This window comes from Lagopus leucura, unplaced genomic scaffold, assembly GCF_019238085.1.
Source record: "Lagopus leucura isolate 7727_CA_CO unplaced genomic scaffold, USGS_WTPT01 Super-Scaffold_1, whole genome shotgun sequence".
Taxonomy (NCBI): domain Eukaryota; kingdom Metazoa; phylum Chordata; class Aves; order Galliformes; family Phasianidae; genus Lagopus; species Lagopus leucura.
In genome coordinates, this window is record NW_024962250.1 from 7757875 (window position 1) to 8046232 (window position 288358).

Sequence of the window (288358 nt, forward strand, 5' to 3'; positions counted from 1 at the left end):
TGCTGGGGAAACACTGCACTGCCAACCATTTTCTCCTGCAAATTTCTGGTAAGCATACCTAATTTGGGGGCAGCTGTTGCCCTGCCCAACCCACTGCACCTAATTCTAGAGAGGTGTCCAAAAATACTGAGCTTGTGGGGCTCCCCAGCTGGACATAGTGAGGTGGGCTGCTAGGCTCTGCTTTGCAGCGTGGCATGGCTGGGCAGCCCAACCGCGGCTGTTCTGCTCCACCCATTGAGCTCCTGCCTGAGAGCCAGGCAAGAGCCAGGGAGAGAAGATGGAAGGGTGTAGGGAAACAGTGAGATGAATGAGCAAAAACTGGGTTGAAGACTTTAGCAGTTGGTTCCCCAATTGTTAATTTTACTAATCATCTCGGCTGATGGAACCCTGAGGCAGTACGGCTCTCCTCAGTGCCTGCAGTCACAGCATGCTGCACTTCAGGCAGCGGGAGTTCAGCGGGGAAGCAGCGGCAAAGCGGGGCGGTATCCGGAGAAACTCATTTAGAGAAGGAGAGCGGGGCGCACCAGCAGCCCGGGGCTTGGGAGAGCCTCTTTAGCACGGCTCTGCAGCAAAGCGCTGACAGACAGACACGCAGTTCAGGTTTTTTTAGGAACGCGGCGCTGCCCGGCAGCCACCCCTCATGGGCAGCGCCGCCCGGAACGTGCCACGCGGTCGCAGAGTTCCCAGGTGCGCCGTGCCACGCGCCTCGGCCGGGCACAGGAAGGCTCAGGCTTTGGAAAGGCGATCGAAGCCGCCCGGCAGGGGGCTCGGGCCGGGGTTCGTCCACGCCGCGCAGCCGCCATGCCCGGGGAGCGGGCGACCGTTGGAGGGCGGTGGGCGCGAGGCGGCGGCCGTTGGAGCAAGCTCGTGCCGAGGTAAGGGCGGGAAGGCGGGCGCTGAGGCAGCCTCAGAGGAGCGGAGGCCGCTCGAGGGAAAGCGAAACCAAAAGGGCGGAGGCGGCAGCAAGGAAGGGGCGGGGGGGCCGGGGTTCCCCGCGGCGGGGCTCGGCTCGCTCCTCCCCTCGGCGCTGAGGCGGAGTGGGGCGGCGGCGGGCGGGAAGGCTCGGCGAGCCCCCGTGGCCCTGGCGCCGGGGCAGCGGGCGCGGTAACGGGCTGCGGGTGAGTCAGAGCCGCCCGGGAAGGGCGGGCTGGACATGAGCCACGCCGCCGGGCTGCGAGCGGCGGCCGGAGGCTGAGCAACAAAGAAGTTTCCCCGGCGGCACGGCGGGCGCGGCGCTCCCTCATGCACGCCCCCGGCCGCCATCCCTGGGGCTCTGCCCGGCGGGCGCCCGCCGCCGACCCCAGCGCGGAGCCCCGAGCGGCGCTGCACAGCAGCCCGGAGCTCAGTCGGGCCACGCGGCTCAGCGTGGGGGAGCTGCGCTCCCTCTTCGAGGCGCGCTGCGCCGCCGTCGCCGCCGCCGCCGCCCGGCAGCTGCCCGACCCGGCCAAGCGGGGCTGCCGGCCCCCCAACGGCGTGCTGCCGCCCGTCATCCCGCGCCTCACCGTCACCGCCGAGGAGAGCGAAGAGTCGCAGGGCAGCCCCGAGGCGCCGCCGGCGCACGCGGAGGGCGGCTGGCTGAGGACGGGCGGCTCGCTGCACCTGCAGTCCCGCAGGCTGTCCACCTCCTCGCTCTCCTCCACGGGCTCGTCATCCCTCCTGGAGGACTCGGAGGATGACGTGCTGAGCGACACGGAGGGCAGGAGCCAGGGCATCGTGCACCTGGAGCGCGGCGACGACTCCAACCAGGTAGGGGGCGGCTCGCAGCCGTGGGGCCGGGACGCGCTGCCCGGGGGGCCGGGAGCTCCGTAAACGGGACCGACGGAGGAACTACAGCGACAGCAAGAAAGAAAGAAAGAAAAAGGGGGGAGGGAGGGAAGTAGACTCGTGCCGAACGGCGCTCGGCTCCCCCACCGGTGCCGATCGCCTGGTTGGGGGCCATCGAGCATCCTCGTTTGGAAAGGCTGGTGGTCTGGCTGGGAGGCGGGGGAACTGCGCTTTTCTCCTTGCACACAAACTCTGGGAAACTCCTGCCAAGCGTTGCATGATGCGCATTGCAGCTTCTGTTTTCAAAGCACTTCTTGATGTTGGCCCTTTTAAAACCCCATCAGGTGTGCTTGGTTTCCTGTGAAACTGTGCTTGCTGTCCCAGTAATTTTGAGTGGTGTTTTTTTGCTCGTTACTCGGGTCTTTTTGGTTGCTTTGTTTCGTTGTTTGTTCTTTTTTCTTTCTTTTTTTTTTTTTTTTTTTTTTTTTTTTTTTTTTTTTCCACAGCCTCTTTTGTTAGGTTTTCAAAATAACATTTTTCCTGGCATTTGCCAGCGGGGTTATTATTATTTTTCTTTTTGTCTCTTCCAGTCCTGGAGTCTGTGGTTGTCAGTTTTTGAGCTGCTTCTTGCTGTGAGCATGACAGGAGATGGGGAGGAGCTTGGATTGGGTAGAATGCATGCTTTTGTCCATCCTGGCAGCAGCGCATTCTTCTCAGTAAATCCTCTCTGTAATTTGGCAGCTTTCATTCATGAAGTGCACTTTTAAAGCATTTAGTTAGGGTTTTTTTTTTTTCCCCCATGGCCATTAACATATATTTGCCTGATTGTCTGTAATGGGCTTCTTGGGGCTTTGTAAGTGAAATACATTGCTTTAGCAAATTCTTCCTCCTACCTTTACTGAGACCATAACTTAAATTGTTGTTCTACTGCCAGCCTACTGGCACTCTATTGTTCTCAAGCAGAACATATGTTTTGAAAAAAAATACATATGCAAGAAGTAATGCTAGTTGTTCGTGATACCTCCAGCTGGACCTTTCTCATGCTAATTGTGGGTTTACTACTTTAGAGGACACATAGTACAGGAACTAAAATGTTGTGCGCAATATTGGCTTTGTTTGCATCAACTTGGGGGGAAAAAAGTTTTGTACTTTGTCATGTTGTGTTCCAAGAAACCAGTAATGACGCTTCTTAATTTGTACTTTCTATCCTGATATAGAAACTGGTGTGTGGAGGGAAACAATTGCTACTCTGTCACCATATGCCTTTCTTTTCTGAACTATGTGCTGTGCTAGCAGGAATTTTGTGGAAGTAGCATAAGGACTGGAATTATAGATGGAAAAGAGCTGTTGGATCCTTTGACTCAACAACGCTGCTATTGCAGTGGGAGAGTGGGTGTGATAATGAGCTATGTGGAGGTAATCCTGGGCTGTACATGTGGTAAATATAGAGCCGGAGTTTACTGGGAATGCTTAAGCTACATGGAGAACTCTGGGATGGCATTGTAGCATCTGTTCACTTGTCTATACACATAAATTAAAGCAAGAACTGTTTTTCAGGTGAGAAACTGAGCTGCTTTGAGGTTGCTTTTGCATTTTGGAAGTAGTGATATTGTATATAATACTGAGTCCTAAATCATTCTTCTGTATCTTTCTCTGTAGTTCTACGTGAGTGCATCTAAAGCATACGATGTAAGTGGATGTGAATGGTATTAATTTAATCTGAATTATAGGAACTATCTAGGCACTGTGGAAAAATTGGAAAAGGCTCTTTTCATCTTTTAATGGCAAGAAAAGAAAACTTCTTAACTGAAAAAAAGCTTTATGGATCACTCATAGATGAATAAAAATTGCCATATAAGAAATATTTTAAACTGAAAGTATGTCCTCTTCATTTACGTGTATAAGAAATTGAGACCTTGAAAGGTATTGTGAGAATTCAGTCTCATAAAAAGCTTCTTGCAAGTTTCTGAAGTTCAGTGCAGCTTCAGTGTTCTTTAGTTTTTCAGTACTGAAGTATTCACACCTGGTAAAATGTCCTTAAGGCTCAAATTACTTTTCCACACCTGTAGGGATGATGGGATAAACTGCCCCACCAGCAGCCTGCATTCCATGGACACCTGCGCCTGTTACCATTTGTGCAGCAGGCTGGCAAGCTGGGACTTGTGCCTCGGGCTCTGAACTGAGGCACTAAGTATCAAAAACTTTGTGATGCTACCTAATAAATAAAGTGAGCTAAATCTTTAACCTGCTCGTTGTGTGCTGGTGTAGTTCATCCCTCCCTCCCTTGCCATAGTACCTCTGAGAGCTTGGATCCCAGGAATCTGCCCTTCTTCTTTTTGTGATACATGCTGTTGTTCATCTCAAGTGGCTGCCCTGTGGGCTGGACATTCCTGCAGGTGTCCAGAACACAGTGGTTCTTTGGCTGTTGTCTTTTGGTACTCCAAAACTTACAGCCCTGTGTTCAGTTGTCCAGTCTCTAGAGATACTGTTTCAGTAAAGAAACTGTGAGTAATTAACATGCCAAGTGGAGTAACCTGCTTAGAACCTCTGTGGGTTTGGCTTTACAGGATGCATCTTTTTCTACTGTAAGTCCTGAGGAAGGATGAGTAGATCTGGTTTGTTGTTTTTTAAATGAAAGGACTAGGACTCAAGGCAGGCATGTTCATATGAGAATAACTAGAAATTTGGGGATAACGAGGGATGCTTTTGTACCTTAAAGGTAAGCTTGCATGTTTTATTCATGTCTATTGCTTTAGCATTATGTATTTTAACAGGTGAAGGTTCATTTTCAGAGAGGAACACAGATTAGAGACTTTCTGCAGGAAATTGCAGTGGAAATGAGCCAGACTTGGTGTTCTCCCCAGTTCATGGAAAACTGTGACATCTTGAAATTTTCCTTGTATTAGAATTTTCTCCAGTGTTTCTTTGGAAATGATGTAGAGTCTGACACCTTTTGATGTAGCTCAGATCAGGGCTCACAGGACTGCTGCTGAGCTATCGAGCCTCCCAAGTCCTCAGTGCTTCACAGGAACCTTGGAAACTTGCCCAGGTCTTTCAGCTGCAGGAGCAGAAGTTCTGATAGTTTTCCTGTTATCAGGGCTTCAAGGCTTCCATCTGCAGATGCAGAAACTTGAGACCTGAGCTGAAGAAAGCCCTCCCAGGCTTCTTTGCTGAAGGCCTCTCTACTGTTGACCTGGAAGTTTATACTCAGGTGTATCTTCAAAATGTTGTGGGCCCTTGAGCTACCTGTACAGACCCATAGGGAACAGAAAACTGTGCAAGTTGGCAGGCCTTGAATCCTGGGACAGCAAGCTATGCAGTGCTTTTCCCGACTGCGCCTTGGAAGAATCTCTTCCTGGAAGCTTTCTGGGCAGACAAGGAGCTCCCCGGGAGTGTGAGTGACTCAGTTAAGCATTTCACAGAGTGTTCTGGCATGGATCAGTTGGCACATCATGACAGCAATATGCAATTTTTGCATATTACTGAGTTCCATGTATGGTATGTCCCTGGAATGCTATGGCCCTTAATGAATAGTGAGTTCCTTGGGAATGATGGCTGACAATTACAGTACGGTTCCAGCCTGGCTCTGTAGGGACTTAGCTTTGTTTGTATCTAGAAGGCTGACATTTGAAGGTAAGTCAGCAGGTAGATGTTTTGTCTCATCATCACAAATTCCACACTTCATTTTTCAGTAATAGTGGCTTTGGAAACTGAACTGCTCTGGCTCTCCTAAAGGAGGGCTTTTCTGGCAGCAAGGGGTTAGAATTGTGAGAGAAGCTGGTTCTGCTGCTATTGCAGGAGCTGACAAAGTTACTATTCCTGCCTTCCTTTGAATTTAAATGGAAAGCATGCCTTTCCTACCCTTGCTTCCCACAATCTGGAAGGTTTATGTATGTAGTTGAATCTTTCGGAGAAAGCTCCATTGGTCCATTTATAGTAATGAAGAGAATACGAGAGATGTATTTTTATCTTTATTGTGTGAACAAGCAATTTTAAGAACTATGTTAAGTCTGGTGAGCACCTTCTTTGTTGGGACAGAGAGGCTTAAAAGTGGCTTTCTCAGAGACGGAATCGCGTGATGATGTACAGCAGTCTTTTCTCCTTTTCATTAGGGTAGTGTTATTTCCTAGATAGAAGCACGCCAGGCAAATCTACTCATTCTCAGAACTGTGACCTGTCATTGCAAATTCCTGCATTGGTAACCATGAGAACAGCTGACAACAGCTCGCTAGAGAAAAAGCAGTGCAGTTCTTACCTGCAGTGATACCAGTTCAGAAACTTTGGGCAATAGCCATTACTTGGTTTTACCTATCTCCTCACTATTACTTTTGATAATAGTGAGCACCTTAAAAATGAACAAACATAGGCACATACACTTAATAAATACAGCCTGAAAGTTTCAAGTGGTTCATCTGAGGAGTGGGTGTTATGTAAGCTAATGCACTAGAACAGAATTGTTATTTTTAAATGAAGAATGGGAATGAAGGGATGACAGAAGTAAGACTGTTAATGGGTTTTTAGCCTACTTTCAAAGGAAAGAAAGATTGTGTAATCACTGTATCAATTTAATTTTAACAACTTCAGTAGAATTCAGCTGACTTTGACAATGAGGTAAGCATCCCAAAGTTTTCTTCATAAGTTCTGTAAAGTTCCGTGAACATCATCCTCTGGATGAAGAATACAAGCTCCAGATAAGAGATGTGGAATTGTGAGGTGCAGTGGAGGGTTTATGACACAAGCTCATGGAGCGCAGTGACAAGCTGTTGTTAATTTGAGAAGGGTGCAGGGCAGTAGGCTAGTAGTTCAGTAGACACCAGCCTCCATTAATTTGCTAGTTGTGGAACAGCTAATTTTAACAGCATTTCATGATATTTTTTAAAAATAACAATTTATAATAACAGACTTGCTACTGACATCTTCCTGTTACGTAGTAAACAAATATGAGTGAATGGTTCTGTGTTGCTCTGTTATTGGGCCTCAACTCTGAACTGGGAGACCTCTCAATTTTAGGACAGCTTGTTCTCCACTGTACTCTCAAACGGTGGAATATCCAAACATCAGCAGTATCAGTTTTAGCAGCAACTGTTCATTAGTAATGTAGTGATGTAGGAAGTGACTGGGCTCTTAGTCAAATCAGTTGGAAAGCAACTAAGTCTTATGAGTTAAGCCTTTCTCACCCTACATACATCTCATACACTGGCTTAGAGGTTACAGAAATCTTTTCTTTTGAATGAAACCCACTGTTAGTTTTCTTTTCTTTTCTTTTTTGTATTTTAAATAATGTGGCTTGAGTATGCAGTTTAAAATTGGAAGAGCTCTGTTATAATTTTTTTCTTAACGGACCTGTTGGATTAAGCATGCTATAGAAGGTTCTCTGTATGTGCTCTTCTCCAATTCTGAGCTCCTCATAATGCTTATTGCCCCTAGAAGTAGTGATGGCTCCTCATCGTCAGGTGATGTGCTCATATTTAAAGAAGTTGCTTTTAATCAGAATCTTCTCAGCTTATTGTCAGCTCGGCAGAGTTGAAGACTTAGTTGTGAAAGCCCATGCAGGCTGGACAGGGGATAAAAGCAGCAGCTGTGACAATAGTTCAGGAATTTAACATGCCTGTGTGTATTCTGGGGGTTTGTCACTGTTAACCCGTTAAAATGGTTGGAGGCTGAATTGCTTTTATTGAACAGGCAGTAGGCAAAGCAAGTATCGCGGACAAGGAATAACCTCTCCACTCACATCTAAGATTTATTCTAAATAGAGAGTGCTCAAGTGAAACAATTTGGCTAACAAATGTAAACAAAAATAACAAAATGAGGCAGTTTAATGCAGTGTTCTGGTAGCTGAGAATACCCCTTATATTTATGTAGTGCTGTGGTGTTTGTTTTTGGATTGACCGAGAGAAGAACTAAGGCTTATCAGCTGCGCTTCACTTTGTGATGGTTATCTATAAATATGATGGCAGAAAAAGCAACATTGTCCTTTCACATCTTGCAAGCAAAGAGCAAGCTTGTCCTGTGTATAGCCCAGTATAATCCTGCTCTCTCTTCTTTCTCTGTCAGTGTAGTTTCTGAAGAGGAAGGGGGTTGAGGCAGAAAGAGTTAACTTGTCAGTTCTCGTTAATTTGGATCTTGCACAGTGTGGGTTTAGATTTCATTTTTAAACTGCTTTTCTCAGCCTTCTCTACTAACAGAGCTTCCTCTAAAGATCTTTATTTTGACAAGATGGCATTGTCAGTCCACTCTGTAGCACGCTGGAGAAAAATACCATTAAGAAAAGCAGGAGTTAATCTCTATTGCTTTATTCTGTACAGCTCAAAAGCAGTAGGAAAAGTGAAGGATGGGGGAGAGGCGCTCTCTCTCTCTCTTTCCAGTGTCAGACTAGCATTCCACTGGAATGTTGTTATTTACAGTGCTTGACTGATTTATGCTCTATAGCAATGGAGAATACTTTAGGGAATAACATGTAACAAGCAGCATTTGCATGTGCTTTTATATCTGCAAACTTCCCATGAGGAATGGAATTTTCCTTTCCTTTATAAAAAGTCTCACTTCTCAGGCTGGTGAGACTGACAGAAAACTACATTAAACCCATCATGCCTGGCTACTATTGCCTGTTGCCAAACTTTCCAGTCCTTGGCAAGCTTGGGAAAACATTAACCAAAGACTATTTAGCAGCTCATTTGAAGCAATATCATAGACCTGGCACAATCCAAATTCAGAGCCTGGGACAGAATCTCTGAGCCAGTTGGTGATTGTAGGAAGCGTAACACAGACACTGCTTTGTGGGAGCTTGGCTTAATCCCAGAATCCAGGAATGCTCCTTAACTATGGGCTGAAATATCAAAGTGAGGTGGCACAATGAACACAAACGCCTTAAGTTGTTTACCCAAACCCACTGATACCACCTCTATTTCACTCGCATTCAGTTTTAGTCTACTTCATCAGCCTTCATCACCCATGTTTGAGCAACCTTGATAAGAAAGGCATGGTCACGGTGATAAGAGCAGGTATAGATGCATGGATGTCTGCGTGTAATTGGTATTGATATCTGCATGATTCATCATCAGTCCACTGAATGAGTTACCTGATTAACCGGAACCTGGGATGATGCTGAACTGTGTGAGTAAGAAAGTTGGTGATGATGGAATAACTTGCTTTTTGCTGTGAGGCATCAAAGGTGAATGCAAGCTACTATAGACTTGATACCTGTTTCGTATGCTAAGTGGTATCTCCTGCTAAATTATATTGAGCATTCATAGAGAATGCTTTTGTTTTCTAGTGATGGTAGGAAATCAGCATTCATCATCAGTAAAGCTGATTCTGTCCTTGGCTTTCTTCCACATCCTAACATGCAGTGACCCTGCCTTACCTATAGCTGCCCTCATTACTCTGAGCTTCAACAGAGAACGCAGATTTTTGTTGTGGTGTTTTTTCAAGAAGCTCTGAGTAGTTAAGAGCACTGCAGTGGCTCTTCAGTTATGTTCACAGTGGGCAGTATGTCATATCTGTGCTGTATTTTATGCTTGTTTCCTGCAATGGAATGCTGAACTGAATGTAGATGTCTAATTCTCCTCTTTGTACCGGTGCTTCTCAAAGTCTGGGGCTCGGCTGTTAGCTGTGGTCAGCCACCCCAGCCTTCAGTGGAGCCTGAAGGGACTCAGCTGTGCATGAGGCAGCTTTGCCCAGGCCGGGAGGTCCATCTCCCACAGGTCCTTTCTATGCACAGCACTCCTACAGGCATCCTCTTTAGCACAAGCATGTTAAACGCAGCACTCATGTCTAGTGCTCTGTGCAGCACATGTGGTGGAAAGGCAGTGAGGATGAAAAGTTGTCATATGTCAGCGCCTGCCATTGCTCAAACATGTTCAGATGCAGCATTACAATTGCACTAGAACATTGATGTCTTTCCAGCTCAAAACTGAGCACTCCAAATAAATCTGTGTGTATATATATGGAATTTATCATCTTGATGTTAGCTCTCATCCTCAATGCACAGCTTACAATACCATCTGTAATTATATAATAATGTACTGTAATTGCAATACCTTCAGTGTAAATGCACGATGCCTGATTGTATAACAAGCAGATTTTCCTAGCTCTGGCCTTCTTGGCATCACCATTTTTACTTAATATACTGGAAATCTACTGTAAAAGCAGTTAATGAGTTTTACGTGGTACTTCCACCGTGTTACTTCATCACTGCAGTAACAGCACTTTTGAAATTTTAATGCATTTATTTTCACAATCTGTTGCGCAAACTACTTTAGTCATCTCTTTTAGGGAAAATACTGAAGGAAGGCTACGTTAGTGCAGAAAAATATCAGCTAAATTTGAAGCCAAATTTGAGATGTCATTTTTTTGCTTTTCTAATACCTATTGTTATTGAATGCTGTTGAGCAGTGTTGGAGCTGTGGAAGGTGCTGACATGTGACTGATGTTTCACCCTCGCTTCCTTTGCACAGCGGGTGCTGCACAGTGCACTAGAGGTGACTGCTGCAGGATGCCCTCGGGAGCACTGAACTTGGAGAGGACCTTCAGGCTCTGGGGAGATGGCCCTCTTGTCCTGGGCAAAGCTAGGACCCAGCTGCCTGGTGCACAGTTGAGCTTCACTGTGTCTGAGGAGTCCTCACAGTTGAGCTCCATCAGTCCCTTCTGCGTGCTATGCCCACGGTTTTCACAGATGTAATTTCCCAAGTCTAACAAGTAATTAGTGCATAAGAAGCTGAGGTTTTTACAATTTGTTAGATTTGGTCAAGTTGGCTTTTGCTTTTCCAGTGGTTTGCTCCTGCTTGGAATGCTTTCCTCTTGCCAGAATTAAATTCTCTTCCTCGAGATTCAAGGCTAACAAAATTCTCACAGGATTCATCAGTAGTGTGATCAAAAAGTATCCTTTTTCTGGTGTTGGAGACAACTGAACTTTTTTTGTGGGAAATGTTCAGACTGAAGCAATCTTTTTTTGTTGTTGTTCTTTGATGCATACAAATTAGTGCAATTCTCAGGAGAATGAGGCATACTGAAGCAGTCTTGTGCTTTTAGCAGCACAGGAAATCTGGGTTCTGAGACCCTAGTCTTCTGAAAGAGGCAGAGCTAGAGCAAAAGTTAAAAGGTGGTCTCTGTGCGTTTCACTATCACTGTATGCTCACATGGTGCTGTGGTAGGATAAAATCTGTGTGAACGGTGTTTGTGCATGCAGATTGGCTGTTCGTTATCTTTTTGTGGGGTTTGAGTGGGTTGTTGGCTAAGTGCACTTGACCTGAATGTTCTAATCATGATAAGCTTTGCTTGCTGTGAGCTCCTTCCTCAGCCCTTCCCACCCATGCATGTTCTGTAGGAACAGCAATGCTGGCTCCACAAAGGGTCAGCATTGCACAGAGGAGAACGTAATCTGAAGAAACTAGGAAACCTTCCTACGCTCCAGCTTTCACTTCTTGTAGCACAAAATGCTGAGTGTCAGAATTTTGGACTGATAACTGAATACGGTCTGTATAATCTTGCTCTGTGGAATTCAGATAAGCAGTGTTTTTGCCTTCCTTGTGCTGATCTAGATAGACAAAACAATTAAATCACAAGGCCCTTGTGGCCAGATCCTGCCATTTTTGAAGTCCTATGAGGGATTTTTAAGGTGAGGCTTCCTGACTTCTAGGGGCTTATGTCTATCATTTGCATGTCACGCCACCATAGCTACCAAAAGCACTCAGCAGAAGCAGTTAGGAAGCTGTATTTTAAATATGTTATGAGAAGCTGGCACTCCAGAGACTGGCCCTGTTATTCTGTGTGAATTTCTGCAATAATCAGGGTCATGTAACAGCTTCACGTTTTTGGTTTTTTTTTTTTCCCCTGAAGTTTATAGTAAGACCAAAGAGAATATGCATCTGACTTCAGCAGCGGGATCAGGGAGAGAGGACATCCCGTGCCAGTAGCACTGTGCTGTTTGTGCTGATGTTGGTTATTGTCAGGTTCTGTGCCTGTGTCCAGTCCAGATTTCACAAGGCTGGTACAGGTGGCTGTCTGTGCAGGATAGAGGACCATAGCTTGCAATTCTGTTTCTAGGAACCAATAGTATGGAATTCTTAAGGTTTATGGGTTGGGTTTTTGTGCCTCTTAAAGTTTGGGTAGATAAATGGTCTATATATAAACTAGGCTGTTTATTTTGTTAGCTCCTTAAGAACTGGCAGTTGACGTCTGTGCTTCTAAAGAAGGTGGGCTCTCCAGGATCTTGATTGTGAATGCATTTGTTTACCTTCAGGGCAGAGGAAACATACTGTGTGCAACGCTGACTATTGTTCAGACACCCACAAATCTTCAGTACTCAGATGCCTTCTTTCAGTCTTGAGTCACTGCTGCTTATGTAAGGTCTGAATTCAACTCCTTTTCTTAATTCTATGCTATGGAAATTAAAATTTTAAATAATCCCTTGTCTACTGGGACTACCTGCTACTGATACGGAGGAGGACTTCAACTTGCCTTGTGCTCTTCTGTTAACAGAAATTGTTTTGATCCTGTAGTTTTGCTCAAGGTGAAGTCATCCTCTTCCCCAGATTCCTTACATATTTCCAGTGCTGATTGGAGGCAGTAAGAATTTTGCTGGTCTTAGGTTTGCTCCAAAAGCTAACAACTATCTTGTGACCCAGAAGGACCTCTTGCTCCCCACCTTCGCCAAATTCTGCATTGTTCTCACCTCCTATTTGTGGGCTCTATCTTTCCTAACGCGCTGGTCTTACTTGTGTTTTGACACAAACACAAATAGGAATGTGGTGTTGGTTTTTTGTTTTTTTTTGTTTATTCAAAAACTTATTTCAATGCAGTGGTTTGGAATAATCCCACAGTTACTGCAATAGAGCTCAGTTACTGGAGCGGTCGCTGAAGGATGTAGTTTTCCCCTAGGTAAATGCCACACCCCACTGAGTAACAGTGTCCTATCGCATGTTGACACTTGCATTCCATTCCAAGGGGTGGGCCTGTTTGAACAGTGGAGTGTATGATAGGAGAAGCAGCAACTGTTCATGATTCTTTAGAGGAAAATGGAAGTGTGAGTTCAGAGGCAGCAAAGGAGGAGAGGGAAGAGTACTGGACTTTGTCTTGTGATTAGAAGAGCAGATGGCAAACTGCTACCAGTACGTCTGATCTGTTTTAACATGACGTGTTTTTAGGCTCTGACAACGCTTTTCGCTTAACGCTGTTCAGCTTCTTACTTGACTCTCGCGTGCCTTAGTTGAGTGCCTATAATACAGTTTACAAGCATTAATTACTTACATCATTCAGCAGTGTTCTGAAATATAGCTATTATAGTTGTCGGAGCTGCAGCAGACAAAGGGCACTTCTCTGCACTAAGATGCCGTAGTGAGATGGCAGTTTTATCTCTTGCAAATGAGTGTCTGACACTTCAGGATACTGTAAGCTGAATTACTGTGGTGGGAAAGCAAGAAGTTGTATTTAAACACACTTGGAAAAATAAATGTCTCTCAAAAATGCCTTTCTGTGTATAAGCAATGAATCATTAAGGTTGGAAAAGACCTCGAAGATCGTCCAGTTCTATCATTCACCTGCCACCAGCACTGCCCACTAAGCCATGATGCTCCATAGCTAGCACAACTGTATGGAGCATGCATGCATATAGTTTTGCAAGCCTTGATTTGCAGATGAATCTTGGTAGTGAGGGACTTAATGTTTCTGTAACAAATGCATCAGAATTTTTTTAGGACATGGAAGTAAAGCGCAGAGAAGGGTCAGGTTATCTTTATTTGGTGTTCTGCATCATAAGTATCTCTTCACCATTGATAGTTAACTTTTTTGGTGCCTGTGACTAGAATTCCTTTAAAAGTATTGCAGCTCAATGACACTGGGATCAACCCAGTTCTATCTTGGTCCTCCATGACTAAACTAGACTGTGGTTTGCAGATATGTCAAGGCAATTTGAGTTTCCCTTGTTGAAGGTTGTTTTTGCTGATGCCCCTGGAAGGCTCTTTTCTGGTATCTCACTGGAATGTCTTATTTTTGTTGGAAATTAAAGCCATTTGTGTTCATTCCAGTAGACGTGGATAACAACTGGCTGTCCTTGTGCTGTTTCCTATAGGGAAAAATGAATTATGGTGCAATTGTCTTCCATAACTAGAGTGTTAGGACCCATATAGATCACTCATTCCCATAAGGCAGAATCTCAGAGTTGTATGGGGTACAGCTTTTGTGGCCCACATGTGAGGACATACAGTAGCATGATAACATCACAGGATGTATTTCACTAAACCGAGCTGTTAGGGTAAAGAAGGAAGAAGTCTTTGACCAGTTATTAGAAGGCAAATCATTACTATCAGGCCAACTGCAAAATTGTGGCCAATGTGTGTAGGGTGAATGAGAAATTTTAATAAAGGATTTCCATCTTTTCTCTTTGTTCAAACTTCCATGGATAGTGAATTCTTGAGGTGATAAACTGGTGGTGAACATAGGCTGGACTTGCAGGCTAGAGCTGTGTTTCTAAGTTAGCCTGCATCACCATAGCAAATGGGATGAAATGTGTGCTCAGCTTCCTTCCCAAGTGCCTGGAGCTCAATTGGGGCAGATTAGCTTCTTGAAGTTATTTCCTGGCTTCTTGCCTGAATGCAGTCTGTCTTGATATTATACAGAAACCATACCTGACTTGCACTTGTCGAACCTTGGATTTGAGGTTCAGTTGAGGCACAGCTCACAAATGAGAATTTTCTATGCCTTGACAAATTGTGCATATGTTTTAAGCTGGATGTCTTGGTCTGTGTATGAAGATGTGTGGATGCGTTAGGGTTTAAAATATTCCAAACAGGATGAATATTTGGGAACTGATAATTATGCTACCACTCTAATAGGATGTTAAGCTCTTTTTTTTTTTTTTTTTTTTAATCCAAGGAGTGTGGTTTTTCTAGATGTCCTTGTCTCATGACTGATGTCAATCAGTGACCCACCACTAGCAGAGGATTAATGGAGGATGGTCAAAGAATTCTCAAGTTGCCTAACTGGCATAGAAAGCTTCTGAGGAATTAAACTGCAGTTGTTGTGGAGGTTAAGAAAGATTTCTTTCCTTCTGCCACACCATCTGCCAAAGTGATATTTGATTTACCATGAAATTATTCTCGATGATGGACAGCTTAGATAAATTTCTAGTGTCTGCGCTCTGAAAGCAAATCAGCTTTCCAATAGTGAGGAAATTTCCGTGTACTTCTTGAACAATGATGTTTCAGTTTCCAGCAAGACTGGTGTTCTGACAGAACATCTCTCATTCAGTTTGGCCCAGCAGGGAGAGGTAGCAGAACTCTGTCCTGTTGGAGAACTTCCAGAGCAAAGCGCAAACTGTGGAGGTGGAGATAATGGCCATGGCATAATGGCCATGGCAATCTCATCCCTCAGAACAGCAAATGTTTACCTTTTATTATTTCAGTTAATGAGATTGCCCCTTTAAAAATAGGCTTCTACAAAGTGCCTGTGATAAAGTAAACAAAACCCATCTAATTCCTTTGGCTTTTGGCCTGGGAGTGACACACAGACAGTAGATATCTTAGTTAATGAACAGAAGCAAAATGCAATTGCTATGGAATAGTCAGCTGACTGTGGCTCTTGGTGCTGTTTACAGACTGGCAAGCAATGCTTTCACTGTGTTGCACTGCTTTCTGATTTGGAGAGGGCATCTCTTGGATTTAGAAGCAGAATCCAGCTGTGAAGTGGGTTGTGTGTAATTTTGCGCTCCGTGTAATTCAGTGCTCTGATTCTGTCCAACAATTCCTCTTGCTTTCGCTTTTTCTTTTAGTCCAGAGATTACAGATATCATACAAATTTACCGAGGGTAGCAAGCCAAAGAATATATGCATCTCACTGCATAAGGCATGGTGAGGCATGACAGAGAAGAAAATGCAGGAACCTGAGGCTTCAGTCTTGCAGCTTTGTTTCTGCTTATTGCATTAAGTGTTTCTCATGACTCTGAAGAATTAGCTCAGCCCATCTTGCCTGTGGTACAAACAGGAAATGAAAACCTTGCAGTTGGAGGATACACCTGCCAAGTGCTGCTTTAAGCAGCTGTGGCCATTACCCATGGTTGAGTGCAAAACCGGAAGAGTCGAGGGCTGCGTACAGGCTGAGCGTTGCTTTTCAGAGCTCTGGAGGCTGGATGGTGAAAGAAGCAGAGATGAAGGTGTAGTCACACTTTGCCTGGCAGCCTGTCTGGAAGTGCTAATCGGGAAGTCGCTCATGTAGCATGCAAACTGCCGTTTTTGAGGAGCGTGTGTTCTCCCTTGCTGTTGATCACTGGTCTCCCAGCTCCAGTTGGCACTTGGATGCTGCAGGAAGCTCTGCTGTGTGAGAAAGAGCACGTGTTAGTTCCTTGTGGGCTGTGCTGACTAAGTGGGGACGAGGGTGGTCAAGGTTCCCGAGGAGTTTGGTGTGTGGAGATTGCTCTCTAATTTCCTTAAGCAGTGTAACAGCATCCTAGATTACGTTCCTGAAATGGCAGTTGACAGCATTTGAAGTAGCACAGCTGCCCTGATGGAAGACCAACTGCAGTGATTTGGACAAATTGTCAGTTGATGTTGGTTTGCATGGTGCCTCTGACAGTCTGAAGAATGGATGACGCTGTCGCTTATCAGCACACGACATGGACATTTTCAAGCAGGCACTCAGCACTCTGGACTCTTGAGTTGAGCAAGCTGTGGTGCGCATTACCACTGAGCAACATTTTGTTTTCAGACCTAAATACCCATCTGTGTGGTGATGAATATTTGCATCTGGGAGTGCTGTGCAGAGTAGTGTTTATTGTGTGTGTCAGAAACCTGGTCATAGCGCAGTGACAAGAAAAGGTGAACCATGGTGTGTGGGGCTAAGTCATCTGCTGTAAAAGCATAACCCCGTTATGCTTTTGGGTGCTAAATCAAGTGGTGCACTCAAACTTAGTTTTAATGGATTGTGTGTGTGTGCTTATACCTTCCTGTCTGGACTTGCTTGAGAAGCATTCTTCTTGCTGGCTTGCTCTTTCACCTCCCACCCATTGAGATCTTTGTCTTGATTCGTGATTCATGTCTGATTCAGACACGTGGGTAGTAGACTTGGCAGCAAGAATCTCCTTAGTTTGAGGATTCCAGAAGCCTTTAATGAGGGGCAAAAGCACAGAAATTAGTTGCTGAACATATAAACCAAGTGTCACATATGGTAGAACCGGGTTTATTGTTTGGGGACTTTTTTTTTTTTTTTTTTTTCAGTTATGGGCGAATCTTGCACCTTAAATCCCTGCACAGAATTTGTGTGGGTACTGAACAACAAATAAGGAAAAATTACAGATATTCTTCGACTTGTCTGCTGCGGTGTGATGCCTTGTTAGGTCTTTTAATTTTTTTCTCCAAATACTGCCTAATCCCAAGCCTAAGAGGTTCTATGGTCTGGATGATAACAAGTGGTAATGAAATTCTGGTGAGAAAAGCTTTTGCTAAATGCCTCAGATATTTTCAAGTGTGCATGACTGTATATAGTATTTAATGAACAAAAAAAACAAGGATAGCTTACATTACATTACATTAGCTGCTTACATTAGGCATGAAAGCATTGATTGCTTCAGGATCTGAATCTGACTGAATCAGCTGCCTGCCTTTTCAGGTCTGCAAATACAACTATACCAAGCCTTGAACTGAAAGAAATCAAAACCAGGATCCCTCAGGAGACAAGCTCTGCAGCTGTAATGATCTCCTGTTGCTCAGTAGCTTTCATTACTTACATTTTTTTGGATAAGTTATCATTCAAATCCTCAGACCACTCCATGAAATGAAACTATATGGCTGGCTGTCCCGGAGCGTCACATTCTTGAAGCAGAGAAGTCCCTCAGTCTTTGGTGCTGACAGCTGTGATTGTGCACCTTGGGCAACCTCATTGGTTTGTGGGGGATTATGCTGATGATGACTTGTCTTGGTAGAATATTGTGATTCATTGTTGAAGTGTAATCCTTTTTAGATTGTTATTATAGAACTGTAGTTATTGATTGCATTCTCACAGGAAGCACGTCTAAGTAAAGGGTAATTAACTAGACTAGTAATTATCTTGATTGTTGTCCACTCAGAATGATTTCATAAAGAAGCAGGTAGTGCTGCAGTGAGACAGATGGAAACAAAGCATTTTTTAGGTTATAGCCTTAGTTTATTGCAATAATATGGCTAGTAGCATTGGATCTATGTCAAGCTCTTTGTATACAAGTTGCTCCAATGTATCAGGTGAAAGCCACTGCAAACAGTACTGAAAACAAAACAGAATATATTAATTTTATTTTCCAAATTGAATGAAATAGTTGGGTGCAACAGCATGAAGAATTAAGCAAACAAAACTAGCTTTTGAGCAAACTGCAGTTTTTATAAACTAAGGGGAGTGGAACAGTAAAGGATTATGTAGATTATTAACTTGGTTTTAGAAACCTCAGGACCCTAAGTTTGTGAGTAGATATATATGCTTATGTAAGCGAAACAATCACTGAAACACACTGAGCTCAGAGGGAACAGGTCTGTAACAGGAGCTTTTTGCAGGACTAGTCTACCACTTGTTCACACAGATGCTTCTGAGAGTTCTGTGTAGCCGTATTGACTTTGTGACGATCTATTATGTGACTCCGAGTAATGGGGTCCTACCATGTGACCCAGAAAGGAAGAAGTAATGGAAGGGAAAATCATGGAGGAAAGGTGAGCCGCTGGGAATGAATAGTGCAATAGGTACACGGGAAGTCAGAACTGACTCCCTGCTTAGCAGCACTTCTTTTGGCCCAAGGCCCACTATCTGAAAGGTGGTTTCAGCTGATGCATTCTCAGGTGTTGCTTTTCCAGTCACCGCTGTTATGGTTACTCTGTACTTTAAGAGACTGGCACCCATCCATTACCTCACGTGCTTGTCAAGCTTGCTGGTTTGCACTGAGTTGGCTGGGACTGCCAGGCAACGTATCGCTTAGTGCTTTTGTGATTTGGGTGCATGGATCTTAGAGAATTATTTTGAAATGTGTAGCAACCTTCTGATGATTATATTTTCTTATAGTCTTTCGAAGTCCCTGTGGATGATCCTTGTTCCATCTGGGTGTTGGTGAAACACTGAGTAGGCAGTGGCATCTGCAATACAGATCACATTTCAGCCCCCATGTCCCAGAGCTGCAGAATTTAGCTTAAATGGTGCAAAGACTTTAAGAGAATGGTAGATGATGATAACTGACGATTAAGTACTCTGTCTTTATAGCCTCTTAAGAAAAATTATAATGAAATTTCTCACTATCCTTTTGTTTCTTGCTGTCATAATAGCTCTTTGTAGGTTTGCGTAGGCTTTGTACTAGAGCAAAGAAAAAAGGCAGCAGGATCTGAGGTAAAGAAACTACTGAAATTGTCCTGGAAAAAGGTTGCAGAGGTTGTTGTTAACTACTGTATAGCAGAATTTCCATGAAAATCTACCAGATCAAGCAAGAAACTACTACTTTGCCTTGCTGATGATAGAAAAATGAACGTAGGGACTCTATTAAATTTACTATTTCAGTTTACTTCTGTTCTTTAACTCACTGTAGTTTCAAATAACAAGCTAGGATTATTAGAGATGATGGTTTTTGGTTTTTTTGTTTTTTTTTTTAAATCTTCCTTTCCCCCTGCCCTCCCATCCCTATTAGTTTAGATGTAGTTGGTATTTATAAATTTTATTTGTTTCAATTAGGACCCTGTTCTGCAAATTCCTGCTCACACTACCTGCTTGTCAGTGCTTGCCTCAGGGTAGTTACAAGTGTGGTAGCTGTTGGCAGAACTTAGCCATTTGTTTTTGTTTTCTCTTTTGAGAGAGAGATTTTATTTTTCCATCAAACAGATTCAAGTCTCTGTCACCTGTACCCTCAGGTCAGAATAGATCTGTCCCTGGGATATTTGGTATTTCAGTGAGAGGCTTGAGTTGTTCTATACAGCCCTTAAAACAGCTTCAAAAAAGAACAAAAAAACCCAACCCTAAACAGATAAAGGAATACTCTCAGTGGATTCCACTTAACCTATTCAGTGAGCTGAATATGTTATTATATTATTGTGTGTGTGTGTGTGTGTGTGTGTGTGTGTGTGTGTGTGTATAATGCAGTGTTATAGTTGTTCTCCTGAAATAGTGGGAGGATTTCAGGAGAGCAGATTAGGTCTTTGGGCACTCAGTCCTGATCCAAAACCCCTCAGTATATGAGCCTGCTCCCAGTAAGTGTAGTGGGTTTTGCTAAGCCGTATCCTACTGGTGTCTTGAGGCAGGATTGTGATGACTGTGCTTCTGCATAGTAGTCATGTATGAAACTGTGCTCTGATAATGACAACAGATCTCTGGGGGAAGCTGTACTCCCAGGAATCAATGGCTCCAAGTTGCTGTTAATCTTTAATTCTTAATGGGATAGGTGAGATGGCAACAGTGAACTCTGCCTAGGGTTGAATAGTCTGGAGAACTTCATTTTCCCTGTGTGTGTGTATGTGTGTGTGCATATATATATATATATATATTTATAAATATGCTTCAGTGCTGTGCTTCAAATTCAGTGATTCAAAAGCGCAGTCCAGTGCTGTTGCACAGATTAATGTCAGGCACCACGGCACAATATTTGAATGCCTTGTGGCTCTGTTACAGGGATTGGTTCTTCCATTATCTTCCACAGCATTTTTGCTCTATTACTACCTAGCTGCTGTTCTAGTGGCACAGCCTGTCACATGCTCTTTAGCAGAATACTAGCTGTTGTCCTCTTCAGCATCCCACATCTTTCATTACAGCATCTTTTTGTGTGTGTGTGTGTGTGTGTGTGTGTGTGTGTGTGTACTCATGTATGGATGTGTTAGTTACAGTTCACACTGAGTAACTTATATGCTGAATCTAAGAATGTTAACATTTTGCACCTTTGCCTTTTGGAATGCTTTTTTTTTTTTAATTGGAAAACCCTTAAGTACATTGATCTTGAGGCATTCAGACAATCCTCATACGTAGATCTAAATTTTCTCTGTACATACATAAGTAGCATAGAACACTGAATGGGAATCTACAAAAAATGAGGCCTAGAGAAATCCAGCCAAAGTAGAAGATCAAGGAAAACTGAGCAGAAATGTAGAAGAAAGGGGGCTGAAGGAGATAAGGGCTGTGAATACACATGGGCAATAGCATTAGTCCTAGTCCTATTGCAGCATGAGGCAGTGATTTGAAAAACAGATACCATCACTAACAAAGAGGAAGATCTTGCTTTAGAAATAGATGTGAGAAAGATTCCTCCTACAGCAGGCACACAAAGTTTTCATCTTCCCACTCACGCCACTGCTCCAACAGCCTGCAGCCCTGTTTGCATCCTCAGTTGAGTGGGGTTGGAGACTGAAAGTTGCAGTTCAGCAAATGTACTTTTGCCTACCGCTGCTCGGGACAGCATGCCCCACTGGTATGGGGCTGAAAGTGATCTTTTCCCACCTAGCTCCAGTCTCCTGCTTTCCTTGTTTTAGGGGAGAAAGGGTTGTGAGTAGATATATAATAAAGAATAAAATAAAAAATTGTCAGCACTTATTGCATGAGTACCTTAAGCATCTTCATCCCAGGCAGCTGTAACCTAAGCAGTCACATTTCCCTTGGAGCTGAAGTTGAATTTGGCCCATTGTCTCTCCTTCACACCCACAGCACAAATAAAAGCTGCAGCTTTTGAGGGCTGGGTGGGAGGGAGGAGGTGGGAAAGCCACTAGAGTGTGGTGTTGCATTGACAGCTGACATGTATTCCTTGGAAACCTGTGCTTCTCATCACTTCTGGATATAGCAGTATGACGCATCATTGGGAGACATGATACACTGTGTTAGGAGTGGGACATCATGATGAGCATAGGATCTTTATAGAAGGGATACAGAACCCTGCTGACTTCTGGTTGGGGGGGGGTTGCGAGGGGGGCCAGCAATACAAACCTGAAAACTGGCTTGGACTCTTCAAAAACTCCACTTTAGGCAGGAGTTACATCCACAGGGATTACTTCAACTCAGAATGATGTTTACTTCCAGTTGTTCTGTGAATAACTTTGGGTCCTGTTTGTCTGTAGCAGAACTGAGGAAAACAGGACTTCTGCTATCTGCTAAATAGGCTACACAGAAATCATTTTTAATCTCTTCTGCTTGAATAACATTCAAGGAGAATGTTATTGCTCCTTCCTCCAGAAGGAAGCTTGGACCACTTACAGGTGCTGTGCCTTTCATTCTCACTACACTGCAGTTAGCCCTGTGCTAGCAGTGTGCAGTAGCAATCTGGAATGATTTAAGGCAAATTAATATAGAGTATGATACCGCAGGGGTGTATAAACCTACAGTAGGGATTTATTAAACTGTAACTTAGCTGGAGCTAGCGACGTCTGTGGAGTTTCAGCAAGTGCATCTGAGCCTTCATGATTCTTTAACATCCACAACTTTCTATGAGCGCTTCCTCTTGCTAGCACAGTATGTTTACAAAAGTATTACTGCTGCATGGGAAACTTGGATCAAACCAAGAGTGACTTCAGCTCGAGCTGCTTTCAAAACCAAGATAAGTCAAATAGGAAAGTAATCTTATTTCAGAATAAGCGCTCCTTTATGCAGATTATGTTTTGTCAGTTCAAGTTGCAGCAAAGCTTAAAACTTCCCTGAGGAAAAAGAAATCCCAAAAAGAAATACCGCTTGCATCTGTGACTTCATACATCCTCCTGGCATGTGGTAAGGCAGCCACCCAATTTTGCCCCCACACAATGACCAATACTGCTATAACTGAACAAATCTGGGAAGGGCAGCCAAGTGAAAGTGTAATCTGGAGAGCTACACTTTGCCCATGTTTTGTTACTTGCAATTTTTCTTTGTGCTTTGCACTTCTATTCTGTTGTGCATAGCCACTACATGCTGTTACAAGCTCCGGTTTTTTTTTCTCCAGCGTGGTGCCATGTCCTAATGATGGAAGAAATGAGCCTTGCCTTCCTTGTTTGCAGTGCTCTTTAGGATTCCTCAGCATGTAATGTGCTTGCTAGTGGGCTGTGGTTCTAACTTGCTAGGGTTTTAAGTCCCAAATCATGAGACTCTATTTCGCTCTATTTTTTTTTTATTTTTATTCTTCCACCTTTCCACCTCTGTGATGGAGCACTCAGCTGCTGTTTGTGAGCAGCTGCTCTGTTTCCCTGCCTGCCTGGAGCCATATCCAGACAGCTGCCCTGGGGGACAGCCAAGGTGGCCAGAGCAGTGACCAGCTTTGTTAAAAAGTAACGAGATTGGGAAAGAGAGGAGCGAGTGGGAAAATCTGTGACCTGGAATAAGTTGTACAGCACGCTGCTAATGAGTGCTGCAGGGGCACTGAGTGAACTATGAGCCCGATTAATGGTGTGTGTTCTATGCACCTAATATGATGAGACTCCCTTGTTGACTTGGTGAAAGCTGTTAGTCGTGACGTGATACTGAAAGCCTCTGGGAAAGAAAATATTGCTGACAGTGGCAAAAAGCTCACATTCGTGTCTCATGGAAACTTAAATATGCGTAAGTGTAGTTTCAGCATCTGCTCTCTGCATGACTCATTCAGAGAGAGAGGGCCAGGTGTGGCTCTGAACAGGCCTGTGGTGTGCAGCATGACTCTTTATTTTTTACAGACATCTTTCTTGTGGATGGTAGAACATTGTATTTGACTATGTATGTCTGTTGTTTTACGAGTGTATTTTTCCAGAGATGACTGCAGTGTTTGCTTTATGCTTCTACCTCTGAGTGCTTGCAGATCAGGAAGGAGCAATTCAATGTGCTTGAAGCTATATGATAGGTTTATGATATGTCAGGATTTCAGATTTTGCCCAACTTAATATTTCTTTTCTTTGTGTTCCAGAAAAAAGCATGGCATACAATTAAAACCATGGTTAATTTACCAGTGATTAGCCCCTTCAAGAAACGCTACTCGTGGGTGCAGCTGGCTGGGCATACAGGTGAGATGAGTATCTTCGATGTTTCTGTCTCTGAAATGTGGTGTGGGATCATTTCCACTGACCGAGTCGCCAGTGTTACTTCCTTAGCTGGAAGCATTACTGTCCTTGCCTTTGTGCACCCAAGCCTTGACAAGGACAGGTTTTCTGGTACCAACCCCAAACTCTTGGCATGAACATAAGCCCTTGAGAGGAAAGCAAATATGGTGACAGTTGATTTGGTGGCCAGGTGTTTGCATAGTGAGGATTGTTGGTATTCATTATATGCATGCAATGCACATAGCAACTCAGTCAGCTATTTCTGTGTCAGTAGAAGTTAGTCAGTGTGCTCCTGATATAGGATTACTTTCATCAATAAGCTTAAAACAAACAAACAGCAACAAGAAAAAAAAAAACAACCAAACAGAAAAGAACACCAATAAGGAGAAGTCATCAGGTTTGCTTCTCTTACGCTTCATTTAATTCTTATGCAGCCCTTGTTCCCTATGTGCAAGCGTAGGGTTTATTAGTACACACGTGGGCAGGCTCCTACGCTGCATCGTGCTTTAATGCAGCACTCGAACCAGCTCTTTGTGTGTTAATGCGTTAATGTAGTGCACTTCAAAGCTGCGCAGAGAGATTTATTTAGTCCTAGAAATGGAGTAGCTGCATTTGTGTAGTGGTATACTGACCTGTATCACCCAGTGCCAAGATGACCCTGTCTTACTGTAGTTTCTATCACAGTGTGTCTGGCGTTGGCTTGATCTGTGCGGAGTGTTGCACTGAACGTGTGTGTAATTGTAACCCTTCTGAGTGCTTGTGTAGGATGAAGAAGAGGGCAGAGAGGTTACCAGAGATAATTAGGAGAGATACCATTTCTGTTTGCTTTTGATAGTTTTCTGTGGTTGCGTTTAGTCCATCATTTTTGCAGCTGTTCTTCTATGATATGACAAGTTTTTTCCAAACTATAACTTGTGCCACTGTCAGCCTAGCCCTTGTAATGAGCCAGTGCCAGCTCCAGAATTTGTCAGCAAGGAAACAGTTTGCAATGGCTGAAAGATCCCGCTGCAATAGAAGTACAGTGCTAGGCACGGGTTTAATGAAGCTCCTACTTTAGGGCCTATTTTCTGTTGTGAAGATTAAATAAAGAGTACCTGTGAATGAAACATGTACTTTTCTCAGATGTTATTGGCAGGCTGCAAATTCCACAGCTGGAGAGTAATGACTGCTTATCTTGGCCTATGCACACTCTTTCATTTGTACTGGATACCGTTCAGGCCTGTGGCTGTGAAAACAATTGTGCTGCAGGCTGTACCTGCAGATTAGCAGGGCTCCCCAGGGCAGGCACAGTACCTGGGTGTGCCTGCATGTGCAGTCACAGACTGTGCGTGTGGAAAGGGCAGTGCTTGGCTTTGTGATTGCTGATGGACTGCGTTGCCTTGGGATGTACACACTCAGCAGGTACACCGTACGTGAGGATTAAGGCCAAAGCCAACACTGAGAGTCTTACGCAGCTTTAAAAGAACCCTTCAGAGCAAAGGAAGCATGGCTTGTGGTTTCTTCTTGTACATTTTAGTAAGTATAGTAATGTTTAATATACTCACAAAGAGTTTGGTGTGGATAAAAAAAATGAGCTGGAGCAGCTGCATTCCTTAAAGCTATAAATTCCAGTGTGGGAATGTATCCAAATGGATTTTCACTGCCAACAGCTGTGTTTGCCCTGGGCGTTTTATTTTTATGAGAGGCATGTTATCTTTTCTCATTTGGGGAAAATCTTTGTGGTATCATGCTGCTGAGGTAGGTGAGGCTGGAGTAGTGGGGGGAAGGTGCTTTCCCCTTTGCAGGCCAGGCTTTTCAGCATATCTTTGATTTTCTTTTCAGGGAGTTTCAAGGCAGCTGATAGTGGTAAGATTCTCAAACGCTTCTCAGAGAATGAAAAGGAATGTTTTGAGCGACTGATGAAAGATCCACTACGATCCTGCGTCCCTTGCTTCCATGGTGTGGTGGAGAGAGATGGAGAGACCTACATTCAGCTGGATGACTTGCTTACAGATTTTGAAGGGCCATGTGTGATGGACTGTAAGATGGGGATCAGGTGAGACGTGAAAGAGAACGTGTTTTCTAACCTAAATGCGTTTGTAGGAGGCAAGGGGAGGGATAATATGGTCGTGCTGTGTGTGTTGGAGGAGCTTGGTAACAGTTCGGGAGCCTTGGGATTCAGTCCAGACGATTGGTTTGACATTTGCCTTGGGCAGCCTAAGGAGTCTGTGTCCCATTGGTGCCCAGTTGTACGTGGGTTCTGGAAACTGAGTGACCCGTAGACTAAACGTGACCCCCATCAAGATGCTTTCGGTGGTGACTTGGGACAAAGTTTCTCTGCAATGGCCTGAAAAAACATGGAGAGAAAGTTACACGATTCACTCTCTGCCAGTTCATTTAATCTTTGGCTATGCAGTGATTCATTAAAACCCTATGAAGTGTAAAATTCCTTTCTCCAAGTGTGAATGGCTGAATACCAATAGGAAAGCCAATTTCTAAAGCTTGAATGAGTCTTCGGTGATATTGATCTTCCCTGTGGAGAAGTGTTGACTGTCTGCCCAGGACTGACTTTTCCCCATTCTGACATCTGTGTGATGTTATTCACCTTGTTCTTCAGCTTCTCACTTTCTTTTCTTTTTCCATTTTCCATGTCTTCTGTATGATTTAGGAGAAAACCTCAAATAAGTTATCTAAGCATAACAAATACATACAGAATCTGTTGAAGGCCTCAAGTAACAATACAGAAGGGTAGAAACTGTTATAGTAATCCTTTGGGTGCCAACTCAGGTGCTTGGTTACTGCAGTAAATGGAATATGCAATTTATGGGAGTGAGACAAGCCTTTTAAAATAGGCGGAGAATCTTAAGTGAACTGTCTGCTAAATCAGAGTAGAAATCTGCTATGCCCAGAAGAAAGAGGAGAAGGATTGGCAGCAGTACATGTTGTGTTCACAGTAGTTGACGCTTAGGGAACGAGTGACAGCATCTCTTAAACAACAGTCCAGCTTGTTTTGCAGCGTGATTAAGAATTAAGGATGTACACTCCAGGCACCTGACAAAGTGAAATTTGTGGAGAGGGACAAGTTTTAGGATCCAGTGAAATGTAGAGACAATGGATGCTGCCTTTTTAGTGGCTACCAAGATGGAGCGATAAGAGCAAAGCGCAGAAGTGTTGTCTTCCCTTTCTTAGTTACTTCTTCTGGTTTGGAGCTACAGTTCCTCAGATAACATGCTCTAGTTCATTACTATTTGAAGATTTATGTCTTTTACTCTCTAAAACATTATATGAAACCGTATTTGCTTTTTGAGGCCTGAAAAAATGCATAAGTGAAGTTTTTCTCAAGGAGAGAGTAGCCATTAAGACTTCAGCAGGCCCCTTTGCTTTTGATTTCAATGCAGGTGATCTCTCTTAACTGTCCTCTGAAAATACATTTGTATGTCCTGGCAGAATAGGAACTCGGCTTTCTCTCATTCTTGTAAGCAGGACATAAGAATAACGTGTAATTGTAAGGCAAAGGTATGGTTAAAACAAGAAGTGAATGAGGCAAGTCTTGATTCCTGCTATAGTTTCACTAAGTAAGCATGTGTGGTCGTTAGTCTGTGCTTTGCATTTGCCATGTGCAAAACTGAGGTAATGATAATGCTTTCCTGGCCAACTGAAATTGTAAAAATAAAGTTGGGAAGTTCCTGCAGTTTGTTGGAATGTGATGTCTTTGCAGGACATACCTGGAAGAAGAGCTGACTAAAGCCCGTGAGAAGCCAAAGCTGCGTAAAGACATGTACAAGAAAATGATTGAAGTGGATCCTCTTGCTCCCACAGCTGAAGAGAATGCTCAACATGCTGTCACCAAGCCCCGATACATGCAGTGGAGGGAAACAATCAGCTCTAGTGCCAACCTGGGCTTTAGGATTGAAGGGATTAAGGTAATAGTTCTGCTTCTGCCTGTTCAATTTAAACTGAACTTAGATTTGTTAATTAATCAAAATGCTAGCATGCATCACAAACCAGGTTTTCTAATGGATTATGTGAAAATGCATTAATTATATCCACGAAGTTCAATGTGTTGTTGCTTTAAAGCATCAGTTGTTATAACAGTTGGGTCAAGTATGTTAAGTGCCAAATGCATATCAGCCATGCTCGGTTCAACCACAGAGATACTGCAGGAAGAAAACAAGAAGGTACAGAGCATAGATACAGTGAAAATGTAAGGAGGAATGAAGAACTGATGAAATAGCTGCCTCTCCCCTCCACTTTCATTTGTTTATTTATTTATTTATTTATTTATTTATACCCTGTTATATTCCATTTAAATCACAGAAGAGAGTTTTTGTTCCAGTTATGCTTATTTGCAAGGCAAGTTAAAAGCATTAGAATCACAGAGTCACCAAGGCTGGAAAAGACTTCCAAGGTCATCCAGTCCAACCGTCCACCTACTGCCAATATTTCCCACTAAATCATGTCCCTCAGTACAACATCCAAATGTTTCTTGAACACCTGCAGGGTCAGTGACTCCACCACCTCCCTGGGCAGCCCATTCCAGTGCCTGACCACTCTTTCAGAGTAGTATTAGTAAGTAGTATTTCCTAACATCCAACCTGAATCTCCCCTGGTGCAACTTGAGGCTGTTTCCTCTAGTCCTAATCACTAATTACATGGGAGAAGATGCTGGCCCCCATTTAGCTGTGTATTGTTAGGTTAGAGGAAACATCTTTTACTTCTAGGAATATGACAGTATCCAGTATAGATGAAGCTGGAATAAAGCCCAAAAATACAATGATAAAACCTGTCAATCAGCAAAATCCTTCTGCTGTTCTTGATGGATGAGTTGTGTCCCTGTATCGTTTCTAGGATAGTACTTCACAGCCTCTGAAGAATCTTTGCAATTTTCTTTCCTATCCATTAATTGCTTGTATTTCTTGTGCCTCATGGCAGAATCAGTTACCTATCCAGAAACCTTTAGGATCTACACTTAGAGTATCACCAACCTCACTAAGTAACTCTAATGCTAAGGCTCCACGGTGACCTGATAGCGACCTTCCAGTACCTAAAGGGGGCCTACAGGAAAGCTGGGGAGGGACTTTTTATAAGGGCATGTAGTGACAGAATGAGGGGAAATGGCTTTAAATTGGAAGAGGGTAGATTTAAGCTAGATATTGGGAAGAAATTATTTACCATGAGAATGGTGAGACACTGGCACAGGTTGCCCAGTGAGGTTGTAGACGTCCCTTCCCTGAAGGCCAGACCGGATGGGGCTTTGAGCAACCTGGCCTGCAGCGGGGGTTGGAACTATGTGACCTTAAGGGTTGCTTTTAACCCCAACCATTCTATGATTCTATCACTGGCTCTGTCACAGATCAAATTAGTTTAAATTAGTTTGCTTGGGTTTTAATAATTGTGTACCTGTAGCAGCATAGCGCTGGTGAGGGCAGCCCAAACACCCTGCACCCTGCATGAGTACTTGCTAGCTGAAGTTGGTAATGGGGGGTCTGAAGAGGTTAGAAGGCTTAGTTACCCTGTGTGATTTCAGGATGTTCATCAGAGCACAGTTGTGCCTTTTGTCAGCATATATACTTAAGTATATTTTGATGCTTTAAATTACTATTTGGATTTTGCATCTGCTTTGTAGTTCTAACACGTAGGAAAAAGAAAGGAATCAAAGAAGGTGATTCACACGAACAGAGGCTCTTTAACCGTTCCAATCTTCTCCATTTCCACGTGTTGTCTTTTCCCTTCCTTGTTCACAGATCCTCCTGCTGTGCTACAGGAACTAGTCCTTCCAGCTCATGCTGTGTTTGGCCCCCTGTATGCTGTGCCACCCACTCCTGGCTGGTAGACAGGCATTCTCATGCAGGAACTGTCTAGGTGGTAGATGGTCTAGCTCTAATCCTGCCAGCATACTTTCTGTCTTACCCTTCATCCATATAATGATGTTATCCAAGTTACCTGTTTCATTCCTATGCCACTTTAAGTCCTTGAATGCTCTCTCTAATTGAATCAGAAACCCAGATGATCTCAAGACTTTCTGTGTATGTTCTTGGGAATATCTGAAGTCAGTGTAGAAGACTTACGGATTTGTGTTGAGTCCTGAAGAGTGACTGAGCTAGAGGAGCTCCAGTAAAACCTCCTGGCTTGTTCTTTGTGATTTGGCTGGTTGTCAGAGGTGGGAAGGAGCAGTATGGCACACAGACTGCATATTTCCCTCTGCTGAGACAGTGCTGTAACTGTGCAAAAAAGTACGCAAATAATCCTTTTTTAAAACACAAGAAATGCTGTAGAGTACTCCAGTGTGCTTCCTATTCTTCTGTCTTTCTATGCTGTTATGGGGGATGTAGGCAGGCATTATTCTTCCATTTTTCTATATGGAAGAGGGGTGGCAGTTTTTCAAGTAATACAGCTAATCAGTATTGCTCCAGACTGCTTCACTGTAGCCGAACTCTAAGTCCCATTTTGTATATTTGCAGGGGAGCAATGCCACACTTCACAAGTCCCCGTTTTGAGAATAAAGCCTATGAGGATCAGTGATGTTAGCAAGTTGTTGGGGGGGAAAAAAGAGTTGTTTTTTTGCCCCAAGTACCCTGATAACTCCAGGAATTAGGTCAGCAGATATTGGGCTTGGTCATTCAAAAATATTCCTGCTTTGTGACTGCTGGAGTAAGGAACAGAAATAAAGTGAATTCATAGAATTTCTTTTGTGAAAGGGCTCAATATAAATGAGATTCAGCCCCCCTCCCGAAGGGACTGTCTGCAGTCTTGGCCTTGCAAACGTCGTCTCTTCAACACCAAGCTAATGGTTCTGCAGAGTTATGCATGAGAATCAGGGCTTCACATTTCCCATTGTGTCAGTGAATCTTTCTGCGATTTCAGAAGTTACTTTACTTTGGTACCGTTCTGTTAGCTGTCCTTTGGGATAGCCATTTTCCCAGCAGATTTGACTCAGAAGTCTCTGTTAAATCCATTTAGGTCACAACCTTAACCCAGAACCCTTTAAAGGGACACTACAGAGTAATCTGAACAAGACCATGCAGGTTAAGATAGGCAGCAATATTTTAGTGCTCTGCTGCCACCTGTGTCACTGTCCCATCTAGTGAGAAGTGCTGCAAGTGCTCCACAGGCTGCACTGTGCAACGGACTGCTGTGCTGTGCAGGAACTGACAAAAATGTGACCTCGGGGAGCAAGAAGGGCAAGCGCCTTCTGGGGATCAGGTACACTCAGAGCTGTTGCAAGGACCTGCTACAGAATACGAGGGATGGTGCAGTTCAAAGCCTGGACTGTTGTTTACAGCAAAAAAAGACAGGCAGCAGTTGTGTTTCGTGTCAACAGCTGCAAAGGAATAAAATCGTAAGTGTATTTCTAAATAAGAAGGATACAGGCCACTAGCGTGTCTGGATTTAAAGAAAAGGAAAAAAAACAGAGAAAACAGCAGCTTTTACAGACTTTGTTGTCGGCTTTAGGGCATGGGGAGAGATTGTTTTTAAAATAACCTTACTCCAGAGAAGTGGTAGAAGGCATCAGACTGAACTCCAGATTTCTATCTGCTGTTGAGTTTTATCGTATCTCGGATCAGATGGCTCCTTGCTGTCACTGCCTGCCTGCTGCTGCCTTTGCATAACTTACGTATCTCAGCAGGCTGATGTGCCACGCTGGTATCTGGCCTGCGGCCTTGGGATAAAATTGTGTTTATTCTCCTAAAACGTCTGGGTGGTGGGAGGTTCTTCAGCATGGCTTTGCCGTTCAGTTACTTCATTGCGTGACAGATCTGAAAATTCAATACTATTGCATTTTTTAATGTATGCTGTAAGGACTCTGGTTCTGCTGTGAAATAAAAAGCATTGCGCCTTCTGAGAGCAGAGCAGAATTTAACTAGTTCTGGTGCAGTGACAGTGTGTTGAAGGGAATGTATTTTGATGACCTGTTAATTTCATCCTGTAAAGGAATAATGGAGATGAGGGATTTCACTGGACTGTTACAATGGAGAGAAATGTAGTTTGATACCTTGCAGGCTTTTGGTAGAAACAGGTGACCTACTGCAGAAATGGCTGCATTTTGCATGCCTGTCCTAAAAGCTTTTGCTTGTGTCTTTTCACATGAGGGATGTTCTTGGAGAGGTGCAGTCTGTGTTCACAGATGTCTCAGATCCATGCACTGCTCTTAGTTACTTGTAGCCTCACAAGCACAAACTGGCTGTTAGCAGTGCACAAAAAGATTTTATCATTTTCAGGAGCGGGGTGCTTCTGTATTCAGTTGTATTGTTAGCATAAAAGTACTGTGAGTTTCTCCTGGCTGCTACAAGCATGCTCACACTGTCTTTTGCCAGAATTTACACACCTACTTTGTCACTGCTAGCATTTGGATCACTGCAAATCTTGAGTTGTTCTTGCCTGGAACTCGCTTTCTGTTTGGTGGCTTCTAGGTTATGTTAACATAAAGGTCTTTTGGGAATGGAGAGTCTTTACTACAATTCTTTTGTTTCCTTGTTTAAAAAGAAAGCCAACGAAAAACTAAACAGGAAGAAAAAGAAGAAAAACTGGTACAATTGGGTTTGAAACCTTCCCCTTCTGCCCCTTCCACTGTCAGGGTTTGGCTACGTAGGGCTTGTTAAGAAGACAGCTAAAGAGGTCACTGTGGTTTGCCTCATTGAACCTTTGCACTGCTACTACTGAGATGTGAGGAAAACCTTTCTGCAGGCTGGTAATATCATGAGGTTTGGGGTTGTTTGTTTGGTTTTGTTTTTTAACTACACTCAACAGGATATGAAGTGTCATTTCAAGTTATCCTATCAGCTTTTCTTTATTTTCCACCTCTTGCTTGAAACGAGGTTTATCTCCTCTCTTCCTGTTTGACTACTTACTTTCATCTGGTTAGCAAGAGCTGAGCTGCTGATGGTTCAAGGACATTGGCTGATGAGAGGAGTGATGCGTGGTATAAATTGTGTTTTTGTGCAGAAAGCAGATGGAACATGCAACACAAACTTCAAAACTACGAAGACACAAGAGCAAGTTCTCCAAGTTTTTGTGGAATTCATTGAGGGCAACACAACTATTCTGGTGAGTCTGAACTCTTTGTGTTCACTGATCTTTGACCCATTCAACTTACTTGAGGGCCATACTTCCTCTGGTACAAGAAAGATGGATTTAACTGCCAAGGAAGAACAGGTTTGGACCACTGAGCAGGTGGGCTGGACATGAAGACTTACTGGGCAGTGAGTAGTGGTTGGCTGAGACCTGTTCTGGCAGCTGTTGCCGTAAGTTCCTCAGGTTTCCCATAGCCTGAGAGCTAGCCAAAAATCAAACTTGTGACTTGCCCCCAGTCTCCACCATAAGTGTAAGATGTATCAGAAGGATGATGATTTATGAGCAAGGATTGTATTGGCAGAAAACTTGTGATTAGGGAATTTGTTCTAGAGAGAAGAAAAACAGAGCATGTGAACGGGAAGTGAGATTGGTGGCTGGCTCTGCTTGTGTGTGAGACTTGCCTCAGAGAGCAATTCCTGTACGCTACTGCATGGTTTTTCAGAGGAAGCACAGCAGGTGTGTGGTAGATGTCATAACATGTCTCTATTGTCTTCAGAACTTCAAAGGCTGCCAAAGTATTTTGTTGCAGTATGGAAGCCACTATGAGGAAAGATTAAGCACCCAGGAGCAGTGTGCTTGGTAATACAGGACAGCATTAAAAATGCATACTGGAGCTTTATGTGTTGATTTTCCTCCCCTTATATGTTTTCCTCCCCTTATATGTTTGGAGCTTCCTTGTCTCTCTAACACCAACTCATTCTCTTTCCACTGTGGTGAACTGAAAGATTCTTCATTGCTTGAAACTTCTATTTTCATTGGAAAAAAATATAAAAAAGAGGGAAAAATAAAAGAAGCATTTAGCATTTGGCTGCAGAGCAGACTACATTATTGCATCCAGACAGATAAGTATGCTTGGTGTAATGCATGTAGCAGAGGAACTCAATTCTTTTGCAGTGAAAGCCTGTTGAAGTGTATTTTCAGATTGACTTTCAAATGACGGCTCTGTTTGGAAAGACTTCTAATCTAAAACCAACTCTTTGTTATGTTGGTTCTTGTAAGCAGAATATCTTCCTTCATTCTCTGCCTGTTTCTGTTTTCTTTTTTCTATCGTCACCCTCCAGAAAAAATACCTCAAGCGTCTGCAGGAAATTCATATCGTTCTTGAATCCTCAGACTTCTTCAAGCGACATGAGGTGAGCAGTGAGTATAATGCTGTGTGAAGGTGTAGTTTAGTTCTGCTTCTTTTAGTCATTCACATATACTACAGAATTGCCTACTCTATTATTAGAAAGGAGTTTGTGGTAGAAGAAAACAGTACAGGTAACACAAAGCCTTCATCACAAGGATACAGGAATAACAGATCTTTAAGAATAATGGATCCTCTCATCTTTATAACATACCAACACATTGAGCCCTGGGCCACTGTCGAGAGTAGTTTAGTAGTACCAGTTTCCTGTCGTTTTCTCTAATCTCGGTGCGCTACAGTGGAATGTTTACAGGGAAGTGGTAATGTGGAAGCTTGCACCTGGTACAATAGAATTCAGTTGTGTTTTAGATGATCAAGTCTTTATCAAAATACTGGATTTGTGTTAAATCTGTATAATTCTGCTATATACGTTCTCCTTCTATGCTTTTCTGTAGAGAGGGCATTATTGGCATTTTAAGTTCTGGTTATTACAGCTCAAGATTTTGAGGTCAGACATTTTATTTTACCTTGTTAATTTCCACTTGTCACTGGAAGCAGTTTTGTTAATCGTAGGTTATAGTCTTTATTTGAAAATAGTTAGTGGCATTTTCTCCATTGCTGGAATTGAGACCAGCTGCCGAGTGGGCTGGTGAACTGCTTTTCTTCCCTCTGTCTGATGGGTCCCTTTTTTCAGCTAGCTGCCCATTTATACGTTACTGATTGATTTCAGTTATATAAACAATGCATGCAAGTTGTAAATATGCAAGCAGAGTGGCCTTTGGCCCTAAAGACTGTTGGGTCTCAGATGAGAAGGCTGTCATCTTAATGGGTGGCATGATAAGAGGAGACCTAAAGATATGCTTTTAACATCATCTCAATCCACGTTCCAGGTCGTTGGAAGTTCACTACTTTTTGTACATGATGGCAGTGGGAATGCCAATGTGTGGCTGATTGATTTTGGGAAGACCACCCTTCTTCCTGATGGGCAGACGCTGGATCATAGGATCCCCTGGCAAGAAGGCAACAGGGAGGATGGGTACTTGTTGGGACTGGACAATTTGATTCGCATCTTGGAAAGCATCACGGAAAGATGAGTTGAAAGTGACACAAAACTTACAGGGCTGCTTTGTAACTAACTTTCTTCTCTACTGAGATCACTCAGAAGGAAACTGCTTTAACTCACTCCCTTCAGACTCCTGAGGTCATCACAGTGCAGAGGGAACTACATCCAGAACCCAGCAGCTAGTTATCAAAATGACTTTGCATCAGCCCTCTGTGAACCTAAATAACTAACTCCAGATTGGTCTGCATTGCACCAGCCTAACGCAAGACTGGTCCTCAGAGAATCAAGATCTCCATACTCAGGAACCACACCAGCATGAGTCAAGAGGTCTGTATGGTAAACCAGAATGATTCTGATTTCTGGTAAACTGATGGGACTTCCAGATTACCTCTCAGTGATCCAGAGCAAATGCTTGGGAATTCAAGGGAGGAGTAACAATTTTTCAGGGAACTGGATAGTTTTGAAACCAGCAGGAGTGTTTCTTTTCTTTCACCCTAATTCCAAGTCTTCTTGCTCCTGTGTAAACTATAGGTTGGACTAACAACAGCTGCTGCCTTATGTTATGGGTGTACTCAAGGTGGAAATCGATGATAAGCAGAAGAATCCTGGAGCAAAGTGAGACAGCAGTTGTAGTGGCTGTATGTGGTAACTGTTGTTGATTAGTCCTCCTCATCCCCACCTTAGCCTCTTAGCCACTTCTGTCCAAGAGCAGCCTTTGCTTTTTTATGTAGCCTCTGAGGAGATTACAGATAGTCCAGGGAGAGAGTAGCAGCCTGTTGTCTCCAGAAGCATTTGACTTTTCAAGCTGGGTGGGCTGTTGGGAAAGTGCCTAGCTTGGCAGGTTTGGCCTCTTGCAGCTGAACTACAGCTGTGAAAATCAGTTATTGCACTCTAGCACTCAGACTGGGGAACTAAGGGGGTTTTTCAAGGCTTGCTCATTTTTAACATAAAACTACTGTACACATGCACATACATGCACACACTAGTAGCCAGTAAGCAATGTGATCTTTTAAGATTATAGTTTGACTGTCTTCTGATGCACATGAAAGAGGTGATTTCTTGACCGTGCTCCTATTCCCAAGTACAATGCTGCCACTGAAGTGTGTAGACTTATGTAAGTACTTTTATATAAAAGTGTATAGTGCAGCAATCAGGAAAGTAAAGTTCCTGCATTCACAGCATTACACTAAAGATAATTCCTACGCATTCCTCCTCCAATATATCAGCTGTTAACTCAGGGCAGTTTGGGGGAAGGAATGTCAGTATATCACATCCTTTAATCCCTGTCTGGAATCACAGGACCACTTTTGGTTTACTCTGTTCTGCTGTGGCCCAGGCACAGCCACAGAAAATTCACAGTGATTCAGTGTTTAGATTAAAATCAAGAAAGACTGAAGTGATACTTCTTACAGTGGCTTCACATACCATTTCTGTTGGTTGCCTCTTGTCACTTTAACAGTTCTATAAATATAACAGGATATAAAGACCATCAGTATTCGCCTGTTCACTTACATTCCAGGCTTTAATATAAATACATGTTGATGCAGTTGCCAAAATGAGGACATGACTGAAGATTAGTGTTTGATTAATTCACTTTTAACATCTTGAGCTGGTAACGCACATCGATCAGAAATTGCTTCTCTTGCGAGTGTCCTGTGCTCAGAAGAGATTCCAAGAACTGCATCTATCCAAGGATAGAGGAAGGTAACTTGATGCTTTGGGGAGCAGCTTTTTCAAGAATTACTAACTGTGACCATGAGCAAAAATCCTGTAGAGCTTAGCTCTGCAATGAAATGCATCTGTAACGTTTGTAATTTGAATCAAAGGGAAATCAAAGAGTTACTTTTGATAACAGACTCTTGTACTATGAGATCAGATTTGAGAACTTATTCATCACCTCTCAACAAAACAGCAGTATTAAAAATGCAATTGTGCCCTGAAGGTTAGAGGACATAGAATGGATATCCTGTGGGAAACAGTGAGGTGTGGAGACATTTCCTTGTCAAAGAGGTTGTTTGAAACTGATAATTATTTTTGCAGTTCACTGCAAATTCAGACTTCTTCTGTGGCCTTCTAGAGTCCTTCTCAATTTATTTTCGTGATAGTATGCTAATGAATTTTCCACTGTTTTTTTTTTTTTCAGAGGGTTTTTTAGCTATTTCAAAGAGTTTACACTTCTTTTTTTTTTTTTTTAAATTGTGGTGAGCTTCCAGTATTGAGCACGCATGTTATAATTTCTGATGCCTCCTAACTTTGGAATTCCTATGAGATGACAAATTAATCTGTGGTGGTTTTCATACTATTAATTAAGAAAAAGTCCTCCTCCTTTTCTGCAGCCAACAGGTAAACTGTCAGCTAGCACTGCTTAAGGAGGAAAAAAGGAGTAAATAAATCTCACAGGATTACCTTTAATAACAAGGCCTTTTCTCTAAGACTGCAGTTTCAGGGATTTAGGAAAAAAAAAACAACCAAAAACAGACAAAACTGGAAAAGGTTAAATAAAGCATAATGAGACAGGGTGATACAATTAATTAGTGGTCTGCCTAATTAACTTCCATAATGCTTTTTTTCTGTTAACACGTGTGAACCTTTTGCATCAGTGTGTTATTTTCTGGATGGGGGTGGGATTTAGGGGGTAAAAGTTAGCTGATACTCCAATGTCAATTGAGAATGTGTCATGAACTTTTAGAATTAATGTCTTGTTTTAAAGAAGTAGAAGCAATGTGGTAGCAGTACTTCAGAAACCTGACTGCTGCTAGCACCTCCAAGGGTGGTTTGTAGACCCTCATCTTGGAGATAACAAGGGAACCTCTTCAGAGCTGTGCAGTAGGTGAGAAGATGGGGGTGGGAGAGGGGAGAAGGAAAACCTCAGCTATGGCAGTCCTTATTTCCTTATTCTGGAAATTCATTCTAGATGCTAAATAGTTCTAGTAAGTTTGTTTAAAAATCACCCTTTGGCTTATCAAAGGGCTGGAAAGGAAGAAACCACAATCTAATATTATGCTGCTGTTACAGGAAAGGTGCAAAGGAAGGAGCTTTTCATTAGCAAATGGCAAGTATAGGACTGCAAATGTGAGGACTGGAGCTCTCAGGGACTGGAGGCTGTGAGATCATGAGCAAATGATCACAGGGTAAGTTAGATAACCTTGATTCACATCAAAAATCCCCGAGAGGCTCTTTGTGTACATTCACGTGCTACTGTGAGGAAGCAGCATAGCTTTCTTTTGCTGTGGAGTAAGTTGCCTTGAACAAGCTTACATTTGTATGGGATCAACATGCGCAGGCATTTGCCATATAAGAGCTGTTGCATGATAGCCAAGGCACTTGCTCACATGCAAGTCCACAGCACAGTTCTTTAAATGCTTCCGCTGGGATAGTGCCTCACTCTGGAGACACTGAAATCACATGTGTTTCCACAGCATGGGAAGATATGCTTGTCCAGGCATGGAGCAGCTAACCTCTGAGTTAGGCACCAAGGTCATTAAGCTCATTAGTTAGATGTAGCAGAGTTCAGTGTGCATCTAGCAGTAGGACATCTCTTCCCCAGCTTTGACAGTGACTCGCATTTTGGCCTTGGGCAGCTATCCTCGGCCTCAGTTTTGTTCCTGTTCTACAGTTGGTAATAGTACCTCCTTACCTCACAGAATGGTATGAGGCTGTACTTCATTTTTGCCTCCAAGATGCCTTGAGGTTCTTTGGTGGAAGGTGCAATATAAAAAGAAGTACACAAAGAAGTATATTGGATGAGTTTAAAAATGATAGGTGTTAAGGTTCCCCATGGACATACATTTGGATTAAGTTTAACCAAAGTGATGCTAATTAAATGCCTCTGTATTTTGCATGTAGAATATTAATTTACCATCTGATTCTGATTCAGTTCTGATGATAAGGAAAGATTTCAATGGGATTTGGACTAAACCTGTGAGTATCTCACAGGGCTCTTGCTTTTTTTTTTTTTTTTTTTTTGTATTGGTGTCATTATTTTTTGTTATTCTTACAGTACTGAGATCAAATGACCTGTATTGTCAACAGTGCTTCTGTTCTGAACACTACAATGCAATGCTGACTGTGGTCACTTTTGACTGTATTGGCTGAGTGTTTGTTACTCTTAAGTGTGTATACTAATAAATACCTGAGACTGAAGGAAAAAAGGGCATCCATGGTGATTTGGTCACACAAGAATATTATTTTCTTAAAGAACTTCCCTATGCAAGGGACAAAACCGTGTTATTTCAGTGTTTCTTGCGGTTTTAGGCTTTAGTATCTACTATTTCCTGAAATAAAACTGGTTCTGAGACACCTGGAAGCTGACTTTGCAACTCTGTTCCCAACACCATGCAAAGTTTGAAGGCTTTCTTAGAGGTAAGTTCTGTCTCAAAAATGCAATTCTTACAGCATATTAAAAAATAACACGTTAAAACATACTTTGCACACAGAGCAGCTGTTTCCACAGCGCTGTCTTTCGTGGCAGTAGGGGATAAACAGTGCTCTGTTCCTGGAGTCAGTCCTCTGCCACTGGCAACCTTTCTCAGCAAGACAGTATTCTCTTACCTGTGTGCAAACCGTATTTAACACAGAGGGAAGCAAATAGTCAGCATTGGTGTCTCTTTATTTTGTGTTGCAAATATAAAGTATACATTTGTCCAACTTGAAATTGCATAGAAGCAGGCTTGTCATCTATTTATGCACAGTAGTCACCCAAAAAGGTAAGTTGACAAGAAGTGCTGCTGTGTTCAGAGGTAACGACAAATCAAAACTGGTTCAATTAAGCAAAAGTGTCGTGTGATGAGACTAGCAGATGTTAGTGATGTCATGCCTAAGGTCTCTGCATCAGATTGGAAAGGGTAGGCAGCTAGGAGCAGGAAGAGCAATGCCACAGCTGCAGGAGAGAACTTGTCTGGCATAGCGCTGCTGCTCAGCGGTTTGAAGAAGAGTGGTTCCTGGCTCACACTGCTGCAGAGATGCACGTACTTTGGGGAAAACCATATTCCCAGCAGTAGAGTTCTGTTTCAGGTAAGGAGTAGGAGGGTATTGGAGGTGGAATAAGTTATACTTGCAAAAGCCGATATCTTTGTAATTATATCTGTGCAACTGTCTCAGTGTACACCAGCCCACTGGCAACTAAGTGGAGAACTTACCTGGGGAAAAGGGTTGATGTAAGTGGAAACCTTAAATCTGTGCACAGATAAAAATTCTGCCTGTTTAAAGGGAAAATGAAGATGCAAAACTCTCGAAGTAGAGGAGAGAAATGTGAAAAGAAAAAATAGACAAATTATTTCATCTTTTGTTATTACAGTTCTCTTATAACGTAGGTGTGAGGCTGCATGAAGGAACATAAAGTACTAATGCAAAATCCAGAAGAAAAAAACATCTCTATATACACACATCTAAAACTGAGGTGGTAGATAGTCTTTGTTAAAATGTAGACACCCAAAGGGAAGAACAACTTATAGTATCCCTATACAGGGCTGATTCTTCACTGGGGAGCTGTTGGAAGACTTTCCATATGGATTACATGACTAAATAACGCCAGTCTCCAGCTCGAGTCATTCCTCTCGGTAACAAAATTGGTTTTTTGGATTTTAGTTGCCCAGGTAATCTAATTTTGACAGTATGGGTTAAACTCATTCATTATGCACTATGTGCATCTCCTTAAAAGACTATTTCAAGTAAGTGGTATTTTGAAATGGAAAAATTTGGACACTGAAATCTGTGGTTGTATTAACAGTCTAAGAATTGTAGGAATTAGTGCTTGGTTGTAGTATACATCATTTAGAGTTATTTTTCTTTTTAATAAACCTGTTTTGGACAGCTTATTGTATCACAGTAGGAGCAGTATTAGCATTATTTCCTCCTGTATTGTCATTTAAAATTTTTACTATGAGGTTTTTGAAAAGCATCTAAGAGATCAGATAAACACAGAAAAGCTATTACAGGTCAGAGACTGACGGTGTCTGTGTTGACAGAAGTTTGCTTACCTTTATTTCTATTTGAGGGAGGTAAGAACACATAAAAAGCATGTTGCTAATGTAGATGCTTAAAGTTCTCAGCCAGTTCTTTCAGTGCCCATTTGGTCTGCGCAGATCCATGTTCTGTCTTGTTAGGAGACACTGCATCTGACTCAGTACACCCTGAGCTACATGCTGTTGTAAACTAGCAACGTACATGTAAGGGGTAATAACTGCATGCTTATTCTGCTCTTGCAAGTGCCCTTCAACACCTTGCTATTGGTCACTATTAGAGATAAGATACTGGGCTGGATGGAGGTTTACTGTAGTTCAGTGGAGCTTTTTCCCTGTTATTCCTGTATATATAAGTATATTGATTTAACTATTCATTGAAAACATCTGTGTTGTCTGAAGTGCTAGACTGATGGACTTGCTTACATTTTATGAATAAATTAAGCTGCATGCAAGACCCACCTGTAGCACTGGTGAGTAGTGGAAACTATAGTTCAACTTTGCTCTGCTCTCACTTTACTTTTGTCACTTTACTTTTCAATGCCTTATGTAGTTTTATCAATATTGGCTTCTTTAAATTTATGAATGAAGTTGAAGCAAATGCTGCATATGTGAAAAACAACAGTAGCTCAAAGTGAGCTCAGCAGGGATCCTGCCTGCTTCTCACTGGAATGCTAACATTATTGTATATAGATGAGCTGCTGTAATCCAGCCAGCCAAGATTAGGTCTGTTTATTTTTGACAAGCAGGTTGCAGAGGTGGGCTGCCTGCGACATAACCAGAAATGTTAGCCTCTACAAGGGGAAAGGATGAGTACCCTAATTTCCTGCTAAATCTACCTCATCTAACCTGGCTGTAGCAGTTCCTGGACGTAAGGTAGGACAGACAATGGGCTAAAAGCATGAGTAATACCACGATGATAACTTGTAACTTCACAATGTGGCTTTGGAATTTTTTCCATGCTATACAGCTCACCTCACTGCTAAAAGAATCATCATCGTCAGTAGGATCTGGAAATCAGAATACATAAAACTACTCATTCTCAAGCTTAAGGTCTAAGACTACAGGAAGCTGGGAACAAGTACAAAGCCAGATAAGGAAAGCATTAAACCTGAACTGAAAAAGCACTCCACTGACAAAGGATGGATTCACAACTCTCCACTCTGTGCTATTCAGTACGACATATCAGAGTATCCTGCCCTCAGAGACATAGAGGAAATGAAGTTTGTCTTCAAAGCAATCTCTATCCTGCTAAACCACATCTTTACGCTGTATGCATACAGCTATTTCCTATGCGTGTAGCTTGTACTGGGTCACCTCATCTCTTTTGGAAGAGAACAAGATGGAATCTATAGCCAACATCGTGGCACACAACTTGATTACATGTAAAGGCAGCATGTAGTTTGCCACTGCAGGTTGGTCATGCACAACACAGGAGTGGGACAGGTACAAAATGTGTGAGACTGCTCAGGCTTAAACCAAGTTATTTACTTTTCCAGGCTCCAGGCTTTAACCAGTAAGCATCTGTTTAGACCCTACGTAACGGAAAATAGCCTTAGAAATAGTTTTTCAAAAAATCAACTACATTAACCAGCAGCTCTGTATGCTAGAAAGGTTAAAGAGAAAGACAATCTGTGTGTGAAGCAACGTCATAGTTATAGCTTTCTGAAGTGGCTGAGCTATTTTGCCTTGCTGTAAAAGGGGCGTTGTATTGGGCAATGTCTGTATTAAGCAGGTTGTCTGCACTCTGCTCCCTTGCATTACTCTGTTTCTACTTCAAAGAAGTATATATGAAAATTGCAACCAGCTACAGCCTACCAAATTCTACCATTACCTTAGAACATCAGTAATGCTTATCATCATAGCACAGGAAATTACTGCCATGTATCAAAGTACTTACAAAAACGAAGTCCATCCCAAATAAAGTCCATTAAAAGATGAAGATAGTCCATTTCCCATCACCCCCGTCAGCTCACTCTTTCTTGGAAAGCCACCTGCCCCTTCCACACCAGGAGCAGTGAAGAACACAACACCATGAGGCAAGCAGCACATTTTCCTTGTTATTCAAAGAGATCCCATCAGCTTCACTATCTATTTTTTTCCAATCGTCAGTTTGTTTTCCTCTTCATTGCTTGTTTTCAAAATACATGCTCAGAGGATCCTGGATTTTTTTTCATCCTTCTTGCTGCTTCCAATTTAAGCAGTAACTTCATGTTTTTCAAAGGGTCTGCTATTAAACAGATGAAAATGTGGCTGCTATTCGTTTACTTTCCTGTCACTACGTGAGCATCATTAGGCAAGTCCTCAGGACAGTAAAAAGCTCAAGGAAACACAGCAAGTCTTCACAAGTTGCTCACTGCTGGCACAGCATGCATTTTTGGTTTCTAAGGTCAGAAAGAAGAGCAGCCTATGTTGGTCATTATTTCCATCCAAACACTATGGTTGGACAATAAGTCTATTTCTTTTCACCTGAGCTGATTGAAAAAGAGGTCTTTTGTTAGGTACTGTATGCTGATTCAGAGCAGCAATACTGTTTTCTCTACAACTAAGTTGGTCCAATGGAACACAGTTGGTGGACAGAAGTAGAAATGCAACTGTCTGTAATGATCTGGGGATCTGGCAGGTAGAAGGAGGAAGAAGATCATTGCTGAAGGAGGAAGAAGACCACCCCTCTAAAGGAACTTACATGGAGAAAGTAAGTGAAATAAGAAGCAGTTCAAGTTTGCCCTTCCAGAAACACTTACATTCTCTGATATTTGGATGAATCTTTTCTGTTATACGGGTGTAACACTCAGATCATCTGACAAAGACAGACCAGAGTCCCTCTCTCTTGCTGCTTTATCTGTTTTATAAAAAGGTTTCTCATCTGTATGCAGACTGGAGCTCCTTAGCACAGCTGCTCTGACCCCTGTCAAAACTGATGGTGGGTGATCAGTGCCATAGCACAGATCATCATATGCATAATTTACATTACCACAGGGGAAAGTCTGGAGTTTCACCAGTTCGATCCCACCAATGTCTAAGTGAGGGCAGTTGCTTCGACTTGGAGATGCTGGAGATGCCCGAGAACTAGGAGAAGAACTGCAATTTCCATCAAAGCCTGAATCTTCTCGCTCTGGAGTTGCTTTCAGTTTGGAGGTGGGGCTTAAGTGACAGACGTTCTCTAGTACCCATGATCCATAGGTTGGATTCCAAAGGTTTTTAGTTTTGTTCTTCAGTCTGTGGGTTGATGGATTGCTGAATTCTAACTTCTGGTTTGAAGTCTGGATCCAGGATGCGCTGAAATCACTGAGGCATGGCAGGCTGGGCCCTCGAGCAGCCCGGTTGCTGAGGTTTTCCACCAGCAGCTCTTGTGGACATTGTACAAGTTTTTGCCCAGGACGGTGGGAATCCAGGGTTTTAGGTGTCATCTGAGGTGTAAGAGAAGGGCTCACCAACAGGGGCACTATCCCACTGGAAACATTTGGGCGCACAACCGTGTTCCCTTCATCCTCTGGTGCTGGGCTACACTCCATGGGCAGCTCTGTGTTGATCACATCAGGGTCCTAGAAGGATTGCACAGAAATGTGTTACACTCTGAGTGCCTCCAGGGTGACTGTCACACCTGCATTTTCAGAGAAATAGCTTTGTGAGAAAAGCTTTTGGCAGAGGTTGGCATTAGGCTTGGGCACTATTCATGCACCTCATACAAGGTGCCATAAGCCATCTGGGTACTGCATGCTGTTAGAACTTGCAAAAGTGTTGTCTCGTTTATGTGCTTCCTTTGAACAGTCGCCATGCTTTACTGAAATCAGCATATGAGCTGAGGGTTGCCCGTATATAATTTGCCTCTCAGGCAGGTTAGATCCATGCCTCTAATTGTAAAATTCTACCAGATGATGAACACGCTGTGCCATCTTCCCTCACCCCCCATTAACAATTCAGCCATGGCTTTCAACCAGCACTAAGCAAGGTTGAAGTGTGGACCTTTGCAGACAATAAATACCTTTCTATCACAAAAAGAAGGGCATTCTGCTACTGAACAAGCAGTGAACTGGAAACAGCCATTTACACAGGAACAGTATCATGTGATTTTGGTTGGGCTGAAGATAGGTGAGCTAAGGTAGGTAGATGAAAACACAAATGAACAGTTGAGCCAGTACTACCACTGGAAAGTACATCAGCCTGTGAGGAGCCTTAATCTTATTTGCACTAATAGTGCATTTGGATGGCTGGCATTCTTGGGAATTATCATCCAGTTACTGTGGGCCAATACCTGCGTACAGTACTTGATTCTTTCCAGGATGGTAGAGAAGTTTGGCCGGTATTCTGGGCTGTGCTGCCAGCACTGCGTCATGATGCGGTACCTTAAAATGAAAGAGAATCCATTAACAAAGACAACTGTGAAAGATGTGTTTCAATGTGATGCGAGCTTGGGTCCAGAAGAACTGCATTCAGTAAATGGCTCAAAGGAGTGGAGCAAAAGTAGACGTCATTTCTGCATCCTTGGATCCCAACAGAAAGCAAATCCTGTAGTGGTCTAACTTATGTACAGGAGGCAGTGGCTCAAGAGATGCTCAATAATACTGGGATAGTATTTGGTACGATCACCAGTCCCCAATGGAAGGTGTCTAGTTGCCTTTGTCCAACCCTTTTGAACCACTGTTCCATAGAAGAGAGAGTGAGGAAATACTTACACAGGCCCTGGGCAGTTCTTTGGTGGGTCCATTCTTCCTCCACTGGTGACAAATTCCAGCACTTCCTGATTAGTTTTGCAGGGATAGGGCATGTAGCCTAGAGAGAAAATCTCCCAGAGAAGAACACCAAAGGACCTGCGTCAGAAACCACATAGTAATGCTGATTAGGTTTCCACATTTGTGCTCCACAAACCTGGAACAAAGTTGGGTAGGTAAAAACACAGCAGCAACCTTTTGAACCTGCAGGCCAACTACAGAAGTGTGCAATTAGCCTGGTTATAAGCCAACTTTGATTTAGAAAAAAACAACAAAACAATCAATCAAAACCCTTCTTCAAGCTCCCAAAGTAGCTTTGCAGGCACCTCAAAATATCTGAATTTGTTCTTTCTGCTGCATTTGTTATTTCTAGAACAGAAAATGCTAAAGCACCCTTTGCTATGCATGGTCTAACTGAAAACAAGAACTGTTATGTTTGGCTTGGAGATTCCTATTTTACTTTGACAGACTTGAGATGTTTGAGTCAGTGTTTGGCAAAAGGATGCTCAAGAATAAAACAAGCTAGAGACCTTCACTAGAAGTGCAAAAGTAAACATCGTCATTATATGGTTGCTCTTTTCTCTTTACATCTACAGGTCAGTTAGGCAGTGACACTCAAAACTTCTTACAGTGTAGACCCAGGGAAATTGAGGGATCTGCAAAGGCTTCAGTAGGGTCATTAATTTTAAGAGCCACTATTTGGTGCAGAGGTGGATGAGATTTCCAGTACGTACACGTTATGTACAATAGCCTGTTACGGTTACAGGAACTGTAGTGCTCTCCTTCAAAATATTTACTACTGGCTGCTTGCAGTTATGTTCTGATACACAATCCCTTCTCTTCTGGCATTAACAACTTCAGGAAACTGGGTCAGTGTGCCATTTAAGGTAATATTTCAGTTTGCTTATTGAAAAGTACTGTATAGGAAGAGAGGAGTTCTTAAGCAACTGGAAAGCTTCCATTCCCCAGCACCTTTGCATGAATGTGTCATTGCTGAGGGGGTGTTTATTTTAAGGAAAAATCAGGCTACATGAAGAATCGGTATATAAATACTGTTTCCTCAGCAACAAGCAGGGACTTCTTAAATCTGCTGTCATTTCATATACAAAAGAAAAAAAAAAGAAGGATAGAAGAGTAATCCTGTGTGGTATAGATAGAGTCATTTACAAAGTATATGAGCAGGCCTTGTCACCAGTAAGTACTGAGTGGCAGATACTAAGAGCTGAAGGAAGTGTCTGCTTTTTTGACTGAGACTTCTTAGGATTCTAAACGGTCTTCTCTTTACCCTTATATGATACTCTGCATTTATCTATGGCTATTTGTTGTGCCCTCCACTTGCACTAGAGTTTTTAATTTCACTTAATTTCTTAGTCAGTCTTCTAACAAAGGGAAATATCTACTTTTTTTTTTTCTTCCCATTTTAGGACATGGAAGATTGATATCTTTAGGGCGTCCTGCTGAGTAGACTTTTTTCCTTGAGCAGTAAATGTGGTTTATTAGTGAATAGCAGAAGTTATTAATAGATATTTATTACCAGGTATCAGTCTTGGAGGTAAAAATGCCTTCTAGAAAAGCTTCTGGCGGCATCCACTTGACAGGAAGCATGGCTCTTCCTCCCTTGCGATAGTAACTTGCTCTGGGAAAGATTAAATATATGCAGAATGTCACACAGCATCAAAGGGCTAAGATGTATAAAAGATCCTATCACCACAGCAACAGGAACTGGAGAGAGTGCATGCAGTACTGGGGGCCAAATAAGAAAAAATCATCACCATGAATTGTACCATCTGAGCAGTATTTCATACCATGTTTGCAACTGAGAGGAAAAATGATGATGTTTAGGTGCATAGCTGAAGAGATCAAATGTGCTGAAGTTGTGCATGAGGCACTGATAAAGAAAATATTCTTGACCTCATATATTTACAGTTATGAATATTTTTAAAATTCGAGATTATTTGTGATCAACCAGCTTATAAATTTACCTGCGTTTGGTTTAGCATCCATATGTGTTTGCAATGCTCTCTAGGACCCAGTCTGGAACGATACAATTTGAGTGTATTTGCTACTAGGCATAGATGTGTTAATTTACAGTCTGTTTACCCCAGTTAGTTAACTGGAGATCAAATTCAGAAATGTAATAGACAGTTCAGCTGCTTCAAATTAGATGAGGCAGTTCAAACCATTTAAATGGATACAGATTACTGTATAATTCATGGGACTGAAATGGCCTTTCACTTACCTGTAGATATCTCTGGCCATCCCAAAGTCACCAATTTTGGCTATTCGACCTGCTCCAGTGCAGGTCAGAAGGCAATTCCTTGCAGCTATATCTCTTTAAGAAAAAAGAGAAAAAGGAAGAAAGAAAAAAAAAGCACGTAAGAGAAAAGTTCTTCACTGTGAAGGGAACAGAACACTGGAACAGCTGCCCAGGGAGGCTGTGGAGTCTCCTCTGGAGAAGTTCAGAACCTGCCTGGATGATCCTGAGCGATGTGCTGTAGGTGACCCTATTTGAAGCAGGAGGGCTGGACTAGGTGGCCCCATATGGTCCCTTCCATCCTCAGCCATCTGTGAATGGATAATTCTGTCTAATTTTGAACTCCTAACTAGCTAAAGGAATAAAGAAAGAAAGTTACATCCAGCCCTACAAGTCTTAGCTGAGTCATCTTAACACAGATGAGGATAACTTTAGTGAAAACAAAAACTATTCTAACTACACAATCATTTTCATTAACTGTAATTATTAAACTGCATTTGCATTACATTTTCTACCATTTCTACTCAATACACTCTGAGCATTACCCGCTACCATCTTCTTTCACTAAAGCAGAAAACAGGGTCAGTCTCAGACAAGCTAAGGATCCAACCTCTTCTGCATCAACCACATTATGACAGTATGTGTCTTTCTAAAAAGAAAACAAGTGTTTTCTCAGTGGCATCAGCATCTCTATCAGCAATGCAGATGTGATGCTATTGAAAAGTCTTAGTAAACTGCTTGAAAAGTAGGTTTGGCTGAAAAACAGATTTGATAAACTGTTCCTTTGTTGCTTCTGGCAACCTCCCATGGAACCAAGCAAAGCTACATATGGGAGCAGCCATTTGCTGGATGCAAGTTTAGATTGTGACAAATGGTAGGCATGACTGCGTGGCCAATGCTGAAGGGTTTGTATTAATTTTAAATATGTGTTCTGAAAAGGGACTAATTAAAAATCATAGCTCTGTGTCGGTCCTGTTGGCTGCCAAGAAAAATGAACTCCTTGAACAATAAACGTGTTTCTTCCCACTGCCAGCACTGAAAATTCCCACAGGATCTGGAATTCAAGCTTAGCTTTTTCCTTTTCTCCCATTATCATCTGTGACTCTCACATGACAAGGCTTCACATACAAGACTAGGCCCTTAGTGACATCTCTGCAACATGATCCTTCCCACCAGGATACCATTCACCCATACTTAAGGCCTTCTCTGAATTCCACATCTGTGAACTCTAAATAATACTGATGTCACTAAAAAATACTAGCACAAGACCTAAACAAAATCCCTTTTATGCAGATTTGCTGAATCACTGGCTAAAACAAGTCTGTTCCGAGGTTGCTTATACAGAAGATCTAATGGTGTAAAAACTGAGCCAGAGAGTTTTTTGAAAAATGATGTGCTACTGCTGAAAGAGGCAAACACTGGTTTCTTCCATTTCTGTCCTGAAATTGAGCAGAAGCAGCTGGCCCATCCACTTGTTGACACAGATTTTAGACATCTTATGCGATGGCAGCTAGCCTTGGTGATCTATAGTAAGAAAATCAGAGAACTTCTACCTGAGTGGAGTAATGAAAATTGGTTTTACTAAAAATACTACGTGTGGAGGCATGTGGAGAGGAGGAGACTTTGCTTGAGTCCATATCAATAGCCTGTGGCTGACATGGCAAAAGATTTTACACGCTTTGGTTGCCGTCTCACAGATGCTCTAATCACAAAGCCATAACACATCCCCTATCTCAATCTCATACCTTTTTGCCTCTTGTTTCCCTCAGTCTCCCCAGTTTGTACACACCCTTGCCTAGCTCTGCTTCTTTGCTCTGTACAACATCACATTTAAGTGTGTTTGTTGGGGGCGGGGGTAAATTGCCTGACAATTTGCATAACTCCATGCTGCACATAGGCTTAGAGTCTGTGTCACCCCCTGGGCCAAAAGTCTCTCCTGTCCTTCACAGGCACCCACTGAGCTCAGCACAGAGTTCATACTTAGGGGAACAAATTCAGTTCATGCTACGCCTGGGAACTTTATGAGCTGAAACAATTCCTAACCAGAAATAAAGAAGTCCAACATTCAACTGGAAATCTCAAAAGGCTGCCTGTAAGAACCTATACCCCTTCTACAGTATTTTACTTGTATTTGAAGCCTACCGACATTTTCTTCCTGAAGAAGGAAGAAAAAGGATTGAACAGAAAAATGATGTTCTCCTCTGGATCGCACAGCAGGTCAGCCACTGGGAAGAAAGCCTTGAGTTCTGGTATTTCGCTTCCTATTATTCCTGCTCTACCCTACTGGAGACAATGGCTCAAATACGGGCAGTCCTGTGCCGATGGGGCAGGGGGAAGGAAAATAGAGCAGGCTGTTTACAAGCTAACACAGCGTGACACTACCATCTAGTGGACCATAGGGCTAATTTCAAATGTGTCTACATTGTAATCACCTGTAAATTGAAAACGCTTGAAACTATTCACTGCAAAGAGGAAGATTCCTTTCTTTCCAACAGAGGCCAACTCGTGCCAGTGACTAGAGGGATTGGCCTGGACACCTGACCACAAGTCTGTTGGTAGAAATCTCTGGCTTCCCTCTGGAGGTAGCTCTGTTTAATGTGCTGCAAACAGAATCTGGGTGAGCTTAGCACACTTTTGAGGAAACATACATCAGAAGAGACTTTTCCTCCTCACCTGTGTATGAAATGATTCTCTTCCAGATATTTACAGCCACAGGCGATATCCCTAGCTATGTTCAGCAGGTCCTGCATTGTTAGTGTGGATGGTTGATTCTGGAAAAGGATGCACAGAAAGTGGTAAGGGTAAAACAATGGAGTAGAAGAGGCAGAGGATAATTAGAGAGCAGCAGAAGGGAAAGGGAGAGGCATGTACCAGGTGAGGGAAAGGCTGTATCAGTCAGGAGCAAAGAGGGACACAAGCAGCTCAAAAAAAGTTAGAAAAGGAGATAACTTTTATTTAAGCTTTTTTTTTTTTTTTTTTCTGAAGATTTTAGTACTTCAGAACACACTGCATGAGTGTAGGCTGCTTAGGAATTTATGTCCTGACTTGAATAGCCTAGAAAAGGGGTGGGAGAAAACTGTTCCCTAGCAGTATTGGACATAGCGGTGAAATGGGAGGTAAAACCAAAGCAAAGAAAAGCAAAACAAAAACAAAAACAAACAAGAAAACCAAATCCAAACCTTGCTTTTATAGAGTTGATATATTAGCAAACGAGATTAGCTAATGAATTTAGAGAGAGGGAGAGACCAAAGACGCATGAGTGCACATCTCTGCACCAGTGCTCAGCATTCATCGACCCATCTGTTCTTGTGGGAGGGCAGAGGATACCCTGAGAGTGCAGGAGAGGGACGTGGTATCGCAGGGCTCTGGGAGCAGCACTCACCCATCACAATCTACATTTCCCTAAGAACAATAAGGAAACCTCTCTCCAGGAGCCCTGCTTATTTTCATGCAGTCATTTACTTCTCTGTAGGGAAATCTCCTTGGTGTTTCTCCAAGAACTTCAATATTGCTCTTGGGAAGGGTGGGGAGAAATTACTACATTGCTCATCAAAAGCTCAAGAGATATCAAATAAATTGTTCTTTTCAATCTGCTTTTGTTCCTGGATGCTGTTATCTCTGCAATTGCTCCTGTTCAAACTACATAATGTACACTGCAGCCATTGAGCACTGTTTTTATTGGCTAGGCAAGTTATTGTACAAAGCTTTGGATGCCTGCCAAGGAGAATTATTATAGTTATAAAACAGGCATTTCTGGTGAGGAAATGAAGAAGGAGATACAGAATTGCAGACTTTGAGACCTTATCTCTTCACTGGGATCCCTCTGTCTGCAATGGGCAGGCACTTCTCTGCAGCCACAGAAACTTGCAGTGAAATATGTTACTGATGGGGCCAGTTTGTTTTCAGAAAGGTGAGCAGGGATATTTCTTTTAGTACTAAGGGGAATTCAGCTCTTCTATTTGCTCTCTGACATTCCAGCAAACATAGTGGCAGGTTTGCTTTCACATGATATTTTAAAAATAACTGTTCCTCACATGACAACTATACTTGATTTACAAAGATATTTGTATTCTGTTTTCCACAGAATTTATCTACTTGCAGAATTTGTAGCACTGTCACTCAAAATGGCATAATCAAAATTACATAGACTCCTCTGCGTGGGTGCTATTATACCATTCTAAGTGTCCCTAATCAGTATGCTCTGTGAAGAAGGAATTAAGCTAGATCTTCTAACAACACATTAGTACTGGCATACAACTGTACACATGTAAAGCTACAGTATGTTGAGAGGAGAAGCTGTGCAACTGCACCAAGTCACGTAGGAGCGCATAATGCCCCAGTCAACCTCATTCATACTAAAACCAATCACAAGCCTAGCAAGGAAGGATTCTCACCGCTCTGGGTCGATTCTGTCGAAGAAAACTCTTCATATCTCCTCCAGCCATGAGCTCAAGCAGAATGAAGCGAGGCAGCGTCTGCAGGCTAACACCAATGCACTGCACAATGTTTTGATGATTGAACTTACTGAAAGACAAGGTCACAGCAACACAAAGGGAGACAACGTTAGTACTTGGCTGACTTCTGCCACACTCACTTTGCTTTGAGCTTTGATGACCTGCATCGAAGCAAGTTACTGAACAAATTCTAACTTCAGACTTATCCAAATGCCTTTCTACTTATGAAGACTCCCAGGATCAGGGTTCCTCAAACATCCGAACAGTATTGGCATGTATAAAACAAAATCTTGTTATGTGGTGATTTTACTTCAGCATTATTTCAAATACGCTGCTGCCTAGTCTAGTGGACTCGGTTCAGCATCTAGTATGCATCTAATACCCACTACAGCAGCTGATTTGGGGATGGCTTTCTACCCCACTGCAACAGAAGAAAAGACAGTCAGGAAGCAAGACTCAGTTTCAGAAAGTAGTGTCTGTCTTTGGACAGCAATGACCTGGAAAATACAGGAAAGAATAATGTGCAGGAGGTTAGGGAAGATCATGTGCTACCAAGAGAATCAAAGCATTCTATAATTAACTGAAATTGCTCTTTAGAAACTCTATCAGTGTTACCTTCAGTTCATCTGCCACTCAAACTTCTTACAGACTTTATGAAGCAGTATTACGTCACGAGATTTATTCTTGAATCATGCTTCAGCAGAAGAAAAAGAGCATCTAGGTAAAAACTGGGGCAGGTAGCGAGAGGTGGAGAAACTTAATATTGCCCAAATTTAAAATAGATAAATTCCATCTGTGCAAGCTACTGGCACAATGCAGAGCCACCTTATCTACCTTATCCACACAGGAGCTTTGAAGTATCTCATCAGCTATTTTTTATGGGGGGGAAAAAAAAGTTAAACACAAGGACTTTCCCCAGAAAAAGCATTTACGGCAAATAGTTCTACAGATAGGAAAAGCAAAAAGGCTGCACATAATAGCATGCCACCTGAAAAAGCCTCAATTTGAAATGCTTTTCATACCTTCTTCAGCTGCCCAAACCACTCTTCTAAAAAGCCTCACTTCTATTTGCAAGAGATAATACTGTTTAAGTCCAAGCATCCAGGACCAAAAACTCACCTCCCTGGCACACAGCCTGTGTTGTACCATCCCTGGCAGTCATCTTGCAAAGGCTGAACTTCTGAGTCTCTGCACAAGTGGCTCTACTATTTAGCCTTCCTGTTACATTTCCTGCTTTCCATTTCACCACTGATAATTTCTTTTTGCAAGAACTTCAATATATGATTACTTGATACATGAATACTTGGTAAAAAAGCAGTGAGATTCTTTGAAAAGGAAGCCATTTCAAATACAGAACAAGCTTGTACAAAAATGTTGTGCCTGAGCATGACCAGCAAAACCAATCAGGAGAAACTTTTGTTCAGATGTGCAACAAAAAAACCTACAGATACAAGTGTTCAGGATTAACACAAGTGGCTGAAACCAATAACTTGTACGCTACTAAAATACTATTTGGTGAAAAAAGAGACTGGATATTATTTTTTCCCCAAACTCAAGCAACAGAATTAATATTTCTCATACCTGCATTACTCCTTTCTCCCCCCCACTCACCACCAGTCTTAAACCCTTGAGCTATACCTGATAATCAGTGCTTCCATCAGGAAATCCATCTCATCTTGCTCGGAGCAGACTTCTGGCAGTGTCTGTTGAGAGTTTAAGAAAGCGAGGGCCATTCCACAACATAATTGAGAACGTTTAGGAGTGCACCAAAGAATAAAGAAAAAAAAAGAAGCACGTAACACGATTGTGAGTGACTTCAGGAAGCTATGAGGAAAGTCTCATCTCTTCAGTGCCAGTCAGTTGAACTGCCTGTGTCCCATTCAGCAGTTAGAGGAACAGGAAAGCGGAGGTCTGCTTGGAGGCTTCGTTTTGTGTGCATTTAACTATGTGCAGTGTTCTAGAGCAAAATTGTTTCAGATTTACATTAAGAAATGCATCGGCTGGGGAAACAGAAATCTAGTAAACATTTTAAAATCATCACAGGTGTGAATTTATTCTCCCTTTGCTATTAAGACCACATTGCAGCACCTGCTTCATGCCATGCAGCACATACAGCCACTTGATTCATATAATTATGTCACACAGCCTCACAGCTTTCTCTCCTGACAGCAGATCTGGACAGCAACTGCCACTGCTAAATGTGAACTGAGAGTGCAGGCAGCAGGAGCTGCAGTGCCTGCTCATGTGCCAGTTGGAGGACTATGGATGAGGTACCACAGCTGGGCGTAGCTCCTGCTGCAGGTTCCAAGTGCACACAGAAATGGGTGGTGGTTGTTGCTCAGTGAGGCGAGGGCTGGCATGGAAACCCACTTGTGGTCACCAGCAGTGTGGGCCTCAGGAGACATTTTGCTATCTGAAGTAAGCGACTGCTTCACACAGGATGATGCAAACGATCTTTGCACTGAAAAACCACAACAAGCTGATGTGCTCCTGTTTGGCACTGTGCTATTGTGCTTCCTACAAGGCGTGATTTTTTTAAAGAGAATTTTGAAAGAGCAAATAACAAAAAAAAAACATTGGGACTTATTTCTATTAAGGAAACTATGTTTTGAGCTGGAGTAGACTTAGTCCACAGGAGTAGACTTAGTCCTCTGAGCCACAAGCTTGCAAAAGAACAGGAGGCAATGAGCATCCTGTAATTCTGGGCTGAGTAACTGACAAATCCTGAGGCAACAGCAGTAATTTTACAGAGAACTAGCCTGTTGTCTCTTGTCATTAATGACATGGAAAATTATGATATTACAAGATAAGTTCACAGCAGCATATTTAATGCTGCACAGCACTGAGAAACGACCTGCAAGTTTCATCAATGTTAGGCAGACACTATTCTAATCTATAACAGAAATGTAACTGAAATAATACAAATTACGAAAAATAGTAATGTCACATGAAAAACTTATGAGAAAGTACTTAAAAACTGAAACGTAGAAGTAAAAATAGACAAGCATTACTATAAAGATTTGCTGTTTCCTGTCATATAAATACTTCATACTAGCATTAGCCAGGATTTTCTGTTTTGTGCACAGGATTAAGAAATCTCTTTCCAGTCCAAAATGCTCTGACTGTTGCTAGTTTTTCTTCCCCATAACGTTCTCTTTTCCCAGCTACTCAGATCAATACATCACAGTGGCAGAAAAGCACAGGACAGCAGCTCTGTTGGACCAGTGGACCTGTCAAGAGCTCTCAGTGATCACCTCAAAAGCAATCACATCTCTGGGGGCCGACCAGATTTTCTGCTGGGGGGAACTGATGATTGTGTGTGGATTTCAATGATGCCATAGTTATTTATGCTGATAGATGATTTGTTATTCCATTTTAACATGTAGTATTAAGCAGTCTCTATGTAACTAATTCATATAAACTCCCTTCTGAGGGCACTGGTTCTCTCCTTCCTGAGCACAGGGGTGGAGGCTAGAAAAGAGATTGCCCTCTTTAGATTCTTGTCCTAGGTTAGATCACAACTCATGGGCATGCAGCAAACAAGACAGATGATAATTTACATTCAACCCACTGCTGGTGCCACACAACTTAAAAATCAAAGTTTATAACTCCCAGTTGCAGCAACATGTGGAAACTTGCATCATATACACACTTCTGTCATTATACATGTGATTTACACCAATCTGTTGGAATGGCAGTGAGGTAATAGCACTCTCACTGATAATTATCGTTGTATATTAAAAAAACAACAACTGTGGGTACTGACCTTAACAGCCACCTGGAGAGGATTGGGATCCCCTGCAATGCCTACCACTGTTCCTTCATAAACCTCACCAAACGCACCATGTCCGAGTGCCCTGGGAGAAAGAGAAAGAGAGCAGCCGTTACTGTGTCTCTGCACCAAGCACTTGCTAAGTGCTTCTTATTGTCCAGTCCAAGAACAGGTAGAAAACCTGTTGTGAAAGATGAATCCATAGCAGAGTTTTGTTTTCATCTCAAAGCCTCTGAAAATAACTTCTCAATATCTTCTAATGCCATCACTGAACTAGGCAGGTTGGATCATTAATGGTTCTGAATATATCCCTTCCAAATCAAACCATTCTATGAAATCAAACAGCCTGCTCAATCCTATGGCACTGTCAGAACGTGTGGCTTTAGCAAGGCAAGAAAGAACTGGGGAGGGGAGGAGGAAAAAACAAACAGTGCATATGAAGGCAGCTGCAAGATGATCCCTTCAGGTGCTGGTGTAAGACAACACAAAGATGGTGAAGTTTTTATTTTCCTTATAGCTTTAATCAGGATAGTCTGGACTATATAGAGAGGAAGAGCAATCTAGTGTGTATTTCCTTGTGTCAGGAAATGCAGAAAAAGAAATACTGCTGGAGATTTGGAAGGGAGTTACCGTCAGGTAGCAAGTATAATCCAGGACATCGCACAAGACAGAGGTGAAATAACCTGTACTCTGCATGGGAACATGGGACAGAAGACTTATGAACTTATACCTGCTCTTAAGAGCTTGATGGCATCAAAGTATTTAAGAGAACAAAGAAAGTGTCACAGTTTTCCTTGCCCGTAGTTGGTGCTTTCCAGTCAGTCAGACAGGAAGCCCTCAGTTTCTTGTCCCAGATGCTTGTTGTTAAACTAGTGTGTGAGCCCCAACTCTGCCTTTGCTTCAGGCTGCCTTCCCCCTCCTATGCCGAGCCTTACCGAAGCAGAGAGATGTTCTTCCGTGGGATCTCCTTCAGCTCACTCAGAGTGGCAGCCTTCCCAGCAAAGCAGTAGTTGGGGTTGTAATCTGTCATGATGGCTGATGTGCGGATTTTACTCAGTTTATATTCCGGACTCTGCAGTCGTGCTCTGGCTCCTTCCAGTTGCTGCTTCTTCAGGTGATAAACTGGGGATGGAAAAAATACAAACAGTATAAGAACCTGGAAAGAAAATATAATACTGGGCACACAGAACAGAAAGAAGAAACTAAGTGGTAGTTACAAATGCTCAAGAAGCATCATTAGCTTTCCTGCATCTCTCTTCTGTAGTGATTTAATACTGAATATGCAAACATCTTTACCCCTGCAGAGTCCTAATCAGCTGGAAGAAACATAAGTTACCTCTGCTTCTTTATAAATCGGCTGAGGAAATGCTGCCTCACAAGACACCTTGCTGGCACTGAGGCAGCAAAAGCGCATGCTGTCTCTCTGAAGGAATTACATTCAATTACAGAGACTGCAACTTCACACTATACAGCAACGGCTGCAAAAAAAGTGTCTGCCTACAGGGTTGTCCAAGGCTTTTTTCTGCAGCAAATACAAGGACAGAGCAGTCATTGGCTTTGGGGTTATGCTTGTGCTTATCTGTGGGGTGGTGATGTTTTCTATTATTTCTACTTGTTCCCTCTGTGATCCACTTGGGAGACCAAAACACTCTGGTTCCAAGTAGTAAAAGTAGCTGTATGTGCTTGGGTAGTCCCTCTTTGTCTAATTTAACTGAGAAAAAGGCAAGTAAAAGGGAGTGTTTCTTACTGATAGATAGGCTGCCACCAGTGAGGATCATTCCGAGCACCACAATCACAGCCACCACAGCTAGGAGGAGTGGGAGAGGCAGATGTCCCTCTGGGATATGACCCTGTAGCACTGGAAAATGAAAAACAGAGGTGCCTTAATCAGGAAACAAGCCAAACTGCAGGAAAGAACCACAGTCATGGTTGCTGTTTCAGAAAACAGTACAGAGATCACGGCTAAATCATCCTATAGAAAATACAGAAGATCCCTTTACAACCTTGGAATTTGAAAAAAAATAAATCAAAATCATTTTGAAAACATTGTTAAGACAGAAATCTAACTAGTAAAACACAGATTGCTTACACATTCCTCAGTTTTTTCTTAAAGGGTAACATTATTGCTAACAAGTTGAAACTGTCTACAGTCTTGATGGTTTGAGATTCTAAGAGACCACGTCAGTAAATAGTGAACACTGGGCATCAGCTGAACAGACACAGTAGGGAACTTCTGTGAAGGAAGTAATTTGTGGCGTAAATTAGGTGGTACACAATACAGGAAAGGTATTTATGCTTAACTATTTGATACACTGTATCCATTCAAGAAATTTACAGCGTTCCTTTACATTTAATTTATTTTCCACCTAATCCAAACCTGGATTTTGGATATGGTGGCAGACATGCAGTTTAGCATACAAGGAAAGGACATAATGAATTTTCAGTACTGGCTAATTGTATATAAACACAAAAACCAGGAAGAGAGACACCAACAAAGGATACATTCATTATCCAGTTAGGATAAAACTATATCTTACCAGTGCAGGTAACATTGTCATTGGCTAGCACAGCCCCCATCTCACATTGGCAGACAGGTAGGTTGGTGTCAGGGTCTCTCTTACAGTTGTCTGAGTGGCAGTGGCTACAGTTAAGGTATATCTGAACCTCCACCTCACCATCATTCTCCACGGCTGAATGAGGAATTAGATACAACAAGCAGGTTTAGTTTAACATTCCCCATCTTTTCCCAGTAAGAAAGAAAAAAAAAAAAAAGGAGTAAAAGGAGTAGGCAGGTCAACTTCTTTCTCTGCAGGACAGTTGATACTGTGGGCAGGTCAGAAATCTGACATGGTCCAGAAGGGAAGAAGGAATTGAATTCTATGCAAACAGAGAAGTCCTGAAATGAATTGACTTGAACGTATCTAGGACTGAGGACGTGCAGTTAAACTGGATGACTGATGCCTCTCCTGGCTTAACTATTTGAGAGGAAGAAGGTCCCAGAGCATTATAAACAATTTTAAAGCAGTAATGACAGCTGAGGAACTGGCCTGCAGAGTGAAATAAAAAGACTGAAAAAGTGTATTGTACCTGCAAGGGGATGCAAGAAGATCTCTCCAATGGGATTCACAAACGAGATGCCATACTGCCCACTAGCTGTGATATCATCACTGTTAGAGGCATGCCCCCCTGGAGAAAGAAGAGTATGGCTAGTTGTCAGCACTGCATGCTGCAAAAGTGTGATGCCTCTGAAGTGCCACATTTTGTTCCTGGCTCTAAACACTTGCAGTCACTCCCAGTCTTTCAGTGATATTACTGTGTATAACATCCTTCACGAATAAGGCTCACTCATCCCAACCAGTACCAAGGCTGGTAAAGTGGCTTATTCAAGTGTAGGTTTCCCAGTTCATCTAGGTAAAAATACATTTGCTTTGAACAGAAAACAAAACAAAACAAAACAAAACAAACAAACAAACAAAAAAACCTAAACAGTTCCTTGGGCATTTTGAGAACAAATAAAGGGATTATTCAGCATATCTGGAAAATATTGAAATATTGGCTTAGAAATGCTTCTATAACCTTGATTTCTCCAATTAAATAAAGATGGAGGGGCGTGCTCATCCCATTCATGTTGAAGTGTCTGTAAATCACCTTCTGCAGTAGTGTACTTATGCACTGAGAACTCTAGTTCCTAGTTGCATGAGCTCCAAATTGCACAAAATGAGACAGTGCGACTATTTCTTCAGCAGACCTACCTCTGTAACCTCCACCTCCTCCACCAGAAGTACAAGCTCCTCCTCCACCACCAAAACCACCAGAGGTAGCCCACTGGAGCTTGGCTAATGCTTGGTGACAAGCTTGACCCCCTTCTCCACCTTCCAAGAGGGACTTCCCAGCTTGAGGAAGCAGAGTCACATCTTGCCAACCACCACCTCCACCTTCACAATCGAAGAGTCACAACAAAATGAGAGCAGGTGAATGAAGCACAATTAAAAGAAAATTTAATTAAAATTAAAATTAATTTCTTAAGAAGTGCCTGCATTCAAGTTAACTCTTTGTTAAAAGGTAAGAGAATATACAGACAAGCTTCTTGTTGCCATGGTTAACAACAAAGTGGAAATCGAGTGCATGACCTGTAGTACCTGCTGCATACCCAACAATTCAGCACCAATTTGTAGTGGCACTAGGGAAATAAGGAGCCTACCAGTCCCCCTTGGGGACTGCTTAGGGCTTTCAGCTCTGACAGATGCTTTATTCCTTGGGGAAATAAAAGCTAAACTGGATTTCCTCATCTCGCTCGAGTAGCCCCTCTATAAGGATATTACAGAGCAGGATCTGGAGAGCCACTGGTGCACTATAAGTAAGCTTCCATTTCTAGGATACTTCCACAAGAACTCTTTTTGTTAGAGTTTCAGGGAAGTAATAGGGAAAAAGTCTTCTCTTCTAAAGCCACTGTTACAGTTTGGAGGAGTGTGCTGCAACTCCCAAACATCAATTTTCACTTGTGAACTTTCCAGAGAAGAGCACTCCTATGGAAGTGCCACTCATCATCTGTCCCATGCATTCTCTTTTTATCTAAATGATTGACCATATAAAAAGAAATCCTTTATAGACTTGAAGCATGTTTCTAATTACTACTACCGTAGAATTCCAAAAGATCAAGAATCTCCTCACTGACAGGACAGCTTGTGCATTCGGCCATTTGATTTAGACTTTCTGTAGTTTTAGCACCTCACCTGCTGCCCCAGTTCTTCCACTGACTCCCGGTACTGCAGTGCTGTTCTCAAACTGCTCCAGAGGTACGTCATCCAGGGAGTTGTCCTGAGCCTTCAGATAGGCTTTTCCTCCTCCTCCTGCTGCGATGAGCAAAGGTTCGAAAATCCCATCCTTCTGCTGGAAAACCCCCCATCAAATATCAGAAAAACTTCACATTTGTGAATTTGTGAACTCACAACAAACTCATCAAAAAGCACAAAAGCAATCGAAAGAAGAGAGGCCCAATGCCAGGGCAACGATATTGATAGTTTCCTGACTACATTATAAAAACATTTTACACAGTGCTTCTGTGTACAAAAGTAACTATTCAAATGAATATAGGTTTGTTTTTTTGTTTTGTTAGGACTGCTGTTAGTATTAAAACAAGACCCAGGTGTGGTTCCCAGATCTGAGATGTCAAGAACTGAAGAAGCAGTTCGGCTATCTTAGGTACAGTGATGAACATGATTGACAGTATGAAAAGACATAAAGAACTCAATTAAAAATACAAAAAGACAGAGCAACACAAAGAGAGGCAGAGGGGAGAGGTGAAGGAGAGAGACAATCCTTTCTCCTCATCTTCATTTAGGAACTAAGCTTCATATGCCATGACAGACAGTAAAAGATAGTTGCTTTGCAGGACACTACTCTGGTTGGAGGGAAAGAGGCAACACTTACTCTAAAGATGTAGGTTGCTCCTCCTCCACCCCCACCTCCTCCAGCCCAGTCCTTCAGGTCCTTTTTTTTTTTGTAATCTTCTTCAATGACAGATGACTCCCCTAAGCAGATCTTCTGGGTCTGAGGGTTGGCCTGAAAGGAGAGAAGAGACACACAGATTATTGAGATGTATCTGTCTCAGTATGATCATTTTGTTTGTGATACATATCAGACATAGATAATATGCACGTGGATACATATATGTGAAAGGGGAGCTCCTCTACAATGAAGGATAGAACTGCCTGCTACCTCTGATTTGCATGCAAGTGAAAATAGAAAGGTCTGCATGGCCTGGCAGATCACATTTCTTAAAAAAATGTGAAGATATGGTGGTAACAAAGAATTTTTGTTGATGAGGTAACTTTTGAGCCTAAGTGACAAAGACTTTCACACCGCTGGGTGTAGTATTAGAGGACTATCTGTATAATCACTCGTGTTAGCAATTTCTATGCATCACAAATGTTTTGTTTTGCCATTACACATGCCAACTCAGGGGCCACTGTAGTTTGTGGGGAGATTCCCACCATTTTTGGTTGGCTTTGGATTTAGACATTAGTCTCTAAGCTTAGAGAGTACCTAAGAGTACCTAAGAAAGTGCAGCCACAATGCTGCTCTGGATTTGTAGATGCTTCTATAAATTACAGAAAATAATCAAAAATCCTGGCAGGCAGAAAGAAACTCAGGCTGTGGAAAAATAAGGGTGGGAATACACATCTCTTGCCTAGTAGCTCCTCTCTTAAAATAAGCAGAAGAAAGCCAATAATGAATTCAAACACCAGGAGCTTAAAGCAAAGTTCCTGTGGGTTTTGTATGTGTTTGCACATTTTGGGGTCAATTTTCTTTTCAGAGTCCTTCATATTTGTTTTGAGATTCTTTCTGACTTGGTTTATTCGTTCTTACCATACTGACTGGATTCAGAGCTGGATCCTGGAATATCTATCTTTCATCACCAGTCCAGCCAAACCCCAAGCCGCCCACTGAATCTCAGTGAATTATATCTGCAAAGTCTCTGCCCACTTATGCCCTCACCCCAGGGCAGGCATCCTCCCCCTGCTGCCCCACTAAGATGTACAGCAGCTCATCTTTCTCCAGCTGGAAGGTGGCCGAGATGAAGACCCCGTGGGACCTCTCATTGTGGTTTTTGGCTCCCTTCCCTCCAGCTGCTCCATAGGCAGAAATTCTGGAACAAAAAGGTGTAATTAAAGAGACAAATCTTACACTTTTCATCTTCTAAAGCAGCTCCATCTGTGAGTTCTCCCCAGCCTGCACTCCCAATCAGGCTCTTACTGCAGTGTCTCATGGCCATTCTTTCTCTAGAGACATACACAGCAGAGGCTGCTCAAGAAGATCAATAAGCTACACCAGAGCACTAGAGACAGATTTCAGAGGCAAACAGAGTGAACTGGTATGGCCAAATCTAAAATATCAAAGCTCTGGGTCCAAAATGATAGCAGCACTTGCATTTGATTACACACCCGCAGTCACTCCTGTTCTAATCTCCTCCATGTCACTGCTCCACTCTCCCATGCTTCAACAGTAGGTCAAACACAGAAACTTAGAGCTGCTCTCCTATTTCTTTCTTATTTTTCTATCCCTTCACCTACTCAGCAAAGGTAGTCCTACACTTACATTTGCTGAAATTCCAGAACCAGGAAGTAGTTTAATGGTTGCCTCATCAACACGCTGTGATACACACCTGTATCGATTTGTGGCTGGCACTCTCCAGACTTGCACTCCTCGCAGCCTTCCCTCCTTCACCACAATCACCGACACATTGCTGCCCCTGTACGCATTGTCACACTGAGCTTGAGTTGGCCCGTGGGGACCACTGGCACCACATGTTGAGAACCACCAAAGAACAACGGACGTGTCCCCTGTGATCAGAACAGACAGAGTCAGTCAGGTAGCTTCTGCTTTTACTTCAAGCTTCTTTACTTATGGGCTCCACTTCTCTTTAAAAACATCCTGCTCTTTACAGACTGGTGAGCTAGACCTCAGGAAACTGCTGCCCCACAGCCAAGCAGACCTGACATGATCTCCACAACTTTAGCAAAGATTATATTTCATTGCTCTGTCACTATAGCTGTGCTGACCACTCAGGCAGATCACACACGGAGACAAAAAGGAAGCTACCTCCTACAGGCAAGAGACAGGCTTTCAGTTCTGAATCGTTTACCTGGGAGGGAGGGCTCTTCCAGGGGATTCAGAAGATGCTCATCAGGGCTACTGATCTCCCGTGGATACTGACGCTTTCCACTAAAATGAGTTGGCTGTCTTCCTGTAATAGTTTGTAGAATGGATAGGAAGATGATAGAAAAAAGAGAGGCAAAACTTAGAAGTCTGCATGAATCAATGCAGCATGACCATTTGTTTAAGGTATGTTTATAATACCTTGGACAGAAAAAATATTTTAAACAATCAGCATTTTTTTAACTGATTTTCTTGTGCCTGTATCTTGGCTTTGCTACCTCTGTCTGTGCTAAAATCAGAGGGCCTTCACATGAACAAACATCCTGTGTTATCCCATGGAGGCTCACCTGTAAGATAAGCTTATGGCAGCAAACTGCACTGGCTATAGTTACAAGAATCTTCGAGAAAAGCACGGAATGGGAAAACAGATAGCAGTACTGCTGCTCTGCTGGTCAAAGGCATAAAGGACCGTGATAGCAAAAAATGTTATCTGTGGTTCTTAACGGTGTCATGGTAGGTAAATCAGCTTCGGATCACTCTTCTCTCACCAGTGACCTTCATACCCCTCCACCCCCAACCTTGTTTAAGGAATAATTTGCTAAATAAAATGATGTCACACTGACAGTAGAGAAACAGTCGTATACTCTTGGCAATATCTGCAAATTTTTGGACAAGTCTTTCTGAAAAACACAGAGCGAAAGGCCACATTTATGCCTTTAAAAGCCTATTACAAAATAGGCTTTTAAAAATCAGCCCTTTCTCAGGGAGGAGGGTCTTCTTTTGGCTGAGCCAAAGCATCCAAATGCACTGAGATCGCCATGTGTAACCAAAACTGCCTTAGAACAGGAAGAAGTAATAACTCTTGATTTATAATCTGCAAGCATCCTGTTTCCATAGTTAAAATACCCATCTGTATGCAGATCTTTGTAAGAAAATCTCTGTAAGAAAAAGGAGACACTTTATGAGCCCTCAGTTAATTTAATACTGAACGTTTTTCATTAGTTGAAAAACATTACAAATATTTCCATTTGTTCCAGTTGTGAGAATCTAACAGCTGTTTGATGCACTATTCAAAAGAGACTCATTCAATTCCAGCTGGACAATTATCTCTGCTGCAAAGCCACTGCTCTAAATAGTGATAATTAACACACTTGTTAGCTGTGTCAGAAAGGCCAAATAACTAATTGAAGCATGGAGACCTTGCTGTGCTTTTACTCCTGAGAATATTCCCTCCAGGTCTGTGTGAAAGCTCATTGATGGATGGAAGTAAAAGAAAGCTTTGTACTGACACACTCTGTTCATAGTGAGATAGAGAACTTCAATGGATGGAGTTGTCAAGCAAGTGAAAAATGAAATTAACCCAAAACAAATGATCTGGATCAAAGGCAAGAAGGAAAACCAAATGAAAAAGGCAACGCATAGCCAGAAAAGATGCTTAGTCTCCCTAGGCCTGCAGTGAATTATGAATCCCAAAGGTCAAAACAGTTTCAGATAGTTAGAGATGAACAAGAAGTCTGGTTATGTTTGCCAGATTGATGGAATGTAAATCAATCCCTGAAATACAGACTTGGTCTGTGTCTCTGCATGGATTTTTATTTATTTTGTTTGCAGCATCCCAACTGGCTATCCTAAGGCAATGCTTTGTTTCCAAACAAACAATCTCTCCTCCTTCTCCAAACAGTCTCGAACCTTCACACACTAGAAGAAAGCTTCTGTCTCCTGTTTTCAGCATGAGAGTTGCATGACAGCCTAAACATTAGCCTGTCCACATGAGCCATTAATTCTTAGGAAGCTGATCCTTTATGTGCCACCAGAAATGAATTTGGAAGGTGGTAATTTTTACAAATACAGCGTAACCCTGGCAGCCAGAGGCTGCTACTCTAGTCTTTTTAAGCTTCCACTTGCTCTTCTGATAGCCAAAATATTGACTGCAAGGACAGAAGGGAACAAGAATTATTCATGTTTAGGTATACTTATATCAGAAAAACATGAACAGCAACTGTGTCACTCCAGGACTTAGCTCATACTGTTGATTTTCACACTGAAGATGGACAGTAGAAATCATAAAATGAAAGGGAACCTTCTGCAGAGACAGAGCTACAGTAAATAGCTCCTATTTCCATTTCTGGGACTGTAATGAAGAAGGATTTAGTAATTTTGGGGCAGGATTAATCAGAATAAAGTTCCTTGCAGCATCTTCAAAGTGTGCACGGTCTACTCAAAGATCTTACCTCACTCATGCAGGTGAAGCACTTCTGGAAGCCTCTCCAGCTTGTCCTGGAGTGGGACACAGAATGAGGAAGCTGCACCAACGTCCCCATTTCCCAGCCCTTCGACTGATTCAATTGCATTTCTTGTCAGTCCTTACTAACTCAACCAAATGGGGCTGTGCTGAACAGCTTGAACCTCCCCACACCATTGGCCTAAAACAACGAGACTGGCAGGCCAGGCTCCCCATAGCCTGGGGATTCCAAAGTAAAAAACAAGAGTTATCACATACAAAAGCTCTCTTCAGATGGTCTTGTCATTTAAAAACCAGTCTTTTTAGAAAGTATAAATGATGTAGAGATCAAAAAGTAACCCCTTGGCCAGGACAGTGGAGCGCACTGATGGACCACTGACCTGTGCTCTTAATTGGAACAATACCATCCTCAGAGCAGTAAGAGCTAATGGTAAAAGCAGTGGCCATGAAAGCATTGAGGAAGACAACAGTCATGCCAGCTCACATTTTCATATTTAAACACTCAAAACTCAGATCTCTTTCTACAAAAGCACTATTTAGCTAAGAGGATAAAATACTTGTATCTTTATGGCTGTCCCTTAAAAGTTCTCACAACGAATCAGATCCATGCCATCTGATCTGTGACACTGTCTTAACACAAGGTGATTTTATTAACCAGAAGATTGTTTCACTTAGCCTTTCTCACAGGGAAAGCATCTGTCTCTGCCCAGGGGCTGCCACCCAAAGAATGGGCTGTTTGTTTTTCGTCTCTACTGATGTCTCTTGAGCTGCCCTCACTACACTTCCCCCCGGCCGGGGCCCCCCCCCCTCACCTTCCAAATATTACTAATTCTTTCTTCTCCGTGTTGAGGAATATAGAAAACTTCACCTAGTTTCCCAGCTTGCATACATACAAGCAGTGCTTTCAAGGTCTGCATTAGATTTTGAAGAAAATCAAAATATGGGATTGAAATAGATGGAGAGATTAATATTTACATCATCGCAAACAGCAAATTTTTCCTTCCTGCTCTATGTCCTTCCTGTTGCCCTCATGCAAATAATTCACTGTTTGGATCTTAATTGGCTCTCTCTCTGACATCTGAAACCTCTCCTTGCTTGGGAGAAATAATTTCATTACTGAAAACACAGCAGAGCTGCTGGGCTTCTCTGCAACCTAACTGAATTAAAATCATGAGAAGATAAATGCAAGGGAGTTACTTTCAGAGGCGAGAAAACGTCAATTTGATGAGAGGATTCAAGGAACAATGGCAAGTGCAGGGCTTCCAAGAATCATTTCCTTCATGATATCTGTCTTCTGCATGAGTCATGCAACTCTGGGTCACACTTCCAGATGGGGTAAGTGGCTGCTTCTCCTGGACATCAGTGAGATTTATAGTAATTGAAAGTGAGGAGAAACCTGGGTGGAGTCTAATAGACAAGCCCTGAAAACATTCTTGCAGAGTCTTTTATGCCCCACTTATTTACCAAAGAATATAACTATACACTAGAACCAACAAAATGCCCACGGGTACTCTAGTGTCTGTATTTGCTCTCAGGAGAGCAGTAAAGTCCAAAAGTTGGGTGTACAGCAGTTGACACAACAAGCACCTGGAATCACTCCCTTCAGTTTCTTTAAGAACTTTTCTCACATTTCAAAACAAAATGTCAGCATGCATAACCCAATGTATTGGGAGCTGGGGGTGTTAAAGAATGGAGTGAATAAATGGCTGTGCTCTAAAGGCACACCTCTTCCTCTTAATTTTAAATGAATATATGCATGCTCAACATTTCATTGAATGGTGTACTCAGTGCCCATGGAACTAAGGGGCAAAGAATGTGAGACCAAATTGGACAAAGGTAGGAGAACAAAAGGGTTCTAAATGGTGGAAAACTTTTAACACATACCAGTTTTAACACAGACCTTCTCACATTAGGCTACAGTCTCTGCAGGGACCTGCTACTACATTCAGTGCTGACATATCGGATGTGGGGACTTTTGAAGGTAGCAGAGAACATTTCATTTGCAACAGAAGTCACAACTGAAGTGCTGCATGTTCTCTTCTTGTTTAAGCAACAGAGAATATCAGTCTTTTCCGCAGAGACTAAAAGATGGTAGTTTGTAATGTTCCCAAGTATGCATCCTTTTTCCACTTGAAGAAATTCAACTCTTTTGCTAGCATGTTTTGGAGATTAGCTCTGGCTTCATCTTCAGTGGAGCACATTGTCATCAGTAGCATTAACAGTAATGAAGCCAAGAGAAGTATGTATGTACCTGCCAGTGACATCTGATGCTTCTCCTACAAGGCAAATCAAACTAAACTTTACTGCCAGAGAGACATTTTATTCTTCTGTTTTCCTCCTTTCCTCCCCTAAAATATAGTTGTTTTCCCCTTTGTTTTCAACAAGTTCCCTTCGGCTATCAATTGCCAGGGTGCACAGGTCAGAGAGGACTGCTAAAGAGCAATGTGATGTAATCCTTCCACTTAAAGCACAGGAGTAAGTCAAGAGTTTCTTGCCAAGACACACAGGCAGCTTTCAACTGTGTGATACAGATTAGGGAAAACAAAGAGCACTAATAAACTGACACACGTAAAATTTCCTCTACTTACAATCTTCAGCAGATCTAAGATAATTGGCATTGTGATATAAAAGCTAACATAAATGATTCATGTGCACTCTTGGTGCAGGGGAAAAACACAGCAAGTGTATTCCGGATCAGCTGGATGCTTATTACACTATCCAAATTCTTTATGGGATTCTGTAACACGCATGGCTCACCATCAGCAAAGCAGTTCATTCCAAATGTAATATTGTCGATAGCAATGTCAGCTTGGGAATTCCAACCCCAGGTTGCCAGGAGTTGCAGTTGAAACCTTTGCAAAAAGACAGAAGATTTAAAGACAAAGAGGCAGACGGAAAAAAACAGCAACAACCACAAGAGTCCAAAAATACAGTGTTCTCTTACAAACCAATAGTGATAATCATAATTTAGAATCTTTCCATTAGACAAGCTGCTGAACAGCCATAAGAGCTTGCTAGAAATCTTATTCATACACCCACAGTTAGTAGGACCAACCAATGCTCATATAATGTCACATTTAATGTGGAACAAACATGGGAACCCTACTCCCCCTGCTATCTGTACACACACAGGAAAACAAGATGCTCTCCCTCACAAATATTTATACATATACAACCATCCTTATCAATCACCACTGATGGTAATGGGATTGGGCACGTGCAAAAGAAAAGGGAAAATAAATCTGTTTTTCTATCCCCAAAAAGACAGCCAAAATAAAAATTAAACAGAGCAATATCCAGAAAGACAGCAGTCTTAAACCTGAGTGTTGGCCAGTGTAACCAGAAAAATAACAAGGTGACATAAATTTATTTCAGCTGATAATTCAGGCCATTTTAAATTTTAGCCACAAATCATCAAAGCTTTTGCATTCTGGGCTACCTCACTTTTCCCACTATGACCAGATGTTAACTACTTATCTAGAAGCCTGTCATGCCCCATGAGCATTGCCACATTCTGAATTTAGAAGAAGGAAGGAAAATGAACAGAAGGACCTTCTTCTAATAGATAGGAGTAAATTGTTTTTCATTAAACTTCAGAAATAAACAGACGCCTGATGTCCAGCCTATTTACAGCTTATTAAAGACACATGGAGAAGACCTCTACTGCTGTCACTGACAACGCTTCATCATGATTTATGATGAAGTACTGACCTGCCTATCAGTACTTTCTTGTCCCAAATTACTGGCAGTAAAGTACAACGTGCATATTCCGTCCACCAAACAAATGTTGATACATATCACAGAATCACAGAGTGGTTGAGATTGGAAGGCACCTGTGTGTATGGCCCAACCCCTGCTCAAGCAGAGACACTCTGAGCAGGATGCCCAGAGGTTTCTGGGTATCACTAAGGAGGAGACCCACAGCCTCTGTGGGCAGACTGTGCCAGTGCTCTGGCACCTGCATAAACCACAAACTGGCATCCACAGTTAATATAATGTTGTAAAGTTGAATCTTGAAGATTCTGATTCTCAAGAATAGTCCCTTGTGCATCAAATAAAAGCTTTCATACATACAGGATCTGAACCTTCTGGGAATAAGTGTTGGCACAGCAAATTCTAATAACATGTTCCTTGGATGATCACTCTCTTAGCAATGCGGTTAGCAGAGGAGTTTACCCAATGGGAATCACCTTCCTACAGAAGCCTCTCTTTTCAGCAGTACCTCTGCATTTTCAGACCTTGCACATCAGTCCAATGCAGCAACTAGCCAGAGTGTTTGATGGACGATAAAACTCACAGTAACCTGAGCCCAGAATTAGAGACTTCTAGGCCAAAGATAGAGCATCACAGTTTAATCCTTTCTAAAGACACGTCAGCATACCCTTAGTCCAGTCAAGATACTGCATCTGGTCCATAGTCAGAACAGAAGGACCATGACATTGTGCTGTAAGATCAATTTCTGTTCTAGCTGAGTATAAGTGAGTACCTGGGGAATGACTCTCATCCCCAAGTGCATAAGAAGAGATATCTCACAAGTGCTGGGCTCTGTATGCCTCCCATTCCTTCTAACTTCAGAAAAAGAAGAATTTGCCTTTTGAACTCTGTGCTTGCTAGCCAGAGGGGTTTCCAGTGTCCCTGCTCATTGAATTCATTTTATTGACTCTAACATATAGCCTTCTCAATTTCTCTTCTGTCTGGTCTCCTGTCTGCCTGCTTCTCTTCTGATAGCAACATTTTTTCCTTGTGTATGTGAACCAAGTGAGAGAACCTGCCAGCTGACCACCAGGAACAGATTTCCAAGTGCCCAGCTGGGATGCTGATCAACAAATTGTGTGTTTTTCTCTCCTAAAAAGTGAGTTTGTTTGGACAAGATAGTGCTAAAAAGCACATATTTCCCCCTCTTTTGTACCCATTTTTTCTTTTACTGAATCTGGACAAACAGGAGAAAAATTAGCTAAACTGGTTTCCAGAGCTAGGACATAAACATATGGGCCTGTGATTTACAGAAAGAAACAAGTAGGCAATGGAGTAGAAAAATTGAGAATAAACTTTGATGATAGGTCTGGGGTCATCTAAATCAAATAGCACGAGAATTGACCAGGAGAGTAGGAAGCAGGAGGGCAGGGACAGACTGTAATAGAATCATAGAATTGTTTGAGTTGGAAGGGACTTTCCCTCATTCAGTTTGAAACATGCACACATGAGCTACCTTTTTGTTTTGTCTGGATGTTCAACTATCTCAAGTTTAACAGTACTGGAATTTTTTTTTTTTTTTTTCTTTTTCTTTTAAGTCCTCAGAAAGTGCTGGCTAGTGCTCCCTAAAGCCATTTGGTGTCCTTTCCATCCTGCCACATCCATTTCCCTTCAGATCAATTTCCCTTCAGAACTGAGGTCTGACACAAAAATTGGAGGCTTTGCAGACAAAAAAAAAAAATAGGGGACCATTTATTAGAGGAAGCAGAAGCTCTTTAACAACTTCAAAAAGCCCAAAAGACTCTGCTCCGGCTAGGTCCAAATGAAAATGCCTGAGGGAAAGAGCTATTCTGGACAAATTCACTGGTCATATTTTAAATACACAGAACTAAACACATGCTTATCCACAGGGCTCCAGACTGTCAGGCAAGGACATATACTACACTGCCAGTTTGCAGACCTATGGTATTCTGGAGAAGCATACACTGAAGCTGTGACCAAAGGTAATCACAAAACTAAAGCAGGAAAAAGGGTGGGATAACATTCTCCTTCCCCGCTTCCTGTTTTGCTGCTGATTGGATCTGAATTGCTACCACTTCAGACCCAAATCCCTTAGCTTTTTACAAAAAGATGCTGAGAACATTTCCAGTTAAAAGCAATCCCCTCAAACCCTCTAATCCATGAAGTTTTAAGACAATACTTAATGCCAATAGTAGGTAGATCTTTTTACATTTATAATATCACATAGAGTTTGAGATTGATTTTTTTTTTTTTTTGGTCTTAAGTGTGATATGAGACAGACCTGCTTGAGGAAAATGCAAGAAACAGATTGGAGCAATTTAAAAATGATTTGTATTGTGCAGAATAACTTGCTGTCAACACCATTTCATAGCTTGAAATTGACTGACACAGAATGGAGGAGGAAGACAGAAGACTTCCTCAGCAAGCAGAATTGCTGTACTCCTCTAATTTTGTCAGTAGTAATAGGTCTGGAAAAAGGCAAAAATGAAAGTGATACTTCTCAATGAAGGCCCTAATAATTTACAAAATCTGTAGGGATATCTCTGGGTGCTGCTGATGGTGTTCTTACCTGTTCTGAAGCACTGGCATTGGTAAAGTGATGAGAAACCAATGATCACTCCAGCTCCCTGCTCTTTCCCACATTGGCAAGGTAACTGGAACTCCATTTTTTTCTTCCCTGACAGAGAAGGAGATGGTACCATTGTAGCTGCCAAAAACATGCACTGAGAATTGGATCTGTAACAGAGCAAAAGAAAAAAAGAATAGTATCCTCTGATAAATAGGAGATAGTACTTACTACTCCCCCCTTCGGAATATGAAACTGTGGCTCAAGCTTTAATCACACATACCACTAACACCCCCAGTGCTTTTGTGTGATTCCATCGTTGTTCCTAGCACAGAATTTTCTTGTTGGAGACCTCAACTGACACTTGTGTTCTCAGGCTCTAACAACTATATCAATGGCCTCAGATATTATTTGGGTGATTGTTATCTTCTTCAGGAGCAATAAGTAACAAAGCAGAGGAACACAAGCTTAAAGTCAAGAAAAGCTTTATCATTAAATGTTTCTACTAGGGTTGGAGTACTGCAGAAAAGCAATCCTAAATACATTCTTTCTCAGAGTTCTCACCAGCCAAAAGACTCCTGTCAAAAGAATGAAAGAGTTCAAATCTTCTAAGGTTTCCCATTGTAATCATTCATATTAATGTGTTGCACTGGTGTGGCTCAATTCATACCTAAGCATTATATAGCACAAAACTATTGCAAGGAGAGGACTACCCTGCCACAAATACCCAGGAAATGAGCAAAGAGGCCATCTCCACAGACAGGAAACTCCAGTCTATATACTTGCCCCAGGTCATAGACACCACCTGAACCATAGCACTGATGTGGCAGGTAAGCAATCTGATCAGCAGACCAAAGAATATTTTGAAGCAGGACTCCTTCCTCTCTCTGTGGGGCACCACTGACAGTTTGTCACAGATCAAGAGAAAACTGCCATTTCCAGTGATGCCTGGAGCACTCAGCTGCTCTTTGTATTAAGGAGAGCTCAATCAGGAGATGGAGTACACACACATGTACACAACAACAGAAGTTCCTTGCTCTTTAAATGGGTACTCAAATCTGTGTCAGTGAAGGAGAGACTGGGTCTGGATTTCCTGTATGATGCCCATGACCAACACTTACTGCTCCTAGTTTTGTGAACCTAGCTCCAGGCACATTTTATTTTGTTGGAACTATTCAGCAAACTTAACCTGAATTTATAAATATAAATGGTGAAGATATATTTTTGGCACCTGCACTGTATTTCTTTTGCCAGCTCTAATTAGGAGGCATCAAAGCTTTCTGTTTTCCCCTGGCAGAGCTGGACTCCAGATCAAGCTTGCAACTTAATTTTCCTAAGTGATAGGAGTGCAACATTATTTAAATATTTTTGGTTTCAGCATCTTGAAGCTCCCCTTACATTTTGCAGGGATCTAGGCTGAAGGCAGGATATGTGATTTTATCCACACCAGGTTGGCTTCATCTGTTGAAGTTTCTGAAGAACACGAACAGTTTATTATCTTTATCTATTCCTGGAAGGTCTAATGCCCCACAGATTTCATGCTCCTAATCCATCCCAAAATCATGCAGAATTTAGGAAGAAAGTCTCAGCAGCATGCATACTGAATGGCTGAACAGGCTCAGACGGCCAACTCTCTCTCCTACAGTCTAAGGCCATCCAGTACAATTCAGGCATGGGTACACTTCAGGGGAATGGTCTATACACCCAAGCTAGGGAGCTTTTCTGTATTTAAGAGCTAATTCAGCACTGCTGCTCTTATTTACTGGGAATGCCCCTCCTCTCTTCTTTCTAGCGTTGAACAAGCAGCTAGTTAGGCAGTATACTCCTAGTACAGTAAAGTGCTTTGTTGTGTATCATACACTGCACAGAGGCACATTGCAAAAACAGTGTACAGCCTGAGAATTAGCTCCAAAAGGTGCTTAGGCAGAAGGAGATACCTGGTAATCTTCAGTAGCAATACCAGCTGGCAAGCTGGTACTGAAAGCCTTGGCGATGCCATTTGTCTGATTGCTATCTGCTCGCAGATAGAGGAAGTGTCCTGTGGACAGAAAAGTTAATTAGAAAAAATATATATTTTTTAATACTTTCAAAATACTTTAACATCATTGTTCTGAAGCACAGTGTAAGTAGGAGGACATGACAGAAACAAGGCTTAAGAGTCCATTTATTAGCAAACTACAGTGAATACACTAGTAGATTTCAGCAACACAAAAGTCAATATCCCAAACCCTTCTCTGCAACACAAGTAGAGTGTCCAAACCTCAGAGCCACTCAAGTACATTTCCATACAGTGGTTCACAGCAGTCTACTCTGAATTCTTTGATCAGCCCTAATACTTACACCATGAGCATCAACAACTTGCTAAGACAAATATGGTGCCAGTAGAGCTTATTTATAGTCTTTGTTCCTATTAAGAGTTTGTATGAGCTCTCAAGAGACAAACAGGACTCTCACATGAGCACTCTCTACTTTGATAGGGAACTGAATCAAAACTCAGCTTCTGACTTCAAGTATGAACATGTCAGAATTTGGCTTCCCTCCTTATTTAAAAAAGCAGACAGTTCTGGGAATTATCAGACCTTCTTTTCTTTTTGTTGCCGCCCCCCCCCCCGTGGTATTCTACAGAACAAAATGTTTATTATCACTTCATCTTGGGACAGACTTAGATGTGATTCTCTTTATAACCCACCAGCAGAGTCTGACAAGAGTCTCCAAAAAATTTGTGTTTTACAAGATGCTTAGTTTTGTAAGGCAATTTTTACTTTGTGATGCTGCAGCTGAAGTATTCTGCAATTGCCTATCTCATAAGAGCAAGGAGGGAAGAGGTATATACAGAGGGGAAAGAATTCATCATATAATTCTTTTCAAAGGTGAAGACATTCTAGACTCCTAAAGTTCTATGATAAATTTTCCATAAAAGATTCCATATGAAGTTTTGTTTTGTGATCAGAAGTTAGTTTTAAACTTTAAAATTATTTAAATAAATACATTTAAAGTTATTCTAGATAATACTGATGATAAATTTGTTTTGGAAAGAAGAATGCCAAACATTTTAAACTAATTAAAAAAACCCCACACCCCTAAGTTGAAGACTTATTCACATGCATGCTGGCACACTTGTACAGGCACACATAAAACATGCACTCACAGAAAGGCAGACTAAGAAAGAACTACGAAGACCCTACCTGCAGTGGCTTGCAAGGTAGACCCTACAAATGAACCATTGTGAATCATTTCATTAAAGCCACTGATAGACCAAGGAAATGCTGCAGTTTCATTCAGTGTCCAGCCACATGAACCCTCTTCAAAAGAGCAATGTGAACCTTCTGGGAGACTATCTACAATGGACCATAAGAAAATGCAGGAAAATAGAAGAAACCTGATTATGGAAGAAGGCAAACAGCAGAAAAAGTCAAAATTTACTATAGTTCTTGAAACTATCCCACTTATACTGTCTTTCAGTGTCAGAATATCAACAGGTCTCATTTGTTTATTTCCATAGTCATCAAAAAAGTCAACATTTTTTTGCTACTGGAGCTGTTACACTGCAGTTCTGTCACTGAAAACAGCAACTCCCACAGTCAAGAGTGGTAAATCACTCCACACATTTGTAAAAGCCCTACTGTATATTAAATTATAGACATCATGAGGCTTTCTGCGAAAGGCAGTCAACAGATTATTCTAGATCTTTGTCACTATAATTGACAAAAAAAAAACAAAACACCCAAACAAATAATGTTTCTCAGTACTAAATGTACTTTTTTAGAGTCTTTCTTTGTCAGGATATGCAAGATGAGAACTTGCACATCTAGGAAGGACAGCTTTGTGATTGATCCTGTTGGTAGTTTCTCATCCACCAGCCATAAATGTGTAAATAAGATTTTGCTTTCCTCTGAAGCAGCAGTCACTATGAAACACAGGTCACTGAATGTCTTATTGCAATATTAAAAATAATAATAAATCAATTTTATCCTATATGGAATGAATTTTCAAGAAAAATCTTGATAATAAAATAATAAAAACAGTCTAAATTATTATAGGAGGCTTAATAATGAATTAATCTAGAAATAGAATCAATTTAACCTGTATTTTATTCTAAACTGATTATTGTAACAGGATGAAGGTTCCCACGAAATGCCATGCCATACACTCACCACATCTTACTCCTTCTACTTCTTTGGTAGGGCAATCACTGATGAATTCACAGATTTGTAAGTGGCTAACACAGCCTCCGTGAAGGCAGGGGAAGGAAGAGCCTTTGTTATATATAGAAAGATCTGGGTTTTCTTTATCTAAAGAAAAAAAAAAAAAAAAAGCTCAGAGATGAATCAGCAGAGTTTATGTATATATTCCTGCATGTGCATCAGCCTTCACACACATGACCTCAGAAATCGTCCTCTGGGTGATAAATGATACTTAGCTGTGCTCTTTGTCATGCAGGTTCCTATCCAGCATGAGATTCCCAAGATTGCCTCAGCTCTCACACAGACCAAATTCATTGCTCCTTACTCTCTCCTGCACACACTAGCTTCTGCTGTGTTTGTGCCATCTTCAGGCAATCAGATTTTTATTTTGTTTTTACTGAGGATCCTACATTTTTCTATATGGCGAGTTCACTGGAACAGGCTGCCCAGGGAGGCTGTGGAGTCTCCTTCTCTGGAGATGTTCAAGACCTGCCTGGATGCCTACTTGTGTGACCTGGTGTAGGGAACCTGCTTTAGCAGGGGGGTTGGACTTGATGATCTCTGGAGGTCCCTTCCAACCCCTACAATTCTGTGATTCTGTAATTCTGTGATTCTTCTGTCCTGCACACGTGATCATGCACCTGTCAGCCAGCAGAGGCATGCTGCACGACACTGCTGCTGGAGGCAGCAATGTGCACTTAGCTCTGGGCCTGATGGACACGTTGTTATGGCCAATCGAGAATCAGGCTCAATTAATACTTGTGTTGCTGACATATTGTTATGCCATCTTTGTGGCATCCACCCTGTGATGAAAGGTGTTTCCTCAGCAGGCCGGCTCACTCATGCACCCCAACCTGCCTCTCCAGCTACACTCCAGGAGTACTGAACTAGTCACATGAGTACTCACCAACAGGCTGCATACAATTTTTAAGTGTGACATTTTCTGAAATCATGACTCAGTGTACCAAGCCTGTCCTGTGGATATGTGCGTGCACAGATTTGTTGTGGATCTGCAGGTGTGTGAAAGTCTCTTCTGGACCTGTTCCCTGTTAGCAGAGCTCTGCACAGATGTTCCATTACAATTGTTACTGCTCTGGAAAAAACGCAGAGCTTAGAAAGAAAACCCCAGGAGGAGGATGAAAGAACATCTGAAACATCATTTCTTCAGGGTACTGTGTTGTGTTGGGTACATGCAACAGCTTGTTTAAGGGCACTTTGGAGATTTAGCACAATGCTTCAGGCTGTGTGCATCCCCTCAAAAATTCCAAGACTGTGAAAAGCATTGCATTAAAAGTATATTATCTGTTAAATTAAAAGATTGACTGCAATAAAATTAAATCTCTAGTATGATTTAAAGCAATCTCATGATATATGATGAAACAGCACTGTGAAGTATTCTTACATTTGAAACTTTCTAGATCTTACATTTCTATTCAAAGCTAATTCTACAGTGTCTGCAAAACAGAAGCAATAGCATTATATTAATGGATGAAAACCAGGAAGTGAAGATGATTATGTCTCCAACTTACAGGCTGCCTGCACCAGCAGACTCATACACTTCCCAGAAGCCTGAATGACATTAGCAGGGTTCTGCATATGTACGGAGGATCACTTGCATGACCTTGGCAACAGGTCTGAAAATGGTAGGTAAAATCGATCATTTCTGAGCTGAGCACTCAGTACTTTGCATAAATTACATTCAAATTATTTTCATTTTGGACAGAAGTTTTGAGCCAGGCAGTGGTAAATAGACACCACAGACTGCACACCAGAGTTGCTTTTCTTCATAAATTTGCAAGATAGAGCCCCAGCACAGAAAAAGCTGTAGTGACACTGGGTAGCCTTTTGTTACTATTTGAAAAAGAAAAACAGTAAAAGCTAAAATATCCTAGGCAGAGACTTCTTTCCATCCCTATTGCTGAATCCAGCATGAGCCCTGTTACTTTCTTATACATTTGTATGAGCGTTAGTGCAAAGCAAATTGGAGGCAGCCGGGGCTGCAGTGACCACACCCCAGTTGAGTTTGTGATCTCGAGGGATGTGGGCCTGGCAAAGAGTGGCATCAGGACCCTGAACTTTGGGAGAGGGAACTTTAAGCTGTTCAATGGACTGTTGGCCAAGATCCCCTGGGATGCTGTCTTTAAAAACAAAGATGTTGAGGAGAGCTGGCTACTCTTCAAGGATGCCTTCCAGAGAGCACAAGAGCTCTCCATCTCTCCGAATAAGAAAGCGGGCAGAGGAGGTAGGAAGCTAGCGTGGCTCGGTAAGGACTTGCTGAGGACACTGAGGGCGAAGAAAGGTGCATACAAGCTCGGAAAACAAGGCTGTGTCACCTGGGGAGACTACAGGAATGCCGTCCGGACTTGCAGACATGGGATCAGGAAAGCCAAGGCGCAGGCAGAACTGAACTTGGCGAGGGACGTGAAAAACAATAGGAAGACTTTCTACAGGTACATTGGCCAGAAGAGACAGGCCACAGCAAGTGTGCTCCTTTGGTAAATGTAAAGGAGAACTGGCTTCCACGGATGAAGAGAAGGCTGAGGTACTGAATGAGTTCTCTGCCTCAGTCTTCACTTGGTAGCCAAGATTCCAGTTCTTCTCACGTCCCTGAGGCCTGCATCCCTAAACCTCTAGGTGCGGACCGAGGTGGTAAAACTCCCCCCACTGTGAGGACAGAGCAGGTCCGAGACCGCCTCATGAGACTGAATGTGTACAAGTCTATGGGGCCAGATAGCGTGCATCCCAGGGTTCTGAAGGAGCTGGCTGAGGTGGCTGCTGAGCCGCTCTCCATCATATTTGAAAAGTTGTGGCTGTCAGGTGGGGTCCCGGATGACTGGAGGAAGGGTCACATCACTCCCATTTACAAGAAAGGGAGCAAGGAGGAGCCTGGGAACTGCAGGCCAGTGAGTCTCACCTCTGTACCTGGGAAGATCATGGAACAGATCATCCTGGATGACAAGCTTGATCTCATGAGGAATGAGCGTGTGAGCCAAGACAGCCAGCACGGCTTCATGAGGGGAAGGTCATGCTTGACCAATGTGGTGACCTTGTATGATGGAGTGACGGCATCAGTGGACAAGGGGAAGGCGACCGATGTCATATACCTGGACTTGAACAAGGCCTTTGACATGATCCCCCACCACATCCTTATCTCCAAATTGGAGGGATGTGGATTTGATGGGTGGACCACCCAGTGGATAGGAAACTGGTTGAAAGGACGCAGACAGGGGGTGGTCATCAATGGCTCTATGTCCAGGTGGAGGCCGGTAATGAGTGGTGTCTCCCAGGGGCTGTCTTGGGATCGGTGCTCTTTACCATCTTTGTCAGTGACATCAATGACGGAATCGAGTGCACCCTCAGCAAGTTTGCTGACGACACCAAGCTGAGTGGTGCGGCTGACACAGTAGAAGGAAGAGATGCCATTCAGAGTGATCTTGACAGGCTGGAAAGGTGGGCCCAGGTGAACCTGATGAGGTTCAACACGGCAAAGTGCAGAGTTTTGCATTTGGGCTGGAGGAATACCAGGCATCCATACAGACTGGAAGGAGCGGTCCTTGAGAGCAGCCCTGTGGAGAAGGACCTGGGGGCCTTGATAGATGAAAAGCTTAACATGAGCCAGCAGTGTGCCCTTGCGGCTCAGAAGGCAAATGGAATCCTGGGCTCCATCAAAAGAGGAGTGGCCAGCAGGGACAGGGAGGTGATTGTCCTCCTCTACTCTGCTCTTGTGTGGCCCCATCTCGAATACTGCGTCCAGCTCTGGAGCCTCCAGTACAAGAAAGACAGGGAGCTGTTGGAGAGGGTCCAGAGGAGAGCCACAAAGATGATCACGGGACTGGAGCACCTCCCCTGTGAGGACAGGCTGAGGGAGCTGGGCTTGTTCAGCCTGAAGAAAAGAAGCCTGTGGGGTGACCTCATTGCAGCCTTTCAGTACCTAAAGGGAGCCTACAAATAGGAGGGGAATCAACTCTTTGAAAGGGTTGATAACTGCAGGACAAGGGGAAGTGGTTTTAAGAAGAGGAGGGGGATATTTAGGCTGTATGTCAGGGGGAAATTCTTTACAGAGAGAGTGGTGAGGTGCTGGAATGGGCTGCCCAGAGAGGTTGTGGATGCCCCGTCCCTGGAGGTGTTCAAGGCCAGATTGGATGGGGCCCTGGGCAGCCTGGTCTAGTATTAAATGGGGAGGTTGGTGGCCCTGCATGTGGCAGGGGGGTTGGAGATCCTTGAGGTCCCTTCCAAACCTGGCCATTCTGTGATTCTGTGCAAAATCAGTTCAATTTTGCACTTCAACTCTGCTTTCTGAGCGTGTGCACATGTGCACACAAAATACATTCAAATATGACCCTTGACAGGTAAGCACTGCCAAAAATCATTGAGGGCACGCAGCTTTCATGTATGTCTTATCTAACCAAATCTTTAATCATGCTCACCATTTTTTATGAGGATGCTGCTCTCTTTTATGACTGCATTTGATTATTCCAAAACTGACTGTATTGCAACGTACCATGGAAGCAGTTTGTGAGCTGCAAGGAGCCCACTGCCAGGAGTCCAGCCTCTTGTGCTCCACAGTTTGAATACAGCAAGGTGATTTTAAAAGGTCTTTCTATTCGGCCAATCTGAGCCATCATGGATTTCCATTTCACCCTAGAATACAACAAGGAGATATCAGATGCACAAAAAGCATGCTGGAGTCCACAGAATATCTAGCACAGATTCTATACTGCACCAAATAGAAGCGATGGTATTAACACGGGGAAGGAATTGAATATAAAGTACAACATAGCATTCATTTAAAACAAATGACATTCTACCTAAAAAGTTCATATTCAGTTATCTTTTTCTCAGCTCCTATTGTAACTTACATTTCTCCACACAACATACAGCATAACTCTGAGACATCAAAAATATCTCAACTGTAGAGTGATTGTAGCAGTTCAGAGAAAGATGGATGGTGGCATGCACTCTAATTTTGAAGATGGTTGCTAGGCATTGAAAGCTAGACAACGACATTCAATGGGAATTTTCAATGTATCTCACTCAAATCAGTCTATCAGGAGTCAGGGTACCCAGGTGTAGATAAAAAAAACCTACAATATTCCTAACAATCTTTAAAAACAAACAAACAAAAATGACAATGCTTTGTTCATCATTCCATTGCATCCACTTGGCCTCAAAAAAATCAGTGGACCTTAAACTAACTGGTTCAACAAGCCACTGGAGATGAGGACAGTCTCTGCATCTTTTGCATTTACCTACTAAGCATACAAGACCTTCTAACCAATGAGTTCCACTACCTCCACCAAGCTACAACACAGCCCCTAAGCATCACCACTGTTATCATAATCCTAAGCACAGGAATCCACAGCAGCCAGCCCATGATTCACAACTGGTGTTATGTTTATGTTAGCAACTAAAGAGATTACTGCCCACAGCTGAAAACAATGACTCGCTTCATTTCTGCACCTTAATTGTATATGGTTTACAAGCCACACACTCTGAATCTTGCAGTTTACAGCCTAGTATTTCAAAATGAAGTACAACCACTGGCTAAGTCAATAAACCAACTTCTGAAACATCACATCTGAGAAAGATGCACCGTATTCCCTGCCACTAGAAGAACACTAGGTCTCAGTGGGCCTCTGAGAGAAGACTAATATCTTAAACCACTGTTCATGTGTACTGGCAGCTCTTTTGAATCAGAGCCCTAAGGTCCCATGAAATATTCCAGTTCTGCACTGAAAGATATTAACACTGAAATTTTAGTCCATTTATACACCACCACTGGAAAAGCTTGCAAGCATCCAGAGTCCACAAAAACAACAAGCAACTTTCTATCACCCAGAATTCTTGGACGTACAGAGTCTCATCATCATCAAGGCATTCCCACTCAGACAAACCCCCTTCCTCAACATACAACAGCAACAAGATTTCTAACATGGTAAATATTTGCTTTGTCCCAGCATCTGAGCAAAGGATAGTCAGAACCAACTTAATTTTCTTAATGGAATCAGGAACAAAGCCCATTGTTGAGCTACTAAGAAGATGGATCATTGTAGCAAGCTTTCAGATAAGCCAAGCTTGGCAATATCTTTACTATCGATTTTATGTCAAGCCAGATCTCGACTAATGAGGTAATATTCTTCTTCTAAGTACAGATGTTAAAACTGCTCTGTATGTATAGAAGGGCTGTCAGAATCTGACATCATTTGGAGAAATTTACACAGATAAAAAGTTTGGAGTTGCAAGCAATCTGACGCCTAAGGCAACAGAAGTTTAGATTTGCCCTGCTAACCTACAATTTCCATTTTTGATTTTCACTAGCTTAGGCTAAACAAAAGCTTTTCCTTTTCTTACCAATCTTTGCTATGCCTTTCCATCTCCAACACAATTAACAGATTGTGCATTTTAAGAAAGATTATTTTATTATTAAGTACAATTTCTTCATTAAGAGTGACAAATTAAAAATCCCTAACGTGAAAGCTGAAACCTTTTCTGAACTGGAGGCCACTACAGGAGTTACTGCAGAAAGTTATGCTAACTGCCTCAAGGTACTATCAAAGAACATACAAATTAGAAGCTTTACATTTCTTTTCCACATATATGAAGCTAGTCATCGGATGCAAGAAGAAACAGATGACAGAACATAGGCCTGCAACTCCTGCCCTTACTAACCAGCTACAGATCTGTCCTTCTTGGCCCAGAAAAATTTTTGGTGCAATTTGGTGCATGAGAGTCAGTAAACCATATTCCTAGGTTAGTGATCAAAATCAGTCTTTCATAACAGCAGTGCAGTCTCTCCTTTTGTAGCTTTATTTTTTAATTCAAATAGCTGTGCTCATTGCTGTCAGTATGTATTAGGCATTTTCTGAGGACACTTACCAGACTATTCCCTTTCAAAGGCTTATGGAGTTGGACACCTAATTTATAAATTCCAAATGACCTTAGGTGTTTCCAGACATTCAAATCAGCTATATCACAATTCCTCTACATACAAGAGCTAAAGTTAAAGAACTTTTGTTGACAATAGGACACCCAGACTGGGTGAAGAGGAGTCTCAAAGAGGATAAGTTCCTATAGGAGTTGCAAAAGCTGGCAGGGCATTTTAGCAGGTCTGCTCCAAAAAAGGAAAAAAAAAAAAAAAAAGGAAAAAAAAAAGCAGTAAAGATAGGGAAAACTAAGCAATAATCCTTTCATGAGATTGGCTAACTGATGACCATTTGTGCACGTGGCCTTGAACTCATTCTTTCTTGGACTACCGGGAGTACCATGGCCAGTACTTTGTTTTAGAAAGAAAACAGAAAACAATAAGGCCAGCTTACTGATCACACTCTATCATGTAAAGGGAAAAGATTATCACTGCCCCAAGCAGTGCTTTTTTATTCTCATTGAAGTTTGAGTTTTTAGAGCTGAAATAAACAAGTTCCATTATTGAAATAGTTTTGGCTGACAACACTGAAACAATTGTGGTCAACCACAAATACAAGCAAATGAAATCATTCAAAACAAAACCACATAAGACTTTTCACACGAGTTTTCAGGTGTGACTAGTTTTTTTGCTCTGTGTGATAATGAGGAAAAAGATAGGGTAAGCAAAGTAGTCATAAAGTCATTATCAGTGATCTGAACAAGCACCAGGACCATAACCATGAGAAATGAAGATAGCTTTGAGCCAAGAACCAGATTAAGAAAGCTTGGGCCTGCAAACAAAAATGCAGGCACTTGATGTTTGATCTCTACTGAGATAATAACAAACATAATTTTATATATCTTTTGTAAATACGTAGAATTTCAAACACCTCACTCCCACAGCGACTCTCCCTCTAATCGAGAAGCTCAGAATACTCATATGTTATAGGTGTGGCATAAAATAACAGTAAAAAAATATGAGCTTGTCCTACTTATCTGGGAACTTAGTGCCAAAAGGTCTGTCTGTTTCTCTTTTGCTACAGTGCATTTGCAAAAAAATGGGTGGCAGCTTCAATACTACAGATCAAACCTAACAGAGGTGGTTGGGACTTTTTCTAATGAGTGACATATCTCTGAGCTTTAGAGAACTGTGTAGCTGATGGACCTTGAAGGAGGAAACACAATCAGCATAAGACTTCCAGGACCAGAAAGAGGACAGTTCACTGAAGTGATTTACTATTGCTGGAATTCATGATGAAGCACAGCTTGATTTTGGAATTAAAAGATGACAGAGAAGACTGAAGCAGGATTTTCTGGATTAATTATCTGAAAAGATGATATCTAGCCTTCTTTCCATTTCTCATTTTTCACTCTGACTTCAAGATGATCTCCCAGTAGCAACTGAAGATTAAAATATGTAATAGACATAGGCATCTATCTCTAGGTCATTTCCTCATTATCTTCCTTTTATTCTACAAATTGTGCAGCTGGGATTGGGTAACACACGAAAGTGTGTATGACTTCTGCTCCCTCTGGAAAGTGGGAATGTTTCAAGATGGTCTCTGTTCTTAATAACCAGTACTGTTTAAATCTTAATCGCAGAAAAAGTGCTTATTTCAGAGTATCTCCCTAATAAGAAGCAGCTCAAACACTGTAGAAATAAATTTTGTTCTCCCGAACATACAAATTTTTCTGGAACTGTGCAGAGAACCAAAAAGATAGGGTAAAGTAAGAATATTTGACCTAAAATTGTTCTTAACTATCTCGTGCTTCTTCCTTCCCCTCCTTTCTATTTTGACACAGAATAGGAGGCAATCACCTTCCACCTTTACATTCTTAAAACTAAAGCCTCAGTTCTTACCAGTGCTTCGTTTCACTAAGTAATACCAATGTTCATACCAATTTCCAGTGACACTAATTCCATTCCAAGGTGTGTAAATAACATCACTTTCAGACAATAATTTAGACAATAATTTTATGTAGAATTTTTTTGTAGTGCTCAAATAAGCTCTTAAACAATGACTATGGTTCATTTCAGAAATGCTACACTGTTTGTGATCAAAGCCTGTCCTGGGCAGGTAGGTATCTCAAAGGGTATTTTATGAGTTAATTCTGGGGAATTATGGCTGCAGTTGTTTAGGCAAGTAGAGGCTTGTCAAGTACATAAAGCAGGTGAAAAAGGAGGTTAGAAATTTATCCCAGAAAATGTTACAGATTCCTTGTGAAACTGGCAAAAAGAAAAGGAAGGAGTAGCCAGGAAGGAAGTGAGCAATAGCTAAAAGTAGGAGTGAGAGATGGATTTGAAGTAAAGTAAGTTTTCTTAGTCAACCTCTGCTGTCTTTGGCTGACCAGAAGTCTTGGCTGAAGATCTCCATGGCAGCTTGAGAAGTGCCAAAGAATTCAAAGAAAACAAGCACTGGGATCTATTGCTTAAGTTCTTCACGAGAGTCAGTCAGGTGATGGAAATAAAAAAACTTTGTTGTGTGCCTGACCCAGGTTTTTACAAGACAGACTGCAGCAAAGGAAAAAGCAAGCACATGGAAAATGGCAAAATCAGATGACACGTGGACCTTTCTCCTTCTTTTCCTGTTGTGATTCATTCCCTTTACCCATTTCTTCTCCTCTCTGCATTCTGCTTCATGCAGGAATGAAAAAATAAATGTGGAACAGATCAAAGAGTACAAAATGCAGGACAAGATCCAGGGTTGCTGCAATTCCTTTTTTTTTTTTTTTTTTCCTTTACCTCTTCTCACCTCTAGCCTTTGCTTTTCCATTCTCTGAACTCTACAGATAAAACAAAAGAGGATGCTCCTGAGCTTAGCAGACAGAAGGAAGAAATTACAAAAGAGGCAGGATTAACCCTTCTCAAAATCTGACTACAACAGGACCCCTTGAATACTTAGAGATATCAGTCATTTCACCAACACAGCCTTTGGACTGAGTGCATTTGAAATTCTATACCACTAGAATCAGTGAGGGAGTCAGCCACTCTCACGTCTCCTGAATACGAGGGAGAAGGAATGACTCCTAATTAGATGTGTTCTTTGCAAAGGCGGCAAACAAAACCTGTGTCTGTTCCAGACATCCTGTCAGGAAGCTGCACAACTCAGTCCTGACAGTTCTACTTTCGTTTTTTGCTCTAACAAAAGCAATAATCTCAAGGAGAGAGATGTTAAAAAACAGTGGCCAGGAGGGACTGCACCCTACCTTGCAATTTAAAGTCTAAAGAGCTGCAAATTGATTGTCTTACCCAGCATCCTCTTCATGGCCAACTTTCAGAGAAATTATTATATTTCTGTTAGTGTCCACATATCTGATTTCAACTGTGAATCTCTGGAGGAGAGGAACAGCATCCTGTGAATATACAGCTAGTTCCAGCAAACAAGAGTCCACGCTCCCAGGCAGGATTGGGCTGTGCAGGCTGAACTTGCATCTATCTGGCAGCCTACTCATGTTCAGAAGGAAAATGCCTCCTGTAAGAAGAAAAAAAAAAAGAAAAGAAAAAGGACACATTGTGGATGGAAGAGCTATAATAATATGAAAACAGATGAAGGGTTTGAAGAAAGATCTCAAGAAGAAAGCAGAGGACTATGCACCAAGTATAAATAACAGATAGAAAAGAAAGGAGACTAAAGTAAAGGAGGGAAATACATTAGAAGCAATAGAAGGAATGAGAAGAGAAGAAACCAAACAAAGCAGAGTGAATACGTCCAACAAAACAAAAGCTGAAGATTTCTCAAATCAGCCAGCAGACATGAGGAGCCAGACCTGGCTTGTAAAGGATTGAGTTTTGTAACAAAAATCCACGAGTAAGCAGAAGCAGCTAATGCTAAAACACAGAGCAATAAAAGGAGCATATAAATGAGCTGGCTAGATACAGGGTACACATATACACAAAGCAGGCAGTACATATAAGGATAATACAGATTATAAGGCTCTCAGTGATAGAGTATTTTAGGCACAGACAATGTACCTACTAGTCGCACACCAGAACCAGCATATGGCAGTATTTTTAAAAATATGTGACTGAGGTCTCAGTCTGTCAAATCCTATTGCTGCTGGGCTATTACTATTACTGGTGCTGGGAGAAAGCAGATGTTCACTGTGGGGAAACTGTAACTGCCTACCTTCAACACCTCCTTGGGAGGAGCTGTTTTCCAGAAGCAGCTGCTGCCTCTCCTGAGATACCAGGACACTGACTGAAGACAGTACCCAGTCTGGTCTTCCAAAACTATCTGTAGATGTCATCCATGAGCAGCTTGAGGTGATGATACAAGAGATTTCTGTCATGAGAAGCAAAAGTTTTCATTCAGGCTTTCTCCAGTTCAAGTAGCAGGCCTATGTAGGGGCATAAATGAGCAGATCTATGGTGTATGGAGTCTCTCTCAAGAAATGAAAGACTAGAATGGAAAAGAGAAAGCTTCTTATGCAATAACAACAAAGAATCTCTTCCAGAGCAGGTGAAGGAACATACCTGAGAGAAAAACAACTGCAAATTCTTGGCAGATGTAAATCAGCATCTTCCCACCAGTATCAACAGTGAATTTATATTAGTGGATGGTCAACCCCCAGATACAAGGGCTGTTTCAAAGATAACGCCTCATATTTTATACTGTTGGCCCACAAAGCCAGATGGGGATGTTGGTGGTATGGCAATAGAGGTTGAACCTTCCCACCAATGTTCTGTTACTTTTTATCACTGTATGATAGATGGCAGCAGAGGGGCAGTCTGACAAAATGGCGTCTGACACAGAAACGCGTATGAAGCAAAAGTACGTAATTGAAATCCTCCACAGAGAAAAAAAATCACAGCCATTGACATTCATCGATACTTGCTGAAGTTATGGAGGCCAAACAGTGAATATGAGCACAGGGAGGCAATGGGTAATACGCTTCGGTAGTGGCAGCAGTAACTGTACATCAGCTCCATTGGTGCAGATAGTTACAAGTGCAGCGTGCCAGCTTTGACAACAGTGCATAGTTAATGGTGTTGAATATCTTGAAAAATAGCATTTTGTAGCTGAGAATTTGCTCTATCAAATAGTGTTACTGTGCTCTTTGTGTCTATTGTAAGTTTCCATGGAAATAAACTGGAGGCATTATTTTGGAGCAACCTAAGTACATAACATTCTGAATGAGAATAATACCTACTGCAGCAAGGATATTGAAACTGTAAGGATTTAGCATTTTAACTGAGAGGAACAAAGGAAGCCCTAAGATCTTAAGCAGAATAGCTGAGCAAAACAAGCTTTATATATATATTTTTTCTTTTCTTTATTTTCCCCCAGCATTCTACTTTTCTCCAGCAAGATAGACAAGAATGCCCTCCTAAGAACTCCAGAGTCCATTCAAGCACTAAGAACACTAGATCATCCTGGCCAGAATTTTTCATAATCAGCATATTATAAACCAGACAAGTAATTCACTGTTCTCTCATCAATCTAATACAAGCTCCTTGAAGAGACATTAGCTGTACAAAGCTCTCCCACACAGAATGGAGCTGAATAGATACAGTAAGCTGATATTAACTTGCACAATATTTATTTTCAGTAGTAATAATAATATTACAGTAATAACTTGAGGACCCACAGGCCATATGAGAAACTGTAAGAGTGAATATTCATATTTGGGATCCTGTCATTCAGAGGGTATTCATACCCTGTACTCACAAATTACACAGTTTTATCTCTTTGTTGCTGTACTACGTGGAAGAAAAGAAGGTAGGAATTAAGAATAGAATTAAGGTCAGGAATATAACAATGATAGGCTGTTGCACAGGCAACCCAAATGGGACAGAAGAAAATAAAAAGAGCCTCCAGAGGATTTGTGATACTCTAACTTTCAGGGGAAAAAAAAAAAACCAAACAAACATAATGAAACCTGCCATGGAAAAAAAGCATCTTCTTGAATACAAAAGACAAAGTAGACAAGTTTGCCTAATTTTTAAATTTAACTGTAACCATGTTTACACACACCATCGAGCATGCAGAATTTAGAGAAATATGAATGTTATGGAGTTACATATCACTGTGGCTTGGAACAGGCTGTATCTCCCACCTCCTCTGTATCAAGAAAGACACACACTTGCTGTAATGAGTCCAACACAGGCCCATAAATATTGTTGAGGGAGTGGACCATTTATGAAGAGAGGCTGACTGAGTGGGATTGTTCGGCACAGAGAAGGCTCATGGGAGCTTTTTGCCAATGTATATAAACACCTAATGGGAGTGAACAGAGAGGAAGCCAGACTATTCTCACTATTGCCCACTGCAGGAAAAAAAAAGGCAATTGACACAAAGTAAAAAAAAAAAACAACAGGAAATTCAATCAGAACATAAGAAAATACCTGAGAGTGGTAAAGCACTGGAAACGTGCTGCACATTTAAGTTGTACATTTGCCATCTCATAGGTACTGAAAGCCTAATGGGGTCATAGGCAACTTGCTTTCAGTGACCCTTCCTGAGCAAGTGGATTGGACTAGGTGACCTGAAGAGGTCTTCCTAAGTGATTATTTCACTAAATGGAAAGTCATCCCTTCAGTTTCCACATTTCCACACCACTGATGACAACTGGTTCCTTTCTCTTGAGTGCTCATGAAATGTGGCATTTATCCTGGCAACGCAGTAAGACCAAATACATCCTACCTATCTCACAAGCATTTTTGTTCAGCTCACTGTTCTTTAAAAACTCCTAGAAAACTGAAAACTCCAATTGGAAAAAACCTTCATTTGGTGTCAAGAAAGCTACTTCATTCTGTGGTTGCTATAGCTCTACTAAATAGCTTTTGTTTAAAAGAACTCCTTAGCCCAAATCTGGTGTATTACACTGTGATGATATAGAAGATTTTTATTTTATTTTATTTTAATAATGAAGTAAAGAATTCCCCTAAGGTTGCACTGGTCTTTCAGCGTCACTGTGCTATTTCCAGCCAGGAACTCAGTGCTGCTTTCTGAAGGATCCTTGTGACTGCCAGCATCTCACTTGCACCTGGATTTTGATGTAGATATAAGGCGAATGTAAAGAAGAGGACTTGTGGTACCTGGTTCAGAAGGCTGACGAAATGACACCATCCTATTTCTTATCAGGGAGAACTCCTCAGGTGGATTTGGTGTAGAAGAGTTTACTTCATGTGATCCAGAACAGGAGACAACTACTATAACAAAACAAAAACAACAGGAGAAGAATTTCATGTTTCTACACAAAACTATACTCTCATACTGTTAAACATGAACACAGACTTATCAAAGCCTCATTGTATCAATCCACACTCATCACAATGTACAGAGGTAATACTGTCCAAAACAGTCTGCCACTTCTACAACAAAATATTTTATTTACTATTATGCTCTTTGGAATTCTTTATCTATCCTTTTTATCAGTATAAAACTCCTAAATAGACACTGTGTTCCAGTACTGCCTGTGTTGTAGCCACTGCACAGCTGAATAGCAGGCCCATGGCTGCCTGCCAGCAACTATATATTTTATTCTGGAAACACATTAACTAACATTAATGAAACCTTTGCATTAGTCACATATCCAGAAAACATCTCTTCCTACTGCCATGTACAAAGGCTGGGACTTGCAAAGGAATCAGGTAATTTCCTTGTAGCTGATATCTAGTAATATGTAGCTTCCTCAATACAGTTCTTATTAATCTACTTCCATTACTCTATCTCACAAATCCCTTTGTCATATAAATAAAAAAAACCCTTCCTTGATAATTACGGTATTTGATCATATTATGACATCAATATATATGCATTTGTGCATTTTTATTCATATCAAATCTTAGAGTTCTGCTCTAAAGTTTGGTTGAGTTGGAAAAAAAAGATCAAAATCTCAGAAAATATGAAAGGCATGAACATGCATCCCACAGGGAGTAAAACACTACAAAACGTTTCATATTATGAGAATTACATCTTTTATTATAGCATAAAGACAGCTGCTTGTCAGTCTTCACGTGCTGCTGAGGAAAGGACAGTTAGAGCAGCCATCAAGCTGCAGCAAATCAGTAGAAGGACAGAGTATCTTAAGTTGGAAGGGACCCACGAAGACCATCTACAGTCTGACTTCTGACTCCACACAGGATCAACCAAATTCAAACTTTATGTCCAAGAGTGTTGTCCAAACTCTCCTTGAACTCCAGCAGCTTGGTGTAACAATCATTGCCCTAGGGTAGCCTACGCCTACCTCCCCCATCCTCTGGGGAAAAATCTTTTCTAGTCCCCCAACCCAACTCTCCCTGATGCAGCTCCACACTGTTCTCCCAGGTCCTATTGCTATTACCAGAGAGCAGGAATCAGTGCCTGCCCCTCCACTCCTTTCACGAGGAAGCTGCTCACAGAAATATGCATTCACCCATTTATTTTCTCATTACAAAAGATTCCTGGCTTCTAAGAAGCAGAAGAAAGCTCAGTGATGAACACATGCATAAGATCTGGAAAGTAGTTTTATAATATTCCAGTCTATTTACATTTCAATTACTTGCATGCTCATTCAGCCTCTCTGTACTGAAGATCTATCAGATAAAGTCACTAACAGAAACTTTACTTCACTTTTCTGTGAAACTAAGAGTTCCAGAGGTGCTTCCAAGCGTATCCTCTCATCATGCTTGTCTGCAATCTTATATGACATGAATGTCAACATTAAACAAATAATAAGGACCATTTCGTATAACGAGCTGATTTCTCTGTCTTCATCAGCAAAAGGCAATGATTTAAGTGATAGGAAATCAAAGATGAAGAGGAAATCTGTTATAGGAAATAGGTTAAGCCTCCCATTAAGGAGCATAAAATGATCAGAGAGAAACAGTAAATATAACAGTACTCAGTTGTCACCGCAAAAAATACGGGATCTCTTAACAGCGTAGCACAAATCCATCGCTTTTTCTGTAATAGAACACCAGAAAACCAGAAGCCTCCAGCACTCAGAAAGTAATTCCATTTCTTTCAGTATCTTACAGAAAATGCATTCAGGCACCTGCAGGGCTGAAATTTTTCCTGAATCCTGATGCTACTTTGCAGAAGAAAAGAAAACTACAGAAAACTCTTCTGGAACTCAAGATGGGAAGCCAACTCCAGTTCAGCCCATCTTTCTGCCAAAATAGGAACTTCATTTAGAGCATTTTGTAGCATTTTCTCCCTGCAATATCAAAATAGCAACTCAATATTTCTCACTACTTCTCTTAGGAAATGAGTTAATGTACAGACTAATAGATCTGACTGTCAGGGAAGTCAGACTAGACAATGAGAAGACTCTGTGTCTACTATCTATCCTTGTATTTTTTCAATTATTCCTAAACCTTCCATCTTCCGTTCAATAAATATTCTCCCTCCTTCATGAGTATTTACAACTTCAAGCTGTTAACCTTTCACCTTGAAAACGTCACTGTGATCTCCTGCTGTCTGCTGTTAAACTCTTTATTCTTTGCTCATCAGTTGGTCCATGTGCCTTGCTTACCTCATTGCTCTCTGTATTCTGCTCAGTTACATTGCAGTAGTGATCAAAAAGAGGAGCAAGACGACAAAATGCTGTTTCACCAAAGCTGATTATAAGAAGCAATATCTTGGGATCTTCTTACAGCCCTCTCAATTTCCCAAGATTGTTGCTCAAAGGCAAACGTCAGTGCACACTAATCTCATGTGATACAGAATGGCCATTCAGCTCTCTCCTGAGATCTCCTTGTTTATCTGTGATACAATCTCATCAGCCATTTTGGTCAAAAAAATTCTTCTTAGCTGATTTTCCACTGTGACATCAAATCTCTCCCTGGCACATTTCATTTCAGAAAAGGCATTTCCACCCTTTCCATCTTCATTCTTTGCCTTTCAGATACACGGTTTTACTCTGGCAAGTTGTACTCTGACTTATTGCTTCATATCTTAGTCTTTATGCTATCAGCAGATTATCAATACAGTTTTCAGTATCAAGTGTTATCAATGTAAGTATGTGACTGAAAATAGAACGCCCTACATTCACACCATGACTTCTCTCAAACTTGAGAATTCATTTAAAAATGATGTTACAACAAAACATCTTTTCAAATAAGATGTTTTGATAGACAAGCAATTATAGACTTTTTTCTAGCTGTCTCATATCAAGTGTCCTGATATTTTTATTCATGTGCTGATGTCAAGGCAGCAGTCTTTACACTATGTAGTCACATACTTCACACGAGTAGAGAGTTTATCAGTACATACAACTAAACCCAGCACATTCCACTTATCCTTTTTTAAATACTAATGCAACATAAACTTTCTTCCAATTCTCTGGAATTTCTTCAGCTACTCAACACTTCTGTCTTTTAAAAATCTGCAGCCAATTTTCTCAAAATTCTTGAACGCAAGCTGTCTTGACCAGTTGTTCTACAAACTGAGCACTTTATCAACTGCCTTTCCACAAATCTGTATTTGTTACGGAACCTCTTTCATCACTAGTATGTGATAATTACGCATCTGTGATGATTAAGCATCAATTTTTTGGTTTTTTTTTCTTTCCTAGATAAGACATGCTTACCAAACCCATTTTGCCTCTGTAGCTGATTACCCTACACCACGTCTATGACTAATTAATACCATTGCTAAGATGTTTTTGCTACTAGTGCACTTGAAAACCTTTTTAAACTTCCTAACTCTATTGCTAGCTCCTTCTATCATTAAGCCTTCCTCTTCCAAACTTCTTTTTAATACAAGCAAAACCCCTTTTTTCCTTATTATTATTTATGTATCAGAAGATCCTCCCCTTTCAACTACGGGTTTGCAGCTTTCTAGCCATTTACACATATAACTCAATTACTATCCATATTTTTCTCTTCACAACCTCTCATTCAATCGAGTTACTGTGACTTTGTTTTAAACTTCAGAAGATTTGCATTTTCTGGAAGTATCCAGATACAGCAGCTTAGAAATTATTTAGGCAGTAAAGTTCATTTATTTGAATAAATATGTCCAGGTACATATCAGACTTCTCCAGATATTATTCTGTTTGCAAAGAAAAGTTTCAAGCTTCAATCACTTTCACTAGGGTAATACCTGGCTTTATTTCTGAGCTTAGTTCTTAGCTCAGCTCTCTGTTTACAGACAATAGATCTAACACAATATGCTAATATGTGATACAGTGTTTCCCATACAGATAAAGCAATCTACTCAATAGCCACCAAGAAATCTCATGTTGGAGAACAAAGATCTCCAGTTTGAAGACTTCACCCCCACACATTAAGAACTTCTTTCTCTTCTTACACACGACAGGTTAGTCAGCATTTCATCCAAGTCTCAAATTGGATTTGGAAGTCTACAGCAGTCATCAGCAAGCACATAAACATTTATTTTAAGTATTAATTTATCTTTTGGACTTCAAGATCATCTGGTACAATGGCTGTGAAAAGAGGAAACACCATTTTTGCAATGTACTGTTATTTCCAACCTATTTCTGTCTTTCGATTTCAGCCACAGGAATTCTCCCTTCTACTCAGAGGAATTTCATCTTATCAGCACTTCAGTTTAGAAATGAATAATTTTGCGTCAGCTCCACTTGTTTATTAGTCAGCTTCATCACAATGGCAAGTGGGCAAATAAAGAACCCCTCTTTCAGTCCTTCGAGCCTTCATTAATTTTATTCTCAACATCTTGACTCTCTTCTAAACAAATTCTTTTTATTCTTCACCTTTCCATCAATATCTACACATTTATTGCTAATTTAATATCAATCATAGTAGCCTGCATATCAGATCTAAAACGTTGCTTCCCCTTTAAAAAGCTAGAGGCCAGTCACACCATACAGCCTCTTTTCCTCAAAGAATATGGATTTGTGAAACCTATGTCTGTAAGTCTTATACAACATATCTGACTAGCAGAATATTCACAGTATTTATTTAGTTTTATTTACTTTCTGCATCATTTCACACGCAGAACATGAACAGCATATAAGATTGTATCTTGAATATCCTTCTTCTTCGGAACCATTACAAGATTTCTAACATTATTTACATTCAGTGGAACTAAAATGAGCTATTTATGCTGGTATGGACTATCCCTGGTAACTCTATGCTTATTTACTTCAGAAAACCCGCTCAGCTATTGTAATCCCATCTGGTATCCTATCCTCACATGACAGAACACCACCTCCTCACTCTCCTGCACAATGCTGACAAGAATCTTTCCTGAGGGGTGGAAGGTGGATCAATCTGAAGAGCTTTTTATAACTGGGAACCGAGTAACTCCCTGCTATAATGCTCACTTGGAATATCAAAGATCATCTTCAGTTTCCACGACATACAGACCAACAGGCATTTACAAAGTACAAAATTCCCGTAGTGCTCCTTCCTGCTGTTCACAGTATGCCTGCTTCCTGCCTGCCCCTCGTTACACAAAATGTTGCTTTGTCTCTCATTCCCTCACTTACTCTATTCAGTCACTCAGCGGCCAGTTCCTTTCCTGAACGGTGATGTATTCTGAATCATGTTCTCTCCAGTGCTCTGCGGAGCATGCACTCACCCTTTCAAACCCCAGAATTTTGTTTCTAATAAAACCTCTAAAGCTGCACTTAAAAATAAATAAACAAATAAATAAACAAATAAATATTACAATAATTAAAAAAGAATCATTTAAGCTCAAGCACATAGTAGTACACTACAGGTTGCCACCACTGCACGACAGCTACTAGACAGAACACACACAGAAAAAGTTTCGCCCACGTCACCTATATTTTTCTTCTAAGATCTACCAGTTAGATGCACTCAAGATAGACGTCTTGGGTCCTGCTCTTGATACTACTGCCCTTACTTGGCATGTTGCCCTTGGATAGCGACTTGCTAGTTGAGATTTATGCCATTTTCAGTGTACATGTACATCTACTGAAATAGATCTGAATGACTATTTTAATTACAGTTGAGAAATAGCATGCCAAAAATGTTTCCTGAAATCCAAAAATATGCCATCCACTGAGTCCTTCTAATCTACTAATTGTGTAGTGTATATATGTGCATACTCATGCCTGCATATATTGTCACATTAACTTAGAAAGTGCTCTTTTTATAGCACAGCTGTTCATTACGCATATGTCTATTTTTATAATAGTAGCTCCTTATTACTCACGGATAATAAGGGTAAGGTTCTGCATTGAGTTTCACCTCTATTAAAGCTTCCAGGAAGGATATATATACACCACCTAAAGCAACCAGAAGTTTTTCAAGGACCTTTGTGATAACTGTATAGAGCTGCTCCATTTAGCTTTACCATTTCTATTACTTACTTTCTCTTCTCTCTTTAGAGCTGGATTATTGCTATCAGAAAAGGCATCCATTCCATTTCTGCTTGTGAATAGACATGATACTGAGGGTTAACAGATAGTACCAGCAGTTGTGAATAAGAGATGTCTGTATGACCTTAAGCTTCTGTTGTTCTTGGTAGAATTAAATCAGTCTAAGCTATAGCCTTACATTTGAAAATTGACCATTCCTGGGGTGATGGCTCATTTTCTCCTCTTGCTTCTCTATATACATTAATGGGAAAAAAAGACATTTAAAACAAATTAAGAGAGGCATGTGTTTTTCTCACAGGGAATAGAGAGCTTCTTAGTTTAGAAAAAACTGTCCAAAACAGTAAGGAAAAAAAAAATCATAGAATACTTTGAGTTGGAAGGCACCTTTAAAGGCCATCTAGTCCATCTCCCCTGAAATGAACAGGAACATCCACAGCTAGATCAGGTTGCCCAGGGCCTGATCCAGCCTTGCCTTAAAAGTCTCCAGGGATGGGGCATCCACCACATCCTAAGTGTTCAATGAATCAGAAAGTAAAAAATATTGATTATCCTTTTAAACATTTCATTTTCTTTTCAAACCTTTAAAATGCTTTTTTTTTCTTTCATTCCAGCTTTAAAACTACTGTATATTAATTCATAAAGAAAACTTTCTCATTGAAAAACGCTGAAAGACTAGCCTAGAAAACGTCACTGATCTAATTTATAGCTTGGCCACTCAAACATTTTCATTATCAAAACCAGAACAATGACAAGCTGTGGGAAGGGAAAAGATGCAAGCTTTTCAAGCTGACTTTGTCATTATAGGAAAGGAACATGAAAATGGACCTAAAGATACTTATTTTAAAACAAACTGCCGAAGAAGCAGCCTTCGTCATAAGGTAGCTTAGTTTGGGTGACTGGTTTATATTGGATACACATCTGAGGTGGATAAAATTGATGTGTCCAACTCCAATATATGGTTTTATGCAGTCCAGAAAGTAACCTGGAAGGAATACCCAACATTTTGCTTTCCAAGCGAACAGCACTATAAGGTGTTGCGCTCTTGGGCATAAATTAAGAGGAAGAAATATCATTGTCATATTCCTTCAGAACAACACTTGCAGAGATTTTCAGTTACAGCTTAAGAGGAGATATATGCATGATTCCACATGTACAAATGTGACAGGTGTAATTAGTCACAAGGGAAGGTGAGGGAAGATGTATAGACACAGAGTGAGTTAGAAAGAAGCAGCAAGAAATACTTCAAAAGACTAACAGTAGCCTCATTCTCTCATAATGACCATAAAATCCTAGGCAGTAACTATTTCTTACGCTACAATTTCATGTGAGAATGCCAGTTCCATTCATTAAGAGAAAATAGTAATATATTCCAGGTATTTACATGGAAACTAAGAGTGTTTTGTTGAGGTTAGAATGTGTCATATTTACTCAATAATCTGCCCAGAGTTCAAAGTTTTTAACGTTAACAGTAAAATGGTTTAATACTTAGCTGAAGGAAAGTATTTCAGTGCTATCAAAACAGACTTGCTATTCAAATGACTCATTTGGATTGAGTCAAAGCATAAACTGGGAAGAAATTCAGTTTGTGAAAAATGTGAAGGTTTTGAATCTTCAAGATAATTACAAGCAAAACAAAATTTCTAAAATCACTATTTCCTATGAGACTTAGTTTTTTCCTAAGACTTCCTAAGAGTACTTAGTTTTCAATGTACTCATATGCTAAAAGACCAAAAAAATCTGTCTGTGAACTACCCAGAGGTAGCAATAAAACTAAGCAAAAGAGGAATGGGAGACATAATTGCTAGAGTTGCCCTCTAGCAGATGCTCAGCTATCAGCTACAGCACGCCTCTGTGTTTTGCTGGCTCTGGCAGGAGGTCTGTGGTCCTACCCTTCAGCTCCCATGGCATGGCATGGCATGGCACCGCAGCAATCGACAGGAAAAGGGAAACTGCATGCAAGCAAGAAAGTAATGGAAATATAATTTTCAGATCCACATTTTGATTGAATTATTACAATGAATGTGGAATTGACCCCATTGAATTCAATTTCATAAAATTATTTTCAATTGCTGAATTTTACACAACATAAATAAAGCAAACAAAAATTACTCTGAGCTGCCCCTGAGCTCCCTTGATCTTTGAGGCTACTTAACGTTCCTCTCCTTCCTTGTTTTACTAGGAAGAGCCTTAGGAATGCTCTAAATGTATGCACTGCTCCAAGAATCCCTCAGGGGTTGCTCTGCTCCAGAGGCTGTCCAAGGACAAAGACACATTTTCTGCACCTCTTTTTCTTTGATCTACTTTTGACACAAGGATGACTGCCAACAGCTCTTTATTATCTAAGAATTCTCCCCTTTGGGAACTTAACCCTTACAGAACAGTGTAAATCAGCCGGCTCTAAATATATCCCATACAGCATTTGAAGCAGTTTTGTGAGACACGCTCCTTCCTCTGTTAACTTTTCTCAGAGTGAGCCATGTAAGAGGCATCAGAACAGAGCAGTAACGCTTCGCTTGTGTGTCCAGCACAGACACTGATCAGGAGCTGGGCTCTCATGCCCACTCTGCCAGTAGCCAGCTGAGTCACACGTAGAAAAACACATGTGATGGGACCAACTTCCTGTGGAAAGTGCTGTAAGCAAAATGAAGGGAAATTGTGATGTGAAGGCAAGCCTGGTTCTTGCCCCTCCCGGCTCACACGCAGGAGCAGCAGGAGCTATCGGAGCCAACACTGACTTCCTTCTCCAGGACTCTTGGCTGTAGAATCCTACAGGCTTTTCTCCAATATTCAGTTTCTGAATGAATCTCCTGAGAGATTTATGGAGGGATTAAAAACTAATCCATGTGTGGCAGATAATTCCATGCTTTCGCGGTTTCATGTCATAAACAATGTCACCTCCTCCCTTCACTACAAGCTACCCAAATCCACTCTGCTGAAGAGCTCAACTACCGTGGATTCTGCAACACTGAGAGGATACTGAGAACAGAAGTGAAATTCCTAAAATCTCATATGCTCTCCTACTGTCAAAACCTCAAGGTGCAAACTGCATGCAGAGTGCTTCTCAACACAGTTTTGCCCTGAAGAGAGTTGTGCACTGTGTCCTCAAACAAACAAAATCATCTGCGCAACAGACTGACAGACATCAAATGAATGTATGCATTTTCCACATCTAATACTGAAAAAATGCTCAGGTATCACATTAAATACAGGACATATAAAACAACCAGCTCGATATGTACAACTGTTTCTAAGATGTGTCAGTAACACAAGTAAAAGAAAAAAAATGGAACTTTGAGAAAACACATTTCAAGCTGAAAAAAGTGTTAAACCAACTATAAAATGGACAGTCTAATGCATATTATTTCATCTTTAAAGAGTAACTGCCCATTTCATTTGATCAAGCCAGTGTTTAAAAAGTTTATGATTTCCTGCTACTGAACATGCTGCATTTTTTCTAAATCATAAAATCCTTGCTGTGAGATTAATAGTAAATAATAGTATTTAACACTGTGAATTTTCTCTTACTCTTATTTTCTCCAACAACCTCACTAACGAATGACTGCTTTATTAAGAAGATCGGATTGTCCTTGTCTTCACCTATCCTCTTTAAATCAGGCTCTGCACTCAATTTCCTTTTAATGTAAAACAACGAAGGAAGAAGAGCTATGCCATCCCTTTAGAAATAAGAGAAATCCATTAAAAAGAAAACTCATAGGTGTCACAGATTCATCATTTCAGGGAAAAAAAAAAGTCCACAAGAAACTGACCTCACCCCAAAAATAACTTTTGAAAACAATAACAGCAAAACAAACAAAACCAGCTACAACTTCAGCAGAGGAGGATAGGGAAGATGGAGAGGCACCAGATACTTCATTTTTTCCTAGGAGAGTTTGTGGAAAATGCTGTTACATTGTTACTTGTGTGAGGACACACAGAGCTAATTAGTTATTTATAATGTTGTGATGTTACATGGGAAGTCTTTATCAAGAAGGCAAAAATTCTTGCAGCATGAGAAGTTCACAACCATTGTACTCCTGTTGAATGTTGCAATAATGCAGTACTACATGTACTAACGTTGAAATAGGCTGGCATCAGAAGCGCCAGGTGTGATTTAAAGTACTGATCTGAGTATGGAAGTGTAAGAATGTGGCCCAAATCTCTTGCTTTAACGCAGTACAAATACTTTTGCAATAGTAAAAAGCATCAAGAGGAAGAGTAGGTAACAAGGCTCAGTTTGTAGAGTGTCAGTTACTCACTAGAACCATGATGCTCCTGATTGTTCTTGTTCTGATGCTGGTATAGATCTGTTCAGAAACAGTACCTGTTATTAACAAGCTGCTACTATTAACTTTTCTTCTTGAGTTTCAGTGCTATAACATAGCAAAACACTGTAAACTACGTTTATGGCTATACCTCTCACTCTGAAAGATCCAAAGATATCCAAAAGGTAATTTCAAATATACTGTGCTATGAAGCACATTTGGAGAAATTGCAAGTAATTTGACATGACAGTTATTGCAACGTACCATTCATCACTTACCAGTTCAGGCTAACAGAAAAGAATACAATAATTACTGCCTATGCTTAATGTCTTTACACCTAAGGACAAATGAACTGGGGAAGAGTTAAAATATTAACTCTGGGAAACCAGAGCACTGGGAAACCACAACAGCAAAACTTCACCAAGAATGTCAACAAATTACTCAGCTGGCAGAAATGAACATCCAAAATTCATGGTGATGGACAACAGCAAACTTTAGCAGGTAGCAGCTGCACAACTCACGTGAAAAGCAGGTGTCTGGAATCCCTTAAAAGAAGGTACAGAGCCAAAAAATCCCAAGTAAGATCAAGAAGCAAGCAGATTTTTGTTTGCAACGTAGCATCTAGAATGCAAAATACATTGTGATATGTGGTGATTGAGACAGCCAGTCTGCAACTGCCAAAGAAAATCCCCGTCAGCAGGGGATGAAGCCCCCAGCTGAGCTGGAAGGGGTTAGGAACAAGGAACTGTGCGAACACAAAATGTGCAGATAGTTGTTGGCACAAACTTTGACTGAGGCAGACTGCTACATGCTGCTTTGTCAGGTCCCTTTCCTGGTATCCTATCTTGATGACCCCATCCTGCATTCTACAAAAGTGACTGTGGTAGTCTGAGTGATAACATATTTGCATTGTTTTAAAGAGAAAGAAATAAAAACACGAATCGGTAGGACTAGTTGTTACTCTCTTTCATCTCAGAGGCTTGCTATCTAAGACTGGGACAAACTTTGGCCTTTTCTCAGCTCTTTCATGAAATTTTCTCCGTCATCTCAGCTAGATTCGCTGGCAAGCTTCCTGCTCTTTCTCATAACAGCACCAACAGGAACTTGAGTATAATACCTGACTTTAAAATGCTTCACAAAGGTACAGCAGCAATGTTAGCCCTTTTTGCCAATACAGAGAGACAGATGGGAAAGATAGAATATACGGAGAGTATTAAAGCTCAGGGAAAGAAAGAAGTGGCTAAGGAAGAACTTGTTATCCAAACGTTTGTTTCCATAACCAGGAGAGGAATGTGAAAAACAACCAGTGTTTCTGTTTTATTTATTTTTTCCCTTTCTCCTCCTCGGTCACCCTCATGTGAAAATCAATCTGGGTTTTATGATTTCAAAGGACAATATCTGGTACAAAAGGAAAGATGCCTTCCCCATTTGAGTTGTAATTTAATATTATGATAATGTTTTCTTTTAATGAAAGAGAGGAGAGTGTTTATTTGAAAGTTGGCTGCTGGCCACCTCTTTTGAAGCTATGTGAGGCTGTGGTTTCTTCAAGTCGTATCAAACATCTTCTATGAAACTCAAGCAGGGAAGACAACGTGCCCAACAGGCAGGCCTTTGAATGTACAAGAGAAAAAGCTTATTTCTCTGAACAAAATAAGCAAAGGTAGAAGAAGAACATACATAAGTATGAAATGTAATCAGTGACTGAAATCTAGAAAGTTTTTGTTCCCACGTATGAGGTAAGATTTTATATTGCAAAATAATACTATAGAAAATGTAAACAGCTTTTCTACTGCATATCCTCCTTACTTCTTGCTCTTTTCCACCCCAAAGAATTGATCTGCTCTTCCCAAAGGTACAGAGACTACAACACTTCCTTACATGAAATAATGTCTTCTCCCTATGGCAGATACGTTCTAGCCTGGGACATGTTACTCTAGTGCTGAGAAAATGATATACTGTTAACAGGAATCTTGTAGAAAACGCATCTGCATATGAAATAAATATACCCAGGACCAGTATTCTAGGTATAAATAACCTTTCTTTTCTTTGCAAAGTCACGACTAAAGGCATTCCTCAATTCACTGAACACAGTGTGCTAAAAATGCTCCCCCAGGAGTACAAAAGGAGAGCAAATACACAAGATACGGCCTTTCTAGATCATATGAGAGTGTCTTTCAACTTTACATCTGGTTGTGAAAGTTTGGTTTTGGCCGTAAATAGATAAATAGATAAAAGCTACTAAAGCTACTTGGCTTGAAAAATGCAGTTATTTTTGTTAAAAGGAAGGATATACCTTTTATCACATTCTTCAGTAGATGAGTTGGTTCTTTCTTTGGGACACTGCCTGTAATTTGTGTTGCTAATATCCATCACATGTCAACAGGCTGAAAAGATATCTACCCCTCCCAATAAAACAGCCCTTGTTCTGCTCACATTCCCTGAAGGCATAATACTTTTGACTGATTGCTCTTCTCTTTTCCTTTTTTTTCTGCACATTTTTAAAGTGTCTCTGCAATCCTTGTATGCACCAAACAACAACGTTAGTTCTCTTTCCCAACACATGTGCATGAAAAGCCACTGCTTTATGCATTAGGCTGAGAAAACCTTCAATCAAGCTGGCAAAACCTTATAAAGGTTTACTCCTTAATTAGTTGTTTGCTTTTCCCAAAAAATAGGGGAAAGGCAGCAGGTAACTATTTTGTAAGGAGGACAGGAAAAGGTAGCAGATGTGGCAAAAGAAAGGAATAGACTCAACTCCATACCCTGTATCTTCTCAAAAAGATATCCTCTCCCACCTAGCTGGCAAGCTCTGTTCTTGTGAATCAGCAGAGACAACACAATGACCATAAAGATGTCCTGCAGCTTGTGATGGAGCGGTTTCTGAACATCTATTTCATGTATGAATTACGTGGGAACATTAGACAGACTAGAAACACAGGGGGCCCTTGCCTTGACACAAACATGGAAAGTCAGAACCTGTAAGTATCAGTAAGAATTCACTGACAATAACAGTGAGCTGCTTTGTTGGCTTTTGCAGTTCAACACAAAAGCTGAGACTGAGCAGACTGTATTCTGCCCATACCTCTTCTGTCATTCCCAGTGGTACAGTTACTTGAGTCTGAAGAGGAAAAAAGCAGATAATTGAATGTCCAATTGAACTTACAGCTTATGATAAGGAAATCAGCAAATACCGTAATAAATAAATAAATACATACATACAAACATAAAACAAAGCACATCTCATCTTTTCGCCGTTACGCCATTAGATGAAACATCTATGGAAAATGTCATTTATTGGAGCTAGAATCTAACCCATCTCTTTGTCTTGAAGTCAGTTTAATACTTGAACTACGTGCTACTTTGACTTACTTCACTTCCTCACCAGTAAGACCGACACCACAGTTTGCTTGGAAAATTTATAAACAGCATTTTCAAAATCAAACCAAGTGATTTCTTTTCAGCATAGTCCATTAAAGAGGCATAACCTTAGCATGGTGGATACTGTTATTTCAGCCATTCATAAATGATTTCAGGGATTTAAAAAGATCAAGCTAGTGAAAGGAACAAAGGTCATTACATTTTGCTGCTCCCACAAGCATTTGAGCATGCGTTAAGTTATCCATTTTGGTTTGATACTCATGTAATACTGCAGCAATATTCACGATACAGCTCAAATCAAGCCATCATTCAATGATAAACCACCTTTGTAGGTGGAACGATGTAACTGGCACATGGAAAAGAGACCAAATAATCCTTGATTATTGACATTTGATCTTGATCTGAAAAATTCATAAGATAGTTCCCATCGCCACAGATTTGAGAGTTTCTTGTCACATTCAGCTCTTGCATTTCTTGCTTTTCCAGCACTGGTAGCACAGGGTGAATGTTCTGGGGTGACTTCCCATTGAAATGTTCATGGCAGAAATGCGTGGGATTGTTAGGCTGTACTCAATAACACAAGGGATCCAATTGGTCCTATAGTCCTATTTCTTGCAGCATTCTGAGATGCTCAAGTGAATAGGCTGTCATCTGTAAGTCATACACTGAATTACTCCAGGCCTTAGCAGCATAATTACTCAAGTTCAAGTAGCTTTGCATGAACACCAAATCATCTGAAGTACCCTGAAGAAATGGGGCTGCAAGGACGCTTCACCATCAGTGACACCGCGTTTTTCAAGAGCGTTCTGGATATTCTCAAACATTGAGATATATTGAGTGTCAATGAGTGATACATTGTGAATCAAATATTAAGATACATTGAGACACAAGTGTCAACATATCCCTCCTCTGCCCCCCCGCTGTGTGTAGATACTTCATACCCTTTCTGAAGAATTTTCATGCATATAAGCCTTCCAACCCTCTACTGAACTGTTGTTTCCCATGTGCAGTTTGACACTACTGCAACCTCCTCTCTGTTCTAGCTCCAAGGTACTCTCTATTCACTCACAACCGCTTTAGGAGTAACCAACTTACACTGAAGAAGCCTGTTAAATATAAAAGCATTTGAGCTCCAGCAGGTCTCTGAATACTTGAATTTGATGCATCGTTTTGAACTCTCTCATCGTGCTTCAGTGAAGCTAGGTGCTGGTTCTTTATGTGTTTCTGCTTTTTGTATCTCTATGGACATTTCTGCTAACTCAGCTCATAGCATAGTAAGGATCTGGTTTCATGGGCATGAGCTGATACATCAAAGAGACTTGCTGAAATAAGCCACTAGTAGTTTGTGGATTATTACCTGTTTTTAGTTCATTTTGGATCCCATAATGAGTAAATTGTGACTTACAGGGTGATATTTCACTGCTGCTTGAAGTATGCAATATGTGATAACAAAGATTTTAATTAAAAGAGAGGGAAATATCTTTCAAATACAAAAGCTAAATTACATTTCTTATTCAGGGTTTCTGAATTTGAAAGAACCAAGAATATACAAAGCCAAGATCTATGCACTCTGCATAGACATTATTTCTAAAAATCAGAAAGGAATTACTAAGAGCAAACCAATATATTATTACATCTAAACTAGTTCAATTTCTCTAACCTAATTCACATATAAATATAGCCAAAGTCTAGGTGACAAAGACTTGTGATCAATAAATCAAATGGATTAACGGTGATGTCTTAATCAGATTCTGAAACCATGAAATGAATCCATCAGCTAATCAAGTCAAATCATGAGTTTAACACAAGGAGAATTACTTTTCATCAATCCTCTGCCAAAAGATTTAAAGTGATGGCTATTTGTCTTTGATCTGAAGCTGCACTTCAGTTTATTGCATGCCAGCCAGTCATGGATTTACATCAGAATTGTCTCCTCTTTGGCCAGCCTAGGTGAGATGAATCCATACAGTAGGTTCTGTTTGAACATGAGGAAAATAAACTTATTTTGAGGGTGACAAAGCGCTGGAACAAGTTTCTCAGAGAGATTGTGGACTCTCCTTTTTTGGAGATATTCAAAACCTGCCTGGACTCTTTCCTGTGTAATCTACTCTTGGGAACCTGCTTTAGTAGGGATGCTGGCCTAAGTGATTTCCAGCTCCTATGATTCAGCGCTGCAGGACTGAACTATTATACTGACATAGCCAATAAGTGTCTTCGCTTCCCAGCCACTCCAAAGTGAACTGGAGATTCCTTCCTGTTCAACAGGACTGAGAAACCATGAGAACAAGTCTCTTTTAAAATGCACTCCGTAGGGCTGAACAGCAGACAGTTTTGAGGATGCTCTTTTCTCCTTCCCTTGGTTAATAGACAGTATAAGCAGCATTAACTGCATTCTAAATGATCCCTGAATCTCTGAAGCTGTAAGTCACTGATTTTCCATTCTGTAAGTCACCATTTTCCATTCTCAACACAAACAGCACCATAGCAACTCTTAAAAAAAAGTGAGAAACAACAACAACAAATACTAATTTTCACAAATCTCTTAACCACTGGTCTGGTCACTGAGAAAATTAGTGAGATACAGAAAGACTCATCAGAACTACCTGAGAAGAAAGCCTTGTCTGGACTAACTGAGAAAAGACGTTGCCCTCAATTTTTTCAGTAAGTGTATTTTTATTTATGAAAATGTAAGTTTATCCAGATGCATTTGGATTGGAATTATTCTGATTCAACTGCACATAAATTGGAATAACACCTAATAAAAGGAAATCTTTCCTGCCTATTTCAAGTAAACTAACACTCACTGGCTAACACAAATAGGAATTTAATGTAGTTTCCTGAATTGGCTACATATTTCTTAACTCAACATTTGCCTACAATAGCAACAGCTATACTGACAGAAGTTAAAAGCTTTGGCTGCTGCTGCTTCTTTTTTTTTTCCTCTCTCAGTAATAAGCTGCACAATGAAGCAGAGATGTGAGATTTCTAACTGCATACTATATTATGTCTTCATATCAGTCGGCCAGTTACATCAAATATCCTCCTGAACTTCTACATCAGATCACGTGTTTCTCATGGAGCCATTTTCTACAGAGACTAGTACAGCTGGAAACAACTTTATTTCTAAGCCTTCTATATAAACTCCTTGTTTCCTTCATTCAGAGATTTATTCTGGCAGAGCGGCAGGCCTGGGGCCGGAGAAGGGTATGAAAGGGTAACTTCCCATACGTGATGCTACGGGAGCTGGAGGGCAGTGCCACCCTTTCAACCACTGTAATTCGAACTCACATTAACCCCTTCATTATTTAATCGTGTATTCATCTTCAAGCACACCTATGAGAAAACTCATTCTCTCTGTTCTTAGCAAGTACTTCCATAACATCACATACAGAGTCCTGTCTGAGGCTCTGAGGCTCTCATTTTATGGGATTTCTCATTATGACATCTAAGAATGAATTTACTTAAGATACCTTAGCATTCACCGCACTCCTCATTTTATGGTTGTTTGTTTTTTTCTAACTAATACAATTGCTTTCTAAAACACTGTTTCCATGTCAATCCAGTTTCTGTGATAATGCTAGCAGAAAGTATAGCAGGTGTTATTTAGCTATTCCAAGTCAATTTATTTTTGTTGGTATACTGCAGAACATCATTCCACGTTTGTCCACTTCACATCAGACAAGAATCAACATCAATCTTCACACTGCACAATTTGCAGTGATCTGGCACTCAGCGTTTTGGTGCACCTTAATGGCTGACACAATTCCAATATCTACTTTATCACCTACACAGTTGTAAGCGCAAAAAAGAATAAAACACTGTCAAATCTGCCAACATTTTGGATTAATCTCTCAGTCCTTTTACTGGCCAATGCATGCACAAAACTTCAACTGATTCTAAGGAGTCATGGTTGGTATTTTTATTCTCAAATGACAGCAATACATATCAGATAACCACAAGGGTATAGATTAGCAATAAAATAACCACAATGCAGAAATAAAAGAAGTGAATGGCTGTTCTCTAACATGAAGAAGAAAGAGAACCTGAGGTCATTCAGCTAGGTCAGAAGTATCAAATTATTAACAGATATCCAATGAACTAGTAACTGGTGTATATGTCTCTGTAATTAGCTCCTGGGGCACCCACTTTCCAGAACACTTCAGGTCTGAGGCAAGCTACTGTGAGATTCTAAATCTGCTTAGGAAGGGTTGGTTGCGTAAGAGGAAAGAGGTGAATGAGTGGCGTGCTGCGTTACACCATTCCTACCTTAGTCCTGCAGGATTTGAAGGCACACAGATTAACATATTAAGGGAATCAATACACAGCCATTTACTAAACAGAGATCGTAAGGTTCTCAATAACTGTACTGAAGTTAAATTCTGTTAACAGTAGATTCTGTATTGAGGAGAAAAAAAGACTACAGTATACATATGCGATGTAACAATGTAAGAGCATAACCTTCTCAGGCATAATAAGAAGTTTAAAAGCAAGAGCCCTGGACAAATGGAGCCCAAAAGTCCTTTATAAATAGGGTGGTGGTACCTCTGCCCTAACATTCATTTTAGAAAGCACTGAAACACAAAAAGTCTCTGAGGATGAAAAGACAGTGAGCATTTTGTTGATGTTTAAAACATGGTAAAAGGGGAAAAAATGTCACTCTGGATCCTCAAGATTGCAGTCTTGAGCAAAATAATGCAAAACTGCACTAAATTTAACCAAGTACAGAAATAGAGTTCAAAAGATCACTTTTCATGGGGTAAAACCCTAAACCCACCTCATTCTTTAGAGACAATAATGGTTTAACCCATGTGAAAATCCCCTACAATTAATGACCTCTTTATAAACCAACTGTAAAACACACCTGCAGCAGATGATTTACTAATGACAAGGGCATACTCCATCAGCTTTCTGAAATATAGTAGAAAGTTTATTTAGAGAGCTGTTTTTGCTAAGCCTATTTAAATGCATCCTTGCTAGACCTTTCTTTTTCATCATTTATTAGTTTATTTGTTGGTGCTGCACACTCCACTGCATGGCATAGGTATTAAAGAACACACTAGGTCTCCAGGGAGCAGGCCAGGAAATGTTAGCTCAGCAAGCTTCCAGTTTTTTCAGGGACATTCAGCTGATGTGTATGTAATAAAAAAGAACAATAAGCTTACATTTTTGTCAGGAACCTTCTAAGTCTGTTTACAGACAGCAGATTACTGAACACAACTTTTGCACTTTCTGTTTCTTCTCCGAAAGAACTGTTTCCACATTTACAACAAACTGATCTGATGACTGATGTTTACATACTCTTGTTTACAGCCTGTATGCCAGGCATAACTTCTTAATAGATGTGCCACTGACTTTATTATTAGCGAAACGCAGCCCATATCTACCTTGCAGATCCCCTTCTGGCACCAACCCAATATTCACAAAGACATGCTTCATTCTATTTTTCACAAAAACCATCGCTATTTCTATTTTTATTTAGCTTTTCAGTTAATGGATCAGATTCACGCAGTTGAACTAGGGCTTGTAGTCTTGAGGTTTTCTCTTGTCAGAGAGAGCCATTGCTCTCAAGTTATATTTTCATATGAGACCACGAATATGGGAATTTTTTGCTCAACTTCATCTAGCGGTATGCCTACCACCAAATGCCTTGGCAGCAGCAATGTGCAGCAGCGTGGAAGATTCCATCTTCTATAATTCTCTTCAATACCGCCAGGAAAATATGGAAGTACTGCCACAAGTCCCCTCTCAATAGCTGCCAAATTCCTTTCCAGAAGGCGAGATTCCAATTTTTTCATGCCAAAACTCAATTTTCATAGGCAGAAGTTGTGAAAAAAGTAGAATGCACAAGAGTACTGTTACAAGATCAAACTAATTCTTGCCATAAATTGTCTGGTAAATAAAGTGGGATTTATGACTTCAGCCACCTAAAACTTGGGTGTTAAAGAGAGAAAAGCATGATAGGAGGAGCCTAGAAGACAAACTTAAGCTGCTCACCTACTAAATGACACAAATTTGCCACGAGGAATCCAATCACAAGTGCCCACTACTTGAATTATTTTGCCACTAGCTTATTTCATACCATGGAACACTTGCAAAAAAAACCTCTGACACTGTAGTAATAGATTGCTGTATGGATCAAACACTTTTGGCTAAAGCAGGATGGAGAAAGATTAAAACCTGAATCTTCTGGCAGTATTCCTTTCATTCTTCATGATCAAGAACCTGAACTAAATTCCACACTGTACTACCTACACACATACCTGGTGTGATACCTGGGCTTTTTACTGCCAGTGCCCAAGCTGCTCTCTAAAGAACTTCTTACCCTGCACTGGTAGTGACAGTAAAGGGGAAATTAAACAGATCTGGGAGAGCTCCCATAACATCCACTGAACTATGACTGGGTTGATCAACAGGTTAACTGCAGCAAAAATTGTTTCCAGGTAATCTGCTTTGTCCCTTAACTACTGCTCACAACATTCCCACTTACTGCAAGAAGAAAAGGAGGTGGAAATGATGTCAAGGAAGAAATGAACCAAAATAATGAAAACCAGTTATAATAATCAACTCGGAAGTAAAAATGCAAATGCTAACCACATAAGCATAAACTAAAAATCAGGAGAATGTAGATTCTTCAAATCAGATATCTATTGATGATTAAGTGTACGCTCAGCAAGTTTACAGATTACAACAAGGTGTGTGGTGTGGTTGACACGTCCAAGGAACTGAATGCCATCTACAGAGACCTAGACAGGCTCTAACAGTGGGCCCAGAAGAATCTCATGAGGTCCAACTAATCCAAGTGCAAAGTCTTGCACCTGGGCTAAGCCAACCCCCACTAACAACACAAGTTGAGAGATGAAAGAACAGAGTGTTGTCCTGCCAAAAAGGACTTGGGGGTACTGATGGAAGGGAAGTTGAACACGAGCCTGAAATGTGCCCTTGCAGCCCAGAAAGCCAATCATATCCTGGGCTGTATCAAAATAAGCATGGTCAAGGGAGATGGTCCTGCCCCCCTACTCTGCACTGATAAGACCTCACCTGGAGTACTACATTCAGGTATGGAGTCCTCAGCACAGGAAAGATGCAGACCTGTTAAAGCATGTCCAGAGGAGGACTGCAAAAATGATCCAAGGGATGGAACAGGCTGAGAGCTGGAGTTGCTCAGCCTGGAAAAGAGAAGGCTTCAGGGAGACCTGAGAGCAGCCTTTCAGAATATAAAGGGGGACTATAAGAAAGAAGTGGACAGACTCTTCAGTACAGCTGTGATGACAGGATATGGGGAAATGGTTTCAAACTAAAACAGGGGAGATTTCGATTATATATAAGGAAGGAAGAGGTTTTTACAGTAAGGGTAGTGAAGCAAAGGAACAGGCGGGTGGCTCAGAGAGGCAATGGATGCACCACTCCTGGAGATGCTCAAGGACAGGCTGGTTGGGGCTCTGAGCGACTTGATCTAGCTGCACATGTCCCTGCTCATTGCAGGGGAGTTAGACTAGATGACCTTTGAAGGTCCCTTACAACTAAACGATTCTATAAGTCTGTAAGTTCACAAGAACTGTTAGGAAAAAAAAAAAAAAAAAAAAAGAAGAAATATTGGGGACTTTGAGAAGAAAAAAAAAGATTGGAATACTCATCAGGAAATCAAACCATGCAGTGTTAGGATGCTAACTCCAATCACAGCATTGATATAAAGTCTTCTTAATAACAAAACAATAAGTACAGAACTCTAATGATATTCTGAACTAATAAAGAGTGATATTTTCATTGCTTATTACTTCAGACAATCATGAAAGCCAAGCATTTGGCAGGAGATAAATCCGGACAGCCTCCTAAGACCTGCAGGTTCTCTTATGGAAAGGATTAGGACTACGTTTATTGACACTGTACTGAATATTTGCCACGTGCAAGATGACTCTCCAGTATGAATACTTTCACTTGCAGCCAGCACAGTATAAGAGGTGCAAAGACTTTCTGCAAACTACATTTGCAAGGAATGAAATTGGTGTAAGAGATTCTCAGTGGGTGGGAGATGCCCTGGTATTGAGCACTTCCTGAATGGACTAACTGTCAGGGATAAGTTAGGCATCCTTATGGCTATTTGGCAAATTGTTTCCTTCTTTTCAAATACACTGTCACTTGTGCCAACAATTGAACTTTACTTACTTTTGAATCCAAAAAAATCATCTTTGGATTGAAAAAAACACGACACAGATATTGCTCATGGCCTGGAACAGCATAAGCATGATTTATGAAAAGTACCAGTCCACTTTTGGTAGGAAATAGACTTTACGAACAAAAGAGTGGTCACTTTAATTTTTATTTTTTTTCCATTTGCTTCCCTCCCAGTAAGGAAACATAAAAGAAAATAGGGATGATATTTGGATAATCCCATTGTTATCTGAAAACACAGACAGAAGACAGTCAGTTATGTTGTAATTAATGATTATATTTAGGAAGATAATTCCTAATCTTGACATTTTATTTTACAAATTTTTGGGCCTTCCAAAGAGCAGGTGTAGAGACAAGGTCCATATTTCCCAGCTGGAAAGCAGATAAAAGGAAACATACTTCTACGGGTAGGTCTTAAATACAGCAATCCTTTTCTTTCCCTTAAAGGACCACTTCAGGCTCAATGCCAAAATGGTAAAGATGACATTAGAATGTTTCCTATCAAGGAAGAGAGTTTCTTATTACTGTAAGGGTGAGCTTCGAGGTTTAACAACTCTGAATATCTAAAAAGCTGTACTTTCAAAATACTCCTCAACTCTCATACCCAGAAATGTTATGGATGGAAATAAGTAGAATAAAACTTAAATATCTGATTGCTAGAATATACTGATCTGATCATGAATAAATTGAGCACTGATCTGATCATGAATAAATTGATTTAACATTAATGAACAAAATGGTGACTGAAAGAAAATGATTAAGGACAGTTTCCTTCAGCAGTTCAGAGCTGCAGACAGTAGAAAAATACAACTGGATACATCTGGTAAGTATCTATGTGGCACAAAATAAAAGCACACAAAACCACTGGACACAAACAAACACAACACATGAATATTGAATTGTCTGGACAGCTCCACTCAAGCTCTTGTATTTGTTTCAAAAGAAAACAAAGAATCATGTTTTATTAGAGTTCCTGAAAAACAGTGGTTGCTGGAGTCCAGACCTTCTCCACCACCTAAGTGACCATGGTGATACCTTCTTAAGTACTACAATCTTTTGGAATCTTGAGAAGAGCACGTCTGGAAGTGATTGGGGGGAAAATGGTGGGAGACCTTTCAACAATAACTCATTTCAACTAGGCCTTTCTTAGATGGTTATGGATGATGCTACACACGTCCCAGGAGTTTCTTCAATGGCAATAAGGCACTCCAGACTAGTCTGCACACAGGAGAAAAATGAGGTTTCTCCTCCACAGCCCCCAGATAAGCTAGCCAAGATGAACAGCAGAGCTCTAGCTCCTAGCTCCCAGGACAGCAGCCAGCACAATGAGGAAAACAAACACCATGAAGTCAAGAGCTTGTGCCTTTTCCTTTTCTGTTGGCCCCCAGTAACTGCCTGAATCACAACAAGTCCTAAAGGAGCCTGGCTCTGCCTGAAGTCAGTATATCGGTGCAGAAACCCTTACATAAGGCAGCTTGCAAAGTGATTAAATACATAAAATGTCTCACAGTGGCACATAGCTTTCAATGGTTGATGTGTCTGAAAGTTTCTTTGATTCTACATAATCCCTGCACTTTTAGCATGTACTCTTTGAAGATAGAAATGTGTTACTAGGCCATACGCTGGTTACTTGATTCATGATTCTTACCAAATATGGAACCATCTGCCAGACCATCACCCATATGATGCAGAGCCCTGGTCTATGACTCTGAAGAAGGGCTGCAGTCTACCATGCCAGTGAAGGTGGACAAACACCTATACCTACCAGCATCTCCCCACCATGGTCCTATCAGGTCTAGCAAGAATCAAACACCTTTCAAACATCTTTCTCACAGCCACAGCTAGAAATTGTTGTCAGCAGCATCTACTTTGCCAGCGAGCATGTGGATTCTGCCAGCACCAGCTGAGCTTCCCATACAGGATTCCTCACACCTGAGACTCTCAACCCCAGCTGGACTCCAGGAAAGGAAAGTGGTCAAACAAGTGCACTGAGGAGGCTAAAAAGGTGGAATGTGACACCGAGCACAAATTTCAGTAGGATGTTCAATTTGGCAGCCAAGATTTCAAATGTCTTATTTGTATCATAGCTACCAATCGCAGCTGCTGTAAGCAATGCTCACTGAGTAATGGCTCTCACTGAGCAATGGCTGTTCTGTTCCTTGCAAACACTTGTTCCTTCTTCTTTATGCATATGAAAATCTAAGCTTTGGATCTAAAGGCATAAAGACATCATGCCATATTGTAAGAGACATGGAAAGACAAGATACACACTTCCTAGAAGACTTCAAGATTACAGTGCACACTTTCACTGACTGTAGCCTGCCAGGTGCCCCTGTGCCTGTATGGAAGAGATACCAAGACACAGAAGAAAGAGCAAGGTACAGCAGTAGGGCCAGATTTGTGCAAGGTGTTCATGGCAGGCAAAGGTGTCAGAAAGGTTCCAGGACTCACAAACATCAAATTTAACTCAAAAGAAATGATGGTCTTCAATACACAGACTTGTCAAAAAGATGAAAGAGATGGAGAAAGAGAACCTGATTACTTCAGTTAGCATTCACAAAATTTGACTTTAAGAGTATCAAGAAACACAACAGGAACTATAGCTCTTCTCTCACCCTTCCCCAAGTGAAAATACATTGATGCACTCCCAAATGAAAAAGTTGACACCATATCACAAATGACCAAGCTGTCACACAGAATATCAATCACGTCACCAGAGAAACAAGAGATTTCACATCTACTCATTAGTGCTGTGCCTTCTCAGGAGCAGATAAGGATACATTATGGAAAAGCAATAAAAATGCACACCTTTAAGGAGAAAGCTTTTATTTCCTCCACCAATATTGTCCAAAAGCTCTTATCGGTAACTAACATTCAATGTGAATGAATAATATGATTTTTTTTCCAAAACAAAACATTTAAATTTCCACTGAAAGTGAGTTATAGATTCTCCTTTGTTACACTCCATTAAAAAGGTCTAATAAATAAAAATAGTTCCGTACGCTTGAATGAATTTCAAGGAACTAGAACATACTTTTGTATGTCTCATCACATCTGAATAAAGGAGATAAAATAGGCAAAGCAAGACAAGGATTAAGGCACCAAGACCACATCATCTTCCCTAGAACATACAGGAAACTGGTAGAACCAGTAATCAACCCTAGGAAAGCTGACTCACTTGCCACCCTGTATAAAGACTTACATAATACAACTTCCCAGTCTGCCCTGCCTAACCTAACTTCCTAACTTGAAGTCAAGATTTAAAAAAAAAAAAAAAAAAAAGATTTATTCTGCACATTTGCCTTTAGTAGTACATTAGGACAACCGAAAGAACGACAAATGCATCCAGCACTGCCAGTGCTTATAATTCTGTTTTGAATTGAGTTCTTTACAGTGTTTTTCTTAAACATGTAGTTTCTGGAGCCATATAATGACATGAAAATTACAGCAACAAAAATTGCTTAATAGTTACCCAGGATAGGAAACACGAACTGGAAAGACTCAGAAACCAGATGGCTCATAAATATGTTTGTTTTAATTTGATGATTTTTAACCCTGTCTTGTGATGTGAGACATGAGTTTGTAGACTTTAGGTATCAGAAAACCTGCTCATGCTATGCGTTTACCCTTTGCCAAACTCAAAAAGGCTAAAGGCAAAGCAGTTTCAGCTGTTGCTTTATCAGCTTTGTTCTTTGTTCCTTTGTGTGGACACACCAGTGTTCTTAACAACAGTTAAGCCTTTCTTTTTTTTTTTTTCCTTTTTTTTTTTTTTTTTTGGTAAACTGAGGGGAGTATTTCTGTGCACACTAGAGCATATTAAACATATTTGGCATAAAATTTAAGCCAGGGCCCCAAACTATCTTGCTGCCTCTCTTTTAGATTGCAAACATAAACCCCAGCTCAACATTTCAGAGCAGGGTCAGTCTTATCCCCAGTTGTTTCAAAGCACCTCTGCTGTCAACAGTCTGTACATGGCTTTAGTCAGAGCTTATTTCATTTGAAAGGCTAAGGGGTGACATGAACGCCACACAACAACATGACGCATCTCGAGTTCCTCATCACTATTCCCGTAGCACTGGTGATGGGATACAGATTATTCAATTGAATGGTGTGTGCCATAGAATCATTAACATTTTTGATAACTGAAGAGTTAACGGGATCCAAAAATAAGAATTTTTCATTAGCAGAACAAGAGAGTTGATAACAACGCTTTCATATTTAGTAAAACAAGACTGTATGTATTTTCACAGTGGTGGAAATTCACAGAGGGGTTGTCACCTCACTGGCACATACTCAAGAAGGCTGACGTCTAACACTTGCTTCCTTGCAACAGGATGGAAAGTTGACATCATTTAACTAAGTCTGTATTCACATCGTCTAATTTCAGGTACATAACCCCATGGTTTCTTGTACAAGAAACTTACTGAAATGACTGGGGGAAGAAATTCTGACATAAAACAAAACAAAACAAAAAGTAGCTCATGTTTCCCAAAACAATCTCCACCCATCCTTCCTGCTCTAGCAAGGAGACTAACTCTCTTGGTGTCCTTACTCAGCAATTGCCATCTCCTCAATTTTACTGAAACAAGCTGCACAGGGTCACATTTCTAAAATGATTTAGAAAGTTAGCTTTTAAACTAGGTTGTTACAAAGCGTCCCTGCAGCCTGACCGATACAGACCAGATGAGACCAAGGAGTGCTTTAGGGGCAGCCAGGACAGGTCAGGCTGTGCTGGAATGCTGTTGCAGAGCCAAACTTCACCTGGATGCTGAACTTACATTCACTCAGTCTTAAGAGCCCTAGGAAAGCCAGCAGAAGTAGTACTTCTACGTTTAAAATTCCACATTTACTTGACTTGTAGCACCTCGCACTGCTCTCAGAGGGAGAATGTCAGTAGCTTCATTAAGTGGACTGTTGCTTCTTGTCAATCCCCCTTCGTGCAGTCACAAAGCTGTTTCTATCAGTAATGAAATAACTTCTACAGCTTATTCTGCACATACCCGAGTACTTCAGCAAATGTCAATTCTACTGAAGCTTATTTTTAAAATAACCATTAGCTAATACTGCCATATCTGATAGCCTATGCATTCACAAGCCACATAAGTCTATGCAAAATGGTAAACTACATACTAAATTTATATTTAAAATATTATCACAAACACTCACAAGTGAGCCTGAGTATTGCACAGTTTTGGATAACTGCATCCACTGACAAAAATGTGGAATAGAGATTGTTTATAGTAAAGCCTTTTTTGTGTGTGTTTATAGATGTTGAAGTCCTAAAATAAGTGAAAAAATTACTCTCCATCCAGAAAAAAAACCCACTTTTTTTTCCCCCTTTCATTAATCTTCATGAGTACATACACATAGGAAAGCACAACAGAAAGGAAAAAGTGTTTAGAAATTACAAAGGTAGAGGGAGAAATAAAAAAGCTACGCCTTACCAGAAACTCATCAGCATATCAAAAATGAAAATAGCTTTTAGAGGGGAAGCTAAATGCTTGTGTCTAATCAGAGCAAATAAATTATAGTTTCAGATGAGGTGAGAAGAGCAGAAATTGCAGAAGTCTCTTGCTTTTCTGTTCTGAATAGCCAGAATCCAAGCTCTTTTGAAGCAAGAAAATAAAAGCCAACTTAGTTTATTCAGCACCCTTTGCTTATCATTAATTCACAAGGCTATTTTTGTAGATCTTACTGACTTTCAAATTTCTTCTCTGAGACTGCAACAGAGTGAAAAACACAATCTGTCAAACTCTGAAGAAGTTCAAACTCTGCTAATAGCTTGACAGATCTTGAAAGGGCAGAAGGCATGTGGGACTTCAGGAAACTTAAATATATATATATATATATATATATATATATATATATATAAAAGGCAATAGTTGGTGTTCTTTGATCAATATACTTAACCTCCAATATTAGAGCTTATAAAAAGAATTAGAAAGTTTACTGTCTCATTAAAACCTAGGATGAACTGCTAGCCTGCACGGGGTTAAAGAAAGCTTCTTTCAGAGATTTTAAATGCTATTCAGGCTCCTGTAGTGACTGTAAACACACAAAATACTCCTGTTGTGAATTACAGACTTTAAAAGTGTTGCTAATGTAAAGAAATCTGGATTCCAGCATATATCCAGCACACACCAAAAGTCATAGAGCAAACTCCAAAAAGATGTTAAAGGCTAAGGAAATTTCATATTAGTCTACCTTTAGCTGAAGTGAAATTGGCAAATGTGTATTAATGACTTAGAGCCCAGTAGGAAAAAAAAAACAACAAAAAAAACCAACAAACAGCAGATACTCAGAAAATGAAAATTATAGTTAAATGTAACAACGAGAACAGAAATCTCCAAAAGATCAGGACATATAAGGTATTAGAAGTGCACAAGAATAACCATTTAGACTTCTCACATTACCTGAAGCATTAGTGAAGGGCACCAGGTTCTGCAAGATCATCAAATGAACTATACAATGAGGCAAATCATTTCTTAGTTCAGTTCTGCTTTGAATTCAGATTTGCTTTAGATTGCATAGTTCAGGCTGACAGCTGCTAACCAACTTGTTTTGGTAATGCCAGACCACTCTTTAGGCTCACCATCACCACCAGAAGAGTGCTCTTACCTCCTGCTTCCTGCCCTCCCTGAACTTCTCCCATCCTCTCCACACACCCATGGCTTACTCCTGCCTCCTCAGGGCCAACAGCTACAAGGGGAACAAGGAATCACTGCCCTGCAGTAGAGGAGTGGGAGTTAAGCTCCTCAAGTCTTCTCTTTTCTGCACACATAACAGTACAGAAATACACAAGCAAATCTACACGAGCAGGAGTAATAGCACAACTGCCAAAAGCCAGCTGAGGGGTCCAGCAGATATTTACAGAGCACTCTTGGGACAGCTTGAATCCAAAACATTGCCCATTGCCTCCCAGCAGAGCACTCAGAGTTCACTCTCAGCACACAAGGAAAGGTCCAGGTCACATCTGCAGAGTGGTTTGAACCAGCTCTGCATTGCTGTGTGGATATAGGAGATTGTGAGGGTCCTTTGGCGAGGCAGAGAGGAAGAAACTGGGTGCAAAATTGTCCAGAACCTCACTGAGTTTGAGGTTGCTCCCATACTGATAGCATTTCCGCTGTAGGAAGCAAGGTTTCAGTGAACTGTGAATCTGAACCAGGAACCTGTTAGATTCATTTCATATTTAGGTTCTAATAAGAATTCAGTATTGGGTTGGTTCTGATTCAAGAGGAAGAAGTTCCGGTTTGGGTTTCATTTGGTTCCTAGGTAGTACAAAAAATCATTGTGACAATGCAGGAACAGACGCTTCTTGCCCCTGTACTTTCTTCTGTGCTCCTAATCACTATCACATCCCCCCATTTCACCGCCTACGATGTCTGTCACTCAATTGCTTTATCACTCCTATATTTTGAATATATAAATGTACATCCCTATAAGCACAGACACAGTGGAGAGGTGTAAATGCTTTAATGCAAGAAAATTTGGCTGTCTATATACCCAAGCACATGCTGTAATACACACTGAATAAGAAAAGCCCTAAGTGAGCAACTGAAATGTACGAATAAATACATAATTCTTGGCCAATTTGCCAAAGCTTATGGGATTTCAGAAACCAATTAGCTGAAAATCTGTGATGTCTTATTAACAGACATGGCTCTCCCATCAGAAAGGGCAAAGTTAAAATGAGTTGCAAGGATACATCTGTGCTTTCTGGAAAGACTTCATCTTTTTATTCTATACTTCACACTCTTTCTCAACTATCTCATCTTTGATAAGCTGCTACATCAATAGGTGTCTCTTTCTTCTTTTTTTAAACTCAGACAATGCTATTCTCAGGGAATTTCTTGTAAAGCCAGTTAGAAACTTTAACAAGTTTTGCATTGACAAGTGGAAGGAAATACTGTACATATGTATGTACAGAATACATACAGTCATGTAAAATTTTACATTTTCCCAGCCAGCTTTATCTTAAGGAGCACACAGTGAAAAACAAACTGAAGTCCTAAAGAAATAAAACCTGGCCTGTGGGTGAGCGTCTCACTAAAATTCTGAGTTCTTTATTTCCTCAGTATATATTGACAGAGCTGTCTTTTCTAGTTGACTGAATGGTTTCCTTTCACGCCTCTTTGTTTTCATTATTCCTCAAATGCCCATCAATTGTGCTGGTATCATGCATGCTAGAAGAAGCAGCACTGTGGAGGTACAGCAGCTCAAGGAAAGCTCTTAGAAAGCTCTCAGGGATGCAAAATGCTCCAGAGAGATGCTGCCGCTGGCTTGGGAGCTGCAGTCTTTTAGGCCATTCAAAACCTAGGCAGGTCCTGATGCTATCTCCATTTGCTCCACTGCAAAGTTCCTATAGGTTGATCTCCCCTTCTGCACATCAGGCCTAAAAAGGAAGGAACCTGGTACCCTCCAGACACAGACACTCCAACCTCTAAAGCTGCTGAATAAGGCACAATCTGAACCACACAAGATGCAAATAAGAGGTGCTGCTGTGCACACACAACACACTGGCATGATCTGCAACCTCTTACACAAGATCTCACTTCTTCCTATTCACTCAGCCCTTTTGTCAGACCAGCTGTAACTCATCTCTTATCAACACCTCAGCTCACCACTTCTCTGAGCTGGCTTGCTCTCATGACTGCCATGGGTGTCATCTTTACATGCACAGATACGGGGGCCCTGCTGATGGCAAGCCACATCAAAGCACTGGGTTTATTATACTCCAGGAGAGGAGAGAAGCAGTAGAGCAATTACATTGGAATGAGAGGAAGAGGAATTGTGAGAGGAAGAACTGATGCTGAGAGACAGGAAAAGACTATAAGCTTGATCCAATTAATTAACATAATTAATGTCATTATTTTCCTCCTCTGATTTAAGCATTCGGTACAGAAATCATGCTTACTTGTAAGAATCTCAGATAAAAGTCTCCAGACACAGAAGGCAAAATGTTCTACTGCTGCAACTGTGCTCACATGGAGATCTATCAATTTGCATTAACCAAGAACTCCATGAATTCCTTCCTCTCCATTTATTTCTGGAAAGAGCTCACCTGCCTCTCCTCTCAGCAACTGCTTTGTGCTTCTGCTTTCGCTAGTGGTTTGCAAAAACAAACAAACAAAAAAAAAAACAACCAGGTTCTCTCTGTTTCTTTTTATTTCTGAGGAATTAGATTCAGTAACAAGCTACTAACACCATCACTAGCCCCTGCGTCTATACGTAGCAATGAATACCAGCCTGAGGACAACAACCTGCACATACAAATCCAGGTACAAATCACTATGTACTATTCCAAGGTAACTGAGCAGCTTTAATACCAGATGTTTCAAGTTACTGGCAAACCCAAAGAATTAAAAAAAAAAATCAAAACCTTCATAGGTCTATCTGAAAAATCTTCAAGAGTTTTATTAATCTACAAACTGCCCATTTCAGGGAGCGTTGAACTACACTATTTCAATTCAAAGCTAAACATGTAATATCAAATCATGTATTCATTTTTAAAAATAAAGGTTCCAGATTTTTAAATAAAAGGTTTATTTAAATAAAAATTTAAATTAAAAGTCCATGAAAACAGTTTGACTCACTTGAATTTCCTTAACATGCACTAACTTCTGCACACGCAGAACATCTACATACAACAACTCAAAACACAGACCATGTTATATTTTAGTCTTACCCTGTCAGCATTTTTCACTGAAATTAATACAAGAATAAAAATCATCTCCATTCTAGTCACACGTACATCAGAGATGCACTTTTACACACTAGCACCACCAGTGCACATACCCAAGCACACAAACAAGCTGAAGACATGGGCCTCTGTACCTGCTATATGAGCTCTGGGGGTGGGAGAGGAATGTTTTTGAAATATCACTGAACTGAGGCTTCCTTTTCTCTAACTTTGATCATATAGTTACAGGCTGTGAAGTTATGGTAATTCTGACAAATATGGATTTCTATTGCCAATCACAAGACACTGTCTTCATCTTTAAAGTAACAGTACACATATCTCACTACAAGATTTCTTCCTCTTTCACTTCAGTCCTTTCTCTTGACATAGTTTACAAATGTCCAGTGCTTGTCTTCATGTGCCCCGTTACTACTGGACTCTCATTTATATCCTATCATTTTTCACGTTTCATTTGTATTTCAAAGGGTCCTTAACACTGCAATGCTCGTGACTTCAAAATAACTGTCTTTTTTATTTCAATGCTTGAATTTCAGTGACCGAATTCTTGAATTGAAGATCCAGATTGGGCACAGCATCTGTAGATACACTTTCATTTGCATAATAAGGAACCACGAAGTTATCTCCCAAGTTGAATTTCAAGGATCATTTGATGCTAATCTGGTTGGACCTATCTTGATGAAAATACTGAAACTACAACTGTAACTGCATGCTACTTTAATGCAGCACAGATAGGCACAAGAAGAAAAAAGAAAAAAAAAAAGCTCTTCCACAAAGAAGCAGAAAAAAATGCAGCCTCCTTCCACTCAAGCCATGATCTTCTCTACTGAAAGGGATACTCAAGTCAGTGAAGGTTTATTTTAAGGCCCATAAATCTGTTCTCAACTGGTATTCCTGTATCTTTATTCATGTGTGGATTTACTAAACTTAAACCAGCTTGTACACACTATATAAAATAGACCAGTTCAGTTTTAGGAAGTAGGGAGACCCGTGGGGAGGGGGAGAGAACTTTCTGGACTTAGGAAAAGAATTTGCAGGGCAAATGCAAGGGTCAAGTAGGAGCCAGGAATGGAGCATTCAGCACTGCCATGCTGATACATGACTACACAGCCACACCCCTTAACTGTGCTCACCACCTTACTCCTCAACCCGCCTGTCAGCCTTCCCATAACCACAACTGCTTCCCAGCCTGAAATTAAACATAAAACATCCTATCCTCTGACAGCTCCAATACAACTATTAGAAAGGTCTATACAAAGAGTAACTGGACGAAACGCCTCTACTAACATTATCTGAGGAACTGTGGTTATGATCCAACAGCTGAAGTTCTGAGCCAATGACATAACCTGAGTACACTTCAGTAAGGGGTTTGAGATTTGCCAGAAGCGTATATCATGCTGTAATCTTGCAAATAGCTTGCAATTCACACCCAGAAGCAAGAGCACACCATCAGACCAAGTACAACCGTTTTTTCTGTTGTTTTTTGTTTGTTTGTTTTACAGAGATAAGGACTGACTTCCCCTTCCATCAAGCTCAGGTAATCAAAGGAGAATCAATCTATCTGAAGACAAAACAATTCATGTGGTGACTTTGTTTACTTACTCCCATGCCACTTTCCAAGACCTGAGGTTAGAGTCCTATCTCAGCCTCAGAATGACTGTGAAGTTGCCCTGACATTGACCAATGCACACTGGTACACTGAATCCTTTTCTGTTCACTGTGTTGTTGGTTGGCTGAGATGTCTGGTTTTGTTTCTGTTTTTTTGTGTTTTTGCTAACTTTCTGCATGTTCTTGCAGAGTCTTGATTTTTACTCATCAAAATGAGTTCTGACCTCCTCCCGTGTTATGGCATGTATAAAATTTTCAGTGGATTTGAACTTTTACGCTACCCTAAAAGCTCATCAGAAAGACATATGCCAGCAAGTAAAACAAAACAGAAAAGCAGTATAAATTCCCTCATTACCAGGGCTGAAGGCTTTCCAAAGAAAGAAGGAAATATAAAGCCACTCTACAAATCTCTTCTGGGAAAACTTCCTCAGTGGAAACACAAGTGGTTTCAAAAATCATTAACTGCAGAGCCTTAGAACTGACCATAATATTCAGTGAGATGAGCCACCCTCAAGTGAAGATCAGGACAGCAGCTAAATACTCATGCATTCAAGCCTCTCCTCTGGTGATTGAGATTTTTTTGGCAGATGACTGGACAGAGATTGCAAAATGTACATTTGTTTTTCTCTAGTTCTTTACTTGCACTTTTTGAAATGCACTTTTTCTCTATTTTTTTTTTCTTAAAACTTAATCTCTGCTCTAATACAATCATGTTTCAAGTTACTGACTTGGAGATAAAGCAAGTATAAAGACTGCTCCTTACACTAACCTTGTTCACATGTTGAAAGTCACTACACTAAAAACATGTGGATCACACTTAGCACAATGAAATAGCACGGCGTATGAGCAGAGGCTGTGGGGGGGACAGCTCTGCTGACATGGAGTATAGTTCCCCCGGGTCCTTTCGATGGTAAAGCTCTCTCCTCCCCATGGAGGTAACAGGCAGAAGTAGCCTGAAATCAAAGACTCTAAGCTATGTCTTGGCACTCAATTGTAACTAGAACTGAATGGTGAAATCTGCTTAAAAACTGATGTCCCAGCATATCTTCATGTAAAAATAAAATAACATAAAAATTACATACATGCTCAGCATTTAGCACAAAATAGTCAAATCCTTACTGCACTAGCAAGAGCAAGCTGTAGCTCTGAACAACCTGTTTGCCTCATCTTCTCCACTGCCTGGAATTAATATGATTTGTTGCACTGAAAAACACAGGAGTATCCCCTGATCCTCCTCCAGGGATCAAGATGATGTTCCTCTCTCTGCACGGGGCTTACTATTGTAACCTCAGTTCTCTGGGAAGTTCAGTATGTTCTGGTAAGGATTTGCAGATTTTTCTCTCCTAGTTTTCATAACACAATTTTTTTTTTTTTACCACGGTGCACATAGAGTATACATTCCACTCCTGCCTCCTTTCTTCCACTGTCATTTATGTGCATTCTACCACTTTCCAACTTCCCTCCTGTTACTGCTGCTTCCCTCCTACTATCTCTCTCCTCTTCTCCTACAGTGATTTCACTCCTCTTGCTGTGTTTCAGAACCAAAGCTGACCAATAAATAGAACAGCACAAAGATTCCTTTCAAAACTCAGCCTGAGCGCCACTGTCTAGCTAGGAGCTCGTAACTCTGTCTTTTACAGTCTGGATTGCCTCTTTTCCCTTTATCCATCCTCACCTCTTCTCCTCGGACAAAACATCTTTTACAAATTTACCTTTTCCCTTAAGCAACCTTTACTATTCCAGGAGCATTACATTCCCCCATCTTTACAGCACAATCCCAAAGAAAGCAATCCCGTAGTCACAGAACCAAACGGTACTGGGAGATAGCTGTTAATGTTATGCTGAACCTTTGTACAATGACGGAACCTATCTCCAGTTAACAGCCTCAGTCAGCTCAAGCCCTTATTAAACTCCACATCACCTATTCATTTCAGTGAACAAAATTTACTTAGAATCAGTAACCACCAAGATTTATCTTCCCACATCACATACTTAATATACATTTGACATCATTATTTTCCTCCCCAACTCTTACTTCCACAGCGTTCTGAAAATAACGCTTTACTGTTTTTTAAAGGTAGAAGAGAATAGGCAAAGAAATGAGTCTGAGTCCCCTGTGGGGAGAAGAGGGAGTTGGTACCACAGGTCGCGGGGGCAAAAAGAGCAAGTTACTCACCCACGGCGACCCAGAGCAGCAGCGGTGCTGGGGCAGCGGGGCTCATGGCTGAGCGGGGCCGGGCGCTCGGGGCTGGGGCGGACAGGGGCCGTGCCCGACTTGCTGCGGGTTCCGCTGGAGCACTGAGGTTGGGCTCGGGCTGCCTCGGAGAAGAATTCCCACCTCCTGCTCGCTAAGGCTCACATGGGTCCTAGAGCCCTCGCTTTCTTCCACCCTCCCTTTCACTCCTCCTCCCTTTTTTGCATGCCGCTCCTGCACGATCAGCAAATCCACACGGAGGTTGCTCTGGACAGGCTTTAGTGTTCACTAAGAAAAGCTGAATTCAGCATCTCATTGGGCTGTTACCCTTTCTTAGTCTTCTGTTGAAGCTGCCCCTGTGACACACAAAGGTTCACATCGGGACCGAACTCAGTTGTACTAAAGATTGCGGACTTACATAAAATCACAGAAAGATCATAAAAATATTCCCTAGTCCAGAAATCCCTGTTACTGGCTGCTGTGAAAGAGAAATGGGACTTCATTGCCCAGAGCAGATATATCCACCTTTCTTTCCTTACAGCCACTCATTCCTGAGTGAGGCAGCCTCACCTGGTGAGAAAAGTCCCAGAGACCCGTGCCACGGGAAGGTGCCACTGCCCTGCCTTCGAGCTTTCTGCATTCACCCTTCATCACTTCTCTTGTTGAACTCCTTTTTCCTCTGGCCTGTTAGCATCCCAATTACATTATTTTACCTTCAATGTGTCTACCTGTTGGTTGTGGTTTTTTTCCTTCACGGTGAAGTTTATTTTAAAATAGCTATTCTTTTTTTATCAGAATAAATTGTTTCTGACTTAATTCTCCATGCATGTACCCCTCCCTCTGGGTGAGGAGTGCCTTAGTCCAAATTAGCACAACTTAGTGTGGATGTAGGCTAAAACAATTCAGACTGGAAACTTGCAAATGTAACAGGGAGTACCCGAGACTCAACAAAATACCATCACTGTATGTAACGGAGAAATTAGGAGCTTACAAGCATTAAATCCCTGATAGGATAGGCATGTCTGGCACTTTCAAGGACCTGCTTTCCATTTTTAGTTATGGTTTTTAGAATAAAATACAAATTGTGAATCTTCCAGTGACTTATAAGAAGCATGCACCATTCAGGGATAGAATTTGTGCTTTTGTGCCATAACCTTTTACTTGGATCTTTGCATTTACTCCTTGTTCAGCAGTGTATTATTTCAACAGATTTAAGAAGACGTATTTTTGAATATGACTTGGATTTGGAAGAAATAGTCATCCTGAGGCTCTCTTCTACTGCTACATCAATTATAAAAGTGTAGTAACAAGACAGACATTAATGGTTTCTTATAAAGTGAGTTGACATAAACTGCCCCACAAGCAAAGTAGTAGAGCAAGAACAGAGTATGTTCCTATCTCAGAAAAAAGAAATTAAAAAAAATATTACAGCTAAGTCTGCCAGCTTTCCATCTCTTCATAAATAACTTCCTTGGCTGATGCTCTGGGACTGCAAAGCAGATAATTTTTTACTCCAGTTGTTACACAAGTAGAGGTAACTCAGGGATTCCTATGCGTGCCTAAACCCTCCTATAAACAGAAAGGTAAAATACCCGTGTCTGGAGGAACTGGTAGCAGCAGCAGACAGAGACAAATAACATTGTTTCTGTTATTATTATATCTATTATTAAAAATATTTTTAAATCAGTTCATATCTTTGACGGTTTTCAGTTAGTTTGGCCAAGAGAGATGAACTCTGAGTTTCATTACACAAATGAGAGGCATTCCATAAAAATGAAATAGATGCATGTGATGCTTTTAAGCAGGAAGTAAAATCAGAGGGGAGGGAAACTAATTTAAGACCAATTGGCTCATTAGCCAGTTTGGAGGGTTTGAGTACTCAGGAAAGTAAACCTTGGTCTATTGGAAGGTCTGAATTTAATCCTTGGCAAGGTAATCCACATCTGCCAAGCAAAGGAAGTCACTCAGAGAAAAGTTGGTGTTATAGAGAATAAAAATTTTTAAAGATAACGGAAACGGGGCATGGAAAAACAATACAAGAAGCTATTCAGGGTGTGAAAACAATCGAAGTCAGACCAATGGCCAGCACTTGGAAAAAGGGACATCAACTACAAGCAAATGGCATTTGCCAACAGCTTGCAAGTAGTCAAAAGCATGTACAGCAAGATGCAAAAGCTATCACCAAAAAGGGAATAACAGTAACACCACTTATTCAAATGAAATCTCTGTAGAAGTAATTAGAAGCAATGAGCAGTGCTGTATCAGCAGAGAACTGAACTATCAGTCTAAAAGCAACGGTGACAATAGCATGCTTTTAAATTGGGCACTGATGCACAATCTAGAGCACTGCCAGTATCTGGATACCAGCAACTGAAAATATGCGGAAGTCTTGAACAGTGATACCATTTCTGGCTCTGCAACTCAGAAACAACAAGCCCAGGAGAAGGAAGCAAATATGCTTATCCTATTCTTAGATCCTGCAAACACAGTACAGAGAGCAGCTCAGAACTTTGATCTAACCCATAGAGGACAGTATTGTGTTTGTAAGTTTTACTCTAACAGAGTTATCTTCACTAACAATGGATGTAAGCTAAGTTCATTGATACAGGAGCAAATACTTTCACACGAAAACCAAGTAATCAATCTATTTGTCCACACAGAATTATACTGTGTCTTAAGAGACTTCAAAGTACTCATTTCCTTGCCAGTCGAGGGTCCAAAGCAATCAAAAACTACTGAAAACATCTCAAAAACATACAGAATGGGGTTGCAACACAGTGGGATAAAGACAAGTTCCTGCCACATTACCAAGAAAATTCCACAGAACTGAACAGAGGTGAAGTAGAAGGACTTACCTGTAGAGCAAGGCTCCAGCATTGGCATCAGTCGCTACCAGAGCAAAAGATGGAGTTTTCACATTTATGTACACGCAGAGGACAAGTTTTGAAAAATACTCCCCCACAGACAAGAAGAAAATGCTGGAGAGGTGATCAGTACCAAATGAATTTCTGCATGGGATGCAAAGCAGAACAGATGTTCCTATAATTTTCAACTATTTCTTTGGGGGATACTGTTCCCATGTGAGCTGATTTGATGCCAGAGGCACTTCATAGGAAGATACAGCACATTTCTAACAGCACATAGAGTAAAGAAGTCCATATCATGACATTTTGGTCAAGGATATGAGAAAATATGAGAGAAATGCAGAGACTTCATAAACCTAGTATGGAAAGCAAGTCGTAGGGCAAAAGCTAAACAAATACCATGTAAATTCCTTATGATGGAAATAATATCCAGCAGAGCAAAGCTAATGTGGCAACATGATATAGCTTTTTTATAGCTGGCCACACTAAGATACAGGAGTACTGACTTATGGGAATGATGAAGTATGCAAAGATGTACGTGTGGCCAACTTGCCTCAGCATCCTGAATGCTGTTCTACAAAACTGCTTCACAGACTTACGTTTTAGCTGTTACAAAAACAGCTGGAAAACTTAAGACATTAATCAAAGATTGTCCAACTGGAGATACAATATCTAAGTGCAAAATAAAGTTGTCTTCAAATGATTCTGCTGAGAATATTGGTAATTTTTCAAAATTGCATAGTCAGACTTGGAGAGCAGACGTGTAAAAAAAATTGGGTGTTAGTGTACATAAATAAAGAAAGAAGCTCTGGCTTCTTTCCACATACATTAAAGCTTCGCGTCTTCATGCATGGAAGAACTGCGTGAGCTGAAAATGATCATAAAACTCTTTACAGCCTAAGGGACCTGGAAATTCTCACCCTAACCTTTCCCACAAACAAAAGGACTACAGAAATATTTTGGTTTCAAATATATGATTGCAATGTTGCATAAAAACTAAGTGAGATCTGATGACAGTTAGACTCTCTGGAATACTTGAGAAAAGAACAACGAAATAAAAATATCCAGAACTACATTTTATATGTTACAGAAATAAGCTCTTCAAAAAATATATTATCTGGTGTCAGACAGAAAGTGGACTTAGATTTCTGGATATATCACTGGGGGTACAAACCTGCATAAAGGAGCTATGGTCACTGCCAGAGATAATGCTCTTTGCTCCAAATGATAACATGGCTTTATCCCTTGAAGTGATCAATGGCAATAAAGGGTTAAATTTAGTTGTCAAATGGGATTTTCTTTCACTGCATCAGAAATCCTCCAACATCAGAAAGAAAATGTTAGAAAGGACACATGGAACCATCTAGGGATTTAAAATCCAAGAGGACCAATGATATTTTATGTACACTAGCTTCAGATTAGCAGCAGTTATGAGGAAATTGTTATAGCTTGTTGTACAGGCCAGAAGTATAGCTAGAGATGTGGGTGGCAGAAGAAGTAATCCCACAGATCAAAGCAGGCACAGTTTTGCCACTGCAGGCTGGTAGAAAACAAACTTGTGTCCTAGACTATCAAATTCATTCTCACATAAAAAATAACATATCAAAACAGTCATTTGTGCATGTCAGTAATATCCTTGCTCCATTTTACAGAGCCTCAGCTTTAGAAATGCCTGACAGCAGGATACGTGAGTTTTAGCACTTTGCAGTGAAGTAGGTATGAGGCATGTCACTACAAGTCCCCATTATTTCCAGTACAAGAGGTCAGTAGAAAGCAGTGTCAAAATAATAAAGCACCTACTAATGAATAGTGGCAGAATCCATATTCAGTACTGGTAAATCAGAGCATGGCACCAGCAAAAAACAGTTTGTTGTATGCTGACATTTCATTCAGTAGAAAACTGGAAAGAAAAAAAAAGTGTGCCTATGCTACAAGAAATGTTTGTCAAGAGCCACTGGGGACTTGAAGGTACCTAAGGAAACAGATGAGGAAAAACAGTAATCCAAAACGACTTAAGAGTGCCTGGAACTCCCAGCATTTGCCCAAGTCAGAGAGCTCAAAATCATGAAGACAAAGCAGCAGAAAGTCAGCTGAGACAGTTCCACATGCAGAAGAGTGTGTTGCTTAAGGAAACCAACGAAGAAAAAGGCCACCCTGTGACTTAGTTGCTCAGCCACATAACAGCGCCAGGAAATTGCACTTTCTGAATTGCCTGGATTGTACAGTTACAATTAATGAGCCCATCGGCATTTGACAACATATATGACAACTTGCTAAGAGCCCGTAGATGCAAAAGCACTCTTTCAATAGCCCCAGTGACGCACAGTTTAAATCACAAACCACCTCCCATGGCAGTGGCTGGACCATCCGAGCACTTGGCGTTTCCCATATAAAAATACTTGTGCTAGTTGTTTTATCGGCACACAGCTAAAACAGAGTAAGCCATTATCTCCTTAAGTGTTCTTAAGACAGCAAGAGAACTGCATTAAGAACATAAAAAATGTAGAGAATTTACTATAATTAAATGATACTAAAGTTGCCAATGAGTGTTTATACAGATAAATTTTAATTCCATCTGTGAAAAATTCAACACCATCTACAAATTAATGGAAAATGAGAATGAATAATTACTTCAAGCTTACTGTCTAGGGCAGATCTGCAAAGCAAAAAATAGATAGATATGCCATCATTTACTTTTGAAGGCTATGCAGCAGAAAATGTGTGTCATATTTCTTCATTCACAACAGGAGTGTCTAACAAGAGATTTCAGTTTGTCAGCTTTACATACCTAAAGGTGTTGAGGTGCTTTTCTAAAGACTGTTATCCTTATATCCTGCAGCTTAAAAGGTACTGAAATATTTCTCAACAATTCAGATGTAATTTCTTAATGTTGGATGAATATAATTTAGTTGCAACTGTTACGTTATTTACAGTGAAGGTGAGGAACAGTACAGAGACTTTTACCAATGAATGCTGATTGCAAGTGCTTGTGCTGCAAGACAGACAAGATCTGCTACGAAACAACTTACACGAGCAAACAGCAACTACACCTTATGAACAAATCTGGCATTTCATTAGCAACATTGCCAAAGTGACCTTTTTGACTGACGGTTTGGATTGTGCAGGTTAAATGAGTTCAAAGGAATTTTTATTAAATCTTTTTTTCTCTGTGATATAGTCACAACATTTCATGCAAATGTACAGTAATATTCAGTCTATAACCAGTCCTACTACTGTTCAGGTATTTCACATACATCTTTGACAGTTGCAGATGATGTAGTCTCATCTTGCTCCAATGTTAATAATTTATTGGTGTGGATGGGGGGTCGGGGGGTGAGTTTGCATATTTCCAACATTCCAACATGCTTATCTTATCTATTGTTCCAGCTTTGGGCATTCTTGAATTGAATCCATATGTTACCACTTAAGCAGGTAAGTATCATTACTTTCAACTAAATTCCAGACTGGCAAAGGTTAGCACGGTGCTGACTTAACCAGTGTTTTATATTTTTTTCACAGTGTGCCAAAAACATTCTTAAAGTTAATCTTAAAATTAGAAAATATTGTATTCACATCTTGTTTTGCTGAGGATCAACACACAGCCCAGGTGAAAACAGTAAGGACAGGGATTGGTTCAGCTCTTTCCAGCTCCTTGTCACTCCTATCTCTAAAGCAAGATGCCTAGCAGTGATGCTAGCCTGCTACTATCTTTACTTTTGAGGGTGGCTTTTGCTGTGACACCTGACAATTTTTAGAACATCCTGCCACAAACAAGTTGTTGCAGCAGCTTTAGCAACATGCACACATCCTTCTGAGCCCTTACAAGCTTTTCCCTCTACAGACTTTTAATCCACCTCTTAGTATGTAAAGTAGATACCATAACAATAGCTGTTGCTAGGACTGTTCTTTAGTCATCTCCTAATGACATTATAGAGCCAATTCTATGCATGAACATGAAAATATGCATTTTTAAAGATTTCACTTCTGTGCTGGAGTCTCTTAAAAGCTTTTGTTTTCTCCTTTGTTCTCTTTCTCCTAATTTTGTCAATGGGAATAAACAGCCATAATCTAAAGGAATTTAGATATTTAAATGTGAGATAGAAAAATGCTGTTGTTCTTTCTTGTCCCTTAGAAGAAAGGGGAACCTGAAGCAATGAGATATGAACAGCCAAGTTTTAAAGGCCTTTAAACACATAGACAAGCAAATGATTGTTTACAGTAGTCCCATTAAAATGTAGTGTTTTCTGCTGACCTCTACGGATTACTACGGTCATGAAAATGCTTTCATCTATACTGGAATCCTTGCAGAGATGGTCTTGGATTTTGCTGTCTGTGGTCTTGATTTCAGAAGTCCTTGAGCTCTACTAAGTTTCTGGACTATACAAGCAGATATGCAACAGTGAATAAAATAAATTTGCAATATTTTATGATTGTTTTCTATTTCTAGCTGTTGGAAACACAATCTCATAATATCACAGAATCACAGAGTTGTAGGGGTTGGAAGGGACCTCCAGAGGTCATCGAGTCCAACCCCCACTATCACTGTGAAAGATCAATCTAAACACAATTAATGCAAACAAAACTGATTTTACTCTGTTGACATGTAAAGTATCCCATTTTATGGAGAATAGAGGAAAGAGGAAATCTTCATAGTATTTTTTGAAAAGAAAAAAAAACCCAAAATGTGCAAAGTGTAACCCTCAGAGGCTGATATTTGCTAAGGATTTATCTGGTCCAATCTTTCCTGTTTCATTTAACACGCTTTTAGTTAATTAGCTCAGAATGTCTAGTAACCTAATGGAAACTATCGAACCAGCCAGCATGAAATGAGTTAGGAATGGCCGATACCAGAACAAAGGGAATCCTACAAATTCCAGCTGCTGCTGCTTTTTCTGTCTTGTTCATCTTTAATTCACTGTACCACTTCTGCTTGTTTATCACTTCTATCTCTATTTTATTAATTCTTATCACAATCTTAAGAATTGGTGTTAGTGAATGCAGATTGGCAGTCACTACTCGACATCATTGGAACATCCCAATCCTTAGCATTCAGAACGTTGCCACGTTAACTATCCTCAAAGTAATAAGAGGTCTGATGATCATAGTTCTATTTCAGGTGTTACAGTCTCGGGCAAGTCCCAAAACACTTTAATAATCAGAACTATCTTCCACATAGTTTCTAATTTGAAGAATTAATGCTTGCAGTACTTTCGTAGTTCCATTTCAGCCAGAGATTCATAAACCACTCACAATTTTTTTCTGGAAGATTTACAGTGGAAAAGTTGTCTACTTAATTTTAGCTCACAACTAGGCAGATCAAAGGAAATCCCATAGAACCATATACATGAAGAAGAGTTGGTTCATGTTTTACACAGACTCACTTATTTTCAGATAGTGCACAATGTCAAGATACAAACAAAAAATGCTGTGTTCAGAAGCCTACCTATGCATAAGATTGTATGCGAGCTGGATGTAAAGGTACCTAGGTTGGGTGATGGATAGTGAGGTACGTCTTCTAGGAGACCAATTTTAAAGCTATAAAAATAATTTCTATTTCTCATGGAGATGGAGGCTTTCCATCTCCATGAGTTTGGGATTGAGTCAAAGGCCTTCCTGCAGCCTATGTGAGCAATTTCTAAGTTCTTTTTCTGCACTCGGAATTCCTCTGAAACAGCCTAAAGAAATTATGCTAGGCTGGCTTGCAGAGCAAATAATAATCAATTCACTCAATTCTGTTCCCTGCTATTTTTGTTGTTACTGTTGTTGTTTCCTGCTCCCTCTCCCTGATTCTTCTAACTTGCAGTCTCTCTCCTTTTCTTTCTTTTCATACAGTAATGCTGAGGAGCCCTAGACTCCTGCTTTAACTGTTATACTGTCTGCTTTTTCCTACTTCTTTCCTTTGGGAATTTTTTGTGTGGCTATATTTTCACTCCATCTCCTTGCTCTACTGAAGTCTTATAACAGGTTATTTCTGATATTTGTTTCCTAATCTCCTCACCATTTTTTTTTTATTTTTATTTTTAATATTTTAAACAAATTCTTCCTCTAGTAATGACAAAGTAACATTCTATCATCTATCTCATTTGTGATGCTTCCCATTCAGGCTGCATAAAATGAAGACCAGGCACATCTACCAGAGATGTGGTGTAGCTTGTCATAGATGTTTCCACAACACTGATTTACTCCAAATTGCTGGTGGTTACTTTTTACAGAGATATCAGTATGGCGCTGATATTACAGTGAATGACATAGAACTCCAGTCTGATATAGAATAGCTGTTTTTATGGCTGCTGAGGATGTTCGTGTTCCTTTCAATGAGCAGCAACAAACAGCAACAGACTATATACATAGCCAGTAAACTACAGGCTGTATCCCATGACTTTCTGCTGAATATGCAGTTAAAAAAGAGAAAGTGTTCAGTTTCAAGATTGAAACTTTAAATCTTTTGTTTTGCTGTTACTTATTTTAGTGTTCTCAAAGCTTTCCCAAAGCCTTATTTACAAGTCCCCATCACAATACCATTTCTTATCTGGGAGAAACTGCCCTATCTGAGCATATGCTCCCTGTGGATCCTGACTCTTGAGTTCGAGTGGCATAACAAAAGATAGGCTTTCTTGAAAATAAATGGAAAAATGAAGCTTGGAATTGAATGACTAACTATAAATGACTGAAAGTAGAGGCATCTGTCTTTGTCTATGCACAGAATTTATACAATGGAAATGTTCAGGCACCAACCACCAACTTTCTTTTATCTGATGGTTCTGTAATTTTCAGCAATCTTCCAGTAAGTTGCAGTCACTAACTACTGTCATCCCCCACTATAGGCCTCCAGCTTTCAAACATAATGTCATTATCTGTGTCTCTTTCCTGAACCAGTGGAGAAACCTGAAATTCTGTGGAAAATTGGCTATTTGGATGGATTACTATTGCATATTGCTAGGGTAAGTCATTACAAACAACCTGGCATTCCTCCAGAATTATAAGACACACCTGTAGTTACTCTTATATTTCAAGTTCTTGGTGAATATAAACAACATACATTTTACCAAAATGAGATACTCAAGCTCATTAAATAAATTCCAGGATTTTTTATCACGCCAGAAAAAGACATAAGTGTCAAAAAGAAAATGTAGCTGGCCATAAGGCCAACTTCTGTTGTAACTTCTGTTTTTTCATGATTTTCTATTCAACTTCATTTTCTGATATATTGTAGAAAATGAGTGTTAAGGGTGGTTTATGCTTTGCACAGAATAATCAGTCACAGTCTTTCTCAAAAGCTGTGAATGTAAAGCAAGAAACCACTTGGCCAAGAGTCAAATACTCAACAGGTCTATCTCCTCAGAGAACAAGATGCCTTGCACAAGACATGCTTTGGCATAGATTCTATCTATAGTCTACAAAAATAGTTTTTCAAATTTGCGTAATTAAACCTGTAATCCCTAAAACTGAAGGATACTGGAGTAGACAATATTTATGGCGTGATAAAAGTTAATTACTGATTCGGCATGTCAAAACCAGGTTCTCTGTTGTTGCAGATTAATACTTTCATTCAGCAAGGTGTGTAAATGCATGTTTAGGATGGTTAGCATCTTATTTTGTATGGGCTGTTCTTACTCTATAAGTTTACTCATATCAGAGGTCTCCATTCTGAAAGAGACTTTGGTATATGGTTTCTGGCTCTGTAAACCTCATTGCTGCATGGTCCCAAAAACCTGACTTCAGAAGTTTGCCGTATTTCCTCCCCAGCTCTTACTACAGCTTCTACATCCATAAGCTTTTCTTTTTGCATGTCATGGTCGCACATCTTTTGCAACAACCCTTGCAGTAACCTATCCAAGTCTCACCACATAGAACTAAGATCCAGAATTTTAGACTCATTATACTTACTATAGCTTCAGACTGGTGAGGTACTCAGAGGTGTACCAGATCTGCTTTCTTTTTCCTCATGAGAGGGCTTTGTGGGAAATAACAGAAGCAATTATTAGCAGTTATTTTGTTTCACATCAATAGGGGCAGAAGGGATGAAGTTCTCTTGCAGGACTTCACTGAACACCCATTCGCAGTCAGACTACATTCTTTGAAATTATTAAACATCACCCCTTCAACCATTCAAAACTTAAGGTGAGTACACTGTTCTAGCATATCTATACAGACATGCACAAGGTCTAACAGAGTTCATAAGCAAGTTTTCTCAGATCACGTAACAGCTGACAAAGGGACAGCAAAGGGAATGCAAAAACAGTGATTCCCCAAACCCATTTCTTGTTTTGTTTGGGCATCAGGATCCAGTCCAGCATTACTGCCATGGACCCTGTGCAATAATAACAAGATAATAACAACAGAAAAGTTGCTGTCAAATATTTACTCTTTCAGAATCTGCTAATAGGAAGTAAAATGAAGTTGAAGGAAATATTCTGAGTTGTCTTTGTCTTTTTTCTTGTTGATTTTTTTTTTTTTTTTTTTTTTTTAATTAAACAGAAAGGAGAGTAATGTTTTAAGTACTGTTTTTAGGTGAGGAAGATAATTCACTCATTTATTTCTTGGTCATTTCCCATTTACCAACAAAATTATAAACACATGTTCTGAAAGTTTAGCATATGACAGATGGTTCCACTTTAGCTGAATCCAACTAATTCTTATCCAGAATGGAAGGAAAAAATACTGTTTTCTCTCTTCTACTCTGTTGGCTTTAACTTTCTCTTCTCATTGTCAAACAACAGCAACACCAGAACTCCAGCAAATCAACCAAATTCTAAGCAAAACATTTGTATTGGTTCTGATGACTCCCACGAATCCTTTGCAAGTAAGATAACTATATTTTTACATACCTCTGCACTTTGAAGCAAAAATACCAAAATAGTGTGAGAAATGCTCTATTTGCAATATTTCCTGTTTTATCTGCATCAAGAAGTACTGGATTCCTTGAATCCAGTAAACTTGATTTTGCCATCAGGGCAGCTTACTTTATGTCTAATTCTCTTGTGACAGAATGCTTCCAGTACTGCTGGAGTCTAACAAGTCAGAAGCATGTGGAAGAACTTTTCTGGCAAAGAGGACAACCGGATTCTCAGGTGTAACAGGTTATAACTGTATCCTGCTTGTAGTCCAGGGCTTTTCCTTGCTACCTACAGCTATCAGATACAGCTATCTGAATTTTTCTGGGCTGCAGAACATCTGAGTTTTGATGCCAGATCCTGTTGGAAGGTTCCAGTTCTGAGGTCCCAGCCTAGTACCAAGCTTTCCCAGACACCATCGGGAGCCAAACAGAGCACTAAGCACAGTCCCAGAAGTTAGTGGAGAGCAGTAATACAGACATACAGACTTAGGATGGTTGTTCTAAGGATGCATCATAGTGAACTGGCTTTGGCCAGAAGAATATTACACCCTTCCTTCTCACTTGCCTTCAGAGAATACATTGGTTCTTGATAGCACTGTAATTAAACATTTTTTGGTTTATGAAAAATAAAACATTTTATACAACTATGTTCAGAAGTAGTTGGTTTTGATACTGGGGAACCTTAGCAATTTTTGTACTTACTGATATCTTCAGCAACAGCCAGATTACCCAGGAGGAGGAGGAAACAGCGTATTTCCTCCCCGGAGCAGCAGAGATACAGCGAGAGAAATAAAGCCAAATGTTTTGCAGAATGATTTTTGCAATACTCTTGTGGAAAATGGAACACTTTCAAATGTAAATATAGGACTTGAACACAGGTCTCTAATATCTCAAAAGCTACGAGAGACAACATTATCATAATCAGCAATTCTTTCTCCTCCCACCCTATCTGGCTCAATTCTTTATGACTGTTTGTACCTTTATGTTTTAATTTGCCTTTTCAGACAAAAGATAATTAGTGTGTTGAGCTGAAATTTATGGAAACCTAAGCCATATTCACAACTGAGTAAAATACTTGCTGAAAATAAAATTACTCCAAATGATGAAACAAGGAAATGACCTAGAGGGAATTTGAAAAAAAAATTGGTGGGGAAAAAGAACAGACCTGAGAAAGGAAATGGAAAATCTTCATCCTTATACATTACATTACTTGTCAGAATAATTTAAAAAGTAATGAAAATTCCAGTGCAGATGTATTAAAAAAAAAAAAAAAAGCCTTGTGTATTTTTATTAGTATACAGGCAAAGTGAAATGTGTGACAGTGAAGAGAAATTTCAATAGTGAGTCAGTGTGAGTTTCAAGCATTTTTTTTAAAAAAACAGATCTTAAATTCTGCACACTAAATGTACAAAGAGGTAGGAACATGTTTCTTCATGAGAAGGGTCAAAACAGTCTGAAGGTGTCAGTGTTAAGACTGACCAGTTCTCCTAGGAATAATCTCTTGACAACATCCCCACTTTTTCCTCCTCCAGATTCCCTTTCTGAAAAGTTCAGAGCACCGATGATTAAGCTTGTAAGTGCATCAGCCCCACAAAACACATTCATCGCTTTGAAATACACTCAGAATAGACATAAAAGTAGTAGCATGATGGAAAGGACAGGGAAATCTGTTTAGAGACAGCAAAACAAAGGTTTTTCTGTTTTCTTTTAGGCCTCACATTTGAAAACACTTCCAGAGAGACCTATGCTAATAGCTCTGACTAGATGACACGCTGGAGGCACTCAAGCCTACAATTTTTCCTATAATCCACCAGGTATCACAGAGGGCCATTAATTTTAGTGAACTACTGCATAAAACACAAGAGGAGCAAGTACAACCATCCAACACTAAAGTGACATTTTGATAAGTCTCAAAGAAGAGTCCAAGAAAAAGAGGACAATATTAACTATCAGCAATGGTGGGTTTAAAAGACCAATTCAGTCCCAAATGGGCACTGAAAGACATGCTTGAAAAACAGAATAGATTTCTATCATTGTGGGCTTAAAGTAGATTATTTATGGATGTGGGAAATGTCACTCAATTATTTGGCAGCTTTCTTACCATCTTTCTTAATTTCAAATCACTGCTGGCACTTGAAGCCATAGCTGAGAAATTTTGGCCTGGAACCTGCAGCTGGAGCAGAACACCTGAGGGCTATGAGCTCAAACAAGCAGCTCCTATACTTTTAGCTAAAAAAAAAAGGCTGTAAGAAAAGTGATGACCAAAAAATGTTAGTCCACGTGAGGGTTCCCAGAAATCTGCAGTGTGAAAATGCTCATGAGCCACATACACTGAGGCTATGGAATTTCCTAAGTTGTTTTCTCTGTCTGTTTGCCTGATAGAGTGACAGACCTACACTCACAGCTGACATGACCGAGCTATGGGCACCAAAAGCCCAGATTCTATCAACTTGTCAAGAAATCAAGCATGCTTGATCTGTGATCTCCCTATTGGATTAAGAAACACTTGGCTTTTTCTGTAAAGTTCCACAAAATTCAAATGAGAGCGAATGTCCAGAGAGCTGTTCTCAAGTGTGACAGTTCTATCCCTACCTAAGTGAAGATGAAGGTAAAATAAAATAGCAGTACTCTGTGACAAGTACACACCAGAGCCCTCAATGTCTTGGAAATCCCCATTAAGGTCATATATACAGAGGGCTATAGATTTTTAACATCTAAATCAATTTTGTGGTTCAGGTTTCAAACCTGGCTTCACCTTGCCAGTAGCTTTTTTTGTCTTTAAATGTCAGAATGTACTTCGTAGAGATGAGGACGCCTACAGGTGGAAAGCACAAGACAAACATTATTCACAGCAAACAGGAAATAAGCTGAAAATTTAATCAATTATTCTAAATAAGCCTCTTTTTCATGTAATAAATACGTTTTTCATTTGCTTTTGCTGTACGGTTGGTATTTGCATATGAAGCACGCAATTTTGAGCTCACAAAACTGAAACCATCTACCAACACTTTGGAATTATTGAAAATGTAGCACTCAAAAATAAGTGATTATTATTATAAGGTATAACCAGATTGTCCAATGCCATTGTACAGCAATTTCTACCACTGAACACCAGCCTTTTTAAAGAAGTGTTAAATTGCAAACAATTTGTGCAACTGTGGGATTATTGTGGGATATTGCTATCCCAGTAGTCCTCACTGAAGTAGGTATTTGTCTCCAAAGCAGAGATAATGCAGCTAGTTGTCTCATTGCTCTGAAGAAATGTAACAGATCCTGAATAACATACTGACACAGTTTCCCATCTTCCTCTTTTACCCTAGTATCATTATTGCATTAAGTTGCATCTCCTAAAACTTCATACCCAGTATCTCAATACTCAAGTATTCAGTATAAAGTATTCAATACTCAGTATCTAAAAGGGTGCCTCCAAGAAAGAAAGGGACAGACTCTTAAGTAGGATCTGTTGTGATAGGACAAGGGGAAAAGCTTTCAAACTAAAAGAGAGGAGATTTAAATTGGATATAAGGAAGTTTTTTACAGTAAGGGTGGTGAAGAACTGGAGCAGGTTACCCAGAAAGGTGGTGGATGCTCCATCCCTGGAGACATTCAAGGTCAGGCTGGCAAGGTGCTGAGCAACCTGATCTAGCTGTAGATGTCCCTGTTCATTGCAGGGGAGTTGGACTAGAGACAGGAAAGCAGTTGTTCTGCCAATTTACATGTGACTTCATCAGAATCTATGAAAGTTCAACATCAAACATAACAACAAGTTTGTGAGGTGAAAGCCAACATTTCTTCCTGAGGACACCTTTTCAGCCAGGTCTCTTAGACGTGACTACAAAAGCAGCCCTAATGCAATCAGATCATTTCATTGGAACAACTGTAGGGAATTAGAATGCCTTTAATTTAAAATCCATTGTTGTCTTCAGGACAGTTGTCAATACTAGACCACATGTTCACCTTGCTTAACTACTGAGATCAATAGGCCTATTTCTTACTACAACTATTTATACAAAAAACAACAGTTAATCACATTTAATCAAAGCCAGATGCTTTCTTTACTGAAATATGGCTATCAAATTTTGAAATTGATGCACTGGTTCTGTTCTCATAGGAACCACTCATGGAAAGAGCTAATGTTTTTTTAATGCGTTGTTTGTATCAACATTTTATAAAAGATGATTTTTAAAAAATGGTGGTTCATGCCAAAGATAGAAAGTTACCATATGTAGCAGTGACTACAATGGCAGATATTCCAAATCCAGAAATCAGTTAACATTCAAAATACGTACAAATGGGGGGGCCTCACTAAATATTTTCCCAGTATTCCCATAATATTTGTGCATCTTTTGCACATCTTAAACATAGGCAGCGCTACAGAACTTTGAGAAATTTGCCAGAAGTGCATTATATATAGTAAAGGTGGGGTTTATATCTCAAATGCACTTCTAGAAAGGCAAATTCTTCCGTCCCTATTTTAAATGAAGAAGTTATTCGTTTTTTACCTGTTTAGTATTTTGAGACAAAAACAGTTAGCTTTCTATGATCACAATCCATACTTTGCTAAATCTGATATATTGTCTTCTGCATGGAATATCATACAGGGCTTAACAATGGAGATGCATATACCAAAACAAAACAAAACAAACAAAAAACCCCAACAGTTTTGTAAAGAACTGGTTCTCTAACATGGGATTTCTAAGATGATACTGTGCTCAATTAGCTTGTTACTTGAAAGGTTATGCATGCTGTTATTTAGCTCTTAACAGTAAAAGACTGTCTCCTGTGGGCTTGAAATGTCAGCTCTTCCGAAATATTATTTTTGTCATATACTTATTTAAGACTTTCTCTTTAACAAGATTTGAAATTAACCAGTTGCTATACACTGCAATAAAACTGCCTGCAGAGAGACATACTCTCATAGGCACGTGCATGATTTCACCCTTTAGAAGATCTATCTGCTATTTGTCCAAATCCCTGAAGGCATCTACATGACAAATAGAGATGAGCAGTGACATTTCTCAGAGCTTTTATTCAATTATGAGGAATGGAGTTTTCCTCAAGCATGTGTTCTATTTAATACTGGATGTATCAACTGTTGAATTCTTCACAGAAATCTTTAACCCATAAAGCAGGAGCTCAAACTGCACATGAATTACTCAACAATTTTATTCATCCAGACATAACCCAGCTCCCTCCTTTTTCGTGGCAACTTAGCAGTTTTAGAATTGAAAATGAAAATTTGAAAGACTCAACCCAGCCTACCTACTGACCCTAGTTCTGTCCATGCAGATCTCCTAGCAAGAAGTAATTAAGCTAAAATTAGAGTTGAAAGCACACAAAGAATCACAGTGGAGATGAGTAGAAGGAAATCATAGCATCTGATGACCTTTTGAAAATCAAATCAAATTAAATAAAAATTATAATTGATTTAATCTCTGTAAAAACTGTGAAAGACTTTTTTGTAAATCAGGGAATATTGTTAATGATCACATTAAAGAGACCCTGATTTTAATGTTGACTGTAGGCTTTAGCTTTTTTGATATACTTTATTTTAAGAAGATAGTTTGATGCAATTGTTCAATTGCAGGGCAACATAATTAAGGCAATAATACTTCCCTATGCTACAAATTACAGATAAAATTAGCCAATATCTGCAAATACTGTTAGTTTTCCATGTAAGTACCTTCATCTTTAAGGAAGCAAGCAGTACTGGAAGCAGTACAAAGCAGCCAAAGAAAACCCCGGGCCTCCAATGTGGTGGCACCTTTGGTTGCCCACTTGTTGCTTTCTGTCTGCCCCAGGGAGGTGTAGGATGAGCAGTTGCACAAGCTCTAAGCAGCAACAGATCAGAATAGGTGGATCACATCTATCGGATGGGAGGCACAAAGTGGCTTCTTGGCCCACACTTGGCCTCAGTGCCAGGAGAGAGCTTCTTTGGTGCTCTGTGAGAAGAGCAAGTACAGTAAAGCTGTGGCCATTCCCTTGATACCCAGCAGGCCCAGGACAGAGAGCAGCCAGCTGAGAGCACCACTGTGCAAGCAGCTGAGCTTGGTGGAAACCTCCATGGGCTGCTTTCTACAAAAAGATGGAGACAACCATAGGTCCTTTCTTGCAAAAGACTGAGATTACTAAATCCAGGAAAGACAGGAAAGAATAGTTTCCTCTCATTCTTTCACCATTACTCCATTTGCTGTGTTGTTGGGAGGAATCATAACTTGTAAAGTACAATTCTATAACTGGCCTTCATTCTGTACCACAATAAATCACATCCTTTAAAAGCAAGAAGCCTAGTGCATGGTAGGTAATAGACGTTGTTGAGGTAAACATTTAGCTCTTAATCTAAACTGTAACAGCTTCCAGAGAAAGTGGAGGCAGCAGCTGAGATGCAGGGCACAGCTTTGCTTGTGCTGTGTCATTTTCCAAATTCCCTTGAGCTCAAAAGTAAACTTATAGTGGATGCTAATGAGAACATAAATTAGCACTGCTATTAAGGAACTGCTCTTCCTGATGTTTTCCCACCTGCAGAATACTGTCCTGGTCTGTCTTGCATTCCCTGCTACGCAAGTGAAAAAAAATCAGCATTATACATCTTGCTCATAATAAATATTTTGAAAACAAGTTATCAGGATCAGTAGCATCAATCTTGGGATTTAATGAAATAGAATTTACCAATGTAAATTGAAATGGATGATCATACGCTGTCTCTTATGCCTGTATAATGGCTCTAATCTTGCCTGATCAAGTTCTGTTCTTAACATATTACGTTGGAGCTCAAGCTGGTTTATTGCTGATCATTGGCAGAAGAATTCCCATGACAGCCTATGGGAAGTAAAGAAGCATGTCCTGAATTCAGTCCCCTAGCAACACAGCATGTACAGAGCTAGTGAATCAAAGAGTGAGGTTAGCCTGGAGGGCCCCCCTAGCCTGCAGGAGGTACAAAGTAGCTCAGACATGCAGTTTGGCAATCATCTGTAATCCCACTGATTCCTGCAGTCACCCTGGTGCTAGCAGCGTCTCAGTTCACACTCTCAGCTGTAGCTTGCACGACGTCATGGGCTTTGTTAGTTCCACACAAGCAACACCAGAGCAGAATCTTGGCCTGCACACAAGCAGACGAAGAACTAGACGCATTTTGTTGCGTATCAAGAAGGAGCAGCGCAGAAACAATGAGCTACAGGCGCTAGCTCCACAGCAACAGGCCACATCGCCCAGGCAGGAGGGAGGGTCTTTTGCCACCTTCTGGACAATGGCAGTGGTACAGCTAGAAAGGAGTTACTTTTTTAAAAATCTTTTTATTTTCTGGTGGGTGGGCGCTTAGATTGATTTCTTATTTCCCAGGGAAAGCTGAAAGCATTACTGCACATTTTCTTGCAATTGAGAATGAATATCCTAAGTTTTCAGCTCTTACTCTGAATGCTGAAAGAGGCTGAGGAAGAATACAGGCAAATAGAAACCTTGACAGCTAAAGATGCATCTCCCTGTTTTCATCTTTACTTTCTCTTATTGCAGAAAGGATACCAAGACTGGCAGATACTTTACGACTTCTCATGCTTCTACACCACAGAGGGGGACAGTAAACACAGGGGTCACCTCAAAATTCAGGAGCATATTTCAAAATCCTTCTTTACGTTAAGTATCTCCATTAAACACATCGCTAATAAATAAAGCAAGAATCAGGTTAAATCACTTCTCTACCACGTAAGAATGTAAAGGTAACTCTTAACAACCAGGACATTTTCCACACAATGCTGCTCCACAGGGCACAAGAGCTCACAGTAATCAGTCCCGCATGAGCAGATAAGCATACCAAAAGAAAGAGAAATAAAATCTATTGCACATTTCAGCATTCTGGTCATGTCCTCCAACTCTTTGGCTACGCTGCTTCTTGCCTTCTCTCTTGGCCATCCATGGAGCACTGAGAGAATGTGAGCAGGTTGATCAGCAGAACACAGAGCAGCCAGCTTGACTTTCTCCCTCTGTCTCTCTCAGATTCCTGCTGTCTCCACTCTACTTATCATTCTTTCCTTCCTGTCATTTTTCATGTTAAGGGCCCTCTCTTCTGCATCTCCAGCCTTAGGAAACAGCTCTGGTATGCATCCATGCTTCACTACGATTGCCCCATTGACTGGTAATCACAGTGGGAAATCACTCTCTCCTTGTCCTAACCTCTTCCTTTTGTAATTTGAAGCCTTTATCTAAAGCCCAAGCTATTACTGATATAAATAATTCCATTGATGCAAATGAAATTACCTTGCTGCAGATAACTCCTGAAAACAGGGAGGCATTTCCTAATCATTTAACATTTATTTTAACAGATGTTATGATTTTTCTCTGTTTTGACAATGCATCAAATGCATAGCACAGTAGTCTGGCGAAACAAAATAAAAAGGCAGTTGAACCACCTGTAGCGTTCTCTCAGAATTGTAATAATTTTTAAGCTGTTGGAGAAGCAGCTGTGAGGAGTTGGGGTACAGTACTCCATTACATAATAATCTCTAGTTTTTGCATCAGGTTTTCCACAGCTTTTAGTTCATCACGTGTGAGGACATTAAATGCAAATAAATGGATTTAAAGGAAATATATCTCTAAATCTCAGGCTACTATCAGAATCTTGAAGATTTTGCTCAAGGATATAGAACAGTTTCTTCTACAACTGGGATTGGTTACATCGAGTTAGAGTGGCCAAAATGACATCTGAGGGATCTACACTAGCTCCAACTCAGCCTAAAGCCATGTCCAGCTCAATACCAGAGCCAATTCACAGCATTCAAGCAGCCCTGGTGCTCTCTATTCAGTTCTTGGAATTACTGATAGAATTTTATTCCAAGACCTGGGCTCTAGAAAGTATTTTTCAGGTTAATGGGAAGACATGCGAAATCTCCTACTTAAGAAAATTAGTACAGCCAAAAAGATTCCAACAAAATGCAGAATGCTGTCTTTGGATAGACAACTTCTAGGCTGTCCTGTTCTAAGCAAATTGAAAAAACAGTTAATGGTAATAGTAATAAAAGCACAGCCCTTTGGCACTGTTTATGCATGTCTGCCTTCAAGGAAAGCAGTCTTTAGAAATCATCTTGTTTCCACATACTAACGTACTGAAAATATTCTTCCTTAAATCCTGACCGCTCATTTAAGAGAAGTGGAGATCTGTCATGAGGAATATTAACTAGAAATGGTGCACACTAGGACAGAAGTTTTAATTAGTTCCAGGCTGATCACAGCAAGGTGTATTAAATAGTATTCAATTCTCTAATATTAGTTCTTAATTACAGACTTCTGGCTGTAATTATTTACTCCGCGGCATGCATGCCTTGCAGTCTCTATTGTGGTCATCTGCAAAACACTTCTACAGTGTAGGCAAGAAGAAAGGGCTTGTAGGGGACTGTCTGAGCTCAAGGACTCATCATTAGACCACCTGTTCCCTCCATCTATTGCATATAAAGCAAGTCACTAGTCTGTGTGATGGTGTATGATGGCTGTATGATGGTCTGTATGAAAAATACAGGCTGTTAGCTGTACTTAAACATGGGCGCATGAGAAAATTCTTTGCTTCATGTTAAAGTACCTCAACCCTTCCTAGGGGAAAGAGCTGCAGAAACCAAGGGGGAAAGAGCTGAGAGCTCCCTGGGCACAGGGCTGTCTGTTAACAACGTTAAGCTGAACCTCAAGATTATTTTCACACAGGCAAGCTTCATTAGCCAGAAAATAACACATCTGTGCTTGCTCAGTTGCTGAACTATTCTCTTCTACCTGCTTCTCTGATCAAAGCATTGCTCTCCTCTCACTTTGAATGGAGCCAATTCTTAAAATCTAATCTCATAAATATACATAGAAGAAGAGAGAGTCTTTTTTTTTTTTCCCAGAGATCCATAGGATTCTGCTTTTCATATTCTTTAATCTGCTTTCCTTTTACCTGTTCAAATAAACCTCCAAACTGCTTTTGTCCTTTGCTCCTAGCCACACGTCTAGTACTACAAACATTAATTTCTCTCATCTCATTACACACCTTGGTTTTAGTTTTTCTATTTTTTCCAAACATTAAATGCAACACTGACGCATAATTAATCAGCTTTTCATATTTGCTGCAATTTGCACGGTGGTGGCAGATTTAACAAAGCAGGGAAAAAAAAAGCAATGGTTCATTTAAGAAAACCTTCAGGATTTTGATATAATTTTTACATGTTATGATCCTATAGAGCTGGAATTCTGTCCTTTTAACGCAATGAAATCCTCAAACAAATGGAAGCCATTGCTATCTCGCCAGTAAAAGTGAACTGTTCATGATCAAGGCACAAGCAGCAGCACCTCTACCCTCAATACCCTCTTCCGCTTGATGTCTTTGCAGTAGAAAGTAAACACATCATACATAAAAGTAGAAACCAAGAGCAACACTTCAATCATTTTTTGTAGGTATAATTTGAGCAGTATCATTGAGCTATGTCGTTGCACTTGGCAGACATAATGACAGAACAGCCCAGGATGGTAAGGACTTAAACCTCAGATGACATCTCCATTACAATGATTCATGTTAGTGTAGGATTAGGTCACAATAACAGGACTGCAAATGCCACGGCACTTGTCAGAAACATCTCTTGCTGCCCCCTCACCAAGTGAAAGCATTGACACATTCAGCACTTGTTCTGTGAGACTCCAAATGTTTAAGGACTAGAAAATGACACACCAAATAAATGGACATCCCAGGGGATCATTAATAGCCTATCAGGCTTCCATTTCTTTCCTCTGAGCTGCCATTCAGCATGGGTCTGAAACAAAGCACAAGCTGTTTCCATCTAGCCCCCTGGGAACAGTCAAGCAGTTCTGATTGCTTACTCAACATACAAGAAGCCATAACACAAGACACTTAAAATGGCACCCAAACCTTAAGTAAACTTGTTCATGCTCCAGTTTTACCTATGAAAACTTCTGCATGCAGTGTACACTGTCAACAGTAAAGAACGCTTAGAGTGGGGGCTACACCTGAAGAGGAGGAGTAGCACTCACCGAAAAAGATCAAGCATCTCTGATTCCATCTTACCCTGGTCCATTCCTTGTACATGCTCTCCTGGATATTCTTCATCTTTCAGAGCAAATTCTGCTCCCTAACAAAGTGCGAGTTCCTCCACAGGCTTAGGCAACCCACAATATGGACGTGTTGTGTCTTAATTTGCATCCACCATGTGATGAATTAGTAAGCATAAGAAGACCAAGAAGGCCTTCAGGGACACCTGTAGCATTAATCTAAATCACTTTAAGGGAATGTAATTGGAAGTGGGAGAGAAGCACAGAGGTGCTGAGCTTTATCCCGTTCCTGATACCTGTAAAGCTCGGAAGCAGAACATGTACTTTACCATGGTGGTTGTGCCACCTTTGTCAATCTATGAATTATTTCAATTCTTTAAATCAGACATACATAGTACATACACTGGCAGAGAAGAGATCAAGTTGAACAGAAAAAGTTAATGTCTTTCAGGATAAACTGACAGGAAATGAAACTGACTGGAGACTGTGAAATAGTAGCAGGCATGAATTAAGCAATCAAAATGTAACCCCCAAAGGAAGGAGCAGTAAAATCGTCTCTTGAGGATGAAGCTACACGATCTCTTTGTTCATTACCTGCAGGAGAAGCTGTTATTACATCTCCACAAGGTGAGCTGTTGATGGCAAGGTCAAGCATTAATAATTCACTGAGTTTGTCCACAAGAAGAAAATGAAGATCATTAAATGACAGCTTTCTTCTGCTGGCATCCCCTGTGAGGTGCCCATGTATCTGCACTGTTGTTGGCCTAAATAAGTCAGTTCTTCTATCCAAATATGTATGTCCATATATGTATATACATATGTGGCTATGCACCTTATGCACAATTCTTGTGCATTTTCATGTATGCGCAGACCTTTAACCCCCTATGTATGGTTTCTCTCTGGAAATCAATATTCTAGTAATGACCAGAGGTGCTTGCAGAGCTCCCCTCCCAAGCCAGGAGAGCTCGTTTCTTGTTCAGTTCACTTTAGCAACTTGATACTGTGTATCTGGGCCAGCTTATCTGACAGGTACCCTACCAATCTATTGAGAATGTATTGATTCAGGCAGCAAGAGGAAGCAACGAGGTACAAGAAAACATGCAGTAGGAGAAGGAACAACCTCTTCCAGGACTTTTCCCTTTTATTTTAGATGATCATTAAGTCCAAGGTAACATGTAGCAAGCAAAACTAGAGTCAAGGGACTGCAGAGGTAACAAGTAGCTGTTGGAACAGCTGCAGTGAGACTGTCTAGGAAGATTATTTATTTATATAATAATTAAATAATTATATATTATTTATTATTAAGACAGGACAGATTAACAATTGCAGTGTATTCCATCACTCTTTATATTAACATTCCTCTGATTTTAGCTTCAAATCACTGAAGAAACTGTTCCTGATTTACTAATCTGTAAGGAACAAGAAAAACAGCACACAAGCAAGGCAGAGCACCTTGGCTTTAAAAGCCATTAGGACTGTGTCAGCAAGCCTTTTCAAAGCACACATCACATCCAAATGAAGATGAGACTCCAAAAGAAAACTTTGAAATACACTAGTAGTAATTCAGAGGCACTTAGAAACACACCAGTGGTAATTTAAAGGCACTCAGAAAAACAGTTTGGGGACAGTGTACAATGTGGATCCTGATTTCCTTTATCCAGAAGTGCAAGCTAAACCCTCGGATTCTGCTCTCCCTCGGATTCTGCGCAAATACCTGTACAATTCAGGCACTTGATACAAAATAATACTGTAGTAACTAATTCTATGCCATTCCAAGCCTACAATTCACTGGCTTTCACAGCAATTATCTGAAAACAAAACAAAATTTTCCTGTAAATGAAACATTTCACTGGAGACAAATGAACATTCTTCTGTTTCTAGTTTTGGATGGGGAAGTAGAATTAAAAAACAAACAAACAAACATTACTCTGGTTTGATGTTTGGTTTCACAAGCCCTGAGATTTGAAAACAGTGTTAATCAACAGGTTTGTTTTTGTATAATCCTTCATAGAAACCACAGGATTGTAGAGGGTAGATAGCAAAGAAGCACAGACACCAACATCCTACTGTGTACTGTCATACAAGCGACAGGCAGATTACACTGCATTGGCCTCTTGTGAGCCCTGTAGCTCCATAATTACATAGGCATCACCTAACAGAAGCCAACCAAATGAGCAGAAGTAAATTGGAAGAAAAGGATATCAGATCTAGTATTTCTTGTTAATGCTGCAACTCAGCATTGCCAGGGCACGGATTACTCTTCAGTCAGCATGCATATTCAGTGCCTGATTCAGTGCCCCACCTGTTCATTATTTATGGACTAGCTAGCTGCTTTCAGCATAGAAGATAGGTAGATGGTTAGTACTGCACGTGTACTTGCTGTAAGAAACAAAGGAGCTGATATTTCTGCTTACTTGTATCTGTTATCAATTGGGAATGTGGTTTATAATCACTCTTGGCTGGTAACAGTGGCACCACCGTTATTTTTAGAAACCTCTGATGAATAATCACAGAGGAGCAAAAGCTGCTCGGAGAGATGCTCAGGGCAAAGGTACATCATGTTGCCAAAAGCTCTACAGAAGAAGACATGCAGCAGCAGCATCCTGCTGTGGCACAAACAAGAACATGATTCGCCTCAGAGCAAGTGTCCCCTTTTGCTACAGGCTCTACAAGAGCTCATGAAACGCCATATGTTGTGGAAGGACCTAAAGGCCATCTTTGGCTATTTCAAGATGATCCATCTCCCATCTTTGTGTCAGTCCTAGCAAGAATACAATGGGAAAGTAAAAATGAAGAAGCACGAAGGCTCAGGAACACGCCAGTCTTTGGCAAGAGCAGGATTTGGCTTCCGCTCTGCTGCCACCTGGAATGAAGAGAAATTGCTTCCACTTCACCTCAGGCTTTTCCATAAATAAGGCACAATTATCTATGAAACAGACTAGAGAAAACAAAAGCGGCACTAATGGGGCTCTAAAAGGGTTTTGTTAAAGTGAAGAGCACGAGCTTAGCTGTTAATGGCAAAGCCACTGGAAAAAAATGTCAGCAGATTCTCAACTGTCATTTGCTCTCCCATCCAGTACCTCCCCAAACCAGAGTCAGCAAAACTCACGCAGGCATTGAGCTTAATTCACTCGGGCAGCTGGGATCAGGCACTTCCACCAGTTCTCCCTCACTTTACCATTCTCCCAGCTCAGCAACAATGTCTGCTGGTGAATGCTGTGCACTTCTGCAGGAGAAAAGCTCTTCTCTACTTGCTCTCCCAGTGCAAAGGGGAGAGCCTGAACAGTGAGAGCTGTCGGTTCCTATCTTTCTTTGCCACTCAGCTTATTTCCTGATTCCTAAAATGAAGCTGCAGCTGCGCTGGATGGATGTGCTTAAATGCAAGCCTCCGGAGATGAGGAAGTGCTGACTGGCGAATTGCCTTCTTTCACCTTGTTGTGATGCCATCCTCCACTCACTCAACTTCTCCCTCTCTTTCCACAGTAGAGTCAGCAACCTGTTAACTTTTTTTTTTTTGTACAAGCTCTCCCTGGTGAATGCTCCCCAGTATGCTTCTCTACACTGACACCTTTTCCAGCTTCCTTGAGCTACGTGATTTGAAAGTCAAAAACATGACACCTTGTAGGTATGCCAGTTAACTGTTTCAACCATTGGTACCCCATACCAAAAGAACCCACGGTGTCATTATTTCACGTTCTCTAAAGGAGGCACTTAATACTCTTGGTAGAAAGAAGGATGGAATTTACCCTCTTCCAGGCCCTCTGTGGAAGACCTGTGCTTTCTCAGGGAGTGGTGTTCAGACTGAGCTCAGTGGCTAGCAGAAAAGCATTTAGCTGACAACAAAAATTTAGTCCAATTAGAATGAAATAATGGGATTGATGAGAAATGAAAAAATAAAATAAAATCAAGCACCAAGAAAATCATCAAATCTCTTTCTTTCATCCCTTCATTATGGGATAAGATGAAGCATAGGATAGGAAATTTGACAGACCAGTATCAAAATCCTGCCAGTTAACAGTCACATCTGAAGTCCTCACTCAGGATTAGACTCAATATTGCTGGGAAGAGTTTTTCTGAGACAGAATTGTCAGATTAATGAAAATAGAGAAAATCCCATGAAATTCACCCTGCAGGAAGCAATCATGCTGTTGCTGTAGTCCTTCAAGACACCAGCTTTCAGACCAGTGCCTAACTGTTATCAGACTGGGGACCCATGCATTATCCAAAGTACTAGGAATTTTCACCTTGATGTCAATGCTCCCGATGATCTCACTTTTATCTTTCTTTATAGTTTTACAGCCAAGGAACAAAAATATTTACATTTAAACAGAATCTGAGTATTTTTTTCAAAGATTTCTGAAAGAAAAAAAATCAAACTATGAAAAGGAAGTAAAAATCAATAAATAAAATTTTCAGAGCTTGGGAGATTAAAGTGAAACAGAAATTTGATCAAATCCACAATCTTAACATGAAAACATATCTGAGCTTGTGTTTATATACCACCTTCTTTCCTGCCACTTTCCTCCATGATTAAAATCATACATTTAAGCAATCAGTTCTTCTCTCTTCCCTCCCCTGTGCCAGACAACATAATTCAAAGGCTCTGACTCCTGGCTGTCCAAACAAAATGTTGCACAGCAACAGCCCCTATTGCTATCACAGGATCAAAATGGATCTGGGGCATGGTACCTCAAATCTGAGTTTTTCCTGTTTTCACATTATATGGGTGAGAAAATTGCAGGTCGGAAACAGTTTACCACTTCATTTCAGACAGAACCAGTACCAACACAGTAAAAGTGAGCCCCAGTATTTTTGGGATTTTAGGGAGAAGGGCTCAGTCTGTTACTTGTGTTAACGCCTTAGGTACCTGAAAGGCCAGTCTGGACTGCAGTGAGAAGCAGCCTACTGTCCTTACTAAGTAATCAGTCGCTCATTCTTATTGAACACACACACCAAATCAGCACATACAGTTTGCTGATTCTACAGCTAACTAGTTCAACATCCGCAGACCAAGTTCTGCTTACAGCCCCAAGCTATCCTAGCCCAAAGAAACAAGGTCTACCCTACTAACTCCTAAGTGGCTGCCAGCAAAATGGTTAATGTAACTAATGGATGTGCATGTAAGCAAATAAATGGCTTATCCAGGGTTTTAAGTGGAAGACCGTATGGAGCCAGGCCACCCCTGGTCAGCCCATCAGTTCTGTGAAATGCACCATGAAGTCACGTCCTATTAGCTCTGAGCCAAGGAGCTGTGGGTGCCAGTCTCACTAAGAGCACCACAAGAGACATTAATTCTGTGAGTCATGCTAGTGAATTTATGGCAGCCCAAGCTTAAAAATGAGAGTTTAATTATTGCATAGGAGAAATAAATAGGTGAGAGAAACAAATTACAGTAAAATGGAGCTGTGCTATCATGAAGGTGTGCTGGGACATGAGGGCGGCTCCCAGCATTGTGTGCTGGGATCAATTCAGCTTCAGAAGGCACAGCTCCCCAACACCTCCACGCTTGTCCTCCAGGGTTTTGGAGGTAGCAGACCCATGCAGAGACATCCTAGAACATTTCTCCTCCAGCCTACCATCAAAAGCTCCCATTCTGCTTCCAGCTAAATCAGTCCCTGCACCACACACACAGAACCTTGCTCTTTTAGGAGTTTAAATTTAGCTCCAACCTATAAGGCCAAATTCACTGTGAAAGGGCAAAGTATTCTGTTTTCCCTCTCTTCCTACCCTGTTTTCCCACTGTAAGATTATACTAGGATTTTCAAAATAGCTCAAAAAAAGTCATTTTACTCTCAGTGTAAGTCTGAAATTTTGTAAACATTTGAAAATCTGCATAGCTGAAAAAACTTTATTTTAATCTTCACATTAAAAAAAAAATTGTGATGAAAGAAGCACAAAGCCATAATCATTCCAATTTTCTTCAGTTTTCATTCACTCCATAGTGAAACTGAAGAGTCTGGCAAGGCAAAAATAACACATGTAGAAGCATTTAGAAATATGCTATAAGAAGCTTTACATATTCAAAATTCTTACATACTCTCAACAGAGGAAAAGAGCCACAACAACTGCCATATAAAGCATCCTAAGCGGCCGTCTGAGGAGGAAGACACCCCAGCCTTTAGCTATGTGCACCCAACCATAGTAAAACAAAATGGAACAGGTTTGCTTCAGGATCTCCATACCTCCATTATGGTTTGGTTGCACTGACTGAATCCGAGTGCTTGGAAAACCACTCTGAAGTCAGTATTTGTGCTGACGGCACTGGCAAAAGTACATGACTGTGCCAAAGAATGGAAGTTCAGAGTTTTCTTCCTGCAACTCTTCTGCAAGCCAAAACTAACTGTATTGTAGCAATATCAAATGGAGAGATCTGACAAAAGCATTATGTAGATGAGTACAAAGCTATTTTCAAGAAAATTACTGGGAAAATAGATTTGATTGCTACTGTTACTGCTGAAACTTCTCAGAATTTCTAATCTCCTTGCAAAGGAATTGAACTGTACTGTCCAACTCTCAGAATCACGATCAAACTTCTAACAGAACAGACACTCAATATTCATATACTCTGCCATGAACAAGGACAGTCCACTGCCAGAGATTAGTGACTAGGAATCTTAATTAATGTATGTGAAAGAAAACTGATGCATTCAAAAAACAGAGCTGTCATTCCAAGAGCCATACCACTATTAGCAGTGCTTAAAACTCATTTCCTGCCCAGAAAGGATAAAATGGCTTCAGACATATAGGAAGCTGTCATTTTGCAGAGGATAAAAGGTACATACTGTAAATAGAAGCACAGGCCCTTTGACTTAAGAGACCTCAGAATCTGACTGAAGCAGGCCAACCTGGCATGCACACCATGTACTACCAGTTAGGAAATTCTCCGAATCTCATTTCCGAGGTCTTTCTTGTACAAAGTCATTACACGCTAATTAATGACTCTGAGTTGGAGGGATCCGCTTTGGCATCCATTAGGATGAAGGCTCAAATGTCAGACCAGGAATGGCATTAGGCAGACTCTGGCATTTTGCCCAATGCAGGATTAGCATTGACGCATTCAACATCCTTGGAAATCTTCAGCCCTGTAAGAAAATCGCAGGTTTTCTCTCTGGTTGTGTGATGGATAAATCTCTAAATGATCTGATGATCCATTACCAGACACCATATTCCCAACCCAATTGATCAGAAAGAAAAGACTCCAGCCTGTAGTCCAGTTGCTGCATCCTTCTTCAAACAAAGGAAAAAACAGTTACGGCCTGGACGTGCCATTGACCTGGGAAGAGATGAATAGTTTCAAGGAGTACCTCCCACACTTCGGGAGCAGACTACGGACATAACAGTAGAGGCAAGAAGCAGAAAATGACTTAGAGAGCTAGGGCCGAAGTGCTTTCCTGTCAGCGGGGGCCAGTGCTGAGGAATTAGGAAGCAGTGACTGCAGGAAGGCAGAGAAGCACAGAGGGACCACAACTCTCACTGTAGTACAGACAGAAGCAGGTGGGCTGCTATAAAGGCACTGGCTATGAACTATTGGTTTTATCTTTATATTTTCTTTCATTTTAAAATATATTTATTTTATATTATATATATATATGTATATGTATTCTATTATATATATTATATGTATATATACGTGTGTGTGTGTGTGTGTGTGTTTAATCTATTGACTGTTGCTTTTTGCTCCAGGGGAGATTCAGGCTGGACATTTGGAAATACTATTTCTCTGAAAGAGTGGTCAAGTGCTGGAATGGGCAGCCCAGGGAGGTGGTGGAGTCACCGACCCTGGAGGTGTTCGAGGAATGTTTAGTCATTGTTTTGAGGAACATGGTTTACTGAGAACTGTTGGTGACAGGTAGATGGTTGAACTGGATGATCTTGTAGGTCTTTTCTGACCTTGGTGATCCAATGATTTTATGTTTATTTTCACTGAAACTGAGCAGGGAGCTTGAAGAGCTGGATGATCTACAACAGCCTGCCAGAAACCAGCTAGACAAGGTCTGAAGCCAGAGCTTAGCACAGTCACAGCCTCCCTTTTCACACCATCAGGATCCCTCACTCCATAGCTGCCTTGGCTGTCTGTCTTTGGTCTTCAACTCCAACAGTCCATCCCTTCTAATTTCATTACTAAGTTACTCACCTTAATGAGGAAGACCATTCAAATTAACCTACGTAAAAAATACCAAAGTTAACAGCTCTTTTCTTGTTCTTTCGTTCATTTTAAAATGTAGTTTCCTACAACTGAAATACATCACTGAGTTATTCAAAATAACTCGTGTCACACCTCCTCCACCTATATTTTCCACCTGGGTCTTTCTGTTCCATTCCCCCATCTGCAGAAAGGTGAAATGAAGCAGTACATCCAAGAGGAGGAAAGAGAAGATAGGTGCTGGATCTTCATACTCCTTAACCAGTTGAACTGCCATTAATTTACCCACAAAGGAAGTTCTGTCCTGTCATCCCTGAGACAGCGGTGAAATAAAACCCAGACTTTGTGAAAGTTGAAATACATGATTTCACATAACTTTTCCCTCAATGATCTCAAAATGCTTCATTTTTTTCATACGAAAGCAACCCCGAGGTAGCATAAAAATATGCCAGTTTTCCACATGGAAACAAGGCATGGAATGACTGAGAGCTCTTCTTCTAATAAAGAATGCAAATAGTATTTGCAATGCAAGTTATATCCAGCTGTGAATTCCCCATTTGTCAATGAGCAAAGCAGAAGCAGAACATAAATCTCCTCACTCTAAGTCTTATATTTTAAGATCTAGACTTTTGACAGAGCTGCAAAAATCAGATTATTAGTTTTAAATTCATGGCAACTGAAACCTCTCATAGTTGGGAAGTTTTACTTGCTTTCAGCTTTCTGATTTAATTTCAGTTCAGGGCACCAAGTAATCCTTGAAATAAAACTCTTTATCTTTTCATTTTTTCATGTGTAAAGACATGCATTACCCCACCTGTGCTTCAAAATACAACTCAGAGAGAAATGCATTTTGATTGAGATGTGGGGAGCCACAAAAAAAAAAAAAAAATTCCTATGGCAACAAATTCAACTATCAGCTTCTTCTAAACTAGTTTCTTCCTTGGGGAAGCTGAGCACCTGCTTCTCTGGCTGTAAGAGAATATTTGACAGCCTTGAAAAAAACTACTTTTCCATCAGAATGAAGTACCAATAAATGTATACATATTTTGAAATTCAGGACAGTTAGTCTGACAGACAGCTTCTCTGTCAGTTTTCTCCATTTGCATCTGCAAAATCAGCTAAGTGCATTATCAGATTAAACACCAGGCAAGTATCCAGAGGTATAGACCTAGCAAGCAAAGAAAAACATAAAAACAAAACCACAGAATATATTTTCCCCACTGATGATACTCTGCTACCACATTAGGCCCCTTCCTTGCACATTAGAGCTTTGTATCATATAAGAGTTTCATACTCACAAACAGCAACCAAAATGAAGCATTATAAAGCTTCATTCATTTCACTTATTCCTCTGTCCCCCCACAGTTCACCACCTTTGAAAATAAGCATAGGAGATCAGACCTGGCCAGCAGCAAAGTTAGAAAAATGTCCCTCAGATATACATATGCAAATACCAAGCTATGCCAGCTGGTTAAGCAAATAGATGCTGGCTGGCAAAAGAGCTGTGAGGACCCGGCAGAACTATCAACTGTCATGCCTTGCAGCAAGGCAGCGCAAGTGAGACCTGATGCCAACAGCTCCTCATTCTGGTGGTGCCAAGTCAACACAGGGAGGTAAAGTTCACCTGGCAGGAAGCGCTGCAGTTTCTCAAACTGAATTTTTGGAAACTGTTGTAACAACTGTGAGAGAGGGACAGCAAAGTAAGAACCGGCCCGCTGCCCATTTATTCTTTTTTAGGAAGGCACAGACGGAGCCATGATCAGGAATACAAAAGCATACAGCTGCCTCTATCACCTGACCTCACTTATACACCTAGAAACTCCTGAGAAACAAAAATATCTACCTATGGTCCAAACTGAAGGGCAGCTACAAAACCAGACCAAACTAATTTAAAACTGCTAACTACTTAAACACTGGCTTGAGGCAAAATGAGACTCAGTCTGAACCTTCACACAAAATTCAATCCAAGGCACTAGAAACGCTGGACAGAGTTTGACTTTATGCAGTACAAGTGATAATTGATAACTTAATGGCTAGAAGAAGAATGGATCTATAGCACAGTCCAGGCATTTTCAGGGCTTGTTTTTGTTCTATGGATTTCCATTTGCTTTGATTTCTTCCCTTTTTTATGCCTCTACTTCACACCAGTGCCTAGAAGCTGCAGCAGGGAAAGACTGACAGATTTAGCTGTAGAAATGTTTTCACGTTTCTTTGTGAAGCAAAATAGAAGCAGAGATGTACAGAAAAAAATAATAATAAAAAAAAAAACCAACAACAAAAAACTACTATCTACCCAGTAGGATTTTCTGAAATTTGCTTGGTATTAGTTTGATAAGCCATCATCTTGTGATAGCATGTGAATATTAACACGCAGAGCTGGAAAGCAGATGAATAATCAGCAGCAATAGGACAAAGCCAGGAAGAACAGAAGAAGTGGAATCATATTAGAAAGAATCAAAACATAGGAGGCAAACAAACAGTGCAGGCAGAGTCCAGGGGCATGGAAACAGAAGCTTCATTGTATAGCTTCACAAACTAGACTCAGTGAATTTAACTGACATGCGAAAACTGTAAACCAAAAAAGGCCAAGGACTTGGGTGCCTGCCTCTCAGTCCTGGCTTTGTTTCTGCCTGTATCTCTTTGCCTTTTCACATGAAATTCTCCTCCCAGAGGAACTGAGTTTGAAACTTAACAAAAGCAAGAGAAGACCCACTGGGAAGCCATGTTATCAAGTTTGCCCTTTCACACAGGAGCAACATTTCATCTGCAGTAAGCATTAAAAAGATAAGTAAATTATCCCTATTTACTGTAGCAGATTTCCTTTACAATGTCTTGATCTGGTGTTTGGGATTCATGTTACATTTTGCTTATTACTGGAAGGCAGAATGTAAGCAGGCGAATGCAATCTATGTTACAAGCATTGGAGGCTGCTGCACATATTCTGTACAGAGTGAGCAGATATTCGAGCATCTCAGATGCTTGAGGTTATGCATTAAGAGATCTAGGTTTTATTTATGCATGGAGAATGCAATGAATTAGCAAATCCAACCATCCAATCCATCCAGTTGAAATGAAGCAGTATTTGCACGAGCACCTTCACATCAGCTAAAAGCCATCACAAACATTAAGAAAGCAATTCTAAGGTTTCTGATACATAAGAAAATAGCACTGGCATTAAGTTGGCACAGGGCTTTGATTCACAAATCCATGGTTATCTGGCTATGGTGATAAGGACAGCAGTCTGCAGTCTGCTACCCTGCCAGCTATTACCTTCCCCATAGCAGATCCCACAAGATGTTAAGTTCACCCTTCTCCTAATCACTGTAGTTCACAGACCAGCAAGCGAAGCCCCCATCTCAGCACAAACAGTAACAGTGATAGCTGAGAGATGGACACTGTGCAAACTTACTACCAGGTGGCAAACTCCAGTGTGGTTAGATGTGCACTGTGAAGGCAGTGTGCACGTCATAGCCTTTAGCTGAGGCAAACCCCTGCTTTTCCGTTTCAGTGTTTATAACTGTTGGATTTTTATGTTGGATTCTGAGCCTAATATTTGTGAAATAATACAGATAGGCTTGTGGCTGCTTGGAAAAGCAATATGAAGAGGCTGGCTGTAATTTCAAGAAGTCAGAGACTGGATTGATTAACGCTGCTAATGCTCATGTGAGATGCATCGACATGTCAGGAAGGAAGCTTGGCAAGTTTCTGGAAATGGACCAGCATACAAAGTAAGTACACAGTCCTCCCACCATTTTTATATGTCTTTTACTTCTTCAGCATATATTGTAAATCCCTGTTCTACAGTTCACATTTAACAGACATTTCAAGCAGATAAAATGAAGGATGGTAAAGATTATTTTACAGGCTAGCTATGAGGATAAGATGAAGGACCCATGTGTTGCTCTGCTGACTGCAGCTTAAGGGAAGTTTACTTGCAGTACTGAAGTGGGAAAAGTCACATAAGCAGAGAAATCTGCAGTCAGAGAAAGGCATTCATTGAACAAACCTTATTGGGAGGAAGCCTTTCACAACTGTTCAGTTTCTCTGCAGCTTACTTTTACACAATACATAATAAAGAAAACATTTGAAATTCAGTTGTATCTTGCTTGGATAACTTATCAATTGCCTCAAGGGAAACAAGGTGTGGGTGGAGAGGGGAAATGGGCAGGTGGTTGCTAATGATAAGAAGAACACAGCTTTCCAGCCTTCTTTCAGTCCAGTTCCTTCTCTACCTTGCAGTTTGCCCTGCATTGCTAACAATCCTGTTCTTTCACGTTGTGTTACATCCCAGCATGCAGAAGACCTGTAACTCCTTTTCTTGAAGGCAACATAACCCATCAGGCTTCTCACTTGCCTGTGATTAAGAGGCTACACATCTGCACGCCTGGTCCTCTGGGCTGATCTTTTATTTGGTTCTCTACGAGGACTGCGGATGCTACCCAATGTTTGAAGGTAACTTCTTTAAGGTGCTGCAATGGAGGGGATGGGCAGAAGGCTGTTCTGTACTGTAAGAATTATCACTTGGCTATTCATCATTCAGAACGTCAAAATTTTAGGCATCTGGGTCAGCATGCTAACAAGCCCGCAATAGTTGCATACCCCGAAGAAGGAATCAGAGTGACACAGAAGCTGAAGAGCTTTCCAGGAAAACAGACAGTAGCCACAGCAGAATATGTGTGGGAGTGCACAACACACAGTCACCAGACAAATCCATCTTCCTTTTGAAGACGAAAACAGAGATGCACAGTATTACCAGTTTAAGCAGCTCCATGAAATAATTTCTTAATAAGAAACAAAAGCAATTTTCACAAGCATTTCAACATTCTCCAACTCCAAGCTAAGCCCGAAGATCATTCTATCACGTTTCTTGCTGTCTCCTAACCTTCAGGTTATTAATACTGCCTTGCTTCTGGCTCATGACCATGTGCTATACCATACACTGCCATAAATTTAATTTTTATATTTACTTTTGAGCAGGAGACGTTGAGCTGTCCAGCAGCTCTGCAAGACACATGTTCATTTTGGGAATTACTTCAAGTTGTTAAGCAGAAAAAGTTGGTTGCAAAGTACAATCATTTTCATGTAGCTGTCATAGCTGATGACTGCAGACTTGATTTGCTGCAGACATGCCCAAGTGAATGCCATCACATTTTTATAGCTGTGCAGCTAAGGATAATATCTGCATACCATCCACTACCATTTTCTTTTTATCTCTTTATACATCAGCTTTTGCTCACAAATACTGACCAGAGGGAAATCATCCCTTCCCATGACATGTTGGTAAGCTCTTGCAAAAGCAACCTGCCATTCAGTTTGTACCCATAGCTATAAGGGCACACTGTTGTAACACATTCAACTGTTGCCCACCAGTTCCTTTCCTCCAACACTGCTCTCTGGCCTGTCAGACTCACCTGATCTGTTTCTTGGGGCTGTTTTGTAACAGGTGAAGGACTTCACACCTTCCACTGCTGAACTCCATTGAGTTCCCACCTCCCTGTGTCTCCAGCCTGACTAGGTCCCTTCAAGTAGCAGCACTCTCCTCCAGCAGGTTGTGAGGAGTAATTTGGAGACCATAGGCACAAGATAGCCTCCCATTACGAGTATCAGGAAAACAAAGGTGGAACTAAATTACGGTATAGGTGGACAGATACTTCAATTTTTGCACATTTATTCTTACACACTCACATCTCTCCTTACACATGTATGTAGCACAGATCCATTGAAGAATCTTCCACTTTATCCAACCTCTCAACTAAGGTAGGGCTAGTATGCAAAAATCATTCTCAACAGATTTTCATCTCATAGATGCTTAAAATCAGATTTCATGAACTGTCATGTTAGCTCCTCTTCTGGTTCAATCTTCCTAACCATATACCTTCACCCTAAAAACTAACTTAAATCTCTTCTTGCAAACGCAACTCACCACATCATTTCTTGTTATACACAGAGAATACCTCATGAGCACCTTTGCTGCAACTACTTATCATATGCTAACATTTTAATTCATATTTTATATTATACTTGGCTCTTTTCATCTTTCTAAACAGGTTAAATTTTCTAGAACTTTGTTCTTTCCATTTGTCTATCATTCTCAAAACACGGTGCCAAAATTGGACACCTATGTATTAGATTTTTCCCTTTTCTAATCGCTTGTTTTTATTGAATTTAACTTTATTGGATTTTACATAATTTCTTTAATTTATCAAGATCATTACAAATTTTAATTTTATCCTCCAAAAGAGTGACAGTCTTTCTGGCTTGGTATTTATTATCTGTAACTCTTGCAAGCATATTTTTCCTCCATTATCAAAATAATAAAAATATTGATGAGCACTGGACCCAGGACAAATTTCTGATGACCACACCTGAATGTTCTCTCAGCTTGCTAGAGAACTATTGGCAGACTGGCACAGACACTGGAAAAAGTAGATTGAACAATCTTACGTGGATTTTGTTTCCTGAGTTTGTGTATAGGAGTGCCACACAGCACTGAGCCAAGCCTTACTAAATTAAGGCACATCACAGCTGCCACTTCCACTTGTCCATTAGTGCAGTAACAGGAACATGGCTCATCTGAGCTTTAATGCTAATTAAGAGGTAACAGATAGCAACTTGACTACCATGTTTAGAAGTTGATCAGAAATTATTATTCACAGAGGCACACATGGGTTCAGCTGCTCAGCACAATGTACAGCAACATTTGTACCAGAATGTCAGCCTGTGCCTATCAGGGAAGAGTCGTACCCCAGCCTCATTTGCCTCCCCACCATGATGGACGGATGTAGCGTAGAGGCTCCCCTGCAACTACCTTGCTCCAATTCGCTGGCAGTGGGCAAAATCTAAACTCCCATCACTTCCCACTTAAAAATGCAGGAATTCAGAACCAGATTATTTAGATTATTTAGCCATCAAAAAGAGATTTTGTTATTTGTGTGGATTTGCTTTTCTTAAATTGTGCTGTGCCCTTAGTGTTTTATGATTTTCCCTCTGCAGCCTGTTGTACAATTCCACTACTATTCCCACACTTCCAAAATCATGATTTTGCCCTTCTTGCTCCAGATACTCTCCTTTCCTCCCTTTCTATCTCCTGTTGCTTTCCTAGCAATGAATTTTACCCTTGGCCTCTCAGACAAGTATATCCTGCCTGCATAGGTTCTGTCTTTTATTCAGTTCTGTGCTGCACCTTCCTGCTCCAGAGCACATCACAGCACTCCCAGCACCCGAGCTATATTCCCACTACTTTTTCAGTGGCCATGAGAAATCAAGATATCTGAACAGGCACCGTCTAAAACTTTGAGGCTTGAAATATAAAATTTGATGAAGAATATCTGTTGCATCTTGAGGTAGAGACTGAGAGCTGTGATTCAGATCTGTCCTTAAACGCGTCCCACCTCCCTTTAAAGCTTCCATAGAAATTCCTATACCTTAACTACAAATACAAACTCTCCAGTCTAAAGTTTAATTCTTTTGGGATATGGCACAGCAAAAGCAAACAGATATGGAGTTAAAAAGAAAGTTTTCCAATTCAGTTGCTATTTACTTAGGTGAAAAAGGAAAGATAACGCATAGAGTGAAAATGAATAAGCGATTTCTCATCAGTTCACCTTCCCCAAGAGTCTCTGTGTTCAAACAGGCAGGACTGTTGCTTATCAAGTTCCTGTCAAGTAGCTCCTCAGCCACTGCAAAAGCTGAGGGAAGGGTAAAGCAGCACCTGGCCCAGCTTACCTCAGACCTGACAGGCAAGCTTGGCCCTTTCCACAGAAAAGAAACTGCCTTACGTGTGGCCAGCCCACTTTTAAGGATGACTCAGTTTGTGCCGTCAAGTACCTAAATTCACTAACTGTGTTGTACAATGTCATTCCTGTCTTGGGCATATAGTCCAATACAGAAGGAAAAAGAAACTAAAAAGGAGGCAAAGAAAACCCATGTTCAGATTGAATCCAATACTCAACACTCGTGCAGCAAGAAGAATCCAGCATCAAACTGAAGTAAGAAATACGGGTAGATTCCCAGGCTGGTGTAAGCTGGCAAGGATGCTGTGGTGTCAGTGAGTATCTGTCACGCAGATGTGATTTCAGGAAGATTCATGGTGCTCCACAAAGAGGGGCAGCTGAGTGAGAATTCCTTGCAGTGCAGACCCCACGTTTCATCAAGAAATAAATTTAAAAGCATAATTTTAAATCTCACCTACACATATAGGGTTCTATTCACCCACTGCATAGTCCTGTGAGGAACCAAGTACAACTAAATGAAACATCAGTGATTTCTAAAAACAAGCCATATGCTCAGCCTTTCTGACTTCTGTCAGATTCTGCATGGCTTTTGCCTCAGAACTGTATGTGGATAGTATTTGCATATAAATTATGATATGTCCTAAATTGGATTGCATTGAAATCCTATTTCAATAGGTCTAGGGCTCTCCAGGAATTGTTTAAATTTAAGTGAACATTCGGATGTGCACTATGGATAGTCTGAAAAAATATCAGTTGTCTTCAGTATATCAAATATTACTTGCAATTGCACAGTATCATTGCACAGTATCAGTTCTGCTGGTGCTATTTCCTATTGGAATTGTGCAAACACTTCAAGTTGAAACTGGTGGGTAATTTGATTTGTAACAAAATACAAAGCCAGCTGAACTCATTCTGACTTCAGATTTCCATGTAAACATTGCACGTGTCTGGCTATAACTTAAATTGGGATGCAATCTCTTCAGTGTCACCTGGTCTCAAGCCCAAGTGCCCTGGGTGGAGCTGATGGGTGAGCTATATGTCAATCCTTCTTATTTCAGGTTTGATTCCTGTGGAAACCAATATAAAGCCTTGAATCTAAACTTTCTTTTTTCTGAAAGTAATGGTCCAGTGCATTTCAAAACAAGACAGAAAATGAAGAAAAATACAAGAGAACAAAATTACAATCAGGTTATCACATAATTGAATATATTTTTAACCTTAAGCATGGTAGACAATAGGGATGGCAGTTTTGAAAGAAATCTGAAATCTAAAATAAGTGACTTCAGCTAAGTAGAACTCAACTGACAACTACTGCCCAAGAACATACTTTAGAAACTGTGTTTGCTGAAACCGTAAAGTGATTACTCATTGGAAGAAGTTGTGGAGTTCAACTATTCATATTCTTGTTCAAGTACTACATGACAGACACCAACAACTGGCAACCTGCTTTCTTCTGGCTACAGCAGCCAGTGAAGCTCTCCTAATCCCTGGCTCATCTGCATGCTCCTGCCAGAGAAAAATTTCACTTTCCAATGTCAGCTCTTGAGATCTCAAGCACCTTACTGCCTCAAAAGGCAGGCAAACCAAAATGGATGGACAGACATGGGAAATACTAAAAATGAACCTGAAAAAGCTTGTCTGTATACAAAAAGATTACATAGCATCTATTAAAAAATGTTAAGATCATGAGAAACAGAAACAAAGAAATCCCCAGCTTGGCCTGAAATGGAATGGGAGGGGGACTTCCCTGTGAGCAGACATTTGCAGTTTTTAAATCTTCTGCTGATTGCAGAACCACTGTGACATTTCCACCCTCCATAAACTCCTGCTAAAACGTTTCCACTCACTCTACTGAAGCGTGCCATGCTTCCCCTTCCCCTTCACCCCTCACCATTCAGCTGCCACCTCCTATGGGAGCTACTGAGACAACTGGCTACATCTCCTATGCATGTTTGCATATGAAAACCTAAGCACCTAAAGCAATCATACAAAGATGCTGTGTTCAACCACACTGGGATTGTATGTCTGATTTGAAATTGTATTTGCATGGGAATATATGTGGAGGAGTACTGTGCGTGTTCTCCACTTTTTTTTTTTTTTTTTTTGCCATTTCCATTGCTCTCCAAAGTCCTGCTTACAGTGAACAGAGATGAGGCAGGAAGCTGTTTGAAGCTTTGGGAAATTGTTGGGAAGGAGTCAGAGAAGAGTAGCAGAATTTTTGCTTTCTTTAAATCCCCTTTTCAGCTCCAGAGAGACTCCCTGGAAGATTAATTCACGGACATGACTGTGTTTGTTTGAAAACACTCCCAGTGAGAGATAATTGTTTATTCAGACTGATACAGACAATATAAATTAATCAGTCAAATCACTACTTAGTCCTTAATAGATACTGATATGGAGGAAGAAGTAGAAGGAAAAAAACCAACCCTATCCACAACTTCTAAATCACTGTATGCGTGACATGAGATTGTACAAGTGCCCTATACTGCAGCTAATTTGATATTGCACTAGATCTGTGGTAATGACTTTCTTCTCTCAAATGAAGGTATGAGAAGCAAAGAAGAAAGATATATATTTCCAGCTATTTTTTATTCCTACGGTGTATTCCTTTAACACTAACATATTACCATTCTAAAATCATGATACTTTTCAGCAGTCTTTAAACTCTTATAAATTCCTTAGGAAATGAGGAAATAGCAGCAGCTTCAGCTTGAGGACAATGCAACAGAGCCAGAACAGTATCTCTTTCAAGACAAAAATCCAATCTATCCACACAGGATAGTAGGACCTGCAGGGTCTGAAGTGACAGATACATAGTGCTACATGGAACTCTCATACGAAGGTACCGATATAACTTAGACTCATTACACTAGCAGTTCTAACTGCAATTCTGATAAGAAACCATTTAAACATGACCACAAGGCTGTGCTGTCTGGGTACAGATACTCCTGATTGACCCAGGTAAATAGGGTACACTCTATAACAAGTCAGGAGTAGTACTAACAGATCCCATATTATAAGTATGTATTACACTGTTCATCCAGATTGAACACACCTTGCCAAAAAGAGACTTCTAATCTTGAATCACAGTCAGACTAAAAGCTTCCCGCTCAATTAAGTGAGAAACAGAATTTATTTTAAGTAATTTGGACTTTGCATTGGCCAATGTGCACTTCCAAGAAACAAAGAAAAGCTGCTCACAGGACTGATAGTAATATTCTGCTAGATTCATCTTTTCTTCCTGGTCTCAATCATGAATCCATGTTTACTGCTGACCATCTGAATACCTAGAGAGTAGTAGCAACATTCCGTCTTCTGGAATAAGTGTTGGAGCTACAGCCCTGAAGGGACATGCCTACTAGAGCCACGGTCTGAATGGGAGTCAAAGCTGGGACAGAGCAGAAATGAAAAGAAGGTGAAGTTATTCGTTATGGCTCTTGACTTGGGTTACTTGGCCACTACTGAAAACCCCTCCAAGTATATGTTGTCTGCCTCTTTCTTGGTTCCTCTGGATTGACCTGTCTTGTGAGTGATGGCTTTTTCCAAGCCATGGACCTATCATATCTACCCCCTTCTTCTTCAGAAAAGCCTTGGTTCAAACTTAAAGATAACCAGTGTGTCTAAGTCTCATGAAGATAACTATCAGAAACCCTGTTTTTCTCTGCATGTACCTTCAGAACAGACTGCACGGGGAAACATAAGGCTTACATTTAAACAAACTTCCTTTTTACACCCCTTTACCACCAGCAATTTTGAAAGAGAGTTTTGGGGGTCCTCCTTTCCCCTTCCTTATAGTACAAATGGGTCACTGAACTTCACGGTTTGAAACATTAACAGAACTATCTGTCCTTCATTAAAAGCCATTAATGACAATGATAATGGTGCTAATTAGGCTGTGCACAAACATGAACATGCTTCAACAGCTTCAGAGCTACAGGCAATCAAAGATCCAAATTAAAACCAGCTGCTGTCCAGAGGCAATGAGCACTAACAGCCCCCTTCATCCGCACCCCAAAGCGTGGGACACGCAGTCAACATCCACTTGAACACGTAGAGCAGATGCTTTTGATACATACGTGAATCAGGGAGTTTTGTCCTTGCTTCTTTTGTTGTTTCTCACTGGGTTGAGTTTCAAGAATGATTGGGAAACACAACAGCAGGCTGTGAGCACGGATCCTCTATCATCATCTGCAATTCCTAGTTCTCTTATGAATAGCAGCGGGTGCGTACACAGGGCTTGGAAATGCACAACATAGTGCTGGAAACAATGCCCAGCAAAGGACATTGACTATTGACTTACTGTTATCTCCAAATCTGACCTCTGGAAATCCCTCTGTTATTTCCTGCCTTGATTTCTTAGTTTCTATATTCTTTCTGATATCTGAAGCAATTGAAGTTTCATGCAGTTTTGGTTTCGCTTTTAACTCGGTTTTGTTGTTATTTTTTAAACACAAAATGCATCATATACCACATGGGAATTCAGCATGCACAGACTAGTGGCACTTGAGGACAACTATAAATTCTTCAGATAACATATATCAGCTAGAATCATGCCTATTTGAATGTGAAGAGTATTAGAAAGCTCAGATAAGGTTGATCAATTAGTTTGAAAATCTTTGTTCAGACCTCCAGGCAAAGCAAAATGAATCAAAAATAATAAACAAAATCTTTTTTTTTTTTTAGATTGCTGGAGTGAAGCAGTCACAGTATCTATATTTTATCAGCCTGGATTTCTGAAAATGCATCAGTGTCACTTATTCCAGCGTAATACTGTATGCCCTATGCACTTTTGAAAGATAGTGATAAGCATCCTGAATCTGTTTTCACCATACACCATCACCAGACTTCTCCCAACCGACGGCAATATTTCTTTACAGTCAGATGTAATAAAATAGTGTCCCACTCCAGAAGCGACTCATTACCCAGGCCAGCTGAAGGAGGTTATCAGACAGGTGGTATTACTGCACAGTGACCTGTGAAGGTTGTTAATCCAAGATGGAAGATCCCAAGGAGAGCACAGGAGGAGATGCCTGTAGCAGGGCAGAGCCAGGTCACTCTGCAGCCAGCACCTGCTTTGGAGTGGTTCTTTTCCTCAGTTCCTTTTCTTCCCCACAGAAGACGGGGTGAAGCCATCTGCCAGGCTGTATGCAGCATCTCACAGCAACGCAGCAGGGAGTCAAAGGACAAATTCCTCACTGGCAGAGAAAGGTTATTTGTGCGGGCACAGAGATTGGCAGCTCCTTGCTGATATCTTCCAGGTTACAGGAGTAGCAGGACTAATAATGATACTATGAAACTGCACTTTTTTCTTCTTCTTTTCTTCCTAGTGAAATCGTTATTTGCAAAGAGATTTCACACTGCTGTATTTACATCTCAGCTTACCAAATAGCTCCTCCTTCTTTCTGTTTTGTATAGACCACAAACCTGTCAGAACAAAACCTCTTCCCAGCCCCCTCAACTGTATTCAGCACATTTAACTTGGAGGGCCCCTGATTCTGACAAAAAAGTCCCCAGGCACCTCTGTAATTGAAGTAACTTCATTAAGCTACAGAAATTAAAAGGCAACAAAACAACTCCCATTCACATTGCAGAGATTCAAACATGCTGACGACACAGATCAGGAAGATCAAAGTGATAAAATCCTACCGACTCAGTGATTGCCTCTTACTTTGTATGGCATACGTTTTCAAAACGGCACATAGACAGATTTCACAGATTTCATGTTTAACAGGAAAAGCGTGGATAGTAAGTGCTGCATTAGTGCAGGGTTTATTTCAAGAGAGAGAGGAAGGGGAAACCCCATGACTCTGGCCAGAGATCCCCTAAGCTTAGGTGGCATTCAGGAATGCCTCACCCAAGGGATGCCTCCACTGAGTACAACTGGCAGAGATTGAGCTCATTTTTACCTGCACTCTGAGACAACCCCAAGATCTGATGACTGCATTAACACAATATTGAACTTGAGTTAATCACTCCAGATGTAACTTTTGAAATACAGGCTCTGGCTGGCAATAGAGGAAACCTGCCTTTTGGGTCCCTAGCAGGCAAGTTAGTAGGAGCACAACCTCATGATGCAAAATACCGGAGTGCCTGCCCAAATTTCACAGAATCACAGAAACACCAGTGTTGGAAAAGGCCTACAAGATCATCCAGTCCAACCATCCACCTATCACCAGTGGTCCTCACTAAACCATATCCCTCAAAACAAAATCCAAACGTTCCTTGAACTAAATTTATATTGCTGAGAGATCTAGCAAGGTAAGGAGCACTGACTTCTCAGAGATGAACCATAGACTGAGGCTCGTAGCTGGCTAACAACAGCAATCTAAATCATTCAGTTTAGAGTACTGCATATTCACTTCAGTCTGAGATGGCTGCACAGACACTCCCCAAAGCAGCCAAGTGTCTGTCTTGCTTGTCTTCAAAACTTTCCTGCCTTCTGGCAGGATAGCATAACTATTCTTAGAGAAGTTATTGGAAGCAAGAATAGAAGGCCACTGGTAGCAGAAAGGATTGCAAAACCTTGTATCCTTTAGTGGATTAGTGCCTTTCTGAAAATCATGCTGGTCTAAGCTTTCAGCCCCTTTCCTCATAAATATCTAGGGCAGTGTTGAAAAATGTATGTTCCACCATCACTGAGAAATGGGCAACTTCTTTCCATTCCTCTTCCATTTGCTGGGTAAACAGGCCAATCGCGGAGTCAGCAGCCATGGCAATTTCTGAATCAATATTTATCAAGCCTTTCTCCAACTGCTATTTCATGCCTCATTGGTCAGAGAGCATCCTCTCTGAGCGAGCCAGAAAATCCTGACCTTGCAAACGGCAGAGGAGCTGCCTGAGGATAGCAAAGCAGAGCAGAGCAGCTCCTCTGGCTAAAACAAAAAATAAAAAATTTCACATGAGTGCCATTATGGCATCACACATCATTCTTCCACGCCTTTCCTTTATCCTATCCTTCTCTCAGTGTCAACCCTTGAAGCGAAATCTTCATTTAAGAGCACTAAACAAACAGCTTGTTCATTAGTGAAAATCAAGCTACATGAAAGGGACATTAAAGCCATGGATACCCGCCAGGGAGTGTTGTTAGTTTTTCCCTCTGTGCTTTTAATGACAAGGGAGATTGATTCCTTCCTACCCCTCCCCTACGTATAGTAAATGCACTCTCAATTATTCCATCAAAAACCAAAACAACTGCAACAATTAAGGGGAACAAACGGACAGAAGGAAATGTGTTTGGAGGCACAAATATACTGAATTCTGGTACTAGGTGACTACAGAGAGCAGAGACACCTGAGGGAGAATAAATTCTGTAAGATTGCTGGAAAACAGCAAAAAAAAAAAATCAACCATTAGCTTGGGGACATTTGACAGAGGGTAAAGTATAGCTCTTCAATCAATTATCACCATATTTTCCTTATAAATATACAACACAGATAAAGCAAGAGGTAATAAAAACTTGTTATAAAAACAAATATTTATTTCTATCGTTACTTGAAGAGATGAAGTAGTGCCACTCACGTGTCCTTTGAAGTCTGTGAGGTGTCTCCAGATCCCATTCAGTTAATTTGATCAATTGTGTGAATTTAGTCCAGGAAAGATTCATAGTGCCACACAATCTAGTATTACAGCATGCACCCCTGCTGCAACCTCACACATCTGAAGTTTTCCAGAAAAACACATGTACCTGAGCACAGCATGTAGAAGGCTGAAGGTGAGGAATTGTTCCTGTCAGAAATGGACTAAGAATACAATCAAAGTGCAAATGTGAAAGATCAAACAGGGGTCATTGCTCTTTTCAGTCTTAAGAAGAAGAGGAGAATGTCTCCTATCATATGAGGAATTTGTGTCTACCAGTTTGGTCTGAGTCCCAAGCTGAGCAGAGAATTTGCTTGTATTTTGGTTTTTTATTACTGTAGCATAGATGCCTTCTGTTCTCTGCACGAGTCCATTATTAAAACCAAAAAATAATAGGCAAAATTTCTATGCACATTTTCTCCTGTTCTCTTTTGAGAACTTTTTTTTGGTTGATTGGTTGGTTCTTGTTTTCTTAAAGGATTTAGCAATACCTTACTCTGTTCTTCTCAGCTTTCCTAAACAGGTCCTCCATGGCCTTTCTTTGGTGTCTGACTCTTTCCTCAGCTCCGCTCAAAGAGCATTTCACTACATTTGAAATATTGCACTCCACTCCGCATTTGAAAACTGCTTTCTATTTACTCAGAGGTGAGGGGAGGGGAGTTTTACCATGGGACATCAGATGTCAGATCCAAACTACTTGAAGTAACACATCTTGTCATCACCTTGTTCTCTGAGGAGAGGCTGCTGCCTATGCACACCTGATCCAAAGACTCCACTTACCACTAAGGAGCCTCAACTGACCTCTCAACCTCTTCCATACAAACTTGCCTCCAGTTAACCTGTTTCATAAAGTTGCCCATTTGAATTCTGACACCCAGATTTCTAGGCTTTTAGTTGCTTTTGTATTTATCTAATGCCCACAATGCTTTCCATATTAGCAGCATCAATGAACTAATGGGTTGTTATTTCTCAGATCACTGGTCAAGGCCTTGAACAAGTCCTCTGGCAATACCCATCCCTGCCCAGGACTCTGCTCCTCAACATCACCCCTACCATTTCCTATTTTCCTACCTATACATCCTCCTGCTTACTCACAGACCATGTGATAGCAACTCCATGCATACCATTGTGAACATATTTGTCATCAGTTTTTCTGTGTAATAAGTGCTTTAGCAAAATCCCAAGTGTGTGACATTTTCTGCAATTCTTTCAGACAATCATCACCATATTTTCCTTATCATACATAACACAGATAAAGTTGTCACAGCAATTGATAAAGTTTATCAACTTTATATAAGCAGTGAAATGAGGGAAACTCAGACTGTCTCCTGCCACACTCACCCGCAGCTCCTGAAGGTGACTTTGTGTTCTCAGGCTCATTCCACACCTCTCCTTGTTTCACATAGCAGCACACCAGGAAGGCAGAATGCACCATGGACCCATAGAGCTACTGTCTGGTCAGCTAGAATGCCTGTGCTAAGCAGCCAGCTGTTTCCTACCAAACAAGAATGGAAATAGCCTCGCTCTTCTCACAGCAGAGGCACTAATGGATGCCTACCGCTCTCATGAAACTCGCAGAGACTTGATAGTTTTGCTCCCTATTTTGTTTCACTGGTATAAATTGATCTGTGGGTTCTAAAGTTATTAGAAGGGTGTATCTAATGGATAACACAATTCCCCAAACCACATTCGTGAAGAAACTAGGCTAAAAACATATTTTTGCTGGATATGTGTGTACGCTTGCAGCAACAGACTTTTGGGACTCAGGCATGCTGGCAGATGCACCTGCTCACATCCAAAAGGCTCAGCAGTCCCTGCAGTCAAGCTCTGCACATAGTCAGGGTTAAGACTTGAAGTAAGGCTGAACGCTTTCCACTCTACTGCACTGGATGAGAGATAAATTTTAAAAGGTAAGTATGTTTGAATGAGTTTGGATGACACCAGGTGTTTGGGTGAGAGTACCAAAATATCTAGGATGGGCTTCCCAGCCTAACATTCACTAGCAAGCCCAAAAAGCCACAGGCTGAGCCTCCACAAGAGCAGCGAGATGGACCTTGGTTACAATAACCAGAGGAACAAAGAGGGAAAGACACAAGGCTAACTTTTCTCCACCACATGTTTTTGGTGAGGCCTTGGGCAGGTGCCTTAGCCCACATACTCTATGCTACAACTTTCCCATCTGTCAAACAGGAGAAACAGTCTGCTTCAAGAAGGAATCAGGTTGCTCAAATGCATTAGTGCTTATAGACTACTTCGAGAAATTCTATTTATTTATTTTGTAAGATGATATTTTGAGCCATCAGCTTTCAACAGCACAGTGCACAGACAATAGAGGCATGAAGTGAGCTTTTCAAGTTTGCTGTAGCAGCTCAGAGCTTTAGGACAAGATGCTTCCTCTGGACAAATAGGTCTCGCTGACTTGCCTTCCTCAGATGATTCAGAAGCTCTGACTGATGCACAATACCAGTGTTATTTTTCTGCAGTTGGATTCCTCCTCCACCCACGCCTACAGAAAGGACTGATTTATTCCTACACATGGTTACTAGCTCAATGCCCCTGCCGATCACAGGCCCCAGATGAGGCCCTTGTGTTTGACCTTCACAGCCATGAGTCAAACAGCGCAGTGTGACCAGCCTGCAGCACGTCGTTCATGAGCACAGCAGTGATGAGGTTACCCAGACCACCAGCCAGCCATATGACTACAGCATCCTAAAGAGCTTCCAAATTGAATCAAGGGGTAATAATATTTTGGTGACTCAAGAGAGAAAAACCTTTCGTCTCAGAACAAATTTCCTTTCCTGCGAAATTAAGACCTTCTGATTTCAATTTCACCTCTTCTACTGCTGCTGAAATGAAGGTGCTAAAAGCACAGATGATGTGCAGTGATGCCTTCTTTGGGGTAGACAAAACTTCTGAATCAACAGATAGAGGGACACAGCACAGCTCATTCTCTGAACACCCTGAAATAGCCGAGTATTTTCCTTTGTCCATTTTCTCTTACCTCAAATAATATCTGTCTTGATCAGAGAGATCTTACTGCAGAGATGCATTTCCTTGCTGTGGGCCAAACAGACCCTTCACAGGGACCACGTGACTGTATGTTTTTGTGCTGTTATTATTCATGGGTGTTTATGGGTAGCAAGTAAATAATGTGGCCATATATTAATGCATTGAGAGAATAGAAATCTGATGCCCACACCTTAAAAATGGTGAAGTTGTGAACTGGGTCCATACTCCATACCTATGCAATACACTAAGAATAGTTAGGAGGGGCAGCTCCTCTAATTTCCCGGCATACCTCATCAGAGAAGAGCTAGGCTACCAAAAAGAACTTGCTTTTAAGTTTCCTAGAATGTTTTGTACAGGCACATGCATGCACACATGAAACAGTTATTTCTGAAACGCCTGAAAGCAGTGTGGTGTGTCACACACAGCTGCCGCTTTCTTCAGTTTGCTATGGACACAGTTTTACTGTAAGAAGCAAACAGGGGCTTTTGTGAGAGGTGGGCACATAGACTGAGATGAGCCACCTCAGAAAAAGCCCTGGGAAGCAGACACCCTCCTGAACAGCCCAGGAATCAGTCATTTTCAGGCTTGGCTCAGTAAGCAGTCCTCTGTGTAGCAGTAAATGACAGAGGTACAGACTGGAAAATATTCTTTGCAGTCTCACTTTGGCCTGCCATGAAAAGGGAAAAACGAATCAAAAATACATCAGAATAAAAACCCGTTTAAAACTTCCTCAGGCAAAGAACATGGCAGGACTAAAAGCTTTGATGGCATTTAGGCTTCCAGCAGCACAAATCTTGTCTAAAATAAAGTAGTCTCTAGACTAGATAGTCAGATAAGACAGTGATAGATCAGCAGTTATAAGTTCATGATCTTTCAGATGAGACATAAAACGGGGGTCTTGACCCTGTGTGATCATTAAAGATCTCATAACACTTTTTGCAAAAAGAGGGCTGTTAATCCCACTGGTCTGGAAACAAACCAATTTAGATAACTACCTCAATCAATCTTACAGATTCATCTAAATACAGTACCCTGCTCTCCAGGCTAAAATACCACATAGCGTTTCTGTGTGCTGTAATACATGACTGAGTCCTCCCTACCTCAGCATTAGGTGAAGCAATCCACGTGTGCACACTGCCTGCTGCCCCTACAACAAGGTTATGAACACTAATGTTTCTAAGGAACATGGAAGCACACAGTGCAACAGGTGAGAGATTCATTGTGGACTTCAGCATGGTTCCATTTTCATTAAATCCATGTACCTCAAAGTGGACAGAAAATAAAGATTCCCAAATACTAGGTGCCAACAGATAAATTAGAAATGAAGTAGAGTAAAACACTTACACCTTTGCTATTGAATAATTGCATACAACAGCATCCAGGGAGATGGGGACAAGTTCAGGATAGCTCGAGATAACAAAGCCAAACAGATGGTCAGCAGGTGGTCTTGGCAAGTAAATTTTCAATCATCAGAGCACAATTTTTTGATAGAAATTAAGGGAAACACACAGGTTCATCCCAGGCACACCAGCTAACACCCAGGATGCCTCAGAAGCATACATTAATTCCAAAACTTCTTTACAAATAGCATTACTGAGGGCCTCAAAACTCCCTGGAGTTCATAAAATATGGAGATCCACAGGAGTGGAAAAAGCAAATAACGGAAGCTTCAACTGGGCCATGTAGTGAATGCTTAGTTTCCCAGTGCAGTGGACAGATCATCCCTTAGAAGAATATAGCAGCAATAAAATCCTGAAGGCACACACAGCTTGATCTGCAGAAGACATGGAATACAGATGTAGCAAAATGGCAAGGGATCTTTACTTTCATAAAAGTGTAAGAGGACAATCACATCTGTCACAAGAATTAAGCTTTGAAATAGTCAAAGTCTTAACAGAAGCATGCCTGCACACACAAAAAGGAATGCCTGGGCTAGAGTGTGCCTCTGGGTATTAACAGCAAAGGCTGCCTTTGAAATGAGCTCTCCATCCAGAACTGTCTGCCAAGAGAAGTATGCTATCATTTTGCAGTTAGAGGAAGAGGAAAGCTTGTTATCAAAGAAGTGCTCAATTATGGTTACTTAGAGCACTTACCTCCCATGATCCCTTGGCATTACCAGGCTGAAGCAGTTTCTCATTGTGAAGTTTGTGCCATTGCTGAACAGAGGATAAAAGCACATGACTTCCTTCTTAATGCATGCAACTTTCCAGTAAGTCTTTCCCCTCTGCAGCCAGATTACACCCCCATCCCCAAACAGGACTCCCTCACACTCACTCATTCTTGCTCCTCTCACACAGGTGGCAAAGCCGATGAGTCAGAAAGGCACCAGCAATGTTTAGCTTACAGTATGCAGTAAGGAGAATGGGAATATTTTCCAGTTACTGATTTTGTACAATTTGATGCAGTAATATGTGGTTACCTAAATTACAAAGATTGAGCTAAACCAATAACTACATTTATCGTACTCTAAGAACCTTGATCCTATACTAATTCATTCTTCATAAACATTTGGTAAGGATGAACCGTTAAGTAAGAATTTGATTTTAGGTACAATGTGACACCATCAAAGTTCAGTGTAGCATGAGAACAAGGTGGAAACATCAGCAAACTGGGAAAACATTCTGCATCAGAGCAACTGTCAGCCCAATAGTTGGGGGTGCTCTCACAGGGATCTCCTACACCATGTGAGATTACCCTAACCTCAGTCTATTGTTTTTTTCAAGAGCACATCGTATTTTCTCTCTAATTTGGACCAGAAACCGCATGTTCCTGGCAAGGGTTTAAAATGGCTATAAAATTGCTTTTTCTGTTTAAACAGAGGCCAAGAACTCCATGCTAGCTACAGGCTTTATTCTTTCTTCCATCTGCAGTGAACTATAAGAAGGACCAAAATAAATATTTACAGAAACCAGTAAGCAAAGACCGCGGATTCAAAGGAGAAGGTAAGTTACAATATTAAGAGTTGTTTCTTAACCTCTAGAGTTACTTAGTAGCAGAAAGAACTGGTGGGCAGGCAATCAGTTTGTTGCCCCCACGAGAATACTGATGATTACACACTAGCTCTAGAGCAGTTCTGCAAAACTCACATGGGTGCACCCACTACTTTTTCCAACAGTACAGTACTGGGTTGTTATGGCACCAGTGTACACTGACAGCAAAACCACTTGATTGGTGAAGAGCCGGAGTAGCTGTCTACAAGTGCTGCTGAATAGAGATATCCAGGTGCTGAATCCCACTTCTAGCCTGCAAATTGTCCTTTAACAAAAATAAGTAATAATCCACCACTGAAATGTGAGCTTCAGAGATGACTATAAAAAGTAAAACTTGCTGATGAGAGCTCATGGTAAAAAAGAATGGTCAGCAAGCCCACACTTTCCTCCAGAAATAACATGTAATAGTACCAAAAAAGAAAAAAAGGCAGAATCACACTAGAAAGTTCACTTAACATTCCTATGCTCCTCCCACTTCTTTTATCAGTGGACAGACAGTGGGAAAGCAGTGGCAGCTTCTGCCCAAATATATTTCATCCAAACTTGATCAATCTTAGAGGAGACAGAACCAAGAGGAACAAAAATGAGCTGCCATCTGTGGCGTGCAGTAAGATTTTGTGAGTGAGCTGACATGCATGTCAGACAAGAGATGCATGATACTTTAACAGAGAAACTTTTGTATTGCTCTATATTTAATTTTTATAATCTATACGAAAGAAATATTGATGCCAGGAGCAGCAAGCTGATTTCCTGTGAAGAATGCTAACAAATAACTTGACAGTTGCTGCACAGCACATTAGCATGGCTGTCATAGCATCTTCACAGTGTGACACAGATCAACCCTGCCTGAAACTACAATTCACTACCAGCAACACACACCTGGAGGTAATTGAGAACTCCTCACATGCCTGTTCATTGCAGAGGAGTTTGGACAAGATGACCTCTGAAGGTCCCTTCCAACTCTAAGAATCCTACGGCTGTATGCCCTGGTACTCCAAAAAGATCAAAAACCATGCTGAATGCACACAGTGAGGGAAACTGCTAGCAAAAGCCCATCTGCACTAAAAGAAGTCTAAACCATTGTTTTCAGAGATATGCTCATTGATTTTGTGCAGTGAAAGTTGACTGTAGAAGCAAAAATAGGAAAGTCACTTAATTCACAAGCTTCAGTTTTCCCTTTAACAGACAAACATAACAGATTAATTACTGAAGTGTCATCACATCTCTGACAGAACAGACCCAAATGGTGCAGTGCCTACACCACTTACGCAGTAGTCAATCTAAACCTTAAAGTTATAGCTCTTTTTCTCCTAAGACTTCCATGCAGGCACATCACAAGCATTGTTTATTGGTATCTGCCAAGATCTTCAGACAAGAAACCACTGAGCTACCACCTGGAACTCAGTAGCAGCACCTTTGTGCTCCAGTTAAACTGTTGTGCTACTGAGTGCTTCTGCACACAGCCACGGGAGCAAGAAAAGATGAGAGCAGGTACAAGCTGCAGTAAGAATGAGGGCAATTAAAAACAGAAAGATGAAGACCAGAAGGGAAAGAAATCCTGATAAAAGACAGCTAGGAAGCTCAAGAGAGGAGTACAGAAAGAGAGGGATGTAGGAGAGAGGAAAGAACCACCACCTCAGCTCGGCAAGAAGCCCAGGGAGAACAAAACCAAAAACTGAGCCACCATCCATGTTCCTCTGCCTTGCTGGGTCCTCTGGCTGCTAGGACCAGGCTGTTCCTAGCAGAGGGCCCCCAGACCTGCTAGAACCCCTCTGTGCATCCAGAGCCCTGCAAACCACCCCAAAGCAGGGCCTCGCTGACATGAGGGCGAGCACTGTGCTGGGAAGCTTATGTAACTCTCTTCATCCTATGGGGTAAGCATGAGGTGACATCCAGCACAGTCCAAAAACACAACCATCACCGCAGCAGCACAAAATCCTCCACAACCCCAAAGAGAAGGCACAGGTGCCCTCCTCCTTGCCTGCCAGGCACACAGCAGCCCAGAGCCCACCACACAAAACACGTAGCTCGCTACTAACCTAGCTCACGGCGTCCGCAGTTCCACCAGCTACTCCACACACCAAGAAGTAGAAAAAAAAGGGAAGAAGCACAGCGCTTTCCTCCTGCTTCTGCTGCTGATCCCTCCACAGCTCACTGAGGGCTCAGGTGCCCCTGCTTCCCTGCCCCGCCGCAGCTGCCTCCCCTTTGTGTGGGGCCGCCCTGGGGGCAGCTGGCACCACTCAGGGCGTTCTGGAAAGTTCCACTCAGCACCCTCAGCTCTGCACTGGCTGTTGCACCAGGAGCTGCACGTGGGTGTGGGGGGTCAGCAGGGCTCCCAGGTGGTCTCCAGAGCCAGGTGGTGGCCAGTATCTGCTGACTGTGCCTCGACAAAAAATTAACTTGATCCAAAGGCAAAGCAGGTGTTGCTTGGTTTAAAATGACCCTTGTTGATTAGCAGCCTGTGCACCACAGCGACCGCTCAGAGGCAGGGAGCACAGAGGGGATGTCTCTACAGGGGGTCCTCTGGTCAAAGTTTCTGAAAACAAGGGCAAAGGCCAGTAAATTACCCCTAAGTAATGTATACAAGGAATATCAGAGGGCCTCCTCTGTAAATGGAGGGAATGGATGAACTTTCAAAAACGAGAAGAAAACATATTTTGCCCCAAATTCAGTTGAGCTGGAGGCACAAGCCTGTCGCAGAGATCTTTAAGAGAACACCATAGAACTGCAAAGGAGCAAAAGCTGTGTTTCTGCTGTCTGACCCAGTAAGAGATGTATGTGTGACCTGCAGTGTATTTGTACACCCAAAACTTACAGTTGACTCCGTATCTCCAGAGCTTCAAGAGCAAAAGATTTTCAGAATTTGCCTAATAGTAGGTAGCCAGGCAGAAAATGGATTATTACATTATAAATAAATGGATTATTACATTCAACAGCCAAAAGGAAGTGGTCAATAAATACAGTAGAATGCAACTACGATGCAACATACAATGCTTCATGGTTACGTTACTGTCTTAAATATCCCAAACACTGCTTCTTACACTGGGGTTTTGATTTCTTGCCCAGCTCTCTCCTACACGGCTCAGTCCTTCCCACCCGTGGAGCACTGCTGCTGAGCTGCCTGTTTCTCTGGGAGCTGCTCAGCAGAAGCAGGCCATGCCATCAAAGCCAGACCCCAGTCCAGGGAATTCAAACCACTTGCACTGTGGCTCACGCAAATCAACTGTTTCTTCCAGAGGGAATTCTTAGCAATACCTCACGTGAAAGTTCACTGAATTCTCCACATTTTCTCCCACAGTGTACTCAAAAATGCAGGAATCTCAAACTAAGTTTCAGGGATTTTTGTTTTAGTACCAATTTTGCTGCATGTGTGAAAGTCTGTATTTAAACTAGAGAAAGCAATGCCCTCTAGTGTTCTGCAGAGGAATCTGGAAGAAGGCTCCCAAAAGCCTTACAAATTTCAAGCTTAGAGCTGCTGTACTGTCTCAGTCATTGCCAAAGTTTTGAAGTCTTATGGCTAACGCGCGACATGCTTAAAATGTTCTGCAAATAAGCAGGACAACAGAACTGTTTGGGATCTCTTCCTTATATTTCTGATGCCTGCTACAGAATCCTGTCAGAAGATGGAAGTATTTTGTGGGCACACACTGATGGCTTGAGGAGCATTTGGGAACGAGAGGACTTTACAAAACCTGATCCCTTCCTTCTCAGAGTACACAGAATAGATTTATTACACCTCTTCCCTTTATCTCCAAATATTATCTGTGAACAATTTTTTTTTTTTTTACTGCTTTCCCACTGAGACACAAGTTTTTTTTCACTGCTTTCCCTTGCACCATGTACACACATTTGGCAGGTAGTGACTCACCCCACCTCACAGCATGTGGCACTCTGAATGTATTGATGAACTGCAGACAGAGCTATGAAACTAAAGAGGTTTAAATAAAGAGTAGAGCATTCTCACTGTTACACAAAAACTACAGAACTATCAAAATGTTCATTTACATTCATATAGATTTCAAAACTCAACTTCACATCACACAAAGGACAGGAAGAGGTTTTTATAAACTGGACATCAGAAGAGCAGAAGATGAATTCCTTGCTGATGGCAGTTCTTAAGTGGGCATCTAGAAGTCCTTACATTTTACTATGCAATTACTCTCCAAAGACAGCTGCTTGGACTTAAACCATCTAAAATGAAAACTTGCATGCCTTCAATTGAACTTTTAATCACATAAAATATTTTTTAAACAATTTAACAATAAAAGTCACAGTTGACTACTTGGTACTTTATTACATTATGTGCTATTAACCTCAGCAGACCAAAAATTGCAATAGGAAAAACAGCAATAATGAAAAAAAAAAATTAAAATCACACATCAGTTACACCCATGTCCTATCTGAAATAAGGGGACAAAAAAGGTGAAGGAAAAAAGGCTTTCTTCTAACCTAAGGGGTACTGGTAGAATTAGAAAATTGTCTGATAAGTCTGAGAGAATCTGAAGTCTTCAGGATAGGCATCTCTATGCACCTCCCAGAGGACTTTATGCATAACAATAGGAAAGAAATAACAAGCTTTGTTCATAGAAGTTCTCCAAACAAAAGCCTGGCAGACTGACTGTAGTTCTACAAGAACGACTGGATGCAAGTGAAACATCCACCTCACTGAGATTACACTTAAAAAGTAAATTCTGGGCTTGACGTGGCACGTGTGATTAGTCTTTTAGGGCACTACATTTGTAGTCCTCGTGTTTGAGGCTGCAGTACTGAGTTTGCATGTAAAATTGGGATCAAATAAGCTTTTTTTAAGAAAGAAAAAAAAAGATGTAAACTTAGGATCTCTGCTTCAGAATTTAAATTACATTCCCCTTTCCTCAGAAGGGAAACAATGAACCTTTTAGTTAAACAATCAGATTGTTTTTCCTCTAATAGGGAGTGATTAATATTCTGCCTACAACAAAATTATTTCAGATCTTGTTATATGTGTAACTAAATAAGGGAGAAAAGAAAGCAGTTTTGAGGCTATCCAAAAGACAACCAAGGTAGAATGACCAGTGTTTACACCACTGCATCAGGATCTGTTGTTTGTTAAAGGTATGACACAATAAAATCTGACTGATAATGTGCACAGAATACAATCCTCAAGAAATATCTTGGAGAATCAAAATTATAAAAAACAAACAAACAAACAAAGCCCCCACAGAAATTAGTTTTTTCCTCCCATGTTGTCACTCTATTTGCTGGGAGCTGCAGGGGAAAGGAACCACTCAAAATCCAAGACACAAAAAAGCAAGAGGAAGACAGACATCATCATAAGAATTCACAATCCCCTGTTGGAATCAATGAAACGTTGTTTGTTTTTCCAGTTCTTTTTGTTTATTCATCAGTCCAGTGTCTCTCAGACACATTTTCACCTCCTCCAGGATGAAGCAGAACAATCTGAAAGAGTATTCTGGAAAATGCTCTAGCATTCATAAGAAAGAGACCACAGACACATATTGCCATATCTTGAGAAGATCTGTGCTGTGCAGCAGGGCTGGGAGCACTCTATCAGTGTTTCACTTTGCAGAGATTCCACGAGTGTCAAAGAAAGACACTTAAACAATCTGAAATGTGTATATTCTCATCAGTGAAGCATAATTTTCTTCTGCTCTTCCCCCTAGCTGTCCTCTTCTATAGGTGTTTAGCTATGAGACAAGCACTGGTGCATTCCCCTTATTGTCTTTTTGCATCACCATCTGCAGGTACTTCAGTCGTATAGGAGGGAGTTGCTCATAAAGATCAAAGCCCAAAGGACTCTCTGCATTCAGCAGTCTGTAGTAGAGAAGGTGCTTTTTCAAGGTCTGAGGAGAGAAACAGCAGCCATTAGACGTGTCTTAAAAGTACAAATCTAATCTTTTCTCCTACTTCTGACATAACAAAGTAAACATGACAGACAATACAACTACCACATCCAACATATTTAATTGCAATGCTTTCAACAGAAGAGCTGTAAAAAAAAAAAAAAAAATCAGTTTCTTCAAAGAAAGTCTTTTGATTTGCATGAGTTTTCCTCTTCTGAACTCTTTCCTCAACAATCTCTCTCAATAGTCCCTTGCAAGAAGCCCAAATGGGGTTTTGAGTGGGAACTTCTAACAATGGACTGAAATACTAAACAAAATTACATAGCTCTGTTACACAAATGATAAACTTCAGCAAGATCTGGTATGGTAAGGCAGGATGGAAAGGTGAAAAGTAGAAACTTAATATCTGTTTTGTTCTTCTGTGGGGGAAGAATCCAACTAAATGTTAAGGGAGGTCTGTGCTGGCTGCCTGTTCATAGCTGTGCTAGAACCAGCCCTGTAGGATCTAACACTACGCAGAAAAAAAAACTGCTCAGGCAAGAAGCATGGAAATAGAGTAGAAGAAATTCATAGAATCGCAGAATCATTAATCTATGTTCCAGAGGGCTCATTGTGTTGAGTTTAATTGTAACAAGAACTAGATAACACTACTGGTAGATACTGCATGTTGAAATCCTGCTGCCAATCTCCTCATTCTCAAGTTAGCAATGTAGATAAACAACAATTTCAAAAGCCAAAATGCAGATCTGTGAAGTACCATCCCTGAAAAACCTCAATGGTACACATTGATCCTTACAGATCTTACCTCATCCACCAAGAGCCAAGTCTTTCGCAGCATGCTTTTCCGAGCAGCATCAGCCTCCTAAGAACAAAGCATAAACTTCAATTAATATAGCACAATGCCATCTCTGCCCACAGGCCTTGCAGCACTCTAGAACAATGCTATACTTATTAAGATGATGGTCCAAAGAGCAGCTTGTTCTATCAAAAAAACGTTAAGGTGGCAAACTCTTGGGTCCTTCCCACTCCTCCTTCCCGTGTTGACATCTCAACAATCCAGTAGAATTGTAGATCAGGGGAGAAAAGAGTTAGCAGGAGGAACCAGTGCTGGAGATCTGAGACTACAGTAGGGCTCCTGCTTGGTTAACTCAGGCAGTGAGTTATTCAAAGAAGGTAAAAGGAAAAAACGCTCCATACCTTTAGACTGTCCCTGGCAGAGGCTAAGACTATTACAAGCCCTCTCTGCGTGGTCAGCAATTTCATTACACGTGCTTCATTCTTTCCTTTTGTACATTCACCCATAGATGCTTAGATTCTGTTTCTGTAGGATTGGCTATGATTAGTGCAAGCTTCTCAGGATATTACAAACAACAGTGGCTGTCTACTGTCTCCTGTGTGGATTCCAAATTTCAGATCTCAGACAACTGCACAGTCCTCTCCCCATACTTATAATCTTTGTTTTCAAGTCCAAGGCGGGTGATCCATCAACAAACCACAATGGATGCTGTGGAATACCAGGTGCAAAATCCAAAGCTCCCAGCCCTGAAGCACTGATATTCCTTACCTACCTGAGTTGTGCTGTCTTGGGAGAAAATAAAGCTGTTCACATGAGCCACGGCCACCACATAAAGAACAGGGCACCAGGTGCTGCGCAGTGCACCTGTGACCAGTGTTCGGAAGTAATGTCGCAGGAGGTTCAAGTTATCCTCAGGAGGGGAAGTGTATCGCTCGAGAGGCACAGGAAACTGCAAGAAACCCACCCAAAAGGCAACGTTACCTTCTGTGAAAGAATCTAAGCAGTGAGGAATTCCCCAGCTGTTAAGGCACATGCTGCCATGTAACACAATACATTTCATTGGCACAATTCCCATTTGGAGCAGCACCATTACTGCCCAGGCTGACTGATGTGACATGCCTTTGACAAAGCGTCCTCAAGATCTTTTCAGCCTTACAGATAAGTGTTTTAGCAGACAAGTGATGGTACTTGCTTTTTGGCACAGGTAGGAAAAGGTGTTTCAAAGTGAAAAGACAAAGTGCTTTCAGCAGCACTATATCTTCTGCTAATGTATCAGAGAGACTTACAACAGCCTATGCATTTAGCAAGAATAGGAAAGCAGATAGATATGCCAGAGTTAATGCTGCTGTTAAATTAAACTTCCAACGTTTTCTGACTTCACTTGTCTGACTTGGAAAAATAGGTTAGAATCACTTTTAATTACAACTTAGTTTTGTTCACTTCTCCATTCTCCCAAAATCCAAACTGCCACCTTCTCTGTTTTCACAAGTTCTGTGGGTCTAATGTTATGTATTTCACTTTGAAGTATTTTCTTTGCAAGACTAAAGAAAATCATTGATTCTGCACATTTCAGCAACAGTCTTCAGTGCAAACACAGCATCTATGCTGAACTTTTAGTGTTTGGCTACAAAGGCAATATTACTAAAATTTTTTACTGCTCACTAAGGTAAGTTAAACATATCTTAAGACAAAACAAAAGAAAAAAAACCATCTCCCTCTACATTGATTTTGCTCCTGTGAAACTAGAACATACATAGGGAAGGGCTACTGGAAGCACCGTGAGTACAGAGAGCTTATCACAAAAACAGGCCAGAGAATCCTGGCTTACTTGGCTTAAGAAACAAAGACTCATCTGGCCATAACAATATAGAAAAACTGGTTGCTGGGCCACTACAACCAGGACAAAAGCATTGCAATCACATGAGGCAAAAAACTGCTAATTCACAATTTACTTTTTTTTTTTTTTTTTTTTTTTTTTCAAAAGTTGTCTTTGTATTAGCAAACTTTAGGTTAAATCAGGCATCATCTGTTATTTGGCAAGTGACAAAGAACATAAAGCCAGATTAATTCAATCTTTTTTGCTCTGCTCATTCAAAAGAAATGCACTCCTGCACTTCACAGATAAAACTTTCTCACCTAGTGACCCAGTCAAGCACAACTCCAGTATAGCCAACTGTAAACACAGTCTGAGAAGAAAAATGTTGTTTGCCCACGCACTGCATAGGAAGATTCTCACCAGGCTGAGAGAAGAGTTAAGGGAAAGGTAACTCATGCAAGAAAATCATGGGGTGCTGACTAGCCCTTCATACATAGCAGTCATAAATTAGGAGCTTCTCAGCCACTAGACCAAGCAGGACATGGGACAGTGTCCACTGAAGACTGAACAATCTCATAGCTCCCACCTTTCACATTATATGTATTATCAGCTCCCAAAACTAAGTTCAAAATCTTTCTTGAAAGGATTCTTTAACAAAGGCAATCTACAGGAACTGGACACTATTCTCCAGACTTACAATCAATAACATTGTTTCCCTCTCCAAGTCCCTCCTCCCATTAAAAAAAAAAAAAAAGCCAACAGGATACACTGCTGTAATGTATCTCAGTAAAAAACAAACAAAAAAACCCACTGCTCTCCATTCCTACTTCATTTTACATTCCATGCACTGGACTTTCTTCAAGAACAATGAGAACTTGTAAGTGAAGGAAATGAAGGAAGAATGAGTATTCTACTGGACACTGAGTAGTGCTGGAAAAATGACCAAAACAGGGCTGGAGAAACACAGGCAAGAGCCCAGTATCTCAGAAGTGTGCAGGCAACAACCATAAAGCGTGATTACCTGCTGGAGGGGCACTCCCAGTGCCCGCAGGATACTTGTGTGCTCCCCAAAAACAGAGAGACGCAGATGAACACTGAAACGCTTCTGCAAAGGTAGAAGAACAAAGACTCCAAAGAGTGGATCTCCAAAGGAGACACCTTCAAACTGCTCCAGCAGACTTATATAGAGATCATGGAAGGATGCCAAACCAGGGAGTGGAGCATCCAAGTTCAGAGAGTCCAGAGCCTTGGGCTGGCAGTACACAGAAAGAAGTGCAGCCGTGTAACAGTGGATTGGTGCTTCTAGAAAGAGGTCACTGCCTGTGAGGAAGATGCACATAAGTCGTGCAAGTCTGGCAGCAGTAGGGATGGTCTGAAGGGTTTTAGGACGCCAAGTTTCCAGCAGTAAGACCCACTGAAGGTTCCAGGTCACAGTGTTGACTAGATCAAGTGGGAGAGAGTTCAGCACAGCCCCACGTGTCTCTGCATTAGTCACTTTGTTGTAGAGGCTGATAAGTGGAAAGAACGGCCAGTCTGAAGGCAGGATGGGCCCTCTGACTTCAGGAAGCAGCATTGATTGGATGAGGTAATTACGTCCTTGGTAGGATGCTTGGGAATGCACAAGGGCAGGCTGCAAGTGAACAAAATGAGAGAGGTAGCAGGAGCGGATGGCAGGCAGATTCTGGTATGAGTCTCTCAGCAGGGCACCACGAGTAGGCTTTGAAGAAGATGCTGCTGCAGAGCCAGGCTGTGACAGTTTGGCACTGGCACCCAGATGCAAAATATCAGAAAAGTCAGCTGCTTCTGGCCCTCCAGTTTTCCCTTCACTGTAAAGTAAAAGCAAACATCAGTCAAGAAAATCCCAAACACATTACGCATGGATTATCTTGATATCTACAGGAAATTCATAGAACTACACTTGGAATTACCAACATAAATACAAAATAAAAATAAAATGAAAAACTTCCACACAAAGCCAGTGGTCTGGTGAGGAGGGTGCAATTCCATGTCTAGGGAGACAACTTACCTACCAGAACATATGTCAGGGTGCTGAAGTGAAATACTGTATATCATGTAAGGGCACCTTGAGTCAATAGGACAACTCCTATAGTGGTAGCTTTGCACAGTCAAAAGAACCACACAGACTGGCAAACAGAAATTAAGGCAGAGGAGCTGTCAAACTTGTGTGCCACAGTCTCAGACCACACACTTATCATGGTCTCAGATTACTTGCCAAACTTTTGCAAAATGGCATATAGCAAGTAACTGCAAGGAGGTGAGGGTGTGGGGAAGCTTTCCTTTCTAAAGGAAAGTTTGCTGGAGATGTATGGTATTTCTTTGCAGCTGACTGTGAGGAACAAAATAAACTGCTACCATCTTGGTCAGATGGAGGATGTGTCACATTTGAGGTGCTCCATATTATTTCTAAAACAATGTGGAAAATACATCATAATCAAATAAGAAAAAAAAAAAAAATGTGTAAGAACTTGCTAAGCCTTCCTTTTAACCCTTACTGTACAAGTTTTTCAGAATAGGTCAGGATCCCATGTGTTTCCTAGCCTCGCTACCATCAGTGCAGTAGATGCTGGACCTTAGTGAAAATGAGTTCTACCAGAAATCACTGGACTCTTGCCTCTGAGGGGATCAAAAGAAACTGGTCATATTTCTCAACATGGATACAACCAAGATAAATTTACAACCACATTGCCGGTCTGACTAGGAGGCTCCATGACTTAAGAATACGCCAGCAAACACCTGAAATTTGAATAAGCCCTACTGAAGGTCAAAAAACATGACCAAGTTCCATTGCCAACAACTGCTTTTTCATCATTTTCAAGTCTTTCCATGTATCAGACTAACGAAAACAAAAACAGAAAAAAAAAAGCACAGCTTACAGAAGAAACTCTGGATTAAAAGCAAGATCCAGCAGGATCTCATAAGCCAGATGCTCGCTCCCCGGCAACAGACGGCTCAGCAATGCCATGGCAACACAGTGATAGAGCGAGGCATGACGGCTGTAATCCGGACAAGTGCCTGCCTGCACAGGAAAGAAACAGATAAAACCACTGTTTGTCAACAAGGCATCAGCAAGGACCGTGGCGGGGGAGGCAGCTGAGGAAGAGATCTCGCTGGAAAGTGAGAGGCTGAAAGAGGACCACAAGAACAGCATTCTTGTTCAGCATTCACACAGACATCTTCCAGGAGTGTTGCTAGAAAAGTTGTTCTCACTCTAGCCCAAAGACAGGTAAAAATATAATTTTGCCATCTAAAGTATTTTGGATCTAAATCCCCACGTCAGTAACTATAAAGATATTACTTGCTCATGGGGCAGAACAGTCAAGAAAGCAGAAGACCAAGTCTAGATCAGCTATGTGGAAAGACCAGCTGCCAGAGTTAGAGAAACTAAAGTGAAGTCAACTCCAGGAGTGAAAGAAATGAGAGCCAGCAAGGATACCATTTTCCTAGCCAATACTAAAGCGAAGTACTGCAGATGATACTCATGGCGCAGCATCCATGCAGATGCGGGAGTTACTGAGGGGGGTGCAGTCTGCCAGCTTTGATGCAGATAATCCTTCAGGCCTTCAAAGCTCAGCACAGAGCTGTACTATAAAGGAAACAGAAATGGAGACAACTATTACTAATACAGTCTGCACTCGGAGGAAAGTAAAACAGTCCTCTCTGATGTCTATCATCTCCTGCTTTCCCCTTAAGAATTCCTGTTGGCTGCTATAAGATTTTCAGAAATGGCCTGAGAAATATCTGTACTTCTGCCACAGTGCTCACACCCGTGTTCAGTATCAGAAGAAGGAAGAAATTTCCTCTTACGTTTAGTTTGATCTCATTTTTCTTTGTTATACATCCTTCAACCATCCCTCTTTCATTATCTGACACTTTAGTTCAGCCAAACAGTTGTTTAATTGTTCTCAATGTTCTTTATAACTCCATCCTTTAAGCTGCATCATCATTTGGCACCTGCTCTATAATCCCAGCTTCCCAGCATCAAGTGGATATGGCAATTCAAAGACTCGCCTGTTCTGAAAATGAAAGTATTTCTCTCGAAAGTACTTTGATATTTTTACATTAAAAACACACCAGTTCTATTTTAATAACGTGGGACGATACAAATACTGATCTCCTTCCAAAGCATGCTATCATTCACACAGAACTCATAGTGAAAAAGTATATTCTCACCTTGCTGATTAGTCCTTTGTGAATATGGGTGATGCTATTGATGAGAAATAGGAGGGCAGTGAGGAAAGGGAAGGGTGACTTGGAGCCAACTAGGCTCAGAGGAAGTTTGCCTCCAGTACAACTCAAAGATACAATGCTGAAGACAGATTCAGGTGCTGGGGAACAGGACAGAGGGTTGCACAGAGCAGAACATGGCCTGTGTGAACACAGAATGAAAGAGATTAGGTCAAAAACACTCGTACTACTGAAAATTTATCCTGTAGGAATGTTACTATCCAAACCATGCCACACATTGCAGCAAAATGAAAGCCACAATGACAGCAAAATAGAAAGGAGAAAAACCAAAGCAGTATCAACAGCTGATCAAGTAAGGACTGTCACATAGATACTAATGCCAGTGAGCTGTCACAGATTCTAGTCTTCAGCTATGTTGTTCACAATGTGCAGAAATATTGATGCAATGATGCACCTCTGGTGTCAAACATTTGAAAGCTTTGGACCTTTATTAAAAAAAACACACACTTCCCTACATGCGTATGTAATCCAGGCTAATAAAGCTGCCCACATACTTTGGACATTTCAAAAATTATCAGACAGGCAAAGCCAAAAAGCCAGCTCTTATCCAAAACTGCCACTGCGAAAATATTGCCTTGTGCATCAGAAATTTTGGTGTTAGAAGCTTCAGAACTCAGCTCTCAGTCATGAAGGAACATGAGCCAGATTGGTGAGCATTCAAATACCATTTGAAATCAAAAATTTCCAGTGTCGCTTACATAAAACTGGATGTTTCTCCCAATACAAGTCAAACTTCTCAGTTTACTTCTCTCCAGAGAACTGATTGTAGGGTGGTAGTGAGGCTCCCTCTACAGCAGAAAGAGGGAACATCCACAGCACTGAACAGTGCCCAGAGCCTGAGACCAAACTTATGTTATCCAAATGTCTGAAAGGACAATTTGGTATCCAGCCTTTCACTTTCTCTCCTGCAGGGCCTTTCAAGGAGCTCTACAAGAACTTAGATTATTTTATAAAAGTAGTTCATACACAGCATTTGAATGGTGCATGTACTCCCACTGATAAAAGGACTCAAATTGACATTGCTTTGTTCTTGTTTTTAAATCAGGGAAACTAAAAAAATAATCAAAGCCAAGAATGGATAAAATCTATTTGAAATTAAAATAAAACACAGCTACATGGAGGGGTAGAGAGGCAGGCACTGCAGCAGTATCAGTAGGCAAGGAGGAACTGGAGAACCTCTGCAGTAGATGCTTTGTGTTGCAAGGGGAGAAAGGACAAAGAAGGGATGTAGACAGAGCCTTATTGCACTGTAATTCATCCAGCTTTCAGTATCACACATGAGGTACATACGTTAAAAGGTAAATAAGTAGGAAGGGAGAAAATCATCTAAAACATAACTGTACTTTTTGATGTATTCTAGGCCAACATTAGAAAATTTCTTTGCTGTGAGTGGATTCCCAGCCCCTGGAACCACCGTGTTTCCTGCCCTCCTGACCGCGCAGTATAGAAATGAAGCAATGAAATAATTTTACCTGAGCAAATCCCACATGCTGTGCATGGCTGGCTGGCTGAGCAGGGGCTGCAGCACCTCAGATGTCAAACGTTCCAATTCCTCTAAGCAGTCAACTGGATTGACTGATGGCTGCATAAAACAAGAGGAAACAGAGGAATGCAAAAATACACTGATTTAGTTACGTTCTTTTTTGATGTCGTTACGACACACCATATCATCTACATAACAGCACTGCTATAGGTTAGAGCTAGCTTAACTGCTGAGAGCATGGAAGCTGAGAGCTGGCACCTCAAGGTGTCCTCATACTCAAGTATTAGAACGCATCAGAGAGAACTCTTATTTGGCTGGAAGTAAGGTATGGGATCTCTGGGAGAAAATTCCCTAAACGTAAATTTGCTCTATGTGGTTGACCTTCCCACTTCTTAACATTCTACCTATATGCTGATCTTCTCATTTAACAACACAAAGGTGATCAGGACTACCTTGAGAAAACAAACTGGCATCATGAGGCTCGCAGGAAAAAAATAAAAATAATAATATTCGGCTGTATAGAGGCCAATTAACCTACCCATCAAGACAAGGCTGTGGATGAACACTGTACAGGGGAGGATCTGTGGGTTTTTTTGTTTTTTTTTTTTAAGAGAACCATCCAAATTCTTCTGACCCTAGTAAGCAATATTCCAGATTGAACGAACAGGCTGGCACTTCTTTTTTCACTATACTTTGCCTTTGTTAGAGAAATACTCATTGCTGTAACAGAATCTGATTTTCTCCCAGGTCTCCAGAAGTCAGTCAGCAAAATCTAAATGTTGTCCTTAATTCTTTGTAGTCTAGGAAAACCATCCCATGGAGGTCCCTGTATTCACTAGTCTAGTGACCATACAGGTTGATTTTTTTTTTTTTAATTTTACTTTTTTTCCTCTTATCCATTCAAATACGCTATATGTAATTTTTATTTTATCTTTAAATCAGATCATCTTAACCACAGGCTGATGCTGCTGCTGCTGATTATTATTATTATTTTAAGTGGAAGTTAAAATTCATATGGCACAGTTCAAGGACCTAAGAAATTATTTAGTCAGCTGCTTTTCTGGAATATCTATAGAGAGTAAAAAGGAATACTAATCTCTTTGAATGGTCTTCCTGGGTCTCTAAATATCAGGACCTAATGACAGCAGGTCAAAGGAGCTAACTACCTTTGGAAAATTGAAGATATCTTTGAAAGACACAGGCAGTTTCCACCCTAGCCAAGGCAAACAAATTCATTTGTTTCAGACAAATTTCAGTGGAGTTAGAAAGGTCTGAATAAATATAGGCATTAAATTATCCCCAAATCTTGAAGATAACTCTCCCAGGTCAGAACGTGGGCATATCAGCTGGGCAGTAAAGAGGAATCCTGCACTTATCTTCAGAACATGAATCTTTAAAGTAGCAAAACTCTAAGACTGTTTTTTCAACAGCATAACACTGACATGCCACCTTCAGAATACTCTGCTAAAAAGATGGTTACAAACTGCAACTGTGACCAGGTTACAGAATTTGACTTTCAGTGTCAGTGGGACAGTAAATAAATTCATCTTTTTTGCCTCCTGCTCAAAGTTCACATGGTATGACCCTCTGTGTTCAATCTTCCTACAAGGTTATTGCAATAACTGTCCACATGCAGGATCTCAGACCATCACAAATGCAAAAATGTGCAACTTAATTTAGCCTACGAGGAGGAAGGACTGACAAACTGAATTAGGTCATATTTACTGCATGCTGGGTATCTCTGCAGTAAATCAAATGAGTCATTGCACTACCACACTCCTTGATTGAGATTCTGAGCCCAGAAGAAATTAAGACAGTGACATTTGGCATTGCCAATGTGAAAGATCAGCATCCAACAGAGATAACGGGTGTGGCAAACAACATCTAGCCCTCATCTGTGCTCTTCAAAGCCTTCCTTTCTTTTTTCCAGGTTTTCAGTGGTAATACAGAAGTGGATACTGGTGACATGAAAAGACAACCTATGCTTTTTGTCCTTACCTGTTGACTGCAAGCACTGTAATAAACTCCCAGGTAGATCATATAAGTTGTGGTCAGAGGCTGAAGAATTTGCCAAGTTTCTGTCCAAGATATCACCTGCAGGAATTTTTTCATACTGGTCTCCAGAAAGGGCTGTAAGCCTGACACTTGATTCCATGTTACTGGAGGAGGTGGAATCTGTTCACTGTCTTCACAGCTATTATTGAAACACAGCGGAAGAATGACACTGAATAGTGAGGATGCCTTGAAAACAATTCTCTCTAAAATACCATTTTAATAGCAAGATTTCTAGTTACATGTAGCATGGAAGATGGATGACTAATAACAGCTACTAGGGGAAAAACAACTTCGCACATTCCCACAGACCAGAACAAATCATTTTAGACAGAAAAGTCAAATGAGAAACTATACGTGAAAGCTAAAGTTTCTTCACCTGCATTACTCTCTCCTTAGCTAAGCTTTGGTTTTACTGAATTTACCCCTTTATCCAATAAAACTAGCAAACCCACAGCCCACTTTTCTTAATCCTCTACCATCTTGTTCTCCACAGCTTCTTTCCTCCAGACCTCAGAGAAGTCATTTCCTTTTTCCCTGAAGGAAAAGTCAAAGGAGTTCTCTAGTTCATTCTGGCAGGAATGCTTTGCTAAATGCAGATTTTTACCCCTTCCCCTTATCAGGCTAGCAGGCATATAGCTATCTACCAGTCTTCAATCTACCTCTTCTGTCCTCATGTCAAAAGCAACACATCCCACCATGCAGGGACTCACATGTGGGACAGCACGCCATATGAAATGAACGAATAGAGAAGGGTAAAGCCAGGTCTCCCAACTGAAGAGAATACAAGACAACTGCTCAGATGCATGAAACAGGTGACAGAGGGCCCACCTGCTCAGTTTGGCCTGCAGCTCCACCGTGCATCCTGCAGTTTGTGTCACATTTACCAGCAGAGTAACCACTGCTGCAGCTCTCTGGACAGATAACTCAAACATGGGATTCTTCTCATGGCTAGTGCTGAGCAACTCAGGCAGGGACTGCAGTATCCTCACCAGCACAGGATAGAGATCCCTACGGTTTAAAATACAAAATATATGAGGTTGGAAGTAGTCCAACACCTTGTTCAAGCTTAGTCGGCTAAAGCAGGTTTGCCTAGGAACATGTCTAGTTAGGTTTTGAATATCTTCAAGGATGCAGAGTCCAGTCTTTCTGAAAAATCTGTTCCAGTGTGACTATCTCCACAGTAGAAGTTTTTCCTTTTACTTAAGAGAAATCTCCTTCATCTCAATTTGTAGATGCTGCTCCTTGTACTTTTCCTGCTATCACTGGGAGGACCTGGCCCTTTTTTCCCCCGAACACCTTCTTGTTGCACGTTGCTAAGACGAGATGAGAAACACCAACATCTCCAAAACAGAATAATCAACAGACATGTAAAAAATGAGAAAGAATTCTATCATTTCCAACTCTACTGAATCTACTCTGCTTCCAAACATTCCAACCAACTCTTGAAAAAACACCAAATATTTTCTTTTTTTCCTCTAGTTTTCAAATGCTCAGAGTATACACAGTTGTAATAATGCAAATTCAAGCAATCTGCTGCTGCTTCTCTTTCCTCAGTATTATCTACAATGCTAAGAAACGACATACTGCATTTTACTTTATTAACCAATACACTGTTGTACTCAAAATGCTATTGCAAACAGAACTTCCCTTCCAACAATTACTACTGGCCTCTCCTCCACTCCTCTTCAGGGGAACTCCACAGCTATCTCCATGCTTTCAAGGAAGACTCAATGCTTAAGGAAGGTCAGGTTTATTCCAGAGCAGAACTTGAAGTTCAAGTACAAGAACTTGAATTTTGTACTGAACTGAGAGTTGATGCAGAGTTTGTCTGCACTAGTCTGCCTCAATTTTCATACATGCTGGGGACTGCTGCCCAGACTACTTTTAGCACATCATATTCAATCCCTAGGTCTGCTGCACTCAGCATGTCTTGAGGTCACACAAGCACAGCTGATTCAAAAGCCTCTGAGGGGAAAAAAAGATGTAGTCCTAAAAAGTTTAGGTTTATCCCACAGGACAGAGAAGAAAGAATAAATTAAAAGTGATTAAGCACAAGAAATAAAAGAGAGCCAGAAAAAGAAAAGAACACTAACACCTTCAGAAACCGAATTTTACTGCAGGAGGCCAGAGGAAGGGAGGTAAGACTCCCTGAAGGGAGTAGCAACTGATTCTAGAGATCCCACATTCAACCCTCTGGAACGTGATGCCTCCGTTGTGCTCTCCACCCCCACTATTTCCACTTCTCCAGCTTTGGACTGTACCGGTAGAGGTCACAGGCCTGACCATAACCAGCAGCCACTGCCCACAGCCGGAAGGCTTCAGTGTTCAGTCTGATGGCCTCTTCCCTTGGCAGAAGCAGATCCTGCGGATCTTCAGCTGTAAATCGAATTAACCGGCTCTTCATTTCAAACTTGTTAAGCTGTAAAACAAATGAAAACAAGTAAACAAAGACCAAAACACAACCAAAGAATAAGAGACTTCACTCACATGCGTTTACAACAGTCACTAATCTGACACACCAAAAAAGCTGCAGATTTTACTGCACTTTATTCCCCTAACACTGTTTTCATCTTGTGTAATCTTAGGGAGCTTACTACAAAGAGTCAATAAATCATTAATGGTAATTAAGATGGATGTATCCCTGAAAGAGATGCCTGGATGTTATCTAATCCGTTCCACACAAAGAGTACACTTAAACCACAGAGGTTTGCCTGACCCCCACACACTCTTGTTTTAGGGACTCTCTGCAGCATTAATTGACTTTTAAACAAAAATTACTCTTCCTTAACTAGTCATAAGTCGAACTCCAGTAGTCAAGATTACACTGAGATTTATCTTATCAAGAACACTGTACACAAAGATCACTGAATGGCTTCTTGCATTCCTCTTAAGAGGTTACATTAGATGACTTTCAGAGGTCTTACAATCTGAATCTTTCTATAATTCTGTTTGTTTTACAAAAAGGTACCTCCTGCCTATTAGTTTTTTTAAAAAATATATAGAATTCTAGTGCTTTGAAAATGTTCTGAGGTTATTTTAGTATTTAATTAAGCCTGACATGACTCATTTGCAGTTCTCTAAAAATAACTTTTATCCTCCCCAACAACTGGATATTTTTGCTTAACCATAGAAAAGAGCTTCTCCTTCCCTCTCCCACATATACAAAAGCTTATGTGTGCTCTGTCTAAACAAATGCACCGACAATGTCTTTCTCACAACACAAGGACACATTACAGATAATTTAAAATTCAAATGCTTTAGAGCCATCTTGTTGGGAAATCACTGCACACCCACAAGAAGCAAAGGAGCTGATGAATCAAACTATGAATTCTGACACCCCTCCTACAGAACAGAGGGCAAAGTTAAATTTACTTCCTGAGGAGGAAGATAGAAGAATTCTGTTTTTAGGTAAAATTCCTACGCTATTTTGTTTTTTAGTATCTTCCACTCCCATGTTCAAGTGCCTGCAACTAGTCATATGAGAGTAAAACACAACCAAGCCCTGAGTGGTAGCAACCTTGTAAACAACATTTGCATGCCTGGAACACCTGGACTACTCAAAATCCAAAAGAGAATGAAATGTAGAGATTTTCTGTTATGTTCCTACCACCACTTACAACTTTAAATATCCCATTATTATCAGCACGTTTTTCTATGTATTTTATAGCACAATTCAGTATTCTCCTGCTGATGCTAGCAATTTCCTGCATAGCTATTTATTAGATGCTATTAAGAATACTGAACCAAAACACCTCAGAGATGCACACTGCACTGTAATGGGTGCTGCTCTGAGTTGATGCTGTGTATTTATAGCACCTGTGTTGCCCTGTATGAATGAATACAATTAGCTCTGAAATGGAAAACCTGTCCAGACGTAAATAAGAGGGGCTGGAAGTACTGGCTGGAATAACCTGAGCTGTTCAGGTAAATTCATGGCAGGAAAGTTCAACTAGGGCTGTAAAACACAAAGACACAAATAAGATCTCTGGTTTATGAAGTCCTAAGCTGCCTATCATCGGAGCCACAGGAGAGTACAGAGCAATACATGCTGATGTGCACTCTAAGCATCTGCTGCTGGCCAGTATCACTGAACTGTGCTGCGTGATTTTTCATAGCTGCACTACACAGACCTTCCAACCTCAAAAAAAAAAAAAAAAAGGAAAGAAAAGACTGAAATGGCTTCCCCAGTGCTATACACCAGAAGACACATTGTAATACTGTCAACAATTCCTTCAGAACACATACATGCATCTTCTTCACAAGGATTATTTTGGCTTCTTTATTTCAGCTCACACTCTGTCTTAAAAGAGATTTCTGAGGTTTCCCTGCAAATGGCAGAAAATACCTATAGAGGTAACCTCACAGAGACTGTAGTTAAGAGCTACACTGTGCTTGAACCACCAGCAAGTCTAATTGGAGACTCACAGAGTCACAGAAAAGTTGCTGGTCAGAAAGGACCTCTGGAGACTGCAGTTCTCTCTGTTTAGAGCAGCTTGCTCAGAGCTAGGTCCAGCAGAGTTTTGGATGTCTTCACAGATGGGAAGTCTGCAGCCTCCTTGGGCAACCTGTTTTTGCTAGTTTCACTACTTTCACTTCAGAAGAAAATTTCTATTTTTAACTGTCTTTTATTTCAACTTGTGCTCACTGCTTCTTATTAGTAGTAAAAAAGGGTAAATTTTGCTGCTTTCTTTACTCCCTCGACAAAATACAAATCATCACCAGCTTTCTATTGCCAAGCCTAAGCAATTACAGGGAAAGATTGAAAGCTGTAAGTCAGATACTTCAATCTCTTACTCATTTAAGTGGCCCTATTGCTTCCCTTCACCATAGAGTGAGACTGAAACAGGAACCCTAACCACGTATCTCCCAGTTTCATATGTACTGGTCAGGTCTGAATCACATTCTTCAGCTTAGTCACCCCCAGTTAATTATCCATCATTAGTGAGGAAGCAAGGCACGGAAAACAATGGTATTTGATAACCGAAAAGCTCTTTGATAATCACTCACCAGCCTGGCTGTTGCATTTCTGCCTCCAGATGCCAATACTCTGATGAACTTCATAGCAGCAGCGCAAGCAACTCCATGGAGACTGGTGAGTAAACATCCTGGTTCAGCCACATGAGGATCCCATCGAGTAGGGAGAAATTCCCTGACAATGGTTTCAATCAACCGAGGACAGTCAAGCAGCTGCAGAGAAATAGCAGGCACCACAAATAGCTGAAAGCATGCAATTCCAGTAGCCATACATAAAGAACACCCAAGTTTGTCTTATCTCCTTGTCATAACATCATCTGCTTCCTTCTTCCCTTTTTCAAATCTTTTCCTACCATTCCTCCTGTACAATAACAGATTTACCTGGATGCATGCTTCAGAGGAGTGCCTTGCTATGCGAGTCAGGATGTGCAGGATATCCAGGACAACCGTTGGAACAGGTCGTACCACCTCAAGGATATACCTCAGCCGATGCTGAATCCGTGTCTTCAGAAGTCCCTGGAAGGAAAAAAATATTCATTATGCTCTTATTAACTGCTCTCTGGGAAGCAGTTGCAGGAAGGGAAAAGCAGATGCATGTAAATCTTTTGCAGATAGAAAGTATTAAAATTACCACTGGGGAAATGAAGAGAGAAGCTTCTGTAGATTTGCAAGCTAGTATGCTAGCAAACAATCAAAAGTTGGCCCAACAGAGCAGGAACATCTGAACTTTTGTTCTGTATCAGACCACCAGTGAGCTTTTTGGATAGTTGTGTTCTCCAGAGTTTGAAACTGCAAGTAACAGGGAATACCTCTCTACAAACGACTATTAAAATGTAATGTGGCTGAAAAGGGTTCTCATGGCTTTTGATTCATTTTGGCTAGCCACCACCTTCATCTAACACAGTACTCTTTCTTCAGTCCTGACAGTGCTTGTCACATTGGAGAAAGCTAACAGAAGTGGAGAACAGATACCAGTTTCTATTCTGCAGTAAGAAAAGACAGACGCAGATGGATTATGTGATTCTGTATTGCTCACAGAGCAGAAGATCAGTGACTATGCTAAGAATCAATCTTAGTGATAGTGTTATGCACTTCTAGTTTAGGGAAAAGGTGCAACACTTGAGTTCATAGGACTGATACTTTTAAAAGTTGCAGCCAGGCAAGTCTGAAGCTCTATGTTTGACTGGATTCAGCTGCCTGTATAAATATTATTTTTCCAATATGTGGAGCTGGGATGTAACAACCAATTAGCAGGTGTGAAATGGAATTTATTTCACAACAGCTGGAACAACGCACAATTTTATGTCAAATCTCTTCTGAGTTCAAACCACGTAACTGTTTCCAGAGTGACAAACTGACCTCATCTCTTATCTACATCTCTTTTGTTAAGCCTCTTAAGCAGCACAGCCTATTAGAACAAATCTGAACTCACAAAGTCACTAACTGAAACCAGATATCTAAGTACAGTAATTCATTTGCCCGGTGAAGTTTATAACCATTTGCCATTCGAATACACAGACTAAGAGATGCGACCACGGACCTTAACAACAGCAGCTTCAGCAGGGTGGAGTTTGAGATGGCAAAGATTACTGTTGTTAGATCTCATATGTAAGCTAAACTTCGCATCCCTGGCATATGTGACACTCATTCTGAGAGATGCAACATGAAGAGTGATATTAGGGAAATGCTAAGTAGTCGTCGCATCAAATGCAAAGAGAATGGCATTGTACCATTCTAATTCAGAACTATGCAGCTGTAATTCTCTTGCTTAACTTTAGTAGTGTCTGGAACTGTTTCACTTCAAGCTCAAGTAAGAGAACATGAAAATCATGTCTGTATTCAATCTTTCAACTAATCATGGTCATCAGCGTGCTCGTTGCCAATTTCCCTACAGGAAGCTAGAGATAGTTAATGATGAAACCACACTGGTCAAGTCTCAACATTTTTAGAGGTTAATAAATTCACACTACTGATAACGTATGACAGAAACACGACATCCAACAGCCAAGGAAATGTTCTAATTTTTGTTCATAACACTACTAACACACACAGAAGAGTACACATTTCACAAGTGCACACAGCCCTGTGCACAGTCTATTTTTCCAGAAAGATTTCAGGCCGAGCTGTGTGCTCACCTTTACAACGTCGTAACGGGCTACGTCTGCATCTGGCTTGTTCTCATCCTTTTGTTTTTTATTCTGAGACTTCTCTGTTCCAGTTAATTCTTCTTCTTCTTCCTCTTCTTCTTCCTCATTGTTGGGGACAAATGGGAATGCAGCCATCCCTTGGTACCATGAGAAAGTGCAATCAAGATATTTCTATGAGGAGAGTAAAAGCACACAAAAATCTCTCACAAAGAGATCACATAAGACGAAAAAAAAAAGAGAGAATTACAGGATGCCTTACAGATTTCCACCTAACTCAGGAAAATAGGAACACAATAAAGGATACTCTAAACATTTACAAGTAGATGAAATGATTTTTCAGAGAAGTGACTTTAATCTATGACCCACAGACACTTGGGAAATCATGAAAAGCAATTACTGTGACACGAATTAAATTCACTCGACAAGGAACAGAAACGCAGCTTAATTGAAAAATGTTTAAAATAAAAATAAATAACCACCAAGGGCTCTAGAAGTTAAACTGGAATTTGACATTTATTAGCTCCATCCCCATTTCTGGGTCTGCATGATAGGCTTCTAGAGATCTAACCATTCTTTTCTAGCACCATTCTCTTTGCAGCTTAACATAAAAGGAACCTGAAACACAGGCCACAGTCTGCTTTGCCCATAATGGCCTGCTTCTTTTCAACCAGGAAGATTCTTTAACCTTGCTGTTCAGGGTCCAGTATCTCTGAACATCCAAAAGAAGTTTCAGCTTTCTAACAAGAGAAAAAGCATCAAGGAGAAAAACCCGTAAGAATGGAAAAATAGGTTTACAGTAATGAAAGAAAAGTATGTGAGAACAACAAATGATGGACAGTGATGGAGAGAGGCTAGTACTACTGTGAGGCCTGACAAAGCAGCAAAGCAGGGATAATACTTAGTCACTAATTTGTTCAGAAGCAGGAAAACTACATAGCAAAACAGAACAACAACAGAAGAGGTTGTATTAAAAATAAAACGTCTAAATCGTACACATACGCTAGAAGTAACATGCTCTAGATTTTAAAGGTGTCAAGAAGGAAGAGAACTAGCACAACTGTATGCACTGAATTTAATCATAGGTAGAACTCATTTAAATAGGAGAAAAGAGGACTGAATCTCTTGAATTCGAGTGGTACAGTCCTTTGTCCCAAAGCACAGAAATAGCATTCTACTGACCATTAAGCTAACCCATCCAGCAAGGCTTTTTTAGAAGTTACTTACCTCTCTTTTCATTCTGATTCTATAAATTATTCAGATGATTCAGAATGAAACCAAAGCGAGGGATGTAATGATTTTCTCACCTCATCATCAGATGACACCAGCAGAGCTCGGAGAGCACCAACAGATGCTGCCATGACATTATCCACAGCATCATCCAGAGAGAAGCGTAGCAAGAAGAGAAATCCAGCATCGAGAAGCAGACGCAGAACACTGCCCTTCAAGGAGGAAGCAAATTCTCCAGCCCTGGCCTGAAATGTATACATACCATACAGAGATAATGTTAAAGCTGTCTCACCTCAACTGTGTACAATTTAACATCTGCATGTTTGTCTCTTCCCAGTTCTACTGTAAAGCAGCTACACTGTGCAGTCAGCACAACCAACTGCTCTACTTGGTATTCTCCAAGGAAACTTTAGAACCATCTACAGGGACAGAAAAATTTTGTATCATTCAGTCCAAAGTAGTGATATAAAAGGACAGAAGAAATGCTTAAGACTTCAAGGATCCTCAAAGACCTACAGTGCCAGCCATGCAGGAAAATCCACTTAAAAACCATAAAATTAGGCACCTGAGTCACATTTTGACCACCTGCTGTTTACATTAGTTAGGAGTCTTTCATGCTACCTAACTTCAGGACATCACAAACAGATGCAGATTTGCCAAATTCCAGCGCTGCCCCATACAGTAGGTTAGAAATTGGTAAGAGCTCGTAACATAAATGAGAGAACATTTTGACTTCTAGGGAACACTGCCTATTGATGAACGGCTCCTGTTTCTGCATTACATACTCTCTCTCTGCATAAGTCAAGGGTCACATACCCCAAGTGCAATTACAATGTGCAGACTGGAATCTGCCAGGATGTACACCCCGCTTTGCATGCTACAAACACCTCTTCCCACTTAAAATTCTATGACTCAAGGGCCAGGCCAAGAAAAAAAGTTCTAAGAGAATAATTGCACATTCCTATGGCGTTTCTGTAACTTTGTGGTATATTTCCTATTTAGTTTGGAGGACAAGAAGTTCTTTTCTGCTTAGATCAATAGTGGGACACCATCTTTGAGTAGTCTACAACTATACCATAATGATGCTGCTGCTGCTTTAGGCAAGTCAGCTGTTTCCCACAGAACAGGTTTTAGGAAAGTTGTTTTGTGCCTCTCTAGAGAATGAGGAGAAGAGAAAATACAACTCCAGTTCTTTAATGCAGAAAAGCTTTCTTTCTTTTGTCTGGACACTTATTATGACTTCATCCTGTTCTGCCCCATCTTTCTTCTCAAAATCATGCTGCTACTTCATCTCAGCCTCCACTGCTGTTAAAGGGAAGGTTAGCACTTCCCCCAAGAGTTGGGTGGGCAAGTGCGTGGAGCTAAATATTCATACTGCTTTATGCCCTCCTCTGTAAGATTAGGCTGGCTCATTTTCACCACCTACAGAACAAGCACATCACATAGCTGGCTCAGGCAACAAGAACTAAAGGGTCACTGCAAATGGGAGTTTTTGCCACAGAAGTAACACCGTAAAAATAACTCAGTCCAAAGAAACAGAGGAACATAAATTGCAGCACTGCTGCTGAGCAACACTTGAAAGCTGCAAAGCTTCTTCCTGCAGAGAATCCTGAAATTCAATTTGCTATGTACCAACATTGTAACTTTTCTTAGCAGTGAGATCTTTGGTGTAAAAAGAAACACTCTGTCAGTGATTTTGTTCACCTGCATTAAAACAGAAGACAAACAACTAGCATCAGAGAATCTGGACCCTGATGCAGTGGAAATGTCAGCTATGGGGTGAAGTTCTATGGAAGTGACTTACCTTTTGAACAATACGACCCAAGACCTGTAGGGCCAGTGTCCTCTGCTGAATAAGTTGGCTGCGAGACAAATGAAAGAGCTCTTGGAGAGAATAACCAGCCCTCTAAATGGGGGAGGAAAAGAAAAAAAAAAAACAACAAACAACCGAGTATAGATAAAAACAGACCCCTTAAAATAAGATTTGCTGTAAATAGTGCATAACAGGAGATAAATTGCAACACAGTTTTGTTTGCTGTTTCACATCAATTGCAGAAGAGATTGCAATAAATGACGTAATGGGAGAAAACTGTACTTAAAAAAGGACGTGTACTCGTTTTCCATCACCACAGATCCTTAATGGCATTGAAGAAGAAAAGCATTAACAGTTGTCTGAAAACAAAGAAAGCAAGCTAGTGCATAGCAACTAAACTTCTCTTCAGGAGCTTGTTTCCAAAGGAAACCACCCATCTACACTTTCTTGAGGTTTTTGTCACTAAAACACCTTGACACAAAAGGAATCTGACAAAATAAACACAGAAAATGGAAATGGGTGTGCTCTTTCCTTTCTGCTTCATTACACCTACCTCTGCCTCTTCTCCATGGTGATGCAGACCTAGATGAGTAGGCAAATCAGCATCTGCAGGAATCAAGTCTCCTTTTAAACTGAATCGAGCTTGCATTCCCTAGCATAAAGAAAATGGTGGAGGGAGAGAAAGATTATTTTTATTGCCTTACTCTATTCACCACATAAAATTCCATTTCTGAGGTGTCACCTAACAGCTGATTTGACAAACTCCCCAGATCAGATCTCAGATTCTTTAAAAAAAAAAAAGTTTATTCCACTTTTTTTTTTTCTTTTCTTAGCTTTCAGACCTGTTTCACCAGAGGTCATCTGAGAGTTATCAGACTCTCACTTCGTAGCTCTCTTTGACACTATAGGCTAAAGTGATCATATAGAATCCCACCCTGTGAAGAACACTGGTTCTCCCCTCAGCCTTACAAAATCTCTCAGATTGAGAAACCAGGGGATTATTTAAGAAAACTTCAAAATTGTCACTGGTGAGAAACATGAACCAGACACTTCACAAACAAGAAAAAAAAAAAAATCAGTTTCTGCTTTTAAACCTTTTTAGTTTTCTTCTGCCGGGGTGAAGGCAAATCTTTCATCCACTCCAGCTTCTCAAACTCCACGTTGTCCATGTGAATCCATTCTTTCCTTGGCTTCACAGGCAGATCATCATCTTCAGGAGAGAAAATGACAGCCTTACCTTCCAAAGCAAAGATGAAGAAAATCCTATTTCCTACTTGAAAACCCACTTGGCTTAAAGTCTACATCAAATAAAGGATCCATGTAAAATAAGGAGAAAACAATTTTCTAATGAACTGCTGACTGATGCATAAACATCAAAGCCAGCTGTTTTCATCCTTCAAGAGAGCTAGAAGAGAAATTATGCAGCACTGTAACAAAATCCACAGACAACGCTAATTAGGGTGAAACTGAATGAAAGTTGGGACACAAATAAGGCCAAATGTTCAGAACAAGGGCAGAAAATATCAGCTCTACTTTTGCCAATTAAATGAGTATCATTCAAGAAGGGGAGCATTAGGGGAGTCAAGAACAGTAGCAATGCAAAGAAGGCTAAATGAATTACTGGCCTGGCACGAAATACGGTTTTAAAGAAGCCAGGATAGTGTCAGCCTAGGTACACTGAAGGGAGCACACCACTGCTACCACTCATACTTCCATGGCACTTCCACTACTACTCTCTATTCTGTGCCTCCCTCTAAAGAACTGAGGAAATCAATTTGCAAGAAAAAGAAAAATAATAATAATAAGAGAAAAATTGACTGAAACTGAGAAACAGCCCAGTGGGAAAATGGGGCAGTTGAACAAGGATCTCAGAGGTGAAGGCACTACAGGAAGAAATGACTGATTTAACTTGTCAAAGAGTTTTGACCAGAACAATTTGAGAAACAATACATTTCTGCTTGACAACACAAGAATTGCCCTATGATCAGCACGTGGAAAAAATATGACAAGTGAATGGGCAGGAGAGATTTAAGTGGAAATTATCTAAATGCTAACACAGCTAATGCCTTGCTAGTACAAAACTGTCCCAGGCTGGTGTGAGAAAAGAGAATTAACAAGTCCTTGCTATTTCAAGAGAAATCACTCACTGACAGAAGCAGGCGGACTGAGGGCATGGAAAGCACGATCATCACTCCTACTGGAGCACAACAAGACCAGAATTCATTTGCACTGCAGCTGTTAATCCTAATGCTCTTGTTTTCTCTTGTGAAGAACAGTGTCCCACTGAGATGCTCTTCTTTCATCAGAGATTTCCCTGCTGATAACTGGCCTGAAACCCAACTTTCTACCTTCCTCCAATTAGCAGATAAACTTTCAGAAAGGGCACCCATCATTTCTAGGATGAAGCTTCACCCTTATGATCAATGTGGCAGTGAGTCAGGCAAGGAACCAAGTACACAGTTATCTTCCCCAGCCAGAAAGCTGTTGCACAGAATTTCAGCCAAAGGCTCAACACACATTTTAATTGATGGAAAAAAGCATCTGATATGTAAGAAAGTGGAATGTCTGTAGGTGGTTGATGCAAAACCAGAGGAAATAAAAATCAACAGGAAAAAAAAAAAGAGATCAATTGACATTTGTAATTCAATAAATTGTTTTTTCCTTCTCCATTAATCACTAAACTGGATAATCATTCTATGAATAGGATTACGCATATCATCATCAGCCTGTAGCATTCTGATCTTGTCAACAAGGAAAGACAGACATACATTCCAAGGCATCAGCAGATTGCTCAGTTACTGAGAAAACCATTTACAGAAACAGAAGCTGGCAGTTTGAACGCAAAATCTGTACTGAACTTTTCAGAGCTGCATTATATTAAAGACTACCAACCAACTGCTTCCTTTTCTTGTTTGCTTTCCCTTTTGTCTTGGTGCCAGGGTTTGTTTTTCTATTTGATAAGATTAGAAGTTGCTATATAAAGGCTTTACTGTCTTCTTTATTAGAGACAGTTGCCTTTTATCTCATTAGAGAGGCAAGTTTGACTTTTGAGCAATCCTGTTCTTTTGTGTCATCATCCTTATCCTTAAGAAATTCCGAATGACTGTTTCTGCCAGATTATTCAGATGAGTTAAATTCTGAGCACCAGCAAATGCAAAATCCCAACACCGTTTTAGAAAGTCAAATAATGTTTTATGTCTCCTGTGGGTCAAGATGGGCTAGAAAGGCTTCCCTTGGTTTCCTAACAGCATTCTAAATCACTCTTTCTTTGTTATTTCAAATATTCCAGGAAAACTCCATTTCTTCTTCAGTCTGCAGTCTTGTAGCAGTAAAAGATGTTATCAGCACACATTTTGTACGCTGAGCTTTTCGAAGAGCACTACTACAATTTTGTTCAGTCTCTACAGCTAAACAGCCCACTCCTACTGCTCCTATGAATAAGAGAAAGTCACTTAATCTGATGCTACTTTTGCACTCATCTGTTCTGGGAAAGGCATTAAAGCCTGTTATTTTGATTAATGTGAGTTCATGAAAAACAAAGACCTGGGGAGAAACAGCAAAAGTGTTTTCTTGATTATGAGGCTAATATCTTTCCTTCTGCACATGTATACACACACACACACACACACACACACATTCATCCCTCCCATCAGGAAAATGGTAAACACTTGTTATCTCTTGCAAACACCAAGCTAAAATCCAAGAGAGATTTGGAGACCTCTTTAATCAGACTGCATGTTGCAGTGGGAGACAAAGAATGCATCAGAAGAGAGAATCAAGAGATGAAGACAGCCAAAGATTAACATGAAATTGGAAGAAAAGCATGCTAATAAAGGAGAGATGCTTCTTTCACACACACTACAAACAAAAGTGTTCTGGAAGATGTGAGTGGGAGCCTAATATTACCACTAAGGAAAGAATCACAGAATCACAGAATTGTAGGGGTTGGAAGGGACCTCCAGAGATCATCGAGTCCAACTCCCAGAAAAAAAACCCAAAGAAGAAAGCAACAATAAGAGAAGCATGAGGGGTAAATGCTTCTTTGGTCTGTCATGAAGAACACAAAGACTGTTGTAGCTGCCTGCAAGAAAGCAGCTTCCTTCTCACATAAGCATAGAAACTGCAGATCCAACACAGCATCAGTGCAGGCTTCCTTAGCACAACTGAAGTAAGTCAATACTTACAAGTAGTTAATTAAGCAAGAGGTAAAATCCTCCTCTAGTAACTCAGCAAAGACTCCTTGTGTCATTTAGTAAGGAAAATAAGAGATGTGAATAACGTGGAGATTCACAGGCATGCAAACCTCAGTGAATGCAATTCTGATATCAAAGTGAGCATACAGACACACTCAGGTCTCTTGCCAGTTGGATGGCAAAGATAAAGATTCCCATCTACAAACTTCCACATCTTCATTCTTTTAGATACATTACCACTCTTCTATCATCAAAATATACAAGGTAAAATTGAGTATTAGAACATCATTGTAAAACGCAACAGCTCTGTACGATTCTTCTGAAAGAGCAGAACTCTCAATAAGTCAGCATTTCCTTCCATCCACAGCACACAAAAGAAAGAACCATAACCTTTGGAAATGTTTGCATGGGCTCTGCAATACAAGCCACACAGTGGAGCCACCAGGAGCAGTCTCACATTAAGACAAACATGCCATGTGAGCTATTTAATGGGCTGTCATCTCCATGCTATCCTGTGAGCACAACAGCCAGTCTTTTCAGGGAGATCGACCCACCAACTGTCCCAGTGAAAAGAAATTAGTGAGAATCAAGTGCTGCTTGAATATCACGCTCTTCTATTTCTCTGCTTACATGACTAAATGAGAACAGCAATGATGCTTACTTTTAAAACACATTTTCCTTCAAGTGATCTCAGAACAAGTTTCCAAAATAAAGCAAGACCTCTCACTGCATGGCACACCACCTCCATTATGTAGTGCATCATCCTTCTAATCTAGAGCTCAGCTAGAAACAAGAATGCTCTTCCTCGAACTCAAAAATCTTTAAATATCATGATCAAATTCTGATTCGGATAATTAACAAATTAACAATTCCACAGAACTCTAATCTGGGTCGATGCAAACACCATAAAAAGCCTTACATTTATGTTCAGAACATTAACGATATGTACTGCGTGTCTTACCTGTGATTTCCATTTTCATATTTTCATCCCTCCTTACAGATTCTTCCAGACCTGACTCCTGCATGGAAAGTGACGTTCGTACACCACACTGAGGCACAGTCAGAGATTCCACAAACTCCTCCGGTCTGTTCTGTTCCATTTTTATTTCGTTTTTCTGGCCTACATTACCACTGCGTCGTGACTTTAAGAAAGCAACTAAACTGGGATCTGCAAATATTGACAAAGAGACGGACAGATAAGTGTCAGCCTCAAAATACCTAAAACATCTACAGATACATCTACGTCCTGCCATTTGCATTTTAGTCTTTTGAATCCCATTCCACAAACCCCTTCTTCTCTGCCAACTGTCACTTGTTTTCAAATGAGGCATTTAACTGTTTATGTTCAGCACATAAGCTGAGGTCTACTAATTGAAAAAAAAATTAGTATAGATCCTTCCCTTTTTAAACTCCAAGTGGTTGCCTCACTACAATCTGTTAGTGATTGAGCAGTACAGACAAGGAGCAAAGGTCATAGATCAGTCATAAAATGAAAGCACAAAAACAAGGTATTTTTCATACACACACCATTGTTATAATTAGTGAAGTTAAATGGCAATAATTTTTGGCATTTTTTGGCATATTATGGCAACCCTTCTTATCTGCTTCAGAGAATTATCTTTTAGGTCCTCAATACACATACATGTAGCCAGGTATCAGATGTGCAAAGTAACTGTGTGCATGGACCATCTTATTCCACAGCAAAGGCGAGACGGGACAGTCTTCAACTAAGCTTCCTCTCAAATTTCTTCACACTTGATTCTTATTCACAATGATACAGATATGAGATGGAGGTTTAGCTATCTCCATATGCAATGACTAGTGATCCTAAGCTCCCAACTTTGACCTGTAAATTTGTTGAAGTTTCAAGACACCAATGTGTACAGTAAGCTTTCATACTTCTAGGAGAATTCACTCCAAGAAGCACATACCTAGCTGAGCCAGAAGCCTTTCCTGCTCCTTCAGGATCTCTTCCTGGGACATGGACTGTAGTTTCTCTACATTCTCTTCATGAATAGCCTGAGCTTCCTGCTCACTCTTTTGACATCCAAGACCCTCTCCCGTTATGATACAAGGCCGCTGAGAGATGAAAACGTCATCAGCTTTATCTGAAAGATCCAGCAAATAAAGCAGTTAGTCACTAAGTCTCGACAGCATTATGAGCTCATTTAGATTTTGTCATTAGCAAGCCTGCACTGAAACCTTAGAAGCCAAATTAAAAAGTGTACAAAGAAGCTTATCTGGAAACAAAATTAAGTGATCTGGGCTTTCAGGTTTTCATCACATGTATCAATAAAACACCATTTCTTTCTTGTTTCTTTAGGAGTTGGAGAGGGACAGAAAAGAAAATATTTTGTTTCTTTAAAGCAAAGCAACAAAAGGTAAATTCACGCATAATTCATAAATCAGGATATTATTTTGAGTTAGCTTCCTTCTCTGCCCAAGAAGACCTGAACTGGTATCTGCTGAGCAAGAAAGAGAATGAAAAGTACTGTGTAACCCAGTTTCCAGTGTGATACAGAATCCACCCCCAAAACAGGCAAGCTTTCTTCTAGCAACTTTCTGTATTCACTTTAAAGGTTAAACATAGCAGAAGCTGCAGAAGGGCAGATATTTCTCCTACTCTGAACAAAATCAAGTCTCCTTTATCACCTGATCTAAGGGCTCATTTCATTTAACCATAGCAGTAGGACAACATGTTCCTCTGGTCAAACTGAGCCAGACTCTCTTGCTGGCCCACTGTACAAGGACTTGTCTTTGTAGCTTTATTCTACATGTTGTTTTGTTTGGGTTTTCACATGCTCCACATAGCAACCTGGATAACCCCTGTGACCCTAAACCAGCCCATGAAAACATCAACTCTTGTTCAATCAGCACTAAGGTCTGATGTCATTTCCACAGCAGTTGTCTTGCATACTGAACAAAAAGAAATGAGAAGACAGAAAGGTCTGGTAAGAGATTCACTAAACTTCTTACCATTCAGCAACTCACCTGATTGTTACCAGGCACTACAAGAAATATGGCTATTCTTCTTCTGTGGCTTCTAGCAATCCTCTCTCAAAAACTCTTCTCCAGCAATCTTGCAGAAGAGGACACATAATTTGCTGATCCCTCAGTTGTATTAATACATCTATCAGAGTTCTCTGACTTCAAGAGGGTCAGAGCCAGAGGACTACTGCTTCTCAAAGGATTTCTCAGACAGTAGTACATGTGCACAATTGTAACAGGGTACATAGCAAACACAGTAATGGACCTGAATGGTGGATCTGTGCACACACAGCACGATTCAGGGTTTTCTTACCAATTCTGAAAGGGGTCAGCATAAACAGAAACCTTACTCAGATGGTGAAAACCTTCAGACGACATCTGGCATCCGTTCCAATGTGAAAAAGAGGATGTCAGGGAAAAAGACAGACATATGTTGGTCCTAACCAGATAAGACTGCCCAAGACACCTGCATACCTAGAGATGCCAGTACCACTTGAATTGGTTTCATCTTTCCTTGTCACAGTGCTGTCAGATAAATAACTGCTGGAGGTGGTACTGACTCATCAGTGCTGCCTCACAGCATTCCTTATGGAGCAATGTGACAGTTTCACAGCACAGCAGTGAGTGATGGAAGATTGAGCTTTCAATTTCTAGGTAGGTAAGAATGAGGACCTGCATCAGAGGTCATGCACAAGATAAATCCTTCTCCAAAAATTGCAGAAACTACTGACAAAACAAGAAATACCTTACATGTGACAAACAAAGGAAAAGGAGGGCAAAAGCCTTGAAAAAGAAATCTATTTGACCCTGTGTAAAAACAACAACAAAAAAGAGTGATAAAGCTACTATATCTCTACAATTTTAATTTGGATCTCTGGCCATTTCAAATCCTTGCCATGTTACAGATCTTCCAAGTGAACACAGTTTCTGAACTAAGGACAATAGTGCTTCTCTGATTTAAAGACTAGGTGCAGTAATGTAACAGTTACTAAAGCTATGGAAATACAGTAGGCTGCATAAGCAGAACCTTCTCCACTTACTATCCCCATTGCTGGAGTTAGCCTCTGGTGCCTCTTCTGCTGATCCCTCAGGATTCAGAACGTCCAGAGAAGCTGATGCTATTTGAGTGCACTCAGCAGAGGGAGCTGTTGCTGGCTTTTCAGCAGCTCTTCTTGCTGCCATCTTTTGTGCAAAGATGCTTTTTCTTCCAGATCCCACCTTCACCTGCAAACAAGGAAGCTGTGTGTCACCACTCTCCTTCAGACTCCCCCACACACCTGGCATTAACAAGTGTATAGATCTGATCCTAAAGACATTTTCAAAAAACACTTTGGGATGTGACATGGGAGAAGCTACTGGCAGCCACCTGCCCTTTTCTGTATGTGTGCTATTCTATTTTAATATCTTAATGCTAGAACAGAGACAAAACATATGAATGTTTTTGCTACCTAGAGAGAAAAGATGATTAATCGTAAGTGAATTGAGGCCAGGAAAGTATACCTAAAATATCACCAAACAGAACAGTTCCAGATCTCCTGCTGCTTAGAAACCCCACATAGATGAATACTTTGCATTTCTGAGGATAAATGGAGCAGTACTGTACTGTGCTCACCACATGCTTGGAAAAGGCTTCTTATAAGGTGATTAGAGAGCACCAGGGTGAAAAGATTTACACAGTAAGAAATGGGCAAGTGGTGCTACAGTAATCCTTACTAAATTATTGTGCTGCTCGCCTAAGCAATAGAAGACCAAGGCTCTGAACAGCTTGATACACAGGAAATCCAAAGCACACTGAGCAAAAAGTCTCTTGCATATCCCCAGTCCAGAGAAGAAGCTTAAAAGGTAGTCTTAACGTTTAATGGCTACTTCGTACGCTCCTGCATCAGGTAAACAGAATTGGTAGCTTTAAAAAGTACTACTTTTTCCTCTCAAAAGAGTTGTCCTTCAAACTAAACTCTTTTTTCAAAGCAACTGCAGCTATCAATGACATTCAATTTCCAGCATTTGATTCCCACTCAGCTAGCAGTTCTTGCTATTACAGCAACTATTCTGACAACAGCAGCCATAGGTTTCAGTTTTACAGCCTTAGAACAAACGTTTTCTCAAAATGCAAGACACTGTAAAAGATAATCCATGCAACTGCATTCAAGTGTCATTCCAGGAGGAATCAGAGGCAACTTGAGTAAGAACAGACTTATGCAAATCTGGTGGGCTGAGACTGAGATTCACTGAGATTGTTCCTCAAAGAAAAGCAAAAAACAACAGAGCAGATTTGAACCTACTTCAAATTTACTGCTTAAGTTATGTGAAGGAGATTGCCTTTTTTCCTAACCTGTAAGGATTCCAGTATTATTTAACTGTAGGGTTGTATGGGAAATGCTGAATCACAGCCTGAACCTCTGATTGAACACCTGATGTGAGCAATGAGTCAGCCAGGGAGCAGAGGTGAAGGCAATTCACCTGTGCTGCCGGAAGGGGTGGAGCCTGGCTGCACCTCTCCTACACCCATTTTAGAGCTGACTGCCAGTGGGAAATGATCTCTTCTGGAGAACCACTCTGCTGGAGTTTCATAAGCAAGCCCAGGATATGGGTTAAGTGTCCTATCTATTCTCTTTGTGTTATTATAATCTGCTTTGCCTAACTCTCTTGTTTATTTCATAATTATAACATCTTAATATTCATTGATTATACAAGGGTATAGACTACCTATTTGATGGCAGTTCTGTAAGAGAACTTTCTCCTATACTAAGAAGGCAATGCCATGAAGATGCTGAGCCAGCTTCTCATCTCCAGCATGCTAAGTCATGCATTCTGAGTCCTATCACTCACCATGCATTGCCTTTTGTTGTGGGAAAGTTTTAATAGTTAATGAAGACAGCATAGAACAGCTGGTCCTGCTCTTACCTCACTTTTTATCTCAGAACGGTGAAATATCCTTGGAAATGGGTCTCCAGTGGGCGCTGGCATGGTCACTGCTTCTGCACTTGTGTCTCGTTCCTGCATCAAAAAAATCCAACTCAAAACCACCACAATAGCCAGACACGTTTGTACCATTTTGCTGAGAGTAGACTAAGCTCTCAGCTCAGCAGTTTGCAAGATTATTCTATGTAGCCATCAGATTCAGAACACCTTGTGCTTACTTAGAGCCAAAGTGAAGCTATTTTCCAAAAGGCTGTGCTGCCAGCTCCACTGACCATCAGAAAACTCAGATAAAAGGAAATTTGGGCCAGCACACAGCAACAAGAACACCACACTAGAGAATCAGAATTTCACTCAAATTCATACTAGAGCACCCAGCTGCACGCAAGCAGCATGACCTGTGGGCAGTCTGAACTGGAGAGCAGGTTCAAACCCATGTTTAACTGACAGCAAAAATATACTCGGAATTTTCCCCAAGAATGCTACAGGACACTGGTTTATTGTGCTACTACTGCTTCATCATGTTGCAGAGATAAAAGCAGAAACAGAACTCTAGATCCCCGCCACCGCTCAATTCACAGCATTCAAAATACACATCACATAAAAGTTAGACGTACAATGATTTTGCTGAAGACTGCTGTAATGTGTTGATCATGATTCTCTAGTCTTTCCTCTGGATCTTCATCATCAAAGTGGACACAGGCACTTTTGATTTTGGACTTTTTTGGAGGACCAGGAGTTAAAGCAGGGAGAATATCAGGAAAATCTGTGGAGGGGAAAGAAAAAATATAAAAAGGAAAAAAGATCCAAGTTACTCATATATAACTACTGCACAATAGGCACCAGACCAAACAGTCTTCAACAGCACATATTATTGCTCTGATAAGAAATAAACAAGATAAAGAAGCAGTAAGACAATTATACAAGTTTCATCTCTGACTTGTGCTGAGCATTGGAGAGCAATATGCCTAAGAGCTTTATTATTTATGCTTTGGCATCAAGGCCATTTCAAAGGGCTGCGTAAGTGAGAAAGTATATTCAGGCCTGACTTCAAATATTAAAGGAAGAGGCAAAAGACTATACAAGAAACAAATTGTATCCTTGCAATTTGTGCTCACAGAAAAGCACACTCCCACTGACAGCTCCAAGTGAATGATTAGCATGATCAGGAGCAAGTCAAGGCCTCCTTTTCACTGTTCATAAACAGGGATCATATTTTCTCACCTGGAAACAAGCACTGTAAGATTTAAATTGTTGCTTTTAAGAAACAATATTGAGTTTTTGAAACTATTAAGTGCACGACAAGTGTTACAGTTACTGCTGCTGAAGGAAAAGAAAAACACAAGAAGGAGGCTTATCAAGATAGCCTGCTGGCTGGAACTGTTAGCAGAGTTGAATCTCAGAGACACTAAGAGCAGGATCTGGCTAGGTGGTAAAATAAGCGCTCAGGAATTGAACGAGTGCAAATTACAGGAAATACCTCCTGCAGTGGGATTGTTGGAGTACTGCAGACAGCTGATACATGGGTTGAAGGCAGTGTGTTGGAAAGGTGGTTCTACCAGAGGTAGCAATATTGGACATGTGCATTTTCAAATGAGGCTAAGAATAAATAATATTGCAGGGAAGACACGCAGGGGAAAAAGCAAGTTGAGAGAGGTGATGGGGGCAAGCAAAGAGGAACACTGAAAGAGACAGAAAAAAATACATGTAATTATGAAAGAACCCCACAAGGGAAATTACCGTCCAGCATGACCACATCCTTGCTGTCCTGTAGCTGGGGTCTCTCAGCATCTGAGTTCCTTTCCTCTCCCTTCCTCTTGTCTGCTTTCTTCACAATCTTCACTGCAGGTGAAGCTCTGGCTGCCAGGAACTGGTTTTGAAAGTGTATCAGGTCTGCTTCGGACTCCCCAGGCTTTGGTCTGGAGAACATCTTGTCGTCTTATTTTTGTGGGCTGATCCCACTTACCATTCACATGGAACCTACTGAACACAAGGAAAACTGGTCACAGAACTGGCTTTCCTAGGGAGAGGATAGAAGCAATAAGGGAAAACAACTCACTTTTGTCCTGCTCTGCTCTTTCTGTATATACCGCAGCTGCCCCTCACGACCACCCCAGGACACAACTAATTGTACCAGCATCCCAAACAAACAGTTTACTGGTTCTTCACTGCTAAACAATGTGCTACTAGGCAAGACAACACCTGGTCTACCATCCAGCTGGGAGCAGAGTAGCACCCAGCCAGCAAGAAGCAAGTCATCAAGTGTATCGCTGTCAGAATGCCAACCACAGGCCTTGGATTTGCAAAGCCACAGAAGTACTTACGCTAAGGCAGTAGATTTAACTTTCTCCAGAATCAGCAGCAAACAAGAATGTCAGAGATGCAGTGTCATGTAAATCTCTTCCCTCCACCACACTGTTGTTTTCTCAATATCCCAGTGTAAACATCTCAGTCAGGATGCAAGGGTCTGTTCATGTAGATGTGGACAGAATACTCAGTACTATAGCTCCTCTTCTCTTTCTAACCTCCCAACTGAAAAAAAAAAAGAAGGAAAAAAAAAAAAACCTTTTCTTCCCTATTTAGTACTTCAGCTTTAGTTCACTCTGTTTCACTGTCTTTATCCTGGTAGGAGGTATGCTGGTATGCTATTTCCAAGCATTTCCATTCACTGCTCAGACCAGTTCTGGGTTGAAAGCCGGGGGTAGTATTTATAAACACCTGTATCTTGGTGCATATCAGAATGTATGAGGAAGAGAACTCTTCCACCTCTTGTCTACCGGCCATGAAAATACTTGCAAATTTACTCTCCATCTCTCATTCCCAGAGCCCAGGACCATCAATCCATCTCTACACAGCAAGTAAAGTGTTTGCAAATACATTTCATGCTAATTGAATCACTGATCACCACTAATGCTGCAGACTTGACACCCTCCCACACATGGTATTTTGAAGTATTTTGTACATCTTTGATCTCTTCTACGTTTAAAAGACCATCAGGACTCAGCGATGATTTACTGTTAAATTGGAAAGGGAAATGGATGTGGATTTTTAAAACTATGATCATCCACCACGTGGACAGGCTGTACACATGACAAAATGCAAAGCTTCAAAGTGAATCTCTGTTTTAATCTCAGACCAAAACAAAGTCCAACTCCCACGAAGACCCAGCCTGCCCTGAAACCAATGTTTTGTTTGTCTTGTGCTAATATCATCTTTCATTGTGAAGAATGTGGGAAGATATCTTCTGGGAAGGATGCTGATAGACTCAAGAATGACCTCCCTCATGCAGTATTTATGACCAATGCTTGGAACGTTTATACCAATTTTAGTGATCCCATTCTTAATCAGCCTCAGTTAGATATGGGGCTGCTCACTCCATCAACGCTAAATTAAGAGAGATCTGGGCAGTTTCATAGTTTTGTATTCTTTTGTTTTAGAGCTTTTTGGTGATTTTTTTTTTTTTTTTTTTTTAAATCAAGGCTTTCAAGCAAAACCAATGACAATACAAGACCTGTTGAAAAATCTTTTTTTCTGTCCCAATTTTTGTGCAAAAAATGAATTTAAAGCATACAGATTTAAGAGCTTTGTGCACCAACTTGAAGTGAATTTTCCAAGGCTTTGAGTTTCCAGGGACTCCATTCACTTCAGCACTCATTACTGCAGAAAGAGACCTCTTCATGTGATGCCAGCACCATGAGTTAGTTACTCAAAATCAGACAGCTCACCACACTGGCCTTAATGAAAACTGTCAGCTCAAGAGTCCCAGAACAACAACCTCCATTTACACCAAGCATACATATGGCACAGATAGCAGCAAGGGAACTCCCCCATGCCCTCTGAACAATAAAATTCTCTCCAGCCTACAGAGAAAATGCCTTAATTCTCTGTCAACACCATCAAGGACAGCTGTGGAACATCCTCACCAGTGAGGGGCAACTTCAGAGCAGGATGGGATTGGAGCATGCTGATATCTTGCCTCAAAACATAGCAAAAACACCTGGGATGTCACCACAGTTCTGACTGATGCTGAAAAGGCAAAAACACTCCTTTGAATCCTAGTTCCCCTCAAAACACACAGCAAAAATTGCAGCTCCTGCAGATGGCTCCCTTTTTTGTACTCCAAGTATAAGCACCTGCACTTGCTGTTTATTTATGGAGCTGCCTGCCATAACAGGGGCTGCTACGGTCATACTTCTGTTGATAAGTCCTTCTTTGATACACCTAAGCAGCAGCACATGCATCAAAAGGCAAGCGTTTCATACCCTGTCATCCTGGGCTTCAAAGACAAAAGGAGGACAATGACAGTAGGATTAGCAGACACAAAACACCTAGTTATAAGTAAAGTGTGCTCCTAACCTTTCTGTGATAGGATTCTTCCACGCTGGGACACACGTACACAGTTGTCTGAGTCTCCACATATTACATTACTCAGAAATAAATTGGAGCTTGGAACTGCTTTCATTTGTCTTGAGAATTGTTAGTCACAAGAAGACAATTTTGCGGTCGCTGCCTAAGAGGTTAGAAAGTCATTCAAAACTAAGTTGTTATAAGATGGTAATACAGAGGTGGCAACTACTTTGGTGTAGCAAATAGATAGAAGACTTAAATGTGCAATTTCCATGTTCTAACTGGGTCTAGAAATTTAATAAAACCAAGGCCTCTGACTTGATTCTTCTACAGTCCAACAAGAGAGAAATTGTTCAAATTGTACTTGAATGCTAAAAAAACGTAAGGAAAATAGTTTTCTTTCTAATAGTACCTGTTTCCATACCCACCAAAGGCCATTAAAAAATATTAGGAACACTTACCTGGCCATCATAAAGAGCAATTCTTATCCATCAGCACTCCAAGAAAACATGTAAGAAAAATAACTACCAGTACTGATCAGCAGCACTGATGCCACCTCTATGCAGTTTGGTTATCTCCAATCTTGAAGCCTGCTATTTAAAAGCTAAGTGAACAAAAGCTGTTTGTCTAAAGGGACCATCACCTAGCTGACACGCAGCCCAGGGGGATGCTGTCCTAGAGAGGTCTGCAAGGGGTAAGAAATGCAGTGAAAAGACCACGAGCACCTACATGCACCAGACACGCAATCATTTGCTGCTATATTCTCTGTCTGTACTAAGAATCTCAAAATATACTTTTCTGATGCTTTGGACTGCCCACAGATACAGTCGTTAAAAAGCCTGCCAGTCCTGCAGATAGTTTTACAAATACAGCTGGAAACTGGTTGAGGTTGAACTAAAAAATGGTGTAAAAACACAGAGGGCAACAAAGCAACAGCTTGTTTCAACTGCCAAGACACACTTGGATTAACCAATTTCAGCTAAAGCTTCACCCTGAGGATGAAAGCCAATTAGGGCAGTAAGGGGCTCTCCCATAAATGAATGCATCACCAGTGCATCACAAAAGACTGTACTTACTTTACAAAAACACAAAGAGGTATAATACCTCTGGTTCTCCTGGAGCAGCATTTAAGCTCCTGAGAAACATGTTATCCATCCCTGCCACTACCCTCAGCAGATGTAAGGCAACACAAGAATCAAGCATAGCTTTGTTCAGAGCTAAGTGCTACTACACTTCAGCAAAAGAACTTTGACATTTGCCACCAGGCTACAGAAAAATGCACTTACTTGACATAAGCCACTATCATATTGATTTTTATTTTCTTTAGATCATCTGAATTTACAATGCATTTTTCCTTCTGCAGCAGTAGAGATCTACAGCCCATGAGAATAATTTAAATCACAACAGCTATGAACCTGAAAGGGTTAAAGAAGGAAAAGCAGCAACTATATGTAAAAACAAAGATTCATCTAAGAATTCTGCCAATTTCTAAATGTTGTCATCTTCTTGTCACAGAATCATTTGAGTAGGAAGAGACCCTTGAAGTCCATCTAGTCCAACTCCCCTGCAATGAACAGGGACACCTACAGCTCCATCAGGTGCTCAAAGCCCGGTCCACAGTGACCACGAATGTCTCCAGGAATGGGGCACAGGGATTGCATCTCTGGGCAATCTGTGCCAGTGCCTCACCACCCTTGCTGTAACAATTTTCTTCCTAATGTCCAATCTAAATTGGACGTTCTCAGTTTTTACCCCCATTTTCAAGCCTAACTTGCATTCAACATCCAAGTCTGCATTCTTTTACAAAAGAAATCAGGTTTGGGTCAAAGAAGAAATCCTGCTACCATACCGGCGCCCCCAGTCAATGTATTTCTGGTTTACACCTCAGACCTCGCTGGCTGACATACACAACTAAAGTGAGAAGCAGTCACACCTCAGCCTCACCGAGGCAGCCCAGTTGTCAAGAGAAAGGCACAATTTCTCTGCTCTAGGTTATCAGCCAGTGAAAGCATCACACGGCACGGCTCAAAGCAGGCCTGTAACAACACTTGCTATTACCAAGCTGAGGAGGCGAAGTGCCCTCACGCCTCTAGAGCTGAGCCAGGCCCTAACAGTGCACCTGAAGAGGGCCGTTAGAGCGGGACCCGCAGCAGCCAGCGTTCGGGGCAGTCGGGACATCGGTCCGGCGGGGCCGCGGAGCGGCTGAGGCGAAAACAGGCCCGAGAAGCGGTCCCGAGGCCCACGGAGCCGCTACAGCCCAGTGCGCGGGCCGGCCCCGGGCACCACTCACCTGCACCCGGCCCGCGCCGCTCCCCGCCAACACTTCCGCTCTGCGCCGCAGCGCTACTTCCGCGGCCACTTCCGCCCGCGCTTCCCTCCGCAGGCTGGGGCGGGGCGCCGCCATTTTCTTTGCCCTCAGCGGCGGCGCTGGCGCCTTGTGCCCTCGTCGCCCGCGCGGGAGCTCCGATTCGCGGCTAGCGGGCCGTGCCGCATCTCTGCTGCCCGGGGAGGAGATGTGGCTGCGTGTGCTCCGGCGTGGCGCATGGTGGATAAGGGGTCTCATCGCTGAAGTATTTCCCCTAAATCCGTCTTGGTTTGTGCGGTCCAAAGGCGCGTCCCGCCTCAGGTGTAATTACAGGACTCTCTCTCCTGGAAACGTGTGCCCACACATACAGAAAGCCATCTCTGTAAATGTGTCATCTGTGCCTTCTCGTTATTAAGAGGTGTTTGTGTGCTCGAGAGTGGTGTTGTTTCAGGAGAAGGGATACACAAAGCTATATAAATGGAGCAATAATTTATTATTCATGTCTGAATATTCATTTATTATTCATACACGTCAGCTTCTATTAAAAACTGCTGGAGAGCAGTTGTACCTACCAGAAGCATTGGTGCTTGGCCACCTTTCAGCTTTTTAGCCTGTGTGTAGACTGGAGATCCTGAGTTGGGTGGGCCAGCTGCATGGGGAGGACTTGCCATGAGTGCTGTGGTACTGTAAGGGGTGACACGTCCTCATCAGTCTTTTTATCCCTTCAGAAGACGGTGTTAGATGCTACAGCAAAACTGTTGGCAGACACAATTTTGACACTTAAATCTCCATAGAAATTAGGATAAATCATAATCCTATCAAAAGACAACCAGCTTTGCAGCAGTGGCAGCAAACCAGTGATGAACTCATACAAAGTGGAAATTTTCTGTGAAAATGCTGGGCAAAAATATCTCTGTCAGCTGTGAGTCTTCTGATGAGCAATACTGTTCCTGAGATGGTGAATTTGAAGGCTGTCCTGCTTTAGATCATTAAGAACTTCTTAAGGTAGGAACCACCAAAAACGCTTGATGATGCCCAGTTAGACCAACTAAATAGCCAAGAGTGAGCCCATTTCTGTCCTTTTGAGCAGACATTTTTCTGCCTGATTCTGGCACAAGTGTTTGAGCAGTTACTACTGGTGCTTATAGGTGGTCCTGGCAGGAGGAATAAATAGATCCACTCTAAATTACATTTGGAGATTATCAGAAGAGAGCCTCAAGAGGGTTTGGAGTGCTTCCCTGGTACTGCCCTGCCGGGCTGCAGTTCATCAGATGGTAGAACTCTGCTTTGCACTCCCTAAGGAACTGAAATCGAAGTCATATCTGTTCTATTCTGGAATAGCAGTGACTGAGAAACATGAGGTCCAATTCTCCATTTCACTGAAATCAATTGTTTCCCTCCTGCCACCATCTTGCACTTAGTTTTGTCATTCCACATTCTGCTGGTTTGGGATGTAAGATGCACTTTGAAATAATTGATCAAGTTTCTTGTAGTTAAAACTTAAGAGCAGCAGTTCCTATAAACCTTTTCCATGGAACCGTCTGATGCTGCTGATAGCAATGGGATTCTGTGGATTCACAGGACTGGTGTCTGGAAGTGACAAGTTTAATATTCCCTTCGGTGCATTGTTGGCTTTTGTGCACTATCACTTGTGGCTCAGTAAAGATGGTGTAGTGCTGCTTTAAAATCTTTGTCTGAAGCAAAAGGTGGAACTTAAATTTTAGTTTATTGCACTGTTTATCTTTAGACAAGACAAGAGGGCATTGATTTTACTGAAGAGTTTGGCACATGTGCTGGTGAGAATAGACCTTTCCAACTCTGAGTCTTTGCTGGTACTGAACTTAGGAATGATTTGCCTTGGGCCTCAGAAAGACATTTGGATTCTGTTACTTGGTAATAAGACAGGAAAGCTTTGGCACTGGTTGCACTGGAATGTTTTCCAGTTAAGTGTTGAGACTGTGTAGACTGTTGGACAGCCGCTTATGAGGTTGAGCTGTTCTGGTTCCAGGGAATTTAGTAACTATTTGTAAGGTCACTTTGACCTTGCTAACATTGTTAGTTTGGAAATGATGTAAATAAGTTACTATATGTCCAGTGAGAAAATATATATCCTGATATTGTTACAGGATATTTGACCGTATGTATCTTGAACAGAATCAATTCAACAAAGTAGATGGCCTGAGACATCACAGGCCCTGTCTGAGTTACTGTTCTTAGGGCTGATCTGCTCATCATCTTTTCCTCTTGAACTCAAGAAATGTGTATATGAGATATGTAAACAGTTGCTAGGAGAATTTTGCTTTGCCTGGGTAATTCTCAGATTCTAATAAAAAACTTAACTTTGTTTCTTGCTTTCTGCTGAAGTAAGCCTGTACTTTTCTGCAGTACTTGTCACGTGAATGGGCAGAACTGGATTTAGAAAAACTAGTTGTATCTAATCTGAAACTAAACCGAGGGTTTACCAGGTGTAACTGGTCAATATGCACAGGTGGTAATTCTATCCTGAGCGTAGAGTGGTGTTCAAACTGAGTAGCTGTAAGCATTTCCCTCCTCTCCAGTTTTGCTCACATTGGCTGCACAAGTTCTGCAGCCACACACAGTGATTCTTACGGGTATACAAAGTAAGCAAGTAATATTTTTTGTCAGAAAGATATAAAAAATGTGCTCCAAATATATTTAATCTTAATTACTGCAAGACAGGAATACTTCCTGTCAAGACTGACTGTGCTTTATGTATCTTTTCTTCCTTCCATTAATTATTTACCTCTTGTTTTAATAATACAGTTAAGAGAGCTATATATAGCTCATGCTCTATCAATAAATCATGTTTCTGCATCTTCATATTTATCCTATAAATTATAAGTATCTACACGCTTGCATGAATCTGCTAACCTATTCTGGCAGGGAAATTCCCACCAGAGCATCTGTAAGAGTCACTGGAGGTAAACTCAAACATTCTTCACTTGAGGAGAGCTGTTTTGTGAGATTTAATTTAAAAGTTCATCCGTTTTGTCACAAGCCCTAATATTCTTCCTCACTCCTTTCTTTGTGCTTGCCACAAGCAAAAAGCTGTATGTGACTCTCTGGTAGATGTTTTTGGTTCTTCCAAAGCACAGAAGCATGAGAGTCTACAACCAAATGCTTTCTCATTGAACTGTAAAATGGAAGGGATCATAACAACAAAGACAATATGGCAGTGGCCTTAGTGAGATTAGAGAGAGTAAACATGTAATTGCAACAGTATGTGTTGCAGAGAAGGTGCATATTACAATGAGTTGCCTAAGAAGCAGACGGCCAAGGAGACAGGTTATCCTAAAAATTAGTTTCAAGAAGACAGAGAATAAAGTCAGGAACAGAGTAGCTGAAGAGCAGAGTGGTGGGAAGTGCACAGGTTTGCCTGGGACTGGAGGATTGATGATAAGTCAGAATAGATCTGAGATTCAAGACCTTGCAAATTCTTCTTTGTAAGAAGGAGTTGAGACTGATGGGAAAAACATTCAGCAGCAAGTTGCTATTTGTGCTGTAGGTTCAATTCTGCAAGGGTCTGAGCCTTGAGCTTGGAAGGGACAGTAATATATTGTTCCTCAGATTAGTGGTTGCAGCGCACATCAACACTTTTCTCCACAGGAATCCAGTTGGAAGAGTCAGAGCCCAAACCAGCAAAGCAGGGAAGTGCACACAGCAAAGCACAGCAGGAGTTTCAAGCGGCAATAAAAAAAAAAGGATGTGTGTTCCTGAAGAAATGTGCATGTGTGAGAACAGGATTGTGAGTAATCAATGGCAGCTCTCTAGCTGATGGGAGAGCACAGTAGAAAAGGAGAGACGGTGATCCGCCCATAGAACTTTGGGTGGCTTTTTCTGCAGTTCTCTGGCCTACCTGCTGAGTGGAAGCACAAAAGCATTGTCTGTGACAAAAGCACCTCACTGATTGTAGGCTGCTTGGATTCCTAGGGCTATGTAAAGCAAAGATATTTTAAAGCAAACCTCCGTGTGCTCACCAATAAAAAGCATGGATCCATGCTCTATGTGAATTGATTTAACCATGTGAGGGGAAGAGGTTACATATTTTAAAAGCCCAAAACAGCAAAGTATTTACTCATCTCTAGCAGTGCATCTGCTAGGGCTAGGCATTATGTTGGCTCTTAACAGTTAGCATGGGATTTCCTCTTGGTTGTTTGCTTTATCAATTGTTTCTATAGAAATGGCATTTTTATCAGACTAAATGAATATATCCCGAAATAACACACATCTTCAGCAAATAAAGATATTTCTTGCTTGATATATATAATGTATGCCTATCATACTGGACTTCCTCACCTCATAGCAATGTCAAAATAAAATCCAACTAAAAGTGTGCTGACATACAGCTGAGACCCCAGAGGACAGACCACTGTGGAAGTCAGAAGGGGCAGTTGTGCAAGTGTGCTTCCATAGTCAGGTCATTCAAACATTGCATCTGAAGAGTATTACAGGTGAAAATCACTGTTTGCGCAGTGGCAAATACACTGTCATTGACATTCACTGATTCACAGAGGCTTAAATGAAAACAGTCTCTGAGCTGACCCTGTCTGGCAATGCCATCTACCTCTTATATCATGGAGAGGGAAGCAGCATCTCTGTACTTCAGCTTCCTTGGGCTGAGGATAGTGTCACTCATGGCTGTTGCTGGACCTGTCTGCCAAAATCTGAGCAAAGTGGTGGATGCAATCAAGTCCACTGTTGTAGATTTTAAAGGAAGCCTGTCAAAATGCCTAAGCCTCATATTTCACGCAATTTAAGACAGTTTAAAGCACTGGATGTGCTCAGATGATTATCCTCAGAGGCAAACCTCAGTTCAGGATTTTTTCCTTTCTTGACTTCTGATTATTTCCTTATGTAAGGTTGGGGTAAACCTTCTACTTCTGCATCTAAGCAGGGTGGCAGTTATACATGCATCTTTATACAAATCCCACCTGCACCAAACAGAATGTGCACCAAAAGGAGTGCCCAAAGTAGCTCATTTCTCCCAGAATCCCAGTCTCACACCCTTGGAACAGAAGGCATGGCCTTTGCTATGTGCTTGGTTTGGGGAGTTCAATATTCACTGAAGGTGCATGTTCAGCAGCTAGCTCATACTGCCAGGAGAACCGAGGCTGAAGTACTTAACTCTAAATAGCTATGCTAATGCTGCTAGATCTGCCAAGAGTTTTTAATAGTGATGATCGTGATGTCCTGATGATTTAAGTGATCTGGCAGAACTAGCTGCAGTCACACAGAGTTGGGGTTTTGCCTTCATCTTTGAAAATATCAAGGACCATTGTAGATTGCTGTACCTTGTCTTTGCAAGGATTCACCCCTGCAGTCTCCCTAGGCCAAAGCTGTTTTTCCATCTCCTTGGGAATGACGTGAGATGCTGTGGGTTGCCAGAGGAGCATGCTGGTGGTATGCACTTCTGCTTCTCCAGGAGCAGCACACACTGCATTCACCTAGCTTCCTGGGTAGGGAGAGACCAGCAGCCTAGCAAAAGGCATTTTTCTAAAGGTAATACCCAATGAGGTGGAAGTGGTGTTAGGAAGAGGAGTATTCAAAGGAAACTTCTAGAGCCCTGATGATCTAACGCGTAAATGTGGTAGTGGTACAAAGTTGCTTCTGAACTCTTCTGTCGCCTTGTAGACCAAAGAAATGCTTTTGCTGGCCTTCCATACAGTAGATATTATCACCCTCTTTAATTCATTTTTTTTCCTGGAGGCTCAATACTTGCAAAGTTTGGTGTCTGCCTAACACCAGGACGGAACACCTCCCTCGCTGGTAGTACTTGGTGAGGGGAGCAAAGTCATCAGAAAGCTTCAGCTACCCACATTTCTCTACCAGTTTGTGGTGAAAACATTTCTCTACAGTGCTCTCTTATGCTCATTATTTGCCTGACAACAAATTCTCTTCATTGTTTTGCTGTTGTTGTTTTAATTTTATTTGCAAAGGCATTTATAGCTATTGTGATCTTTCGTGACAGTTGCCTACGTCAGGAGCAGAGGAGTCGATGGTTCCCAGAGGAGGGCTGTCAGGCAGAGCTCTCCTCCGGTTAGCAGCAAGCAGTGCCGCTAGCAGCACCAACACTTAAAAGCCCTTTTCTTCAGTGACACAGTTACAGCAGAAGCTGCAGAGATCACACCAGTGGCTGCACAATATCACCGTGTTGGAGCACCGATTGCTCAGATATGTATGGGCACCTTTTCATTTTGGTTTGTCACTGAGGGCCATGCATTTAAAGATCTGCTTGGCACTGGACAAGAGCCCTGAGGGCTGGCAGGCTGCCTTCTAGAGACGTACAGCAGCAGCAACTGCCCAGCTTTTTTCCCATGGGAAAATACTGGGAACCCGCCAAATTATCATCTTGGCTCTGGAGTGTCACTGCCCAGATGGCTGTTCTGCACCAGAAGGCATGAGACATGGAGGTCAATGCATAGGTTTGGGCTCCTGGGTTTAACTTTGGAAACGAGATGGCCAAGATAGTTAGGTGTTCCTGCTAAGGACCAGAAGTACGCATTTGCTCTTTCTCCAGCTGTGCACGCTGTATTTTACTTAAAGCCGCTGCTGATTGCTCCTCTGGCCAGCCACCGTGTCTAAAGAGCTCTCTTTCCTTTTTAAGATAACAAAGTGTTGTGATAACAAGCAAATTCCCTTTCCTTTTGTTTCTTCAGTTGCTACCCCCTTTGATTCATGAAGCCCCTCAGTGCTGAGGAGAGATTCTAGGGGCTCAAATTCCTCTTAATTGTGTGTAGCAGACCATCAAAATTGAAATGCCTTTGCAATACTTATAAAAAGACTTTTGTCCTCATTTGCTCCAAAGCACTTTGTGAGTAGCATTAAAAAATCCCTCTGAACAGCAGGGTACATCAACTCAGACTTGGCATAACATGGGCAAAGTCCTCTCTCAGACTCAGGCTGTGGTGGGCATGGCCTTTCACTGCTGCCTGCCTCTCAGAGCATCTCTCTGCTTTCATCCAGCTCTGTTCAGTATTCACAGAGTAGGAAATGTCTGCACCTGCAGAAAACAAAAAAACTGTGCATAGAGAAGGGCAGAGGCAGCTCTAGGTTCTTCATGCTGCTTATAGCCCTTTGTGTCCTACCTGGGGCTGAGAGAACAGCATGTACTCTGTCAGTGGTGGCTGGAGACGTCCTCCCTCACAAGCAGCCCCTAAAGGGAAGAGGTTGGATTCTGCTGCAGTTCAGTTAGCAGAGGAATGCTCTTGCTGAGTGCTTCTTGAGAACAACTTGAGGGAGTACAGTAAGAGGAGGTGCAGTTCTCAGTGGCAGTGATTGGGACAGAATGGGGGAAGATTCCTCAGGACTGAGAAACTGCAAAGCTGGGAAAGGAGGAGGCTAGGTCATTTTGATTGTTCAGGCATTGGGAACAGCACGTCACAAAGAGCAAGATAGGGGAAAGAGAAATAGATGGCTAGTGCCAAATTTGAAAGCCAGAGAAATAGATGCAAAGGAAGAACATTTCATTCTGATGAAAAAGAGCAAATGTCAGTGCAAATTCTGGCATATCTGCACAAGACAGCAATAGCATTACTAAGCCTAGAGCTGAAGAGCCGGCATCACTGCCACCAGGAAAGGGAAGGTAAGAAGCAGGGCAGGGACACTGGAGGGAATTGGGGGGAGGGAACACAGAAAAAAGAAAAGAAAAAAAGCCTGGAATAAAGAGATTGATTGAGAAATGAAGAGAAGGTGATGAGCAGTGCCAGGAAGTGACCATGGCAGGAGATGACAAGGAATGAGGAGCACATTGGCCTCTGGAAAGGGCCCCTGTCTTGGGCTTCACATCTCTCTGAGTGGTACCCATGCTGTCCAGCCATATTGGCTCCCCGTAGCCACCACAGTTTTGTACATTAGTTATTTGAAGCCCAGGCCTCTCTGGACAATGATCTGTCATTTACAGCAGGGCTACCTGTGTACTAGGCATGGTACTGCTGCCTCCTGTGTCATTTCATGCTGGCATCTGGAAAGGCCTTGCATGACGCAGGGCTGATGGTTCATCCCACCATGCTTCCTGGAGCTGTGAGCATTATGCTGAGAGGCACGGGTATTGTCAGAGTCAGAATGCCACTAAAAATGAGGCTTCCCTTGTCAACACCACCATGTTAGAGAATGCAAAATCTTCACAACCCAGGAGACAATATTGCCCTTGTCCTCTTTTTCTCCAAGAAGGCAGTAAACTACAAGTGCCAGAGGATGTAATCCAAGTGCTAATAAATTATTGATGTCTCTCTTCAGCTTTTTACTTACTAAAAGAATATCAAAGCTCATTTTATGAATGGTCCAGACAGATTCTCTTTTGGTATGCCCACAATCTAATTCACAAATATTACACTAAGCACTAATATTGAAGCAATGCAGTGTTCTCCCTTTACAGGCTTTGCAAAGGCTAATAGATGTTTTAAATTATATCGGCTCATAAACAGGTACAGTGAGGGAAATGCCACTTGTGATTCCAGTAAATATTTAAATTCATAATTTCAGAAAGGAAAGAGCTTGTTATTAACTAGAGATACACCTCTTTTTTTTTTTTTTTTTTTCTTTTTTTTCTTTTTTTTCCCCTACATTAAGGGCTGATTAAAATCCTGTTGAAACAAGTGGGCTTGCTCCTTAGGGATAGGCTGTCTCGTTCTTTGGCAGCTCACACAAGTGGTAGGACAGCATGACTTATTTTATATTTAGCAATAGCTCCTCTCTTCCAATATGCCTATTTGCATAAGTCAACTTAGAAACCATCTGTATTGGAAATACTCTTCCCATTCCTGTTCACTTTGGGGCAGCATGTGGCAGTTTGTTAACAGTATATATTAATTTATGCTGTTTCTTGGAGCAGCAGAGAAGTGATTTGAAGATGCCAGTGCAATTTTCCTAGTAGGAATCTCCCCCAGACAGAAGGCTTAATGTTTCTCTTTCATTAAAGTGCTCTGTGACTTTTGATGGCCGTGAGCACTCATGATCCCCATAGCTGTCTCATTTTTAAGACAGGCAGCAAGCTCCTGTGTATACCTCATATCAGACCTTCGCAAATTTAGCCCAAATAGTGTGTCTCATTAAAGAGCGGAACAAAATTCTGCCTGTTAAATTTGTGCTGTGTCCTAGCCAAGCTCAGAGGAAAGATGAGTGGCGTTTCGGCAGAGGCACACTCGGAGTGCCATTCACACCAACATGGACTGCAGTTCCTGACTGCACCAGTTCCTTGGTGCTCTGAATAGGGGAGGCAGCACCACAAACATGCATTGTCTCTGTTCTCTGCTTGCCATTTAGAGAGAGTGAGTGACCAGGCACAAAGCCCAGAAAAAGGAGCTGATTTTTACAATATGGTCTACATATTTTGCAAGCCAGCCTGCAAACTGCTCATCATATTTTTTTGTAATATATATATAAATATTCATAATTAATCCATGTTAAAATAGAGGAAAAAGCTTCTAAAGAACAAAAATAGCCTCTTCAGGCAGCTTACACCAGTGACACTGATCCTCTGCATTTCTGAAATTAAAAAAATGAGCTTTGCACGGCTTTTCCAGTACTTTCTGGAATTCCTTTTTTTTCTTTTTTCGCCTGTTTCTTCAGGTTGTGAAAGTTGATAACGGAGATTGATGCACTGAATCTGGAGCCACAGAGGTGGAAATAACAGCACCGAGTGATAGATGACATTTCTAAATCTTCAATCTCAGGGCTAGCAACCTTCGTTATCCCTTCTCTGGGTCTGCCTCATCTTCAGGCTTTTTCCCATGATTTTCAGGTGCCACCAGGATGCTGACAGTATGTCAGGTAGAAAGATGTACAAACCTTTGCCTTTTGGATCAAAACCCTGTGCTCAGCTGGGGGTACATCACTTCAAGAAATGTCTTCTTCTCTTAAAGGTGGAAGGGCTGGAAAGCCAGTCCCTGAGACTGCTTGCAGACCTGAGCACCAGACAGGATTGGTTTAGATTAAATAAATCACAGGTTATTCAACATCAAAAGCAGAGTGTCTGCGGAAATGAAAATAAATTAAAAACCATCCTGAAGCTGTTCAGGCTGCCGCAAAGCCCAGTGGGTATTAGATGTATTTATTAAACAGAGGTGACTGTTTGGCATGGGTTGACAGACAGACCTGAGCTCTGCCAGGTCTTTGTTTTCTGTCCTTGTGTGACTCAGCTTTTAAATCTGATGCTCTTACTCCTGGTCTGTTTGGCTGGGCTGCTGACACCTCCCTCCACAGTGTCTCCCTGCTCTCTGTAACAGCTGAGTCCCTGACTTCAGAGAACTGCTCACCCCTGTCACCTTATGAAATAGGGATGCCCTTCCTTGCTGCCTCACAGCACGATGAACCCCATTTTTGCTTCTTCCCATCATTGCTGCTGGTGCCTTTGACAGGTGCTGTGTAACAGTCCCTACCAGGAGAATTTGGCACCCATGTAACACTGGGTACAGATACCTCCAGGGACAGTTCTCTGGCTTGGCACATTTCCCCTCTAACCGCAGTGCTCCATCAGCACTGCCACCATTTTTACAGTGTGTGTGATGTCACTGAAAGCAACCACACAAACGCACAAGCTGACCAAGCAGACCGGGATTTTCATTTCTCTCTTCCCCTATAGGTCTTGCCGGGTAAGGCAGGGGCACTCGTTACACATTCTCTGATGCTCCTTCCCGCACCGCAGATGTGATCCACTCCCTGCCGTCTGCTGGCCAACTTAGCCCTGAGAGACTGTTCCCCGTTGTGCCACTTACGGAAATGAAGCAAGGTATTTTAAACGTGCGTTTTCTTGTGGTTTAGAAAACCTGCACTGTACTGCCTAGCACCGTGTGCTTCCTGCAGTTCCTCTCCAGGGCTGACGGAAGCAAAAGCCAGACTACTTTGCACATACATGCTGGATGCAGCAGAACAAATGCAACTCCTGGCAGAAGGAGGTGAGCTCAGGGGAGGAAAAGTCCCATGTGGCTGCAGTTATGGTGGCAGTGCACGTGCTGCAATGTGTTCAAAAGGTACAGAAGCCAAAGGGAGGCTGCCAAGTGTCTCTCATTGGTGTCCTTCACCTCCAAAGCCAGGAGGGTTGCTCCCTCTGGAATCAGCCAAGAGTCATCCCATGCAATCAGTGTCCTGAAATCCAGATTTAGCAGACACAACAAATCTAGAAAATCCCAGCTTTGGGGCTTTTCTCTCTGTATGTTCACACACATGGGCCGGGCAACCCACTGCCCAAAAGGCCCCCCCCAGCCAACCTCACATGCAGCCTTTGTGCTGGAGCAGAGTTGTGCGGAGCAGCACGCCTGATAAGCTGCAAGCATGTTGTGGCAGGAGTTGAGGTGTGAATATTAAAGCTAAGGTTGATGCTTCAAGTCTGCTCACTTGCCTGCTTGCAAGATTTTACGAAGCATTTAAAATACATACTGCTGTAGGGCACGGAGAGAGAAACAAATCAAATGAGATGAGCCTCACAAGGCAAAGAGTGTAATGAAACATGAAGCAAACATGCAGAGATAAGATGGTGCAGTACACCAGTCCTGGATGCAGGACAGCGGATAATGCCTGGATGTGCTGGGCGCAGGCAGGAGGAGGGAATGCTGACAGTGCAGGGGTTTGCAGGAGGCTGCTTGGGGGGGAACCTGTGCTGGATGGATGAACCCGCAAGGAAGGCTGAGGCAGAGGGGAGGGAGGAAGGGACAGGAGAAGCGGGGTTCCTCCATTTCCACTGTCGCAGGCATCGCGGCAGAAATTCTCCGAGGGTACACGTGTGTGAGAGGGCTGGGGTAGCCCCAGGACTCGCTCCCGTTGCTGGTCTCAGCGGACGGGAGAGGAGCGGGTCTTCTCGAGAAGTTTGGCCGTCCGGTGCCAGGGGCAGCCTTCCTCCTCCTCCTCCCCCTCGTCCTGCCGCCTCGTCCAGCCGCGCGGTGCCGCCGCCAGCCCGGGAGGGGTGCGGGCTTCGGGAGAGGCGGTCGGGGGCTACGGTCGGGCGGCGGAGGCGTGAAGCCGCGCCGAGCATCCCAGGGGCGGGGGCAGCTCGCTCCAGGAGGGGGGCGGGAAGGAGCCCCCGGTGCGGGAAGGACTCACCCCGCGGCTCTCAGCCTTCCGCAGAGGCTCTCCGGGAGCCGCCGGGCGCTCGCTGCCCACCTGGGGGGGCCGTGAGCGGCTGGGGCACCCCCCCTCCGCCTCGCCTTTCTCTCCTCCCCTCCGCCGCCTCCCTCCCTCTCTCCCTGCCCGCCTGCCTGGGATGGTGGAAGGAGCCGGGCAGACCCGGCGGGGCGGCCCTGGGCGCGGGGGGCGGCTCGGGGGCCCGGAGCCCCCGCCGCCGGTGATGGCCAAGGATGTCCTCGGAGGGGGAAGCCGAGGCGGCTGCTGAGAGCGGGCCGGGCAGCAGCCCCGCGCCGGGGCCGGCCGCCGCCGAGCGGGAGGAGGTGAGCGGCGGCAGGGGCAGCCGCCCCGGCCCAGGGGGGGCTCGGGAGGCAAAAGGGGAGATGGGCGTGGGGAAGGGGCCGGCGAGCCCCTCGCCGGGCAGCGGGAGCGGGTGGCCGAGGAGGGGATCCGCAGAGCGGGGGAAGCCGGCGAGGCAGCCGCGGCCCCCGCAGCCCGGCCGGGACCTGCAGCCGCGCCGCGGGGGCGGCCGCCAGCAGCCGCCGGTAGGGAGCCGAGAGCGGGGCAGTGCGGAGCGGAGCGGGGCTCTGCGCGGTGCGGAGCGGACCTCAGCGCGGTGCCCGCCGCGCCCTGCAGTGCCGGGGGTGCCGGCGGGAGCGGGCGGAGTCCCCAGTGGCCAGGTGCTGGGGGCGCCGGGCTCGGCTCAACCCGGCCGGGCGGGGAGCCCCTCTGCGGTCCTTCCCCGGTGCCGCTTGCCGCCCCGCTGAGCATCTCCGTGCCGGGAGGATGCGGCATGGAGCAACGGGGTCTGTCGGGTGGAAGTTTGTCTCCAAGAACGCCTTGGGCTTTGTCCTAGGGGTGCCTACCGTTTCACGAGGGTTTCTGAGATGGTTAAGGGAACTGCGGCTCTCAGGCACTGGCGTGAGTTGCGGGAGGGGCAGGATGAGTGCACAAATGGGTTTGTAGCCTGGAGCTGGGTGGCGTTCAGGTGTTTGGGCCAAAAGACTGAGGTCATCCCTCCCATTTTCCCGTGGGGTCTAGGTTCTACCGATGCTTAATTTGCAGTAGAAAACGCTGTAGCACATATGGCTAAATGTATTTCTTTGCATCATCTGTGAAGCCCTTACTGTGGCCTTGAAGATCATAGGCAGGGGATGACGGATGTGTCTGAGCACTGACACAACAAATACTGAGCCACAAGGCACCAGCCAGACAGCTGCAGGGCTGTGCAGCAGCCGATGACAATATGCTCACAGCCCTGTATATCCAGGACAGCCAGTTATCTGGTGTTCACAGTGCCTGAGATTTCCCTCTGCACCTCATGCAGTCTTTGCTCCCAACTGTTCTGACAGGTCTGCCACTTAGACTTCCTAATCCATGTACAAATCATGGAAGTGGTTGAACTTTCTTCATGACATAGAGATAACAACAAATGTAGACACTTACAGGGATGCAAGGAGCAGCCTTCAAGCAGTCAGAGAAGTGAAAACAAACCTTGAACATTTCTGTGGGCAATTGGTCAACTTAAAGCTTTTGCTAATGGGTCCCATGGCTTGTCAACAGTCTCATGATCCTGTAGTTGAAATAAAGTTGGCTCAGCAAAGCCTGCATGAAACTGCAAGATGCTTAGGTTAAACTACAGTTCTTAAAGTACCTAGAGTAGAAAATTGACTTTTCAGCTTAGGCTGAAAAAAACTGTCTTCTGTGGGTGAAAATGAGGGTTTTCACCTGTCCAATTGTTTTATAAACACCTGCGACACAGCTCACTGCTAAGAGCTGTTACTGGGTCCAGGATACAGCTGCTGTTCTGACAGCCGAGCTCCCCAGTGTAATTACAGCCCCGCAGAAGATCAATAGATGGTTAATGCTGAAAGGGATTTTTTGATTTATTTGGCCTACAACCATGAGCTACAGAAGATTTTCCAATATATTAAGTCCACCATAAAAAATATCTAAGTCATTTCTAGACATGAGAGCACTTGATCTTTCTGCTAAGCACATTATATCTCACTTCAGTCATCCTCCTCTCTGTTTTTCTTCTGTTCCAGCACAAACATTTGCACATGAATCTATATCTGAAATGCCTGTAACAGTGATGTCTTAACCCTGCAGTCCTTCTTCCTTGGTCTTTTCCTCTTGCTTCTTCCATCCCAGTGTAAATAGTCCTTTTTGCTTGGATCTGCAGTTGTACTGAAATGTCCTGTATTAAGCAGGCGTTTAATGGGCTTCTCTATGACTCTCATCATTTATGGATTTCCCTTGGATCAAATACATAGACTTAAATCTTAACAATGGTTTTAAATTGGCTTTATTTGGGGGTAAATCAGTGTGAGATAAAATCCTCAGTGACTAACGGAGAATGTGTCTGAAGTCCAAGCTGTTGTTCTTGAAAACAGCACAAATGAGGATGCTGCTGCGGAGCAGAAAGAAGAGAGCCTGCTTGGTCCCCAGCTGCAGCATGGATCCAGTTCTTCCAAGGGCCGCTTGGGTTTACAGCTGTTGTTGCTGAATGTCAGAGCAAGCTCTCAGATTACCTGCCACTACTCAGATGTTTTGTGGTTTGTTAGTTTTTTTTTTTTGGGGTGGTTTGTTGGTTTGGATTTTTTTTTGTTGATATTTCTTTTTCTTCCTATTGAAATATCAATTTTTTGAGCTGAATGACCTGAAATTGTCGTGGTTTCAGTGGTGGTGTTGGATTTTTCAATCCCATTAATTCTTGTGCATTCACTCTTGAAGGGAAGGAATAGAAGGGCCTTATTTTTCTAAACATTTCAGCAGTTATTGTTGTTGACGGTTTTTCTGATAGATTCTCCTTTACTTTCTTCCCCTCTGCTCTGTACTGCCCTGGTTAAGCTGTGGGCTGGCTGTCTTTCTGGTCTTACTTGTTATTGTGACAGCCTACACCTACACTGAAGACTTGATGGTGGCTTTTCTGCATTTTTTTCCAATTAAGAAATGGTCTTAAATGTTTACATTTTTAAAACTTAGCTGGTTTTTGGGTTTTTTTTGAGGAAAATAAACCTAGTGAGTACAAATGTCATTTATTTGCTACCAAAGCCAAGTAATCACTCAAGAAAGCTGAAGGCAGCAGCCACTTGACATTTTGAATTACGTATTTGTCTTGTTTGTATTGGCAGAGTCAAACAGCAGTTGTCCATGACTGGTTTTATCTTGTCTTCCATATTTAAGAACTCTAATTGGGCATGACATAGTGCAATCGGTTGGCCTGTTTAAATAAAAGAGAGAAAACCTCCTGGGTAGATGTTCCTGAAACCAGTGGTCATCAGCCCACTGATACTCTTGGAAATGCTGTGCAAGAGAGAGACCACGTAAACTGTCTCAGCTGCCTCTTGCTGCCAATGCTAAGTGGAGCAGAAACATGTTTCCAAAATGCTGTTTGTGGCCACAGCAGCACCAAGGAGTGCAACAAATTCAGAAAACACATGTATGGCTTGGCTTGTTTGCAGGCTACAGCTTTGTAGACCGTCAGGTCAAAAGATAGCTGCGTCCTTTCTGCCACTGGATAGTCACTTGCTACTTGGGGCTTAGTCTGTATTTAGCCCTCCAGCTTTTTATCTCTATTCCCCTATGTAAATATTAAACAGATTTATTTTATTCAGGCTTATTCTATGGCACTGAAAACATCAGCCAAAAATCCTTTCATAACTTAGATCAGATAGCTTTCTATTGTCCCCATCTTTGTGGACAGTTTCTCTCCTCTCTCACCAGCAGATCCTCATGCTCTGACAAAGCTTTTCCTCCACAGATCCACAGGAATCTCTTGGCTCCTTACTGTCTCTGTGTCTGCCTCCTCCTCCTGCAAGGGTTTGCTGTTTCACTGTGGCTTCTGGGCCAACCAGGTACAGGGGGTGGAGAGGAAGGAGGGCACAGGGGTTGTGATGGAGATTAGTGTTGGTCCCTGCCACCACTTCCAAGCAGAAAGTCAGGGGGGACCTTTGAGTACCAGTTCTCAGAGAAAGGCTATTTGCTTGCTAAATCTCTCTCCCAAAAGCAGCACTGACCCTGCCTTCTGGCTAAAGGGAGAACATGAAACACACACACTAACATATATATACACATATATGAAATGTGAAGTGCTTTTCCTTCCCCTAAGTTCTTCTGAATTTCTTGCGTAAGACCTGCTCGAGCAACATCCTGAATAATAGCTTCTGGTTGGCCTGGTGGACAGCTGTCACCATCCAGAGCAAATATGATTGACCTAAGAGATGTTATTCACATGGAGTACAATATTGCCCCTCTCGAGTGAGAGTCAAACAGGTAAAGTCATTTTCTACCCCTCCTGCAGGGAGGGGGGTTTCAGCAGGCAGAAACCAAAAAGGTCTCCTTATTTCTTGATGCAAACAGTGTCTCTCCTAAAGACAAGAGAACAATTCCAACAATAGTTGCATCAGAGGAACAGCAAAGCACTTTTTTCATGACCCTGCAGTTCCAGGAAATATTTGCATTGCAGATCCTGTCAAAAGAAAATCCGTGCTGAGACATCACATCTTCTGCTTTTGTTCTTTCCTTTGCCCCACTTTATCTTCTGTTCACGTGCTTGTTCTTGGTGTTCAGAAGTTGTCTCTCTTTTCTGTACTTTGCACGAAAAGCTGCTGAGAGTTTAAAGAAATAGATAGGAAACCTCAGACAGATGTGTTTGAGCTCTGAACAGCATCTTGGGCTCTGGCTGTGATGGTTTCTGAGGGCACTGGCCTCTCTGACAGAGTGCTCCCTTGGAGCTCCATCACTAGAGAGTCATAAGGACAGTTGGCAAGCAGCTGTTAAGTGCATCAATGGGAAAAGGAGAGAACAGGTGGTAGGTCCCATGCAGGTGTCATTTCTAATGCTGTGCCCTCGAGAAGACAGATGGTCAGTTGATACCAGTAGAAAGCAAGGGGTCTGCACACTGCTTTGAAACTCCAAATATGCTTCTTGTTCTCTCTTTCTCACTTCAGACATCGTAGAAGATAATAGTCAACCAGAAGGGAAGGGTGGGTACCAAGTCTCCCTTTCACTCAAGTGAAAGCCATTGCAGGGATGAAGCAAGAGGAATCTTCTTCCTGTGAACACAGCGTGGGATTTCTTCTCAACTCTTCTTACACTGTGGAGTTGAAATAAAGTAGCTTAAATTATTGCTGGTGATCAGAAGATTAAAAACAGCAAAATGTCCCAAAGTGGTCCATAGTCATTGGGGGCTTTTTCTAGGTGTGTCCTGACATATGGTAGTGAGTAAGCACCTAACCCTGCGCTGTTGAGCTGCCAGCCCTGCAAGCCATTGAGTTGTTCCAGTGACACCGTTGTGGCACTAGAGATAAGGCTCTGTTTGATTTTTCACTTATAGCAGTTCTAGTTTTCAGAAAAGCACAGCTAAGTAGTCAATTAGTTTTTAAATTCTAATCATGGAAAATATAGTTCACTGAAGAGTTCACTGAAGAATATAATCATTCATCTGGCTCCTCTGAGTCTCAGAACTACAAAGTTAAAATTAGCACATCATGAAACATCATTGAGGTCACAGTTCTCATAGCAGGGGGCTAACTAACCAAAAGCCAAATGCTCAAGTCACCTTTGCTGCGGTGTAAGATGAGACAATCCCCACAATGCTGCTGGTAGCAGAACTGCCCATGTTGGGCTCTATCTGAACTGCATCTCATCCCAAGACACCAAATTAAGGAAAAGAAGTTCCTGCATAGGAGTTTATGCTTTCTGCTCTTCCCCCATGCATCCTAGCCTTGGAAGAGCTACCATATGCCACAGGCAAGACCCACTGCAACCTTAACTCTGCCCCAGCAGAAGGGGCATCCTCAGCCCCCGAGATGCAGTGGGAGATTTTGCAGAAGCAGGCAGGACAGATGGTGAGTGGGAAGGCTGGAGAAGCATGGCTGCGTGGCGTCAGGCTGGTAGCCTTCCCTCAGCAGAGCTAAGCTTGGGAAGTGGTGTCTGGCATACCTGGCAGCCCTTCTCATGTGCTGTGTCAATGCCTGGGAGAGAATGGAGGGGATTATACCTCACAAGGTGATGAAGTTTGCAGCTTCTTTGACTCTACATTGGGTGCATAATGTACAGGGAGTGCCAGCTGACATGTAGCATTCTTTCTGTGCTGATTGATATATTGTACATCCCGGTTCAGTTTTCACCTGCTTTATTGTCATATGTTATTGCAGAGTGTGCACCTGAGAGGGAAAAGAGAAGTATGAGAGAGAAAGGAGTGATACTCATCACAGATCCTCTTTTCTCACTGCTGGGATGCTACGTCATCTTAACAGGAGAACCATTATTAAAAAGTCTCACAATGCTGAGGTTCCAGCTGTGTTCAAAATAGTACAGAGATAGAGAAAGGCATTCTGTGAATCTGACAGACCAGTGTTGGATGTTACTGCAAGGAATTCTTAGCCGCAGCCTGAGCCCAATGCCATGATGCTGGGAAGTCTTCTACTGTAGTATGGTTAGCTGGCTCCAAATAGAAAGTCACACACAGGAGACAGGAAGGGTGGAAATTGAGAGGCCAAATCACAGATACATTTTGTTCTGTTTTACCAGTGGTTACCACTTAGATAAAAGCACACCACTGCAAAAATAATGATGATGATGATGATGATGATAATAATAATAATAATAATAATATATAAAATAAACTTTGTAGTTCTGGATCAGGCTTGGTTCACAGTTCACTTTGAAAGACTTCTCTTGAGTTCATTGGAACTTGGATCAGTTCCAGATCACATTTCTTCTGAGCACTTACAAGATTTTTCTATCCTCCATTCAAAGCTCAGGGTGTTCCTTTAGAGTAAGCAAAGATTAAACTGCATTATTAATAATGAATAACTTTTCTAATTTGCAAAGTCTGTCTAAACAGAGGCATTAGACAACTAGACTGCCAACAGTCAGTGAGAAGCTGACAAGATGGTGTACATGGATTCCTGTCAGATCCATCCAGGAGATGTCAGCCACATGGAACCCCCCCATTTCCACTATCCCTGTTTCCAGGCTGAAGCACCAGGAGATGGTCTCTTGTTTTCTCTTGGCTGGTGGGCCTTTCCTTGCCATCACTTGCCCCCCTTGCTCTCATGGATGTGGTGCATGACAGAGTGAGTTCCTGGAGTCCTGCCGCTGTCTCATAGTGTGGCCTCTCAAAGGTCACTCCTTCATTTTCTCTCTCTAAGACAGTAGCTGCAGGATTACCTCAGATGTGGTTCTGCTTGCCCATGGATAGCTTCTCCAAGCCAAGCAGGAGAAAGTAGAGTCACCAGTAGAGGTAGCATCCCAGCAGTCTCACTTGTAAGCATCACAGCAGGCCTTGCTTGGCTGGAGCCATCCAGCACTCAGCATGAAGCAGGTTACTGGGCTGGCACTGACAGTAGCAGCATGTCACGAGGAACCAACCTGGACTACAGCATGCCAGCTATTGCAGGTCAGTGCATGACGAAACACACTTTGGATGGAGCAAAAACACAGTCAGGGAAGCCTGTCAACAAGGGTCTCATGCCATCGTCTCTACATCTATCACTTGGGTTGCACGGTGCACAGCTGCTATAACCTCCCTCCTCACTATGTGGGACTGGTGTCTTTCCAGCCCTGGTCTGAGCAGATGATTTGGCAGAAGTCAGGACTTTCTGCCTTCTGAACTTTCCCTCCACGCTGAATGAGTGTCTGTCTCTTGACATGATGACTGATGAAGTGTAAGTTCAGCTCTGACCTAAGGGGACATTTCCTTCCCCATCCTAAAGCTCTGTACCCATCTGTGAACCTTGTACCAGTAATATTTACCATGTGTCTACTGGGAACTGTTGCTATCCAAGGGAGATGTACAGGGAATTTGGCTTTGTGTCACTACTGTCAAAAGCCAGCAGTAGCAACATCAGCACTCTGGAGAAAAAAGGGGTTCTTTTGTAGTGTAGTATTTTGTAAGCTGGTAAAAAACTGTTGTTTTTTAGCCCTGATTTCTGTTTTGCAAATGGTGACCGTTCTGTTGCTAGGATTCCTTTGTGCCAAAAACATACCTGCACAGCTTCCCTTGCAACAGCATGTGTGTGCTTCACCAATGGAGGTGACTGGGCACAACTGCTTCACATCCCTCAACTTCCTTACATTTTAGCAAGCATATTTCCCATCCTGTCATAATGTGTGCCTACATACTGTCTGCCTACAAACATCTTTTCTTTTCTGGGATTTCCTTTATTTCTGCTTGAAGAACTGTTAAGTATTAGAGTACTGGAAGCTCCTTCTGTCCTGACCTCTGCTTTCTTCTTCTGATGGTATCTTAAGTCCTCGAATACACAAGGATGAAAGGTGTGAAGTAAAAGGCTGCCTTTGTGCTGTACCTCAAGGGGGTCCTATCAGCTGGCATCCAGGTGGATCAGCAAGATGTGCCATTTCATAGTTTGTCTTGTCTGATTATAGTCTCTGCCGAGAACAGAATTGAATGCTTCCATTCTGTGCACCTTACCAGCCTGAGACCTCCCCCTTATAGCTCCAGTGAAGGAGGGATGAGATTAAATCTCCACAGGGCTTTAAACAACCAGAAACCCAGCAATGCTGGCTCACCACAGGAGTGCAGCTGCCAGAGCAAATGCCTTTCTATTGGTGATGCTACTGACTTGTGTGCCATGCACACAGGTTATTCCTTTTAAACCAAGTCAAAGAGCATCTCTGCTTGGAAGTAGTGTGACAGCCTCTGCCTGCATGAGGTTTTCATTCTTGCAGGAGCTTAATGGCAAAGGAGCAAACGACGTGTTCAAAACATGCAGCTACAACTGTACCATATCCTCAAGGACCAAAAGTAAATTCTCTTTGATGCTTAATGTTTTTCTCCAATGCTTTCTTTCCCTTATATTTCCTATCCCCTCCATGCTGGCAGCCATGCTGAGAGCACTTTCTATTGGCTCAGCATGTGCTGGGGGTAATGGGCTTCTTGCAGTTTAAGATGGATGGAGGAAGGATTTTATTTCAGGCTCCCCAGGAGAGGATTTATGAGATGGTTGTTGTAATATCTCCTTTTTCCCTCACCAGGCCTTATTACTGATGCCCCGTGCGGTGCCCAGATTGGGTCACATAATGGAGGAGCTCTTCAACCCATCATACACCAGCATCTGGGTTAGCATAGCCCTGCAGGCTCCTTCCTCTTTGTACTAATGAACATCTCACATAGGAGTTCATTTGGCCCTGTGAGGCAGGAAGAATTGTACTCTTAATCTTCTCCTGTGGTTGTCTTTTCTGTAGTCACCTCAGCCTCTTTGGGCCAGCTTTTCACCACGATCACCTCAGGACTTGCAAGGTGATATCTGCACCCACATCTATGTTGTCTTCTATGGGAATGCAGATGGAGATCTCCTTGCCCTCATTGCATCATCCTGTCTTAGTGCACAAATGGTGAAGCTGTTCTCTTAGAACACCCGAGGCTGGTCCTGGTGTCAGAGATCTCCTCAGTTATCCTCAATAGCACAAGTGAGGATTCACCTCAGCAAAGTTTTGGTGCGCCTCTCTGTGTTATGTTCTGCCATGTCCATCAGGAACATTTTCTACTGCTCTCCCCTGATTAACATGGAAGAAGACGTAGATAAAAAATCTGCTTACATCCAGTCTGGTCACAACACCAATGTGTGATTTGTAGTTATTGATTGTTCTTTACCTTTCATTTATCACACTGGGATATGTTCATCAGAAGTATAAATCCACAAAAGCAAATTAAATTGTGGCTGGCATTAATTTTTCCCCAATTTTTGGTTCTTTCTTCTCTGCTTCTATTTCTCTTCTTCTAGCCCTGTGCCAGTGTTTCTTCCATGTAATTTCCCATGGACAGGAAGACTGTTTGCAAATTAAAACAGGAAGAAAAAAAAAAGACAAGACTGACTCGTTGCTCACGTGAGCAATCCCAAGCTGTGAGGTCACTTTGCTGTTGAAGACAGTGATAAGGTCACCCTGCAGTGCTGCAGCCAGCTCTGGGAGGTGAGCAGAAGCACGCTGTGATGCCAGGCTTTGCCGCGCATCTCTGCTTGCTGAGGCATGACCACAGCATCACCACTGCAGCACGGTGTCACCACTGCGGGACTCTCTGCCCCCTCTTAGCACATCTTTATTCCATTGTAGAGCAGACAGGGCTGTAGATCTGATTTTTTTTTAGAGAAGTTCCCAGCAGAAAGAGAGTATCTGGTGAGGAGGAGCTTCTTTCAGACTGTAGATGGGCTGAGAGGATTGCTGGCTCAGTGGGTCCCTCAGTGCTGACAGGGTCACTCCTTTCCTATATCAATCCTTGCTCAGTTCTTTTCCTGGGCTGGCAGATCCCCATCCTCACCTGCTGCCTCCCTTTCCCTGCCTCGGTGACATCTGCATTGGTGACATCTGCATTGGTGACATCTGCATTCAGAGCATCTCTAGGCTATCCTCGCCTCTCTTCCACCTCTTCACCCCCCCCTTCCTGTATTTCCCACTCATTTCTCTATTTCCATTCAGGCCACGTCCTCACTACCCTCTGTTTTCTCTTATTCTTTCATTTTAGACATGATAGCATTTTGCTTCAGCAAAATTGAAGCTCTTGAGGTCAGCCACCAAGGGCAAACATGTTCACACATGGGGTTTCAAAGGACAGGAAACGCTTTTGGCATGATTTCCCTGAAGGAGAATTTGAATGCTTTTGAAATCGGGGAACTCAGATATCTGACTGCAAACCAGACACAGGCAGTCGAACTTGGACCCCAAACTGTCCACAAAACAAGCATTAGAATAAATTCATGCTGTTGCAGCACATTTTCTGCTTATCCAGCTCTTGCTGGAGTTTTCAAGGAGACTGAAGCACTGAATCTGACAGAAGAGGAAAAAGCCATTTTGTCATTAGAAGCTACAGAGAAGTAGTAAACATCCGGCAAAATTATATATAAATTTTTTAAAGGCTAACTGCAAAACAGTTTCATCAGCTTCCTTTGAACTTCACAGGTTATTTCTCTCCTTCTATAAGGGTCAGTTTGGCAGCTTTTGGTTCAAATTTGGTACAGCAGTCCTAATTAGGAGAGTGCAAAACCAGAGGTTTGTAATTGTCAACACAACCACTTGTGTGCTGTGAGTGGCAAAGAAAAGGAAGTAACACTTTGAACCCACACCGCCATGCACCCACTTTTGAAGTAAAATGCAACTACTGATTAATAGTGTATGACAACAAGCTAGGTAATGATGTGCTCTGCTGAAGCTTTGGCAGGGTTTGACTGAGCATCGAGAGCTGCACATGGAATTGCCCCTGGCAGTAGCACTGGAAGTGTGAGAAGCACCTCAGTGCACACACAGCACCCACGGCCTTGTGCTGATGACTGATGTTTGGGTTTATGAAGACAATTGCCCTGTATAAGTTAATGGGATATTAGCCGTTAGATTGGCAGAGTTATAGAGAAATAATTGCTAGATTTGACACTATCCACTGTATTTAAGCATAAAATCACTGCTGATAACGTATACAATTGACACAAAGATGACGAGGCTGGTCTGTAACAATGAGCACAGTCCTACAGAGAGATCTGCTTCATTTGATAATTTCATTATTCAATTCAAAGCCAAATCTGAAGTTACACATTTCAGGGTGGAGAGTGCATCCTGTCCTTTTACCTGTCCTTGAAATAGCATCTCAAAAAATACCTAGGAGCAAAGTGGGTGAACGCTTGAATATACACTCCCAAGCCAAAATCTCCTAATACAACTCTTGGAGATTTTTAAAAAAGGTAAAGTGTGTGGAAATTGGGGGTGATTTTATGGTTGAGTACAATGCTGGTGAAATGAGTGCTGAAATCCTGCACTTGCAGGATGCACATTAAGAAGGATCTAAAGGTGAGAGAGAAAAAGAAGAGCTCCAAAGAGAGCTGGGGAAAAACAAAGAAAAAAGCCGTGCAGTGAAGGACTTTGAGACCTTGACCCATTTATTTTGGAAAAAGAAAGCCAAGAGGTGTCATAATTAGAATGGAGAGGCACCTTCAGAGAAAGAAGGCAGCAGTATGAAGAGTCTTTCATTACATTCAGAATGGGAATCCCTGCTGCCATCAATGGGGGCTAAAGTGAGAGAAAATTACAATGGCAGTGAAATTCAATCATCAAACAAATTGCAGAAGGGGTTGTAAGTTCTTAATTTGCTTTTGTCGGTAAAGGAAGTTTTTATGCAAGATGAGCTTTTACCAACTACCAGTCATTGGGCTATACATAGGACTGTAGCATAACACTGCATTGCCTGTGAAGTATACGAGTGAGAGAGAGAAGATGTAGTGTCTCCTAGTCTTAAGATGTAAATGCAGTTTGACTCATAACAAGTTGATAGGAGAAATTCCTACTGCTACCTGGGAGTACTAAAGAACTACTGTATTGTAACTATCCCTGCCATCACCTAGTGCAGCCATGTGGTCAGCTGGTGAATCCAGCTATCAGAGATGCTGATGTCCAAAGGTCAGCAAAGCAGCCCCCACTGGCAAAACTGAGGCACTAGACGTTCAAGGTAGGCACCTAAAAACCTGAGCTGATGGAAGCTGTCTAGGCTTCTAGCATCCCTTCCATCTCCTCTAACCAGTGGATGCTCACAAAGGGGAGCAAGGATGCCTGCCTCGACCCACACCCCAGTACATAAGAACCCATCAAGAGGAAGAAACCCAGGGACATAAGTCATGCAGAAGCATGTTATTACAGTTCAAATGTGCCTTTAAAGGAGATACTGTGGCATGGTGGGGCAGTTTTTAATGTCTTGCCTACTTGGTCACCCTCAATGCAGTTGCTTGTAAGCTTACTTAGGATGGTTGTCAGTTACAGTCTAGCTGAGCATATTTTCATGTTGGTGGCTCACAAGTTGTCCAGGGATGAAACCCTGCCCACCCACTCCTCCAGCCCCTGGCCATGCTCTGCTCCAGCTGCTAAGTGCAAGGCCACACTTTCTCCTCCTGCTTTCTCCCCACCCCTTTACATTAGGCAAGATTAACAGCCCAAATCTACATGCTATTACAATGCAAAGTAATTTTTAATGATTTTAATGACTGCTGCTGTACCCAGAAGCCGATCTGGCTGCTGCAGAGCTGGGACAAGTGTGGGTTTGGTGTGCCGGTTCCACACCGGTCCCTTCATGCTGGCGTTTGATCTTGGGTATCTGCCATCTGAGGGTGGCTTTGAAGGCAATTGCTGTTTCAGCCACTGCCAGTGTGCTTTCTCATTTGCCAACTAAGTTCTGCACAAAAGTTCCTTGAAGGAGAAATAACCAAAATGTTGCCAGCCTGGAAACTCCTGTCTGCTGCAGGTGTCGGTTGAATTTCCAGTTCTCTGTGAGCAGCTAGGGCTTTCGAGACTATTTTCCAGCATCTACAGCAACTAATTAAATAGCATCTATCATTTGGTGTCTTGGAAGATTTCATATCACCAGACAACAAACAGAGCTCAGGAGAACATGGAGCTCCCTCTCCATTTTGAGTAGGGCACAGACCCAATGCTCTGCCTGAGATTTTTTTGGAAAGGACCGGTCAAAAAGCCCCAGTACAAAGGCAGGATGGGACCAAGGGCAGCTCAGGGGAGGGCTGCCCCAACTTTTCATGTTTTGGGCTCAAATCTGTGAGTTCTAGTTTGCAAACAAGGTTTCTGAGTTTTTGCCTGTTATGGGACAGTCTCTGCTTGCCTCTGGCTGTAGAGCTTGCTGTCCTCAATTTCTTCAGTTACATTTGTCTTCTAATATATTCCAGGGGGTTAGGGTTTTGCCCCACATCAAACTGACACAGCAGCTGCAGCATTCCTCAGAGAACACAGCTTTCATTCACTGTCTGGCCAAAGTTATCATGGAAATTGTTAGTTTCCTTAAGCATTTATTGTAGTTGTCCCAAAATACAGGCTTACCCTGTTCTGATCTGAAACACTGTGCTTGGAAAGGAGAAAATTCCGCATAGTACCACAGACACCATGTTTGCAAGAAGTTGGTATGTTAATTAATAAAGTCTGGGAGCCACTGGCTTAGCATACTAATGAATTTGTTATGCAAAGATAGATGGAAAGATACATTTCGTTATTAGACTTTTGAATGTGTAATGCTTTTATTGTAATTATTTGTTGCATTTCCTGTCTTTCTTATGAACACACTGTTATTATTTCTAACACTATAGTCGAGTTAGATAATTGTTTCAGCAAAGGGAAGGAGAAATAACGAGATATAAGCCAGAGGAACATAGTCAAGACTTGAAATGAGAGGGACAGCCAGTGGGGTAGACCCTAGAGGAGATATCCTTTTGTAACTGAGGACCTGCAGAGAATAAGATCTAGTCAGCAGCAAAGAAGAGCCTTTTTCCCAAATTGTTCTGAACACGAAGGTTGGGCTGAACTGACTGATAGGTGTGTGTAAATCTGAGAGGTCTGGCAGTAGGCACTATGGCTGCATGTTCTCACTAATGCCAGGAGAGAAGTTGCATTTCTTACAAGCTACAGTGAAATCAGTGAAGGTAACCCATCTCAGGAAGATCCATCCCTCTCTGCACAGGGGGCTGATGGCCATTTTTGAGGTGACTCCACAGAGCAAGCCTTGGAGCAGCCGCCAGCCCAGCTCTGATCGAGACTGGTAAGACCAGAGTCACCCTCTTCCCCAAAGTGGGGGTGGCATTTTGTGCGGCTAAGCACATAAAAAAGCATCTGCCAGCTCTCAGACTCCAGTAGGGCCACTGATAACCCTAACCAGCAGGGCTGGTTGAATCAGTCCTTGGGTAGGAGCCAAGCTGTGGGTTGCAAGTTGGACCACAGAGCTTCAGAGATCAGAGAAGTTATTAGTCAAAGGGAAGCAAGATAAAGGAAAGGAGAAGATTGCAGTGCCTTTGGCAAATAGTGCCTTAACTGAAACAGGACAGCCTTCACATGGCTGCATGCAGGGCCAGGCTGTTGGGGTTCCTGATGTATTTAAGCACATACTTTACATTACAACTGGCTACTAGACATCCTTAGATGGGTCCATAGGGAGAAGCCTACATTGATCAGGAATGGCACTGGGACAAGATCAAATTTTTTGTGACTGGATGTAGACTCAAGAATTCACCCTGCAAAACTGCCATAAGTAGTGACTGCCTAAAGCCACTTCCTCACTTTCCTTGAGCCTTCCTGCAAAAAAGTTAGGGAAAACAGCCTTATTCCTTCTTATACTGAAGTCTTTTTTCTTCCCTGCTTGCAGCAAAGGCATATAACCTGCTTTGTTCCTCTGCATCCATTTTGTTAGTCACAAGAATACAGTCCAAAATAATTATTCTTCATTTTGACACACAAATATACATAAAAGGCTTGGGATAAGAATAGAAATCTTTATAGGCTCCTTCTAGATGCATCAGGAAGAATCAGGAGCCAAATTCTGCCCTTCCTTGCTGCAGATGAATGCTGTCGCTCCCTAAAATAAATAAAATTGCTCTGCACTTGCACAATGTCAGATTAGAAGCTAAGAAATCAAAACCTAACCCTGTGAAGTCTAGTTTGGCAATGCTCACAGCAAGCCATAAAAACCTCTATAGTTACTCAGAAGTGGCTCTCTGTTCCAGAAAAAAAAAAAAAAAAAAAAAAAAAAAAAGCAGTATTAAATCTGATCTGATAGCCCTGCAAGGTTAGGTGCCAATGCCTCCATCTCATTGAGAAAACAGTAAACTCTTTCTAGTGGTGCTGTGCTACTATTTTCTGAGTCATAAGATGCTGGTCCTTAAAATCTTGGGTGATTCAAGCTTGCTTACAGAATCCTAACTGCTCTGCGTTTAGGAAAAGCTATACTAGGGGAGAACCTTATCCCAGTAAAAAAAGAGAAGACATTTCCCAAACCTAGCATCTGCTGGCATCTGTGAAGTAGTTTGATGCATTAGAGGTGGTCCCCTGGGAGAAGGAGTCGTTGCATGCTTCTATTTTTGCATGAAATCAGGCTCAGCAGAGGGCATGATGATGCACAAATATCAGCATGTCATGCTGTCTTTTTCTCAGACTTAAGGAGAGGCAAAGGACGGCAGTGACGAGAAGGATGAGTTTAGCTCTACACATTACCTACTGGGTGAGCAGGGGGTCTCATGTCACATGCTTTCTACAGACCAGCTGCTGCCAGCCAAGGGCATAACCTGTGCTGCTACTGCTCTTTGCAGAGAGACAACTCTGCTTCCGCTAGCTGCTTGGCTGGATTTCGTGCCTTTTATTATAGCCCAACATAGCATGACAACGCAGTTGATTCACTGCAGCATCACAGGGGTAAAACCACAACCACTCCATCTTGGTGAGCATAGCAGGAATACAAGAATGCAAACTCCCTCTCCACTCCCAGCCTGACTTTTGTGACTTCAAAGAGAAGGATATGCTATATTTTAAACGTTTACTCACAGACCCTTAGCCCCAGTGGTTGAACCTTTCGGTTATTTTAGGTAGGAACTTGTCTTCTAACCAGCCTGAAGCTATGTGCACCATGCTGTAATCCTGACAATTTTTTCAAATAAATGTGCTCGAATCTGGTAATTTTCCTGATGGCTCACCTCCAAGAGAATGGTGTCAATCACCCAGTAGGTTTCAGGGCTGGGGCTGAGTCAGCTCTGACTCAGTCAGTAGCTCCAGCTTTGCCAGGCACTGGAGCTCTGCGTTGGTGTAATCCATTGGGCTGTGGCCCCACAAAGGACACTGTTCCCCAAGTCTGCAGCAGCATAGTATGAGGGGGAAACCCACAGCCCTGCTCCAAAACCTTCTTGGCCCTGTAGTAAGGTGTGTAGATGGGGATGGGTGCTGGCTCCTTGCAGGGTGCAGAATCTGAGGACCCATCTCACCCTCATCAGGATGCCCATCTGACCTGAATGTGGGCATTGCCATATGAAGGACTTCCTTCCTGGGAGCTGGAGGAAGCAAAGAAGTGGTTTTGTCCACAGACCTCTGTCCTGTCACAAATTTTCTGGCAAAATAGTTAATATTCCCATTTCTATGAAGTAGGGTGGTGTCCCCATCCTCAGGCAGTCAAGAGCAAACCCAGTCTGGAAAGCAAAAGGCACCATATGTACTATGTAAAGCAGTGCGACTGACAGGTTCCTCTCTTTGTCTTTCTCCCTTTATCCTTGGTGGTGTGATTTGAAGCAACGCCCTGTGAAGCAATCCCTGAGTGCCTGCATGTGCAGAGAGTCACACTGGAAATGCCTCCTCCTCTCTATCCTCATGTATGGTTGCCTGGGAGCAGTGGCCTGGTGTCAGCTGGCCCGAGTCACCAAGCTCAGCTTCGACAGCTCCTTCAAGGGCAAGTCCATGATCTACCATGACAGTCCCTGCTCAGATGGCTATGTCTACATCCCGCTGGCCTTCCTTTCCATGCTGTATGTGGTGTACCTGGTGGAGTGCTGGCACTGCCACGTCAAGAGAGAGCTGCAGTACAAGGCTGATGTGGACAGTGTCTATGAATGTATCAACCGCATGCAGCAAGCCACTCCGTGCATCTGGTGGAAGGCCATCAGCTACCACTTTGTACGGCGAACCCGGCAGGTAACACGGTACCGCAATGGTGATGCCTATACAACCACCCAAGTCTACCACGAGAGGGTCAACACTCATGTGGCCGAAGCTGAGTTTGACTACTCTCACTGTGGATATAAGGACATCTCCAAAGAGCTCCTGGGCCTGGAGAGCTACACAGCCACCAAGCTGAGGTTCACCAAATGCTTCAGCTTTGCCAACATCGAGTCTGAGAACTCTTACCTGACACAAAGGGCTCACTTCTTCACAGAAATAGAGGGGCTGGATGACTACATGGAGGTAAGGGAAGGCATGCAGCTCAAAAATGTGGACTTCAAAGAGCTCATGATGGCCTACGGGGACCCAGATCATCTCCCATGGTATGTGTCTCACTATGCTTTCTGGGTGGCAGCCATCCTGATGATCTCGTGGCCTCTCAGGGTACTCATAGAGTATCGGACTGCATACGTCCACTACCACGTGGAGAAGCTTCTGGGCCTGGAATACACAGCACCCGCCACGACGGAGGAGCCCCTCTACCGTTACCGCATGCCCCGGGATGCCACGCAGGACAGCACAGAGCTGGAGTGGCACATCTGCACCAACCGGCAGCTGATCCCCAGCTACTCGGAGGCCATGCTAATGGACCTGGCCGACTCCCCAGCGTACAACAGCTACACAGTGTGTCGGTACAGTGAGGTGGCCCACGGCTGTGAGCGCTGCAACCGTGCCTCCAGCACCTCCTCCATCTTCTCACGCCATGCTTTCCACAGCTGCAGTGGCAACTCCCGTCTGTCCCTCAACACCAGCCGCTTCTCCCTCTGCCGCGTCCATGGCTCCCACAGGACAGGCCTCTGGCGGAGCCGCAGCAGCAGCATTGCTGACCGGGGCTGCCATGATGAGCAATGCTGCTCCTACTCCAGCCAGCTGGCTGTCAACGAGAACCCCCCTACCTACCACGACGCCCGCTTCTTCCCTGTCTTGATCGTGCATAGGCCAGAAGGGCACGATGGACAGCCCTTCTATGTCAGACGCTCCTCCTGTTTAGAAACATCTCTGTGATGGGCTCTCATGCTTTCTCAGCTCTTCAGCTCTGGAACAGCTTCACTGCTGTGCTTGCAGAGACACCACCAGCCTGCAAGTGTCAGTCAGCAGGACGAGCTTTCAGTTCTTCTTGGCATTGCATGAGGATATGGTCGCCCTGCCAAGTGGCCCACCTCATTTCTAAAGCTTCTCTCCCTCCTCCTATTCATCTCCATGTTTATTTTTCCCCTTCTTTTCACTCTTTTACTCCTCACTGTTTCTTTGTTTCTTGAGTCTCTGCTTCTCCTCCTATCCCACTCTTTCTTTTACATTTCAGTCAGTATTTGAAAGCTGTTTCCATGAGAGGATTTAAAAAGCCTGTGTTTTGCAATGCATTTGCCCTGCAAGGTAGGAAACTCAAGCGACAGCAAGGCCAAGCAAGATACTGAAAGGCCTGCAGCCAGTCAGTGTCAAGTCAGAAAGAGAATTCAATTCTGCAGGCTCTAAGTCACCTGTTGCAAACCTCAAACAAGGCTTTTAAAAAAATTATTTCTGCCAGTCTTTTTGCCTCTTCTTTCATTTATTGTCTCTGTTTTTATACTTCCTCTTCTCTCCCTATTCTCATCTTCCTTCTTTGTTTTTGTTTCTCTGCTTTCCAATTTCTCATTGCACCTTTCTGGGGTTTTGTCAGTGAGGGTATGTTTCAGCCCATAATTGTCTTTTGTTGCCCCAAAACAAGGTATTTGTAGCACAGATTTCAGTGTCCACTGACACAGGAAATGTCCCTGAGAAGTGCTGAGGACATTCACCGCAGAGTAGTGATACACAAACAAAGCAAAAAGCATGCCTTTTGCTAACCATGCCCTGCCTGGTCTGCAGTAGATACTGCTGCATTTCCAGATGTAGTTAACCTCCTTCAGCTCCACCAGTGTTAGCAATCATCAAGAGCCGTAATGTAGATCAGTGCCCTGCTAGTGCCACTATTTTTAAGACTGTAGATCTGGTTTGTGGTTATTTCATTCCTACCACTTGCTTGGAGCTGCAGGGACTGGCAAGGAGGAGAGACGTCAGGGAGGAAAAGGTGTTAATCCACTACAGCCCACTCACTGATGGTCTGAAGGCTTTTCCTGCAAGGCTCCCTGCGAGTGGGTGCAGAGCCTTCAGTAAGGTGTGAGATCAGCCTGGCATTGTCACCAACAGGAGGGGTGGCTGGTGCTTCCAAGAGCCAGGGACCAGCCCGGGGGCTTCTGGCCATGCTCAGGATCCCCAGGGCCTCAACAGGTGCTGAGCAAGCTCTGCAACATTTCATCACGTGGGTAGCTGAGGTGGGCACCAACTTGCAGGAGAACCCAACACAATCTCAGTACAGTAACTACCAAAACCAAGGTGTTGTGCCTCCCTATGGTAGGTAGGTCAGAAGCTGATCCCTCAAAGGGACTAGCAACAAATGCTTCCTCCCGAGTCAGTTCTGTGTGTATCTGTGTAATATGAGATTTGTAAAGTCTGATTAGTATGTGTAGATTATATGTAACTGCATATGGTGATTTCTTATGGCATTGACTGTTGCACTATGTTAAATACATTTTGTTTTGGTTTGATGACTGTTTTGATGCACTGTTTATTTCAACTCTGGAAGCAGAGACATTGCTTTCACATGGGCAGTACCTGGCTAACACACTGCGGAGGATGGCACCATCAGGAGGGTTGTTTAAATTTGTATGAGCCAATCTTTTTTAAAGTAAACACTGTATGTATGATTTACGTGACATTTTCATTCTGACAGCTTGGCATTTACTGTGAAAGATATGTAACACACAGGATGTGTTAGTTTGTCACCTCTAAAAAAGAATAACCATTCTAGACACGAGGAAGAAACCAGGTTTAGGCTTAGGATAATGATTATTGTTGGACTAGGGCCAAAATCCCGAAGTCGATAAAAGTCAAAACAAAATCAAAACTTAGACCCACCCCACAATGACCCAGTCCTGTTCCCTACTGATATCATGGCACTCCTGGCGGAGCTGAGAGCCTGGGATAAGGATAGGATCAGACCCGACCTCCAGACTCAGATTTGTCTCTGGTTTACTGGAGTAAAGGCAAGCCTTGCATAGGTTTCCCTCCTCTTGTCTTCACACACACAGAAAGTTTAAACCAGCACATATGGAAGATCTGAGAGCTGGAGGAGGCTGAAGCCTCAAGAAATAGAGAGGCTGGAATATTTCAACACTGCTTCTGACTGAAGGAGGTGTTAGGGAGGAAGATGAGAAAGAAAGGCAGAGATGGTAGAATAGCATAAATTAGAAGGGAACAGAGTTCAGATGCAGCTCAGATGAATGAGCAGCAGAAATCAGTTACAGCAGGCTCAGGCACAGAGGCAGGTTGTGCAGCTGCTACATCTACCTGCAACTTTAAATACCATTCCCATGCCTTGCCATGGCCTGCTTAGTCTGATGTGTATTTCAGGACTGAGTGTTATATTTGGGTCCTCAGAAGTGGCCACATCAAACAGTGTTATTATCCGACATGAACAAGCTCTAGCAATCCCATTATTATGATGGACTGGGCAGAGAAAGGAGACAGTTTATGCCAAGTTTAACCTTTGCAATGTGCTCAAAAGCTGCTGCAATATCCAGAGCTCTTGGACTGTGTCCTTGTGAGAGGTTGAGAAGCCCAGAGGGTTTTTATTTCCTTACTGCTCACAGTCTAGCCCAGCTTTGGGGCACTTATTTGAGAACTATTCTCTAAGATGTAAACAGCCCTATGTAGAGCTCCCTGCTGTTACACACCACGGCTGCTGGTAGAAGTGACTGGAAAGCTGGGAGCAGCTCCGGGCTGTCCTTGAACCAGCTGGCTTCAGCAAAGGGCCTGTGCAGGGAGCACCTGATCAGCCATCTCAGGGCTCCTGCTCACAGAGCATGGCTGCTCCTGATGCCCTCAGGAATCACACTGTTGTCACCCACTGCTGCAGCAGCAGAAGTAAGGAGAAGAGGAGGGCACTGAAGCCACCTGTGTGCCTCAGTGCTGTCTCCTTTGCCTTAATGCAGCACCACCATCACCGGTGTCATGACCTGCAGTACAAAGCCACACAGATTAATGCAGCAACACCAATGGCCAGGAGAGAGTATTTGTCTTCAATTCCTAAAAGCATTTTGGAATCACCAGTTTCTCAGATTCTGCACAGCAGTGCTGCACTCCTCTGTAAGTTTTCCCACAGCAGTTTGCACTCCAACTGGCAACGCGTGCCGGATCTTGGTCCAATTTCCATGCAGTTCTTCCTGTTGAAATAAAGCCCTTCTCAGACATTCTGAAGCCAGATCCCCCGCTACTGACAATTCCAATTGTTCCTCTGCTTCCAGCAAAGCGTGACTGCCTCCTACCAGCCCAGGGCCTGGCCCACGTGGCACAGGAAGGCCTTCCCACTGCCATCTTACGACTCTGTCCCTCTGTCCCTTCCCCACCAGCCCCAGCAAGGCTCCTCATTGTGCCCAGTGCCCCAGTGCGGATTGCAGGGGCACAGAGAGTTGCAGGGCCACCAGTTAAGTGCTGTAGTTGCTACTGCAGAGCTGAATGCTGCACCGTAATGACTGTGCTTCTTATGGCATCCTTTCAACTGAGATTCTCACCATAATCCCTGTGAAAAGACAGTGCCAGATTTTGTTTCGTCAGTGACTTTCCCCACACTTTGCGGGTCACTTTGTGAGAGCCGAGATCTCCTCAGCCCTCCTCTTGCCCTCGAAGCAGCAGAAAGGAGGCTGAGGGTGCACATCCCTGCAGGAAGGACGGACAGAGCAGGGGTGCTGAGGTCTGCGGTCCGCACCAGAGCCTTGGCTGAGGGGGGCTGAACCCCCACCATCCCCTCTGCCCGGCGAGGGCGGCTCCCGAGCCACGCTGCCCTCCGCTCCCACACGGAGGCCCCGAGGGAAGTGGTGTCCTCTCCCCGATGCCCCGTGCGCGGCAGCCCTTCGGTGGTGCTGCGGGAACGACCCCCCCGGCCCCCCCAGGCCCCACGGCTCTGCCCGCCTCGGGCCGGGCTAGGAGAGGCCGGTGGCGGCGGCGGGGCGGTGATTTTCCGCTCCAGGGGCCGCTCATGTATATTTATTTATGCCGTGATGTCAGAGGGGGACCACGGCTCGCGATGACCGCCCGAAAGCGCCATTTCCTGGCGGAGAAGGCGGTGGCGGAGGGCCGGGCCCGGCCCCGGGGGAGGAGCCGCGCGGCCGCGCGCCGACAGGGGGAGAGAGCCCGGCACTGAGCGCCCAGCGGCGGAACTGCGCCGCGCAGCACCGGGAGCGCCGCTGACCCGGCCGAAGCCGCCGCGGAACTTGGAGCGTTCCCGCAGCGTCGAAGGGCGGCCCGGCGGAGCCGAGGAGCCGGGGGAGGATGGTCGTGCGGGAGCGATGGAGCTGAGGCGGAGCATGGCGCTGCCGCGGCTCTTCTTGCTGGGACTGTGGGCTGCGGCGCTCCGGGACGGCGCCGTGGCGGCAGGTGAGGCGCTGACAGCCCGGCGGGGACACGGGGCCGACGCCGCCACAGGTGGCCGGGTCTTAGCGTGCCCGCGAGGCCGGGCTGCGGGGAGCGGGAGCCGCGGTTGGCGGCGGGCTCGGAAAGCCTCGGGGGCCGGCGGAGGCATCGCCCCGGAGCTTGCCTCGCTCGGGTCTCCTCGGAGGAATGCCGGGCGCGAGGCGTTCCCGGGCGGCTTTTGCTGGTGTTCTTTCTGAACTGGTTTCCCGAAGTTTCACCTCCGGGACCGCTCGGTGCCCGGCGGGCAGGAGGCGGCGGGACGCGGGAGCGGCGGCGCCGCGGCGGGACGGGACGGGCAGCGGCCAGCCGGAGCGGCGGGCACGGCGGGGCACGGGAAGCTGCCCGCAGCGCGCGCGGACAGCGGCCGTCTCCCCCTCGCTCCAGAAATAACTTCAGCAGACCGTGCTTCTGTTCCCAGCCATCAAAAGATTCAGCTGTCTCAAGAGTTTGTTTTTTTAAAAACTACCACAGGCAGATCCGCTGCCTTTGTGTTTGACAGCCGGTGTGTTCTTTTGCTGTCAGTTCCGTCTGTTGGCGAGGAATGTGACATTATTTCATTTCAAGCAGCCCTGCACGCTGCAGCGGGAGCCGCTGGTGCAGATCGGCTCGGAGGAGCCCCGCGGGGTGAGGTTGTTCCCTGTGCTGCCCAAGTGCTGTCAGATGGGAAGGTGTGAGTGGAGAATAGAAGGAGGAAAGGGAGGTGTTCAAATTAACTTTGATCGCCTCTGTGCTCCCTCTCGATAACTGCAGGAAGGGTGCTGCAGATTAGGCTGCATTTTGTCAGAAACCTGTGAATTTACCAGAAGACTCTGACCTGTATTTCCTCATTTCAGTCGGTACTGACAGGGGGTTCGTTATACTTAGACGATGTGGAGAATTACAACTTGGGCTGAATGCTCACACTGTATGTTAAATTCCTCCAGCGTTACTTAGTGTGGGAACTGAAACCATAAAGGGTCTCTAATGACACTTCATTGTTTAATTTATGGCTCACTCTTCAGCAGAGCCAGCCTGGGGAGTCCGGGTAGCTTGCTTCTCCTTTGAGGCACCTAAGGTGAGAGAGTGCCGGTCAGTGTCCATGTGCTCAGCTGCCTGCCCATGCTGGTTTGCTGTAGCACAGAGAGCCTTTGTGCAGCTTTCAGCTTTCCTGTTTTGCTCCAGCGCTGAGCAGTGGCAGGGGAGGCTGTTTTCTGGCACGCACAGAGATATGCAATTTGTGTTACAGATGAGTTAAGTAATGTGAGATTAGATCATCCTCACCCAAGGTGATTAAATCCTTAGCCCTGCAAACCAGTTGCAGAGCCTAACCTAAAGCTAGCTTACTAGTTTTGCTGTGCTTTTTGTCAATTTTCTGAATTAACAGCAGCAGGTATGCAAAAACACAGTGTGCTGGCAGCAGCTGTTAGCAGCTGGTGGGACTCCATGGGGGAACATCCTGCTGCCAGCATTCAGGGCTGCTTGGGGTGCTGGGCTGCACACTTTCCCTGCTGCTGCAGGAGTTGTGGGGCTTGGGGGGGGTGGCATGCAATGCACCTCTGTGTTTGGTCACCTTTGGGTGTGATGGAGTTGTAGAGCAGCAGGGCTGCTGGCTCAACAGTGCTCTGTAGGGCAGTGAGGCATCCTGCAAGCAGCTGGCAGCCAGTGCCTGTAATGCGTGGTGCTGCACCAGAGAGGGGGAGAGGTGGGGTGGTGTTGTTGGTGTTTGTTTTTGTTGTCTTTTCCTGAAGGATGCGGAAGCCGCTCTCAGGACATAATATTGAGCTGGGCTAGACCTGTTCTGATCTGTCGGTCCTGTGCCACTGCATAGGAAATGGCCACTCTCCCTAACAAAACCAGCTTCACATTTATTTTCCACATTCCACCTTTCCCACGGTCTCCTTTGATCCTCTGGTTCCTTTTTTATTTGCCATCTTTCTTAAACGTGCTCCTCCAGCTGGCTTCCGTGCTCTCTCATGGTAACACATTCCATAGATGCACTCTGCTCGAGGGAAGCACTCCCCACCCACCCACCCACCCACACACATTGCTCTGGGCCAGATGCCGATTGCTTCTGGGGCAGCATGGCAGTGAGCAGCTTCACTGGCGCTGGTCCTGCTGCTTTAGGGTAGCAGCTCTATGACCCGAGCACACCACAGTCCTTTGGCTGGGGCCAGAGACTGGGGAGGCTGCTGGGGCACACGTTTGCATTGGGTAGCAAATCCCTGCTCAGCAATGAGGTGTGCTGCAAAACAGGCTTTGCTTTCACAGGTCTTGTAAATGGCAGGGAGGCTTCCTGTAACACGGAGGAGCTGTGTACACTGAATAACATGGCATAATTGAGTCTTTCTTGCGTCCCAGCTCTTTTCAGATGTGTACAATGGAGCAAGCAAGATGCTTTCTTAGCAGCACAGGAGCTCTGTAGCTGAAATGAAAGCAGGGGAGAAAGAGGGAGGTGTGGTACTGCAGTGAGAATGTGCTTAATGTAGCTGGACTGCAGGCATGGCCAAACTCTGGCCTTTTGGGCTGGTTCTGCCTGGTAGCATTACCTAGTGCTGAGCAAGCAGAGCTGGGAGCAGCCCCATGTGCAGACTGAGCACCACCTCTCTCCACTATAGCAATCTTGGTGCCTTTGGCTGTTGCCAAGCAGAGGCAAGACTGCTGCTCTATTTGCAGAGCATTCTGGTAGGGTATGTAATTCCAGAGCGCCAACCTGGAGTAATTTGCTGTACTCCAACCCCCCTTTTTTCTGGGGGTGGGGAGGAGTAGTATTTTTCTTTTAGGTATGAAGTTTACAGGATCTCCAATCAAATTAAAGGTGTCCCAGGGTCAACCCGTCAAACTAAATTGCAGCCTGGAGGGAATGGAAGATCCCGAGATGTTGTGGATCAAAGACGGAGCAGTGGTGCAAAGCGTAGACCAGGTGTACATTCCAGTAGATGAAGATCACTGGATCGGCTTCCTCAGGTACACCAGATGTGGAGAACGAAGACTATCATGGAAGCTATTGCAGTGTTCTGCTGTCAGCTATAGCTTTGTGACTGCAGTGACCTCGGTGGGCAGGGTCCTTTGGCCTGCAGTTCAGCATATGGCTAAGGCATAACTGAGAGCAGAACTGAAGTCACTGAAGGCTGAAGCGATACACTGGAACCCTACTGGTTTCCTGACTGCTGTGCTAACAGGTGCTTTGCTAACACTTGTACTGCTTGAAACATGACTTCAAGGTGAAAGGCTGTTCTTGCCTTGTTCGTTCATCTTGCTCTGCTGCGCAGCTGGAAGACTAATGCCTGACTTACAGGTTCTCTCTCTTGTACTCTGTTTTCTTTCTCTCTCTCGAGCTGTCAGTCTGCCTGAGGGGTGAGCCTTGTTCATTGAAAGGGAGATTCCCAGGACTCCATCTGCTTTCTCTCTTTGAGGAAGTGTATTTGGCATCTGAACCTTCCCTGAGTTATTTTGCAGAGATTTTTCTAATATGTTTACTCCACACGATACCAGGCTTGCCCTGCTCAGAGGCTCAAGAACTCCCTTCTGCAGCGCAGCTTTCTGCGAGCTTAATGCAGCAGGAGGTGAGTGTTGGTGAGTTCTTGAAATGAGTTAAACAGGATCCAAGCCTCTGGCTCTTTTTCTTTACATAAGGAGAGTTTGTACAAGCAAGCATGCCATCACTCTGAGGGCTCAAAACTGTTAACTGACTAAGAATAAATCTTCTGAGCTGAGGCTTCTCCTCTTAGGTCTCTTGGTGTGGCATTGCATGGAGTCTCCAGTTCCAGCCACTAAAAATTTTGTGACTTGCCTGTAATAAATGTTCTCATAGGAAAAAAAAAAAAAACACCTCTATGCCTTGTGGAACTGTTGCATAACGTTATGTTATGGAAACAGTTTGTCTTGAATCTATACCATTTACTTCTTCCCGTTCTGCTTTGCCTCTGTCAATCTGATCTCTTCTCACATCTTGCTTATTTCCACTGAGAATTTTCTGCAGCCCCAGGGCTAAGTTAGGGTGCTAAATCCAGATGTCTCCATGTTTCTCTCCTTTTTCTTTTCTGCTACTGAACTGGTCATTTCTCTCCACTGCGTGACTCTGCAATCGCTGTGTTTCAGAACATGTGTCTGAATGGGCAGGACTGCTGCTTCCAAGGGAAGGTACAGCTCTGAAAATCAGGCTGTAATGGGACCATTGTGTGTATTTCACCAAATACTCTCCCTTTTCAGTCTTCTGTCCTGATACATCTTTCCCTGTCTCCAAGAAGGACTAGTGTTAGGAAAGTGGGTCTCAGATGTGCTGAAGATCCCTGCATGACAGTAGGCACATGGCTGCTCATCCTGACGGGGCAGTAGACGTTGCTATAATGACAGGCACTCAGAGTCACACTGGTACCTTTGGTAGCTGTAGCAGCTTTGGGACCAAATTCTGCCTTACTCACTACACTGTCTTCATATCAGAAGCAGCTGAGATGCTGCAGATATCCAGTGGTGGATGGAGGAGCAAAATTTCTCCTATGAACAGCTCAGTTGCCGCAACTGCTTTCCCCTGTTTAGGTGCATCCTTTCAGAAGGAGAGTTGATGCTAAGCAAGTAACAGTGTAGAAGGGTTTGTAGGGTGAGGTCAGGGTGTGGAGTAAGCAGTGTAACCTCTTCAAAAGCACAAGCTGAGAGCTGCAAGTTGTCTTGCAGTGTGAAATGCTTTAGAATAACACCGAGCACAGTGAAGTGACCTATTTATTCCCACAGGAAGCTGTCCAGGCACCTAACTGAGGAAGAACAGTTGGGCTCATTGGAGGCGTGTGATTTGGAGTTTTCCGCTAGTTCAAGCACTGTGGGCTGAGCTGTTGCTCTCAAGGAGTAGATAGTCACGACTCAGGATCAAGGAGAGGACCGACCTCTTGCAGTTCTCTAAGGACACAAATTACAGGTTTTCTGCAAGGGTATTTCAGAGAGAGGTTGTCTGCTCTGCTGAGGATCCTTCCGTCCACTCTAGGGAGGAGCCTCCTTTCTCCACTGGTTTCCATGTGCTTTGTGCTGGCTATTGCCCTCCTCCCCAGAGCTGGCTGCATTTCTGTGGCTGCTGTCTGTGCATCTGGTTTGCCAAATTCTAGAGGGTCCTTTGGGGCAAAACGTGCTTTATCCACATAAAATATCGATATGGCTTTTGACTTTTTTCAGCCTGAAATCCGTCGAGAGGACAGATTCTGGGAAGTACTGGTGCCAGGTTGAGAACGGGGGGAAGAAGGAAGAATCACAGCAAGTGTGGCTCATAGTGGAAGGTAAGGAGGAGTAGTAGTGCTGGTTTCCTTTCAGATTGACCCATCAATATACTTCAGGTGGAAGTGATGAGAATGGTTTGCTCGAGTGACAAGCTTCTTTGCTCTGAACCACTGCTGATAACTGCAGTGAGGTCGCTCCAGAGCAGGACTAAGAAATGAAAGGGTAGTAACTTTGAGGAAAGGAGCTGTCAGTTTATTAGCCTTCTGGTTTTATTTTGGCACATTTCCCTCCAGTCCCTCAGTCCACCGTTGCTTTGGTCTTCAAATAGTTTATAGAATAGGCTGAAAGGGATCCATGGGGATCATCTGCTCCAGCCTTCTTCTCAAAGCAGGGCTTCAGATGGTTCTGTGTATTGGTCAAACAGATCTTTGAGGGCACAGTACAACTTTAACCCAGTTCTGAGAGCTTCGGGTGAAGCGCTGTACATCAGCGCTTCATAGACACACCTTGATGTGGCACCGTTTGCCTAGCCTTATTTGACAAAATACAACTTGTGGGTAGTTGTCTAAAAGTTACCTGAAGCAGAGTGGTTTGGTGGCTTCTTATTGCCTGCATTTCATTTCCCTTAAGCCTTGTTAAGTCCTTGGAAGCTGGTAGTAATAGGATGGTGCAATATTTGATGAGGCAGTTGACGGGAACAATGTATTTGCATAGAGAACTGGATTCTTGGGTGTAATTAGTAACATTTTGGGCCAGAGTTTGATCAGTGCTTTTAAAGAGGGGGCATAGGTTGGGTGCCACCGAAGATGGTGTCGTTTGGATGGCATTTTACAGCAAAGGTCTTGCTCATTCAGAGGTGTGGAAACGTTCGTAGTGGTTCTCATGGGAAGAAGAATGTTGTCCTGCAGTTGTCTTCATGAGTTCCAGGGGTTTGTTCACCTAAAACTTCAGGCACAGCTCCACCTGAGAAACATTACTTGTAGCTTAAAATTTGCTTCTGTATGAGGTTTCTATTTCTCTTCCAATTGCCATGGCCCATTCCAGAGGTGGCTGCATTTGCATGGTGGGTGCATTAGGAGTGATTGGGTAGCTCAGTATGCTGAGCAATCTGAAAAACAAAGGAGCCCTTCTGGATAATACAGGCAGAAAAGAACAAAGTCACAAAAACCAGCTGCAGCTAGAGAAGGGGGAGTGCTGTGAATGAAGGCCAAAGCTTACAGCAGAACGAGCTAAAAATGCATCTAGTCACTTTTATGAGAAAAGCAAGTATGACAGAAACTAGTTAAACTTGAACTGAGTGTGTAGTCATGTGAACTGGAAGGTAGTGGAAAAAGATAAAAAATTAACAAGAAGTGATAAAGGGTGGATTTAAAAATAATAAACTGAAACTAGCTGCTGTTAGCATAAGAAAATGCTTGGGAATGCAAATGCCTGTCAGTCCCGCCTTCACTGTTATCTCTGAGTGTATTTCTTCCTTGGGCATGCCAGCTTTATCTAGAAGTGATTTGCTGTTTTAATAGTGACTGTTCTACTCTTTGACTGAGAGGGAATCTTTTCTGGTCACATACACAGCCCTCTGTAGGCGTTGACACCCTTCACTATGCTGTACAGTGCAATAGTAGACTTGGGGATCTAACTTACAGTGAGATATGTAATATCTGTGGGTGGAGATTCACTTAGTCTTTATCAGACAGAAGTTGGTGTTTGAACTGTGTCTGTAATACAATGCAAATGTTTGACTGTATGAAACACTCCTCAGAATTTACAAAAACAAAATGACTGAGAATGTTTCTGGTGTAGCAACTAGATTCTGGCTTTACTAAGAAGGTGATAGTGTTTGATGCTTGAAGAGGTAATCCAGAGGCATGCTGTAGAGTGACCATCTGAAAATAAGGATTATCCTTCTTATAGAACTTTCCCTCTGAAGTTACACCCCTGACCACGGGGCTGTCCCTGAGGCTGCTGACCCCCAATATGCCTGTGGAGTCAGCACCCCAGCCTGACACACACAGATAGGTTCACCTTAATACTGTCTAAAATCTGAGCTGTAGAAGATTGTCCCTGTAGGGTGGATGCTGGAATAAAGAATGCACAGGCTCATTTTCTGATTTTTGCCAATGCTTTCCTGGCTGTTGGCTGCTAGCTGCCTCCATGGTGCATCTGTGAGATGTGGGTGCTGGCACTCACCTCCTGCTGGGAACTGGGAGGCTCAAAATGCCGCAGACAGCGAGGTGTCCAGGTAATGTATTTACAGGGGCAGTGCAAGTTCCTGAGCCAGATGAGTCAGCTGCACTCCCTAAACTATGAGAGTTTTTAATTGTGGTCGTGGCTGATCTGGTTAGTTGCTACCAAAGTGAGAAAACCTGCTGAGCGGGACAGGATCCTCCCAGAAGGTTACCTTGGGTGCCATGGCAAAGGAACAGCAGGCAGTGATCCAGCTCATGGGTAGAAAGGGACACCGGTATTTTCCCCTCTGGCCTCTCTAGAAAAGGAGGACAAAGCAGGTGGAGGTTTCACAGGTGGTATCTGAAAAGTTCGTTCTCTTCTATTCTTTATGCATGACTGCAGTAAACAAGTAAAGCATGTAAGCACAAATGAGCGATGAATCGTGGCAATGGCTATCCGTGTTCTGAGCCCTGGTTTTTGTGCAGATTGGCAGTGTCATTCCTGAGGTGACCTATTTTTAGACCTGTTTAAGATGATTCGTTTACATCACTTGGAAGGGACAAGTGGCAAGGAAGAGAGGAAGGCACGGAGAAACTGCCACATGAAGGACACAAATGGTGACCAGGCTGTCAGTAAAAGATGGAGGATGGCACTTTTAGTTGTAGAGCAGAGGGAATGACAAGCATTAGGCTCCTAAATCTATCTCAGTACCTACTAATTGCCTGCTTTTGCACATGCTCAGCATCTGCTGTGTCAGCTGGAGCCATGCGGACCTGTCACCTCTGGCTGAGGGCAGGCAGGTGACCTAAGCGTGTGAGGGACCAGTATTGTTCATTGCTCTTTCTGTTAGCAGTTTCCCAAACACTTTCTCTGTCTGGGGGTGCCTCATTTCTCCTTTCAGTGTAGACGCTGTCATTAGCTGCTGTGCTTGAGTTTAAAAGGCGCTCAGCACTTCTCTGGGCCTTCAAGTCCTCCACTGGTCACCAGAAGTGGGTGTCACTTGTTACTTAGTATTGGTAGCTGCTGAAACTGCATGACTGGTTTGAAACACTGAAACCACCAGAGGCTTGGCACTGCCTGTAAGAGGAAGCGTATCTCTGGATGCACTGCATTGCACTGGGCTGTTACCAGTTGAGAGAAGTCCTGAGGTAGCCTTACTGCAGCTCCCTAAGGTTCTGATCCGAGGCCTGTTGCACCAAGCTGGACTTTTGCCACTGTGGCAAACAGATACTTACTGAGCTAATTACATTTATGTTAGCTCTGTAACAAATCATCCCTAATTTCAGAGCAGTCTGATTCTCTCAGTGTTGAGCATGCTGGGCAGCCCCTCCATTCAATTTGGCTGTGCAGAATGTTGTGAGTGATCCCTGCATCTCATCAGAGGAGTTCTCTCCTCATTCACACATTACTAGTTTAATGTGTTTGGAAAGTTCCGTTTTTAATGTGTGGCAAGAAGTATCTGCAGCTGGGTTAAACGTCTTAAAAATGGTGTCAGGCATGGCTATGGATATGGACTGTTGCTTCTTAAAGCTCCATTATCTCCAACTGAAAAAATTAGCAAATAATACTGTTAAAAGCTACTTTATAGGGAAGTTTTGAAGGAGGCTTGGTGAAAGAGAGATTTTCAAAGGCATTTTGGGGAGGAAGCATTCTTTTCTCACTGGCTTATAGTAGGAATGAATGGCCATTCACATCCTGAGGTGATCTAGCATATCTTGTTAAGGGCTTGGGCAGGGTCAGATTAGGCACAGGGGCAGGGTAGATGGGTGTCCAGTGTTGAGCACTGGTATTAGAGGTAAAAAACAGAGTTGGAAAAAGCCTCTCAAGTTCCTATCACTTGTCTGTTGCTTTTCTAGGTGTGCCCTACTTTACTGTGGAACCTGAGGATGTGTCCGTGTCCCCTAATGCCCCATTTCATATGGCCTGTGCTGCTGTTGGTCCCCCTGAACCAGTGACAATTGTCTGGTGGATGGGAGACTCTAGAGTGGGGCTTCCAGACATCTCCCCCTCCATCTTAAACGTGTCAGGTAAGGCTGCTGCCAGTGCACAGGGTCACTGAGCATCAAAAGTGTGGAAAGGGAGAGGAGAGCTCTCTTCCATATATGCCTAAGTGACGCTGAGTCGCCACACAGTTTGGGAATGTTCTTTGACTGCATGTGAGGGCTGAGAGATTATGAACACAACATATGAAGCCAGATCATCTTGGAGGATGATGGCTGTGTTTTCTGCTGGGGCACGGGCTCCTCAGAGCTCAGGTGGAGCTGGCACTGTGATGAAGATGCTACTGGAGACGTGATGCATTGGGTGCCTCTTCTGTTGTTCCACCTACATGGAGTGTGTTTATGGCTTTATTAAATGACTCTGTTGGTGATGTTTGGCTTAGAAACCTGAAAGCATTCACATGTAACAGACACCACCTCCTCTTTCCACATATAGCCATGTCATGCACTGCTTTCCCCTCTCCCCCTCACTCCAGTCTCACAGCTATGCTGGATATTGTTGTCATTAAAACCTGACCTCTTCATGTATTTTGGCACTTTTAGGCTGTTTGTATTGATGCTGAAATGGGCTGGTTGACAACCTCAGAGACAACAGTTTGCTCCAGAGCTGGTGGTAGTGTGTGGTGGTAACTGCCTTCCCACCAGGAGCCAGTAGTATTTTGGGCTCTCCTCAGCCTGCTTTCAGGATAGGGCGGTGTATAACTACCAGTAGCTATTCTTGTCATTATCCTCCTACAGGTAACTTAATTCTAGTTACTTGTCCAACAGCTTTGTGATGCGTCTCTATGCTGCTATTATTGTTGGCAACCCCGAGCCGAGCTTGAACTAACTAGGTTTTATGACTCAGATTCATCTCTGGGGCCTCTTCCTCAGTGTTAATACAGTTAACACCCAGAGGGAGTTTGTTTGTCTAAATCTCTGGCCATCCTTCAAGCTATCCAATCCAATTAAGCATTCCCTTTAAACCTAATTTGTATGTAAATCAGAACTTGGTTTGTGATTTGCGATGGTTTTATCATCAGTTCCCTCTTCTACGTAGTCGCTGGATGCTATTCCAAGTTGGAAATGAAAACTGCTCCCTTATGATATAATCTGCTGGTTGAAAACTGAAAAGACTGATCATTGAAAGGGAGAAAATGGTTAAAAAAAGTGTCCTTTCTTCTACTGACCTCATCTTTTGGTGCCTCACTAAGCTTTTGACATTGTAGGGCAGTGGTGGAGCTGAAAGGCCAGGTGCTGGCATTTTATCTCTTTTATTTAATCAAAAGGAAAAAGGCAAAATTGATAGTTTTCTCACCTGGAAACTAGCTTCTGAATTACTTAGAATTTTAACTGCATAGGACTAATTAGGATTTTCCTTGGGGGCTCTTCTCTTTGCTGAGGCATGTCAAAAGATGGTTGGTCACGCATTGTAAACTAATGAAAATGTCAAATGATGGAGAAAATAATGATTAAGTAGTGTCCAGAAAGCAAACCTTTAAAAGATTTGTCAAGCAATTTGTTAAAAGGCCTGTTGTGTTTGGGAAGGGGTGCTGGTAGTGGTGTTGGAGAGCAAAGAGGTATTGGTTTGTGATGCCCTTCGCGTTTTCCTGTATTTGATCCTGTCTTTGGGAAGTGCCTTGCATGTCAGGTGCTTCTCTGTTCTGCTGCGTGCTGGCAACCCTTTCCTCTGCCTGACTGGGGTGATTGAATGGATCTGAAATGTACTGGTCTTTTATTTTGTGGCAGTCCCTCCTGTCCTCTACTACATCTTCTTTGCAATGCTGTCAGTCTCAGGCTCTTAGAAGATGTATCACAGGGCAAAAACAGATACTGTGCAAGCTGCACCACGTGGTTCTGAGAGACCTTTCCCCTCCTGAACTGCATGCCCATAGTGTCCCAGCACTTAACCTTTCTCAGATAGAGCCCTGTAAGGCAGCTGAGGGCCAAACAGAGTGGGGAAAAAAAAAAATGCTGGTTGGTTATGATTCTCTAGGCAGCTTTGCAAATGTGTCCTAGTCATGCTCGATTATCAGTATGATGACATGTTCAGGCCCTGTGGGATGGATAGGTGCTCACAGAAGAGAGTGTGCATAGCCATCCCATTTATTGAATCACCCCTGCAAAGTGCCTCCATGCTGATGCAGCAGTGTTTTGCTTTTATTTCCTTTACATGTCTTCCAAAGTTGGATGCAAGGCGAGGGGCAGGTGGGCATTAGCTGGAAGCCCACATGTCTGGCTGGAAGCCTGCCTGGTGGTGGCTGTTGTAGAGGAGCTCAGGTGTCAGGCTGAGAGCTGGAGTGCTGATGAGACACGTGGTTCAGCGTGGTCCTTGCTCCAAGAGAGCAGTGTGTGAAAAAGGGACATCTTCTGATCAAATGCTGTGATCTGCTGTTCTGCCAGGTTCGTCCTTCTTTTGCACTGCTTTCTGAAGCTTCGAGGAAGGCTCTTCTATGCTGCCAGGTTCTCTCCATTAAAAATGTAGTTATCACATTAATTACATTGAAATTCATGTGCTTTTGATTGGCACCCAGCTCAGCTCTCCAACTGCTTGTACAGCATAAGCTAGATATCGCACCATTGAAATTCTGCTGAAGGTTGGAGCTGGATTATATAGCTGTTTGTTTTCTTTCCTTTTCTTGGCTGATTTCCAGGTATTAATCAAAGCACAGTGTTCTCCTGCGAAGCTCACAACGTAAAGGGATTGTCTTCTTCTCGGACAGCCACGGTTCAGATTAAAGGTGAGAGGATGGGGGTGGGAGGCGGGTTTGCACTGTGGGGAGTGGAGGAAAGGCTCCTTAATGTGAAGGGCTGCCTCGGAGCTGCCGGCAAGCTGCTGGCTGCAGCTCTGAGCAGCCAAAAGCATGCTTTGTGCTCTGCTGGCAGATCCTACTTGCTGCGCAGGGCCCTGTCCCAGGCTGTTGGAAATAAAGCACATCTGGTTCAGGAATGGAAATGGGATGTCAGATAGCACTTTCTGCTTGAAAAGAAGGAGGTCAGAGCTGTCAGATTGTTTGTGAGAGATGTAGCTGGGTATCATCTAAACCATCTCTGGGGAAACCTTTACTGCCTGGAGATAGATAGGTATTCTTAGTGCTAAAGAGGCCATTACTTCTGCTTGTTTCAGTTGGCATCGCATTAGATGCTAAAAAGAGACATGGAAGGCAATCACCAGTGGCCAATAAAACCTACTCATCCACATTGGTTTTATGGATCTTACTTTTATGTTCTTCACCCTTCAGAAACTAATTCAAAACAATTCCTAGCCCTTCCATGGGCAGATGCCATTCAGAGCCCCCAAGCTGATGGCAAATCTCCTTGCATCCAGGTGACTGAAACAGGAAAAAGCAGAGCAGTCAGCTCTTCCCTTCCTCTTCATGTTGGGATGCTTCTGCATTTGAATTTTTTGTCATGCTTTAATGCATGTTCAATCACTTGATTATCAGTTCCAGGAGACATGTCACAAAAATCGTTTGTTCCAAGAAACAGCTTATTGCTCAGCCTGTGTAACAGCAACCACTTATGTCTGTATCAGATTCGCAATTGTAGCAGGGAGTATACACTAAAATATAGCTCAAAATCCAGCTGTAGATCTGCCATTCCTACAGTGTATTTTTCTTCAGGACAAACATTGTGGTTACTGCTATGCCAAGAATGCAGCGTGCTGCTCTAGGAAGATTTACAACTTAATTTAAAAACCTTTGGAGTTGTTGCCTTAGAGGCTTGTCTACGCAGGGGAATTGGTTATTGTGAAATATATCTTCCATGGATATTTTTATCCTGGGATAGAGTTTAGTTCACAGAGCTATTAAGCTTTAAAAGTCACCTAAATGCCATAATTGGAGATAACGTTTGGCATAAACAAGCATTTCTCTTTCTCTTTTTTTTTTTTTTTAATGTTAACACATGTTTAACTATAGATAAGATGATGGGATAAAGCAAAAAAGTGCTCTAAATGCTTCAGGGTTAACCATAACATGATGAACCAACACCGCTTATTTGTGAAGGACTTAAACCTTCACATACCTGTGTGCGCTTCAGAGCTGAGGAAAGTGAGTTTCAGTGGTATGGCAGATGATATGCCAGAATGTGACGTCTTCTGAAGAGGCAGAAAGAGGTTTTAAATGTCAAATCCAGAGCTGTAGTTGTACAGTTCTAAATGTAATGCCTCAAAGATCTATCTAAAAGAGAAGTTATAAACCTAGGGAAGGGGTGAGGTGCTTCTAAAGAGCAACAGTTAGAAAATCTGGAACAAACCCTGTCAAAATTCAAGCAGAGCTTCCTAACAGGGGCATCAGCAGGGCAAGGAACTGGCCCAGATAATGTTCATTTAGTCCTTGATCCTATAAACAAGTGGACTTGAAAGATACTGCTCCTGGAAGTAGTTGTCTGTACACGTATGGTCAAGGCCTTCCTCTTTTGCACAGATCCGTCTGCTAATGAGGACTCTGAAGTCTTTCTACAATTTATTAAACCATTTGTTTCTTCTGTGTTTCCAGTGGCAAATATTTTTGCTAGGGCATTGACAAACTGGTAACATTTCTTTCTCTTTGCTACTGTTGTTGTTCATTATCTATTCTCGGTAGTGCCCACAATGTGCTCGTCTACTCCGAGCAGAAAATTACTGTTATTGTAGCTCACAGTCCCCAGCAGTGCACAAAGCCCCATTGTTTCAGGCACTCTGCAAACACAGGGGAAGTTAACTCACATAATCTTAACACTTAAGCTGCTGTTTTCAGCTGCCTTTGCTCTCATGTGTGCAGCTAAGTCTTCTAGGGTCATATCATGTGTCTCACAGTATGACCACGGCCACTCCTTTTTGTTCAGCGTGTGATGGGGAAATGCATCTGCCCCTCATGCATGCTGTAGAGTTAGGGGAAGGAACAAGCAAGCTGACCCTCTTCAGCTTCACAGTGTAGGTGTGTTTATAGCTCATTATTGATATTGCTACTATAGATCATGTCTCCTTCAGGCCCACAGTCCAGGATTGAAAATAACACTACAAACCCAAAAGTTATCATAGAGTCATTAATGTTGGAAAAGACCTCTAGCATCATTCAGTCCAACTATCAGCCCAACATGCCCACTAACCATGTCCCTAAGTGCCACATCCACACATTTCTTGAACACCTCCAGGGATGATGGCTTCATCACCACCCTAGGAAGCCCATTCTGGTGCCTTATCGCCTCTTCTGAGAAGAAATGTTTCCTAATATCCAACCTGAACCTCCCCTAGCACAACTTAAGGCTGTTGCCTCGTCCTATTGCTGTTACTTAGGGGGAGAGGCCGACCGCCACTTTGCTACTATCTCCTTTCAGGCAGTTGTAGAGAGTGATAAGTTCTCCCTTGAGCCTCTGTGTTTGCAAAAGACTTGAGGGCAGCGTTTCGGTGATACCCAAGCAAGCAAAAAGACAGCCTTTTTTCTCCTTATGATCCTGAGTACCAAAATCAAAAGGGGAAGAAAAAAAGACACTGGGAAGTCGTAAGTTAACTCCCAGAGAATGCATTGCCCATCCCAGCCCTGCGCTCTGCCCTATGACACATGTGTGCATGCGACACTTGTGCACTGTTCCATCCATGTGGTAGCCCCCCCTCCTGGTCACAAGTTACAGGACAGTGAAGGCTTTATAGGGTTAATCTGTGGCATCATCTGTTCCCTGCCTCATCCTCTCCCCCATATCTGCTGCCGTGTGTGGTGGCCCCATGGTGTTGCTGGTAGCAGAGCAGTGAGATGAGGAGCGAGGATTGCAGATGGAATACTTTTGCTTTGTGATTCTCCACTGCCTCTTTTCACTGAAGGTTGCCCAGGAGAGGTGGAAAATATGATCTGTAGGCTGAACCTTGTCCTGAGGACCTTAGATTTTTGAAAGAGAACTTCTGAGGGTATTATCTGTTGAGATGCAATAGAAAAAAAATTTTCAGTGTGGCAGTGTATGATTCTGAGAGGAACATAAGGTCAGGGAGAGATTGGTGTCTGTGAAACTGATTGTTTTTCAGGAGTGAGATGTCTAAATTAAAGCAGAGACTCAGGAGTGAAAAAGAATTGGGAGGAATGTGTCAGGAGGAGAGCCTGGAGGCCCTTGTGGTGACGGAGGTATTTGGTCAGAGCGAGTGCAGAAGCGATGCTGCAGTGCTGCTCTGTGATGTAGGAAGCACGAATGCCTGATTAAATGCCTGTCTGGGAATCCTGATTTCTGTTTCTGACTCTGCCATTAATTTGTAGTGTGGCATTAACCACGTAATAGCACTCTGCCTCAAATTGCCTCTGTAAAACAGAGAGTGCCTTAGAGTTTATTAACCCCAGAGCTGAAGGAGCAGGGTTCCACCCAGGCTCTGTTCCAGGTGCTGCTGCAGCCCAACTGTGGGGAACTGGAGTACGGTTGTACAGCGCACCCCTCCACCTGGTGCTGGCAGAGCTGCTTTGGGGCCAGACTGAACTGGGAGAGGAATTTTAAAGCCCTGATTTGTTCACAGTGCAGGCCCACAGACTGGGCTGGATCACATTTTGCAGTGGAGGGGGCAAGGAAGGGGGCTGAATAATGCAGGTGAGGGCATCGCCTGCTGCACTAAGAGTAGCTGCCGCTGTGCATCCAGCAAGTAAAGAATGGATATGGATAGCTTGTTCAATGTTAAGGTAATCGTTTCATTCACCACAGTCAGGAACACTCTAAAGATACGATATTGTACCATTTCTGTCTGCAATTTCATTGCATAATTTCTAGCCTCAAGGCTCTGTGCATTTCCATGTGAATACCTGCTCAAATCTGTCAATGCTGAAAAGTCTCTTTTTTCCTTTCCAGCCATGCCTCTGCCGCCCCTCAACGTGACGGTGAGCCAGGTCACCAGCAGCAATGCCAGTGTGGTCTGGGTGCCGGGGTTTGATGGCCGTGCTCCCCTCCATTCTTGCACTCTTCAGGTACGAGTTGTCCCACTGACAGCTCTGGTTGTCCCCTCTATGACAACAGTACGCTCTGGGTTTTCTACATGAAGAGTGAGCCACCTGCCTGAGGAGTTTGCAGGGCGTAGGGTGGTACAGGAGAAGTGGGGATGATGGTGGAAGGTGATAAGTTGGGCTTTTTTAGACAAAGTCAAGCATGCTTGCATGTTTTCATAGAATCATAGAGTGGTTTAGAGTAATTTTAAGCCCTGCCTCTAAATCTTATTTGGCTTTCTGCTGTCAAAGACCAGTTCTACCCAAAGCATCAGGGGTGATGGTATCCTTGAGCTCCAGCTTACGCTCAGCACTCAAAATCTCTAAAAAATGGGATCCTGTCTTTAAATTCCTGGAAACAATGGTAGGAGTCCAACTTCAGGCAGAGTTAGTTTCCAGCGTATGCACTTACTGTAAGATTAGATCAAACAGCAGCCAAGCATCCAGGAGAAACAGCAATTCCTGGAGCAAGCAGCACACCTCCCCGTGGGCTCATCTGTGGGTGTGGATGGGGAGCCCCTTTGCATTCCCCATCTGATTACAGCACTAATAGGAGCTGCAGAGGAATGTCTGTGGGATGTAGCCAACTATGCAGAGGAAGGATTACAAGCACAAGGTATGCTGGAAGCAGCCTCGCTAATTTCCTTGCAGAGCTCTTTTATTTGGGAGCTGGGAAGGAAACCAGTGGTTGCATGCTCTGGTGTTTATTCCCGTTCGCAAGTAAAAGAAACCATCATCCTGATTTGGCTGCCTGGCAGAGGGAATGCCTGAATATAGCTGGCCCTGGTCTGTGTTTTTTGTTGCTGCTTCTGTTCTCGTTCAGAGCTGAAAATGGCTTTCTTCCTCCTGCACAAAGCCGAGTGAGCTCCAGTTGAGCTCCAGAGCAGCCCATTCTCTCCGGGTTGCATGTTCATTGGCTTCAGCAATTCTAATCACTCTGAGGTTTGTTCCTCTTGCACTTTTGGCAGGGAGTGAGGGAACAAGGACATGAGGAAAAGAGGCCAAACACTGCAACTCGGGTTCTGCCTGCTCAGCAGTCTGTCACCCTCCTCTGTGCCTTGCAAACTATTCCTGTTCTGAGGACGAAGTTGCTGCATCTGGATCTGGGAGCAGGTTAACCTGCCTGGCAGTCATCTTGGCCAGCAGAAAGCTGCCTTTCCTCTCATGGGCTTTGACAGCAGGAATGCCACAGTTTGTCTTCCCTCCTGCTCCCAGGGCTCTGGTTTTGTGAGAGCCAGTGACCCACATTCCCATGTGAGAATGCGCACGCTCCTGGCTCACAGTGAGGGAGCGATTGTCCTCTGCTGGAGCCATGAGGGAGGAGGAGGGGCACTCGGCTCGGTGCTCTGGCACTGTGGCCTAGCAGCGGGTGTCCCACAAGCCCCCTGCTAGGGTGGGCAGATCGCTTCTGCCAGGGATGGGGCAGGAAATCACCGTGTTCATGCAATGTTAGCAGGGAATAAAGGGGACAGGTGTGAGACCCCTGTTCTTCAGAGTAATGGACAGAGATGCACCATCAGCATGAGGGGTTTTGCACAAAGGTCTGATTGTTTTTTCCCTGCTTTGGAGGACACTGATAATGACAACAATATGCTTTTTTATTAAGGAAATTTGAGAACCTTCTTTTTCCCAGACACATAAATCGGTGGGCCAAAAGTTCATGTGGGAATGAGCAGGGAGGAAGACTGCTATAGTCCTAGAGAATGCAGAGTCCCACAAGTGTCTCGCTTTTGTCATACAGCTTGCCTTTACTCCTAGCTCTGCTACTTTGTATGCGCTTGAGAAAAGAGATGGGCTGAGCATGGGCGCTAGGCAGAGATCTCTGCTATTGTCAGTACAAAGCAAGTGGGAGCACTGAAGCTGCCTGTGCATTAAAAGCACGCAGTGCTGTCAGAGTGGAATTAAAATCCCTGTTGCGTAGGAGTTGAGATCTCAAGGGAGAAGGCGGGAAGAGGAGAGTTGCAGGAGTGATAAAAAGTTTATTTTCAATTTGGTTTGAAACAGTTCAGCTGAATCAAGCCATTGGTGTCTGCCAAGCCTCTAATCCACCGCCAGACAGAAAGACCGTGCACTTCTGAAAAAGAAGCTGAGTTAGGGGTGGTGTGAGGCTACAGCGAAAGGGAAGTTGATCTAACCGTGCTCACTGCCCAAACTTAGACAAGCCTCAAAAGCAAGAAGCACTCCAATGGAGGCACACTCCATTTTCTTTAGAGGAAATGATAATCAAGTGTAGAATTTTTAACATAGGTAAGGATGTGTTTTTAAGTATTTGGAACCAAATTTTCAACTGGTGGAAAGTCACTGTGTTGCCAAATATAAGGGTGTGATGTCATTTGAGCAAATAAAGCATTGCTCGTGGTTCTTATTTGACAACTCCCTTTCCACACAGCTGATACCTTATCTATACCCCTATGGACCTGTTTTTCACATAGTAAAACACTGCTGTTTCATGTTTGACACAGGTTGCTGAGTCCCCAGATGGCCAGGAGGTCTCCACTGAAGTTGCCCCAGTGCCCCCCTTTGCCTACGGCGTGCAGGGCCTGAAGCACTCAACCAACTACAGCGTTCGTGTGCAGTGCAGCAATGAGATGGGCAGCTCCCCTTTCACAGAGAGGGTTTACTTCCAGACACTGGAGCTTGGTAAGCAAATAGCAGTGAGTTTGCAAGGTGGTTCTGAAGCTGAAAAAGAGATGGGGATAAACTTCTTTGGACTTCTTTCTTGTTCCTAAGCACAAGAGAGTCTATGCTGTCAGATTGCTTGTCTGCTCTGAGGATTTCCTAACAAAATCTTAATACATAATCCAGTGTGGTTAACAGCTATGATGCATGAGAAACAAACTGATCCTGCCGCAGTGCTCCTGCATGCGCCCTGAGGTCCTTAGGTTTCAGAGAAAAGCAAGGGATGTTCACTGATCTTATCTTGTCAACTTGAAACCAACATAGTGGTTGGTGGCTTGCAGGATTGGTTTCTCCCCTCACGCTCTCTTCTGGCTGATATCAGGAATGGGGGTCAGTCTGTCTTTTCAGTGACTTTCAGTGTGGGTAGGGCCTGATTTTCCTGCACAGTGATTGTATTCTGTCTTCTTCATTCAGCTCCAAGCAGCACCCCACAAAATATCCATGTGATCCAGAGGGATCCTGGTTTGGTTTTGGAGTGGGAAGGCGTGGCTCCAGATGTGCTGAAAGAGAATGTCCTGGGATACAGGTTGGAGTGGATTCAGGATAACATGACTCAGGTAACAGATCCAGGGGGAGCTGAGTCATTGTGAACAGAGTTGGAGAACGGTCAGATTACATTTCTGGGCATGAGGGTCCCTCATCTTTTACCCAGACGAGGGGTTGGATTGCTGACATTGCTCTTGTGTAAATGGATCTGTTCTGATGTGCAGCAAATGATGATACTGCCTCAGTATTTGGACCCAGTTAATGTGAAATTCCTTTGCGTAAACGCTTACGTGTAGATAGACCAGTTCCCCTGATGTTCCTTGTACAACAAGGACAACAGAGAGGGATTTGGTTTATCCCTACCCCTTTCCAGTTCTGTCCCAAAAGCAGCTCAGAGTGCAGGATCTCTTTTCTGTGGCAGAGCTTGGTTTTCAAATCCTAGCAGTGGAGTGTACTTAACAAGTGGACGAGTTACATAGTAAATGACAAAAAGAAGGTTGCAGATTAATTTACAGTATGTGGGGAGTTGAAAGAACCCTGTCAGGGTTGGCCTTTCATTTGATTCTCAGTGTTGACCTTCCCCAGGTATCTGCCTTTGAAGTTCACAGCATTTCTTATGGTTTCTCACTCCTTAATATACATTTCACCAGCACCCATTAATGATGAACAAGCTTGTAATAACAGGCAGCAAGAGAGACTTATTTCCTTTCTTTCATGACCCATTTTGTACTAGGCCAGCATCACTGACTTTCTGAATGATAATATTGTGGATTCCCATTGAGTTTACATTGCGTCAGCAGTGGAAACTTCATGTGGCTTTGCTGCAAATTATGTGTAAGAAGGTCCCCAAAATTGCTGCAGATATGTTGGTTTCATTTTCCTAAGTGGAAACTAGCCATGAAATTCAGAAGCAGTTTGAGATTTGGCCAGTAAGTTAAAGCAGACAAGATTCCTCCTTTGGATTAAAATTGTCAGATACCTTGCAGTGTGTTGGTGCATCTTTGTGTCTAAAACAGATGAAGCAATTGTGTCTTCTAATGAGAAAAAAAAAATTATATGGGAACTTTCATAGAAGGATCTCAAAGAAGTAAATCATTAAACTTTCTATCTTCCCTACACCCTGGGAAGCTGTTAGTGATTTCTGAGAAGAGAAACCCAAGGTGACATCCCTAGTTAGTGGTGAATCTGGGACTGGAGCAGGAGTCACAGATCCTTGCCCTTGTAGCACCAAGGAAGTACACAGTAATGGTTTGGTTTAGACATTTTAGCTCCCTTTTTGGGCATCTTACAGCTTGTTGCCCTTTGCTCTTAGGGGGAGATGATTGTGCAGGAAACAAAAGCAAATCTCACAACGTGGAACCCTCTCAAAGATCTAATCATCAGGGTGTGTGTGCTGAACTCAGCTGGGTGCGGACCATGGAGTGACCTCTTCCTGCTGGAAGCCCAGGAGGTCATGGGTGAGTGTCCACTGCCACTCCTTCATATGGGGGAGAGTAGTCAGCATTAGAAGAGGTGCATTTAGAGCTTTGAAATCTTTCATTTAGGTTTGCATTTAGCAGAGTGAGTATGAGAGAACTTCTCTAATGTAGGTTCTTGTAGATTTATTTTAAGGCCATTCCTCACTTGTTAAAGTTGAACCTGATTTAAAGCATATCTGCATAGTTTTTTGTGATGATTCTAACAGAACATCTTTATATGAAGGCAGCATGGCACACTCCATGGAGAGGCTGAGCTACTGGTAGGAGGGGAAGGTTGTGGTACAGCAGCTGGGCTGTACAGATTGGACTCTGTGGAAAAGTGTGCTGAGGGCAAAGAACATGTGTGTACAGAGGATGTTCCTAGAGGTGAAGGTTGGATCATCAATGCTGGTTTGCTTGCCACCTGCATTTCACAGTAAATGGGAAATAGAAGCTGGGATGTGGATAAGGTCTGAGTTGTGTTTGAGGAGATGGACTCTGTCCTGCAACAGGATCTGGAAACAGAACAAGACTAAAATCCGTCATCTCTGGTGTTGACACACTTCTGTTCCTTTCTTCCCAAGCCACATGTCTCTTTTGGTCAGTCACATGAACATGGATCCTTCTAGGCTTAGAAATGGCGGGGCAGCCTGGAGGGGGCCTTCTGGGACTGGGGAAACAGAACAGAGAAGCAAGGGAGAACTGCAGCCCTACCTGCAGCAGTGTACTGATGCTGGCTTTGACGTGCAGGTATCTGAGAAAGGCCTTTGGCAGCCCAGTTCTTGTAATGAAGGCTGTACTGATGGTTTATGTGAGCACACTCACTGTAGAATCAAAGACCTCAAATTATTTAAAGAAGAACCCATAGGCTTGGGTTGAAAGAGAAAGATCATCTACTTCCAAACCTCTCCTATAGCAGAATTGCCATCCACTCTATCAGGCAACAGATCAGGCTCCATCCAACCTCATCTTGGACACCACCACGGATGGGGCTTCCACAAACTCTCTGGGCAGCCTATGCCAGTGCCTCACCACCTGAGTAAAAATTTTCCTCCTAGCATCTAATCTAAATCTTCCGTCTCAGTTTAAAGTCATTCCCTCTTGTCCTGTCACTATCAGACCGTGTAAAACATCAGTCTCCCTCCTGCTTGTAAGCTCTCTCTTCAAGTACAGGAAGGTCTCAGTGAAGTCTCCCCAGAGCCTTCTCTTCTCCAAGCTAAACAAGCCCGATGTCTTTAGTCTTTCTCCATAGGAGAGGTGCTCCAGCCCTTTGATCATCTCTGTGGCCCTCCTCTGGACCCATTCCAACACCTCTACATCCTTTCTGTACTACAGGCCCCAGGCCTGGGCACAGTACAGAATGGGGTCTTAAAAGGGCAGAGTAGAGGGAACACTCACTTCCCTCTCCCTGATGGCCATCCTTCTTTTGGTGCAGCCCAGGATAGCAGTTGGCCTTCTGGGCTGCAAGCATGCACTGCTGGCTTGCGTGGCTTGCCTTAAGCTTTTTATCCTCCAGAACCCCCAAGTCCTTCTCCATGGGGCTGAAATGGAAGAGTGGAGTATCAGAACTGTCTCTACTAGAGGATGATAATCTGCTCCATCAGTGTGTTTCTCCTGTTGGTCTTTTTTTGTGGCACCCAAACGTAGAGAAAAGCACCTGAAAGGACTAGAAAATCCCTTTGGAAAATGTCCAGCACTGGCAAGAAGCCCCAGGGAATGTATAGGATTTGCATATTACAGGGAGCTAGAATGAGATAATCTTAAAAACACAACATGTTTGCTTGTTTTTATTTACAAACCACTTGAAAAAAGCATCAGGGAGCAGTGCATGCTTTGGCCAAGTGCTATCTGAAAGCGTGTATATTTGTTCTGAATCCTTTGTCAGTTTTCTCGGCTTCAGTTCACAGTAATAACATTCTGGAAATAAAGGTTCACTGTGAAAAAGCTGATAGGCCCTAAACAGCAGAACAGCAGAACTGCAGAAATACTGCAGTTCTGTTGCAGGCCTGATAGAAAATATAAGTTGCTTCCCTTCCTAAAATAGCAGGCTGGCACTGGTTGCTTTCAGTGAGAAATGCCAGGGGTGGTTTCTGACCAGCTCCCAGTGCGGCAGCAGGGATGACTAAGCTTGTATAAACTTTAAGGCATATTTGTCATCACAGCAAGCTTGTAGAGCTCCACCCTGGCTATGCAGAGATCTTGTGCACCATTAACAAAGAACGTTTTAGTATGTTCAGAGGCATCCTCAGTGTAAACCTCTCTCTTCCACTGCAGAGAGAGGAAAGGAATAGCCTAATAGTACTCTTTTCTATCTGTAATCTTCATGATTATAGGCAGGAGAGGTCTCTTGGATTGTTTTTGCACACCTTTGCTATAGAAGGCCTCCTACAGAAATAAAAAGGCTTCTTTCATCATCAAAGGCCTCCTAAATCCTCATTTACGCTCATCCAGTAACACTGGCTTCCGTCTGCCTTGTGCAGTCTTAAGGCATACGCTGGTCAGAAGAGAGGAGAGCAAGAGATGGGAAAGCAACAGAGCTGGGGAGGGAGAGGCAACTCATTCTTGGGCTGTAGCCATCCTCCTTAGCTCAGTGGCAAGAGGGGGAAGCCAAGAAAGATCTAGGGCAGAACAGTAGAAGCAGTGAATTTCAACATTCATTTCTATTTCTGACATGTTTGCTGTAAACTGGGATGGGCTCCTGACTCCTAGCAGTTTAGAAACAAGGAGAATCACTTTGATTTGTTTTGTTTTCATCTGTCCTCCTTTTGGAAGAACTCCTCCCTTGAAGTGACCTAAATCCCTTCTCTCTTACCAGACCGGAGTTGACAGAGTAGATAAATAGACTGAGAGAGGCTTGTCTCGCTGTGGGGCCAAGGAAACCTTATTGTTAGCTATCAGAAAGGATCTTTTGCATCAGTGTTGTTCTCTGTTTCTCCCCTGATTGTTTGATGGTAACGCCCCAAGTGATTGGCTTGGGAATTGTTGCACTTCTGTTTCAGATCCCCCTCCCTCCTCATTAACAGCCTGAAGGCCAGGTCAAAAGGTTCAGCAGAAAAGGGTATCGTAAAACCAAGAGCCTATAAAACTCTCTGTGTGGGAAGAGAATCAGAGTCACTGAAGGAAGATAAGATGCTGATGGATAGATGCTAGCTCTGATGATTTTTTGTAAGAGGAGAATTCTCCAGAGCTCTGTTCCCTTAAGCCTCACCTGTTTAATAGACTAACAATGCTTCCTTGAAAACATGGATGGTAAGGCTTGACAGCGCAACCAGTAAGCAAACTGCAGAAGCCTTTTGCCTGCAAGGACTCTGCCTGCTGGAATATTTCACTCCTTTTCAAACGTCTATGCAAAGGTTAATCCAAATCTCAGCCCATTATCCTAGCACCTCTTTTAAGGACAGGTTTACCTATACTTTCATGATATATACCACTATAGAATTATTTATACCATCAGAAATGACTCATCCTTAGCTTCTGGTAAAGCACAGTTGACAAGGGAGTGTGAAGATGACAAGTAAGCTGCTTAGTGATCTGTTACCTGTACTTGTTTGTTCTTTAAACAAATCGGAGATACGAGGGCTGTACTAGGTTTTAATAAACCTATTCAAATTGGCATTTAGTCATCAGCAACTTTTTTTGGAGAAGAAGTCTCTCAGGGAATTGGATTAATTTATCTCTTGTTTGCCAAGCATAGATCATATTCTTCTCTTCATAGCCATATTGCTGCAGTGTCTTCCTTCCCTTGTCGCTTACTCAGGTTGGCAGCATGTCCATTTCCTTTCTGAAGAGGAGAGGTTTGTAGTCAAAAATATATCTAATCTGAAAGCATATATTAGACAAGACTTGTAACCTGCATGCTGGTTGAATTCTTTCTTGACTTGCAGGGCACTTTGAAAAACCTGCTTCTCTTTGGTAGAGAGGTATTACAAAGTAAAAAAGGAGCAAACAAAATTGAGAGGTTAACAGCCAATACCAAGGCTCTCTTTGTGGGAGGGGAATTGTAAATAGTCCCTATCAGATTGCCATGAAGAGCTATTGTCTCTCAAAATCTGGTTATCTGGTTGGCATTTGGGCAGAGTCTGGTCAAGGCTCTGCTGGCTGCCTCCAACAGGGCAAAGTGAAAATTGTATGCAAAATTCCCTTTTTAAGTACTTTTTTGTCTTGAGACTGCAGGTCATGATTCACGTAGTTTAATCTGGAGCAGTGCCCTTTACTTCATGGGTGGTCAAAACCAAGAATAGGTCTGATAGCTGCATGTATCTGCTCTGTCCTTGCTGTGTCCAGCAGCTAGACTGATTGGGTAGCTGTTTATGCAAAGTTCCAGTGCACAACGATTCGCTGTGTACATTAAAATCAGCAAGATGGCTTTTCCATTTAAAAGCAAAATATTTTTGTATCCCAACGTGGGCTTTTTACTATTTGCATTCTTCTATTTGCTGACTAGTGTTTTCTGCATCATCTAGGTGGTCAGAGACAGCCTCCTTATGGGACGTCCTGGGTTCCTGTGGCATTGGGCATTCTCACAGCTCTGGTCACAGCTGTTGCCCTGGCTCTTATTCTCCTTCGAAAAAGAAGAAAGGAAACTCGATTTGGGTAAGGGAGTTTCTCCTAGCACTGCTTAAGAGACGTCTTTACTTCTTCCCCCAGTGTGGTTTTCTGACTGATTATTTTACAAAAAAATGTGGTTTAAGTATAATCACCCAATCTGTCTGTCACTCATTCAGAAGTGAATGGCCTGTATCATCGTGGCTCCGTGTGTCTTTTCTGCTTTCTAGCCATGCCTTTGGCAGTGTGGTTGGCAGAGGGGATCCAGCTGTTCATTTCAGAGCTGCCAGGTCTTTCAACAGGGAAGGCCCAGAGCTCATTGAAGCAACGTGTAAGTCCAGTTACCTCAGTGCTTCTACTTGAAAAACTGATCATACATGTACTGTTCTCTCTGTTTTTCCTGAAACTGATGGTTTTGGATCAAGAATATGGGAAATAATTTCCAGTGAGATTTAAGTAATCTGTGAACGATGACAAAAGTGAAAGGCGAGAGTTGCTGTTACCATCTTAGTTACATAACAACATTTCCTTGCCAATTATAGTTACACTCATTCTGTATTTTAATGCAAAGCGTAAATTCACCACTTTCCTGCCCCTGTTTCACACTGTTTTGACCGTACTACAATGTAATGGTCAAATGAGTGAGGCTTAACAATGTTAGCAGTATGCTCTAAGCTCAGTTTGCTACAAGCGTGAACATTCAGATAGGCACTGTGAGAACTGTAGTGTACTTAAAATAGTGTAAAGGCCAGTAAGATTATTGAAAACTGGTTCAGCTCCATCAACTTAAATGAGTCCAAATGAGTCAGTGTCCATCAGGTGTCCCTTCTCTTCGCACTCTGTCTTTTCAGTTATTCACAATAGTTCTGTATTCCAGTTCTTGGCATTATTAAGGGCAGTGCAGTCACAGCCTCTCCCTTTCAGTGCTTTTGGTAATGAAAAAGATAATGAAAAAGATGTTTTCTTGTGGCTAAACGTTACTGGTCTTGGCTGTGGTGAGACTTGAAGATGTGGGAAGGAACTCTTTCTTTTCAGATTTTCCATCTTGCATTATGGAAATAAGGCTGGAGATGGAATTAAAACAGATGACTCTTGATGTTGTGACAGAACATTTAAGTATCCCTGATTTTACTCTTTTTTTTTTCTTTTTTTTTTTTCCAGTGGAGAGTGTAGGGATCAGTGATGAGTTGAAGACAAAACTCAAAGATGTGCTTATCCAGGAGCAGCAGTTCACCTTGGGACGAATGTTAGGCAAGGGTAAGAACCAAAAGCTGAATAAGACTATACATTAAAAGTCTGCTTGGGTTACCTTTACTGCTGAGTAGGGAGAAGCAATTATAAGTAGCTTGTTTTCTGTCCTTCTGTTTGTAGATGGCATTTAAATGGCACTTTCCTCTAGCTAACACAGTTCAAAGGTTTAGCATAACTAAGGGGATATCGGCTAAGCCAGTGTGGCTCTACAAAGTTGTGAACTACAGTGTATGTTCAGCTTTCCTGAACTGTTGATTCATTGGGGTATGATTTTTTTTTCAGAGTTTTAAACAAAGGAGTATTCATTTAAACTTCTCCTGCTCGTTCTGCTTTAGAAGTGGTGCTGTAGAATTCCTTCAGTTTACACATTCAAATATGCTGCACCAATACAGAGGCAGATGATCTACTACAGACACTCCAATGCCTCAAAAACACATGCTGATTCAATTTTGCATATTTCTGGCATGTCAAGTGGTTTGTCTCCAGATATTAGTTTGAGCTCTTAAAGAGGCATATCTGGAACAAGTACTGAATTTGCTGGCATTTGTCCATATTCAGGACCTTCGGAGTTCTTACTTCTTACCTACCATTTCTCTCAACTTTTCAGGTCATGAGGAATGGGCAAAATAAAGTTGGGATGCTTCTCACCTAACTTGAGCTAAAAAATTGGCTAAAAACTCTCTGCAAAAGAGGGTTTTGAATTTAGATTTCCCAAATTGCAAACTAGTGTCCCAGCTGTTGAATCAGATTTCTTTTTGACTGAAAGTGTGTAACAATAAAGCAAGTAACTAAGAAAGGATTGTGAGTCAGGAGTCACACGCAAAAGAGAGCTGAAGTGTTTGGCTTCCTTTTTCTTAACGAGACTAGTTTTATTGCATTCTCTTGACCCTGTCCCACTGGGAGCTATATTCTGCTCCAGTCCTTCCAGAACAAATGTGTTTCTGAAGACTCTTTCAGATCAGGAAGATGACCTTCCTGCCGAAGGTCAGAGGGCTGAACAATGCTAAGTAATTCAACAGTGTCAGCTTTTGGCCAGTTTCTGGGATCCTTCTAACACTTCTGGGCTGTCCCCTCAACAATTAACAAAGTGGAAATTGGCTGCCGTGGGGTCCTTGGTGGAAGGATGCTAGCTGGCAAGATGTGTTCTACATTGTCAGCCCCACTCACCCAACCTCTGTTCAGCATACAGGTTAGAAGAGGGCACGGCTGTGTTATCTTGGGTTCTGCTGACTCTGCAGCTGAGAAGAGCTGCACAATGCAGAACCAATACAAAATTGCTTAGATCCTTCCCTTTCTTCTCTTCTTTGGTCTGATATCCACTGCATATGATTATTGTGAAATAAGTACATGTCACACAGCAGTGAAGGACACTGTGAAAAGCCAGTGGAAAGATAATGTTTTGGGGTATGCATCTTGAGTACCTCATTTTACTTCCTCCTCTTCAGTACCAGAAACTCTCATCAGAACAGATTTTGGATTGGGTAATCAGTTACAAAATTAGGGAGAGCAAATCTAGAGCCAGAACTAATGCAAAGAGTCTGTTACGCTGTGGATGTAAAGCCACTTCAGGCTAAAATAATTTGAAGATTTGACTGTTTGCATTTCCTCTCATCTCCCTTAGAGAAAACACAAGGATAAGCTCTTCCTTGTATTAATTGACGTGTCACACACACAGAAGAAGGTGTTGTATATTTTGTCTAGCCTGCAGTGGTTCATGCAAGTCGTTCCCTGAATTTTGAGAGATAAGACCTGATTGTGTCCCGAGTGATTGAATGCTGGCACCATTACTGGGCTGTCAGCCCTGACAGCTGTCACCTTCAAGAACGGTCAGCACTGGGAGCATCCTCATCCACCCATCCTCTTACTGGCTCCCACTCACGGGCCCTTCTCTGTCCAGAATTTCACTTGGCTGCATTCCTCATGATGTGATTTCCTCAGAAATGTCTGCCTGAGGTCCCAGCCCATACTGTGACTGCACTGTCCGCTTGGTAGAGGATTGCCTGCTTTCCCTCTTGTTTTTCTTTCTGAACTGCTGGCAGAGTGGCCTCTGTCAGCTGATTGTGCTACCTCTTCGAGGCACGAGTATGCTGAAAACTGCTGACTCAAGTTGCAGAATGAAAAATGAAGCTGGTAGCTGCATTTCTTATGCTTACTCAGCTTCCCTGTTAGCGACCCCCAGTGTGATCCTGCTGTGAATCATACTTTCCTCGCTAAAAGCTGTTCCCTCACTGCCTGCTCTGGTCTTTTCACAGGAGAGTTTGGGTCAGTTCGAGAGGCACTATTGAAGCTAGATGATGGCTCTTTCCAGAAAGTGGCAGTGAAGATGCTGAAAGGTAAGTGGGAGCAGGGCTACCGGAAGTACTTAAGAGAGAAGAGAGCTTGGAAGGATTAAATGTAGTCTGTCCTATTCTCTATCAGATATCTACTGACATTCTTCTTTACTCCTCTCTGAGCTTCCCACTCAGCCCTTCTACCAGTGTTCTCTCCATCTCATTTTAAGTCTTTATGCAGTGGAAGCTCTTCAGGGAAGGACCTATACTACCTCAGCTGGTTGTACAGCATCCAGAACGTGGTGATTGCAACCAAAAGCACGTCATAACTGCAGTTTTTGTGTGCAGAGGATCTCGTTCAGTTGCTTGATTCAACAGCACTACATCATCTGGCATAGGCAGCTCAGGCAGGACTGCTTTGTGCTATGATGTAGTCAGCAGTAGGTGGCAAAGTAGTCCAACTCCCTTCCGATTAGTCACTGGAGGAGTGAACAGAACAAGGGCAGCTAACGTTCATCAGGTAGAGATGTGTGACACAAGAAGCGATTAATAGGTGTAAGTGAAAGCAAGTATGTGTGCATATATTTATACATGTGTTAACCTATGTTATTTTAGCCCTGTTGCCTGTAAGGCAGAAATGAACTGTGACTGACTGAAAGCAGAGTCACACTTGCGTACCTTTGAAGTTAAAATGGGCTGCCACAGAGTGCCAGTTTGTGCTAAGAGTACTGATAACACAGTTGTGTAAGTTAAAACATTTTCTCCAGTCTCAACAATCATTCTAATCAGTTTGCAAGGAGTTTAGTGGGTAGTCAAACTGTCTGCCTCCAAGCATCTGACTTGGGAACTGTTACCCTCTACTGGGACCTTCCTTTCTCCTCTGGCTGTAGAAAGGAAATCATGTACTTCTGTCTTCTGAATCATATTAAATGACTTCCCTAAAGCAAAGAATATGAATATTCCCATACAAGTCTGAGTCTGATCTCGTAGCAGAACTGGAGGACTCTCACTAAATTCAGCAGCACCAGTGGAGGAAGTATTCTGCTGGGCTAATTCTTGATTATATCATACTTCTGTAAATCTGGACTAACAGTGACAAATTGTTTTCTCCAAATTTATATTCATGTGTGCCACTAACAAATTTGGTCCAAGGTCTCCAGTACTGAGGTTATTTAAGAAATTTGAGCTATAGCAAGACTCAATTGTGCTAAGAGATGGAGAAGTGTATGGATCTTGCATGCTGTCCTCATTAGAGATGAATTGAGCTTTGTGACCCCTGTTGGGGTCTCCAGCCATCTCCTCAGTCTTAGCATTTTCTCTAATTCTGTGTGCCATCTCCTCTTCCTGAGACTGTAGTTTAGGTCCTTTTAGCTAATTTATTCTTACATCTTTAATGCACATGTGATTTCTATGGCTTCCAAGGAAAATTGTTACTGAGAAAAGTGCTGCTAATTGTCAGGTCTTTCCTCTGCCAAGAAGCAATTTACCAGATGTCTCTGATGCATGCTTACTGACCACTGTCTCAGATGAAAGCGTCAGGCTCTGCCTTGTTGTAAACTGGCTCATCTAGCTGTAGGTCTGGGAGGATGTGCAAAACCTCCACAAAGAACAGGCTTCTGAAGATCATTATCTGTAATGTCCTTTGGAGCCATTCACTGAAGGACCAAGGAAGAAAACTTACAGTGACCTTTTCTTCCAGCGGACATCTTCACCTCCACTGACATTGAGGAGTTCCTGCGGGAGGCTGCATGCATGAAGGAGTTTGACCACCCACATGTCACTAAGCTGATTGGTAAGCCAGCAGTGCTGCTCACTCCCACAACATCCCCCCAGCCTCACATGCCCAGCAGCACTGCTCTCCAAAAGCAGAATTGGTGCAGCCACCTCTGCGCTGTAGGGAGCAGCGCCTGCACTTTCCAGGCCTAGAAGGGCTTGGAGTGTTGAAAACAAATATGTGCAGCCCTCATACACCTGCAGTAAACATCTGCTATTTAAACTAATTCTCTGGTTCTTGAAACCCCTACAGGAGCATACAAAGGAGTTTAGATCCTACCCGCCAAAAAATGCACATTTTTTCTGCAGTTTCAAAAGAGAAGGGCTTGTTGACCTCTGAGATTCCCCTTGGGCCTGCTGTGTTTGCTAAAACCCCTTTGCTGTGTGTATTCACTAGGAGTCAGTCTACGGAGCCGTCCCAAGGGTCGTCTCCCAATTCCCATGGTGATCCTGCCCTTCATGAAGCATGGAGACCTTCATGCTTTTCTGCTGATGTCAAGGATTGGGGAAAATCCTTTTGTAAGTCTTTCTTACTGTAAAATTCCTGTAGGGAGGGCATGGATTTTCAGACAACATGCTCAGATCAGTTTGGGTTCGGTCTTGCAGAGACATTGGCAGATGATCAGATTTTTATGCTATAGGAAGCTCTGATCAGATGTTGAAGTATTTAATCCCATGCACACTGAGAACCAACTCCTGCTTTCCCTACAGCCTCCTGTCCCTGCCTAGTAAGCTAGTAGAAAATGTTGCAATCCTGCCATAAGAGGTTGAAAGTTGAAATAACTGAGTTATTTCTTTCAGAACTTGCCTGTTCAGACACTCCTCAAGTTCATGATTGACATTGCCAGTGGGATGGAGTACTTGAGCTCAAAAAATTTCATACACAGAGACCTTGCAGCTCGGAACTGCATGTAAGTGAACCATGAACCATGAACTTTTAGAGAAAAGAAAGACCGGAGTGGATGAGGGAGGAATGAGAAGCCTTTCACACAACAGAAGTGAGGAGGGATCCTCTTGGGGGATGTTGGCCTTTGCATCTAACTGACAGCAGTCATGGGAGAGTCTTGTCCATGAATGTACGTGCACATGGTGGTGGTGGTACTCTGGGGGCCAACTGTTAGCCTTCAGATGAGCTTCAAACTGACCATATTTAGAAGAAACTATCCCATCATTGGTTTGGACATACATATGTTTTCAGAGGGTTGATTACAATGCTTTGTGTCAGCATGGGCTATTTGTTCCACTTTATAATGTAACCAACAGAAGAGAAAGGGTTTGTCCGGGTCAGAAAGAAAGAAGCTTTAAATATAGTCTGAAATCTC

At 42.2% G+C, this 288358-nt stretch overlaps 5 protein-coding genes across 14 annotated transcripts in view; 3 read left to right on the forward strand and 2 right to left on the reverse strand.

Moving 5' to 3' along the window:
- The first annotated feature begins 1242 nt into the window (after positions 1-1242).
- On the forward strand, positions 1243-37417 carry ITPKA (inositol-trisphosphate 3-kinase A). Of its 2 annotated transcripts, XR_006178485.1 has the most exons (8): positions 1243-1746; positions 23576-23672; positions 25530-25743; positions 27406-27610; positions 32631-32732; positions 33821-33892; positions 34776-35275; positions 35480-37417. XR_006178485.1 is itself a non-coding variant. In XM_042869306.1 (7 exons), exons 1-7 carry the CDS (start codon positions 1243-1245, stop codon positions 34977-34979), a joined length of 1398 nt encoding a protein of 465 aa, XP_042725240.1. In that variant the 3' UTR covers positions 34980-37417. The 2 variants fall into 2 exon arrangements, 1 of the variants encoding a protein (XP_042725240.1); XM_042869306.1 differs by having other exon boundaries at positions 34776-37417.
- Positions 37418-43236: 5819 nt separating this feature from the next.
- On the reverse strand, positions 43237-181101 carry LTK (leukocyte receptor tyrosine kinase). Its single transcript, XM_042862392.1, has 31 exons — positions 181092-181101; positions 180918-180939; positions 180142-180170; positions 90408-90521; positions 87496-87651; positions 86619-86841; positions 80967-81106; positions 76436-76573; positions 75467-75619; positions 74219-74319; positions 72285-72451; positions 68759-68853; positions 63746-63847; positions 63266-63443; positions 62599-62749; positions 61531-61662; positions 60834-60990; positions 59853-60035; positions 59188-59286; positions 58638-58790; positions 57848-57958; positions 57036-57222; positions 56095-56185; positions 53967-54031; positions 52269-52398; positions 50548-50645; positions 47860-47952; positions 47155-47256; positions 45585-45719; positions 45164-45254; positions 43237-44453 (listed from the first exon to the last, which is right to left on the reverse strand). The coding sequence occupies exons 1-31, from the start codon at positions 181099-181101 to the stop codon at positions 43683-43685; spliced, it is 4377 nt and encodes a 1458-aa protein (XP_042718326.1). The 3' UTR covers positions 43237-43682.
- Positions 181102-183159: 2058 nt separating this feature from the next.
- On the reverse strand, positions 183160-221302 carry RPAP1 (RNA polymerase II associated protein 1). Of its 7 annotated transcripts, XR_006177563.1 has the most exons (27): positions 221260-221302; positions 216947-217154; positions 216363-216605; positions 215240-215388; positions 214608-214700; positions 212744-212927; positions 210647-210823; positions 209677-209883; positions 205617-205759; positions 205076-205174; positions 204514-204615; positions 202787-202954; positions 201471-201653; positions 199717-199851; positions 199369-199548; positions 196623-196780; positions 195190-195369; positions 194305-194500; positions 192296-192405; positions 190749-190944; positions 190012-190161; positions 189452-189594; positions 187579-188383; positions 185510-185690; positions 185143-185266; positions 184751-184807; positions 183911-183945 (listed from the first exon to the last, which is right to left on the reverse strand). XR_006177563.1 is itself a non-coding variant. In XM_042863926.1 (26 exons), exons 3-26 carry the CDS (start codon positions 216550-216552, stop codon positions 183790-183792), a joined length of 4338 nt encoding a protein of 1445 aa, XP_042719860.1. In that variant the 5' UTR covers positions 216553-216602; positions 216947-217154; positions 221260-221302; the 3' UTR covers positions 183160-183789. The 7 variants fall into 7 exon arrangements, 5 of the variants coding, with proteins under 5 accessions (XP_042719860.1, XP_042719867.1, XP_042719845.1 ...); XM_042863926.1 differs by lacking the exon at positions 185143-185266 and having other exon boundaries at positions 183160-183945; positions 185514-185690; positions 216363-216602; XM_042863933.1 differs by lacking the exon at positions 185143-185266 and having other exon boundaries at positions 183160-183945; positions 185514-185690; positions 205617-205732.
- Positions 221303-233582: 12280 nt separating this feature from the next.
- LOC122175067 (transmembrane protein 151B-like) lies at positions 233583-252058 on the forward strand. The gene is made up of 2 exons (XM_042862467.1): positions 233583-233894; positions 250405-252058. Exons 1-2 carry the CDS (start codon positions 233583-233585, stop codon positions 251833-251835), a joined length of 1743 nt encoding a protein of 580 aa, XP_042718401.1. The 3' UTR covers positions 251836-252058.
- Positions 252059-256127: 4069 nt separating this feature from the next.
- TYRO3 (TYRO3 protein tyrosine kinase) overlaps positions 256128-288358 on the forward strand; it is a 39835-nt gene continuing 7604 nt past the window's right edge. The window contains exons 1-16 of one of the 3 annotated variants that reach the window (XM_042869032.1): positions 256128-256281; positions 259077-259260; positions 261457-261557; positions 265521-265691; positions 268298-268384; positions 272445-272560; positions 275038-275215; positions 275669-275811; positions 277053-277197; positions 281661-281790; positions 281973-282073; positions 282904-282999; positions 285246-285326; positions 286963-287055; positions 287434-287555; positions 287838-287947. In XM_042869032.1, coding sequence (XP_042724966.1) covers positions 256194-256281; positions 259077-259260; positions 261457-261557; positions 265521-265691; positions 268298-268384; positions 272445-272560; positions 275038-275215; positions 275669-275811; positions 277053-277197; positions 281661-281790; positions 281973-282073; positions 282904-282999; positions 285246-285326; positions 286963-287055; positions 287434-287555; positions 287838-287947 — 1946 coding nt within the window. In that variant the 5' untranslated portion in view covers positions 256128-256193. Of the gene's footprint in view, positions 256282-257356; positions 257372-259076; positions 259261-261456; positions 261558-265520; positions 265692-268297; positions 268385-272444; positions 272561-275037; positions 275216-275668; positions 275812-277052; positions 277198-281660; positions 281791-281972; positions 282074-282903; positions 283000-285245; positions 285327-286962; positions 287056-287433; positions 287556-287837; positions 287948-288358 lie in introns of those variants that run through there. The other 2 variants (XM_042869019.1, XM_042869022.1) reach the window with 2 other exon arrangements.

What these genes read in the sequence shown, in the direction of transcription:
- ITPKA (XM_042869306.1), top strand. Translation starts at nt 1,243, where the DNA reads ATGCACGCCCCCGGCCGCCATCCCTGGGGCTCTGCCCGGCGGGCGCCC. An exon ending in TTAGGATTGAAGGGATTAAG is followed by an intron (nt 27,611 to 32,630) that starts GTAATAGTTCTG and finishes GTTTTTGTGCAG; the next exon opens with AAAGCAGATGGAACATGCAA. An exon ending in AGGGCAACACAACTATTCTG is followed by an intron (nt 32,733 to 33,820) that starts GTGAGTCTGAAC and finishes GTCACCCTCCAG; the next exon opens with AAAAAATACCTCAAGCGTCT.
- LTK (XM_042862392.1), bottom strand. An exon ending in AAGAACTGCCCAGGGCCTGT is followed by an intron (nt 45,255 to 45,584) that starts GTAAGTATTTCC and finishes TTTCATTTTAAG; the next exon opens with GTACCGCATCATGACGCAGT. An exon ending in GAATCAAGTACTGTACGCAG is followed by an intron (nt 44,454 to 45,163) that starts GTATTGGCCCAC and finishes CAATCCTTCTAG; the next exon opens with GACCCTGATGTGATCAACAC.
- RPAP1 (XM_042863926.1), bottom strand. Translation starts at nt 216,552, where the DNA reads ATGTTCTCCAGACCAAAGCCTGGGGAGTCCGAAGCAGACCTGATACAC. An exon ending in TGGTGTCATCTGATGATGAG is followed by an intron (nt 201,654 to 202,786) that starts GTGAGAAAATCA and finishes CTCTCCTCATAG; the next exon opens with AAATATCTTGATTGCACTTT. An exon ending in TAGTATTGGCTAGGAAAATG is followed by an intron (nt 189,595 to 190,011) that starts GTATCCTTGCTG and finishes TTTCCTGTGCAG; the next exon opens with GCAGGCACTTGTCCGGATTA.
- LOC122175067 (XM_042862467.1), top strand. Translation starts at nt 233,583, where the DNA reads ATGTCCTCGGAGGGGGAAGCCGAGGCGGCTGCTGAGAGCGGGCCGGGC. An exon ending in GCGGCCGCCAGCAGCCGCCG is followed by an intron (nt 233,895 to 250,404) that starts GTAGGGAGCCGA and finishes TGTGATTTGAAG; the next exon opens with CAACGCCCTGTGAAGCAATC.